A 288,358-nucleotide genomic window follows, 5' to 3' on the forward strand; every position below is an offset into this window, starting at 1 on the left:
GCAGAGGCAAAAGGACAGGACAGTGTGCAGAAGAAGGACTGATGGATAGATGGATGGATAGATGGACAACAGGTAAATGGCAGTTGAGAGGGCCACACCAGAGTAGGAACAAAGCCAAGTTGAAGCTCCAGGACAGTTGGAAGTTCTCAGCCTATTGGTCCTAGATTCACATAGTGTGTGTCTGTGTGTGTGTGTGTGTGTGTGTGTGTTCCCGAGCATGCAGCAAAGCACTCGTAAAGGTCAAAGGACAACCCAATCCTCTTCTTCCAGCAAGTAAGCCCCAGTAATCGAATTCAGCTCACCAAGTGTGGCAGTGAGCACCTTTAGCCCCTGAGCCGTCACAAGGGGTCCTCCTTGGTTTGCTGTGCCTCATAAATGCACCCATGTCTCCCTACAGTCTCAGTTAGCTCTGAGAAATACATAGGGAGATCCTTTCTCCTCTCAGGAGTAAGTCCTTTCTTCCACCTCGGTGCTGCCGGACAGATGGCGTTGTTCATCTACCCACCCAGGAACTCGATGTTAGTGCTGTAAGTTCAAAAGCTACCTATAAATCTCAGGGCAAAGCACGTTCTGAAATACTAGTTTTACAAAGTATGGCATGCCTTACAGCAGGGCACACCCTAGCTGATGCAACTCTCATTATCTGAATCTATAAGAAAGAAGCATAAAGGCAGATCTCTGAGTTTGCGGCCAGCCTGGTCTACAGAGTGAGTTCCAGGACAGCCAGGGCTACACAGAGAAACCCTGTCTCAAAAATCAAGGAAGAAAAGAAAAGAAAGAAGCATAGAAGACCTAAGTGTGTTTTCCTTTTCAAACATTTAAAAACAATTCCATGTTTACTAAGACAAGTGCATCATGTGTTATTTTAAAATACTGTCTTAAAGTCTTTAAGAACCCAATAGAAGAAGACATCACTCCAGTTTCACAAAGTGATTTTTGTTTTGTTTTTCTCTTTTTAGTTTTTTTGTTTGTTCAGTTGGTTGTTTGGTTGAGTTTTTGAGACAGGGTTTCTCAGTGTAGGCTTGGCTGTTCTGGAGCTCACTCTGGACCCAGATCCTCCTGCCTCTGCCTCCCAGTGCACCACCACCCCACCATAACACGGGTCTTTTGTTCAGCATTTAATACAGATAGATGTTCAAAAATACAGAAGTTGAGTTATAGCAACCCACATATCAGTCCTGAGTTCTACCCTTAGCAACTGTTGTATTTGCCTCGACGCGCGCGTGTCTAACCCACGAACGCACTTTTCTCTTCATCCTCTGATCAAGATGTGGGCAGGAACGTGGCTCGAAATACAGCGCAAACAACGGAAGGGAATTTCCCCCCAGGAATAGTTTTTGGCCACTGGGGGGCGTCAAAGGGCCGTAAAACGTGTTAGTAAGTCCTCTGTAGTGAGGAAACTCCACAAAGGGCTTCTCTGGACTGTCAGAGCTGGTCCGAGATCCAGCAAGACAGCAGCTGTTTACCTGCACCCTTGGGGTGCAGGCCCCTGAGAAGAAGTGCACCTACACCGGACAGTCTACAGTGCTGACTGGCTGGGTAGCACGTTCGCGCTGGAGGAGGGGTTGGAATGTTACAGATCCAAAGTCAGGCACCTCAGGCTGGTTTCAGCCCCTAAATAGCCACGTACTGCCCATCTCTGTGTACGATCTTGCCTGCTGGTTAACTTCCACCAAGCCGGAAGCTGAGAATGTCATCTGACAGTGTCTCCAGGGAAGAGCAGAGGTTGCCTTGCTGCGACCCACCTGCCTCCTGATGTTCTCATCGATATACTTGAAAACGTTTTGCTATATGACTTATTTTGCTGTTATTCTAAAACTTTAAAATTTGAGGGGTTGTAGGGACGATCCTGGTTAAGAGTGGTGGTTGCTCTTGCGGAGGACCTGAGTTCAGTTCCTGTCACCCACACGGTGACTCACAACCATTCCTAACTTCAGTTCCAGGGGACCTGATGCCTCTGTTCCCCTGGTCAAGCACTGCATGCATGTGGCACACATACATACACTCAGTCACACACGCATATACACAATAATTTTTTAAATATGGGATCTGGGGTAACCTCAGTTTGTCTTCCTGGACCATGTTCATTCACATTTTGCTTCAGAATAAACACTCGTTCCCTTTTTTAGGAGTGAGAGCTTTCTTTCACGTTGATGCCCTCACTTCTTTTAAACAGTTATTCAATTCTGGAAGAAAACCTACATCGTGGGCAGCAAATGAGTCTTTCTCTCATACAAATTCTAATCTAGTTATTTGGATCAGAAACTTGGTTCAGAGAGCTTAATTAATGTTCTATCTGTGGAAATAAACTGACAACATGGGTTAAGTGTTGGGGCTTGTGAGATAGGGCTTGGGGGCAGCATGTCCTGCCCCCCTGAGTTGGGGCTAGCTCCCCATATGCAAATGTTCCACTCTTTGTAGTGCACCAGCATTTGCTAACTGCTGGCTCCTGCTCTCTGTGAACACAGGGACCAGTTTATTTCTGTCACCAGCGCTTACACACAGCCCTGTCTAGCACACCTCAGTGCTCAGCACATACTTACCACAGGAATGAATGGATTAAAATAGAATCACCACACAGTTAACGTCACTGCCAATCAAAGCTAAGCAACTAACCTGCTTCGAGCAGTGTAGGGCCGAAAATAGCCACACAATGTGATAGGTAGTATCGAATTCAAACACGGAAATTTAATATGGAACGTTAACTCTTCTCCAAACGTAAGAAGAAATCTTCAGGGTTCTAGTAGGAAATTTTCTTTTTCGGCTTTTGTCCTGGTCTCGTACCCTCTCTGCTCTTAATAAAATAACTCCACTGGGGTTTTAGTTTGGTGGGAGAGTGCTTTTTTATAGGCACCATCCTCAGGGTAAGTGGGAAAATGCCTTAACTGTAGACTAAGAGGAGGAGCAAAAAGGTCATGCTGGGCACTAGGCTGCAGGGTGCGAGGCTGCAGGAGGGACCATTGAGTTTTCTGCTTCCCACATGTACGGCAGGCAAACCGGAAAGGAGGGAGGCCCGAGGTCGTCGGTCTCCTGGGGTTAGCTGAGCTTTCAGAAGCCAGGGAAGCGGGGCTGGGGATTTAGCTCAGTGGTTAGAGCGCTTACCTAGGAAGCGCAAGGCCCTGGGTTCGGTCCCCAGCTCCGAAAAAAAAAAAAGAACCCCCCCCAGAAGCCAGGGAAGCTTTTCAGAACTGCGCAGGTGCCTTCCAAGTACTGGCTTCTCAGAAGGAGTTGGACGTTTTTTTGGCCCCTGATGCAGGAACCCTGCTCTTCTTTCAGTACCTGAGGACTGTTAAGATGGGGGTTGGGAGTTGGGGTGGGGGTGGGGGAGGACTTTGAGCCTGTTGTGGGCTTTCAGCCATTTTTGACATGGAAAGCTATTTCCAGACTCATATATCATCAAACTATACACACCTCAAATGGCTATTAGGAAAGGGTTGCTTTTTTTGTTTATTTTTTGATTTTTTTTTTTGGTAAGATTTACTTATTTTTATTTGTATTAGTGTTTTGCCTACATGTTTGGATGTACACTTCAGGTGTGCCTGGTACCTACAGAGGCCATAAGAGGGCATCAGATCTCCTGGCACTGGAGACATTCGTGAGCCGCTATGGGGTGCGAGAACCAAGTCCTCTGCAAGAGTAGTCAGTGCTCTTAACCACTGAGCCATCCCACCAGCCCTGTCAGGAGAGCTTCATCAGTTGGTCGTTGTTGTTGGTTTGGTTTTTGCTGTTTTCCGGTCTCAATAGGAGGATGAGAGATTACCGTCATACTGTTCTGTGGATAGCAAGAGACCCATTTCAAATGTACTTGTTCTACTACGTAACACGACAGCCTGCCCACGTGGAGATCCTGAGAGAGCAGAGAAGTTCTTTCCCTTTGTTGGTTCTTGTTGAGACACTAGGTAGGCCTGGCTGGCTTGGGACTTTGTGTAGACCAGGCTGTGCCTGCCACTACTCAACCCCCACCTCTGAGCTGCTTACCTGGGATTAAAAACTTGTGCCATGTCTTAATTAGGGTTTTTTTTTTTTTTTTTTTGGTTCTTTTTTTCGGAGCTGGGGACCGAACCCAGGGCCTTGCGCTTCCTAGGTAAGCGCTCTACCACTGAGCTTAATTCTCAGCCCCTTAATTAGGGTTTTTATTGCTATGGTAAACACCATGACCAACATCAACTGAGGGAGAAAAGTGTTTATTTCAGTTTCCAGTTCCACAGCACAGTCCCTCACGGAGGGAAGGCGGGGCAGAAATCAAGGCAGGAGCTGAGGCAGGGGCCCCGGACATGTCCAGGTTTGTGTCGAGCTGGCAAAACCCAACCACTGCATGCCATCGCCCAGAGAGAGGAGAGAAATTTCAACTGTAAAATCATCTTTGATTTTTATTCTTCAAGTAGACAGTTCTGTTTCCCAATGTAGTTTAATACAGAGTGCATGCCCAGGATTCAAGCCTCAGTTCCAGAAGAAAGAAGACAAAGCAGTATTTGGAGAAATGTTATGAGATAGGAATATTCATCATAAAGCCAGTGTTTTTTCTTTTTTTTCAAGATTTATTTATTTATATGAGTACACTATAGCTGTCTTCAGACACACCAGAAGAGGGCATCAGATCCCATTACAGATGGTTGTGAGCCACCATGTGGTTGCTGGGAATTGAACTTAGGACCTCTGGAAGAGAAGTCAGTGCTCTTAACTGTTGAGCCATCTCTCGACCCCGTGTTTTGTTTTCCTTTGCTTTGTTTTGTGTGTTGTTGGGGATTGTACCCAGGGCTTTGGGCAAGAGGCTCATCACTGGCTGTCTACTCCTAGTCATACTGATAGAAGTTTATTTATTGTGTGCATGTATGTGCATGTGTGTAGAGGTCAGGGGACAACTTGGTTCTTTCCTTCCAGCATGGAGGGCCCAGGGATGGAACTGATGGCTGTTGGCCAGAACCTCTACCCACTGAGGGATCTCACTGCTCCCTCTGGTCTTTTGTGCTATGTATTTTGAGTCAGGTCTCACACTGATGCCCACGAAGGCATGCACCGTTTGGTAGCCCAGGCAGGCCCTGTACTTACTGTCCATCCGCCGATGTCTCCAAGTAGCTGGCATTGCAGGTCTGCACCGGCAGCCTGGCGAAAACTCAGTTTTTAAAAGTAAGGAAGGGGGCTGGGGATTTAGCTCAGTGGGGCTGGGGATTTAGCTCAGTGGAGCGCTTACCTAGGAAGCGCAAGGCCCTGGGTTCGGTCCCCAGCTCGGAAAAAAAGAACCAAAAAAAAAAAAAAAAAAAAAAAAAAAAAAAAAAAGTAAGGAAGAAGTCCAAGAATCGTATGCTGGGTGTATTGACACAAGACTTTAGCCTTTAATGCCAGCACACGGAACAGAGCAGGCAGGTTGCAAAGCCAGCCTGATCTACATAGCGAAAGCCTGTCTCAGAAAGACAAACAAAATTCCAAAGATAAAGATGCTATTAAGGGATAGTAGTAAAGTATTTCATGTTGTTCCTCCCCCTCTCCCCTACACAGGGTTTCTCCATGTAGTCCTGGCTGTCCTGGAACTCACTCTAAAAGACCAGGTTAGTCTTGATCCCAGAGATCCACCTGTTTCTGCTCCGGAATGCTGGGGTTAAAGGTGTGCACCACCACTGCCTGGCTGTTACCCAGTGTTTAATCTTTACTAAGAGTCCAGCTTCTGAAAGGGTTAACAAGCTAGAGGAGAAGATCCAACTGTGGCTTTCTTTTGCCACAGTTCTTGGTTCCAAGCCATGGAAGACAGTTTGAAAAAGTATCAGTGGATTTCCAGCTAGAGAACAAGGCCGATGCCTGGAACCTGGCAAACACCTAGAACCCTCCAGAAAGCAGGGATCTGAGCCATGGTCTGAGAAAGATGGCCGTGTAGCTGCTGGGTGCCATTTTCCATTCTCCACTCCCCTCAGTCCTTCAGGAAGACAGCTTGGTTGTCTGCAGCTTTGGCAGTCTTTGCATCTGAATGAACCCATCTAGTTTCCACCTAGCCCTGCAGTCACCGAGGCCTCTGTTCTTGAGACCCCAGCACTAAATTCATATTTACTGCTGTCCACTAAGTTGTTCTGTGGCAGGAGCCCACACCGCTGTTAAGGAAGCACCAGTCATAACAGGTTATTAACTCTCCACACCTAACAAGAATCCATCTCTGCTTCCTAAGCTTATTGTATCCTCCAAACCATGCTTCTCACCCTATGCTCAACTTGGGACTCCACGGTGGCTAATCTCCTGGACACCCCCTGACTCCCCTTCACAAGATGTATTCTTGCATTCATCTACCCACAGGCAGCCTTGAGCCCCGAGTCCCCCACTCTTGTGTCCAGGTGCTAACAGCTATTTTCTATCAAATAACCCTTCCCTATGAGAGGGAACCCAAAAGCCAGTGAAGGGCTGCTCCCTTAAACCCCAACATAGTGGGAGGGAGTTTTCCGGCCGGTTCCTTGTGCACTTCTAAACACAGCTTGCTTTAACTAGACAGCTGTGGAAATGGCTCATTCTCAGACCTCACAGTGTGTGGACCCATCTTTAGAGAGGATGTGCATGAGCTGTCCTTTCTATGAATTTAAAGATTGAGTGATAATGCTGACTTTGATCCCAGCACTCAGGAGGGAGAGGCAGGCAGATCTCTGTGAGTTCAAAGCCAGCTTGGTCCACAAAGTAAGCTCCAGGATGGCCAGAATTGGTCTACAAAGAAACCCTGTCTCAAAACAACAACAACAACAACATCAACAACAACGGCAATGTGATGGCCAATCGGAATGCCTGAATAAGAAGCAGAAATATCAGCTACGACAGCAATATGAGAGACAGAGCCACGCCAGACCCAGCGCTTGGTGTTGGGTTGATGATCTCTGCATTGAGAGAGGAGACCGTTCTCCCAGGTTGGGCTGAGCACGTGTGTGAAAGGGGAGGGGGAAGGGCTGCTGCTTTGTTGCACATTGGACAGGCTTCAGTTGGAACAAACTGCATTTTTCAGTTTACATGCCATGCTATTATCAAGGGAAAAGGAGACTTGGCGAGGGTTCAGAGAACAGCCCGATTAAAGGCTTGTGGAGTCAAGAGTTCTGAGGAAGCGCAGAAAGAACCGGGCATGTGGTGTCAAATGCGAGAGGCTCAGGTATAACAGATGAGCTAGCTGTATGTGAGAAAAATCCAAGGCTCAAGGCAAGAGCAGAGTTAAATTATGGGCTTAAGGAGGAAAAAGAAAATCCATAAAATTTAGCAATGGGAAGTCTGGACTCAGGACGGAAACAGTAAACTTAGAAGCAAGTTGGAAACTTGTAGAGTTATAATGTGAAATTCTGCACAGAGTATTACTGAAACAACTGCGTTCACTTTTATGTTTAAGCGGATAGAAATCATTTAGAAAATAAAGATGCTTCTGATAGATCCTCAGACCAATTGCCTGAGTGAGTTTTTGGTAAAGTCTGTGCATGTGTTTGTCCTGTCCTGGTGGTTTGTCTTCCTGCTTTACTAGATTTGGGCTTTGAGTTTTATGTTTCTTAAAACAAGATGTGTCAATGACAAAGCCAATCAAGGAAGGAGCCAATGAAGTCTTCGGTTTTAAAGAAATTGTTAGTTGGCTGAGAATTTCATCCAATGAGATCCATACCCATCCCTTCTCCAGCTCTCCATGGGACACTGGCTTTCAGGACCACTGCAAGTATGGCTGTAATGTAAAGACAATTGCTTTTCCTTTTCTTCTTTAAAAATTTATTCTATTTATATGAGTACACCGTAGTTGTCTTCAGACCTACCAGAAGAGGGCATTGGATCCCATTACAGATGGCTGTCAGCCACCATGTGGTTGCTGGGAATTGAACTCAGGACCTCTGGGAGAGCAGTCAGTGCTCTTAACCACTGAGTCATCTCTCCAGCCCTTCCTTTTCTTTATGTGCTATTTTTTTATTGAAAATAATTTTCTCATTCAATATATTTTGATTACTTTTTTTCCTCTGCCAGATACTTACTTCCCCACCCATCCAATGTTATGTCCCCCCCCTCTCAAAACAAACAAAAACCAAAAAACCAAAAACCCCTAAACAAACAAATGCACAGGAAAAAACAAAACATCGAGTCTGTTTGTGTTGACCTGTGACCTGTGACCTGTGACCTACCCCGAGCCTGGGGGTCTGACCTTGGAGTGTGGCAACCTCTCCCCTGAATGACTCCCAAGTGACTAGAGCAATTCATCTGCGCAGTGCTACCTCAGGCCCCAGGGACAGCTGTGCTTTCTCCTTCTCCAGTGCCTTCAAGGCTTCTGAGTCAGCGTGGTGTCCTACTGATCTCACTCCTATTTAGAATGAGGCCTCAGGTGCAGCTCTATGGACTCAGTGTGTGTAACAACCTGGGTTTGCTCCTTAGCAGCCTAACTACAGCAGCTCCACGGTTTCCTTGGGCTGGACCTGGATGCTCTTGGCTCAGTGGAAAGTAACGGCTGAAACAGTCTTACTTCCTTCTGCCTTCCTGAGGTAGTTATAACTTTACGAGATTCTTAAATAACTCCTTTGAAATGATCTGTTCATCTTCTGTGCCTTTAGCACTGCGTAGAGCAATGGAGTAAGTCCAGAACAACACTGGTTTGAGGGAGGGACTGGGTGAGAAAGGGAGGCACAAGAAGAGTTTTCAGGGAAGGGCACACAGGAAACAAACAGGAAGGATGTGTCAGTTGGCCATGCCACTAGCACTTGACCTGGTGTGGGGGAATTTTCTACTGTTCAATGCTGTGAGCCCTGCTTTGTTCAGTCTGTGTTTTTCACCATTGGGTATCAAAAGTAGGTCCTCACACACACTAGGCAAGTACCCTTCCATGGTGCTCTGTCCTGTCTGTGAGTGAGTCCAGGAGTCACACCCTCACTATCTGTGACTGCCCTGTCAAGAGGTGGTTGTCCAAGTCATCCTTGGCTCATTCTACTGTCTTTATTCATTGAGGATACCTCTTTTCCTGATGTCTAGTATTTCTGGGAACTCATGTCAAATGAGCAAGACATGAGTACAAGAGCCAGGAGAGGGCTAGACACTGGAGAAAACAACGAGAGCCAGGAGAGGGCTAGACACTGGAGAGAGCATGTGAGCCAGGAGAGGGCTAGACACTGGAGAGAGCATGAGAGCCAGGAGAGGGCTAGACACTGGAGAGAGCATGAGAGCCCAACGGTGCTCACTGCCCCTCCACACATGGTTTTGCTTGCTTTTCTGTCGGCCTTACTTGTTGAATCTGTTTGTAACATAGCCTGAGTAGGGAAGTTATAGGCACGCAGTTCAGACAAGACAGCTTCAGAAGAGCAGCAAGACAGGCAAGGCAGGGATGTGTGCACGTGTGTATGTGTATGTCTCTGTGTGCTGGGATCTTACTTTAAAAGAAACCATTAAAGTTAAGTCAGATCAAATTTAGGTATGAATATGTTCATAGATATTATATATAAACATAATATATTCCTACCTTTTGAAGATCCGATGGGAATCTATCTGTGTTTGGTTCTGAGCCCATGATAAGGGACTGAGGTACATAATTTACATATCAAAGTAGACCTGGCCTCCAGGTCCTCCCAGCACACCCTGCTCTCGACCCTGGACTTTCCAGCCCATGGGCTGAGCTGCCCTTCTCCCAGAGGCTCCTCCCTATATAATCCAGACATGTTGGTGTCTCCTCTCTCTCTCTCTCTCTGTGTGTGTGTGTGTGTGTGTGTGTGTGTGTGTGTGTGTGTGTACACACCCTCTCTTTCTCCCTCACCCCACATGGTAACTTCCCTGGCCCAGTCCTTGGGGACGATGAACTTGCCTGAGAGCGGCTTCTCAGTAACCCCGCCTTTAATATATTCTAACCTGGCTTGAATGGGCTCGCTGCACCAGCGGGGAAATAAGCTATCAATCTGAAGGACTAATTTAATCCTCAAAATGGCAAGGAGTTCGAGCATCTCATTTTGAGAACAGGGACAAAGGTCTCTCTCTCTAGAAGCCTTCAGGGAAAACTCATCTTTCCTCTTGCTCCACACGGCGGCAGGGAACGGACAGAAAGTAGACCAGTGATTGTCTACAAGGCACCTGGCAGAATCTCAGAGGAACCAGGGAGTGAAGGCTAAGGCACTGTGATTCCCTCTGGGGATGATGTGGTTTGAATGTGTAAAGGTGAACACTTAATCCACACTGAGCTCCTGGTGCGTGACTGTGCTTCTAGCAAGAGAAAGACACATACACTTCAGCTTAATTTAATATGCCTTGACCAGCTCAATGACTGGGCTCTTCCAAACCTCCTCTCGGCTAGCACACACTTCCTTCCAGTATTCCTTAGTTAACACTTTCTAAATCTTTATTTTATCTTTGCAGACCCAAGTGGGGGAGTGGGGCTACTTCCCTGACTCTTACATGTCTGTGGGCTCTTAATGCGGATCTCTCACCTCATCACTGCATGGTCTGTCCTACATGGCAGAATCCCTTCTCCTCCTCCCCTGCATTTCTTGCCTAGGGAATCCTAAAAAAAAAAAAAATCCTTCTGTCTCCCTTCCCAGCCACTGGGCGCTGGCAACTCTATTGTCCAATCAGAGCCAAGGGTGGGCAGGCTTCCTTTAGCCTACACTGGGACACTGCAAACAGGTAACACAATTAGCATGAGAACACAAGCCAATACATGAATGAGAACAGCTCCCATATCCTCACATTTCAAAGCTTATTCACCAGGGAGTGGAAACTGTTTGAGAAGGATTAGGAGGTGTGGCCTTGTTGGAGCTTACTGGGAGTGAGCTTTAAGGTTTAAAAAGCCCAGGCTAGGTCTGGCCCCTCTCTCTGCCTGCTCCCTGCAGATGCAGATGTAAAAGCTTTCAGCTACTGTTCCAGTGTCATGCCTGTCTGCTTCTCTCCGTGAATGTCATGGACTAATCCTCTAAAACTATAAGCAATCCCCCAGTTAATTGCTTTCTATTTTAAGAGTTGCCTTGGTAATGTGTACCTTCACAGAAATAGAACAGTAACTGAGAAGGCTAGGCTGACTCCACGACAGGCTTCAAATTGGAAGGAGACAAGGCCTAAATGTCTGTTTCCAAGAACAGAGCAAGTCCAGGCCTCAGAAGCTGCTCCACCACCTGGTCTGAGGCAAGGACAATGGGTCAGGAGTTTTCAGACTTCCTCAGCAACAGTTTCCAGCCCCCACACCCGGTTAATGGAATGTCCCAGAGATGGAGCAAGATAAATGTCACCTACCCTGGAATCCCTAATGTGCTTTAAATCAGGCCTGCAAGCTCACTTGGGTGTCTCTCCATCTTGGTAATGGGAGGCCCCAGCGTGCTGGACATCTGCAGAATAAAACACTCTTGTGCTTACATACGATTTGAGTCCGGAGTATCATTCTTTGCAGAATTATGGACCCTTACAAACTAAGAAATTGAAAACATTCTAAAATTTAGACTGCAGTAATAGTCACACCCATTTATGAATATAAAAGACCAGGGACTTCGACTAAGCTACAGTGAAAATGTGATTACAACTTCAGAGAACAGGAAACAAGCGCGTGACACCAGCTGTAGGCCTCCAAAGGATGCCCTGAAGCAAAATTTGTAAGATACAAGCAAGATAGGCTGAAGCAGTCTGGTAGAAATCAGGATCCTGGGAGGGGATAAGACAAAAGCAAGGAACTCTAGAAGACAGGTAACACGGCTGACTGAGTGAGGAGAATCACCACCCTCCCTCCTCCTGAATCTCACTGCTGCCCTGCTCTGTAGCTAGACTACCGATGCTGTCCTAGACTGGAGGCCATGTCCCCAGCCTACAGACTGTTGAGAATAAGCTGCTGGTGTCTTACGTGATGAGTGGTGACCTAACTGCAAGATAGAAACTGGTCTAGCAAGGCAGATTCTGTGAGTGAGAAGAGTGGGCCACCTGCAAGAACTGTCAAACGGGGCTCTCCAGGCCCAGGTTGAATAATGAAACCCTATTCCGAATGGGCAAGAATAGAGGCTAGACACACTGCTTTGCCTCTCCCTTCACTCCCATCCCGCTGTGGGTACACACATACAAGTGTCTATATAAACTCTGACACAATAGAACCTAATGAAGAGATACTGAAAACTATTCTTACCTGGGTACAACATTCCTATTAGACGTTAAGTTCTAAAAAGCATGGTGCTAAGACCTCATAGACTTTTCTGAATGAATACTCCTGAGAAGAAGCTGTGTCTGCAGAGACTGATTGCCCAATTAGAATTTCAGTACTGTGGAGATTGGAATGTTACAGATCCAGAGGCAAATTATGGTATCTTGGGGCAGTTCTAGCCCCCTGGAACAGCCATTCCTTTACCACCTCTGTCAGAACTAACACCTTGTGACTAATAAAATTTTTAAAAGTCCTGTTATCTTAGCAGACTTCTGGCTTTCACCAATGCAAACACTAAGAATGCCATCAAATAGCATCTGGCTATATCTGCCTCTCTGGTAGACCCATGAATGGATTTTCAACTTGCTGTGATTTGTGGCTCTTGTTCTGTAGAACTCCAAAATTGCTTCCACACTGGGATATGAAATTTGAGGTAATCTAAATTTGTGTTCCCAAGGTCATAGTCACCCAAAACAGCTCCTTTTAAGCTGTAGTTTTGGTGTCAACACATTTAATACATACCTAATACAGATGCTTCAAAGTACAAGTAGACAAATGGATTTATCTCCATGTGGGGTAATTAAAGATTTTTAACAACAATGCTTCTTTCCTCTAATTTTCAGAATTGTAAATATGTTTATGTCTCTGGTTCAAGACTGAGTGTAATGAATGCCATTACCATGATTTAACACAGAAGGGGCGTAGGGGATATAGCTCATTTAGAATGCTCACATAGTATGTTTGGAGTTCTGGGTTCCTTTTTCAGTACCGCAGACATAGTGGTACATGCCTGTAAATTCAGTGCCTGGGAGGTGGAGATAGAAAGACCAGGTCAAGGGTATCTTGGCTGCATAGTGAATTTGAAGCCAGTTTGGGCTTTCATGAAATCCTGTTTCCAAAATGTAAAAGAGGGAACATAAACATATAAGTTTTAAAAATCTAAAACAAGGGCTGGAGAGATGGCTCAGCGGTTAAGAGCCGCTCTACTCTTCCTGAGGTCCTGAGTTCAAATCCTAGCAATTGCACGGTGGCTCACAATCATCTGTAATGAGATCTGGTGCCCTCTTTTGGCCTGCAGGCACACAGGCAGGTCGGAAGCTGTATAATGCATATATAATAAATAAATATTAAAAAAATCTAAAACAAAACAAAACAAAAAAACCTACACATTTCAGGTTGCCTTAAAAAGCAGGATGTAAAGTAGGAAAGAGATAGAGATGTTTGAAGAACAGATTTCTCTCTCTCTCTCTCTCTCTCTCTCTCTCTCTCTCTCACACACACACACACACACACACACACACACGTGTGAAGATGCATGGTATATAACAGCCAGCCCAGAGACGTGTGTGTGTGAGGAACAGCTCATACGAAGAAATACTCCTGTCCCTAAACCTGTGGGTCTAGGTGAGTCGGAAGCAAGCCATGACAGGTGTGACTAGGGAATCAGAAATAGGATCTACTGTACATTCTATATTCACAAGTGACTCAGAATTCTTTGGTGAGGAGAAAACTGAATAAGGGAAGTAAAACAAACCCCAAACAACTGAGTGTTCAGGTAAAGATTGGCCTGCTTAACTTCTTGGCTCCTTCTGCACTTAAACAAAGCAACAATGTCCAATTTGCCTTCATAGTCCTAGGTCCCTAAAACACCCTAGGATCTAACATTCTGAAGATCTGAAAAGAAAATTCCTATCCTTTGCCTAGGGATTTAATCAAGTCTGAGGAGAAAGTTATTTAAAAGTTTCTCCTGGGTCTGAGATTGAAGGGATTACCGCCTAAATTAAAGCCACAAGGTAACTTGGTCTCAGTGTTTAAAAGTCAATAGCAGGAAGAGAGTCTGCAGGGTAACAGACCCTCTAGCTAAGTCTCTCTCTCAGCCCCTTTTCTTCTCAGTCTCACCATGTAGCCTAGGTTAGTTTAGATTTTATTTTCCTGCCTTTGGCTCCGGATCCTTCAGTTCTGGCTCTCTTAAGTACTAAGATTACTGAGTATCTCTTCTGAAAAGATTTTACAACATAGAAGCAACACCAAGGAAAATAAGCCTTTCTTTGAAAGAAAGCTGGGTGTTGTGGCACACTCCTATCAGCCAGCACTCAGGAAGGAGAAGACCCCAAACCCCAGGCCAAACGAAGATATTGAAAGAGCACAGGCCGGGGTGGGCTGTTATACTGGCGTTCCCTGAAGTCTTGGCACTCGAGAGGTGGATGCAGGAAGACCAGGAGTTAAAGACCATAGACTAGTATGAATCTAACAAATTTCCATAGTATCGTCCAAGGAAAAAAATACAAATTTAAATTACAAGATTAAAAGAACTAAATGAACAAGTGGCCAATGTTCATCGATTAGAAGGCTTGATATTGTTAGCTGTTATCCCAAGTAAACCAGAGAATTATTCTGTGGATACCAAATGACTTTTTTTTTTTTTGAGACAAGAGTTTTTCTTTGGAGCTCTGGCCTTGTTCTGTAGCTCAGGCTGGCTTCGAACTCACAGAGATCTGCCTGCCTCTGCCTCCCAAGTGCTGGGATAAAAGGTGTGTACACCAATATTTCCAAGCTCTGATTTCAAATGTATTGGAAGAAGGAAAAATCCTTGACAACTAGCACAGAACCAAGAGCAAATCTGAGGCAGCAGCACTGGGACACACCCTTTAATCACAGCACCTAGAGGGCAGAGGCAGGCACATCTTTATGCATTAGAGGCCAGCTTGGTCTACACAGTGAGTTCTGCATCGCTACATTGATCATGATGAGAAAGGAATCAATTAACGGAGAGCACTGAAATAGACCCATCTAGATATACTCCTCACCAGGACAACGGAACAAAGGTGAAGCTGGAAGAAAAAATATCTCCAGCAAATGCACTGGCCACTTTGAGCTCAGTGATTTTCTTGCCTTATCTTTCAGATGCTGGGCACGTATGATGCCTGTTTCTGCTTTACTCTAGTAGCTTGAATAACTGCTAGAGAATTGTGTTTCCTTTATAACACACGCTCACTTTGTGTGCAATGTTTTATCTTTACAATGTAAAGTTTAGCATCATCACTGCTGTAACACAACAGGGGCTCAATAAAAGTTTAAAAGCACTTTTATATTTGTTGGATCTGGTTGCCTAGCACTGGGAGGCAGAAGCAGGTAGATCTCTTTGAGTTCAAGGGTAGCTTGGTCTATATAATCATTTCCAGGACTGTCAGGAGTATGTAGAGAGAACTTGCTTCTACAACAAAAATAAAAACAAAACAAAACCACTTTTATTACATTTATTTATACACACACACACACACACAAACATACACACATACACACAACGCTACTCAGGTTGTCAGGCTCTGTGGCAAGTGCCTTAGTTCTTGCTGAACCATTTCACCAATAAACATTTGTTAGAAGAACTCTGAGGCTGGAGGGCTGGAGAGCTGGTTCAGCAGTTAAGAGCACTGGCTGCTCTTCCAGAGGACCCTGGTTCAACTCCCAGCACCCACATGGCAGCTCACAACTGTAACTCCAGATCCAGAGGATCCAATACCCTCACACATTCTTGTGCGTAACACTGATGCACACACAGTAAGATTAAAAAAACAAAACCCAACGGCCCCTACTTACTCTGCCCGGCTAACTCCACCCTGTACCTTCTGCTTCCTGCTTTGTGGTTGCTGCTGGCTCACCAAGGAAGCTTTTATACAGAGGCTGATTGATCCTTCACCTACTGTTCTCACCTCCTTCCCAAGCTTAAGCACATATTCAAACTGGATGAAAGATTGTGGTTAAGAAACTGGTTATGCAGTATTTACTGTAAACTGATATTAGTGGGGAAGAAGTGAGAGTCCAGTTTACCTAAATTATCAGAAATGTTAAGAAAAGTGGCCAATATAATCTTGACAGTTTCTCTTAAGTTTCAGGAAGTGAGAAGGGGCCAAAGTCCTCGCTCCCCAGGAGGTTTCCTGAAAGCTTTATAGGAGGAAGAGCTCCTGGACATTTTATTCCCAGCCCAGGAGTAATAGAGATTGGGTAGCATTGTGTTCGGCCCCCCACCCCCAAAATGAGTTTCATGCAACCTCAAAGAAATAAGGATTCAGGAAGTTAGAAAAAAAAAGATAAGAACATAGGTCCTGGCAGGAAAGCAGCACTTTGCTACAGACGTGTCTGTATGCATCTATACAAGATGTCGGGTACTCAAGTTTTGAGAGATTAAACTGGGGAGCTGTTAGCAGTTTGTTGATATTATGGGCATTTTCAGGATTGGTGAGGGCAAAAAAAAAAAAAAGTAGATGAAAAAAGGCGTAGAAGGCACCGCTCACTGCTTTTGACAGTCTGTAAAATATTGTGAAAAGGCTCCTTCTGAGACAGCCAGGGGAACTGACAGCAACAGTCTAAATCAGCACATAATTTCCCCATCACTCATCTGCATTTACTTAAAACATTACTTTTGGACATTGTAAGGCAAAACAAAGATTATGTGGTTACTTTATACGTTTGCCTCCGATTTCTTAGTACATGTTTTAAAAGCAGAGGCACACAGGGCTGGGGAAACGGCTCAGTGGGCAGGAGCAGAGCACTTGCTGCTTTTGCAGAGAACCCGAGTTCGGATCCCAGCATCCATACCGAGTGGCTCACAGCATCATCTAAGCACAGGTTCCGGGGAGCTACTGTCCTCTTCTGGCCTCCCTGCATGTACACACATTGGGGGCAGGGGGGAAAAAGATAAATCTTTTGGTTCATTTGTTTTTTTCTGTTTAGACCAGCTAGCCTTGATCTCAGAGATCCTCCTGTTTCTGCCTCCCGAGTGCCAGATGGTGAGCACCATCACTGCCTGTCCCAGCATCAAATCAATCTTCAAGGCTCACAGGCCTGGGGCGGTGGCTTAAGTTGTCCCACCATGCATGGCATAACATTTTTTAAAAAAGAAAAAAAACATACGGATGAGGAAGTCAGTCTATGAGATGGGTGTTAGGTGGTTGGGAAATCCAGTTAGTAAAATATAGGAGAAAATGTCCCTAGGGTTAGTATATGATTTCATGAAGTCTAGGGAAAGCCATTGTTTTCTTTATCCGAGGGGGGTCAGGAACTTGGACAAAGCCAATAAGCTCCCCCCAAGAGAGAGAGAAACCCCCCCCATACATATAAATACCCACATAAACCACATGTATATGGGAAAACAAACTTCTGTAGTTTTGACTAATATTGTGTCTCAGACTGTCTGCTCTGTGTCCATAGCACTGTTACAGTTTTTTTTTTTTCTTTTTTTTTTTTTTCGGAGCTGGGGACCGAACCCAGGGCCTTGCGCTTGCTAGGCAAGCGCTCTACCACTGAGCTAAATCCCCAACCCCACTGTTACAGTTTTTAACAAAAGATTTAACAGTCAGGAACTATGCATATATGGATTTAGCTGCATGCCCTCACAGAACTGTGAGATGGGTATTTCTTCTGGTGCAAAGGCTCTCAAGATGAAACACTTGTATGCCTAGCATGGTGTTATTATCATTTTTTAGAAAGATTTTTACAAATTTATTTATTTAATATATAAGTATACTGTAGCTGTCTTCAGACACACCAGAAGAGGGCATCAGATCCCATTACAGATGGTTGTGAGCTACCATGTGGTTGCTGGGATTTGAAGTCAGGACCACTGAGCCATCTCTCCAGCCCCATGTTACTGTTTTTAAATTATTGTTTTTAGTGTGTTTGTGTGTGTGTGTGTGTGTGTGTGTGTGTGCGCGCGTGCGCGCGCGTGCAGACATGGTACGTGTGAAGGTCAGGGACAGCAGCAGAAATCAGGTCTCTCCTTCACCTATGTGAGTTTCAGAGGGCAAAGTCAGGTGACCAGGACCAAGCACACGAACAGAGGCCATTCTCACTCTACTTCTACAGTACTTTACATGTTTGCTGTTTTGATCTATGAGGGTACATGGGCCTCCACAACCACATTGTTGCTTAGACTCATCAAGTTTAGGAATAGGCCCGTTAGCAGTGGATTATGGGGTGAGAAATGATGGCTTCTCTTTAGGGCTAGTAGTTACAAAAGTTATTTTGGGATTTGGAGAGATGGTCAATGGCTAAGAGCACTTGTTCTGGCAGAGGACATGGATTTGTTTCCTAGCAAGGCAGTTCACAATTGGCCATAACCCCGATTCCAGGGAATCCAAGCCATAACCATGATTCCAGGGAATCCAAGGTTCTCCTCTGGCTTCCACAGGCACCTGATATATATGTGGAATACATGCAGGCATACAGCGGTACACATACAACAGGAATAAAGAAATACTTAAAGATTTACTCTGCTTCAGTTTTTGAGACAGGTATTCATGTAGAGCATATTGGCCTTGAACTTACTATGCGATTAGTTGGGGACCTTGAACTTCTGATCCTTCTGTGGCTCCCTTCAAACATCGAGATCATAGGACTGTACCACCATGCCTATGAAAAATTATTTTAGGTGTCTCCTTACTTTTTTGTTTTGTTTTGAGACAGAATTTCTTTGTGTAGCTTTGACTGTCCTGGAACTCGATCCGCAGACAAGGCTGGCCTGGAATTTAGAGATTTGCCTGCAGATTCGCCTCCAGAGTGCTGAGATTAATGGCCCATACAGAAATTATTTTAACTGTAGTGGTTTCAACGTGATTCTGAAAAATCTCTAAAATGACTAAGGAATATAGGAACCATGTTGTGAGATTTACTCATTTTCCAAATAAGACCGAGGTCTTCCCAGGCAAAGCGGCCTGACTAGACTCTCAAGGCTAGTGGGTACGTGAAACCAGGCCTATCTTCTCTCTCACTGTAGGCCTCTCCTCAGGAAGGCAGGCCTGTCTACTGCAGCACTCCTCCTCTGCTGGGACATTCAATTTTTGCAATGCAGACATAACATAGCTGTGTATTTAATAGACTGCTAAGCACTCATTCTGCTCCTGGACACTGCCCCCCTCTGCACAAGCAAATGATTACTAAGAGATAAAATAGATAAGTTTTACAAAGATTGTTAGACTGATACTTTATGAATGTCCCAACTAGATAATCTACAGAAGAGCCCCCTTCTCATCTTGTTTTCTCATTTAGCATTCAGTTTCATTACGGCATTTTCATGCACACTGTATCCTTGCTTGCTCAGTCCTGCCACCACTCTCTCATCCCCTTCCCTCGACACGCCCTTTCTCCACAGTCTTTCTCTGCTTTCATGCCACAGGCATGCTCATTCCCCAAACAAGAGAATATGAGATGACTTTCTCATGCTCATCGACTTTCTTCCCATTTCCCTTCTACTTTTATGTTAAGTGTGTGTGTGTGTGTTTTCAAACCTAGATTACACACATTAGAGCAAATATGCCAAATTTGTCTCTCTGGGTCTAGCTTCAGGGAATACTCTCTATATTAACAATCTATTTCTAAAAACTAAAAAAACGAGGACAGATGCAGCGGTACACACCTTTCTTTAATTCTAGCACTGGGGGAAAGGGAGTTAGGCAAAGGCAGGTAGATATGAGTTCAAGGCCAGGCTGGTTCACAGGATAGCCAGGACTACACAGAGAGTCAACCAACCAACCAAAATCCTTAAAAAAAAGTATTTATAATCAACATTGAAATTTGATGTGTTCCACTCACCAAGTCCTAAGGAAGGGGGATGGTACTGAAAGAGTAACAAAACAGATCATTCTAGTTTCCTGAGGTCGATTTCCTGAAAGGTAACTGTTAACTGCAGGAAGTAACAGCTAATGTCCCTCTTAGGGACCATAAAACTCCTTTTCTTTGGTGAAGTAACCTGACCACGTGAAGTCTTTCCATCCAGCCCTTTAACATTCTGCTATCATCCAAGATCTAAGTCTTAAAGGCATGCTCTTGTCTAAAGCTTGAACTGTGTAGTAACCCATCCCCCTGCAAATTCCTTATCTTTTGAGATAAAATCAAGGTACATGCTTGGCGAAGTTTCAGAGTGCTAACTCTGAAATACAGAAACCTAGCTGGATTTGCAAGCATTTATTAACACAGCTAATGGGTTTTTCTTGGTGTAGTTTAGAGAATAGTTAAAATGAAAACCTTTAGTACTCAAACTCAATTTAAAGTCTCCAAACGGTGGGTGATTTTTATCTTCATGATCGGAAGTGGTCCAAGTTCCAGCTCTGCAGAAAACTCTCTTTTAAAGCACGGACTTTTACGACCTTAGTTAAAATAAGGCAACTTTGCACCATTTCAGTCTTTGCTGATCGGACTCTCCACAAATTTCCTCCCATTTTGAGCAACGCCAGAACCCGCTTTTCAGAACGTGAAGAGGCAAGAAGGGACCCAAGCCACCTCAAGGTAAAAAGAGAGGGCGGTACAAACAAGGCAAAGTCTTTGAGAGAACAGCAGCGCTACCTCGGTCCTCGCAGATTGGGGGCTGCCGAGCGACTGTCAGAAGACCCTCCTCGGTAACCCCTCCGTCGGCCGCTCCGAAAGACCTCTGACCTCCAAAGAAGGTCCGCTCCGTGATCCCACCCCCGACGGCTTCTGTCCGCATCTTTGATTGGTTTGTTTAAGGATCCCTCAGTTTAGTGCGCCCAATGGGAGCTCGGCCTGGACCTAGGGACCCCGCCCCATGCCCCCGCTCCGGGGAGCGGCGGAGAGTAAATACAACAGGAGCGCAAAATGGCGGAACCGCCGAACCCAGCCCGTGGCCCCGTGGCTGTCCTCTCTGAGAAGGAGGCATTTGGCAAACTACAGCCTTCCTCGCGGGAGTCACCGGGTTCTATGTCCGCCAAGAAGGTTCGTACGGAGGAGAAGAAGGGGCCGCGGAGAGTGAACGGGGAGGGGGACAGCGGCGGGAACGGCGGGCAGCTGCAGCCGCCCGCCGCCCCGTCGCCACAGAGCTACGGCAGCCCGGCGGCGTGGAGCTTCGCGGCTCGGCCCGCCGCCTCCTCCCAGGCCACCCCTCGGGGCTGTTACGCCTTCTCCGCTAGCCCGAGCGTCTCCTCAGCCTCCGCTTCCTCGTCTCAGCCGGTGCCGCGCAAACTGCTGGTGGCTTCCTCGCTGCTGCACGCTCAGCCTCACCGCGTCCTGCTCCCGCCCGTCACTCCGCCGGCCGCCGCCAAGCCGCGCAGACCCAAGGAGAAGCGCGAGAAGGAGAAGCGGAGGCACGGCCTCGGCGGCGCCGACCGGGATGAGAACGGCGAGGCGAAGCCGCTGCCGCGAGGTGGGTGCCGCGCGGGGGAGGGGAGCGGCGGCGGCGGCGGCCGCGGGGGCCAGCACGCGGGGAGCGGGAGGCAGCGGGCTCGGGGCGGCCAGGCTGCAGCCTGCCGCGGGGCCAGAAGTAAATGGAGCCTGGAGTTTCGGTCGCCGGCTGGAGGGATGACCGAAACTCCTGGTTTGCGATGCCGGATTCGCCTTGCAGTGAACGCGCAGCAGGACGCGAAGGAGTGGGTCTAGAGGACCCCGCTCCTGGGTGGATTTGGCTAGGGAGGCAGAAGAGAACAGAACAGGTCTTTAAAGATTGCGGAAGGGATCGCGCGGGATCGCAGGAAATTCGTGTTTGCGACGCAGCTGCCAACGCCAGAAAATCCCGTCCAAAGGAAAAAAAGAAAAAAGAAAAAAGTGGGTGGTCCGGTGTATTGGCGGAAGCTGTGAGTCTCCCCAAAATCTGGGGGTCTTTCAGCTGCACGCTACCGGGGACCACAGGGACCAGACTGTTTCATCCCTATTAGGGAAATGAGGTCGTGCGCAGGGCACCAAGTGTGTGGCTTCTGAGGTGCCCACCCTCCATATTGTTAAAGTGTTTTGAGTGGTCCTGTTTTAAATACTATTACCCCTCAGAAGCTTTCTGCTATATCCCTTTTTTTCCCCTGGGGCAGTAAATGATAAAATCAGATGTTTTGACATCTCATGGCCGGATCAAGTGACCCCAGAGTGTTTCTCTGTAAAAAAATGGGGAGTTTTCCCAACTGTTTTTCAGTTTTCTTCTGTAATGTAAGCTAGTATACTTTTCGTTATTTCTTTAAAAATAAGGGGTCATTCTAGTTATCTGTGAATATGTAGAGATCTAATACAAAGTGATGGGTTGGAAAGTAGATCTTTAGGTGATCATGGGGCTACGTTGTCATTGTCACACATTGTTGTGAAGTATCTGTTCTGTTTTGGAATGCAAGTGAAATGCCAGTACCCTTGCTGATCTAATGGTATCTTAGATTTTGAAAAACCTGAATAGAAGGGTTCATCATTCACGACGTAAAAGAATGCTACATGTGACTATATAGTTTCTACATCTGAGCCAAGCCAATGGTTGGGCGGTACCCTTGTTCCCAAAGTAACAGTAACACTCTCCTAGGTTTTAGAGTGTTGCCTTAGGAATGTTTTGAGGATGAAATGTAGTTCCTTCTGCTTAGGACTTCTAGGCCGTTAGTATTTTAAATCTCTGTGTTGCAGTGCTTAAATATAAGATTTAAGTTACAAGATGCTGCAGAGTCTGTCCATACGCAGTTTGGAATCATTCTTTCTGGGTAAGCTGCTCTTTTTTGCTTTTCCTGGATTCTCTGCAGAAGTGAGTGTAGGTATTGCATTGTTTGAGTTTTTGAGTGGTGGCAAGAAATAAGTATTTTAAGAAATAGTACTGGCCTAAACTATGAGATCGATATGAGATCTCTATCTATCTATCTATCTATCTATCTATCTGACTTATAATGAGATATCTGTTAGTGGTACGTTTTTACAGTCTTAAATTAACATTTAAAACCCTTTTGGGAATGTTGAGATGGTTTAGGCATTTGCCGTGTAGCATGACCAACTGGCTTTAATTTCCAGGACCCACAAGATGGAGAGAACCAACTCCCCATATGGTATCCTCTGATCTCCGTAGGTCCTCTGTGACACAAGTGTGCCCTCCAATAAATGTAGTATGGCTTACTTTAGTATAAACAGTGATCATTTTTATGTCAGGATGTGGGGAAGATATTTCCCATGAACTGTATGGGATGATTAGATGTTAACTGCTTTTGTCTCCCAGACAGGGAGGGTCTCTCTGTATAGCCCTGGTTGTCCTAGAACTCACTATGTATAATAGACCACGGTGACTTCGGAGGATATGCCTGCCTCCTGAGTGCTGAGATTAAAGGCATGGGCCACCACACCTGGCTAGATATTCACTATTTAAATACATTTATTTTTTGGACAGAAACACTTATTTTATTGAGAAAAGATGAAATCAAAGCAGATAGCTTTTCATTATTTTGGTGGACTCTAGAGTTGAGATTACTGAACTTGGGTTCTGCTTTAGAAACCTTGATAGCAAAATAACAGGATTTAGGTACGTTTGTTCTGCAGGCACAGTTCAAGTGTGCAGGTACTGATTTACAGAACAGGGTTATCTTCGTGAATGGATGGCCAGGTAATTATTGATTGAAGTATATACTTTCTAAATGACTCTCAAAGTTGCTGTCTTAGCAGGGTAACCCCTTGATTACCCATAGCTCATCGATTTAACAGACTCAGTATCAGAAATCAGGTGTAAAGACTTTTAGGAAAAGTAGATTGTAGTTTTGCATCCTAAACGCTTGCTCTTCTGTTTACATAGGGTTTTAAGGATCCTTAGAAGTGGCCGCCTTTGTGCTTTGTTTCATTTATTATGTTGTTTTGAGACAGGGTGTCCCTTTGTCGCTCTGGCTGGCCAACTCACCATGTAGACCAATCTGGCTTCAGCCTGTGGTCCTGTGTCTCAGGCTCTTCAGTGCTGGGATTACAGGTGTGAGCTCCTACGTCTGCTTAGATCTTCTTTCCATTGGCAATCAACCTAACAGAGAACATTCAGATAAAATAAACATGCATTCGAAACAACCTGAGACAACGTTCAGTCTGAAGCTTCTTTTCTTTTCTTTTTTAAAGATCTATTTATTTTGTGGATATGAGTACATTGTAGCTGTCTTCAGACACACTAGAAGAGGAATGGGATCCCATTATGTGGAGCCACCATGTGGGTGCTGGGAATTGAACTCAGGACCTCTGGAAGAGCAGTCAGTGCTCTTGACTGCTGAGCCATCTCTCCAGCCTCCCTTGTTTTCTTAACCCACCAATAAGTTAAAGGTGGGTCAGTTGCAAGCCACCTTTAAAGCAAGTGGGGATAAATGAGCAGCAGATAAAAAAAGTGCCTAGTCCAGGCACCCCAAGTACAGAGTGGATGTGGTATGCGCCTATAATCTCCAGAGCTCCTGCTGCTGAGAGCTGTAGCTGCTAAATAGAACTTTTTAGGGTTTAAATTAAAGAGTGTTGTGTAGTTCAGGCTGGCCTTGAATCAGCTGTGTTCTCCTTCTAAGAACCCTGACTGCTGAGACTGCAGACAAGGGCCACCATGCCTGACTGGATTTTTTTTCTTCTTTTGAGACAAGGTTTTCTGTGTAGACTTGTGGCCCTGGCTGTCTCAGAACTCACTCTTCAGACCAGGCTGGCCTCGAACTCATCAATCTGCTTGCCTCTGCCTGGTGTGTCCCCTGGCTTCTGACTGGGTTTTCAAAATTACAAAGTAAGCAGACGAGCTAGTACATTTTTCTATAACACCAAGTAAGGTTTGGTTTGAAAAGTGTAGAACTGGGCGTGGTGACTCATGCCTGTAGTCTGAGCACTTAACAGGGAGTCTGAGGATTTGGAGGTGTAGGCCGGCCTGAGCGATCTAGTGAGACTACTGCCTTTAAAAGAAAAGGTGCCGGGGTTGGGGATTTAGCTCAGTGGTAGAGCACTTGCCTAGGAAGCACAAGGCCCTGGGTTCGGTCCCCAGCTCTGAAAAAAAGAACCAAAAAAAAAAAAAAAAAAAAAAAAAAGAAAAGGTGCCATATTGAAGGTATCATTTACTTCCATATATTTCAGTAATGAATATTTTCTGTGTGTATGTGTTGTGAGAGTGTGGCGTGTGTGTCATTAGTGTGTGTGGTGCATTTGCATGGTGCATTCTTTTTTTTTTTTTTTTTTTGGTTCTTTTTTTCAGAGCTGGGGACCGAACCCAGGGCCTTGTGCTTCCTAGGCAAGCGCTCTACCACTGAGCTAAATCCCCAACCCTGCATGGTGCATTCTTGTGGTGCATGCCTATGTAGAGGCCAGAGCAGGGTTTTGGGCTTCTATGGTTCCCTGTCTTAGTGCCTTGAGACTGGTACTCATTGAACTGTGGCCAAGGTGACAGGCCTCAGCACTCAAGGGAGCCCCCTGTCTCTGTCCCCTAATATGGGGTTACAGTACACTCAACCATGCCTGGCTTTTTACGTAGGTGCTGGGCATTTGAACTCAGGTCCTCTTGGGCGAGCAGCCTGAGGTTAGAGTGTTCATCATGATTGGCACTGCTGAGCAATAGCAGTTCACCAGTACTGAGTTTGGGATGACCGTTTGTATATTCACCCCTCCTCCCCAGGCTCTCCGTGTGCTCCAGCAGCTCACAGTACAGTTCCCATGTTGATAAGTCAGCAAGGTAAATGGCAGTGCCTCCTGCACCACCTTCCTAACTGCCTGCTGCTAAACTGCCTACCTGACTGGAGCTCGTGGACACCCGGATGTCCTCTCCTTGCTGCTGTGCTTGTTTTTCTGCATCGCATGCCTTTTAGTTGACTCTGTTTGTTTATTCTCCTAGCAGTGTGTGAGGAGTATATAGAAACTGTATGGTTTTGGATTCTACTTTTACCCCCACACTTAGGTGCTTATCTGTTGAGAGGTTTTTCTCAAGCTGTTGGCTCCGGAAAGTTTGAAGAGGGTTATTATCTGCCTTCTGAAGTTGATGTTAAAGGGAACTAATCCTTAAAAAGTTGTCTATTCTGTTTTGAGGTATTTCAGTCCTTTTTACTAGTTTTAAAATGCTTAGCTTTGAACAACAATGGAAAGGTTTAAACCCTTGTGATATTTTTTTTCTTTAAAATGGGCTCAGTGTTTTTCAGGGATGCTAATTAGTTTGTTTGCAATGCTCTGTTTCCTGTCTTGCTTTTGGTTCTTCTAACCATTTTTGTTTGTTTTGGTCTCATTTATTTGGAGGCTGTCCTCAAGTCTGCGTTATTTTTAGTAGTTCTTTCATATGTAGGAGAACATTACCAAGATTCACTGACCGCTCCTGAGCATGCATGGGCAGGGCTTAACTGACTGAGCTCATGGCTTTATCTGTTTTGATTTTTCTGGGTTAAGCACTCTAAGCTTCTTCAGACTAAGCTTCATTTTTTGTCTCCTTTGGGTGAGATGCTGGACAGGATGGTATCTTACTCACCGTGATGTTGGAGCAAAGTATCCCAGACTGTAGCCTAGGGTGCTGAGGCTAATTTCTTCACAGTTGTGGAAGCCGGAAGCATGAGATCAGTTCCCACGTGGTTGAGTTCTGGAAAGGTCACTTCCTGCCTGCAGATGTCTGCCTTCTCTGTGCGCCCACATGCCTTTCTCAGGGGCTTGGTTTTCGTGAGGCGGGGAAGGAGGCACTGGCTTCTTTTCTTCCTAGAAGGCCTCAGGCTCACTTGGTTATGACTCTTCCCTCACAGATGGCCAGTCTCTAGATCCAGTCAGCTGGAAGGAACACCTCTCAGAAGTAAGTTTAGGTGGTAGGGTCCCAGTGATGAGTGCGAGAGGGAAGCTGCAGCTCAGGCTAGTTGTTTGAGAATTCACCGGTTTCCGTTTTCATTCTCCACCGTCGTCTCGGGAGTGCCTGAGCCTGCAGCCTTTCTGGTTGCAAGTTTGTTAGGGAGTTTGCACCTGTGCATGTGGCCTTCTTCTGCTGCTGCCTTCATGTCCATCATATGGATGGTAGAGAAGAGTATCCTTACCAAGCTGGGGTAGACGTCAGTGGTGGAGTGCTTGCCTGGTGTGGACAAAAGCTCCAGGTTCAAACCTAGTACTGAAAACAAGCCTGCCATCATTTCTCGGTTCTCCTATGCCAAAGCGTCCACCTTTGTTTTATGCCCTATATTCTAGGTTACAGTTACTGTCGTCTGCACCACAGGTGGTCTGCATGCTTCTCCTTTTTCCTTTCTATTGTCTAAGTGTATTTTTAGAGGAGATACTGAATTTTAGCCTTATTTTGATTTGTTCTTTTTTGTATATACCATTGGTCAAGTATTTAATTCTTTTTGAGTCTACGCACACATATTTTTAAATGATCGTGGGGAATTTTGTACAAGTATGTTCTGTGACGTTATGCTCATCATCCTCCCTTGTCCTTTGTTAGTCCCTTCCCTTAGATAGTTTTACTTTTACTTTTATGTCACATATACGTTTACAGTTTTAGCTATATAAGTAAAACCCAGGAGCCACATGTATATGCTATTTGTCTTTTTAAGACTCGCTTAATTCACTTACTGTAGCTCTACTTGCCTTCGTTTTTCTGAAAACCATGACGGCTTCTTGATGGCTGAGAGTCCATCCGCATTTGTGACGTGGGGATGTTCTCTTTTCACAGGCTGCTCACGGGAAGGATGTGAGCCTGACCTTTTGTAGACCTTGTTTATGAAAATGTAGAGGTTACTTATTTATTTAGTATGTGTGGGTGTTTTGTCTGCATGTATGTCTGAACCAGGTGTGTGCCTGGTATCCCCAGAAGCCAGAAGAGGTTATAGATTCTGGGACTGGAATTACAGACAGTGGGAGCCACCAACTAGGTCCTCTGAAAAACCAGCAGTGCCCTTAACCACTGAGCTCAACATCTTAACATTGTCACTGCAGCTCCACTCCTGTTTGTTGGTTTTCATTGAAGATATTCTTAAGGAATGAGATTTGTCTGTGTAATATATTGAAGTCTTTCAGGGTCACCAAATGCACTGGTTGTTGTGACATCCTGGTGTCCGTAGCACTGATAGACCTGCGCTCCTGGTGTCTGGAAGTCCCATGTGTGCATTAGTATAAACATTGTCACGGTCTAGCTTTTGTTTAAAAAATTAAAAAATTATTTGTTCATTTTTGTATATGTTTTTGGAGGTGTGTGCTTGTGCCACAATGTGTGTGTGTGTGTGCAGGTCAGAGGGCAGCTTTCAGGAAGGAGCCTGTGTTCCATTCACTGTGTAGGTCCCAGGGTTTGAGCTTTGTTGGAAAGCGTCTTTACCTGCTGGGCCACCGTGACACCCTATACTAGCTTTCTGAGAGAATGTTTCAGAGGCTTTAAGTTGATTGATTTAAGTTAATTGATTCTCAGTTTTATCCCTTTCACATAATAGATGAACTGCTTAAAATAGTATATTAAAAATAAATGTTGGGGCTGGGGATTTAGCTCAGTGGTAGAGCGCTTACCTAGGAAGCGCAAGGCCCTGGGTTCGGTCCCCAGCTCTGAAAAAAAGAACCAAAAAAAAAAATGTTCTTTGTTAATAAAAATAAGTAATTATGGAAATATATCTTTCAGAATCTTGTGTAGTAGAGAAGATAACAATGTGTTTCTTACCCACTAAACTACTTTGTAATTCTAGCCACTTCATTTTCAAGTATATGCTGGTCCTTATGGCACATATTTTATGTTCTTGAACTATAGATTTAAAAAATATTTAAGATTTTATAATGAAAAATTAATACAGAAGAAAACTATATTCTGGGTATAATCATGCCTGCTAGTGTTTCAGTTGTGCTGTATTTAATTCAGACCCCTTCCCATTGCTTTGTCTTGTGGAACAATATTCTGGGAAGCAGTTGTGCTAGACTTGTTTTCTTGTGAATTACTGGTGAATATTGTATCTTAAAGGTACCAAATATACCCAGACATGGTGGCACATGTCTTTAATTCTATTACAAGGGGAGGCAGAGGCAGGTAGATCTCTGAGTTTGAGGCCAGCCTAGTCTATAGAGTGACCAGCCTGGTCTACAGAGTGAGTTCCAGGACTACCGGGGCTACACAGAGAAACCCTGTCTCAAAAAACCACAAAACAAAAGTAATAATATTGACTCCTACTCACTCTTCCTGTCTGAAAATAATGAAGACCCGAGAAGGAGTGAATGCTGTCAGGTAAGTTTGTGATGGATCGTGATTGATGATGCACTGTGTCCTCAGTTACCACTGGAGCTACAATATGAATCTTGAGAAGAGAATGACAGTCACCCAGGAACCAACATTTAGGGAACTGTAGTCAGCATTTTACCTGTAGCTTTGCCTTTTATAACTTTTTAAATGCAGTTAGATATTAATCTTTTATAGATAGTGGGTAGAGGTCTATAAAATGTAACCATGAAATGAGTATTCTAGGAAAATAACCATGAAATGAATATATGTCTAGGTTTCAGACTTGAAGCTCTAAACTACTAAGGAAGTTGTATTAATTTTGTTTTAGATCTTAAACCAGACCCACTGTTGGTTTGTGAGATAATTTGCCCGTCAGGAGATTGGGCTTTGGAAAACCCATGGGTTTAGGTAAATGGCAATGATGGAGAGACTTTGGGGATGAGGATGGGGTTGGGTGGGGGTGAGAATGGGGATGGGGATGATTGAAAAGGAGTAAGGGGGGCCAAGGGATGGCTCTGTGGTTAAGAGCACTCGATACTCTTGAAGAGGACTTAAGTTCTATTCCCAGCACTCACACTGTGAAGCTTATAACTTCTTGTGACTCCAGTTTCAGGAGATCCAATGCCCCTTCTGGCACCCCTGTTCCCCAGTATGCACACATACATTTATGCAAAAAAAAAAAAAAAGGAAAATTAATGTGTATGGAATATTCAGTGGTCTGTGAGTAAAGCTGCTTGGATAAGATTGATGGTTTACAAGTGTTTGTTATTTATTTTGTATGTGTGTGTGCATGGGGTTGGGGGTTGTGCCGTGGTGTGTGTGTGTAGAGATCGGGAACAACTTCCTGTAGTCAGTTCTCTTCCAGCATTCGGTACTGGGACTGCACTAAGGTTGATGGGCTTGGTAGCAAGTGCCTTACCCCTTGTGTACCTTTCTCTTACTGTGATAAATAGAGCACCATGACCGGGGTAACTTATGGGGAAAAAGAGTTTAACCTGTGGTCTGGAGGGATAGAGTCCATTCCTGCAGGAAAGCAGGGCAGCAGGTGGCAGGCCTGGCTGCAAGAGCAGGCAGCTGAGCACACTCATCTAGGACCACAGCACAGAACAGAGAGCCGGAAGTGGAGCAAGGCTGTGAACTCTCACACTTCCCCCAGTGACCTATTTCCTCTGGCAGTGTTGCACACCTCCCCAACAGTGCCCACGCAGTGCCACCAACTGGGACCCAGCCTAATGGAGCTGCTTCTCATTCATACCACATGCTTAACTATCTCACTAGCCCCGAGGGGGACACTTTTGTGCTCAGTGGGAAGATAGGGTGGCAGTGTGGTAGGTGAAAGTCTCGCACTCTCTTTTTGCCAGTATAAGGAGTTTACTTCATTTTCTGGGCATTAACAAGGTGGATTTTTGTTGTTTTTGAGAATATATTTGGATTGATAATTTAGGAAAAATGAATTGGTAAAACCTGTGATGGACTGGGTGAAAGTGTAGGAGAGATATTGACAGTACTGAAGACCAGTTAGTTGTAGGTGCTACCAACACAAGCCACGGCCACCAGAGCTTGTCTTCAGTGCTGCCCTTAGGGCTGTGTGAAGAGCTCACCTCACTGCTTAGCACAGCTTAGCTTTGCTGGCGTGATCTCCCATCTACAGCCAGAGCTACAGCTACTGCCATAGCCCTGTGCCGGTGCTGCTGGTCTCCACGACACCCTTATGCCCAGGAACCTGGACTTACCCTTTGGTGATGTGCACACCCCTAGCTGGGGGCAGCAAAGAGGAAGAGTCACTGAAGTGTCAGTACCAGGCTGGCAGTCGTCTGGGTGTGGCTTTGGCTCTTGTCTTCTCAGACACCCTTGTTGTGGGCTGTTTGCCAATCAATGGCTATCAGACACATGGAAAAGGACTGGATTCCCAGCTGGGGACAGCTGCCCAGTGTCATCCGAGTGCCTGTGGGAATAGTCCTGCCAAAGAGCGTAAGCTTGAGTGTCCCTGGTGTCACGTTAGGTTCCCAGACTGGTTCAAGACACCCAGCAGCTTCATTTTGATTCTAGAGGGGCCTGGACTGTGGCTAAAACCTTTGAATTCATCATGGAAAAAGGGCCCTACAAGAGAAGTGGTGTCTACCAGTGGGGATCAGAAGAGCATCCTGCAACCCCTGGAAGTGGAGTTTCAGAGTTGTGAGCTATGACTATAGAGTATAGAGAACTGAACCCCGTCCTCTGAGAGCTTCAGTGAGGAGAACATGATTGATGTTAGTTGCTGCAAGCTCAAATTCACCATCTTTTGGCAGGGGTGCCATTAGGGACACTTAATTTGCTGGAACCAGAGTGTATATTCCTGCAGAATAAAACCCTCCTACCAGTGTTGCCATAGAGGTCAGCAGCTGTCTGGTTCCTGTCAATCCTGAAGCATATCATATATTAAGAACTTTTGAACACTCTTAAAGCGATCATCGGGGGCCACGTTTTCTTCAAGCAGAGGGTCTCTTCAAAATTTCATTATCTGGTGGGCTTGGTGCCACATGCCTTTACTCCCAGGTCTTGAGGCAGAGGCAGAGGCAGAGGCACAGGCACAGGCACAAAGGTACAGAGGCTCGGTGAGGTGGTGGAGAGGAGGCAGAGAGGAGGCAGAGAGGCCTCTCTGAGTTCCAGGCCAGCCAAGGCTATGTATTCAGACCCTGTCTTCTTGTTCTTGTTGTTGTTTGAAACAGGGTCTTATTATGTAGCTTCAGATGGCCTGGAACTTACTATGTAGACCAGGCTGACCTGGAATTCACAGAGGTCCATCTGCCATTGTCTCCTGAGTGCTGGGGTTAAAGGCGTGTACCATTATGCCGAGTTGAAGGACTTTCTTTAAAAATAAAAATCAGCATTCTTTAGGCATTCTTCCTGCCATCCTTACAAGAAATCCAGAGCTATCCATGGGCGCAAGAGTAGTTCCTCCTATTCCAGGGCAACCAATCAGTCTTTCTGGAGCTGCCCTTTCAGATGCTTAAAGGAGGGGAGACATTGTTACCACAGACAATGCCCACTATAGGAACATTCACAACTTATTGCAGAATCTGGGGCCCTGAAGGTTGCTTTCTAGGCTCAGGGAAGAGACTCAGCTCCAAGTCCCCTGCTACTCTTGCCTACTTACCAATCGGGTGTGGGCTCTTCAGACAACGTACAGGGGCATTGCTGACTTGTGTCAGCAGTTCTGAGCGAGTTGCAGTAGCATACATCTGCAAGCACTTGGGAAGGAGAGATAAAATGATCAAGAGTTCAGGCCAACCTGGGCCACATGAGAGCCTGTCAAAAGGAAACAAGAAAGGGAAGACAGACATACAATTAAGAAAAAAGCTTGGGCTGGGGAGATGGCTCAGTGGTTAAGAGCACTGACTGCTCTTCCAGAGGTCCTGAGTTCAGTTCTCAGCAACCACATGGTGACTCACAGCCATCAGTAATAGGATCCAATACCCTCTTCTGGTGTGTCTGAAGACAGCTATAGTGTACTCATATATATTAAATAAAAAAATCTTTTAAAAAAAAGGAGGGGGGAAAGCCCACTCTCTTGTATGTGAGAGACAGAGAGAGAGAGAGAGACAGACAGACAGACAGACAGACAGACAGACACACACACACACACACACACACACACACACACACACAGAGTATTGTGCATGAGAGCAAGTGTTAAGCAAACATTGGAGGTAGAAGATAATTTTCGAGAGTCGGTTTTCTTCTACCATGGGTTCAGGAGAATAAGTCAAGTTAGTTAGGCCTGTGCAGGCTAGCCGTTTTACCCCCCAAGAGAAGATAAGTATGTGTAGTTTATTTTCTGGGGACGGGTTCTCTGTCCCTGTCTCTCTGTCTCTCCTCTATCTTGGTCTGTCTGTCTGTTTCCCTCCCCTCCACCCCTTCTGCTGTGAGTGTGTGCGAGCGTGCATGCGTGTTTCCATTGACTTTTGTTGCTGTTACAAGAGAAGAAACAGCAAAGTCCCACGTTCCATATTCATTGTGACACAAGAAGAGTGGGCAGTGTTACTTACAGAGCTAAGAGCAGGGCCGCTGCAGGCTCCAGGCCGCCCTGTCATGTGATGCTCTTCTCCAAGGGTGTGTGTTGAGGCTACATGCTAAGGTGGTGGTGTTGGTGTGGGTGTCAGTCCTAGCTAGATAAATCTTCAGGAAGTCTTTGAAGATGTCCCTCCTACACCAGGCACCAGGTCCCCATCCATCTGTAGGACTGTTTTGAGTGGGGTGGAGCCTGCTTGTTCTGAATGATAAAATACTGTAGAGAGAAAATAAGACTCTTGCTATTTTTGAATGTTTGCCTTTGTTTGTGTGTTTCAGTTTTTAAATAAACTATTTTTTTTTTAAAGACATAGTCTCACTATATAACCCTGACAGGCCTAGAACTTGCTATGTAGGCCAGGCTGGCCTTGAACTCACAGAGTTCTGTCTGATTTTCTCTCTTGAATGGTATTAAACTTGTGCACTACCATGCTAGACTTAAAAAACCAGTTATTATATTCTTCCATTTTCTTGTATTTGTGTGTAGGACAGAGGAGTCTTTCTCACCACACAGCACTCAGATACTGAATTCAGGTCATCAGGCTTGGGGACAGGCATAGTAACCTGCTGAGACATCTTCCCTGGCCCAAAACATTTGGTCAAAACCAAAAAATTCTAGTTGTAGTTTGATTCTTTCATTTATGTTGTCGTCATTAATCAGAAACAACTGTGTTAGTTATCGTTTGCCTTGTAAAGTAGACCTTAAATACAGGAGTTACTTGATCAATCACAATTAATAAAACAACCTTTTAGTCTATTTAAGATTAAATGATCAGTCATTCTATAACCTGTATATAACATACAATGTCTTACTATTTCTTGTCTTAGTTTTCTAGAATATTGAGAGCAGAAATAGGATTTTTATTTAGAGACAGACTTGTTGGGGCTGGAGAGATAGCTCAGCAGTTAAAAGCAGTGAACCCACACAGCAGCTCACAACAGGTAACTCCAGGTCTAGGGGATTGACTCCTCTTCTGGCCTCAGAACCTAAAATAAAATAAAATAAAATAAAATAAAATAAAATAAAATAAAATACAACTTTCCTATTCAGTCCTTTGTTCCTGTGGCTGTTGTTTCTGTGCTGTGTTATGTGGTGCCTTCCTAATAAAATTCTATCAGGCCAGGCAGTAGTGGTGCATGTCTTGGGAGGTAGAGGCAGGTGGATTCTTGTGAGTTTGAGGCCAGACTGGTTTACAGAGAGAGTTCCAATACAGCTGGGACTACATAGAGAAACCGTCTAAAAAAACCAAACAATTCTGCAGTCAAAACTTCATGATAGTAGCTGTATTTGTTAGTTAGCTAACTTTTAATTAGTATCAAGTGTAGTGTTGGAATAGGAAATATAGCATATGCTGTCTTTAATCCTCATAAAAATTAAAAGACAAATGCCATTATCTTTTATAGAGGAGGCTGAAAAGGTACAACAGTTAAGTAACTTGCTTGTGTCTGATGACCACTTACTTGTCAGACCTGAATTTGAATTTGAATATGTTGAACTCTGAAGTCTGGGCTGCTTCCACTCCGTTATAGTACACTGAAGACCTCTTAGTCCTAGCATCTGTACCTGCCCTAGTTTCAAAAGTTTGCTTTTCCCTCACTGTTTTGCTTTGTTTTTATATTTATTTATTTGTTTATTTTCTTATGTGTGTGTCTTAGGGTTTCTGTTTCATTAAAACACCCTGACCAGAAGCAACATGAGGAAGGAGATGGTTTATTTCAGCTTATAGTTCACCATATAGTCATCATTGAAAGAAGATAGGGCAGGACCTCAAGGCAGAAGCTGTGGAGGAGTGCTGCTTATTCCTCATGGCTTCTAGCCAGGGACTACCTGCCCAGGTGTCCTGTCATCTACAACGGCTGGGCCCTCCCATATCAATCTCTTATTTTAAGAAAATGTCCACAGGTTGCCTACAGGCTAAACTTATGGAGACATTTTCTCAATTCAGATACCTTTTCCCAGATATGTATAGATTTATGTCAGGCTAACAAAACCCAAATTCTGTGTGAGTGCTTACAGGTGTGTATGTACAGCATGTTGGTGCTTGTGGCTACCAGAGTGGGGATTGGATCCCCTGGAATGGCAGTTAGAAATGGTCTGCTCCATGTTTGTTCCTTGTGGATCCTGGGAACTAAACCTTGGCCCCCTGCAAGAGCATCAGGTGGTCTGAACTTCTGCTTCATCCCTCTGGCACCAGCTCTCCTGCCCTCAGATACTAAGTGAAAAGAGAACTTGGAGTACTACAACAGTGTAAGTTGTCGTTGCTCCATGAGTAAGTATGCTACATTCCCTCATTTATCAAGGGGGAAGCACCATCAGTTTACAGCTCTCAAGTGATTACAGCATCCCTTGAATGGAGCTAGACGCTTCAGTCTCTGCGTGTGCACCCCCACCCCATGCCCTGTCCCCAAGGTTTCTCTGTGTAACCCTGGCTGTTTGGAACTTGCTCTGTATAGACCAGACTGGCTTTGAACCTGGGACAAAAGGCTAACAGTGGTACCTGTTGGAAAGGCCTACCCTCCGCCCCCGCAGTCAGGCACCAGGCCATGTAGGCATGGGGAGATCAATCTCCCCATACGGGCCACCAATGTTAGGACCAATGTTGGGGTTTAAATCTCGTCTTGCACCGGGATAAAGCACACCAAGCCAACATGGTGTTGGCTCTTCCCAAGCAGGGAAGAGAAGAGAACAAAGAGAAAGAGGAGGGGGCAAGCAGCCCCTTATATAGTGTCAGGCACAGCTGGCTATTGCTAGGCAACTGTGGGGCGGAGCGAACCTGGCTGTTCTCGGGTAGCTGTGGGGTGGAGCTTAGACAGAATACCAACATCTATGAGAACATATTAAAGTGGACACTGGCTGCCAGGTTTCCCAGCATCCCTCAGTTCCTACCTGTTACAGGGTCATCTTGGTGAGCATATCCCATCTCTGCCCTGAACTACTCTGCTTCCTATGTAACCCAGCCACTTGATTGTGCTGGCCCTGGCTACCTTTTGTCATCTTGGCTCCTGGCTCCCCCCAGTCCCCTCCCCCTCTCACATGGCCCAGCTCAGCCTGCTGGTCATGTGCACTCTATTTTCCCAGCTAGCTCTACCTCTGCTTATAGCTGTGTTCTCCCTCTTATGTACAGTTAATCATCTCCCACACGCCTAGGTGCGTCCTGTCCTTTTATTTCTTTCTTTTTTTTTTTTTTAATTCAAGCACATAGACATGAAAGAAGAACAAGGGAGGGAGAGATCAAATTATAACAGGAGGAAGATAAGATCATTTCCAATTGGTAGAGATCAAGAAATTCTTGCAAAAGGAGTGTCTGATTTTGGCAGGTGGAGATGGGTTGAGCAAAGGCATTCTAAGTATAATTACAGAAATGTTGAGCTATCACATTTGACTGAGGAATCAGCCTGGGATGACACTGGTGGGCAGTGGAAGGAAAGGCATTTGTATGTGTGTATTGACTACAGACATTCTTGAGTGGCATGCTAGTGCACGAGAACTAAAAATGCAGAGAAAACAGTGAGTTTCTAAGGGAGCCGGGCCTCATCTGGAAGGACAGCCTTCCCTTTGCTTGCCTTTTCCATGCCATGTAAGCAAACCTCTGCCCAGTCTACCGTCCTCCTTTCCTTCCCGTCTTCTCTAACAGCCCGCTGCCATCCTAAGGCTGCTCTGAGCTGGGTGAGACACACGTGGAGGGATAGTGGGAAGAAAATGACAGCCATTCTCTACTGACAGTCTTTCAAAGAGTGTAAGGAAGAATAAAGAAATTTCTGGAAGTCTCCTACTTATCATGGCCCCGCCCTCCCTGCTAGTCTGTGAGACATAGCTAGACCCTATTTTCCCAAGCCTGGACCTATTAAACTGTCTCCTTCACCAATCCCTAGAGTGGGATCTCTGGGGCCTGCTAACACCAATGGCATTTTTTTAATTTAGGTAGACAGAAGCAAGTTGGATTTGTTTGATTTGTTTTAAGCAATAGAGAGTGATATGTCTATTTTGATGAGGTTTAATGTGTTGCCTCCTTGAGACACTCATAGTTTCAGCTTTTTAAAAATTAATAAGCAGACTTATTAAAAGGCTTTTGTTAGGTTATTTTCATACATCCAATTTTGTTGCTTCTCCCCCTTGATGCCTCCTTTTCCCACACTAACTGTCCTCTGCCTTCATGCCATATGCACTTTTACCGTTGTTCTTCCCTTCACACTTTTCCAAGAAAGAGAATGAAAGATGACAAGTTGGTTATAAGTATTTCTTAAGGAGTGAAAGTGGGGGCTGGAGAGGTAGCTCAGCCATTAAAGGATAGGCTCACGCCAAAAAATATAAGGAGTGAAGGTGGGCGTTTGGCAGAGACTGGTTCGGCAGATCCGGAGATTCACTTACTTCGCGATAATCATGTAAGTTGCAGGATACATAGGAAAGATACCTAAGACAGACTCTAGAGGGACGCCCAGGTTTGGATGACAGGAGTGTGAGAATTAGGTTGGTATATGACAATATCACTGAAATACAGCAAGAAAATTTGATGGAGAGGCCAATGTTTAGCAGAGGTCCTCTGAAGAAGGGCCGACCTGCTGGGGGTCGGTAACTTTCTTAGTTATGTGCCAGGGAGAGGCTGTGAGAGATCATCTGCTCCTAGAGTTCTTTCTTCAGGACCCTTCCTCTCCTTCATTGTCTACTTTTTCGTTAATCTTGTTTCCATTCTGCATATCCACTATTTATTTTGCTTCTTCATTTTCTTTTCCTTCTGTTTCCGGCTTGCTCTCTGATCTATTTCCAGCAATGTATTATTCTTGGCTGGATGTGGGAGGGATAGGGAGATTTCTGTGTGGTTGCTCAGATCAGTTGATTTCATAAACTTCATTATGATGGTCTTGACTTAAGGCTTATATCCAGGATAGTTAAAACTGATAATGTGAAGCCTATTTGACTTTTTGCTTCAAAAATGTATAATAGCTAAAATTTATAAATTCTAATGAACCTTTTAGTTTTTCCTTTCACATCTATGTATTTTACTTTATGTGTATGAATATTTTCCCTGCATGCGCGCGCATGTGCGTACACACACACACACAACATGTTTGTGGGGTCCTCTGGAACTGGGGTTACAGACTGTTGTGAGCTACCATGTGGGTACTGGGAATTTGAGCTTTGGTCCTTTGAAAGAGCAGTAAATTCTTATTGTTGAGCTGTTTCTTCAACTAGTGAACCTGTTAAAAGAACTCCCTTTTTACTAATTGTATGGGTCATGGCATGGAATAATATTGAAGCTGTTATCCTCCTGTCTCCACATCCTCAGTGCTGGAATTACAGATTGGAGATTCCATATGTGGTTTACTGATTGATACAGGGCTTTGGTGTTTTGGGGAAGTGCTTTATCAGTTGAGCTGTGTCCCCAGCCCCCGTGTTCCTGTGTGGAACAACTTCAGTGGAGTTGTTCTCACTGTCCACCTTTCTGAGGGTCAGTGTGGTCAGGTGTTTACTGGTAAGCCACTTGGTGGCCCTCACTTTTTTTTTTTTAACTTTTTATTTTTGTGGGACAGATTTTCTCATTGGATCCTAAGGCTTGCCAATTTTTCTAGAATGGCTGTCAGTCGATCTCTAGACTTTTCTAGAATGCTGTGTTGTTGAAGTCATGTAGTATGTGGTATTTTACACTTTTTTCTTTCAGTTAGAAATACTCATGTTAGCTGTGTCTTTGCATGGCTTGGTGGTTCCTGTCTTTTAGGGCTATCATGCTGTTTGGAGTTTACATCCATCTACTGAGGACTATCTTGGTTGCTTCCTTCTGTTTTTGGATAATTATGAGTGATCGTGGTATAACTATTTATGTACGTGTTGTGTGAAACTGTTAGCTCTTTTGGATAAAAACAGCAGTGAATTTATTGACTCTTATAGAAGCGTGTGTAACACAGTAAGAAAACAGTCCTCCGGGGTAGTATTTGCTTTCCCATGGCGGTGGATGAGAACGCCTGTTGCACGTGCTCACTAGATTTAGTCACGCAGTGACATGCTGTGGTTTGCGCACCTTTGCGTGCAAGCTTCTTTGTCTTCTGTACAGTTTCTATGAGGAAGTCTTTGACCCATTTTAAAATCTGGCATGTTTGGGGGAATTAGAAGCATCTACACTGACGAATAGTAGTTAATCAGATGTACTTCCCTTCTGTGGCTTGCTTTCTGTTCCTTGGTAGTTCTTCTGTTAGAGGATGTTGATGAATGGAGCCTATCAGTTCTTTTCCCTGGCATGCTCTCCCCAGCCCTACACATACACCACGTAGGTCCTCTAGGCTGCCTTCTCAGGAGGTCCTCCTTTGTTTTGGATGTGACCATCCAGTTGTAGTGCTATTTGTTGAAAAGATTCTTTTTCCTCCATTGTCAAAATGAGCTTCTTGTAAGGTGGGCTTGTTTCTGAGCACCCAGTTTCATTCTCTGATCTTTATTGTTGTTGTTGTAATAACTGTCTTCATACCTTTTATCACTTTCTAAGTAAAACTGTACTGTGTTTGACTTTTCTTTTTCTTTTTTCTTTTTTTCTTTTTCTTTTTTTTTTTTGTTCTTTTTTTCGGAGCTGGGGACCGAACCCAGGGCCTTGCGCTTCCTAGGCAAGTGCTCTACCACTGAGCTAAATCCCCAACCCCGTGTTTGACTTTTCAAACTGTGTGTTCTTATAGTAGAAAATTCTTACTGTCTTTCTGAGAGTCATAATGAGAGACAAGTTAGAGAGTTTATTCTAAGCTTTAGGTTAGACTGTGAAGGATAAAACTGTACTTTCTTGGAGTCGTGTTCTCACTATGTAGCCCTGGCTGTCCTGCAACTCACTGTGTAGGCCAGGCCAGCCTCAAACTCATAGAGATCTGCTGGCATCTGGCATTTGCCTTCCGTGTGCTGGGATTAAAGGCATGAGCCACTACAAACCAGCTAAATTGTTGGCCATGAAAATAAGTGAATCTAAACTGGTAAACAGCCCGTCTTTTCGGGAACAGTGTGTTAAACCAACAGTGCCAAGGCCCTGTTTCCGTTATGATCCCTTTCTTGTGAAGAGATGGGAATGACAATATGGAAAGTTAAAACTGAGACTGGGGGTCTGAAAGCGTGTTAGTTATCAGTCAAGCTTGCATGCTATCATGGCTTTACAGGTTACAGTCACGTGTGGTTTACAGGAGGCAGTTAAGATTGGGTTGTCAGCTCTCAGTGCTGCTGAGACAACCCAGCAGGTTACGGCACTTGTTGCACAAGCTTAATGGCCTGAGTTTACTCTCAGAATTCCTGACCTCCACATGCATGCTGTGGTATGTACCCCACTCCCCATCTCCCACCCCACCCCCCCAGACAGGGAGAGGTATAAATGTAAAATATTTCAGCAATTTAAAAACACCATGTTGAAATGATGTTTTAGATATATTGGGTTAAATAAAATGTTACTAAAAGTAATTTCACCTATTACTATTCTTTTAATGTAGCTGCTAAAAATGCAAATTCGCAGATGGCATTGTATTTCTGTTGGAGTTCTCCTTGAGATCATCATCTAGTTATCAGGATTATAGCCTGGGTTAGGGTAACACTAAAAGAAAGTAAAGAGATGTTTGTAAGGGATTCTTCAGTGTTCATATACATTGCAAACGCCCCATTTTACAAGGCTGTGGGCTTCCGTTATTGCTTTGTAATAACAACAAGCTTTTGAAGGCACGGACAGTATTGCTGTGTTTTCATTTTGCATATACTTACCCTTGGCTGGAGTCATAGGATTGAGTGAACAAACAAGCATAAGATAGTATGCATTTCATAAAACCGTTGGGGTTTTTAGGATATAAATCAATGGGTTTGTTTGTTTGTTTTTTTGATTTTCAAGATAGGGGTTTTCTGTGTAGCCCCAGCCATCTTGGAACTCACTCTGTAGATTAGGCTGGCCTCAAACTCAGAGGAGATCCACCATCTCCTGAATGCTGGGATTAAAGGCTTCTGACCCCACTGATTGGCTCCACTGATGAGTTCTTACGCCCCAGAATTTATCATCACAGTAATACTAGCTAGTCATGTTAGTCATGTTCTTCTTACAACGTAGAAGGTTAAGGGAACTTGGTATCCAGGCTTGTGCAGTCACTGTGTCTTCATTTAATTCCGACGGTGATGCGTGAGGATGGTTGCTGCACCACTTCTCAGGCTTGGAGGCTGGCTAACGATAGGAACGTGCTCAGTGTTAGAGCTGTGACTTTTCAGAGGACACATCCTCTGCAGGTTAGCCAGTTAGTTTATGTGATCCGAAATTAATCCTGTATTTTGCTTGACATAAAGTGAATGAAAAATAATCTTGAAATTAAGTGTGCACGATAAATTTTGTATGCTCAATGAAGAAGAAATGTAGAAATTTTGAGGTATAACCAAGAAAGAAAACAAGGCATTTTTTGCTCCAGTCATAGTTTTTGGATGTATTGTGTTTACTTTGTTTTCGATCTTGTTTTTTTGTTTGCTTGTTGTTTTGACCAGGGGTCATCATGTTGCCCTGGTTACCCTGGAACTTGCCGTGTAGACTAGGCCGGCCTCCAGCTCACTGAGGTTTGCCTGCCTCATCTTTCCTCTCTGCTGGAGTCAAAGGCATGCAACACCAAACTCCACTTGCTTGTGTATTTTAGACCACTAGAAATTGAATTGAAGTTCATGGATTCAAAGATTGTAACATTTAAAATATTTTTTGTCTTTCAGATAAAATCAAAGACAAAATTAAAGAGAAAGACAAAGAAAAGGAGAGAGAGAGAAAGAAGCATAAAGTAATGAGTGAGATCAAGAAAGAAAATGGAGATGTAAAGATTTTCCTGAAAAGTAAGTTATCTTCAGTGACCCTTTTCTACATTGTGTATGTCCAGTATACTCATTGCCAAGCTGTTAAATAAGAAATGTTATTTGATTTCGACTTTGGCTAAGAATAAGAATACTGTCCCAGTGAAGAGTAAATCTAGTGTTGGGGAATTGTAATCTGCACGGTAACATATGCATATGTATTTAAAGAATTATTAAGTCTTTATGGTTAAGTTTCCCTAACAAGTTATTTTCAAAACAAGTTGTATACTTTGGTATGTGCATTATTAGCATGTCTTTATATAACTGGAAAGGAAAAGCTATGGTAAGTTTTGCACAGTAGGATGGCGACATCCCTTCTCGCAGACACTGGAGCAAAACCACTCAACATAGAACAGGATTGGGAGGGGACACTTTATCTGAGTCAAACCAGAAGGGACGCTCTTTTATTCTGTTTTTTTGCTTGCTTAAGAGTATCCTTTTAGGTTTAAAAAGGAAAACCCCAAGCATCCTCTTTGTTTCTTGTTTCTCTTTTAAACTGTATTCTGTTACTGTTTGTACATAGGGAAGAGCAGGAAGAATTTTGGTGTAGCATGTTGGCTAGTAACATAATAAGTCATACAAAACAATTTATGTTACAGTAGAAATAAAAATAGTCTCACATTCACTGAGATATGTCTGAATCGTGATGTTCTCCTTAGGCAATTGGGAAGGCATTGGCCAGTCTGTTAAATTAGATAGTTACTAGACTGTGAAAGTTGCTGATCAACCCTTTGACTTGGATTGATTTCAGTGTGTGAAACATTTGGTGTGAATTTGGGTGTGGATAAACATTTATATTCACAAGGGAAAAAATCCTGCAACAGATATGAAACACAATAACTAATTTATATTACTTGTGGTATATGTGGGCTCTGCATTTTCATTTCATTCTTTGTCACATTTATAATTGTTTTTGTTTCTTTACATAATAAGCTTTTCTACAAGTCAGAATTTAACCTTCAGAGATTTACTTATTTGAGTATGTGTGCCTGAGTTTATACTGTGTGTATACAGTGCCTTCAGAAATCAGAAGAGAGAGGGTGTTAGATCAGTTATAGGTGGTTGTGAGCCATTTAGTGTGGGAGCTGGGAACTGAACGTAGGTCCTTGGAAGAGCAGCAGATGTGCTTAACCGCTGAGAATTCTGCATACCTAGATATTTCTTTTCTATAATGTTCTTCACACCCTAAAAGAAATATATCACCAATTAGGTGACTTCTTGGTTAATGTTCTCAATCCTTTTGTTTCTTTTGCCCCTGTGGTCTTGTAACGTTTATTTATTTTTAAATTTTTATTGACTTAGGTTTGTTTTGTTTTGTTTTAATTGAAATGGGCTCTCATGCAGTCTTGGCTAACCACGAGCTCTGGAGTGCTAGGATTAAGGGCGTGTGTCTCCATGCCTGGCTATTGTTTTCTTTATTCATGTTTTCAAAAAAGCTGTTCTAATTTATTCTGTGTATATGAATGTTTCGATTTCGTGTGTGTGTGTGTGTGTGTGTGTGTGTGTGTGTGTGTGTGTGTACCATGCCTGTGCCTAGAGAGCAGAGCAAAGTGTGTGGTCCCTGGAACTGGAGTTACAGGAGGCCGTGAGTCACTGTGTGGGTTCTGGGAGTTGAACTCAGGGCTCCTGAACTGAGGTGTGCAGCATCACGCCTGCATGTGCAGTAAGGATTGAAGTCGGCCCACACTCCCTCTGCTTGCACAGCTTCAGGCCTGCAGCCGGGCTTCAAGCATTGGTGACTGACGCTCCCTCTGTGTGTTTACTCAGCTGACCCTGTTGGCTTAGTCTGTTAGTTTTGTTCTTATTTATATGTGCAGTGACGCATACTTATGCTATCACAGAAACAGTGTGTGGCCTCAGGACACTTAAGCTCGTATGTTCTTCACTGATGCCTGGATTCCTAGAGACTGTACGTATGAAAATAGAGGTTTCCTAGGAATATACACTATCAACCTTGTCTTTGAAGTAGATGGAGAATGAGGAGACATTTTGAACTGTGCAAGGGCGAAGCTAATGATGAGAACAGAGCGAAGTCGGCTTAGAACTTAGTTTGTAATTAGATGACGAGGACAGTTTAAGGAAACCGTAGTGGAGCTAAGTAATGACTCATACTGCTTTCTGCTGTTGTGAAGACAGGTCATGTAAGTAACCGTGTCGTTCACTCAGGAAGAAGGTATGAGTCTCTTGTTTAAAACAGTAATTTTGGGTTTAAAAAGCAACAAAGTGAAACCTATCCTTCCTCCTCGGTATATAGTGTAGAAGTAATTATACAGTAAAAGCATGATTCATTTGGAAAAGGGACTCTGCCTTTGTAAGTAACATGTGTTGGCTTTCATTATCCAGCAAAACCAATTGTCCATGTTGACCACTGTGTGGACTTGGCCGGGGAATGGAGTCATTTGTTGGTTTTGTGGAGCAGGAAAATGCTCACCTTGTTAGGGCGGTACACATCTACTACCATGAATGCAGCCCCCCCCCCCCCGTGTGTGTGTGTGTGTGTGTGTGTCTATCTTTTCTTCTCTTTATAGGTTTCTTCTATAATGTTACAAGTTGTAACATACAGACATTTGAAAATAGAAACCTTACTAAATCTGTTCTGCCTGAGTCTCATTTCCTTAAAACTTTTACTGAGCTGGGTTTAGAGAGATGGCTCAGTAGTTATCAGCACTTGCTGTTCTTTTAGAGGATTCTAATACAGTTTCCAGCATGACAGCTCACAGCGTCTGTAACTCTAGTCCCAGGGCATTCGGTGCCGCCTTCTGATTTCCTTGGTCACCAGGCATTCATGTGTGCACATACATAAATGTTGGCAAAACACTCATTTATATATATAAAATTAATCTAAAAAAAGGTAGACTTGTGTGTGTGTGTGTGTGTGTGTGTGTGTGTGTGTGTGTGTGTGTTTTGAACCTGAGCATGGTGGCAAGCTCCACAGCAAGACCCTGACTTACAAAAGAAAGAAAACATGTTAAAAATTGTATTACGTTTTATATGACACACACATGTGTGTATGTTATACATAATTACATGTGAGGAGATTTTCGTAGAAAAATTGTTTTATAGAGCGGTTACTTATTCTTAGTCAAATGCATTACAAATACTTTAGTGGATTTTATTCTTTTCTACCAAAGTCCAACAACTGCTTTTGGACATGTGGGTATGTTCCAGCCATCTTACATACTTCATTAAAATTTAGTTGTAGAAAATATTTAATCTCAATCCGGGGCCTCTACCCCACCTTTGATCATTTAGTTCCTGGATTAAAAAATGCACATGGCCTTTATCTTCATAAGCACTAAGGCTGGGCAGAATGTCTGCCCTCTGTGCTATGAACATCTATTTCCTATTGGTGACCTCCAGTTTTGTTTCATCCGGGCTGCTCTTACCTCCAGTTGGCCAGCCCTCCTGGCTATGCTTTCTTGACTCCTAGCCCACAGCATCCTTTCCTTTCTCTACCATCTCCTCTCTCTTCTCGAGGTCTCCTTTGACTCCAAGCCCAGGAACACCAAGTCCCGTCTATCTCAGTTCTGCCCAGCTACAGGCTGTAGACATCTTTATTCACCAATCAGAAGTAACTTGGGGGTAAGGTCACATAGAGTCACTTAGGTGTACCTGTAGACTGTACATTCCTGGGGCAGCCAGGCCGTGGGGCCTGCACTTAGCATTACAGTACATAGCAACAGACCAAATCTCAACAGTAAATTATAAGAAAAATTACGTTTTGATTTTAGTATTTTTAAATTTTAACATTATGTCAATGTTGTTTTCCTCATGAGCAAGCATAGAAGGTTAAAAGTAGGCCTCTAGGTTTTTGGTAGACACCAATATGTAGCGGTGGGTGACCTTGAATTTCCAGATCCTTCTGCCTCTACCTCCTGGGGGCTCCTCTGGGGCCAGCAGGGTACCAAAACTGGTTTTAAGTAGCTCTGGAAAGCATTGATCCCTATGCTCCTCTTATCTGAGACAAGTATTGCAACCAACTCCTTAGTTTTTGTTTTTTGATGAGTATCTGATCTGATGTTTTGGAAGTAAAATACATTGAACAATGTATACAATGAATACAATGTATCCAATAGAATACATTGAACTAATTTGAGCAGTGGTTCTCAACCTTCTTAATGCTGTGACCTGTTCCTCATATTGCAGTGACCCCCAACCATTTTGCTACTTTTATGAATCATAATATGAACATCTGATATGCAGGATATCTGATATTTGATCCCCAAAGGGGTTGAGACCCACAGGTTGCAAACTGCTAATTTAGACTCTTCAGAGAATGAACATTTTACTTTTAGGACTTTATAGACTTATCCGTGTTGACAGGCTCTGCTTTTACTCATAATAGTCGTATTAGTTTGTTCTTCATTGCATAGTTAAGAATTCATCCACAGGGCTGGCTCAGAAGGGAAAGCTACATGACTTGTTTTGTGTGTTTTGGAGACACAGTCTCTTTCTAGCTCTGGCTGTCCTTGAACTCAGAGCTCTACCTGCCTCTGCACCCCAAGTGATGGGATTAAAAGCATAGCTGCCACACCTGGCTGACGATTTGAATGTGATCCCTTGATCTCTGACAGCTGCATGGAAGGAGCCGGAACCTAACCTAGTCCTGAAGGTTATTTTCTCACTGCAGCACACGTGCCATGACAGTGCACATGCAGGCCTGCACGTGTGTCTGCGCGCGCGTGTGCGCGCACACACACACACACACACACACACACACACACACATCCTAAGAGAATGTTAACGGAAAAAGATTCTATATGTAGGTGGTTTTTATGGGAAGTCAAGTCTTTTGGGAAGTGTCCTGAGCGATTTAGTTTTGAAAATATGTAGAATTTCACCTCAGTTCTGAAAAGTAAAGCAATGAGAGCCACGTGAACACAGAAAATGTCATGTGAAGCAGCTGGGAACAGAGCTCAGTTGGTAACGCCCATCCTTCTGTGCAGGAAGCCCTGGGCTCTGTCCACAGCCCAGGGGAATGCCGGATGGTGGTGCATGTCTCTAGTCCCAGAGTTTGGGAAAGAGGAAGGGGGATCAGAAGCCCAGAGCTATCCTCAGCTGGATACCAGGTTTGAGGCTCATCTCAAAATCCATCCTCCTCATCCCTTTAAAAAAGGCTGGTTGGATCATTTTATTCATGGAAAGTTATCGTAGGAATCAAGTAACAAAGCCGAGTGATGGCTCAGGCCTGTAACCTCAGCGGCACAGTCCCAGAGGTTGAGTCAGAAGGATCAGCACGAGTTCAAGCTCATCTTGTTTTAAAAATCAGAACAGCAAAACTCCCCCTAAGGGGCAAGAGATGAGTCGTGGTTAACAGACTGTCTGCTCTTTCAGAGGACCCGGGCTCCATTCTCAGCACCCCATATGGAGGCTCACAACCATCTGTGACTCCCTCTTCTGCTCTCCAAGGTATGCATGTGGTACACAGACACACAAGCAGGTAAAACGCTAGTGTTCAGCCAAACAGCCCCATCCCCACCCCACAACAAGACTGAAAAGGACAGATGAGAGATGAGCATTTTCCTGATCTGCTGCTTAATTGTCCTTTTGATATTTATCTTAGGAAACAGTATTTTATTGCAATGCACGTAACATTTTCATAGTCTGCTTATTTTTATATCAGAAAAATAGAAACATATTCTCTGTTACTGTGCATGTATGTTAATGACATGTATGCTCATCTGTACACAGGGGTCCTCTGATTAAGTAGCCTGTGCAGATTGGGTTAGTCTTTTATTCCTGGATTCCCCGTGTTTTGACCCTGAGTCTATTGCCTTTGTTCACAGAAAGTCTTTAGTATTTCACCTTATAATGTCCTTCCATTCTCACGTCTTTCTCCTTTCTCTTTTCTCTCTTTACTGAGTACCTGGACACCGTGGGAGTTTAGTGCATGAGAAGGATTCTGACTGTCATCTCCTGTAGGATACCCGCTGTATGCTGTGACTGACTTAGGCTAGTACAAGGGCAGCTTACTGAGGAGGAGTGACGTGCTCAGGGCTGGGTGTGCTCTGCACTGTTGAATGTGCACACACTTCTGACTGCGTGGGTTATTTTAGTCTCCTGAGTATCTTGATAGGAGTTTTGAAAACCAGATACAGTAAACTGAAGGATGTATCCATGGGAGCCACCTGCAGGTTCTTGCTCCCTGGTTTCTGAGACGACTCACTCATTACTAGAGTGGGCACTCGGCGGGGCTATGTCTTATCAGCAGCCAAGCCTGCTGTGTCTGTGTTTGTGTGTAAAGGCAGAAAGTGGGTGAGAAAGAAGGAAAGACAGTAAGATGTGAATAGAAAAGTTCTCTGAATTTGAATTTTCAGAATCATCACAAGTAAACTTATGTGTTATAGAACAGTTCCTAAGAGCATGTTTCTTTTTTTAAGTAATTAAAATACAGAGTTTCAAAAAAATTTTTCCCAACAGGTGGGAAGGAGAAGCCAAAAACAAACATAGAAGACTTACAAATTAAAAAAGTAAAGAAGAAAAAGAAAAAGAAACACAAAGAGAATGAAAAACGGAAGCGTCCAAAAATGTATAGCAAATCTATTCAGACCATCTGCTCAGGATTGCTGTCTGCTGAAGATCAAGAAGCCAAAGGCATCTTAAACGACAATGTAAAGGATTGCATTGGAAAACACTTGGATACCAAAAACTGTGACTCAAAGGTTCCTGATAACAGTGACTTTCCCTTTGTCTCATTAAAGGAGCCACGCGTTCAGAATGACCTGAAAAGGTTGGATACTCTGGAGTTCAAGCAGCTCATTCACGTTGAACACCAGCCCAATGGAGGTGCGTCCGTCATCCACGCCTACTGTAGCGAGCTCTCCTGCCTGTCTCCCGTGGAGATGCGGAGGTTTGCGGAAGAATTTGTGGGTCTGGCGTTCAGTGAGAATGAGAGCTCTGCAGCTTTCTACGTGATGGGCGTTGTTCACGGGGCAGCTACATACTTACCTGACTTCCTAGACTACTTCTCATACAACTTCCCCAACTCGCCAGTCAAGATGGAGATCCTGGGGAAGAAAGATATAGAGACAACAACTATGTCCAATTTTCATGCTCAGGTAAGAGGCTTTAGTTTTGTTTTAAAATAGCTTTTAATTGTACATTTTAGATAAACTTGTGCTTTTCCTCTTAATTTTACTGTAGGTTTGAGATGAAAAGGAAAGGGTCTTGGGAAACTGTTTTGAGAGTAACTTCTTGGTGTTAATTTACAAGTTTAGATTTCATTTTCTCCTTTTTTTAAAAAAAAATTGTTGATCTTATTTTTGTGTGCATTGGCATTTTGCCTGCATGTATCTGTGTGAAGGTGTCAGAATTGGAGCTGGAGTTTCAGGCAGTGGGGAGCCTCCTAGGTGCTGGGACTGGAACCCAGGCCTCTAGAAGAGCAGCTAGTGCTCTTAACTGCTGAGTCATCTCTCCAGCCTCCAATTTCACTTTTTTATTCTACTTAAAAATCAGTTAATGAAATACTCAAGATTCTGTCCGCCCAACCCCTTGTCAGACAAGGATTTCACTTGAGTCAAGTGAAATTAATTTAACCAGTTTTTTTTCCAGTTCATAAAATAGTTGCTTTCTTTTTTTTTTTTTTTTTTCTTTTCTTTTCTTTTCTTTTCTTTTTTTTTCGGAGCTGGGGACCGAACCCAGGGCCTTGCGCTTGCTAGGCAAGCGTTCTACCACTGAGCTAAATCCCCAACCCCAGTTGCTTTCAAACTTACATCAACCAAGTGTAGTAGCACAGGCCTTTGATCCCAGCTTGGGAGACAGAGGCAGGTGGATCTCTGTGAGTTTGAGATCAGCCTGGTCTACATCGTTAGTTTGAGGACAGCCAAGGCTATGTAGAGAGAGACCTTGTCTCAACAAAACAAAACAAACAAAAACCCTACTACCCTAAACCTGTAAATCACCTACAATTATCCTCTTTGTAAATGCCCAGTAAATTTTATCACTGGGCCCATCAAATAAGTAGGGGCTAAATCCGAGCTGACTGGTAAAAAATAAATTGTAATATAAAACAATCACCACTTAGTATGTGATTATGTGAAGATATCAGTGCACATTTGCCTTAGTTACTTTCTGTCATTGAAGAGACACTGTCACCAAGGCAGCATACAGAGTGTTTTTTTAAAAGATGTATTTATTTATTTTATGTATATAAGTATACAGCTGTCTTCAGACACACCAGAAAAGGGCATTGGGTCCCATTACAGATGGTTGTGAGCCACCATGTGGTTGCTGGGAGTTGAACTCAGGACCTCTGGGAGAACAGCCAGTGCTCTTAACCTCTGAGCCGACTCTCCAGCCCCATATAGAGTATTTAATTATTGGCTTGCTTGCAGTGTCAGAGGCTCACCTTAACTATCATGGTGGGGAGCATGGCCGCTGGTAGGCAGGCATGGTCCTAGAGCAGTAGCTGAGAGTTTACATCTGATCCACAAGCAGGAGATCCACAAGCAGGAGACCGTCAGGGCCTGGCTTGAGGTTTTGAAATCTCCCAGAGACTTTCTCCAACCTCTTAATCCTCCTAATCCTTCCAAAACAGTCTACTAACTGGGAAACAGATACTCAGACATGAGCCTATAGAGGAGGCCATTCTCATGTAAACTGCCACAATATTTTAAGTTAGTTTCCATTTCCTAGTCATTTCTACAGAAACCAGAGACAAAATTGAGTTTTTGCCTTTTAAGGTTTATGTGGGGCCCATCTAAAGTCAGTGTCTTGTAAGGGTGTTAGATGCCCCGGAACTGAAGATACAGACAACTGTGAGCTGCCACGTGGGTGCCGGGAATTGAATCCAGCTCCTTGGGAAGAGCAGCCAGTGTTCTTAACCTCTGAGCCATCTTCCAGCCCCTGTCTAGTTTGCAAATATTTTTTTCTGGGAGATGGTAGTGACTGATATAATAACATTCTAGTTTATGGGGAAGATACAGTAAAGTCTCAGATCTTGGTGAGCTTTTCTCCTAACCTTTTTCTAGTAAAGTAAGATTAGCTAACAGACTAAAGAGAAGTAGTTTAGTTTAGGTTTGTCAGCACTGCTAGGAATAGAACAAGATCTGACCTTCATTTCTGGCTTTTCTCCTTGCTCCAGTATCCTCCTTCAGTTGATGTTTAAGATACATTTCTACCTTACATAAACTATCTATTTAAGATATAGTTTCTACCCCCAGCTCCCAATAGCATGTTTGCTGTGTATTCCACAGCATTCAGAAGCCTGGGAAGTAGGGAATATTTTAACTTTTGATGTATATGGATGAGGGTTATTTGAGAACTGGAATAGCTCTAGAATGATAAGGCAGTAGTAGAACATCCATCACTAGCCATCTCATTTATTTCATCCCTCTTACTAAGAGCTTAGGAAAAGTCAAAACTGAGAAATCAGACGAAACCAAAAGCCTAGAATGAGGCAGTTGTCTCAGAGTGGGAGCAGCTCTGGGCCTGTCCTCAAGCACTGGGTTAATGAACTGGAGTCCCAGAGATCACACAGTAGAAAAAGTGAGCACGCTCCTTAGAGCAGTTCTATTTCTAGTCTCTTGTTCTCCCAGTCAGAGCTGCTCTGTGTTTCGTTGTTGTTTATTTCTGAAATAGGAACTTATGCAGCATGGTGTGGCCTATCTGGTCTCTCACACAGCTAAGGCTGGACTTACATTCCTGGTCCCCTTGCCCTACCTCCTGATTGCCTGAGTTACATGCGCTGAGCACACCTAGTTGTAAAAGCTGTGTTTCTTAACCTTATCCCCTAGGAACTGATTCCTCTTCCCATAAGTCTTTTAGGGAAGGATAGTGTGTACAAGAAAAGTATACACATTAGAGATGACTATTCAGAAAGTGAGCAGACCCCTTCAGTTCAATACTGAAAGTGGCCAGAGGGCTTTCTTGAACTAGCCTTTAGCACTACTCTGCTAGCCTCGAGCCCCAACACATAAGTATATACAGTTTTACAAAAACCATTATCGTGTGTGTGTGTGTGTGTGTGTGTGTGTGTGTGTGTGTCTGTGTCTGTGTGTGTTGTGTGTAGTGTGTGTATATGTTGTGTGTGTGAAAGAGCCCGTGGAAATCAGGAGAGGGTGTTGGATCCCTGGAGCTAGTTGCACATGGCTGTGAGCTACAATGTAGATGCTGGGAATTGAACCCCAGTCCTCTGAAAGAACAGTGAGTGCTCTTAATCACAAGCCATTTCTCCAGCCCACATATAAACATCCAGGTAACCAGCATACTGAGTCAAAACAAACGTTTTTATGTATTTTGAACTCATTTAATGATACATATATTTTTCCTTATAGTATTGTTTGTGACATCCATCTTGTAGATCACAGTGTTTGTTTTCTTATTGTTAGGTGGTACCATTCTAGGTATACATGTGTCACAATTGTCCTGATGACTGTAAGTGGACATTGAGTTGTTCTTGTTTTGGTGTTATTAACAGCAGGGTTCTGTGCTTGCTGTGCACATGTGCATTTGTTAAGGCATACCTATCATTTGACTATCAGGATGAAAAGGGCACAGATACTTAATTTTGATAGATTAATGACGCTTTTTAAAAATCATTTGTGTTCCTGTCAATGTGGACCATACTTTTGGTCACAGTTAGTCTGTCATTTTTCATTTAGCCATTGTAGGGACTGACAACACTATCTATCTGTAGTTTAATTTTAATTTTTCTGATGACTAAGTGTGTTAGGTGCATTTTAAATATTATTGTAGAGTTAAACTGTCTTTGGGGCAGTTTTGTTCCACTCTTTTGCCCATTTTTTTAACTTGCTTTTTTCCAAATTAGTAACTTAAAAAATTTTGAACAGTCAAATAATATTCACTCAGTGACTTGATTTATCATTCATAATGACTTTTAATGCCTAGGAGTTAAGTTTAATGTATAATTTTTCTCAATTTTAGTGTCAATAGGACACTAAAAATTGTGTCCTACTTTACAAATCTTTGCCTACCCCAAAGATAATGACATATTCTTTGAAATTTTCTTCTGGGAACTGCTTTTTCTTGCACATTTAAATCTACAGTTCTCGGATTGATTGCATAGCAGGATAAAAAAGATGAGAGTCCATCCAGGTGTGGTGGGCATGGCTGCAATCTGAGCCCTTAGGAGGCAGAGGCAGGAAGGTTACCGGTACCAGAATTAGCATAGCCTACAGAGTGAACCCTGTTACTAAAAATTCAGAACGTAAGCAGGGTGATGGTTGTAAACGCAGCAGGGTCCAGACGACTTAGCATGAGCTGAAGAAATGCCCACTCCTCAGGACGCTGACTACATTTCCTCAGTCAGTTGGTCATACACCTGGGTCCCTCCTGGGCTTTTATTCTGTTGTTCTTTTTATTACTAATCACCAGGGAAACACATTCCAAACCACAGGTCCACCTCCATTCAGAATGGTCTGAGGAATGGCTTACTGGGTAAGGACCCCTGCTACAAAGTCTCACGACGTGACTTTGACCCCTGATTGCTACCCACAGCGAAGAAGCGTTGGCCTTTGACTGACACATTCCTCCACCACCTTCAAGTAAATAAGTAAATGTAATTTAAAAGTCGTTGTTGTTTTAAGCTTAAAAAGTAGAATGGTGCAAAAGGCAACAAATTTACTGAAGCAGAGTAAAGAAAATCCTTACGTACTATGGGAAAATATTATTAGCAGTGCCGTTGGTTATAGTGAGGTATGCAATTCCCTAAGTATGTCAAAGTGAATTGATGGTGGTCCTGCTGCCCCATGGCTCAGGGGATTTACTCAGAGGAGAACTTGGGAAGTCAAAGAGACGTTTGTACTGATCTGTACTGTGGCAGTGTTTGCAATAGGGAAACACTATTGTGACAATCCCGTCACAGTGAAATATATACATGCTGTAAATACAGTTTGTCATTTACTGACGCATTACATTAGGTGAAATGAGCCCAGCAAATCATTCCCTTGGGCTCATGCACGGAACCTAAAAAGTTGTTCTCAGAAACTCAGTTTGAGAAACTAGAATGAATGGTGGTGAGCAGTGGCTAAGAAGAGAAGGGGGTCACTCAGAGAAAACTACATTACATTGGCTAGGATTAAGAAGTGCTTGCATGGGGGCTGGAGAGATGGCTCAGCAGTTAGAGCTCTGGCTGCTCTTGCAGTGGTCCTGAGTTCAATTCCCAGCAACCACATGGTGGCTCATAATCATCTATAACATGATCTGATCCCCTCTTCTAGCATGCAGGTGTATATGCAAATAGAGCACTCATATACATAAAATAAGTTAAAGTGCTTGCATGCCATTGTACAATAAGGTATCTACAGATATCTACTCTGTTAGAGGCAGGGATCAGAGGCTCTAATTGGGAAAGTATATTTTTCTGCCTTATTAATTTAAAAATGAATTTTATTGAACTTGTAGCTATTTAAAAAATATAATGAATAAAGTGGCTGAGGAGATGTCTTAGGACATAAAGTACCTGCTGTGTAAGCATGAGGGCCCGAGTTCTATCTCTAGCAACCCCCACAAGCCCATGGCAGCTGGGCACTCCTGTAATTGTCATGCCAGGGAAGAAGCTGAGACAGGAGGATCCTTGAGGTCTGTTAGCAAGCCAGTCTGGCCAGATTTCTAAATTCCAGGTTCTGTGACAGACCATGTCTCAGAAATTAGGGTGAAGGATGATTTTGATTGAGGTAGACCTCCTTCCCCGGCCACGTTTCTACCATTCATTACCATTCTATTTGGAAGTGTGTGCTAGATGTGGCATAGAAATTGCTCCCTCTTGTGGCACTTTCCTTTATGTCACAGCATGTCTAGATTGCATCAGTAAGAATGTAACAATGGCCTGGGAGATAGCTTACCAGGTAAGGCGTTTCAGTTAGGGATTCATTGCCCTGAAGAGACACCATGACCAAGGCAACTCTTACAAAGGACAACATTTAATTGGGCTGGCAACTGGCTGTGAGGCTCAGTCCATTATCATACTGGAGGGAAGCATGACAGTGTCCAGGCAGGCATGGCACTGGAGGAGCTAGTATTCCACGTCTTGTTCTGAAGGAAGGCAGGAGAAGACTACCATCTTCCAGGCAGCAAGGAGGGTCTCAATGCCCACCCCCACAGTGACACACTTCCTCTACCAAGGCCACACTTCCCAGTAGTGTCAAACCACCATGTGAAGGCATTTGTCACCAAGCCCAACCTGAGTTTGATCCCTGGAGCCTACGTGCTTACAGGAGAGAGTCAGCTCCAATAGGTCGTCCTGAGACCTCCACAGTGTACACTTGTATGTACCTTGGCATGTGTACACATATTCCAGTCTCTACCCCAATTCCCCTCCCATGAATGCAACACACAGAACAAGCACAAATAAACAATTTTACAGAGTAATGTGATGAGCCTACTAAAAAAGGAACTTGTTACAGGATCACTCTTTTGTCTAAGGAATGCATGAGGAATGGTGAAGCTTTGTAGGTCAAATGTAAGTGATTCCTTTTTATTTAATAGTGCTTCGGATATTTTGTTAGTCGTTTTTAAAAAGATAGTGAATACAGAAGGGGAGAAGTAAAAGTGCAGCCATGATAATCTAGTTTTTCAGAGAGGGAGGGAGACTGCAGGGGAGAGTGAGATTAAGCAGTGTACATGCAGTGTGTGGGTGGGGGGTGAGCTGGGAGATTTGCATATTTGCATTCCAGACACTGCCAACTGCATTTCATCCTGCATTTCATTTGTATTTGTGAGTGAGTTAAGATGCTCAACATTTTTTTAATTTTATTTATTTTTTATTAGATATATTTCTTTACTTCCATTTCAAATGTTATTCCCTTTCCTCGTTTCCTGTCCATAAGCTCCCCTCCCTTCCCTCTACCCCATACAGGTTATCTCCCCATCCATCTCCCTTACTGCCCGCCCCTCCCCCCCCATATTCCCCTACACTTCCCCTTCCACTGGTGCCCCAACAAGGCTATTCTCTGCTACATAAGCAGTTGGAGCCCTGGGTCAGTCCATGTATAGTCTTTCAGTAGTGGTTTAGTTCCTGGAAGCTGTGGTTGCTTGGCATTGTTGTTTTTATGGGGTTGCAAGCTCCTTCAGCTCTTTCAATCCTTCCTCTAATTCCCCCAAGGGGGTCTAGTTCTTAGTTCAGTGGTTTGCTGCTAGCATTGACCTCTGTATTGGACATGCTCTGGATGTGTCTCTCAGGAGAGATCTATATCCGGTCCCTTTCAGCATGCATTTTTTAGCTTCATCAATCTTATCTAGTTTTGGTGGCTGTATATATATATGGGCCACATGTGGTGCAGACTCTGAGTGGCCGTTCCTTCAGTCGCTGTTCTAAACTTTGCTTCCATATCCCTTCTATGGATATTTCCCCCTCTTAAGAAGGAGTGGGAGCATCCGCATTTTGGTCATCCTTCTTCTTGAGCTTCCTGTGGTCTGTGGATTGCATCCTGGGTAATTCGAGCTTTTGAGCTAGTATCCACTTATCAATGAGTGCATACCAAGTATATTTTTCAGTGATTGGGATACATTACACAGGATGATATTTTCTAGTTCATTCCATTTGCCTATGAATTTCATGAAGTCATTGTTTTTGATAGCTGAGTAGTATTCCATTGTGTAGATGTACCACATTTTTTGAATCCATTCCTCTGTTGAAGGGCATCTGGGTTCTTTCCAGCTTCTGGCTATTATAAATAAGGCTGCTATGAACATAGTGGAACATGTGTCTTTGTTGTATGTTGAGCATCTTTTGGGTATATGCCCAGGAGAGGTATAGCTGGATCCTCAGGTAGTGGAATGTCCAGTTTTCTGAGGAACCTCCACACTGATTTACAGAATGGTTGTACAAGTCTGCAATGCCACCAACAATGGAGGAGTGTTCCTCTTTCTCCACATCCTCGCCAGCGTCTGCTGTCATCTGAGTTTTTATCTTAGCCATTCTCACTGGTGTGAAGTGGAATCTCAGGGTTGTTTTGATTTGCATTTCCCTTATGACTAAGGATGTTGAACATTTCTTTAGGTGCTTTTTTGGCCATTCGATAATCCTCAGCTGAGAATGGTTTGTTTAGCTCTGTACCCAATTTTTTAATAGGGTTATTTGGCTGTCTGGAGTCGAACTTCTTCAGTTCTTTGTATATTTTGGATATAAGCCCTCTATCAACTGTAGGATTGGTAAAGATCTTTTCCCAATCTGTTGGTTGCCGTTTTGTCCTAACAACAGTGTCCTTTGCCTTACAGAAACTTTGTAGTTTTATGAGATCCCATTTGTTGATTCTTGACCTTAGAGCATAAGCCATTGGTGCTTTGTTCAGGAAGTTTTTCCCAGTGTCCATGTGTTCGAGGTTCTTCCCCACTTTTTCTTCTATTAGTTTGAGTGTATCTGGTTTGATGTGGAGGTCCTTGATCCACTTGACTTGAACTTTGTACAAGGTTATAAAAATGGATTGATTTGCATTCTTCTACATGCTGACCTCCAGTTGAACCAGCACCATTTGTTGAGAATGCTATCTTTCTTCCATTGGATGGTTTTGGCTCCTTTGTCAAAGATCAAGTGACCATAGGTGTGTGGGTTCATTTCTGGGTCTTCAATTCTGTTCCACTGATCTACCTGCCTGTCTCTGTATCAATATCATACAGTTTTTATGACTATTGCTCTGTAATACTGCTTGAAGTCAGGGATGGTGATTCCCCCAGAAGTTCTTTTATTGTTGAGTATAGTTTTCATAATCCTGGGTTTTTTGTTATTCCAAATGAATTTGCAAATTGCTTTTCTACCTCTATAAAGAATTGTAAGAATTTTGATGGGGATTGCATTGACTCTGTAGATTGCTTTTGGCAAAATGGCCATCTTTCCTATATTAATCCTGCCAATCCATGAGCATGGAAGATCTTTCCATCTTCTGAGATCTTCCTCAATTTCTTTCTTCAGAAACTTGAAGTTCTTGTCATACCAATCTTTCACTTGCTTGGTTAAAGTCACACCAATATATTTTATATTATTTGGGTTCTGTTTATCCTTTGAGTAGAGGAAGGCTACTGATTTGTTTGTTTTAATTTTATACCCCAACACTTTGCTGAAGTTGTTTAGCAGGGTAAATAGTTCTCTGGTGGAACTTTTGGGGTCACTTGAGTACACTATCATATCATCTGTAAACAGTGATATTTTGATTTCTTCCCTTCCACTTTGTATCCATTTGATCTCCTTTCATTGACTTATTGCTCTGACTAGGACTTTGAGTACTATATTGAATTAGTAGGAAGAGAGTGGGCAGCCTTGTCTAGTCCTTGATTTTAGTGGGTTTGCTTCAAGTTTCTCTCCATTTAGTTTGATGTTAGCTACTGGTTTACTGTATATTGCTTTTACTATGTTTAGGTATGGGCCTTGAATTCCTATTCTTTCCAGGACTTTTATCATGAAGGGGTGTTGAATTTTGTCAAATGCTTTCTCAGCATCTAATGAAATGATCATGTGGTTCTTATCTTTGAGTTTGTTTATATAGTAGATTACATTGATGGATTTTCAAATATTAAACCATCCCTGCGTCCCTGGGATGAAGCCTACTTGATCATGATGGATGATTGTTTTGATCTGTTCTTGGATTTGGTTTGCCAGAATTTTACTGAGTATTTTTGCATCAATATTCATAAGGGAAATTGGTCTGAAGTTCTTTTTCTTTGTTGGGTCTTTGTGTGGTTTCGGTATAAGAGTAATTGTGGCTTCATAGAAGGAATTCGGTAGTGCTCCATCTGTTTCAATTTTGTGGAATAGTTTGGATAGTATTGGTATGAGGTCGTCTATGAAGGTCTGATAGAATTCTGCACTAAACCCATCTGGTTCTGGGCTCTTTTTGGTTGGGAGACTTTTAATAACTGGTTCTATTTCTTAGGAGTTATGGGGTTGTTTAGATGGTTTATTTGTTCCTGATTTAACTTTGGTACCTGGTATCTGTCTAGAAAATTGTCCATTTCCTCCAGATTTTCCAGTTTTGTTGTAGGATCTGATGATTTCTTTAATTTCTTCAGATTCTTTTGTTATGTCTCCCTTTTCATTTCTGATTTTCTTAATTTGGATACACTCTCTCTGACCTCTGGTTAGTCTGGCTAAGGGTTTATCTGTCTTGTTGATTTTTCTCAAAGAACCAGGTCCTAGTTTTGTTGATTCTTTGTATAGTACTTTTTGTTTCTACTTGGTTGATTTCAGCCCTGAGTTTGATTATTTCCTGCCTTCTACTCCTCTTGGGTTTATTTATTTCTTTTTGTTCTAGAGCTTTGAGGTGTGCTGTCAAGCTGCTGACATATGCTCTCTCCTCAGAGCTATGAGTTTTCCTCTTAGCACAGCTTTCATTGTGTCCTATATGTTTGGGAATATTGTATCTTCATTTTCACTAAATTCTAAGAAGTCTTTAATTTCTTTCTTTATTTCTTCCTTGACCAAGTTGTCATTGAGTAGAGCATTGTTCAGCTTCCATGTACATGTGGGTTTTCTGTCATTATTGTTGTTATTGAAGACCAGTCTTAGCCCGTGGTGGTTTGATAGGATGCATGGGATTATTTCTATCTTCCTGTTTCTGTTGAGGCCTGTTTTGTTACCGATTTTGTGGTCAATTTTGGATAAAGTTCCAGGAGGTGCTGAGAAGAAGGTATATCCTTTTGTTTTAGGATGAGGTGTTCTATAAATATGTATTAAATTCATTTGGTTCATAATTTCTTTTAGTTTCTCTATGTCTCTGTTTAATTTCTGTTTCCTTGATCTCTCCATTGATGAAAGTGGGGTGTTGAAATCTCCTACTATTATTGTGTGAGGTGCAATGTGTGCTTTGAGCTTTAGTAACGTTTCTTTTTTCTTTTCTTTCTTTCTTTCTTTCTTTTTGTTATCTTTATTAACTTGAGTATTTCTTATTTACATTTCGAGATTGTTATTCCCTTTCCTGGTTTCCGGGCCAACATCCCCCAGCCCCTCCCCCTCCACTTCTATATTGGTGTTTCCCTCCCCATCCTCCCCCTATTACTGCCCTCCCTGCCAACCATCACTTCACTGGGGGTTCAGTCTTGGCAGGACCAAGGGCTTCCCCTTCCACTGGTGCTCTTACTAGGCTATTCATTGCTACCTAGTAAGCTTTCTTTTATGTATGTAGGTGTCCTTGTATTTGGAGCATAGATATTTAGGATTGAGAATTCATCTTGGTGGATTTTTCCTTTGATGAATACGAAGTGTCCTTCCTTATCTTTTTTAATGACTTTTGGTTGAAAGTCAATTTTATTTGATATTAGAATGGCAACTCCAGCTTGTTTCTTGGGGCCATTTGCTTGGAAAGTTGTTTATTAGCCATTTACTCTGAGGTAGTGTCTGTCTTTGTCTCTGAAGTATGTTTCCTGCATGCTGCAAAATGCTGGGTCCTCTTTATGTGTCCAGTCTGTCAGTCTATGTCTTTTTATTGGGAAATTGAGTCAGTTGATTTTGAGGGATATTAAGGAATAGTGATTGTAGCTTCCTGTTATTTTCATTGTTAGAGGTGGAATTATGGTTTGGTTGTTTTTTTTCTTTTCTTTTTTTCTTTCTTTGGTCTCTCTTTTGGTCCCATTGCAAGGAAATTATATTCTTGCTTTCTATACGGTATAGTTTCTCTCCTTGTATTGGTGTTTTCCATCTATTATCCTTTATAGGGCTGGATTTGTAGAAAGATATTGTGTAAATTTGGTTTCATCATGGAATATCTTGGTTTCTCCATCTATGTTAATTGAGAGTTTTGCTGGATACAGTAACCTGGGCTGGCATTTGTGTTCTCTTAGGGTCTGTATGACATCTGTCCAGGATCTTCTGGCTTTCATAGTCTCTGGTGAGATGTCTGTTGTGATTCTAATAGGTCTGCCTTTATATGTCACTTGACCTTTTTCCCTTACTGCTTTTAATATTCTTTCTTTGTTTGTGCATTTGGTGTTTTAACTATTATATGATGGGAGGAATTTCTCTTCTGGTCCAATCTTGGAGTTCTGTAGGTTTCTTGTATGTTTATGGACATCTCTTTCTTTAGGTTAGGGAAGTTTTCTTCTGTGATTTTGTTGAAGATATTTACTGCCCCTTTAAGTTGGGAGTCTTCACTTTCTTCTATATCCATTATCCTTAGGTTTGATCTTGTCATTGTGTCCTGGATTTCCTGTGTGTTTTGAGATAGGAATTTTTTGCCTTTTACATTATCTTTGACAGTTGTGTCAATGTTTTTTATGATATCTTCTCCCCCTGAGATTTTTCTCTTTTGTCTCTTGTATTCTGTTGGTGATGCTTGTATCTACGGCTCCTTGTCTCTTCCTTAGGTTTTCTATATCCAGGGTCTTCTTTTGTGCTTTCTTTTTCTTTTTCGTTTTTTCAGAGCTGGGGACCGAACCCAGGGCCTTGTGCTTGCTAGGCAAGCGCTCTACCACTGAGCTAAATCCCCAACCCCCTTTTGTGCTTTCTTTATTGTTTCTATTTCCATTTTCAAGTCGTTCACCTTTTTGGTTGTGTTTCCTGTAATTCTTTCAGGACTTTTTGTGTTTCTTCCCTAAGGGCTTCTACTTGTTTACTTGTGCTTTCCTGCATTTCTTTAAGGGAGTTCTTTATGTCTTTCTTAAAGTCTGGCATCATTATCAAAAAATGTGATTTTAAATCTAATCTTGCTTTTCCAGTGTGTTTGGATATCCAGTATTTTCTTTGGTGGGAGAATTGGGCTCTGATGATGCCGAGTAGTCTTGGTTTCTGTTGCTTAGGTTCCTGTGCTTGCCTCTAGCCATTGGGTTGTCTCTGGTGTTTGCTTGTCTTGCTGTTTCTGGGAGTGACTTGACCCTGCTGTAGGCCTCTGTATCATCACTCCTGTAGAACTGTTTCCCTGTTTTCTTTCAGCCTTTCCTGAGAACAGGTGCTCTGATTTCAGGTGTGTGGATGCTCCTGGAGACTGTCTTCCAGCTCTAGGCATGGGCAGGAATCAAAGGGTCCTGCCCCTGATTACTCCTAGGTCCTTGCACCCAGGGGACACAGTTGGCACTATGCGATTCCCTCTTGGGTCTGGACTGCGGGCAGAGGGTAGTCTCCTCTGACTTCTCAGGAGTATCCTCACTTCTGAGGGTCCAGCTCTCTCCCCCACAGGATTTTTGTGTAGGGAGCTGTTTGGCTGGTTCATTTCGGTCCTCAGCACAGACCAGAACTACTGGTACTGGTGACTGACTGTTCCTATATTTCTGTGTCCAGAGACACTGTGCAGTTTCCCCTCAGACTGGGGATGTGGGCAGAGATGTGCAGAAGTGGCAGTCTGTCCTGCCATCTAAGGATGTCTGCCTCAACAGGTTTTTATCTTTTCATGTTACTTACCTTTAAATGGCACTGTGTAAATACAGAATTTAGCAAAAAAAAAAAAAGTATGTATTGTTCTTTTCTTTATTACTCTTTTTTGAAATCTGTGTATCTGCCCCCTGCCCAAATGTAGAGGAACTATAGAGGTAGACTGAGAATTCATTGCGTTTACCATTTAGAAGCAAATAGTTACATGTATCGGGTTTTTCTTAAGTTTTAAAAAATGGATCAGAAAAGTAATGGGTTGATGTTTTCATGAAGTAAATACTAATCATATGAGGATCTGAGGGTTCCACAGAAGGGACTCTTCTTGTTAATGAATATGTACTTTTAGTTGCCAAGGTTTTAGGAAGGATGCAGTCTTCATGGAACGTGTGCTCTACCGTAACTGTGTCTGTGTCAGTGTCTCCTTAGTGAGGTGCCCTGGAGCTGTCTCAGCTGTGCCTTGTACTCTTCCTTCTCTGGATTTGTGGGGTTTTAGCCTTTTTGATCTGATCTGAAAGACTGTTAAAATTGTGCCTAAAATACATATCTGCATATGGGGAAGGTTTCTGAGCAGTCTGGTGACGGTTCCTTTAAAGATATTCAGAGAGTCTTCTGATCTTTATCTTTTCCTTTCTTGGGTCAGTCACACTAGGAACTGTCATAGGTGGTTTTTAGAGAATTGAGGTTTTATTTTCATGTGGTATTACTCAACTTTACTATAGTGAGTCCATTTTGAACATCACACTGTTAAAGTGAAATGGGGGGTCACTAAATGAAAAACCATCCCTGTGTCTGTGAAAAGCTCGTGTATCTTGTTGTTTATTCGCATCTGTATGTTTTTACCAACGGGGTAAATGCTTTTCCATCTTCAGTATATCATTGTTAATGCTTTATCATGCTCAAAACTTCAAGTGACTTGTTCCTAATCCTAGTTTCGTATGGATTTGTCATAGTTAAATGTTGCACTTCATTACTTCATTTTTGGTTGGATTAAGTATTTTAATCAGTGGAGTGATCACTGTCATCTAAAGCAGCCAGTTCCAGTCAAATCAGTCGATACAGTTGAATAGTGATACAACTTACCTTTTGCGCTATTGCTCCTTAACAAGTTTTACCCGCTGTTTTCTGTTAGTGATGCATTAATTCATTTATATTTAAACACAGATATTATTTTACAAGGGCTGAGTATTAAAGTTTTAATACTTCTGGTTTTCTGAGTATTAGCCACTGTCCTTTAGTGGTTAGCAGTGTGGTTCAGTTCTACCTCCCTTCCTCAGCTGGCCTCAAATGGGAATGCTTTGCTCCACCTTGCCAGTGCTGGGCTACAGGTCTGTACCGGGCTCACCTCTGCCTCCTGTGGCTTCGAAAAGTCTTATTATGTAGCCGTGGCTGTCCGGAAACTGCTATGCAGACCATGATGGACTGAAACGCACAGAGATCTGCCTGCCTCTCTCTCATTCATGTGCTGGGATTAAAGGTGTGCACCACCACATCCAGTCTTCTCCCTCTGTTGTGGAGTGAAAATAGTTAACTGAATATAAGAACATTACATGATAGTGGTGTAGAAGACAACTTTTTACTTATTAGAGAAATAAATTATTTCAAATATAATGTATCTTCATTAACATATTAGCTAAATTGACCTATAATTTCAGACTTACATTTCCCCTATCTCCTAAACTGCCCTTAAAACCACTTTAGACAGTGTTCTTTTCTGGTATCTTTTGTATGAAAGTATTCCTGCATATAGGACAAAAAGTTTATTTGATTTTGCTATTAAACTGTATTAATCATGCTCATATCTTTGGGGGAGCTTGTATCAAGTTGTGCTTACTACTTTAGAAGTATTCACTCACTGAGGAAATTTTTTCAAAGGTCATTTTCTTCCTCTCCTGATAAGCCATACACAGTACTTCATGGGTCATTGTTAATGCTTTGATATGGTAAAGTAGACCACATCTCATTTTCCATAATTTACTAATGTCATGGGTTTTTTTGCCTTTCTGTTTGTACATGAGTACCAAAGATGCATTGGTGTGTAGAGCTGATTAGTAACTTATGTGATACTTAAACATCTCATTTAAATTGCCCTGTGCTACGTTTCAAAACCCTTGCTGAATTAGTGTCTTACAGTGTAAGTTGATTTTACTTCTTGTCCTGACTTCCCTTGCCTCCTCCTCTCCACTAGTGTGGGAACCAAACCCAGTATGTTATAATGGTGGGGCAAGGGCTTGTCCACACATCTGTCCCCTAGCCCTAACATCACTGTTTAGTAACCTTATGGTCTCTCAGTACTAATGCTGTCATACACAGGTCCAATCCAAGGACAGGTATGCAGAATCATTTAACAGAGGTTTGTGTTGTATTCTGGTGTGTTTGCTAGAGTTCAGATTGGTAACCTTAGCATTGTTAAAGACTGCCTTACTGCACCCCATTCATGACCACGTTTCCCACTGTGATGCCGTTAGTGCATTTAAATTCCTAGGGCCTGAGAGTGCCGGAGAGACAAGGTTAAATTTTGAATTTTGCTCATAGAGGGTAGTGGTTCTCAGCCTTCCTAATGTTGCGACCTCACGTTACGGGGACCTCTAACCATAAAATCATCTTGTTGCTGTTTCATCATAACTGTTACTTTGCTACTATTCTGAATCGTAATGTAATGCAGAATATATGATATGCTGATATACAGACGGTGGGACTTTTAGGAGACAAAAAAAGTTGAGACCCTGACTCTAAAACAGAGTATAATTTTGTGACTTGGGGCTTGGTTTGTTAATCTGAGAAGGGAGTTTTTAATGGGTAATGGAAAGTTTAGCTTGGAATACTTGTAAATAAACTTAATGTTGAATATAACAAAAACTTAAAGAATCAGTACTTGTTGATTATGATAAAAACAATTCTGATGTCAGTTATTCTAGTATAATAGAATATTTATTATTGTGTTTCTTAAAAGGTGTGGGTTGGAAGTAAGGTACTTCCCAAATGTTGATACTACATTACTGTGTCATATAGGTTTTAGAATGTCACAAAAGCTTGTCCATCCAGCTTGCCTGCATTGTAGACTTAGTTTAAATGAGCTTAGTTTTGGGCAAACCGATACGTTGATCCTCTAATATGGTGACCACAAAGTCTTATTTAAAAAAAAATATTGAGATTTTGCTCAAAGTTTGTTAAGAAGCTTAAAATAATACCCCCCCCCTTAGTGTTTGTATATTAAAAAATACCACAGTTCTCCGAGGACTAAATTTAATGTACCATTGGAAATCCAGGTATCAGTAAACCTGAGGGTTTTAGGCTGCTTTGTTTTGAACGCTTGGGCATCTCACGCTGGCTTGCATTTTAACAAGTGCTTTGTATGAACGAGCTTTGTGTTTTCCTCTGTGGTCTGGGGTTAATGAGATCTCTGAAGTTAGCTATTGACAGCAGAGGGGAGTGTGCCTTTGGACTTTGCACTCTGAATTTCCATCATTTCATCAGAGTTTGTGATAGAAATGTGAACTGGTGGAAAGGTCATCTTTAGTGGTCTTTTGATATATAACCACTCATAATGAGAGTAATTTGACAATTGTAATAAAAGATAGGCACTATCACTTTAAAAAATGAAGGTGTGTCATATTTTTAGTAGCAATATGTACTAGACAACAACTCTAATGCTACCAGGAGATGGTGCACTGAGTCACTTATGCAGTTTGTTTCTTTCAACTCTTCTCTTTTTTTATTTTTGAAGATAGGGTCTCTCTGTGTAACAGATTAAGGTGGGTGCCACCAGCCCCACCCTCTGACTCTTTTAATGAGTACTTTACAGAGAGAAATAGAAATCAGCTGGCTTGATTAGTTTCATATATAGAAATATATATTTATAAATGTATTATTTAAAATATATATCATAAACACTATATTAATATATGTTAATATTTATAAATATACAAACACTGTATTGTTGCAGGCTTTTGTTTTTCCTTGCCTTGTATTATTTGAAATGGTGTAATTTATTGTTATGCGTCAGTAGCGAACACTTCATGTCTAACTTGGAATTAAATTTGTGTCACTCAGGTAAAAAGAACATACTCTCACGGTACTTACAGAGCTGGCCCGATGCGGCAGATAAGTTTGGTGGGAGCGGTTGACGAGGAAGTGGGAGATTACTTCCCCGAGTTCCTGGACATGTTAGAGGAGTCACCCTTTTTAAAGGTGAGAGAAAGCCTTGGCGTTCCACAGTGTGGGTGTTGGTTTCAGGGTACAGTTCATGCAGGTGAATGGCTTCTTACAGTTATTATTATTTTTGTTTGGTTTTGAGACAGGGTTTCTCTGTAACCCTGGTTGTCTGGAAATTCATGCTATAGACCAGGCTGGTCTCCAAGTCACGGAGATCTGCCTGCCTCTGTCTCTCTCCTGAGCACTGGGATTAAAGGTGTGCACCACCATGCCACTCAACATAGTTTTAAAAAACATTTTATTTAAATTCAGGGAAAAGGAAGAAAATAGTGATCTCGTGTTATATATGTATGCAATTTCTCAGTCTTAATTGTAATGGCCAAGTTAAATGGTACACCTGCAAATGCCATGGCCTGTTACTGCCCCTGTATGTGTTTGTAGACTAAGCACAGGCAGGATGCCTGTTAAACATATGCAAGCACAAAGGTGTGATGGCTTGACACTGTGGGAAACTGGTCCGGGGAGTTGTACAGTCGAATAAAACATTGAACTCGTGCCCCATTATAGTCTATAAGAAATTTCTAGTCAAAGTCCATTTGATATTTTTAAAAATGTATTCATCATTACTAGTCCACGTGGGGCAGGTCTTCCACGTGGCAGCCAGAAGACAGCGCTGTGGAATTCCTCCTTTTTTTTTTCTTTCCTTTTTCTTTCTTTCTTTCTTTTTTTTTTTTTCTTTTTCTTTTTTTTTCGGAGCTGGGGACCGAACCCAGGGCCTTGTGCTTGCTAGGCAAGCGCTCTACCACCGAGCTAAATCCCCAACCCCTTCTTTCCTTTTTCATGTGGAGTCTCATCTCTCCTTTCCTATTGGCATGAGTTGTGGGCATTAAACTCAGATCTCTAGCTTTGTGTGCCCAGCTTTTACCTGCTGAGCTGCTGCATTCTTGCTATGGGTTATCTGGGGCATCCCATCGACAGAGAAGCCTCTGAGCTGGGTAGGTAAGTTTTTAATAATCAGTCATTCCGAGGTCAGTGTGAACCTCCCCTGAAATGTAGGCCCTCGCTCACAGCGGAGTATGAGACCAATCTAAAGCTTACTTACCACATGGGCATCTTCTGTTTTCACTTCTGCACACCTGATTTTCTGTCTTAAGTGTTTATAGATATTTTTACTTTCACTGTAATCTTTTTTTCCCCCTTTTATAGCTTTTAAAGTTTCTTTTTCTTCCAGCTAGTCATGTCAGATACTTTGATTATAATCATTATTAAGTGATATTTTATAGAATGGTTGCTTCAAATCTTATTTTAAGCATTTTCTAGAGAAATTATTTCTTTCAAAAGGAACTATGAGGTGATTAAAAAACACCATTCCATCATAGAGATCTTGTGATCTTCCTTCTATTCTCTCTCATTTTTTAATTCCAATTTAATTTCTGCTTTAAGACCAGTTGCCTTTTCAGGAAACTACGGCCAGGTGGTGGAGGTGGTGGTGGAGGAGGAGGAGGTGGAGGAGGAGGAGGAGGAGGAGGAGGAGTAGGAGGAGGAGGAGGTGGAGGAGGAGGAGGAGGAGGAGGTGGAGGAGGAGGAAGAGGAGGTGGAGGAGGAGGAGGAGGAGGAGGTGGTGGAGGAGGAGGAAGAGGAGGTAGAGGAGGAGGAAGAGGAGGTGGAGGAGGAGGAAGAGGAGGTGGAGGAGGAGGAGGAGTAGGAGGAGGAGGAGGAGGTGGTGGAGGAGGAGGAATAGGAGGAGGAGGAGGAGGTGGTGGAGGAGGAGGAAGAGGAGGTGGAGGAGGAGGAGGTGGAAGAGTAGGAGGAGGAGGAGGAGTAGGAGGAGGAGGAGGAGTAGGAGGAGGAGGAGGAGTAGGAGGAGGAGGAGGAGGTGGTGGAGGAGGAGGAAGAGGAGGTGGAGGAGGAGGAGGTGGAAGAGTAGGAGGAGGAGGAGGAGGTGGTGGAGGAGGAGGAATAGGAGGAGGAGGAGGAGGTGGTGGAGGAGGAGGAAGAGGAGGTAGAGGAGGAGGAAGAGGAGGTGGAGGAGGAGGAGGTGGAAGAGTAGGAGGAGGAGGAGGAGTAGGAGGAGGAGGAGGAGTAGGAGGAGGAGGAGGAGGAGGAGGTGGAGGAGGAGGAGGAGGAGGTGGAGGAGGAGGAAGAGGAGGTGGAGGAAGAGGAGGAGTAGGAGGAGGAGGAGGTGGTGGAGGAGGAGGAAGAGGAGGTAGAGGAGGAGGAGGAGTAGGAGGAGGAGGAGGAGGTGGTGGAGGAGGAGGAAGAGGAGGTAGAGGAGGAGGAAGAGGAGGTGGAGGAGGAGGAGGTGGAAGAGTAGGAGGAGGAGGAGGAGTAGGAGGAGGAGGAGGAGGAGTAGGAGGAGGAGGAGGAGGAGGAGGTGGAGGAGGAGGAGGAGGAGGTGGAGGAGGAGGAAGAGGAGGTGGAGGAAGAGGAGGAGTAGGAGGAGGAGGAGGTGGTGGAGGAGGAGGAAGAGGAGGTAGAGGAGGAGGAAGAGGAGGTAGAGGAGGAGGAGGTGGAAGAGTAGGAGGAAGAGGAGGAGGAGGAGGAGGAGGAGGAGGAGGAGGAGGAGGAGGAGGTGGAGGAGGAGGAGGAGGTGGAGGAGGAGGAGGAGGAGGAGGTGGAGGAGGAGGAGGAGGAGGAGGTAGAGGAGGAGGAGGTGGAAGAGGAGGAGGAGGTGGAGGAGGAGGAAGAGGAGGTGGAGGAGGAGGAGGAGGAGGAGGAGGTGCTGCTGCTTCACACCTTTAATCCCAACACTCAGGAGGCAGAGGCAGGTGGATCTCTGAGTTGGAGACTCTCCTAGTTTACAGAGCAAGTTCCAAGGCTACAGAAAAGCCAAAACAAAAAAGAAACTACTAAACAAATATGTATATCTTTACTTTCACTGTTATATATATATTATATATATATATATTATACATACATACATACATACATATATATATATATATATTTGATGTTGTATTTGACTATGGCTAATTAAGGAAACACTTAGGTTTTTAAACTCAGATTTGTTTTCAAGGTTGTTTGGAGGCCACTTGCTTATTTGGCCACGTATTGGAATTATATTGCCCTGTGTTTGTTGGGGAGAAGAGTGACAGATGATGAGGACGCTGACTCACACCTCTAGGAGGGCAGGCCCACGAGCCCTGTGAGCACACTTGTTCTTCTGAGAGGAGTTAAAGCACAACTGTTTGAAGCTAAACATATGATAAATATAGGGATATGTTAGTATGTATTTCAAATGCTTAAGTTGTGTATGAATTTGTGTGTAAGGGGGGACAACTTTTTTCTTCCTATAGTCTCATTTTAGCTTTTAATTTATTAGTACATTGTAAGGATTCTTACAGGGAGAATTAGAGAGTTGTTTTTTTTTTTTTAATTATCAATCTGTTTCATCTATTGGCTTTCAGGTCAACATTTAATTTCTCCTTTTGAGATTATAATATAATTACATTTTCCCCCTTCTCTTTCCTACCCCCACCCATATATCCCTCCATGCAGTATTTTTAATATGTATTTGAAGATATATTTTGAAAATAATTAATTTATGTAATTATTTATTTCTAGTGTACATTGCCATGGGGAACACTATCTAGTCTAAAATTAGAGAGTCGGAAAGATAGTGATGATGGTCCCATCATGTGGGTGCGTCCAGGAGAACAAATGATCCCTGTGGCTGATATGCCAAAGTCACCCTTCAAAAGGAAAAGGTTTGTTGCACACATCTTTATTAGTGAGGATGGGCTTGGGTGTGTGTGTGTGTGTCTATTGTAGAAGAAAAACTTTATAGCATAAGTTGAAGAAAATGACTGGCACGGGCCACATGTTAATATACTTGGTTATTAAACAGCACAGTTTTATAACACAGACATGAGAAATCAGCCATTGAAATAACTTACAACTAGGAGTTGGAAGGTGTCGCTCACACAGAGATTTTGGACCACACTTACCGACTGTTGAACCTGTGTTAAGGACTGAACCCCCTGATGGGGGTGCCCAGTGACACACAGAGCGCTGTGCTCCGGATCGACAGAGCGGAGATCCTGTCAGCGGACTGTCTGCCTCAGCTGGATCTGTGCTCCTTGCACTGCAGAGAGTGAGTTTACAGTTTAAAAAGAGGAAGGGCAAGGCACTTAGTTATTGAAAATTACCCGAAGACTCAAATAGAGCTGGGCATGGTGGTGCACACCTTTAACCCAGCACTTGCCAGGCAGAGGCAGGCAGATTTCTTTGAGTTTGAGCCCAGCCTGGTCCATAGAGTGAGTTCCAGGGCAGCCAAGAGTTCATAGAGAAACCCTGTCTCGAGTCCCCCAAACCGCCCTCTCCCCCAAAATAAGACTCAAATAGGTTATTGGAAGAGGATAAAGCTCACAAATGTGAATATATTTACCACTTAATATATGATATGTGGATAAAATTATATTGGAATAAGTTGTCGGTAGTCTGTCTTAAAGAAAATAGAGGCAGAGTGCCTGTCTCATAAAAAAAGTTAGAGATAGGGCTGGAGAGATGGCTCAGTGGCTAAGAGCACTGACTGCTCTTTTGGAGGTTCTGAGTTCAATTCCCAGCAACCACATGGTGGCTCACAACCATCGATAATGGGATCTGATGCCCTCTTCTGGTGCGTCTGAAGACAGCTACAGTGTACTTATAATAAATAAATAAATAAATAAATAAATAAATAAATAAATAAACAAACAAACAAACAAACAAATAAATAAATCTTTAAAAGTAGCTTCCTATAGGAAAAACTCCAGCTCAGCAATAAAAACATTTTTAAAAAAAGTTAGAGCTGAACAGGTAAACAGTAAAATGTCACCATAAAACTTAGCCTGAAAGAAACCTCAGCAACCGCAGACAAACCCAGCCACCAAGTGACAGTACTGTTTGAGCAATAGGTCTGAACAGCCAGGTTCATAATGGTGATTGACTGGATTAAATGTGGCAAACTGAAACTAATGAGCCAAGGAGAGACTTCCTGAGCTAATGAGAACATGTAAGCATCTGGTAGAGAAATAATCACCTGCCAGGTAAGTTTTCATTTAGAGAGAGGTAGATGAGAGATTTCTGTTCATTATTTGTCAACAAATAGTAAAATAAGATTATGGGCTAATAGGCATATGAGGCAAGCTTTTTATATATCGTTTATAGAAGATTTAGCAGAGTTCTGTGAAAGTAATATCCAGTTGTGATCCCTTACTCTTGGGATGATCTATCTTGAGAAATAAAAGCACTAGAAGCTAGTATGTAAGGGTGTTAATTGTGGCATTGTTTGCACCACGGTACTTAACACGTCTAAATGTCTACCACCAGGGAACATTAAATATATTTTATATATTCTTGTAAAAATATGGTAAAACTGTTTAGATCTGGAAGGGCATTTTTATTGGTCACTTCATAGGTTTCTGGGACAAAAGTGCCTGACAGAGCAGTTTTAAGGAAGGAGAGCGTGTGTGTGTGCGCGCGTGTGTGTGTGTGCGCACGTGTGTGTGAGGCGTATAGTAAACTGAATGTTGTAGGAGGGCATCCCCATCAAGGCAGGGAAGGCATGGGAGCAGGAGCGTGAAATTCCTACTCGCTATCAGGCCAGGACTACTTGGAGATGGACTCCAGCGACACGATGTCTTCTCAAGTAATCTGGAGCCCAGCCCTAATGTCCAGGGGCACTGAACAAATAGCTAGGATATTAAAAAATAATGTCACATTTTTGAAACAGGTGCTCACTTATCTATCCAAACAAGGAACAAATGGCCCATGCGGTAAGACCAAGGGACTCTCTCCTTAGCTGCTATAAACAACAGCCACTGCATTTTAGCTCGTTGGTCCCTTTTCTCTCCTTGTCAGATGCTCTCCTGCAACATATTTCAGTACATTCTCTTTATGACTTCATGACCTTCACAATTCTCTCCCTGTTTGTTTCTGATCTTCAAGATGGCTATTTCACAAAGTAACCAGTGATAAGTCTGAGTATTTGAAACAGGGCCTTACTACATATTCATAATTGGTCCTGAATTTGAGACTTTCATGCCTGAATCTCCTAATAACACTCCCTTTTCCTCAAGATTTTAGAGGAAGGGAAAGAAAGATTATAAGAACCAGAGGTCAGAGAGGATCCCAGTGAGGCAGTGTCTTCTGGAAATACAGCATTGCTGCACTCAAGAACTCAGAACAACTACGGTTACCTATATAAGACCAGCACAAGATCAAGCCAGTTAACATTCTAACATGAAGGGCCAGGGAGTCATGAGCCCTGCCTGACTCCTAACTGTTGGCAGCTGATAGCTTCTGAGGGAGGGAGAGGCCAGGTTTCTTCCAGGTTGTGGTTCCTGGTCAGCTTTGTCCCAGAGGGTGTCTTCATGTCCATGAGTATATGGGCAGTAAAAATAGTGTTGTTGGGTTTTTAAAATTAAAGACATAAAGTTGGAAAAAGGCAGTGATGTGGGGGAAACATCTAGAAGAAGTTATAGGGAGGAGTAGGAGGTGACTATCCTCAAAAATACATTGTACACATGTGTGACATTCTCAAAGAATTATTAAGAATATATTTTTAAAACTGTATGTGGAGAAAAGGTTAGACAAATGTACTAAGTTAACTTTGTGATCATAGAGTTGGTGGCAGAAGGCGAAGTAGTGGCTTTTTCTGTAGATAACTAAAATTATTTGAATGATTACATGGATTATTTTAAGCAATAGACCAGGGGCTGGAGAGATGGCTCAGTAGTTAGAGCCTTTTTATCTTAGAAGACTCGGGTTCTATTCCCACCACCCACATGATGCTCAGAGCCATTCAGTGCTGGGGATCCTACACTTGCTTCTGACCTCTGAAGGCACCAGGTACACACACGATGTACTACATATATGCAGGCAAAACATTCATGCACATACACTGAATAAACTTAAACAAAAATCAGACTTAATCCAAAACCCAAACAAAACAGACCAAGCTGTCCTTGAGTGAGTAAGTGGTGGGTTTCGTTACTGCAGGACTCTATTGGGCTTGTTCCACAGTGTCTGCTGCTTAGTAAATCCTTGTTCCATAGTGTCTGCTGCTTGGTAAATCCTTGTTCCACAGTGTCTGCTGCTTAGTAAATCCTTGTTCCATAGTGTCTGCTGCTTAGTAAATCCTTGTTCCACAGTGTCTGCTGCTTAGTAAATCCTTGTTCCATAGTGTCTGCTGCTTAGTAAATCCTTGTTCCATAGTGTCTGCTGCTTGGTAAATCCTTGTTCCACAGTGTCTGCTGCTTAGTAAATCCTTGTTCCACAGTGTCTGCTGCTTAGTAAATCCTTGTTCCATAGTGTCTGCTGCTTGGTAAATCCTTGTTCCACAGTGTCTGCTGCTTGGTAAATCCTTGTTCCATAGTGTCTGCTGCTTGGTAAATCCTTGTTCCACAGTGTCTGCTGCTTAGTAAATCCTTGTTCCACAGTGTCTGCTGCTTAGTAAATCCTTGTTCCATAGTGTCTGCTCCTTAGTAAATCCTTGTTCCACAGTGTCTGCTGCTTAGTAAATCCTTGTTCCACAGTGTCTGCTGCTTAGTAAATCCTTGTTCCACAGTGTCTGCTCCTTAGTAAATCCTTGTTCCATAGTGTCTGCTCCTTGGTAAATCCTTGTTCCATAGTGTCTGCTGCTTGGTAAATCCTTGTTCCATAGTGTCTGCTGCTTGGTAAATCCTTGTTCCACAGTGTCTGCTGCTTAGTAAATCCTTGTTCCACAGTGTCTGCTGCTTAGTAAATCCTTGTTCCACAGTGTCTGCTGCTTAGTAAATCCTTGTTCCACAGTGTCTGCTGCTTGGTAAATCCTTGTTCCACAGTGTCTGCTGCTTAGTAAATCCTTGTTCCACAGTGTCTGCTGCTTAGTAAATCCTTGTTCCATAGTGTCTGCTCCTTGGTAAATCCTTGTTCCATAGTGTCTGCTGCTTGGTAAATCCTTGTTCCACAGTGTCTGCTGCTTGGTAAATCCTTGTTCCACAGTGTCTGCTGCTTGGTAAATCCTTGTTCCACAGTGTCTGCTGCTTGGTAAATCCTTGTTCCACAGTGTCTGCTGCTTAGTAAATCCTTGTTCCACAGTGTCTGCTGCTTAGTAAATCCTTGTTCCATAGTGTCTGCTGCTTGGTAAATCCTTGTTCCACAGTGTCTGCTGCTTGGTAAATCCTTGTTCCACAGTGTCTGCTGCTTAGTAAATCCTTGTTCCATAGTGTCTGCTGCTTGGTAAATCCTTGTTCCACAGTGTCTGCTGCTTAGTAAATCCTTGTTCCATAGTGTCTGCTGCCTGGCAGGTCCTGGGCTCTGGGAGGAAGTCCCTAAATCGATAGCAGTTGTAGAGCTGTGTTTTTCAGAGCTTATTCCTTCTTCAGATTGGAAAGATTACTTTGAACATTGAATTATGTGTTTATATTTGGGTATGTGTGTGTGTGGAGGGGGTATGTACAGGTGCCTGTGGAGGACAGAGGTGGCCCATCCCCCTGGAGCTAAGAGTTACAGTGCTTCTGAGTCACCAGCAGGAGCTCTGGAAACTGACCTCTGGTCCTCTGCCAGAGCAGTCCTGCCTTTACCTGCAGAACCATCTCTCCAGCCCTGACAGCCCTGTTGTCCTGGAACTCACTGTGTATGCCAGGGTGGCCTCAAGTTGATAGAGATCTGCTGCCTCAGCCTCTGGACTGCCAGGATCAAGGATTTGTGCCACTGCCACTGCCACTGCTTGTTTGAGGGTCTGCAGAGAGTTTAGTCAGAGAGTCTGTTCCCAGAACAGTGCAGACACAAACATTCACATATAATTTACAAACGTTCACCTGTCCCTGGCAGAGTTCCTCTGTACTCCATGATTATTGGCCATGATATATGGAGCTTCCATGGTCTGTTGCTGTCTAACTAATATCAGGTACATATGCTACATGTGTGGTGAAGGATTTGTATGTGGTATCAACTAGAAGTCCTCTAGCCTTCTGTAGAAAGTTGGAGCCTGATGTGACTTCTGACACAGGTAGAATATTAATCACAAAGAACAGCGAACAGTAGAGTTACAGTCTGGTGAGCCCACACAGGATGCACAAGGCAGCAAACAGTAGAGTGGGGAGCTAGAGCCCGCGAATGCTCTCGGGGAGAGTAACTGGGCAGAGACCAACTATGGGGCCGTCTGGAATAGCAGCCACAAACTACAGAGGAGGAGAACGCTAGCTTCTGGGCAGACTGGTTTCCCCCTTTCCCCAGTCTGTAGACTAACAGGTGAGATCTCTCCAGTGTGCAAGGATACTGGCTGACAGGCTCTGTGCTTATGAACTCTAGAAGATGAGGAGGGACCAGCGTCAGTGGAAGATTGCTGTCTTGTAGAGCACAGCTAGAAGCTTCTTCCTGCCTTCAGCAAACTCTTTTGTGAAGAGTGTCACAGCCTAGGCTTTTGTTGTTAACCTCTTTCTTTGATCCTTTCTTGTTAATCTGTTTATTATTAAGTTTTTATCTTTGAAATTCTCCTAAGGATAGCAGCCTCATCTGTCACTGTAGTCTCCTTTAGTAGTCTCAGTAACTATGTAGCACCTGGCCTAAAGCATGTGTCATGCAGGATGCATTTAAAATTTGTCTGTTCTAGAAGTATGCATTATATATATTAAATAAGTGCACAGTCCTATACAGAGTAGCCCTGCCACTGTGTGAGAGGTGTTTCCCAGACTAGGGAATTGGTGTGTGTACTTTTTGTTTGCCTTTATTCTTTTTAAAAATTAAAATCTCCTTCTGTCTGAAATTGTGATTATGGAAATATCTGGTAAGGAAACAAACTACAGTATATAAATATAAATCTCTTTCTAAAAACAGAACTACCAATGAAATAAAAAACCTTCAGTATCTACCTCGAACCAGCGAGCCTCGGGAGATGCTGTTTGAAGACAGGACGAGAGCCCATGCGGATCACATAGGCCAAGGCTTTGAACGACAGACCACCGCAGCTGTTGGCGTGCTGAAGGCTGTGCACTGTGGACAGCGGTACGTACACTACTGCCTGCTTTGAGATGTATTACTTTATGTACATGGGTATTTTACCTGAGTACCACATGTGTGCAGGGCCTGCTGAGGCCAGAAGAAGGCATCTGGTGCTCTGAAACCGGAATGACAGACAACCGGGAGCACGTGGGCGTTGGGGATGGACCCAGATCCTCTGGAAGAACAGCCAGTGCTCTTAACTACTGAGCTGCTGCTCCAGTCCCCACTATTGGTATTGGTTGGTGATGGTTGTATTAGGGTATGAACCCAGAGTCTTGCAGACTCTGTTATTTTATTTTATCACTACTTTTCTCTTTTTTAAAAATGTAATTTCATTATTTTTGAGACAGGATGTTACTATATAGCTGGCCTTACTATGTATGACTGGCTTGGAACTCACTATATAAATCAGGCTGGCCACAGAGATTCATCTGCCTCTGTCTCCCAAGTGCTGGAATTTAAGTTGTATGCCATTTAAAGACGGTCAGACCGGGCAGTGGTAGCACTGTTAGCCAGATTGACTTGGTATTTACTATGTGCCCATTTACACATGCTGTCTCAGTTTACCTGCTCTTTTACTTACACACAGGAACGCATCGTGCAGGGTCATCGACTTAGGTAGTAAGTGCTAGGTCTAAGACTCATTCCTCTCGTCTCTGCTTCTTCCTGTCTCTGCCTGAACAGTATTAGGGTTAGAGTTGCAGGGATTTATGCCTGGCTTATTACATGGGTGGGTGCTGAGATCCAAACTCAGGTCCTCAGCAGCAAGTGCTGCTTCTTACCTGTTGCACCAACTCTATAACTTCCAGAAACTAGTTTAATTCTTAAAGTGCTTTTAAAATTCTGTAGCCTTTAAGGTTTTATGAAAAGTATAACTTAAAATTTCCGTATAAGGAAATAGGGACTTCTAATGTAGCATACCTCTTCATTAAGGGGAAATTGTAGTTCTGCCTTGTAGATTGATACCACAAAGAGTCTAGTGCTGTTTGCCACCCTCTCTGTTTGACTGGGCCTGCCTCTCAGCAGTTAGCCTGAGTGCTTGGAGCAAGCTGGCCACTTTAGGCCCCATTGCGCCTTTTTACTGTGCTAATATTAAAGATGGGTGGCAAGTGGTCCTGTTAGCCCTGTAAGAGCTGTGCTATTGCTTCCTGTGGGTGTGGCAGAGTCCTAGTGATCACTCCAAGGAGCAAGAGCCTGTTTGGACCATGTGCAGGTCCATGCAGCAGACTATGGCCTGGTCTGTAACAAGGCCATGTGTCATCACTGGGTTCTGATGTGTACTGACACTGGGGAAGCTGTTGTCACTTCCTACTTTCATTTGTTTTATGTTCTGCTATGTTTTTCTTTATACTAAGTATCAAACTATCATTCTTTTGTTTCCTCTCTCTTTTTTCCTCCTCCCTCTCTCCATGCCATATATATGAATGCATGCATGTCTGTCTGTTTGTATGTATGTATGTATGTATGTATGTATGTATGTATGTATGTATGTATGTATTGTATAAGTACACTGTCGCTGTCTTCAGATGCACCAGAAGACTGCATCCGATCCCATTACAGATGGTTGTGAGCCCCCATGTGGTTGCTGGGAATTGAACTCAGGACCTCTGGAAGAGCAGTCAATGCTCTTAACCGCTGAGCCATCTCTCCAGCCTCTTTTTTGTTTGATTGAGGGTTTTTCTGCGTAGTCCTGACTGTCCTGGACTTGCTCTGTAGACCAGGCTGCCCTCAAGGTCACAGAGAGATTGGGCTGCCTCTGCCTCCCACATGCTGAGATGCACCGCCACCATGCCTGGCGGAACTAAAGTGTTCTTGCGGCTATGTTAGTGTCCATTTAAGATTTCGATGCATCCATGGGGCCAGAAGAGGGTGTTGGATCCTCAGGAACTGGCATCACAGGTAACTGTGAATTGACTTATACAGATGCTGGGAACCAAATCCAGCTCCTCTGGAAGAAGTGAGTGTTCCTAACTCCTGAACTGTCTCTCTGACCCCCAGTTTAGTTATGCAGACTAGGCCGGCCTTGAAGTCACAGACATCTGCCTGCCTCCCTCTGCTTTCCAGATGTGCGTCTGTATGCCTGGCCTGTAAACAGTGGGTTTTTTGTTTTTGTTTTTGTCTTTTTTTTTTTTTTTTTTTTTTTGAGGTAGTATCTCATCATGTTGCCTGGGATAAACTTTTCTGCCTCTGCCAACCGCTTTTCTCAGGTGTCTTGATGGCTGAGATGACAGTATTGTGCTGTGTCTAGTTTAGCATTGATTTAGACTACAGAGAACTCTTTTGTACATAGGGCAGGTTTTGTGGATCATTACCCATACTACATAAGTGTACACGCATTATTGAGACAGGACTTCTGTAATGCGTGTATTTGGGGTTTGCTTCATAAAAATTTGGTTTTCCTTTGTAAACCGTGTGTGTGTGTGTGTGTGTGTGTGTGTGTGTGTGTGTGTGTGTGTGCACGCGCACATGAAGGTCAGAGGATAGCCTCCGTTGTTGGTCTTTACCCTCATCTGTGAGGAGGACAGCTGCCTGCAGGCTCCCAGGATTTTCTTGCTTTCATCTCCCAGCTTGCCCCATGAACTCTGGGACTGCACTATTCAGCTCTGCTCGTGGGCTCTGGGGATGAGCTCAGGCTCTCACATCTGCTTGTCCCCTGCTTTACCTGTTGAGCCCTTCTGCCCATAATTCAGTTGGTATAATTTGCATTCAATGAAACATACACCAGTTTTAAGTCTGTTGCTTATTTTGACTAATTTATTTACTGGTACCACAGTGAAGATGTAGAACTTTGACCTCCCTCAGTATTCTTGGCAGCTAATCACTTCCGTTTTCTTCCCCTCAAATACCCATTAATCTACCACTTTCTGTCTCTCAGGCTTAGTCTGTCAGTTACTTCTCTTGTTGCTGTGATAAAAAATGTTGGAGAAACAGTTTAAAGAAGGGTGGGTTTCCTGGACTTACACATGGTTTTAGCGGGGTTAGTGCACGGCCATGAGCTCCCATGCATTGGGAGAGAACATCGTGGAGGCAGGATTATTGAGCGACCGTGTTTTTCTTTCAGTTCAGTTTTCTTCAGGTTTGTATTGTTTTTGAAAAGTCTGTATTCCAGTGACTGGTTACTGTCATTTTCTGTATATAGCGTCATCCACGATCCCCTGTCACTGAACCTTGGGAATTGACTGTGTTGTGACATCAGTTCTGTGTGTGAAACTGTGTTTAAACGCCAGCGTCTCTCCCTTCCCTTTGCTCCCTCCAGCCCCTCCATCATCCCTCACTGCTCTCATCGGTCACTGCTGCATGCATGTGTGTATTCGTGTGCACAGACAGAGTCTCCATCTACTGTTACCTGTGTGTATGTTCTCAGGACTGACCGTTGGGCCCTTGACAACCAGTCAGTGTGCCTTTCTCTGGGGAGCACAAGTGGCCTGTGATTCTTTGTGTAGGGTTGAGGCCCTATGGTTTCCCCGATGCAATTTGGCATGTTTGTTGGTGTGCTCTGTGGGTGGTTATGTTGGTGAGGCTTTATGGTGGCGCTCCTGACATTATTAGGAGACACAGTCTCATAGCATAGCCCCTGCCATCAGGCTCTTAGACTCTTACCACCCATCGTCTGCACTGTCCTCCTGAGCCCTCGGTATGGGCGTACTCTGTAGGCGTGGTAGCTGAGTGAGACCGGGCTCTACAGCTTTGGATATTGATGGGTTATGTTTTTCGTTAGTTGACTCTGTCAGGCTGGATAGACCCTGTTATGAACTTTCTTACATAATTACATTGCTTGGAATTTTACTTCAAAAATTTATTTCAAGCATCTGTGAAAATGTATTTATATATTTCGGAAGCTTAATGTCTGCGGTGAAGAATGTGAATATTGTAATGAACATTTCTTAACTTATTGTTGCTAGGTCTCACTACTCTGCAGACTTAATGTGCACTAGTAACTACAGCAGTGAGCTTACTGAGCAAGAGTCACTGAGGACTTGTGTGCACCCCATCTACTACTACGTGGCCCGACCTGCTCAGTGCCCACGATTCTTTAAGATTGGGGGGGATTCAGGTAGACAGGTAGTATCTGCTATAGAACAAGAAATTATCCCCCTGCTCCTTGTCACTCCAGCTCAGGTTATACACATGAACCACCTTTGCCCACACTTCTTATTATAAAAATTAATGACATTAAATGAACATGTGAGTCACAGTGTAATATTTCAACCACAGGTATACACTGTAACAGTCAGAACAGGGCAGCTGCTTTATCTGTCACTTACTTCTACCATAACATGCACCATTTTTATGTGGTGGGAATCAAGTTCTCCTTCTGTTTAGCAATATACAATTGTTAGCCATAGTCACCATCTTGTAAACTCCTGAACATTTCCAGTTACTCTTCTTATCCAAATCCATCTTTACTTATCCTCTCTGTACACAAGTCTTCCTCCTCCCAGTCTCTGATAACCACAGTTTTGTTTTCCCAAGCTCAGCCCTTGCAGTGTACACACAGACCCAAGGACATGTATGTGGTCCATGCCTTTCTACGCAGGCTCCAACGTCTTCTCTGCAGCTCTTGTGATTTTAATCCTTCATTTAAAGGAGCATTGAGCTGTACTGTAAAATGAGATACTTAGTTTTTATGGTTTGTATAACTTAGACAAAGCATTACAATTCTAATTTTAAATCGATTCTGTATTCTAATTTTTCAAGCTCTTGCGACAGCAATACTAAAGAAAGTTGCTTAGATTGGAGCTCATGGTGTAAACCTTTGGCTTAAATGTATAACTGATTTCCTCTGTCTGTTGAGCATACACCAGTTTTACTTGAGCGTATGAAGGACCTAAGAGAATGGAGCATGCGTGGAAGATTTCATCGCCATCACTCTTTTTTACAGGCCTGATCAACCCCGAGTAACCAAAGATGTCATTTGTTTTCACGCAGAAGATTTCTTAGAAGTAGTTCAACGAATGCAATTAGATTTACACGAACCTCCACTGTCCCAGGTAAAACTTAAATAATTACCATTTTTCATTTAGGTTTTGTTGTGCAAAGACTTACCTGTATTCTTGTTTCTTTTTTCAGTGTGTACAGTGGGTTGACGATGCAAAACTTAATCAGCTGAGGAGAGAAGGCATTCGCTATGCCAGGATTCAGCTATATGATAATGACATTTATTTTATTCCACGGAATGTTGTCCATCAATTCAAGACAGTTTCGGCTGTATGCAGTTTGGCATGGCACGTTCGACTTAAATTATATCACGCAGAGGACACTTGTCACAGTACAGTCACTCACGAACAAGGCATACCATCAGGTCCCACATCATCAGTTCTTGGAACTCACACGGAGAACCAAAGCTCCTCAGACCCTGTGTTGTCAGACAGACTTCATTCTAAGTATGAATCCCCACAAGTTAAACAGGAACCTGTTGTGTCTCTAAACATCAAGGAAGAACCCGTGACGGTTACTGTATCTGCAAAGACTAGAACACCAAATAACACAGAAGGCAAGAGCAGTAAGGCAAAGTCAGATCATGTTCAGTTTTCAGATTTTCACATTGACATGGATTCTAAATTTGAGAACACCAACAAAGACTTAAAGGAAGACTTGTGTCCTGGAAGTGTTCAGGAAGTCGATACACGGCAACATAGTTGTATACCTTCAAACCAGGACAGAAGTGATGAGAACAATGTGTGCTAAACTTGGACATTGCATATGACCTTTCTTTAAAAATAATTTGTAATGATTCATGAAATCTGAAAGCAAGCCTAGGAAATGCTCTCAAGTCTGTTACAAAATATAGTTTATGTAGCTTTGTAACATTCCTCAGTGCCTGTCCATACCCGGGAAGTATAACGAGTGCACTTAGGGCCAGATGCACTGTAAACACTGCAGGGTTAAATACGCAGGAGTCTTTAGGAAAGTCATTTGAATTGGAGTTTTAGGTTTTAGAATAGAGCTGACAAAAATCATATAAATATATTTTTTGTAATATGAGCCAGAATTCTTCTTTTGACAATTTAAGGTTTTTTCCATAGAGCTTATTTATACCAACTTTTTTTCCTTTTAAACGTGTCAGCACTGTAGTGTAAATAGCTCTACAAAACCTTCTTAGTGCGATTTATATTGAGATGTGAGCCACTTAATAAAGGTTCATAATACTAAATGCTTTCTGTTGAATTTGCAAAAACATACTGACAATTCAGTTTAATTGTTTGATATATTATGTTTGTTAAAATATACATGAGGGGAAGTGATGGAGGGGAAATGTGTGTTCAAATCTCGTAAATACTTAAATTTTCCGTACTGTACAAGCATTCAGAAAGCCACGATTCAGTTATGAAAGCATATATATATATGGAGTGTGCATGTGCGTGTGTACGTACGTGTGTGTGCATGAGCGTCTACATGTGTGCTGTTTGTGTGTGTGTGCGTGCGAGTGTGCATGCGTGTGTGTGGGTACGTGTGTAGATGTGTGCTGTGTGTGCGTGCGGGCGTGTGGGTACATGTGTGCTGTCTGTGTGCAGGTGTATGTGTGTGCTGTGTGTGGGGGTGTGTGCATATGTACATGTGTGCTTGGGAATGTATATATGTATATTGTTTTGCACAATTTCTTAAATTGATGAATATATAAAACTTAGTTCTACTTCCTGGATTGTACTCTAAAATATTTATGTTGAACAGTAAGAAAATAATTTAATTAGTAGAGTTTTAGAAGTTGGGAGAAACTAAGTATGTTGATGGTTTTTATCCTTCGAATTAATGAAGTTAATGTGGCTGGAGTCTTTAGCCCTAGTATAATTTTTTGGTGTGCAAGTAATAAGTTTAGAAAATTTTGTAATAAGCACCTGTATGTTTAGTAATAACTGACTAAAAATTGACATACAGAGTTTAATTATGAGTAATTAAAAGTTTTCTTTTACATTTTTCCATGTCACAAAAATGAACTTTTAAGCTAAAGGCAGTGACAGTGGTTAGCTGTCGTATACAGCTATAACTAGCAAACACTGTCACAGCGCCTTCCTCAGGACCCTTTGCCAGCATGCAGGGCGAACGTAAGGTGTGCTTCCTCTAAAGATGCTTACAAGTGTAGGAGACAGGATGGCCAGTGCCTGCGAGGTGAGTAGACATCTGCACCCACGGACTTGAGCATGGTCCCAGTCTGCTTCCACTTCCCTGTGGACGTGTGTGGATGGAGGGAGCTCTAACCATTGCCTGCGGTTTGCTGTTTGTTTATTCTGGGTCCCTGCCTTGTTGATGACTCTCAGTTGGCTTTTCTTGTGCTGAGTTCGCTGCCCTTTGGGAGACCACTGTTTCCATTTCAGTGGGTTTCATTTCCACCTCATTTTTGGTAAGCCATCAAAACTCATGCTTCTAGTTGGGGAGAAACCACTTAGAGAAAAGCTTTCCACTAGAACTGATGCGTATCAACAGCAGCAGCGGTATCCTCTCCTGACCTGAGGTAGAAGATGCTGGTGGCTTCTCAGAGGAACTCAGGATGTGCGCAGTGGGGAAGTTTCATGGAATAGAGGAAGTCATGACAGTGTAGGTAGGGGTTTGGCTTTCTATGGAACTGGCTGTCTCCCACTGCCCTTACTTAATCCACTCTAGCTAAATTTAGGGCTCTTCACCATCTTTCTTAAGATGGGACAGCAAAAATTCTTAACAAACGATAATTAAGAAATGTGAAGGGATGTTGTTAAAATTCTCTCTTTAAGTTGACAGTGATCTATTTATCACAGGATGTTTATTTCCGGTCACGTATATGTAGGCCCACCGAGGTCATACTGTAAGAAAACGCTCTTAGGGTATCTCCAAAATATATGAGCCTTAAGTTCTAGCTTAAAGGTAGGCGCATCTGAGCTAGCATAGCCATTGCTTGTAGGTGCAGTTTCTTATGTAACCCCTCGTTAACAGAGTTATCTGTACAGATTCAATCGCTCTGTCAAATGCATACATCCCTGTGAAGGTGAAGTATTTTAAACCAGCATGCTCAAGATTTCAAGAGAAAGCCTTACAGACTTGAATCATGCTTATGCCCAGGCTTACGGGTTATTTTTTAAAATCCTCTTCAGATGCCATCTGAGAACTTGTTACCTACCTTTGTTACACACAAATTCCTATTTTAATACTGCATACTAATGGTTTTCTAGTTAGTACACTCCCATTCTCCATGTGAATATAAGATTTTTATTTCCAGTATCTTGGACCAGAACAATAAAGCACTCAAGGTATAGTTTTAAAAGGTCATATGCTGTATAGAGTGAATGTTATATAAGTTATTAAGTGATAGGGAACTTTACATAAAAACTTAGGTACCTCAGTGGTATTCAATATATATGTATATATATATACATATATATACACACACACTTTTTTCCCCCTTTTTCTAATTTTATTTATATTTTCTTAGCTAAGTAGTACATATCCCATACTCAGGTTAGCTATCAAAAGAATTAAGTAAACATTTTTGATATTTAGTTGGAAATTGACTTAAAGCCATATATTGATTATCTTCCTTATGATAAACTGTTGACCTTAACGGTCAGGCTGGTTTGGCACAGCACTGTGTGTTGTGTGTGTGTGTGTGTGTGTGTGTGTGTGTGTGTGTGTGTGTGTGTGTGTGTGTGTTTCTGAGTACGTTTGTTTGAAATACGTTTCCAAAACAGGAGGAGTAGAAAATGGAGGATAAGAAAACGTTTCTTAGGCTAAAGGTTTAAGGAATATAATTCATGTACTCAAAGTAAGAATTTTTTTCTAAATTCAGTTCTATGTAAGGGTTTTTTTTTTTGTTTGTTTTTTTTCCCTTTTTTTGTAAATAAGAAATTAGCGCTGTTTGGTGAATTTGCGTTTTTGGGGGGCGTTGGAAGGGACTATTTATATGTAAAGCAGTTATCTCCGTTTAGCCAGGGTACAGATTGGCTTTTGGCATTTGAGAGGCTGTTCTTCTTGTCTTCCACCTTTCAATAAACACTATGATGGTAACCACAGTCTTCTTACCTTGGCTTGTAATTATTTCCTTGGATTTTGACCTATTTTGGCCTCAGACTTCCTCTTTCTGTCCGTATGCACTGTCTTCTGAATAGCCAGGATGGAGGAGGGTGCAGTCTGTAGTGCAGTTAGCTCTTTCTAGCTTGTCTCGTACATCACACGTTAAAGGAGGTCTGTGAGCTGAGAGGAATGTATGGGCAGGTAGGATCTATGTTAACAGCGTAACATAACGTAAAGCAAAATGCATTACGTTCTCTGGAAAGTACTGTATCTTTATGTGTGTAGGCTTTTGTGTGCATGTGTGTTTGCATGTCTTGTGTACAGTGCCCAGAGAGGCCAGGAAAGGGCCTTGGCTCTTCTGGGACAGTGGTTCTCAGCCTCAGTGCCGATCCTCTCATACACTTCCTCAGGTGAGGAGGCACCAACTGTAAAATGATTGTACTTGCTATTTGATAACTATAATTTTGCTACTGTTAGGAACCAAACATGTAAATATCTGTCTTTTCTGATGTCTTAGGTGAACTGTGAAAGGGTCATTCTGTCCCTTCAGGAGGTTGTGTGCTGCTATATAGGTGCTGGAAATTGAACCCGGGACCTCTGGGAGAGCAACCATTGCTCTTAAGCACTGAACCCTCTCTCCGTCCCACTTGTGTTTCTTCACTGTGATCTTCTTACCATTATTGTGAAAATATAAGAGCTGTGCTCTATAAATTTGAACAGTCTTGTCCCAGTCCTCACAGAATTGTCTTGATGAAATTCTATGTAACGGAGCCACATTCTGTGATAGGAAACCCCTTTTCTTGAGTTGGGCTTTTTAGCCCTCATTCTTGAGGTAAAATTGTTAGACCCCGAGCAGATGTGTCATCTTCCCCGTCTCACCAACCGTGGTTCTTTAACCCTCACAGTGTTCTCAGAGAGCATTTGCTGCCGGATCCATCCACATACTTCCTGGGTCTGGGGTTGGTCCTGCAGCACTCATCCCTTTGTCCTTAAAGCTCTGTGATCTGTTCCATGAGGTGCAGGCGGTGGGTTTTCAGTGTTCCCCGTGGTCTTGGTTCTCTTCTGTGGGTAGTCTCAGACTGCAGGCCTTTAGCTGGCCTGGTTTCTCACTCACATTTTACTTACCATATGGTCAGATCTGGTGTGTCCTTTCCTTATACCCTCAAGCATTAGCTGCTCCCTTTCTCCCTTTCCCGTTGTCGGCATCTCCATCTACGTTGTCATCTCTCAGCACACCCTGCCGGAATGTCTTTAGTTCATACAGCGTTACATGACAGAGTAGATGGACGGTCCACATGGACTCTTTCAACCGTCCAACACGTTCTGGGGTGCTCACAGCCCTCTGCCTTCACTCAGTCATTTTGTTTTGCTCCAGATGACTCTTAGGGTTTTTATTCTGTTTAGAAACATTCCATGGTGTTTTCCCTAAAGGCAATGGCCGTACGTTTACTATAGTAAGGAAGATCCTTTATGATACAGTTCTTCCTACCCAGCCTCATATTACAGTATTTTCCATCTGATGTGGTCCGTGCCTGGCCTCCCCAAAAGACAGATACGTGTACAGTCATCTTGGTTTTCCTGGGGGGAATTGGTTCTGAGACCTGTTTTGCGTATCGAGATACTTTGTTAGTATATAAATATTTGTCTAACTTCTGTATACACCTAAAACCACTTCAAGCTTATTTACAATACCTAGTATAATGTAAATGCCATGTTAGTTTTTTCAGGGACAAGTCTATATACATGTTTAATGCAGAGGCTGGATTTTCCCCATTCACTCTCAGTCTAGAATTGGCAAGGCTATTTGCTTCTGGCTATTGAGAGCTGACTGTTTGCCATGCCCTTTATGTACTTTGCTGGAGACATACCAGGAACACAACACGGTGAGGTCTTGTCTTTCTTTACAGCGCCACCTTTGTGCTGCCGTTGCCTCAGTAGCATGAGTAGTACTCATGAGCACAGATTTGACATTACGTGTTAGTAATGTATGGTGGGCTCTTGTTAAACCACAGACAAATGCCATTAAGTTTATTTCTCCTCTCGTACCTGACACCTCAGAAACAGAAGAACAAATGGAGTATGATTCTATAGTTTTAAAAACTCAATTCTTGGGAATAATATTATTCAATAGAAATGTGGACAAATTAGATAAGCAAGCACTGTGGAGAAATCAAGTTTGTTTTGTACTGTACTCCTAGCTAGCTAGCTTTAAGGTAGCTATGTAGGAGTTAATGTGTTAGATAAACTTATGTAACAGTCTTTGCCCCCCTTGCAGCTAAGTTTTTTCAATATTGAAAGTTATTATAAATTATATAAATTAAAGCCGCTCTGCCCCACCCCCCCCCCCCTTGAGACAGGGTCTCACATAGTCCTGACTATCCTTGAACTCACTTGCTTTGCCATGTGACCAGGCTGACTTGAAACTCAGAGGTCTCCATCAACTTCTTCCTGAGTGCTGGGATTAGCTCTCTCCTCTCCCCAATCGTGGGGTTTCTCTGTGTAGCCCTGGTTGTCCTGGAATGTATGTAGTATGTAGTATGTAGACCATGCTGCTGGCCTTGAGCTCAGAGATCCACATGCCTCTGCCTCCAAAGTGCTGGTCTTAAAAGTGGAGCACTGCCACCACCCAGCCGGGATTAGATTTCATCAAATGATTAAAATGCAATCCTATAATCAGCACCTTAATGTGATCTGAAGCAGAATTAAACTGGTTTTAACTCTTGATCATTCTGTCTACAAGTTTGTGGTTCTTCATTCTGACAGTATACAACAGAAAAATCAGAAATACTGGATCATGAAACTGCAGTTTTTCTTTTTGGTTGGTGAACTCTCAGGGGTTGGGGAAGTACATAAATATGATATATTATCAGTCAATCCTGTAAGGCTGCTTCACTGAGATATCAGTTCTACATTTGTAGAACTGCAGCTGTAGTTTAATACAAGTGTGTTGACAGAAATAGCCATGTATTACCCGAGGAAATTGCTTCACCTGGTTTGTGGGAGGCAATACCCATGTTGATTGGTGAAAGTCAAATAACATGACAAATGCTTGAGCACACTGCTGGCTTCTTTTTTTTTTTTTTTTTTTTAAAGATTTATCTATTTTTAATGTATAAGTACACTGTAGCTGTTTTCATGCACACTAGAAGGGAGCATCAAATCTCATTACAGATGGTTGTGAGCCACCATATGGTTGTTGGGAATTGAACTCAGAACCCTAGGAAGAGCAGTCAGTGCTCTTAACCACTGAGCCATCTCTCCAGCCCCACTGCTGGCTTCTTATAGACAAACTTAGTTTCTGCTTCTGCGATTAAATTAGAACAGTAATTATGAGGGCTGTGTTCTGGGTCCCCTGATTCCTTTCACACCATTTCCTTAATGTTTGCTTCTAGTTTGGGGTGAAGGATGGGCATACAGAAGAAGAAAGGTTCATGAGAGAGGTCAGGGTAAAGGTGTGGCAGTAAGTGAACATTTAAAGGGTCCTGTCAGGTTACACAGACAGTGGTGTGGAACGTGGTGGCAGAAAGCTGCCTTAAGGTACAGCATGACTAGCAAATCCAGGGCAAGCAAAATGAGAGTCAGCACTGCAAAGAGCTCATGAGAAACAGCATTTAATGCCTAGTGTTTGATAAAGAGCATTTTCTACCTATTTCTACCTTCTGTAAGAGCATTCGGAGTCCAACTCTCCTGTTCCTCAGAGCCCGTGGCCAGGCTTCATTTGCCTCAGTCTTAGTTTTACCATTATGAGTTGATATTCTTCTGTCCTGCCCTCATGGACACTCCAATTTTGTGCTTATTTTGTGAGCCACAGTTGACATTGCATTCCTTTGGTGGTTTGTTAATGTTTGTTAATGTAAAGGGACGGACCATTGAGTCTCAGTAAAGAGGAATGACTCGGGTGCCCAGAGACATGCCTGCCTGCCTGTCTGTGGACAAAAATGATTATTGCTTTCCTTCCTGCATCAGCTGTGTTCTCTAGTTAACATTAATTCTGCTCATTTGGTGTAAAACAGCAAAGTGGGAAACACACCAAATTTGTCAGGCTAATAAACTTAAAAGGACAGTAAACCTTTCATAGTGTCCAATCTTCTGACACCATAAGCTGGTCCTGGGGCACGCGTGTGCTACAAGTTAGACATGTTTACATCAATCCAAGCACAGACCCATCCTCGGTACTTGAGAATTCTCCATTCATGGGTTTTGTTTCATAGAGCTACCTGGGGGGGGGGTGAGATACAGAACACAACTTGCTAACACTCATGAAGATGTTTGCTCACGGGTTGCTCTCAGACGTTATGATAAACCTTTTGCTCAGTGATAACCATAAGTTATGTATCTATCATAACTTAGGAAATTAATGGCCTTGTAAGAGCTCTAATGTTACTTATAATTAGTAAATACTCTTATAAAGGAAGTATCCTAGGACTCAGAAAGGCGTTTTTTCCTATACTATCTTTTTCCACTTGTAAGCATTATTTCTTTTTTACTGTTTCTGATGACAGTGAAGTGTGCTGTTTACTATTGAGACATACATTAATAATTTATTGTATATTACACAAGGAGAAATTTTATATCGAAAACCACTCGGAGGCATTAAAATTGTTTTATCTTCATGTGTAAGCAGGTTGGTTATCGTGTTGCCTTTTGCATATACTTCTTACCCATTTCTTTTCTTTTTTATTAAGATTGTTCTGGGAAAACATTTTACACTTTTCCTCGCACAGAAGAGCCTCCAATTAAGACAATTGCTTGACTAACTTTATCTGAATCAAGTGATTTTTTGGCTTATGTAATGAGAACTTTATTTGCATTTACTTAGTCATATATTCCAGCAACCAATTTGGACCTCTCAATTAAATTTGGAGTTACCTGATCAAGCCTGGAATTTTCATTTCCACATACTGTTTTTATGACTCCTAGTTTTAGATAGTCAGAAGTAAGACTCCAGGGGCAGTTGCACAAAGGAAGGTATTTGTAACTAGATTTTATTTGGTTAGCTCTTTAGTTTAAAAAACCTAATATAAACTGTTTTTGTGGTGTGTGGCTGCTTTTCTTATTTTTATTTACAAGACAGGAATGTATTAAAATAATCTTTGTGGGGCCTTGAAAGATGACACAGTAGGTTGAATGCTTGCTGTTAAAGTGCGAGTACCTGCATTTGGATACCCAGTACCTGCATGAAAGCTAGACGTTTGTGTGCTGGAGACAAGTAGATCCTGGATGCAGGGCATTTACTGGCTATTCAGTTTTACCAGGTTTGGTGAGAGATCCTGCCTCAAAAACTGGACGACAGCAATTCAGGAAGACAATAGGTGTTGACCTCTGGCTTCCACACACATGCCTAGATCCCTGCACACCAGTATCCACCAGATAAAAAAACTCTGTATTAGTAGTGAAGAAATAATGACCTGTAGAAAACAGGGTTTCTGTGGCCAGGCTGACCTCAAACTCAAAATTCTGCTCCTCCAGCTAGTGTTCTAGAACGCATCACGACACCTTCTGCTTCTGTCAGACCTTTAAAACATCAAAATGGCCACTTTTAGATTGCTGACAGAGCTACAAGTCAAAGCTACATAGGACAAAATCTCTTGAGGCCTAATGAGGGCAGAGTGGTTAAGAACTCAAACCACTCCTCAGGAGGACCTGAGTTTGATTTCAAGACCCAAGTCAAGCATCTAGACAAACTCTAGCTCCAGGAAATCTGCCCTCTCTGGCCACTGCAAGCACCTGCATCTCCCTGTACATACTATTGCATGCATGAATGCATGCACACACAAAATTCAAAAGTCATTGTAAAGGACCTTAAAAGTCCTAAGTTCAGCAGTGTGAGCACTTGGTAAGCTCAGCGGTGTGAGCTCCTGTAGAGAGGAGCAGGGTTGGTGAGTTCAGCAGTGTGAGCTCCTGTAGAGAGGTGCAGGGTTGCGTTTTTTGCACCCAGGTGGTCTTAACCTTTGTAACCCAGTTCTCGAGAACCCTGTGCTCTTGTCTCTATGCACTGCTGCATACACACTAGTGCACATGAACTCATGCAGGCACACACAACATTCACACAAAGTACAAACAAAATAGTTTTATTTTCAGGATTTGAAATGTATCACTTCCAAACTTTTCAGAAGTATTGCTGCCTGGGTTTTATCGGCACTGGTTAAGGACCTTGTTATGGTAGCCACATAGTTTCTCAAACCTGAACACTTTCAGAGTGAGTGAGGCACTGTGTCTGAGATTTCCAAGATAAAAATTGGCATAACTGGTTTCTGATGGGGTGGGAGGTAGGCTCCTGACTTCGGTAATAGCAGTAATAGGCAGTTCACTCATCCTAAGCAGTAGGAAAGCTCCGAGCCATCCTATATGAAACCGCCACACCAAGACTATTGATTGGAACATGAACTGGCATTCCTAAAATATTTCCATAACCAATTTTTCACTTCATAGTTTAAAAGCATATTTACTTTGTTTATACAGAGCCACAGTCTAGTAAAGGCATATGCAGCTACATAACGAAAGACTTTGTATTTACATCAAGTCCTGACTGTACACAAGGTAAGAGGAGGCATGTGGAAAAATGAGGTCAGAAACAAGCTTTATTTACACAGGGATAATAAAGATATCAACTCGAATATTCAATAATTTAGCTTTGGGTTGGCTACAAGTTCATGCCGCACCAATCCTGTTTTACAGTAGTTTAAGACTACACTTGGTATTTTCCCTTGGTTCTGTTATTCTTGAAACTTGTAAAGATTCAAAATACTGTAGAGCTTGTTGAACAGCAACATAAATGAGACAATGTACTCAGAGGTCAGTCTCTCACAAAAAATACGTTATATCCAAGTTCTGTTAGGGCGCCAGCCAGTAAGGCCCATAAAGGAATGAAGACATAGGAGAGATTGATGGTAGTAAAGTGTTCCAGTTTAGCACACAGTGCGAGGCAGAAGGCTAACTTCAGTAACATTGCGATGAGGTACCAGGCTTTCTTTTTAATATTGTGTGATCCATGTCGGGGGTCGAAGCCAGACTTACACCGTCCAGCCATTTTCACAATCAGCATGACGAGAAGGATAGTGTCAAATATCCAGACTGGAATAAATATGAGGAACCAGTTCCAGGGTGCCTTCTCATCCAGTTTCAACACCAACATGATGAGGAAGAGCAGTGTGAACAGCCAGGTGAGCAGTACTCTCTGGGCCAAGGACATTCTCATTTAAACAGGTTAAAAAGGCTGTTTCAGGGATGAAGGAAGGGAGACACACCCTGAAAAGACACAAAGGTCAGACTTTGATAGCAGACATCACTGATTCCTAGCAGAGTTGGCTGCCTCTGCTCCTCAGATTCTCTAATTTAGGAAACATTCTAGCACTCACCAGCTATTTTTGTATGTCCGTACACACACACACACACACACCCATACTTCCAATTCTGAATCCTGTGTGTGTGTGGATACTGCAAGTGCCCTCAGTGTTGAAAGTGGCAGATTCGGCTGGAGTGCAGTTTGAGCACTTGCAAGCCTCCCAGCAGTGGGTGCTGGGAACAGCTCTCCAGTCGTCTGTAGGAGCAGCCTATGTTTACTGTGAAGCTCTCTTTTTAGCCACTGCCACCATTTCTTACAGTCATGCTGACTTATTAAGATGTTTAGTGTGGACACTGAGTGGGAACTTCATTCAAGAGCAGCTGGTTCCTTCTCAGTGTAATCAAGTCCAAGTCATGACTTTACTGCACCTCAGGGATGTTCTCAACCTCTCTGCATACTTGCCAACCTAGAGTTTTGCATTTAATTTTGAGAGGTGCTAAAATAAAGCACCCGAGGTCAACACAATGAAACATGTTTTATGAGCCAGGATTTCTGTGTAGCCCTGGCTGTCCCAGAACTTGATTTGTAGACCAAGCTGGCATCAAAGTCAGTGGTCTACTTGCCTCTCTTCAGTGCTGGGGTTAAAGGCACGTGCCACCACTGCCTGGTGCATCGTGAGGTCTGTAAGGACAGAATGACTGATACAGACTGTAAGAATAGCAAGACTGCAAAGGTGTCACTGGGCTAAACCATCCAGACAGGACTGGTAACTATACTTTCACATAATCCTTGTTTCTTGAATTTTTAAAGTATTTCCTTGTTAGAGCAGACCACTGAAAAACTTAGGATTTTGTTACCACCTAGTTTTTAATGACTCAATGACAGTGATAACTTTTATATCACTGTTCTCTCTTCTATTTTAAAATAGATTGTTTTTTTAAAAACTTTTTATGTATATGTCTCCATGTGTATGCCACATGTGCAAATGACCATGGAGCCCAGAAAAAAAATGTCCAGTGCTAAGATTCTCTCTGAATGTGAACTTTATCTGGTATCCCTGGTTGATGCTACAGTTACAGGCAGTACTGCAGATTGAATTCAGGTCCTCAGGAAGAGCAGCAAGCATTTTTAACTACTAAGCCATCTCTCTATTACCCAGGACCCTAAAGTCTGTTACTTTAGGGTGCATCCTTACGTTTGGAAAGCCCAGTACCCACTCACTGCCAGAAAATTTTCAATTTCTCTATTTTTTTCAATGCTAATGTCACTAATAATTCTTAAGAACTTCTACTATCAGTTGTGAACACATTAACATATCTTAGCTTCAGGTATAAAGATGCATTATATCTAATTTTCAGAAATGGATTTACAATTCAAGATTTTTTAAAAATCGAAACCTTGTGACCATTAAGAAGAAGGGTAGAAACAACAGGGAATCAGAAGGCAAACTACATGCTGTTTTTTTTTTTTTTTTTTTCCTTTTCTTTTTTTTGGAGCTGGGGACCGAACCCAGGGCCTTGAGCTTGCTAGGCAAGCGCTCTACCACTGAGCTAAATCCCCAACCCTACATGCTATTGACTAAGGCAACTTACTCAACAGAGGGCAAGGAAATGCAAACAGCTGAGTAACATTTTATTCCTTTGACTCCACGGAGAAGAAAATGAAATGAAGGACATGAGACCGTGAGAGGAACAAGGAGAAAAATCTCGCTCCCTCCTTCCACCATACAGGTCCTGAGACTGAGCTCAGGTCATCAGCCTTGGTGGCAAGTGCAGCATTTACCTGCTGAGCTCTTACCATCCCAGGAAGAAATATCTAGAAAGTGATCTCCGTGATAAAGCCACCAGCAACTGAGAGAGTGAAGACAATAAGCTCCAGAGAAGGGAGAGATCACTGACTGTAGAGGTAAACAGAAGGTGTGGGTGCTAGCAAGATGCAGGAAGAGCTGAAGACTGGCTACAAAGACCAACTGCACAACGGTGTGGCCAATCTATTGCTAAAGTCTGCCATCTCCAGGGCCGTGGGTAAAGTCCACACTGCTGCAGCTCAGGACTTAGATGCTGATGTATCACTGCCTTCTCACACCCATAAATCTGCATTTTGGTTAGTTTGCAAACGCTTTGGACTGCAGGAAATTTGGCTTTTAGGGAGGCTTTCTTTTTGAGACAAATCTCACTACATAGCCTGGCTTGCCTAGAACTTTGCTTATATAGACCAGCCTGGCCTTGAACTCAAAAGAGCTACCTGATTACTCTGCTGGGACTAAAGGCACAGGGGTAGAAGAGAACTGTTGACACTAGGCTAAGTCTTGGAAGGCAATTTTCTGTACCAGTTCTTCCAGGAAGGATACCGAATGAGATTAAATTTGGAAGTAGAGGTGGAGATGTGGGCAGGCTGCTTAATTAAACCTGTGAATTATGTTCACTCAGTCCCAACCTCTGAGGTGGTCAATTTAAAGAACCTTTAATGAAGTTTGTGGTCATTAATACCCTTGAACACAATTTTTTTATATGCTTCAGGATAATACAAACTTCAATCTCCCCATCCCCCCCTTTAAGGAACAAGAACCAAGTCGAGTGCAATGACCAGGCATTTAGGACAAGAGATGTCAGGGCCTAAGCTTATTGAGGTTACAAGTTTATTGTTGTGGGTCGAAACAGAACTTAGTTGTAGAAAAATACTCTCAACAATGGAGATGACCTTACTGATATTTAACTAACGTTTAGGATTGCATACGCTGGACTAAAATGGTGATACAAGATTCCAAATTTATTAAGATATCTTAATTGTTCTAATATAATTAATTTTTTTTAAACCACCACTTTCTAAGGGTTGGTCAGAGGCACTCGCTCTCCAGGCCTAAGATCTGCTCAACAGATAGTTTCCACTTAAGGTGGTTTTACCTGTACAGAAGGTTTTTTGCTCGTATGATTCCGGATCCATTGCTGAAACCCTGATTCAGAGCCTTTTTCCCACATGGAAACACACAGGCCTCTTATTCTAACACCTGCATCTTGTAATCAGTTGTGTGCAGTGGACTCACCCAAGGTCCTTCCCATACCATTTTATTTCCCTTCTCCCGCTACTCAATACTCTTCTAAACGAACTCTCCTTACCCAAAGACCTCTGTTTAATCAGCTTACATCTTGTCAAAATAAGTGGCCTCGCTGTTTAAAACTTGGTGGACTTTAGGGTTCATCTGCCGTGGAACCTCAGGATCCTGCTAAACTAGCCTGGTCTTTGATTTGGAAATGCTTATGGTGCTTTCGTGGGGCTGTCCGGTCTCACCCAAACTCATGCTGGAATTTAATGCGGCGTTTGCAAGATGCACCCCATAGCCGTCGTGCAACGCGCCCCGCAAGCCAGTGTGGCCGCAGTCTGAAGGGGTGAGGGTCACCCGGAGGCAGCGCCGCGGCAACAACAGGGCAAGGGCCGAGCTCCAGACTCACCTGGTAGCGCGGCTGGCGGGAGAGCCGAGAGGGCATCGAAGGTCGGGAAATACGCCAGTTTGGATCCTAGTCCTCTTCCACACTTTTCCCCCCATTAAATTCTTAGGCCCTCACATGATAATTAAGGAGAAGATATAGTTCCGCCTCTCCAAACCGCCGCAGCGGAGGCCCTCCACACCTCAGGGTTCCGCCCACATCCGGGGCTGTTCCGGCCGCGCTTGGCCTATCCCGAAGAGCGGAGCGGACACCAGCCTGCGTTCTCAGACCCATTCCTCTCGCTCATTGGTTCATTTGGCCGCCAGTAACTGACCGCCCTCCTTTCTGGTTCGGCAATGACCGCGCCTCCTGGGCCCGCCTCTTAGTCTTATAGGTTGAAAGAAGAGTCAGTTTTCCGCTCCCGCCCGCCGTCGGTCCCGCCCTCGCTCAACCTGGCATCCCCGCCCCGCTCGCCCCGCCCCCTCAACTTGCAGGCGGCGGCGCAGACTCCGTGGCCAGGCAAGGAGCAGGGGCGGGACCCGGCGCTCCTGGAGACGGAGCGCGGTGCGGGCGGCGCGAGGGTGGAGGCAGAGCGCCGCCGGTGGCGGGGCTGTAGCACTTCGGGCTCCAGCGGCGGCGCTAGCCTTCGAGACTCTGCGCGTCTCCTAGCCGCTTCCCAGCGGCGCGGCGCCGGCGGCTAAGGTAAGCGCCACAGTTCCACGCTCTGCGGGCCATGTGGAGGTCGCCGCGCTCTGACAGGATCCCAGGGCTGTGTGGACCGGGCGGCGGAGCGGCGGGCGGGATGGGGACGCGGGCTCTGGGGTCAGCCAGGCGCCCCCTGCCACGGGCACCTGCGGGCCCCGCTCGGCCGCGGCCCCCTCCCACCGCTGGGGCGAGGCGGCTGCAGGCCGGAGCTCGGCACGGTGTGGGTGCCCGCGCCTCTGCGCTCCTCCGGCTTTGGGTCGCACGGTCCCCAGAGGGCGCGTGGGGGCGGCGGGTGGCCCGGCCCTGGCCCACGCGAGGTCCTCTAGCGGCCCGAGGCGCGGGCTCGCGGAGCGGTCGCCCTGCGGTGCAGGCACTGCCCGCGCGGAAGGGCAGCCCTGGCGCACTGGAGTTGCGGCTCCTACAGCGACTGCGGAGGGGCGGCTGCCGGAGTCCGGTGCGTGGGCCTTGCAGGGCATTTCAGGTCTGCAAACAATGCCATGGTCCATAGGCATGCTTCACCTTGTTTCTGCCTCGTGTTGACAGCCAGCCTTCTAGTATTGTTCTGGTATTGTGCTTTCTAACTCATCACCGCCCTGTTAAACTTCAGAAATCATGTTGTTAACCATTTTATTTTTATCCCGATAACACCAACGAACTGCATTAACGTGCTACTGGGAAAATACAATGTGGAACAATTAATTAATCTCCGTGTAGGTTTTACATACTTGGGTGTATGTAAATTAGGTATGCAATTTACGATTGTTGTGTCAGTGGTAGATCTTGCTTACTTTGATGTTACTTTACCGATAATACTTTTGTAATTTTTTATTGCTTTCATCAAACATTATTATTATTATTATTTCTTCTTCTTTTTTGATTATGAATGATTATGAATTTGCTAGGTACTTTCATAAAAACTTTTTTCTAACACTGGACTTCCACATGCAGGTCCTAGCTCAGGTCCTAACTTAGGTTTGGCACTATAGATTGAAAGAGACAGAAACGGGTATTCCTGTGAGTTTTATGGCTCAGGCTCTAGAGGAAAGGAGTTGGGAGGTCCGGGTACACTGAACTATGTCTGGAACCAGAAAACAACAAACAACAAGGTGGTTCCAGGAAATTTCTTAAGTTTTTCCCCCTTTGGAAGTAGTCAGCCTCCTGCACAGGGAAGCTGTTGAGTTCATTCGATAGTACCAATACTGTTCAATGTTGGGTGTTGAGGGTTCTGATTCTTACCATATTGCAGTAGGTCATAAAAAAGTATTCGTTTCGGGGCTGGGGATTTAGCTCAGTGGTAGAGCGCTTACCTAGGAAGCACAAGGCCCTGGGTTCGGTCCCCAGCTCCGAAAAAAAGAACCAAAAAAAAAAAAAAAAAGTATTCGTTTCAAGTGCATCTAACAGTGTGGGCACTCCTGCATAGTCAAGCCTGCAAGAGTTAAATATTTTAAAGGCCAGATTGGCACCGGAGAGCTGATGCTAAAAATAAAGATGACCTGAACAGTTTTTAAGTGGAAACCTTTTTGGCTAGTCCATTTCTTGTGTAGTTGTAAGGAATACGTAAATACGTAATGCGTCTGTGGTCAGTAAAAGAATTTATGTTAATATGTTGAAAAAAATGAAGATCATAAATTAGTCGGATTATTTATATGTCACTTGATCCAATGACTAATTACTATTTTCTATTTTATAACTTAGATTTCGTTAACTCATTGAGATTTTAATGGTAATGAGTTGATAGATTTACTTATAATCCACTTGATTACAAGGATTACATTTCGAATATGCTTTAGGACTACAGTAAAATGGGAGTAGACTTGGTAGTAAGAGACTAATAAGTAGAAGACAACAGTGTTGCCAAGTGAGAAAGGGAATCCAAGCTCTTTCTCTTGTAACACTTTCAGACCACCCTGTAAACGCAGTGTGGAAGATGTAGGGATGAAGTCTGTCACTGTCACTGTCCTTAGGAGTCACCGGTTTAAGAGGAGAGATACTTAAACAAAGGATAGTACCTCATCGTATTGTGACAGTGTGTGGACTGACTTTGTGGAGAGTTTAAAGGATAGGTACCTGGGCCAAGTGTGGTAGCACACGCCTTTAATTCTATCTAGGTTTTGAGAGGCAGAGGCAGGGAGATGTCTGAGTTCTGGGACAGCCAAGTCTACATAGTGAGACCTTTTTCTAAGCACTAACAACAAAAACCAAACCAAAGGGGGGGGGGCGGTTAGAGAGATGGCTCAGTGGTTAAGAGCACTGGCTGCTCTTCCAAAGGACCAGGGTTCAGTTCCCAGAACTCACATGGCTGCTCATTACTATCTGTAACTCTAGTCCCAGGAGACCCAACATCCTCACACAGACATACATGCAGGCAAAATATCAATGTAAATGAAAAAAAAAATGGAAAAAGCCAAACCAAAACAAGACATAGTTACTGGAGTTTGAATACCAGTTGCTCTTTTTAACTGTGAATATGGTACCACATCAGGTTCCTTATTTGTTTAACAGAGAGGATAGTACTTCTCAGTGTATATTAAGCACTAAATAAAATATATCAGGATAAGCACTGAACAAAGAAGAAAGAACATGTATCTTTTTTAAGAGCATGATTGGGAGGTCCAGGGAGGAGCTTTCTTTTGAGCACTGGAGGCTTACGTAGTTTCCATAAATAGGGAAGGAAGGAAGATTCTCCATACAGGAGAAGGCAGTCTCACAACACGAGTCTAGATTGAGAGAATGGGAATTGTAGCTTTATATATAAGCCCTTGTGAATACCATCAATAAATGCTAATTTGCATAGGTCAGGTCTAAGCCGTGAGAGTGTCCAGTCTAGGCTGTGTGAGTATATCCACTTTTGAAGGTCAGAAATTGCAAACTTAAATAATAAATCATTTTAGTTACTTTTTTTTGTTACTGTGACAAAACACCATGACCAAAAGCAACTTATGAAAGAAAGTATTTAATTTGTGGCATGGTTCTATAGGTTGAGAGTCCTGGTGTGGGGAGTCTGGTGTCAGGCAGCCATGTAGGGCCCTGAAATAGCAGCTGAGAACTTGCAAGTCGATCCACAAAGCAGTGAGGCAGAAAAGAAAGAGAAACTGGTAGTAAATGGGTTTTCACCCCCAAATGAAGTACTCCTCCAACAAGGCCATCCCCTCTAGTTCTTCTCTAACACTTGCTAACTGGAGGGCCATTCTCCAGTTCAATGTTCAATTACGCAGCCTGTGGGGACCATTCTCACTTAAACCATCACGTACACTTAGAGAAGCTCTCGTCTGTTGTGAAATTTCGCCTACTACTTCTCCATCCACACTTACTTTCCAAGTGCCTATTCAGTGCATTTTTTAAACATGTCTGGCCAGTCAGGCATCTCACCATTTCATCGAGCTTTTCCCTTCTAAGCCGTAAATGAAGACAACAAAGTGCTCCCAGAGGCACTTGCGCTGTATTTTCCCTTCTTTATGTAGGAATCTTCAAGTGGCCTTTGTTGTCCCTAATCTCTACTCTACAAAGGAGTCTAGAAACTTCTTTATCAGCCGACTTCCTTTCTTTCTCTCTTCGTTTTTTTATTTTATTTTAAAATATTTTTTTGGTCCTTTTTGAAATCAGGGTCTCATTATGTAGCTTTGGATGACCTGGAACTCCATATAAGTAAGATTGTCCTTGAACTCAGAGACTCTCCTTCCTCTGTCTGGGACTGAAGGTATGTGCCTTGTGCCAGCACAGCCAGCTTACGATCTTAAAACCAGCTTTGGATACATGGTGGGACCTCACCTGAAACTGAGAGGAAGACTCCCTGTTTACATTTCTCACATTAGCACGGGACTCTGCACGCACTGTGTTCTTAAAACTGAACCATCGCCTGATCACCAGAAGTAGCTGACTAAGATGCAAATACATTTAGGACAGCTGTGTTTTCAGTTCAGGTTGTTAGTGGTGTGCAAGTGGCTGAAAAAAAAACGCAGAGGTTAGTTTGCAAAGAAAAATGCTGACTGCTTCCTAAAGCAGGTATTTTTTATGAGCACAAGGCAAGAAAGAAAATAGGCTGGATTTAATTCTGAGTAGTGAACATGAACTGGGGCCGGAAATGGCTGTGGCTGAAGAACTCCCTGATAATAATCATAGCTAGATTAAATTTGACATTTAGTGAGAGGAAGTAAAGAATGCAGTCTTCTGAATGTAGAAGCAGTAGAAGAATTATTAGGAGTTTATCTGCAGAAATATTGAAGAGCAATAGCAGGCACCGATAACACTCAATAAAAAAACCTCAAGTGAGCTATTATTAAAACAGGACTATAGGACCTGAAAAAACAGAGATAGAGATAGCAGACATTTATGAAAGATATTTAAAAGTTATGTACACAAGTTTCAATCTTCTGTACATTGAGGTTTAGGTCTAAATTCTGTCATTGACCAATTCAGCAGCTCTGGGTTCATTCTGTAATTTTTTTTTTTTTGAAGTTTGGTTTTATTCTTGAAGTATAGATGTCCATCTTGTTATACTTTAGTCTTAAAAAGAAATTTAAGTGAGCTATTAGATGCCCTGACATAGTGTTTGGTTTATTAGACGTATTCAAAAGCTAATTGTTGTGATTATTTGACCACATTGAAGTTTAAAAAACTGTCTGGCGGAAATGCCACATATCTTCAATCCCAGCACTGAGGAGGCAGAGGCTGGCTGATCTTTGTGAGTTTGGGGCCAGCCTGGTTGTTGTAGTGAGTTCTAGGACAGCCAGGGCTACATAATAAGGCAACCCTGACTCAAAACAAAAACAACAAACAAAACAAAGAGAAAACTCTAGAAAAGGGTAACAGAACCAGAAAATGTCGGACAGGAGAATAACTCAAGAAGAGCAGTACTCTGCTAAGTCACTCATGGATAGAGTTCAGAGAAAAATTATAGGGCTACATATGTATGGAGAGAGTTTAATGTTCTTAATGTCAAAAACATAAACTTGGGCTGGAGGAATAGCTCAGCGATTTAGAGCACTGACTGCTCTTCCAGAGGTCCTGAGTTCAAATTCTAGCAACCACATGGTGGCTCACAACCATCTGTAATGGGATCTGATGCCTTCTTCTGGTGCGTATTAAGACTTGAACAGTGTATTTATACACATACATAAAATAAACAAATCTTTAAAAAACCGATAAACTTACTGAAACTGGTCTCAGCAATGTGATTAAAGTTTATAGATAAAGGGACTTATTTTCCTCAAGCGTCTATCTTATTTCTAAAGTGTTCTTCCTGTGTTTGTGTGTGATATGTATATATGCATTTGTGTTTATGGGGTGGAGTCATGCACAGGAACATGTTTGTATATAAACATAGGCCAGAAGTTGTCACTGAGTGTCCTCCTCACTGGACCTGGAGCTTACTGATGTGGGTGACCAGCCTTTCTACTCTGGCGATGTGCACGGATGACATGTGGACTGCACCTGGTTTTACTGGGTTTCGGGAACAGATCTGAGATTCTCATGCTCGTAGAGTAGGTGGAAGTTGAACCATCTCCTGGACCCTTATTTCTAAAATATTTAATAGACATTAATTATTTCATTTTCAAAATGTTTTGTTTAATTTCATTATTTGTCTGCATATGAGACATGAGTGTGAGTGTGTCACAACATGTGTATGCAGGTCAGAGGGCAACCTTACAGAGTTGGTTCTCTCCTACCTTTTACATGGGTTTCAGAAGGTCAGGCTTGTGTGGTTAAGTGCTTTACCCACGGAGCTATTTGTCTACTGGGGCCTTGTCTTAGTTACTTTTCTGCTGCTGGGACAAAGGACCACGACCAAGGCAGCTCGTGGAATAGTTTTTTGGGGGCTTAGAATTTCAGAAGCTAATACACATCTGTATGGCAGGGAGCACGGGTGGCAGGCAGGCGTGTTGCTGGAGCAGTGGCTGGCAGCTTATGTCTCATCTACACCCTTGAGGCAGATGGAGGAGGGGGGAGCTAACTGGGAATGGCGTGGACTTTTGAAGCCTCAGACTGGGGACCAAGCATTTTAATATGTGGGCCTACGGCCTGCATTCTCATTCAAGCCACCACATTCTACTCCCTGGCTCCTATACTGTATGCCTGTAGCCATCTTTTAATGCAAAGCGCATTTATTCCATCTTCAAAAGTCCCCATAGTCGAGGCAACCTTCAGAAGTGTGTACTGGGGCTGTACAATTTCAAGGGTTAAATCGTATCGTGGTGGCAAGCATGGTAGCAGTCAGGCATGGCGCTAAAGCAGGTCCCAGCATCTCGTCCTCAAGTGTAAGGCAGAGAGAGTTAATTAGGAATGGTGTGGACTTTTGAAAGCTCAGAATCCATCCCCAGTGACATCTCTGGCAAGGTCATTGCACTGGCTGGTTTTGTGTGTCAACTTGACACAAGCTGGAGTTATCACAGAGAAAGAACCTCCCTTGAGGAAATGCCTTCCTGAGACACAGCAGCTGTAAGGCATTTTCTCAACTAGGAGGGCCCAGCCCATTGTGGGCGGTGCCGTCCCTGGGCTGGTGATCCTGGGTTCTATAAGAGAGCAAGCTGAGCAAGCCAGGGGAAGCAAGCCAGTGAGTAACATCCCTCCATGGCCTCTGCATCAGCTCCTGCTTCCTGACCTGCCTGAGTTCCAGTCCTGACTTCCTCTGGTGATGAACAGCAATGTGGAAGTGTAAGCTGAATAAACCCTTTCCTCTCCAATTTGCTTCTTGGTCATGATGCTTGTGTAAGAATAGATACCCTGACTAAGACATAGTGGTTTTAAAATTTTTACTTTTAGTCAGGTGTGGTGGTATACTTATTCCTTTAATCACAGCACTGGGGAGGCAGAGGCAGGTGAATCTCTATGAGTTTCAGGACAGCCTGGTCTACAGAGAGAAACAAAATTACTTTAAAATCATTCATATGTGTATATCTTGTATATAGGGCATATTTTCATTCTGTTCCCTACCTTCCCTTCTCTGGTGTGCCCTTTGACTCCCTAGGCCGTTCTGCTTTTATGGGGTGTGTGTGTGTGTGTGTGTGTGTGTGTGTGTGTGTGTGTGTGTGTGTGTGTATGAAATCTAGGACTCAGAAATAAGAGAAGACATTTGTTTGTCTGAGATTGGCTTAATTCATTATGTGATACAAGTGTGATTATGTCCACTTGTATCCTACAAAGGACAGGACTTTGTTATGGCTAAAAAAAAGTTCCATGATGTCCCTGTGTCACATTTTCCTCTCCATTCTAGTGGACACCAAGATGGCTCCATAAGTTAGCATTGAACGTAGTACTGCAGCGAGCATTGCTGTGAAGGATCTGTGTGATGTGTTGACTGGAGTCCTGTGAGTGTACACCCAGGAGTGACAGGGCTGACTCACACAGGAGCTCTGTTGTTGGCTTTTTCTGAACTGACCTCCACAGTGGCTGTGCTGGCTTCCATTCCCACCTCCGCACGAGGTTCTCTTGTCCGCAGCCTCACCAGCAATTGTTACTTGTCCTCCTCACTGAGATGCTGACTGGAACAAGGGACACTCTCATTGGGGTTTCGATTTGCATATGAGATTTTGACTTGATGGGTAGCAAAATAGTTTTTTTCATACATTTATTGGCCATTTATTTTTTTACCATTCGCCATTATTTTTTAATGATATCAAGTCTTCCAATCAAGGAGCATGAAATGTTTTTCTTTTCAAATTTCTGATTTCTTCCAGCAGTGTTTCGTGTAATTATTTTGTACTATACTAATTCATAACAAAACTCTACATTTTAATATTTTTGTTTACAAATCATGTCATCTTTCTTACTTTTGTTTCTGTTTTTTTTCCTAATTGTTACAGCTTGTAAATTTTCTCTGAGTGCTAGATAGTTGTGTACTTTATGATGTTTCCATATGTATTTTCTTTGAATAGTTTTAATATTATTAAGCATTATTTTCTTTCTCCCTTCCAGTTTTTTTTCTTTGTTGTTTTGTTTTGTTTTGAGGTTTTGTTTTTTTTTTTTCTTTGACAGGGTTTCTCTGTGCAGCCCTGGCTGTCCTGGAATTCACTCTGTAGACCAGGAGGTTGTCCTCGAACTCAGAGATCTGTGTCTCCTGAGCGCTGGGATTAAAGGTGTGAGCTACTACTTCATGTCAGAGCATTGTTTTAGTACACAGTTAGAGAGTCTGGAAAACAGGAAAATTCTTCAGATCTTGCTGCGCCAGCTCTCTTTGGAGAGATCAAGTATCCCTTTTTTGTTGATAATTTGGTTAAAAATTGTTTCTGTGTGTGTGTGTGTGTGTGTGTGTGTGTGTGTGTGTGTGTGTGTGTAAGTGCACACTTGTGGAAATTAGAGGACAGTTCTGGGAGTTGGTTCTCTCCTCCATTTCAGTCCTGAGGAGAAACACAGGTCTCCAGGTTTACCTGCCCGCTCCTGCTCACTGAGCCATCTCAGCCCAGTACAGAGCTAATTTGGTGCTACTATAAAGGCACCAACGCGTGTCGTATCTCCTACACTTTTGTATAGGTTCCTCACTCTGGCTGTGAAGTGTGCTGATTGTTTTGCCTACCCCTTTTTGGTGATTCTTTCTTTGAGTTGGTGAGGCTTTCCTTCAGATATGTACTGAACAGGTCTCAGTTGAAGACTGAAGAGAAATCAAGTTCCTCAACTTTTCTCCGGGTAGCTGTCTTTCTGGACTTTCCTATGAACTTTAGCTGCCTTGGTATCTGAATACTCACATCTGCCCTCATTCTTGGAGGCTTCTGGGCTTTGGTTTTCTCATCGAAACACTGATCTTTGAAACATAACAGCCAGTCATTGGGCTTGTTTGTTTTCTCTTTAGAAGATTACCGTGTGCCTATTGCTTTCTGTGTTAAAATGTATTTGTCAAACCATTTAATGTTAGCATGTTTGTTTAGATTAATTAATATGCCTAGCAGTAGAGTTTTTTATTTTATGTATGTGAGTGTTTGGCATATTTGCATGTCTGTGCACCACGTGTATGAGTGGTAGTCGTGGAGGCTTGAAGATGTTGGATCCCTCAGGACTGGAGTTAGAGTTGTCATGAATGCCGCTCCTTTGGAAGAGCTGCCAGTTCTTTTAACTGCGGATTCATGGCTTCAGCCCCATAGCATGGAATTCTTGTGTATTGAGTTTTGAAATAATAATCTGCATGGAAAAAACAAGGCATCATTGTTAGTGTTGTTATAATAAATCCGGTGATCTCAGAGGGCATTAGCCAGAGTATAGCAGATATCAGGCGGACTGAGCATGGTTCTGTTCATTTCCACCAGTTCGTTTGTTCTCTCCCCCCCCCCCCCATTTTTCCTCCCTCTCTTCTCCTCTTCTTCTAAGATTTATTTATTTATTTATTTATTTATTTAGAGCTGGGGACCGAACTCAGGGCCTTGCACTTGCTAGGCAAGCGCTCTACCACTGAGCTAAATCCCCAACCCCTATTTATTTTTATTTTATGTGCATGAATGCTTTGCTTACATGTATGGGTGGGTGCCGAGAATTGAACCCAGGTCCTCTGCAAGAACAGACAATGCTTTTAACTGCTGAGTCATTTCTCCAGCCCCGCAAAAGGAGGTAGGTTAAAAGTGTATTACAGCTTCCAGGTTTTTTCTATATTTTTAGAGACTAAATGATTCAAATTAAACCCAGATTAATCCAGTATATTTCTATTACTTTTTAGGATTCCATTTCTGTGGACTATCTTGCTCCGTCCTTCCACTTTACTCTGTCCCTTTGGAGGCCAAGTGAGGTCCTTGACGCAGCATACAGTTGGGTCTTTTTCTTTTTTAATCATTTAGTTACTCTATATACATTTGGAGAATTTAATCTATTTTCCCACAGATAATTAATAGGTAAGACTGTTGTTGTTTAGAGACCATTCTAATGGCCTTTTCTAGTCTTATTACCACCTTCTTGACTGCGTACTGTTTTCCTTTATGCTTACAGGATTTGGTCTACTATAGTGCCTTGATTTCTTCCTTGTTTGGTATTTTTACACTGTAGATCTTTCTTTTGTGCTTTCTGGGGCATATAAAAACAGTATTTGGATTATAGCCAGCTATTTTGAAATGATAGCATTTTAGAATAGTCATAAAGATAGAAATGAAGAACAAGAAAAACACTAATATGAAAACCATTTTTATTACATTCCTTTCATTTCGAGCTTTTGATATCCTGTTGTTTTGCATCTTTCTATATTAAGTTTAGCATGTTAGTGTAGTTATGGCCTTGAGTCTTGTACTGTGCCTTAGCACATTCTAAGTTTGTCTTGGTTGTCAGTCAGATGCAGACACAGCATGTGTAAGGTGATGAAGTCTGTAAACTAGTGTTTTTATGCTTCTGTTTTTTAATGTGCACATGTTCATATTTCACCACCATAGTGTGTGTTTTAGAGCAAAAGAAGGTCCAGGATTATGTTAATTTAATTGTCATGTATCTAGATTCCTTTAAACAACAAAGTGTTTCTGAACCCGTATTTGTATCTCATGACTGACATTTTTAAAGCATTGAGGGCAGTTATTTTTGTAGAACATTTTTCTATATTAGTTTGGCTGATTTTTATTCATGTTTATGATCAGGTTTCTTCTGTAGGACAGGAACACCTCAGACATACCATTTTCTCTCTTAGAATATGAGGAATCAAATGCTTTGATGATAGTTTTGATTATATAGTTTTGGAGCTCATCAGTGTTTCTCTATTATAGCATCATCTTTATTTATTTGTTTGTTTGTTTGTTTATTCTCCTGAGTCAAGGTCTTACTATTACGCACCCAAGCTGGTCTGAATTCACTGGTCAACCTAGGCTACGCTTTACTGGAAATTTTCCTATTTTAGCTTCTGGAGTGCAAAGATTACAGCTTTGTGTTCACATCCAATACTAGATGGTCCTCTTCTTCCTCTTAGGTTTTTCTTGGAATATCTTTTATTTTTTCCTAGACAGTTTCATACTTGTATACAGGGTATCTTGGTCACCCGCTCCCCCCAGGGTCCCTCCCCTGGTCTCACTGGATACTCCAGCATGTGCTTCTCCTACTGTCACACCCTCTCCTCTCAGTCTTAGTCTTCATAAATACCATGTATCTTTTTTAGAATTATTTTGAGACTGTACCCTTATTTTATTACTCTTGAACATACTGATTGGTTTTAACAGTGATTATTCTTGCATGAATATACTATTTTAAAATAGTCGTCAAGTGGTATTTTTTCTAGTTCTCTGATTTATGTTTACTGAAGTTCAATAATGGCTTTAGTTTTAAATCGCACTTGTTTATATATCTTGTATGTTAGTGTGATGTCCATAGGGAGGTCAGAGGGCGGCTCCTGAGAGCTGATGCTTTCCTTCTACTGTGTGAGCCCCAGGGATCAAAGCGCAGTTACCAGGGTTGATGGCAGGCAAGCATCTTTTAACTACAGATCCAACTTGCCTGTAATAGAGTAAATTTCCCTTTGATACTCAACCATTCATTCACTCAGTATTAGTATAGACGCACTGATAGGTAATTTATGTATCAGTGTTCCTGTGAGTCTTCGAGCATTTTCTTATTTTGTGAATCAGCAAGATAGTTTAGGATCACTTTAAAATGACTGTCCTAGCAGGATCCAGTATTTCTCTAAGGAATGTGAAATGGATTTAGACATTTTCATGCTAGAGATCTTATTGCTACTAAGGAATTATTGCTTCTAGGTCTACACAGTGGGCATAGTCAAATGCATATGTTCACTATATATATGTGTATATATGTGTGTATATGTGAATGTATATGTACATATATATATATATATATATATATGTATGTATATGTAGAGGGGCATGCGTAGTGTATGTTTATTTTTCAGAAAGTGTCCTGGCTATTAAAAATAAAGATAGTCGGCCCTGGGTTCGGTCCCCAGCTCCGAAAAAAAGAACCAAAAAAAAAATAAAATAAAATAAAGACAGGCTGGAGATGCATACACCTTAATCCCAGCACTGGGGAGGCAGAGGCAGGACAATTCTGAGTTCCAAGACAGCCAGGGCTACACAGAGAAACCTTATCTGAACGAAAAAAAACAAACAACAGAGAGAGTGGTAGGCAGGGATGTAGTCTTGGCCACATACTTCATTATTGTTCTTAAAAGAAATTGTAAGGTTGAGTGTGGCTAAATGTATTTACAGTGGCAGCCACTTGGAAGACCTGTGCTGACTGCAGTGCATTGCAAGTTTGAGGTTTGTGCGATCCTGTTACAGGAAAATGACAAGGAGTTCATTCACTGATCCATGGGTTCATTTCTGAGTTCTGAACAAAGAAAGAACTAACTCCACTATTCTTGAGATGAGTAGACATCCTGGACACAAAAAGATTGTTTTATTAGTCAGCTCAGTTCTCGGAATGAGATAGGTTTTGTGTGCAGAGGGCGTATCCTGAGTGGGAAAGACTTGGGCTGTCAACACACTCAAGAGGTGGTTCTGACTTTCAGTTGTCTGTAGAGTGACAGAGATACTCAGTAATGTTGAATTGGAAAGTGATATGTACATGCTGTGTGTGAGCACATGTAAGTGGGCATGCATGCCTGTGTATGCATGTGAAGAGGCCAGACAATGCAGGCTATCCTCCTGCTCTGTCACTCCCTGCCTTATTCCTGGAGAAAGAAAGGGTCTCCTCTCCCTGAACCTGGAGCTAAGGAGATCCTCCTGAGTCTCACCACAGGGCTGGGTGGGGCTATAGGTAAGAGCCCAGCAGTCAGAACCAGCTCTTTTTAAATATAGGTACTGGCATCTGGTTGTTTTGTTTTGTTTTGTTTTTTTTTTTTTTTTTTTTTGGTTCTTTTTTTCGGAGCTGGGGACCAAACCCAGGGCCTTGCGCTTCCTAGGTAAGCGCTCTACCACTGAGCTAAATCCCCAGCCCCTGGCATCTGGTCTTAAGATGGCACTCACCACTTGACTGTCACATTCATAGTGGGGATCATCAAGTCAGTTAGCAGTCGGTTAATGAGTTTTGTTGATGTGGGATAAATTGGGCCAGCACTTTCCTTTCTGCCTTGTGATGTCCTGATGCTCTCAGATCTGTGTGTGTATTCAGTTACTAGTCATGCATCTTTCAGAGTTCATTTTGGTGATCTTCTCTGTCCTTGTGTGTTTATGATTTTGCTTTGATTTCAGCTACGTTTTATAAGGGAGTAAAGTTAAATGCCCATGTTTAGTTTGCCATTTTTTTCCTCTGAAAGTTTGAAATATTAAATTACTCTTATAGTGGATGGCGAGATGGCTCAGCGGGTAAGAGTGCTTGCTGTGTAAGAACAAGGCCCCAAGTCCAGATGCCAGTACCTATATTTAAAAAGAGCTGGTTCTGACTGCTGGGCTCTTACCTATAGCCCCACCCAGCCCTGTGGTGAGACTCAGGAGGATCTCCTTAGCTCCAGGTTCAGGGAGAGGAGACCCTTTCTTTCTCCAGGAATAAGGCAGGGAGTGACAGAGCAGGAGGATAGCCTGCATTGTCTGGCCTCTTCACATGCATACACAGGCATGCATACCCACTTACATGTGCTCACACACAGCATGTAAATATCACACTAACACATAATACATACATTTTCACACAAATTACTCTTGTAGTAATACAATTATTGCAACATTATTTTTCACAGGTTAATTTTCTATAATGAATGATCTGGGCCAAGATAAATCTGAAGAAATGTGTCAAATAGATGAGAAGGAGAAAAAAGCTCTTAGGTGGATGAACTATTAGGGTTAGAAGACAGGCATAATATGTATGTTGTATGTGTATAGAATATGCAGTTGGCAGCTGAGGGGTAGGTGGTTGCGTTGATTTTATAGTAGATCTACGTGCAGTTTGTGGAAGAAAGAACTTATGTTCTAGTCAAGTAAAAATTTTCTTCCTCTTTTAGGCCCTGGGAAATCCCTAGAGGTTTTTAAGTGATGTAATCAGTTTCTTTTTCTTTTTCTTTTTTTTTTCTTCCCTATACTGAAAATGAAGAAATAAGAAACGAGTCTGAGTAGTCGTGGAATTAGAGAACGTGGGCATGTGCTAGTTCTGTGGCAGTGGGATCAGGAAGGTGTGTGGTGGCTGGCTGTGTGGTGAGTAGGTGGTAGTGTGCTGTGTGCGTACGTGTTTGCTGACTGGTTCCTGGGGTCATACAGGGCTGGCAGAATTAGCAGTGAGGAGTCCACAGTAACGAGAGGGGTTTGAAGTGTTTTACAGTGTTTTTACACAAGAGCTTACTGTACAGCCCTGTAGTTGCTGTTTAGTGTCTTGAATTTATAGTAAGAATGGAAACCGTGTGTCTTCTATTTACTTCCTTCTGGTAGAAACAGCGGAAGTCAAAGCACAGCTGCTGCTAATTTACAATTCTGTCTTAGAATGTTTTTACTGTCTTTACTGGTGCCGTAGCATAAAGCATGTACTGAAAAAGAAAGATGTCAAGAAGTAAATACAGATGGGTTGGACAGGTAACCGCTTAGCCTCATACAAACTGGGCGTGGTGGTTCATATCCTTAATGCCAGCATCTGCACATGCCAATCACAAGTTCAAGGTCATCCTCATCTTCATAGTAAATTTGAGAACTGCCTGGAACATGAAATCTGTTTCAAAAATAAAAGTGGGAGAGAAAAAAACCCTAACAGTAAAGTGAAGAGATTTTAAAGTAATTGTTAAATAAGATCACAGCATTTTCTTTCAGTAAGCCCAGCGTGGGGAAAAGGCGTGCTGGAAGATGGATGGTGAGGGGTTGAGAAAGACTAGGGCTGGATGGAGAGAGACAGGGAAGACCAGACAGAGACTACAACGATGCTACACATTTCAAAAGTAACGAGGCAGGACGGTGAAGCATATGGAAAGGCTCCAGTTCTAGTCCCGTGACACTAAGGACAGAAAGAAAACCTAAGGATTCTCAGAGGCAAGGAGGCAGTCAGGGAACGTTCTTGTGATGACCCTGCATCGAGATACTGTACCTCAGTAGTGTCAGAGAGCCATGCAGGTTTGAACAGCATTCTAAATAAAAGGGTAGCAGCCAAAGGCTAGGTGAAGGCAGCCTAGCCTCTCTGGTACATGATAGCCAGTGACGCTCAGGAATTGCTATATTTAGACTTTAGCGCGCTCTCTCTCTCTCTCTCTCTCTCTCTCTCTCTCTCTCTCTCTCTCTCTCTCCCTCTCCTCTCTCTCTCTCTCTCTCTCTCTCTCTCTCTCTCTCTCTCTTTTTATGTGTTTGAATTATAGAAAAGTAGATTAAAATCATTAAGCCATTCTCAAAGTTTATGTTTATGGTGTACACATATCCATGCACGGAAACAATCATGGTCTAAGCTAAGGTAAGGGTGTCAAGTATTGTTTTAGAGAATTATTAACAATAGGGTGAACAGACCTCAGGATTGCACCCTCATTGTAAACATTTGATGGGGCAGCTCTACACATACGTTGCTGTAACAAATCCCTGTCTTACAACCAAAGTGTGTGTGTCTTCAATAGAATCTTATCATCTGGTTATTGTAGGCAACCAAGAGTAAATAAAGACTCTAGAGGTGGGGGGGAGGGTGGGAACACCAATAGTTATAGGAAGATAACCCTGGCATTGAAGTTTAATGATTCATGTCTCCCAGGGGGAAACATTGAACACAAATACCATGCATGGGTTAGACAAACTTCTTTAAAAAAAAAAGCCTATATTTTTAATTAGCTTACAAAGTAGTAGATTTTCATACCTCTGTAGTTTTTCAGTTGTTTGAGGATTTGTATCTTGCCCTGTTGTGGAAATTGTCTATCACTTCTAAGAATTTTCCGATTGAGTCTTTAGAGTCTTTATTTGTAGAATCACGTCATCTACACAAAGAAGTGCTTTTACTTTTCCTATTTGTATCTTTATTTGCATGATTGGTCTTCCTTGTTCTAAGACTTGACTTCCAACACTACACTGCACGAGAGTGGAGAAACAGGACAGCCTTGTTTTGTTCCTGACACTAGAGCAGTGACCCCTGCCTGTTTGTTAGGTTTATTTGCGGAGAGGAAAAATGTCCATCCTTTGCCCTAAAGTACTGTTTGTTTTTGGTGGTGAGGTGTGTTTTTTTAGAAGCAGCACATAGATGGCTCCTGGTTGTTGACCCAGTCCTCTAGTCTGTGTCTTTTGATTGGGAAACTGAGACCACTAGTATTTAGCGTTATCATTGAGAGTCCTGTATTGGTTCCTGCCAGTGTGTTGATTTTGTAGATTTTTTTTTTCTTCCTGTCTTTTTTAGCAGTCTAGTGTAGTTTATTTTTCCCTGTGGCCTTGTGAATGGCTGTGCTTTCTTTCTCGGTGTGAAGGATTCCTGCAAGGATGTTCTGTAGAGCTGGCTTCGTGGTCATAAGTTCCCTTAGTCTATTTTTGTTACAGAAAGTTTTTATTTTTCCTGTAGTTATGACAGATAGCTTTGTTGGGAGTCGTGCTCTGCCTTGGCATTGCTCTGTGTTGTCATGTGGTGCTTCTGCTTCTCTCTTGCTGCCTTCAGTATACTTTTTGCTTTGCATGCTTGGTGCGTTAGTGATAATATGTTAAGGAAGAGTCTTTTCTGGTCTTGTCTGTTGGTGTGATGCTTTCTGTATGTGGATTGACGTCTCTTCTCCTAAATCTGGGAAGTTTCTTGTTATAATTATTTTTAAAAATGCTTTCAATGCCTTTGAAAATGGGTTTTCCTATGCCTATCCATATATTTGATACTTTCAGAGGTCTTGGGCTGGTACTTTCTAATTTTATTTGTGTCTGGTTTCTGTATTTTGTCTTCAAGCCTAGATATCTCGTCTTTTCCCTGATCTATTCTAAGAGTGAGACTTTCCAAATTCTTTCTCCTTACTGTATTTTTCACTTTCAGTATTTATTTTTCCTTTTTAAATTCTTCTTTCATATCTTGTAACAATCTTTAAAAATTGTATTCAGTTGTTTGTTTGCAAGATGTGAAAAAGAACTTAGTCAAGGCTTATTTTCTTGGACTTAAAATCATTTTGACTGTACTTAAAAATCATTATTTTGAGTTCCTGTCTGATATTGTACTTAACTCACCCCCACTAGGTGTTATTATATTACTAACGCATAAATAATTTTTAAGGAGTTACGTTGTTTTGGTTTTTCATACTTCTGTGTTAGAATTACATATTTAATGTTTTGTTGCTTTTGGTTTGTTTGTTTGTTTGTTTGTCAACACTACCTGTATCCTTTCATTTGAGACTGGGATGTGCTAAAATTGAGAGCATGTAGTTGAGAAAACACAGTCCAGAGCTAAGCGTACATGGTCTAATCTCTGAGCTCTTCCCTTTGTATGATACTGTAGAAGCGACTGTAGACATGCGTTATGCCTGGAGTGCTGAGGTGAAGGAGCTGATGCTGAAGGATCGAGAGCCTGGGAACAGTGAGGTGCAGAGGTTGGTGGCTCTCATTTGCCTCTGCAGCATGTAGAGAGGTCTAGAGCCACAGAATCTTAGAATGCCACCTTTAACTTCAGCACAGTTGTGCAAGCAATTCACTACCTAAGTACTTCCGTCCTTCCTGTTAATTTTCATTCTTGCACGTGGGTATCATGGTGGATTTCATTTTGTTTGTACATATCAGGTTTGTGGGGCTGTGGTTTATGGTCTTTACTGTACTATCAGCCACATCTCATATACTTCCCTTCTTACTCCACATCTTTCTCACATGCTTGTCTCCTTGTCATATTTCCTAGTTACACCCTTCTGTAGCTTTAACAGTCTCTAAAGTCTGGGCACCATAACAAATACCTCACCTTCCCCTTCTGTCTAAGAGTTTTACTGCTGTGAAGAGACGCCATGACCAAGGCAACTCTTATAAGGAACAACATTTAATTGGGGCTGGCTTACAGGGTCAGAGGTTCAGTCCATTTTCATCAAGGCAGGAGCATGGCAGAGTCCAGGTAGGCATGGTGCAGGAGGAGCTGAGAGTTCTACATCTTCATCTGAAGGCTGCTAGTGGAAGACTGACTTCCAGGAAGCTAGGATGAGGGTATTAAAGCCCACACCCACAATGACACACCTACTCCAACAAGGCCACACCTCCTAGTAGTGCCACTCCCTGGGCCAAGCATGTATGAACCACCATACCTTCCTAGCTATTGTACCCACCTAAGAGTTGTTCTTTTCACAGTTACCTAACACTTCTTATCTTTACCTTCCTTTCATCCCTCCCGCTTTTAACCTTATTAACTAAAACCTCAGTATACTACGTACTACTCTTGTTTATCCAAGCATTTTGATGATGATGTGTGGTCAATAATTTGTGATCTCTAAATGCAGCCAGTGTTACATAAAATACTGAAGTTCTGTTGACAGTGTGGATAAATCACATGGAGTGAGCATTTGGTTAACTCTTCTGTTAGTAGGAGTAAGATCATGTGTAGATTTGGGTCAAGCTTGCTTGCTTGATAGACCTTTCTTGAGGGTAAATAAGGTAATTAAACCATTTAATTATTTAATGTGGATCATATTTCATAATTGAGTTTTCCCAGAATCAGATCAATCAAAACACAAAATGGTTAATCATATACACTGTAATTGGGTATTTAAAGGATGTTTTAGGCCTTTAAAACAAAATGCATCAAAGAACAGTAAGGGACTTGTAGGGTTTTATTGAGAACATGCTGAAATTAAACCCTGAAATATAAAAAATAACATTGAAGAGCATGCAAAGTGGTTTATTATGCTCATCTGGAAGTCCGACACAGTCATAAAAGATGCAAACGCTTGGGCTCAATAGTTAAGAGTAGTTCCCAGCGCTCCATGGCAGCTTTCAGCTGTCTGTAGCTCCAGGCCAGGGGTTCCAACACCCTTTTCTGGTACCGTGGCCACATGCTGCACATGTGGACAGAATACTCATACACCTTTAAGAAATAAAATTTTTAAAAGGTTACAACTTTTGAATGCTAGATTTCTTTTTTTGTTGTTGTTGTTGTTTTGTTTTGTTTTTTGGTTTTTTGTTTTTTTGAGACAGGGTTTCTGTTGTCCTGTCTGTCTTTGCAGACCAGGTTGGCCTGGAACCTACAGAGATCCACCTGCCTCTGCTTATGCTGGGATTAAAGATGTATGCCACCACTCCCTGCTGTCACTTAGCTTTCTTAATAGCACAAAGTGTTTTGTTAATGCAAGCTCATACTTGCCTGTGATTTTCTCTTCTTAGACGGGTTATCATCCTCCACTTTGAAGTGCGCTGTCTGTGCATCCATTCTATTTAGGAAATTAAAAATTAAACATTCCTTTTATGAACTGTCAAGATAGAGAATGGATAACTGTTTTTAGATCACTTTTTCAAATTTCATTTCTATTCTAAAATTGAAGTTTTAGTATATAATGTAGTATTTCCTCTTTACAACAGTTCTATGTAATATCCTCCTTCCAAATGAAGCCATAAAACCTTTCATGTCATTCTAACAACCTACAGACCAGGCTAGTGGGTTTCCTTCTGTTCACACCATATGCGTTCTGTCAGTAGATTTCAGTTATTTTCCCATAGCATCAGTATCAATATGAAGAATTTACTTGACCCTTAGCATTTCTTACTGTCTTAAGAAGAAGCAACTGTTAAACTTAGCATTTAGAAGTAGAATTAGTCTAGACTTCAGAGGCTTAAGGAATTTTCATTGGACCTTTTAAGCTCTAGATTATTCTGTATTGACTGATTGATATGTCAGTAAGTCAGCCATATTTATTATATTTTTGATATTTTTAATGTTAAGAAAAGGTGTGTCTATGTGTTTGTGTGCACTGTGGGGAGGTTTAGGTGTTAGTTTCTAGCCCTTAAATTCATTTGTGGTTGTGCTTTTTTGCTAACTTCTAAATTTCTTTATAAACCTCAGTGTTTAATGTAGTCAAAAAGTTACAGCCATGGTTCTCAGCCTGTCGGTCGTGACATCTGTGGAGGTTAAACAACTCTTCACAGGAGTCACATGCCGATATTCTATATATCAGATATTTATATTGCATTTATAGCCGTAGAAGAATTACAGTTATGAAGTAGCCACAACATGAGGAACTGTATTAAAGGGTCACAGCCTTAGGGAGGTTGAGAACCACAGGGTTATAGGATGGTTACTTTTCTTAACATTTGGAACTGGGGGTGAGAGGTATATGTAGATAAGTACAGCTAAGTACTTGCAAACAGTAGAGATATAATAGAAACACGGAGCAAAGACAGTTTAAAGATTGTTAGTGGAGGGTGAGGGGGGATTGTGTAGAGAAAGTAGAATTTAGAAGGCCCCTTTGGCAGAGGTAGACAAGTAAGGTATGGTTGAAACTTAAGATGAGAGGACTGTGTGCAGCAGGGTTGGTTAATAGGTTAGAGTGTGGCAGTGAATGTTGATATATAGTTCTAAGGTAGTTGGGAGTCTTATTCTGTGACCAGACAGGTGATGAAAAGTTATTAGGGAAGGTAGTAATAATGAAATCACAGGGCCTGAGGAGAAACTATCTTTAAAACACGCTCATCTGATAATTCGTACCACGTTAAACCTCATATAGATTCATCTAGTATTTTTAGATGTGTAAAATAATTCAGAGGGATCGTGCATAATTGGAGCCACTCTTTCTAGTCTTTGTGGACCTAAGGGTTAGATCTGGTGAAGAGCTTCAGTGCCGAGAACCCAGGAACTGAACGGCAGTGCATGGCCCTAAAGTTTGAACTAGAATCCTCCTGGTGCCTGTTCATCTGCTCTGTCCTCTGCTGCAGTCATAGTAGTAGGTGCCCAGGGAGATGCAAAGGAAGAACATGGCCTCTGTTCCCTCAAGTGTTTACACTGAATCAGGAGACCTGTATGGCTGGGTTGTTTGCAAGCTAGATGTCATACTTCCGCATCAGTGTGGATGGAGAGAGAGCAAACACCAACTTTTAGTTCAAGGAAGCACTTGTTTGGAAGGTTTTGTTTTGCAGTTGAGATGGAGAGTGGAGAAAGCACTGAATGGGAATAAAAGGCAGAAGCAAAGTGTCAAGTGGGAATAATTTGTTTTCTGAGCATCATGAGAGGCGTGCTGGAACATGAATTGGCTCCAGAATAATAAGGGTAATAACACTATAATATATGACATTTCATAGAGCACTTTGAAGATAGTTAAAAATCTGGCTTTTTTAAAACATGTAGATCTGTACAAAGAATCTTCCTCCTGGTCATTATTACAGGGAGAGCACCCTTCACCCACTATCCCTCCTGTAGTCGCCTTCCCATTGAAAGCTAACCTTTGGCATCATAAATGCAGAAGTGTAATAAATAAAGAACACTTCAGGTATTTTGATAGATACAGTGATTAACCCTAGGTTACAAACAGAATTAACTGATAGCAAAGTTGAAATGTCATGCCTGCAGTTAACAGACTTATTCTTACTGTGATACCCATCCTTGGAGATGATTGATTATAAAAAGGATTTAGTGGGCTAGAGAAATGGCTCAGGGGGTAATGCAGTTGCCACACAAGCATGAGGTGCTGAGAACAGATTTCCAACACCCATGTTCTTGCTGGGCGTCGGGGAGCATCCCTGACACCTCAGTGCTTACAGGAGCAGAGACAGGAGGGTTCCTGGAGCAGGTTAGCCTCCAGCCTTGCTGAACCGGTGAGCTCCCAGTTCAGTGAGAGACACTGTCTCAGAAGGAAAGTAGCGAGCTTGAAGAGATGCTCGGTGAGTAGGAGCGCCTATCCCAGGTTTGGCTCTTAGCACCCACATGGCAACTTACAGCCCTCTATAACTCCCAATTCCATGCCTATCACGGCACACACCTTTTATCCCAGTACTGGGGAGGTGGGCAGGTGGGTCTCTGTGACTTTGATGTCAGTCTGCTCTACATGTTGAGTTCCAGGGCTTTATAGAGAGAATCTAGCTCAAACAAACAAACCCCTCAAAACAAAAGTAAAAAATGAACAACAAACAAAACCCCTGGAAGTGAAAACAACAAATTGTGCGGTTCCCTAGGCTCTTTCCCTCCTCTGTGGGCATCAGACATTCACGCGGTGTACATACATGCTTGCAGGCGAAAGACTCCATAGGACTCCATACGCATAAAATAAAGATACATCCCTATTAAAAATGCAGTGCAGGAAAGGTGAAGGAAGATGTGCAAGCTGACCTCTGGCATGCATGTAAACACATGGATACAAACACCTACAGAGAGGTCTTACATTAACCTGAATATAGTTTATTATTAACAAGGTTATTTAACAGGGACAGTTACAGTAGAGATGAGAAGCCTGAAGCCTGCAAGCTTGGACTGTTACAGGATAAAAGTCAGAAAAAGGCTTTAGTTGCCCACAAAATCATTCATTGTCTATTAAGTACTTTTGTTTACTCATTTGAAATTTGTTGTCTTTTTGCTTTTGCTAAGTTTTATTTGTCTGAAAATCATTTATTGTGAGTGTGCTTTGTCAGGTGTTTGCTTCAGGAATCTGCCTCAGCATGTTGTATAACCTGCTTTAAAACTAGGACTGAACCCCTCAGTGTCACTGAAAGGTTGTTGATGCTAGAAAAAGTATTAAATAGATCTGTAAAGCACACACCTTACCAAAGCGGATTTTCTTTAAAACAGAAAATTAAGGTTTCAGTCCTGTAGATCTATATAACTAAAGTTTAGAGAATACTTTATGTAACTAATAGTTGTTAGGTGACGTTTATTTTCAAGTGTTGCTCACTGAGTCAGTTTTGCTGTTGTGAGCTGCGGAGATGAGGAAGCAGGCAAGCCTGACAACCCGAGTTCTGTTCCACAACCCATGCAAAGGTAGGGAGCCTGTCTGCAAGCACTGTGGCTTGTATATACATACAAGAAGAATAAATTAAAATCTGGAAGTTTCAAACAGGAATTGACTGTTTAGATCCTTTTATTTGAGGCATAGGTTATTCTTATTTTTATTCATGATTTTCTTTTTGTTTTGTTTAACTCCTATCGTTTGTCTGTCTGTCTGTGCCATGGTGCACATGGGCACATGTCAAAGGACAACTTGCTTAGACACCATCCTCTTTTTTCATCATGTGAGTCCTGGGGTTTGAATTTAGGTTGTCATGCTTGGGAACTGAGTTCTCTTGCTGACCCTCAGTATTATTACATATATACATATTATAATATACATAGATAATCTGGAATTTTTTCCACCAAGTTTGGGTAGAATAAGAAAGGGTGAGAATTTGCTAATTTTTGTACCATTTATTCATTTATTGTAGCTTGCATGATGGGAGATTGTGTTTAGTTTGCAAAGTGTATACAGTTGTCTTGACAAAACAGACAGTTTGGGGGTGCAATGTTGTAAATAGACCTTTTGTAGACTCATTTGGGAAAATCGTGAGAAAATATGCTTTAAATGAATTGATCACCCCAGAGACGACATGTAAGGCAAAAACCCAAACAGGAGATCTTAAGTCAATAAGGCAGAGCTTCTGTAAAAACAAAACACAAACAAAACCGAGTGGTGAGAGAAGTAAAGGAGGAGGACACAGACACCTCTAAATAATGTGTAGTCGGGACCGACATTGTCTCTTAGGAGCTCCAGACAGCTACTTTTATTCTTGTTGTCAATAAACCTAACTATTACTGCACTTAGACTTCCCCAGGAAAGGAAACTAAGTATTTTCTTACTGAATTGGAGAACTTTTAAATAAAAAGGTTAATTATAGTTGACATGTAGTATGTGTTGTGCTCTGTTGTAGCTTATATACGTTATTTGTTGGTCACAAAAGCCTACAGTGGCTAAATAGACACATGCATTCCTCCTGCTTTCATAGGTGAAGGCCACCAACGTTTAAGGAGCTTCCGTGACTTCTCCAGTATTAAATAGTAGATATTGGAGCCAATGTTTGAATTCAGGTCTCTTGTTTTGATGAGTTTTCTTCCTTCCATATGTACGGTGATTTGTACCTGACACTGCCCTTCTCCCTTAGCCTCCCTGGTCCTGGGTGGGCTCTCAGGGTGCTGGTTTGCATTGAGGCTTCTGCCCAGAATCTGCAGAGCAGAGGTGCTGTCTGTGGCATTGCTGTTCTGTGACTAGGAAAGCATCCTGCTGTCAGTCTGAAATCTTTGTAGGCTGTGAACTGTCTGACTTACATAAATAAAAGAAAGATTATATTTCTCAATACCCGCTAACTGGTATTTGACATGTTCTTAGAGGTATTATTTCTGTGTAATTAACTATGATATTGGCTTAATGTTTAATAAGCTTGTCTTGATGTTAATTTGATTTTATTATAAAAATATATGACTTAAGATTCAGTCATTTCTTCCGAGACATCTGTTAGCTGTAGCAATTGATGCTGGCTCTTTGATAGAAAGTAGAGAAAAATTAACCTGTTACTTTGTGAATGAGTTCATTTCTATTATATATTAGTTATAAGGATAAAATTTCCCATAAAGCCTGGAATATTCTGAAACTTATCTAAAAGATTTCTTTTCCTTAGATAACAGTTTATTTTCTAGGGACATTGTATTACTGTAGCCATCTAAAAACAACTTTATTATGACAACTGATTTTTGTTTGCTTAAGAGGACCTGTGCTAAACTTGGAATGAGGGAGGGGTAGTTAAGTGTAGTCATACCCTTACTTCACACATGACCAGAGTGCATGTGTGCATGTTCTTAGACTCCTTCTGGATGGTGGGTAAAGTCACTGCATGTTTTTCTCTCTGTACAGCGTAAAATGACGAATGAGTAATTTCAATGGAATAAATGGCGTCCAGAGTCACAGATGCTATAGTCTGGTATCAGAAGAAGGTGAGTTGATAGCCCAAGCTTTTCATTTTTCTAACAGTTTGAATACCACAAATCGATGTGGATTTTCTGCAATCAATTTAAGTCAGCTTTTGCCAAAAGGAAAGACTAAATAGGTTTTGGGGCAGAAGAAGATGATATTATTGTAATTTTTCTTTTTCCTTATATTATCTTTCATTAAATTAGAAAAACAGTGCCTAAAACATTTTCTTCTAATTTTCTCCTAAGATCTCAAAGTAGCTAGCTAATCACTGCTATTTAGAATCTATGGCGAGTCTCCAGGACTGTTTGTGTAAGGAGAAATAGAAGTATTCCAAGTTTTATTGCCTTTTTTCTTCTCTCTCTCTCTACTAAAAGAATACTATATTGTCAGGATTTGTCTTATGTAAAAAGTCTAATAGCCTTAGTTTTTAGTGTTCGTGGTGAATTACATTTATTGTTACATATTAAAGCATTTCTTGTTACCCTTGGGAATACCCACTGAACCCATGGTTTTATACTTATGAGGTGGATATCCTACCACTGAGCTACTTTTAGTCCTTAAAAACACTGATGAGGTTTTAGTTCTTAGATTTTTATTAAAAATATAATTATATACTTGTTTCTGCTATGTGAAGCAAGCCAGACAATTTAAACTTTTGAATTGGTGATATGATAATTAAAACATTTAAAAGTGGGACAAATCTGAGAATCTAGTCTGTTTTAAGGGTATGTTATTTAATTCTTGGTAAAATATACCACAGGCATACAGATAGTATCTTGCTTTCTGTATGAAGTTCTTCATTGAAGAATCAGTGTTGGAATTGTAGCGCCATGATCTGTTAGTGATGTTGCCTTTAAAGTTCTAACGAGATGGAATATAAAATTCCCCAAAAAAGTAGGAATAAAAAATTAGATAAATCCGTACAAATACACACACACACATTTGATATATATATATACATATATATATATGTATATATATATATTTCCCCCCCCCACAGTTTTCTAGTTTCTACTGATGAGAGTAATGTATCTATAATTTTCTCTAGCCTTTAGTGTAGGGAGTTTAGAATTTCACTTAAGGTCATTTATAGAACACACTTGGCTAAATGAACTTTTTGGCGGATCCTTCCATACATTTAGGTGAATGACACTGCTCCTGTCTGAGGGTAATTTATTTAGATGTTTTGGACATGTGTAACTTAAGATTCTAGAGAACACTTGTAAAAAAGTCTCCCAAAATTATACCAGCAGATTCAATTATGTATTTTCTATGAGGGAGTTGTCAGAACAAGCTGACCTTTAAATTTTGTTTTCTTTCAGAAAACCATATGGATCTTTCAGAGATTATTGCTTATTATTAAACTTGTTATTAAAAAAATAAAAAAGCCCCAACAACGTAGTACCTTTTTCTGTCTTTACCTAGTCCCTCAGTTCTGTTCCCCAGAGGCCATCATTTTTAGTTCTTTATGGCTTACTGGCTCTCAAAATAGTCTTTCATTCCTCATCTTCACAGGGTTTCAGGAGAGGGAGTGCAAATGCCACGCGTGAGATTTTGTTTTGTAATTCCTTCTGGAGGATCTCACCCTTTGTGGATAGGAAGTAGATAAGCAGTGGAAAATAGTGCTCTGAATTAAGATTGGTGGACTTTTCTATAAAGGCTGGATCACATAGGTGTAGCTTTCTAAGTTTATGAAGTTGTTATAGTTAATCAGCTCTGCTGTTGTATAAAAATGGCCGCAAAACATTATCCTGAGTTGGCGTGGCTGTGCTTCCCATAAGACTTGAAGTCATGACTAGAGTTGACCTGTGCACCTTAGTTGCTGAACAGTACTTGAAAACAGTCTCATATCACACAGTCCAGTAGTACCCTTCAAGTAACACTGTGTACTTATCTGTTCTTGGTCATTTTACTGTAAGGTTACTTGTGGATTTAGGACTATATGATAAATTGTTTTTTTAATAAGTGTTCTACTATTGACCAATGACTAAAAGTTCTGATTAATGTCTTTATCGTTTACATGACTGTGTGTGTGTGCGTGCATGCATGTGTATGATTTACAAGTGTTTTATAATATACTGTAATGATATTTTTCAGTGTATATGACTTATTTTTTGAATTAGGTTTTCAGTTTCTCTTTTGAAGCTTCTGATGAAAACGAAACATTTTTGTTGCAATCATTCTTATTTATGGTTTATTTTGCTTCCTAGGGAATGATTTTCCTAGAGTTGCATGTGCTTCTGCAGGATGCTTTCCAATACTGTGTGTGTGTTGAAATATACCTTGAGAGTTCCCCTCACACGTCTTTGTTCAGACAAGTTTGTTTTTGACAGAGCCTTTTAAAAGTGCTTTCCGTCCCTAAGAAGCTTTAAGAACTTGATGCTTGCTGATTATTTGAGCACAGGCAAAAAATTCTTTGGGCTCCAATTACCACTTTAAAATAAGTGGTATGTATATTTGGAAAAATATATATATATATATAATGTTTACACATATGAAATGTCACATTTGGTTTGGATGCTAGTTAATATGTCCTGGATTATATACCTTAAACATTTTAATATTTAATAGTTTGTTTTTCTGACTGTCATTAATAGTATTCAACCTAGACTGGTATTACCACTCACATAAAACTCAGAGTGTGTCTACCTTGTTTCCTTGGTTACTTGTTCCACTCACCTTAGAGTCACTCTTCCCTCATGGAAAATGGTTCCATTGCTGTTTTTGTTTGAATACCAAAGGTTAATTAGCTCCAATAGCTCATGAGCCGTTTTGAACTTGAACTCTAATATCAGATGTGACATTTCCAGAAGGATGTAAAACAAAACATTTTCAATTAGAATCAATGTTTTTAGAAAATAAAATTACATATGAGGGATCTTTATTTGTGCATTGATTACTTTGGTAGTTTTAAAGTTCCCTACAGTTCTGTCTTACCCTTCATTTAATGCTACATAGTTAAAATCATGAGCAGCTTGCAAGTTCCTATTACTAAAAAAGTAGTTTCGGTTACCTTGCAGGTACAGCTTATGCAACACAGGACAACAGGAGAGAAGCAAGACAGTTCAGGGTAATAACGGACAGTCGAATGTTCTTTATAACACAACTATCTTAAATATAAACCCATAGGTAATTAGTTGACACACTGAGAATTATTTTTTTTAAAAAAAAATCTAGTGATAATAAAGTTTTATGAATATACAAGTCAAATTAGAGAAAATGAGGTTGATTTTAGAAGACAAATGTATAAAAGGAGGTTGATGTACAAATAACCCCTAAACAACTAGCAAAGAGAGGCACTAATATATGGGAATTAAAAACTTGGAGTACAGTAGCCAACAGTAAAACTTGCTTGAAATTTTGTGGTTTTTTTTTTTTTTTTTGGTTCTTTTTTTCAGAACTGGGGACCGAACCCAGGGCCTTACCTTCCTAGGCAAGGGCTCTGCCACTGAGCCAAATCCCCAACCCCTGTGGTTGTTTTAATGATTTATTTTTATGTGTGTGTATATGTCTCTCTGTGTTTTTGTGTGTGCATGATCTTGTTCATATATGTATCCTATGTGTGGTACCCACGAAGGCCTGAAGAGGTCATTGATCTCCCTGTATGTGGTTTTGAGTTGATTGCTGTATGTGCTAGGAACTCAGCTTGAGTCTTCTACAAGCTCAGCATACACATTTAACCGTCTCTCAAGTCCCACAGATGCATGCTTTGTGGCCAGTGTTGCCTAATGTTAGCCAAGAGTGGGATTCATTCATTAACTTAAACCAGCTATCCGGAGTAACATGAACTTCATTTGTAACTCGTGTTAATTATAAATATTTGGGAACTTCAGATCCTCTACTTTCTTAGTTAAGTCGTGATGTGTACACATGTGCCACATATGTACACAGGCATCTGTGAGTGTTTTTATGTGTGTTTGTAAATACAAGTATAGAGCGTTTCAGATTGGTAGCGTGATCGCTTATTAACTGCCCATAGCTACAACAGCCGAGTTCCTCACTACCTGCCCTAATCTTGTGGACTCTCAAATGAAAGACAGACAGACACACACACACACACACACATGCACGCACGCACGTGCAACCTTATATTTAATATGCCTTAATCAGCTCAATGGCTGGGCCACTCCCAATCTTCACACTGCTAATGCCTCCCTTCTGATACTCCTGACTCTTACTTTGCTGCCCTAGACTCAGTGGGGGAGGGGGAGGGGGCTGCTCTTCCCCGACTCTTACATGCTGGCTGTGTCTTTGTCCTGTGCTACCCCACCCCACCCCACCCCCAAACCCAGCATGCTGGTTCTGTCTTGCCTGCCAAATCTTAAAAGTTCTGCCTTTGTCTCCCTGTCCAGCCATTGACTGCCAGCAACTTTATTTACCAATCAGAACCTACTGGGGGGCAGGGACCCTCAGCATCTTACTCGTGGGATTCCCCTGCAATCTTGGGGACCTAATTAAAATAATACAAGCATAAAACCAAATCTGCAACAGGTTAACCTGCACAGCATCGTATAGATGGTTAAGAAGTATTAAGTGTCTGTTGTCAGTTTCCAAAACTACTGCTGTTGTTTATTTTAATGTCTTTCTGTGTAAGGATTTCCTTGTGAGATGACTCCAACCCAAACCAGGAGGGGAATGTATCGGCTTAAATGCTAAAACAAGCAGAGTCCCCTGAATCCAGCTTCTGCTTCTTTTCCCTTCTCTGCTTCTCTAGAGTTAACATTTTTCTTTTACCACACGGGGTGTTATGTGTGTAATGGGGACCAACCTGGGGGCACCTCTGGACCCTTGTTTTTCTCTGAGAAGAAATGATCTATGGAGGACTGGAATATATTCAAGAATACACTCCATTCAAGACTTTTCCCTGTTAAGAGCTTCAACTCGCTTAGAAATTTTCATTGTCCATAGTCCCTAGACAAATAGAGACTGACTGTATAAACTCTCAGGGGAGGGAAACCTCAGTTACTTCCAACTGATGATGGCATTCTGTTTCCCTGCCAATGTCCGCTTTAGATTAGGGCATGTGTCCTGATTTTCACTAATGAAAATGAAGGAAGACTTCTAAGAAAAGGCTTCCATTTCTTAAAAAGATAACCAGCAGCAGTAACAATAGGAGGAAGGAAGGAAGGAAGGAAGGAAGGAAGGAAGGAAGGAAGGAAGGAAGGAAAGAAGGACAAAAAAAGAATGAAAAAAAGAACGAAAGAAAGAGAGAGAGAGTACTGAGTACTTTAAAGTTAGCTGAATGAATGAAATGGAGGACATCTCATATCTTTGGACTTCTGTTGGATAAAATCCTGCTGTCACCACTTTTTATAGTGACCTTGTTTCCATAGGAATGTGACAATAAGTTCATAATAGCTGATTTCAATGATGAATAAATTTTTCTGGACTTTGTAAACTGCAGAATTAACACTGAAAACGTCTTGCTTTTGATCTTCTCTATGTGTGAGATAAAAGTTACCCTTTTGTTTTATGTCATTATTGTTACTTAGTGAGACAGCTGCCCTGACTGGCCTAGAGCGTGCTATTCGGGTCAGGCAGATCAACAGCTCTGCTTGCCTATGCCTCCCAAGGGCTGGGATTAAAGGCATGAGTCACCACTTTGGCTACCATATTAATATTTTTGAAAAATTACTCATTCAGGCTATTGGATATTTTGGTTCCTTGCAGCTGAAAGTGTTATTCAGACGTTCACTCAAAGTACGGCTTTCTGAACAAGAAGCACTAAGCCACAGAACATTGAGCATATTGTGGTCTCTCCTTTTTTCTTTCCTTAAGCCATATTCTTTTTTTTTTTTTTTTTTTTTTGGAGCTGGGGAACCGGACCCAGGGCCTTGTGCTTGCTAGGCAAGCGCTCTACCACTGAGCTAAATCCCCAAGCCCAGCCATATTCTTAATATACATCAGTTTTTCAATGTAACTACAGGGCTGGAGAGATGGAGAGTGGCTGAGAGCACTTTCTGCTTTTACAGAGGACCGCATTTAGTTCCTCGCTACCTCATGGCAGCATCTGTGGTATATGTACACACACACAGGCAAACCCTCAGCATAGAATAAGACATAATTTAAAATGATCCATTTAAGTGGTGTGTGTGTGTGTGTGTGTGTGTGTGTGTGTGTGTAAAAAGGCAGTGTATGTGTTGAGTGTGTGTGATTGAGTATGTGTGCATGCGTGCATGGGTATGTGTGGAGCTCAGAGGACAACTTTCGAGTCAATCCTTCCTTTACAATGTAGTTCCCAGGGAGTGAACTCTGGTTCTCATGTTTGGGCAGCAGCTGCCTTTACCCTCGGGGCTCTTTGTCCTTAAGAGTCTGGATCTGTGTTTGTGCTGTGAGATTTTCTAGCTTGTAATACCGGAGATGTTTAGTCTCGGTGCGTTGCTCTTCCTTTTGTATGAGGCAAATTGTGAGGGGTAAGTTAATTAGGAATTTTAAAAGGTTTTGAAGTATTGTATGAATTGCTTAATAACTATGAGCTCCCAGTCTTAAAACTACTATTAGTCAACTGCTGATGGGATTTAAAAAGAAACTAAAATGTCTCCCAGTACTCACCAGTTTCTCCGATGACTGTCTGTGTTACACATACTTCTTCTAGTGGGCGAGAGTTTGGTCTGTAGCCACGGCAGGGCCAGAGATGGTATTTTACCGGGGCAACAGTGGTCGGCCCAGAGGTTCCAAATCCCTAGCTGTTACTCAGACATTTAAGAGAATTCGAGTTGATGAAAAAGACTCTGGTCTCTTCTGTCGAGGAGGTAGCAGGCGGAAGTTGAGCACGGCCTGTGGATGTGTTCCACAGCCTGGTGAGGGCGGCAGATGGAAGAATAAAGAGCGGTGGGATCTGGGGAAGGAGAGACTGCAGGCCAGCACGTGTGTGCTTGGCCCTTTGAGTAGCTTCCTCAAATGATAGATTAATTCTTGGGATATATAAAGTGACGTCATGGTTTCAAACATGCTGCAGCTGCTGTAAAGGTGTCCCCCTATTGCCACGACTACCTCTTCATAATGGCCAATATCATCAGAGGAATTGCTGTCCCAAACTTGATGGAGTCCTTTAAAATGGATTAAGATTCTCATGGAGTTAAAAATGACCCTTACTTGTGAATGGGGCTCCAAACTCTCAGACTTCTGATACCCAGTGTTAGAACAGTGGGCCTTAAATTGATGTTTGCTTTCTAACTGTTATAAGCAGAGTCACAATGAAGTATCATTTTAAAACCTCAATTTTGCCTGTTTGGTTACTGGTCATGACTGTTCAAAAGTAAGTCTAGTCTTAGTCGAAATACTTTAGTTAATCTAGTTGCTATGATATTTGCCCTTTCACTTAGGATTTTTCCCTCTATTCTTCTGAAGGTTCTTGAATTTTTACCCACACCCACCAATTTGGGTATCTGTAGCCCGGAAAGCATGGCATATAGTCAGGAGTTTGACTTTGAGAAACCTAGTTCCCAGTGCACTGTGGATACAGGTTGAAACCTGGGCACAGTCACAACCCAACCCAAAGTCAGCTGCCTCGTTCTTCAGAACATTTTTTAAAATAAAGGTAGGTGTGGTGTACCCTAAAAGTCCATTTATTTGTTTGTTTTTTTTTTTTTTCTTTTTTTCGGAGCTGGGGACCGAACCCAGGGCCTTGCGCTTGCTAGGCAAGTGCTCTACCACTGAGCTAAATCCCCAACCCCTATTTGTTTGTTTATATTTGTATGGGGTGAGGTGTATGCCATGGGGTGGTCTGGAGGTCAGAGAGCAGTTTCTGGGAGCCAGTGCTTGCCATCCATGGAGATGGATTCAGTCACCAACCCTAGCATAGGCACTTTTAGGGCCATCCATCTGCCTGGCCTCTGAAGACTTACATAATTCACACATTTGATTTGAGAGGTTTTAAAGGTGACTTCTAATGTGAGCGTCTTTGAGAGGTACCCACTTCTTTTAAGCTTTGGTTCGTAGTGTGTGTGTGTATGTATACAGTGACTTTGACCACAGTAATGGTGGTGGTGGTGACAGTGAGGTTACCAACCATATTTCCATGTAACAGGTTTCCCAAGAGCTTCTTTTAGTATCTTTATTGTCCTAATAAATATACATAAGGCAATACTTATAATCGGAACTTCAAGGCTGCTTGTAGAGGCTGCACTAACGGGTAGGAATTCTGAGAAGGAGAGGTACATCATCTCAGTAAAGTGCTTAGTATTCCTCATATTCCTTTACTGTAGCTTAAGGTAGACCCACCTTCCTGAGGGCAGTCATTTATCATCAGGTCAGTGACCTGCTCACCTGCTCTCCACCCAGATTAAAGATTCCTTCATCTTGACCAGAAGTTTTCCTTATTGAACTTCTACTGCTCTTGTATCATTTTGTACCAAATCTCAAGCCAAAATTTATTAGTAATTTGTGTTTGCGTGGGCATCCACCCTTCCTTCTTTTTTTCTTTTTGAGATGGTCTGCCTCCCTGCCTTGCAACTTGCCAAGTAACCTAGACTGCCTGACTTCAGGGATATTAGAGGGTGTGCTGTGTGCTGCTGTGCCTGGCTTCAGGGATATTAGAGGGTGTGCTGTGTGCTGCTATGCCTGGCTTTTTCACGTGGGTTCTGAGGAGTCAGTGCAAATCCTCATTGCTTTCAAGACAGGTACCTTAATGACTGAACTGTCTTCCCAGACATCATTTAACTTTCCCTTTTTAAGTGGAACTCAAGTCAGCAAGTCAAACAGTCGTTTTTAAAACCAAACATTGGAACGTAGTACAATCCAAAGACATACCAATTTAACATGCAGAGAAATGATGGTAGGAAAATGTCAAACGATTCTTTTTTCAGAAATTATAACCTTCTGTTTCCATAAAGACCAGAAAAACGATTTACGTAGTAAAAACACTGCAGTTCATAACGCAGACAGTTACGAGTGGCAGGACAGCATACAAATGCAGACTGTGTGTGTGTGTGTGTGTGTGTGTGTGTGTGTGTGTGTGTGTGTGAGTATGTATACAAATGCAGACTGTATGTGTGTGTGTATATGTGTGTGTGAATGTACAAATGCACTGTGTGTGTGAGTGTACAAATGCAGACTGTGTGTACAAATGCAGACAGTGTGTCTGTGTGTGTGTGTCTGTGTGTGTGTCTGTGTGTGTGTGTCTGTGTGTGTGTCTGTGTGTGTGTGTATCTGTCTGTGTGTGTGTGTGTGTGTGTGTGTGTGTGTGTGTGTGTGTGTGTTCAGAAGCTAGGCAGCAGTGCAGCTGTGGGTGCTGCAGGCCCTTAGATGCACTCTGATTTTGAATTAAGTGTTGTAGCTGTGCAGACAGAAGCCTTTCTAGTTGCTAGTGTTTTGTGAGTGCACTCAGGTACTGGACCACAGTTGAAGGAGCTGGGTTCCATGGTTTGTTTTTGCTGACAGGCCCTGCAGTAGTTTTCACTTCTTTGCTCTTGCCCGAGCTTATCACACTCCTTCTGTTTGAGGATATCTTATACTAAAGAATCACAATTAGGAAATGTTCCTGGAAGTTATCTTTTCTAGTTCATTGTGGTAGCACATACTTATCATCAGAACACTCGAGACAGGAGTCTCTCTGAGTTCAAGGCCATCCTAGGTTACAAAGTTCAAGTCCAGCCTGGGCTACCTAATGAGAACTTAAATTTACTACGTCATCATCATCAAAAGGAACAGCAAAATCAAGCAAATCCCCAAATCTAAACAACAACAAAAAGTTATTCCTGTTACGTATAATTTACAGACAAAAAAATTGAGACATTGTAAGATTAGGGAATTTATCCTCTTGCCTTTTAAAAGGCCCACTTTTTAGAGATTTTGTCAACTCTGCCATGAATTATAAAAGTCCAAACAGAGAGGAAGTAAAAAATAGCTTGAGTTAGTTAAACTTGGTGGGCAAAGCCTGTTGTTGTTTGGTCTGTGGGTAAACATTCTATGGCATACTAGAAATGAACTTTAACAATTCTCTGATGAATGAATTTAAAACAGACTAGTCAAGGTTGAAGAATTTGCCAGCTAAGTTCCACATATCTTGCAGTCTGTGTATCTTTAACCATGGTAACAGACATAATGGTGAAGTAATTTGGTAAACTACCAATTGACAGCCTAAAATTAGACCAGTATGCCAGCTTTGAGAGGGGCTGGAAAGACCAAAGCACTGTTTCTAAACTGCTCCATATTTATAGTCCTAGAAAAAAAAAGACACTTGTAAATGCTATTTAACAGGGTGACTTAGATGCTAAATTGCTTTCTGGAATCACCCATGGTTTTTATTCAAATAAAAGCGGTTGACTCACTACTGAGGATTAAATCACAGAGAATAAAGCACTCTTACTAGATACTAACATTTTTCCTGTTTGAACCTTCAGACAGACTGCATGTTCTCTCCTGCGAGTGAGGTGAGATCTTGCTTTAGTTTGCTTTCTTGTTTCTGTTACCTCCCCCATGATGAAGTGCAATTACAGATGAAGACAACAGCTACAGGCCGAGCATGGTGGTCCGCACCCTCAATCTTAGCACTCTGGGAGGCAGGGGCAGGGGAATCTCTTGAGTTGTAGACCAGCCTGGACTACACACACACACACACACACACACACACACACACACACACCCCATTCTCTCTCTCTCTCTCTCTCTCTCTGTCTCTCTCTCTCTCTCTCTCTCTAGAACAGATGAATGAAAAAAGAGAATGTGGCATGTATACAAAATGGAATTTTATGCAGCCAGAAAGAAAATAGAAATCATAACATTTTCAGGAAATTGATATAATACAATGCTTCTCAAATCTGCTCTGGTCTCCTTAGTATTCCTTTATCCTTGGCAACAGAAGTTTCTCTTCACTCCTGCCCCAGATGGCTTATTGCAAAAACTTGGCCTTGTCTCTTACCTGCTTAACGTTCTTCAGAAGTATCCTCTTACATACAGTGTAAAATCCAAGTGTCTTCACAGAACTTTCAGATTTTTTTCTGATGTTAAACTACATATATACGTGTGTGTGTGTGTGTATGAATGTATGTGCATATGTATGTATGTATGAATGTATGTGCATATGTATGTATATATGTATGTATGTATATGCATGTATATGTTGTATGTATGACTGTATGTATGTATGAATGTATGTATGTATGAATGTATGTGCATATGTATGTATATATGTATGTATGTATATGCATGTATATGTTGTATGTATGACTGTATGTATGTATGAATGTATGTATGTATGAATGTATGTGCATATGTATGTACATATGTATGTGTATGACTGTCTTTTATTAACGCATACACAGTTGCTTGTTTCTTGGCCTGTTGGAGCCCTTACCATAGTGAGCCCAGGCAGTGACTGCCTATAAACACTCCAGCATCATTTTCATCATTCGGGTACTCTGGACCAAGGGCTCCATTTTGCCATTTTCACTGTTATACAATGATTGCGGGAGGACTAATCTCCTTTCTCTTATTCTCAGGAGTTACATAAAACTTCTGAGCACCATCAAGAAGTCTCAAAGCAGGCCAAGAGTTGACTCCTTAGACAAAATGTGTTCACTGCAAGTTGCTTACCAGCAAAGATCAGCAGTGTCTGCCATCAAGAGCAGCTCGTTCTTTATCCTGGATGTTGGCCTTTGAGCCTAGTACCCAGCCTTTTCTCCAGCCTCCCAGCCTCCAGTGTGGTTGCCCTTCCCCAAAGCATTTTAAGACCATCGAGTCTTAGGGTCTCACAGGTGGGTAAGAGAGCTTCAGAGAGAGCTGTAGTCTCATTACATATGGCGGCCGAGACCTTCAGCTTCCTTGCGTTTCAATGCCACCTTTCGGTACAGTTTATAGAAGTTTGCCTGCCTTATCCTAAAGGGCATCTTTCATAATCCTCTGGAGACCTAGTGTGCCTATAGAACAAGAGTGTGTGTGTGTGTGTGTGTGTGTGTGTGTGTGTGTGTGTGTGTGTGTGTGTGTGTGTTTCATGGAGACACATTCATGGAGAATGTTTTTAGTCTCACAATCCTTTTTTTTAAGAAAGACTTTATAAGATAATATAGTTGTTACTGTTATAGCATTTGTGACCCCTGGGAAAGGATCACAGACTCAACCTAATTAAAGATTTATTGATTAGCTGCTAGCTAGATGAACAATCTCTGAGCTAAATTTGAGATTACCATGAAGAAGGAGGGTTATGGGGAAGGACTTTTAAAGGGGAAAACCACACGAAAACCTTCAGTGTCTGTAAGCAAGCAAAAGCTGTTCTGTTCTGCCAAGTTAGGTGGTTAGGGCAACTCAAGCAGTCTTCAGTATCAGCATAAGCAAGTTCCAAGGCAGCCAGTCACACCATAGCAGTAGATAACCATGGCCGTACACTGCGGGGGTCGGGATGTCACTAAAAGAGGATCACTAGGAGCTTACTTTCCAGGGACTGAAGTCAGCTGCTGGGTATCACGATGGATGCCTAGCATAAAACGGAGCCTCTTAAGCCATAACAATTTCTAGCATACTTACAAAGTCAGTGTGTTAGTTTGTCCTGATGATTGTGACCTCTTGGCCCTTAAGGTAGTGTACTGATTCATTCTGTTTTCCTTACACTCCTTAACAGTGTTGCATCCTCCATAAGGAACTTGTTTGAGTTGGCTTCTGGGTCTGTTCTCTTTGACCCTGGTAGTATTAGACTATATTCCTGGATGGCACTATTAAAATAGTGAGAACTATCTTACTTGCATATAGCTTCAGGGAGGTCTTTCTTTTGATTGGTTTTTGCTATTCTAGGTGTAAAATCCTGAGATGTTGATAGCTTTCTCTGTCTCACAGTTACATGAGAATAGCTTTTACAGTAGCCATTACTCTCCTGCCTCTGTGTTACAGTGACATTTGGTTTATCATAGCTCTTATCACAGCAGCATAATCAATCTCTCCTGCTAATACATTTATTATCAAAGTGTGTTCTGTCTGACCATAGAAAGCGTTCTAATAATGAGGCCACATTAGTCTGGTAACTGTGGAGGGAAGACAAGGGTAAGTAAGATCTGTGAATGTAGGATCTAACTGCAGATAATGTGCAGTGTGGCTGATTGCCAAAGAGATAGAGAAATGTTTCCCAATTTATTTTGACTTAATTTGACCTGATCATATTTGATAAAGACTAGGTATTTAGTCACAGTTTTATCTAGGTAAATGGCTCATTACAAGTCTACCAGTGGCTGTAGGTGACTATTTCACTTCTTCTGTCCTACTTCTTTAAGCCTGCAAGAGCAGTTGACCGACTTGTAGAATTCCTCAGTAGAAACTGTAGTGCCACAGCACACTTTTTCTTGGCTCAAACGAGGTCTGGGTTACTTAGACTCCTATTTGGATGGCCTGAACTAAAGCATCCTGCATCTTTTCACTGTGTTAATTTTACCCAGTGTACGCAATTAGAAGGAAGCCAAATAAATTTTTGTTAATTCAGTTATGCTTCATGGCCTCTTTTGTTTGTTTGTTTGCTTTAAATTGCTGATGACTGAGTAAGAATAATATGTTAAGTAGTCTTTAAAAGTTACAAAGCTGTTTAAATAACCAAAGCATGTTAATAGCCATAGCGTTGAGAATATGAAGAAGCTCTCCTTGTTACTTCTAGTAACACACAGGCAGGCAGACAGACAGACAGACAGACAGACAGACAGACACACACACACACACACACACACAGAGGAGGTGCTTGAGTTTTTAAATTGCGTACACATGACTTATTTGATGTCTTATTTTGGAATAATCAGTGTATTCTGTGATTAATAATACTAAAGCATGCAATGCACATTTATATTCTTTGCTTATTCTACAATACAAGGGAAAAGGTAAGTCATTGGGATGACATATGTAATGTCTTTTGAGCTTTTATGTGTTTTTACTATTGTTAACCATGTATTAGTACATTTAATTCTTATGATTACCCTCTGATTATATCAACTATTTCATATTTTTAGGGCTAAGTTCAATTTTCTGAAGGGTTTTGTATATTTTTCCTGACATTACCAGGACCTGACATTTCCCTGTTGGCATGGCAGCCCATGCGGATCAGTAGAAGCAGAAGTGTCTGAGGAAAATGAGTAGACATTTAATGCCGCCCTTTCCAAATCCCTTTGGTGATGAGAGTCCAAGCCAAAGAACAGTGTGTGTGTGTGTGTGTGTGTGTGTGTGTGTGTGTGTGTGTGTGTGTGTGTGATGTCAGAATTACTAACAAGGCTTCAACTGTTAAAGTTAACCTATTTTAGGGTGTCAGAATTACTGATAAGGGTTTAACCGTAGGGTTAATCTATTTAAAGATTATCAGACTTACTGACAAGGGTTCAACCAGAAAGTTAACCTGTCTGGATTTGAACTTCTGTGGTCTACTGTTTGCTATTTAACTGTGTACAGTGCTGTGGAGTTTGGGTTAGTGTGTTTAGCATATGCCTGGCGTTTTCTGTTAACTATTCATTGGTATTGCTGTTGTTACCATTCTTATTAACTTTAACTGTTTTAGCTAGCAGAGAATTAGAAACCCGAGTTCCTAGTATCCAATAACCAGGCTTCAATCTTTCCTCCTGTTCTCAGTTGATCCAGGTTGCAGTTGTCAAATAGTTAGCTAAGAGTTTGATATCTTGTAGTCTCACCTTGGGTGCCTTAGAAATTGTGTTTTGTTTAAATATAACTATTAATAATCAGCACTTTAACCCACAATTTGTAAAAATTATTTATCAAATGAAACTTTTAATACAAACATTGCTATTATATGATTCCTGAGTAAAAAACTTAGTGAATTCTTCTTAAAAAGGGAAATTTCTTCAAAAAGTTCTCTTACAATAATGAGAAAACTGAGAGTTGAATGTTGTTTTAAAAACAAACCCAGTATTCTCAATGAAGATTTAGGAGCCAGATGACGTGGTGAAAACCTGCTAGGTCAGAGAGGTAGAGAGACCTTCTTATTCTGTCACCATCCCAGAAGGAGAAAGCTCCTGTTTCTCCTTCTTCAAGCTGTCTTCAATACCCTTCAACTCAAAGATCCTCCTTTCTACTTCCTTATTTTCACTCCCTGTTAACTGGTAACTTGCTCTGCTTCTTGACCTATAGTTGAGTTTTTTAACTTTTGTTTACAGAAAGCTCTTGGGTTAAAAGGATGTGCCTGGGAGAGCCACACCACAACTACTTATTTACAATAAAAAGAGAGCTCTGGGAGAGAGGGTGTGTGCTAGGACTGAGTCACACCAAAACTATGTTTTTCCAGTTACAGTATTGGGGTTCACAATCTGAGCAAATATTCTCCAACATTTCCTCCTTTTTGCCTGAAATAACATCAATAAACTATGTACTATCTGGTAAGAATTACATTCACAATGTCCAGTCCAGTGTTTGGCAATTGGAGAAAGTACTGTCTAATCTCAGTGACTTCAGCGTTCTGGACCTAAATCACTTTCTATTATACCTTGGCATTTATCAATCTAAAAACATCCTTTTACACCTAAAAACATTTTTAAATCCTAAACAGCGTAAGCTTAATTATGAAACTATAACTGTCTAGTCTGCAACAGGAAGCCTCCGTGTCAATACTTACTTAAGCGTGGTTGTAAGGGAAACCCAGTAATGTGATTAGAAAGAAAGAAAGCCCACCAGCGTTTTAGACAGCAGGGGACATCTGACAGAAATATTTCCTAGAACAGGAGACATCTGACAGAATCTGCAGAGAAGTTTGCCCGCGATCATCTCCAGAGGAAACATCAGATTTTAGAGTTTGGCTAGACACCCAAAGAAACTCAGGTGACCCCAGAGCAGCAGGAGCCTCCAGCCCAGAGTAAGGAAAGAAGCCGGAGCTTCTGAGACAGCAGGTCATCATGGAAGCACAGTGAGCGCCCCACAGGACCATTTTAACTGTACAGACAGACTCTTCCTGCATTAAAATACGGGAACTCTGTTTCAGATTCTGTGAGAGCAGGATAGGGTTGAGGGGATGGACACAGTACTTGAAAAAGTCACTGTAGTTCTCATCGCATTTATAACCAGAGTAAACCCCTCCCCACCTCCAATTGCAGTCTGTATGTTTCCTCTCAAGAAACATGGAAAAATAGCAGCACAACAAGAAACATTAGCTAGGGTAGTGCAAATGCTTGAGAGACAAGAGACAGGAAATAAGGAAACAGGAAGTGGTTAGTTATGAACCTAAAGAAATGGAAGATCAAGACAGTCCATTGACAATGTGTAAGAAGCCTGGCGAGGAGGTGTGGAGCCCAGCTTACGAGCCAGACATGGAGTGCAAATGCCCAACTCTCCGGTTTATTTGTGGGTTCATAAAGATCTGATGTTACCTTGATAAACAGAAAGAGGGAGTTAGAGTACCTGAAGACTCGAGTATAGAACACAGATTGCTGAATTAGACCAACCTGTGTACGTTAAAGATGTTTGAACAACAGAATGGAACTCATGGAGTGTGCTAAGTTGAAGAGGTTTTTGCCTATGAAAAGACTGTGGGTTCCACCAAAGCCACATGAAAGGCGTGAATCCAGGAAGGAAGGGATGCGGAAAGACAGCAGCACGGACTACACAGAAAGACAGCAGCACGGACTACACAGAAGCAGACTCCTGCATGGAGACAGCTCGGCACAGCAGACAGGTGGTTCATCAGACGTGCAGCCTGCAAACCTTGGTGCTGAAATGGGCATTTGCTGAAGGACAGGTGATCAGGGCTGCAGTTATGAATAGACAAAAAGGAGGAAATGTTGCAGCCATTTGATTACACTGTGAATGCACCCCAAGATTGTGTTTTTTACTGAGAAAAGCTGTTTCTAGTTGTAGTGTGGCTCAACCTTAGCACACACCTTTAATCCCTCTATCTGGAATACAGACATGCCGTTAGTACACACTTTCAATTCCAAACAGTGAAGGTAAAGTTAGTTTGTAGAAGGAAGCACCTAGGTTTGAAAGTGATGTCTTATCAAGTGGTCAACAAAGTGACAACTCTTTGACAGATCAGTATATGCCCAACTCTCAAGGAGAGGAAAAGAGTCTCCTAAGAGAGCAGTGCAGAGAAGAGTAGAAGAAAGGCAGTTTTTCTGGGAGAGTTTTCTAAAGACAGGTTGGAGAGAGAACAAGCTAGACACAGGTAAAGACAGAATGAGCCAGAGAATGAGAAGGAGCCAGGTTAGAATAGGTTGACAGAATTAGTTTGAGGCTAAGCAGAGCAAAACTTCAGAGTCCAAGAGAAGGCAGATTGAATCAGTCAGCTTGGGGAGGATTTTGAGGCAGAAGAGCTGAGTTCAATCACCCAGCCAGGGCTCAGAAAGAACTAGGAAGGGTGAGCTTATTCAGCAGTAAGCCTCAGAGGCTGAAAACATTCTAGGCCTGGATTAGATTGTGGGGAGCTAGAAGCTTCTGGGACCAGGCTTAGCTTAGCAACTGGGGGCAGCAAGCACTGGAGATGACAATTATATCATCCTTGAACTCAAAAACCTACCTAGGCCTGCTTCTCCAGTGCTAGGATAAATGTGTGAGCCACTGTAGTCGGCTCCTCCACACTCCCGTAACTGCATTTGTTGCTGTCTGCCTTTCTATCCCAGCCATCCTCGGTGTAAGTAAAATAGTGACTTTGTCACGTTGATTTGTACAGGTATCTCCTTTGATTGACTACTGTGGACTTTAGTGTGAATCGCCTGCAGCTTTACAAGCTCTGGACGAGACTCTTTTAAACTGGTATGAATGACTTAGATAGTAGCTTCCTGAAGGTTCTGACTGTCCTGTGAGCTAAAGCTCAGCTGGGAGTCTTAAAGTAAAAAAGGAAGTACTGTGGATGTGGCTGGGGTGGGAGGAGATCTTGTCACTGTCCTTTTGGTATGTCACAGTAAAACAAATTATCTGATAGCTGTCAATTGGCATCAAAATATCTGAGATTTCCGTTTTTTTCTTAAACCCTAATACTATCTCTGACTGGTGTTAGAAGATATACCGAAGTGAATATTTAATTTACAGCTTGAGTAAGTAAAAATGTCTGTCCAGTTCTTGTGTACATGTGACCTTTTCATTTTGCTCTGTTGACGAATGCCTGTTCAGAGCACAGACAGGGTTGGAGGAACTGGAAAGCTAGTTATACGCAGGGAGATAGTCATGCCCAGTGCTTCTAGTGAAGTACGACCCATGAATACACAGTTATGTTAGGAGATGTTCCTGTTTTTCTCCACCCTACATGAAATACCTCCCAGGACAGCACTTGGCCTTTTATATGGAAAAGTCATAAAATTGGATATTAACTTATAATTCTTAGGAATCTGATAAAACACCTCAGCATTTAAACTTTATGTATCTAAAGTAGATGATGTATTTACTTAATTTTTATCTAAGCAAGTAGTTTGATATGTTTTCTCCTATAAACTGCTGTTGTCATTTGTCTTCGAGGTGACAACTCGTGAGAAAGCAGCACTTTGTAATGCAATACTGAAGAGGAAAGTGCCCAGCATGTCACAGATGAATGAGTCTCAGGGTACCATACTCAGACCGTGCTGGACATTCCATATCTAAGAGGAAATGGAATGAGGGGCAAATATGTAAGTTTATAGACCAGAAGTAACCAGTGGTCTGCTAGAGTAGAAATAAGTAGCGATTATAAGTGAGTATGAGATTTCTTTTTATGGTAATGAAAATATTCTGAATTAGAATGTGGAAATGGTTGTACTTACAAGTGTACAAATTTACCAGGAGCCATGGAATTGTATACTTTCAATTGTATACTTTAAATAAATAAATATGTTTCATGGCATCTGTCTAAGTCTATGTTTTAATTTCTATACAAAATACCCAAAAACTGAACAGTGTATAATGAAAAGAAGCTTACTGAATGCTCAGGTCTATGAAGGCACGAACACAACACCAGCATCACTGGTTTCTGGTAAGGATGTCTGGCAGCTGCGTCACAGCCTGCATGACGGACTCATGGCAAGAGGAGGGAAGGAGAAGGAGTAATTTAGCAAGACAAGAAGCCAGGGTTCAGGAGCCAGCCTTGCCTTGTGTAGAACTCTGCTGTCCTGGGAGCTGCCTGCAGTCCAGTGGGAACTGAGTTAGTCCCTTCCGAAGGCATTGTGATCTCAGCTTCTCAGAGGTCCCCATGCTTGGTTGCCACACTAGGGACAAAGCTTCCCACACAGCGAACTTTGAGGTATACATCCAAACTTACAGCATCAAAGTTGTGTATTTCATTTAAAAAGCTTCATAAAAAGTGGTCCTATTTCAGACAAAATTTTAAAAATAAAATCACATAAATACTTAGATGAAATTTCTACATATAGAGGGCTATATTCTGGGTATCCTAGGGAGACAAGAGTCAAATGGAATAGTTTGCAGGATGTTTGGACTCTCACGAAGCTTTCTCCTCTATATATTCACAGAACTATGAGTACCACTTCCCCTTTGTTGTACATAAAGGGGCATTAATATTATTTTCATACTGTCCTAGCAACTTAGATATTTATAGGTTATACTTTTCAAATGACTTGAAATAATTAAGCATTATATCCTATAAATAATAGTTTTCTGCAGTTGAGAAATAAATGTTACCATAGGGAAATTGGCTATGCTGTGCAAATATTACATATAGTAGCATTTACTTAAAACTACATATATAAAGTTGTTACAAATTGAACTCCAGGGGTTGGGGATTTAGCTCAGTGGTAGAGCGCTTGCCTAACGAGCGCAAGGCCCTGGGTTCGGTCCCCAGCTCCGAAAAAAAGAAAAAAGAGAAAAAAAAAAAAAAAGAGTGGTACTACAAATTGAACTCCAAAGATTATGCATATAGGATACATCTCAGTTACGTCTAGTCTTGTGTAAAATATCACTATGTCCAACTGCAGAGATTCTGGGTAAACTGGTCAAAATAGTCCTGTTTGAATTTTTAGATCACAGTGTTGATGTAAAATTATGCATTTTTATTCTATTACAAATATAGTGAAGGTCTTGGCAAATGATGGTCAGTCGCACTTATGAATGGAATCCAGACTGGCTTGAAAGTTTGTGGCCCTTGGGCAGTACAGCCTCAATCTCCTTGTCACTTGTGTTCTAATCTTTAAAGGAAGGATAGGAGGAGCTTGGTTTTTGTTATTTTTTTTCTCTTGGTGGGGGTCAGAAAATTCTAGCATATTATCTGAGAGCTTTAATATACAAATATAGTTTTTTACTGGGACATACCAAAGGAAAAGTAATTAATTTCATGATCACTGTCAGTTGTCACATTTGCAAAAACTATAATATATATTAATTTTCATTTTTGTATGAACAATTACAAATTTATCCCATAGAGAGATAGGTCCTTCTTGTACTCTGAATCCTAATTACTTAAATGTCAAACAGGAATGAAAGCGAAACACAAAACCCACGGTCTCCTTGGAGTTGGAGGTAACGTCTTCTGCTTCAAGGATTGTTGGTAGGATTAAGTGTCACTGTGTAAGGAGCTGTCACAGTCCTTAGTGTCTCGCTTTGAGTTCTGTCTAGCCCTGGCTGAAATAGTACCAGGTCCAACCGCAGAGATTCTGTGCAACTGGACTCAGCAGAATAACACGTTTTGAGTTTTTGGATCAGTGTTGGATTAAAATTGTATGTTTTTATTCCAGCTTCGTGCTGCCCGTGAGTGTTGTTGACTCAGTAGCTGGCAGCACTGACTGAACACTTACCTGCGTGTTCCGTGCTGCCTCAAGTATGTCACACACACACTTAGTCATCGCAGGAACCTGTGGAAGGGTTTACTGCCCTTATGCTGATTTTATAATGAGGAAAGGAAGGTTCCAAGAAGCCCAGCGGTGTCCAGTCATGTGAATGTAGGGTTAGTGAGAGCTCAGACCTAGCTGCTCTGGGCTGTCTGTAACCTGCCTAACCGTGACTCCACAAACAAAGGCGCACATTTCCACTTTTGGCTTACTTGGCTACAGTTGTGAAAAGTGGCACTAAATGTGTCCTCTGTAGCTCATTCCCTACTTGAACTGCTATCAAAAAGTTGTAGATGCTTAAATAAATAGTAGCAGTAGTTACTTTATTAATGCACTTGGCTTAAGGTTTTGCTAATTTTATTCTCATTTCTTACTATTAGCGTGCATAAGCGCAGGCGTGCATGCCGTGGAGGCCAGCTTTTGTGAGAGGGTGCAGGCCTGCCTTCTTCAGTCAGTTCCAGGGATGGAGCTCAGGTTAGCAAGCTTGCCCAGTTCATCTCATCAGCCCAGCAGGACTTTTAAATAAAACATACTGTCATTTTTGCTTAACCACCGGCTTCTTTTCAGAAATGGGTCCTTTTGTTACTATCCGAGTGTTCCTGTAAGAAACAGATGCTGTAGATGGTTCACTGTGGCCTCTCAGTGCAGTGTAAATGTGAGATGTATGGGGCTTCTCCCGGGTAACCTGATGCACTCCGTCTCTTGCGGTGGAGGTGAATGGATACTTAGTAAACGTAGGAGCACTCTGACTTCCCAGGCAGGAACTGCTGTCTATCCACGGTCTCACGGCCTTTTGCTTTACACAGATGTGCCATAGGTTTGTGTGGGTCAGTCTCATCAGAGCCACAGGAGAGAGAGGTGTTCTAGGATGGCCCTAAGGTCACTGGGTGACAGGGGTGTTTTGATCTCAGAATAATGCCTCATAGGTGGCTCAGTATGGCTCATAGATGACATGTGTGGTCATGACCACATGTCAGTGAGTGGTGCATGGCTGTTTCGGTGACTCAGAAGTGTTGTTCATTACTGATAGGTTATATGGATTACTATTTTAAACTATGTACAAAGCTTAGAGTATTTTCATTAATGGTTGGGAATGCTATTTCTTATACTAGGTGGGGTTATAAAATTCATGGGTTTTGGAGATTTTCCCCATACATTTGTTATAAAAATATGAGCAACACTATTTAGGGATTAAAATAAAGATGAAGGGAAGTCTGTTTGGTCTTCTACTGTAGTTTACTTAGAGCTCAGGAAAGTCTTCTACTTTTTAAGACCAAACTTTATTTTTCAGTAATATATAGATTTTGAAAGCTATTTTAACAGTTTAAACAATTTTACAAATAATTTCTACTCTATGATAATTGAAATGACATTTATCAAAAATATAAACAATCAGCAATTGAATGGTGTTGATTTAGCTTTCAAAACTTTAAGAATTAATATGGTAGGTTTATTAGAACTTACATGTTGAATTTTGACCCCTTGTTTGATAATAAAGATATATTTGAACTACTCTTTTATTGTTAGTAGAATACTGAATCTTTTCTGTTCTCACTAGTAGAGTCTTCATAATTCATGATCCAACGTTAGTTTAAATAGAAAATTGGACCTCAAATTATCTTTGCTCAGATGACTTTGTAGGAGAAAATATTATTGGGACAGTACTTCAGTAAACCCACTGAGAACATACTGCGTGTCCCAGCAAGCTGGAAAGTAAACAGTTGTTGTAAATTATGCAGGACGGTGTTGGTTTCCATTACAGCAATACTCTCTTTCAAGTTGGGCCAGGAAACAACGCTCCTGTACCCTGCTTCTGCTTCTCCCAGCACATGTGAACTGCCAACCACCAACAGCCTAGATTTCCGAAGGAAAGGCCAGCCTGGCCTAGTTACATTCTTCACAGCAGTGTATACAAACATTTCTTCTGAGCTTGTAGTATTAATCTGTTTCTTTCTGTTAGTCATACTTTTCTTTGAATTTTTTTTTTGGTGGTGGGGCGGGGAGAACTGGCTAGAGCTGGATGTCTGGTTTTAGGTCTTTGTGGGGGAGGGGAATATGCTGGATCAAATAGCATGGACCTGGAGTGTGGGAATCACTTCAGAATACAGTAGAACTTCAGGCCTTTATGCTTAGTGATCTGATTCTCCCTAAGTGTACAAGAGATAGGAATGGAATTAACTAGGTACATGCTTTTAAGATTTAATTCATCAAGACCTTACATATTAAAGCTGTTAGCTTTCCATCAGAGAGTTAATATGGGACTTGAAATGATCCAGTGTAACTAACGTGTGTTACTACTGCCTTGAGAATGGACTGAGGGGAAGGACAGTCATGGCTATTTTTGCCTCTTAGGTGGCAACCATTGTTTGTTATGGAGTTAGGAAGGTTTTCTTTGGCTTCCTCAGCATCTGGCAGTCTCCCAGTCCGCTCACATCTGCCAGTCAGGCTGTCTCCCCTCTGCTCCCTCTGGTCCTGTGTGAGCCAGCCGAGTGTCTTCTGCTACAAGAGCCTTCCCTGGAGTACCGGTGCGTGTGCGTGGACTGGCTTTTCATCCCTTTTCTCTTTCGAAATGTTCTGTGTCCTTTTGTGGGATTTACATTTTTGACAGTTAAGTTTTTTAGCTAAATGTTTCTCCAAAACTCAGAAACCAAAACTCTAATGTGTTTTCCCACCGAGACTTTATTAATGATCATTTGTAGCTGCTTTCTCCACTGCGTGGTTCCTTCTCCTCAGTCTTCATGTGAGGCCTCTGCCTAGTCCTAACCTGACACTCCATTGCTTCTTGAGAATATGAACTATTGGCTAATCCCGATTTTCCTAAATGTCTTATCACAGTCAGAAAAGTAATACATGACTGTAATAGGAAAATGGGAAAAAAGCAGGAAGTAGAAGAGAAGTTGAAATCAATTTCTGTTGGGCATGGTGGTCAAGTGCAAGAACTAGTTTCTATGAGTTCAAGGTTAGCCTCCTCGACATAGTGAGTTCCAGACCCAGCCAAAGAGACCTTGACTCAAAAACAAACAAACCAAAAGCAGGCAAACAAAATCCCATCAAAGCCCAAATCATACAATTGCCCTCTGGTCGTTTCCACTCTGTGCTGATGGTCATAGTCAGGGCCGGTTGCTGCACTCCTTTCACCCTTTCTCACCCTTGGGGGCCCTCCACACCCTACTTGAACCTTGCTGTCCATGCAGTGCCCCATCACCTTACTTGCCAGCCCCAGCCAATGGATGTCAGCCCTCAGTACAGCGTCTCCCTTCCCATCCCATGGCATTCTGTGCCTGACCCTCTCTTCCCTGTGTCTGGTTCACCACTGGATCTGGCAACCTGGTTTTCATCCCTAACCCCGGTTCATCCAATTTGCTGTAGCAATGAATTGTTCTGGACAAGTAAGGGGGTGGGGCAGGGAGGAGGAAAGGAATTAATCAAGATTAAACAGTGTATATATCTTAAGTGTGTAGCAACAGTATATTGTAAGGTATTTGATGGCAGAGGGCCTAGTGCCCCAGTGTCAACAGTGGAATTTGCACATGAATTCACACCCTGCCGTCAAATACCTTTCTGGTTTCTAAGGCTCTCCTTGACTTTGAGCCTTCTCTTCATTTGAATATGTATTAGCTGTCCCTATACTGTGTTCTGGGTTTCTTCCAGTTACTGTTTTTCTAGAGATGATCAAATAGGCAATGTGACACACACAGTTTTTGCTACTGAGTTCCAGACTTTTTATATTTTTATCCCCTGAATTTGGGTTACAATTTCTAGTTGTCTTTTTGTAACCTTTTGTTTTATTGTGTGTAGAGTCCCAGTACACAAGCCACCCATCCCCACCTTTGTTTTTGTTTTTTGTTTTTTTTTCTTTTTTTCCGGAGTTGGGGGAGTTGGGGGACCAAACCCAGGGCCTTGCGCTTCCTAGGCAAGCGCTCTACCGCTGAGCTAAATCCCCAACCCCCATCCCCACCTTTGTTATGCATATCGAGGTCTGTTTTATGTGTTAATGCCATCCCTCCTTGATAGTGTTTATTTGGTTCTTTTTGAATTATATATGTGAATATTTAACCATTCAGTTCCTGGATAAAAGACACCCACACAACCTTTATATTTACATTAAGCCTTAAACCGCACAAGAGCTGGGCAGATAGCTACCCTCTTTGCTATAAGAGTCTGCTTTCCTATCGATAACCCTGAGTGTGTGTGCATGTGTGCGTGCGTGCGTGTATTATCATATTCTTAGGGTTAGTGCGCGGTAGGGTGTGGTTTGGAATGATTGTGAGATTTTTGCTGGTTATGATTAACAGGACAAATGGAAGCGTCAGTAATTAATGACATGTTATTACCTCTTGATTAGAAACTGTTCCCCCCACACTTTTATTTTGTGTTAGTGTAAGCTTGCATGTAGGTGTGTGTGCATGTGTGGAGGTCATAGGACAGCTTTGAGGAGTTGATTCTCTTCTTTTATTATGGGTTAGGGAAATTAAACTCAGGTTGTTAGGCTTGCTTGACAGATGACTTTGCCTGATCAGGAATTTTGCTGCCCCAAGAAAAAGTCATATTCTCCATACCAAGGGATTTCAAATCCTTTTAAAAGTTTCATTTGCATTCTAGTCAACCAACTTTATTTTTCTCTAATAATACCTTTTGTTATGGAACAATCCTGGTGCTGATTGATTAAAAAAATAAAAAGTAGTTAAATCATACAAGTTTACAGGATGTAGAAGTATATTTATTATACAACTTAGAATTATTTCTTCAATTATACTTCCTTCTTTCATTAACTTCCTATACTACCGGGATTATAGTGGGATATTTAAAACATTAAAATTTATGTGTTTATTTACAGGGGAGCATATATGCACTACTACATGTCTGTGTGGGTTAGAGAACAATTTGTGGGAGTCACATCTCTTTCCAGCATGTGGGTTACAGGAACTCAGGTCCTCAAACTTGGCAGCAAATGCTTTTACATACAAAGCCTAAGTATTTGGCTTTGTATGTAAATTTTCCAATGACTGTGTCGAAAACTTATGATTCTGTTTTTTTTTTATCATTATTTTTTTAATTTTAAACAAAAGTTGAGTCAAAAGAGTTAGAATCTGGTTAAAAACAATCACGGAAATGACTACTCACAGGTTAGAGGCTGCAAAGGTGTGAATTCCTCAGGCCACACCTTTTGGTCATTGTCATCCACAGTGAATGATGTCACATGATTAAACCTCTCCCTTTAGTCCTCACTGAAGTCATCTGACTGTCTGACATGTGAGCATTGATTCCTTTGGTAAAGGGAGACATAACTTAGACACTTTTAGATTCATCTGAGAGGCAGTGGTTACAAATAAAACATTGTGGAAAGCTGCGATTTTCAGAGCTTTGTTTAAAAGCCAGAATAACTGTTAATTCTGGGCAGTTGATTGACAGGTTCCAGATTCTGCTGTAAGTGTCCAGTGATTGCACGGTGTGCTTCACAGAGAGGAGTAGAAGTACTTGTGACAGTTCTCTGGTACCCACCAGGGCAGTGTGATTTGGAGCACTGCAGCGTTCTTTCATTGATTTCTATCATTGGCCTTTTAGTATTTCATTCTGGCCTCCATTGCTTTTCTTCCAACTTTATGTCGTATTCTTAACTCCCTGACTTTTTATGAAACTTACAGATGGATCATTATGGCAGCATAAGCCGCAGTTTAGGAACCCCGGAGTTGATTACTGCGAAGGATGGCAGTAAGCCATCTCTCCAGCCCCTCAGACTTTCTTGAAGTTTTCACTTGTCTTTGAGATATTGTCATGCATTAAACTGATACATTCTTGCAAACAAAGGCAGACATGTAATCATCTGATATTTGCCATGGAGGGATTTGAGCTCTCTGTATTAGCTTTTTTTAAAAAAAAAATAACACTTGATATTTATGAGAATTAAAGACTTGTTTTTCAAATAATATTCAGAAAAATAGGAGCATAGTAATATTATGGGGGAAAGGTTTTTAGTTTGTGGGAGTTTAGTATGTCTGTTTATTAAAGGAATTAGATGATTAAAAGTTATGAGTCCAGGCTGCCTTTCACTCTTCTGAAGTACATTTCTGATCTTTTAGCCTTTTGTATTATCCAAGCACCCAGGACGGTCACACAGTGGATAGCTACCTTTGGGAAGATTCCAGGACGGTCACACAGTGGATAGCTACCTTTGGGAAGATTGATGCTACTGGCTCTTCAGCCTTTTGATATCCGAGCTGCTGATCACCTGAACGAAGTGACCTTAGACGTAATTTAGCCCCTAAAAGTAGCTTTTGAGCTTGTTTCTCAGAACCACTTGCTTAGAATTCGTACATGCTTCCTGTTTACTGTTTTATCACCTCATCATTTTAACAGACGTGTGTCTGATACACCAAATATTTCCAGTTGTTCTGTGGGAGTCAGAGCTGATTGTTACAGTTACTTATGGCCGTCTTTCTCTGTATCCGCTGGTCTTCTCTTTTTTATCTTGTATTCCCAGTCCTCCCTCCTCTCCCTCTCTGCTTTCTTCATATTGTCCTTTTGTATTTTGTTTATATTGTGTGTAGAAAGATACAAACTTGACAATCAACAGCAGAAGGGGATGGATTCTTGTTAGTGACTGCGGTGGTAGACATGAAACACTTCCTTTCTTAGATGATGGATTCACAGTGCAGCTGGAGTGGACCTGGGTGTGAGAACTGGGTTCCCCAGTGGTATATGCCGTATACAGTGTGGGTATACAGCTGGTCTTTTCATAGGTGTGAGGGACGGTGACTGTTTTTTTTTTTTTTTTTTTTTTTCTTTTTTTTTCGGAGCTGGGGACCGAACCCAGGGCCTTGCGCTCGCTAGGCAAGCGCTCTACCACTGAGCTACATCCCCAACCCCGGGACGGTGACTGTTAATAGTTCCTGGGTCCTTTGTATCTGCTGCATACGTGTACAGTGAGTGTGGCAGTGTGTTAGCTGCAGGAGTCGGTCGTGAGTATTCATTTCAATCGTACGTGTTTGCCATTATGAATTCTTTATGTTTCTTTTATTTCTGTATTGATTTAAGGATGCTGCTGTGCCCTTGTTTTTCTTGTTTTTTTTTTTAATTTTCACGTATAAATACCAGCATTTATTCATAAAAATAAGAGAAAGGGGAAAATAAGTTAGATGAGAGCGTAATAGAGATTTAAAAAAAAAAAAAAACAAACTTCAAAAAGGAAATGGATGTCTCTACACTCCCCAGGGGTGCTGGTACTCACAGGGATTAGGATGTCAGACTTGGAGGATGAGAATATAGTTATCTTTACTGCCACTGTAAGGAGGATTGCAAGAAAGAGAGGATTGCTAGACCTGCTGCTGGAGGCCTGAAGCTGTAGATAAGGATGAGCTTGAGCTGCAGAGGGCGGAGTGTTGTGTGGTCCCAGGAGTGAGAAGCCTGACTGATAGTAGATGAGCCCTGCTTCAATAAACCCAGCCCAGCCTACTGCCTTCAGATGCCTCTAGGACATGGCACGAGTGCTGCTAAAGCTGCTCACTGTCTTAGAACTAGAGAGAATGACTGGTCACAAACGTGAATTGGGATCCCAGGAGCTTTCACTCCTGTAAAAAAAGCAGTGCACTCCCTCCTTAACACCATCACTCACGACAGCGTTTAACAGTTCCTTATCGATATGACGCAGACACAGCCTTATTTGCAGTTATATTAGTGTGCTTCAGATCGCACACTTTGGAGGACTGAGGGATGCACAGGGGAACAATGACAACTCGTATGAGATTACAGAGTCCAAAACACTAAGTGTTTTCCTAATTGTAGATGTGCTGTCTGTGTAAGATTCCTGTCCTACCCGGGGAGTATCATTGCAGTTGTTGTTTTAGATTTTGGATGACACTAAAGCAGGGATGTGGTTAATTTCTTCATGAACTTTGATGAGAATTGTAGTTGAACTTGACCCTGCCATTGAATTTTATGTAGCAGAAATACAGAAAGAACAGCTATCAGGTTTTGTGACTTAGACCGTCCAGGTGCTTCTATGACAGTTGCAAAACAGAAACTGAGAAGCCTGTCAAGTCATTTGTATGTTGGCTGCTCAGCTCTGCATCTTGTTTCTGATCCATGGTCCTGAGACCCACAATGCATCAATTGTAGTGGGGACTGCCCTTCCTCTCCCCATTAGTCTCAGAGTAGAAGTTTCTCCAGTCAAACAACCCATGTCATCATATGGGTTCCATAGGACTGCCCTCCCACCAAGCCTTTTGGGTTGCTCTTACAAGAGTATCTGAGTATAAAGTACCTCAGTCTTCAAAAGGCCACCCCCTTATACACTGCTCTTATACGGAGCCTGTGGTTGTTGGCGGTGGTGCCTTACGTTAGACTGAGTGTGGTTTTAGGGTTGTGGCAAAGGTATCTCTGTGTCTGTGTACTCGAATCACCTTGAAATAAAAGTGTTCTTTAAAACAGAACTTGGGCCGTTTTCACATATGAAAATAGCATTTGGAAAACAATAATTTAAACACATTAGTATGTAACTCTCTAGTAGTTTGGGTTATTGGTTCACCAAAATATTTGATGTGTTGGAATGGTTGGTTGTACTATTTTGTTTTATCTGTATGGGTGCTTGGCCTTCATGTATGACCAGTTGAGCATTTTTTTGTTGTTGTTTTTTTTTTAGGGTTTTTTGTTTGTTTGTTTTCGTTTGGATACAGAGAATTAAGTGGAATCTCAAGACAGTAAGATTTAAGCAAATAATTTAAATAAACACCAGAGAATGACTGCTCATCCTGCCCTGGTCAAAGCTGAGTTCAAACACCTTTCCAGTCCAGTAGGAACAGACAAGGAACCGTATCTTGCTTCTTGTCTTTTGACCTCTCTCCCCAGTTTGCTGACTTAAACTGATGTGCTGGCTCACTTCTGTAATCTCAGCACTCGGGATGCTGGCCTAGGAGGTTGCATGAGCGTGAGTCCAGTCAGGCTATGAGCTGTCTGAAAAAGAAACAACCCTGTGATCTTAATGTCGTGAGTTTGTCATTTGGGAGATTTTGTGTTTCCTCTTGTCCATACTAATACTGTAGTAATTTTGTTTATTTAAACTGGTTTTCATATTGACTGTTATCTTGTGTTTCTTTTTAACCTCGTCCTCATATTTCTGTAATATCCAGCAACGGTACCGTGAACCTGGAAGTTTTCATTCTCTACCAAGCAGCAAGGATGCTGCTAGTACTGGCCCTTCTGTAGGCAGCTCACTGAGAGCCATGCAGCACTGCGCTGCGCTGCCCGCTGTCATCCGTGGCAGAGCCACATCTAAGGAGCAGGAGGAGCATTGACAAATGCTCACTTAACACAGTGTTGTCTTCTTCACAGATCGGAGCCTATGATCAACAAATATGGGAAAAGTCTGTTGAACAAAGAGAAATCAAGGTACCAGCTTTGTTTTGTTTATTCTGAAACATTATCTAAATTGTCAGTCACTTTGTCATCCCATTGTCTTTACTATGTTAGCTACTATTATTCTGTCTGACCCTTTAAGACATAAGCCTCTGATTCCAGTCTTGTCTTTTTACTTTGCTTTACTCTGTAGCACCTTCCCTTCTTTTTACTGGTCATGTTTTGCCAGCTTTCCCCCTTTCACCTGTCACCTTCTACTTCTAGTTTGCTTTTCTTCCCCCTGATGCTGTCCTTGCTCTGTACAGTTTATTAAACTGGTAAGTGTTTCAGGATGTTCGCCCCCGCGTGATTCTGCGAGCGCTGCTGTGCTTCATAGGAGTCTGCTTTTCGATGCTACTAACAGAGTGACTTGGGTGCAAAAGAGTTGCTGAATTTCAAAAGGAATTTAGGAAAACAGACTATTGACTCAGATGCTTTTAGTGGGCATTTTCCTCTGGACCACGCGATTACTGGTCTGATCCTTATAGGATGTTCTCGTACGCTCTCTTGCTGGCATGAAAAACAGTTTTAAAACTAATTTGTTGTCTCTCAGCATTCTTTGATAATAAATTTTATATATTTTCATTTGCATAGATACTAATCAGTATGTCCTTGCACGAGCTAAGTGTAATTTGGGCCTGGAGAATGTTACTGTAATCACTTGCCATTTTCTATAGAAATATTAGATTAAGAGCTAATGTTTATAGATACTCAAAAATCTGCTCAAAAGATTTCTCACTGTTCAGCCTGCATCATCTATGAAAGAGCAACTAATTCTTTGATATTTAATAATTTTAATCTTTAATGTTTTTATGAAGGATACATTCATTTAGCAAAGTCCTAACATTTTAAAATAAGACTAAAGGTCATGTGGATGGAGAGATGAATAAGCTATAATTTCTAAGGCCAGTGTGTTATTATAGATAAGATAAAATCACTGAATAGATTGGCCTGTGTGCATTCTTTGCAGGGCCATGCAGAAGGAAATGTGTGAGGAGGTTAGGGAAGATTGCGTAGTCAGCAGCTTGTAAGAGGAGTTCGACACATGGTGGACAGATAGGAAAGACATACCAGATAGATGAAGGGCATATGAAAGTATCCAGGAAGGGAGGGAGGGAGGGAGGGGACACTGAGGAAGGAAGCCTTGAGTATGTGACTTGGCAGTTGGGTTGAGGAAGAAGATGAAGGTGATAAGCAGTAAAGCAGGAAAGAAGAACAAGTCAGCATGTGAAGGCTGTGATGGGAGACCTTACCCAAGCCATAGCTAACTTTGTAACAGCTGGGAAGACACGGACGGGTTTTAAGCAGAAAGTTAAAATTATATTTCTATAAATTCCTTAAGGCAGTGATAGGTATGATAGGAAATATTGGAAGAGAGATTTAAAATTGTTTTGGAAATAGCCAGGCAGATCTTGGGAGTCCTAGGCATGTAACCTTTGCATATGGATAGATATGTATGTTGTACATATTAGGTACTATGTGTATCTTCCTTAGGCATTTTACATATTATATAGATAGAGTCTACGTATAAGTAGACTTTCATTGAATGATGAAAAAATGGCCAAGAACAGAACATTGAAATGCCAGTATTTAATGAGTATGAGAAGACAGAAGGAAAAATAGGAATTCCATTAGCAAAGAGTCTGATGATGTGTCAAGAAGAGCTAAAAGTGAGGTGCCTGAGAGAGATGGCTTAGTGTTTACGGGGTCTGGCTGCTCTTCCGATCTCTCAGGTTTGCTTCCCAGCGCAGTCCAGTTGCAGGGAGTTGTACTCTCCTGGCTTCCAGGGCCATTGCAAGTACATGGAGCACAGACACACATGCAAAACTAAAGTCAATATTCAAAACAAAAAAGAGGATGGGGAAGAGAAGAGAGAGTGTAGAGAAGAAGAGCTGGACTAGGCAAATGAGTAAGAAAGTTACAGAGCTGCAGTTGCTCAAAAAAAAAAAAGGTGCCGAGAAGGTTGTGGAGAAAACAAAACTCCATTGCCCACGATAACTGTAGCAATGTAAATTAGTACAGCCAGTACAGAAAATCCAAAGTGAAAGTACCCTCTTATCCAGCAATTATTCAGAGTTATAAATCTGGAGGAAATAAAGTCAGTAGTCCGTCAAGGAAGTATCCAAATGTCCATACTTTTTTTTTTTTTTTTTTTGGTTCTTTTTTTTCGGAGCTGGGGACCGAACCCAGGGCCTCGCGCTTCCTAGGCAAGCGCTCTACCACTGAGCTAAATCCCCAACCCCCCCAAATGTCCATTCTTATTACCACACTATCCACAATAGCTAGGAAGTGGGGATCTAAGTCTCCCACAATGAGTGATGGCTCCCCGGTATAGGGGAGCAGTTATGCAGCCATAAGACAGCATTGAGTCCTATAACTTATAAGCATATGAATTCAGTTGAGCTAGTTTTAGTTACTGTTCTTTTGCTGTGATGACACACAAGGCAACTTTAAAAAGGAATCATTCAATTGGGGATGTTTTTTCCAGTTTTCGGGGGTTAGTCCATGATCATCGTGGCAGGGCGCTTGCAGGTCTATTGAACTGTGCATGGGGTCCCCATGGAGGAATTAAAGAAAGAACTGAAGGAGCTGAAGGGGTTTGCAACCCCATAGGAAGAACAACAACATCAACCAACCAAACCCCCACAGAGCTCCCAGGGACTAAACCACCGGAGTACACATGGACAGACCCATGGCTCCAGCTGCATATGAAGCAGAGGATGGCCTTGTTGGGCATCACTGGGAGGAGAGGCCCTCAGTCCTGTGAAGGCTCAATGGAAATGCCAGGGGGGGACCATTCTCATTCCAACCACTAGAGAGCTAACTATGTTTCGTGAAATAAGCCAGCCATAGAGCAACAGGAACTGCACAGGCTCATATGAGGATTTGAATATTCTCATCATAAATAAGTGACATGCCTGTTTACCGTGATTTAAATGTTTTGCAATGCATGCCTCAAAACATCACATGATGCCCCATAACTATGTACGTTTATGAAGTTTATGGAGGGTATAAGGGTCTGGAATTAAACGAGTATCAGTGTCCTTGGTAGAATATGAAGGTGATGGTATCTCTGAACACAAGCTCTCTAGGAGTTTCTATGTCATTATCCATGTACGTGGAACCTTCTGGAACTTCCTGCCCCAGGGCTATGGCTTTCTTGGAATAGATTATCAGCTTCCTGCTGAAGCCTGCCTGACCCTTGAGGATTGGTTACACGGGTACTCCTGCAATCTTTTTCATATGTTCCTGAGTGCAGTTTTCTGCCTGCTTTCCTCGCTTCAGCCTCTCACAGGCCAGGCAGGCACTCTCCACAAGGAGCACCCGCAGCCTGTACTTCCTGTTATTTTCTCTTTGAAGGCTCGCAGTTATAGTTAGTTTGCAAAGCTGTGTTAATTTATAAAAATGTATAAACCAAATAAAATAAAAAGCTTAATCCAAAACAATGTAAACTTTCCATTAATAATGTCCACTTAATTAGAATCATGTCTTATGGAATACTCATACCCTTGGTGATAGGATCTCTTATTTTTGTGACTAAAATTATTAATTCTTTGGTGAAGGTTTTTGCCTAAGATGCTAAAAATATTCTTAAAGGCTACCTTCAAGTAGCTTTTACTTATTTACTTGTTTATTCATTTTTATTTTTGAGATGTGGTCTCACCGTGTATCCCTGGCTGGCCTCTTACTATGTAGATCAGGATAGACTCAAACTCACAGAAATCCACCTGCCTTGCCTATCAAGTGTTGGGATTAAAAGTATGTCATCATAGACTCACGGTGGATTTTACTGAAGCTGGCAGCTGTAGTGTGGCTCGACAGTACAGTGAGTTCAAAGTCACGTCACAAGATGTGAGCCAGGGGATGACTCTTCCACCTATAAGAATAAAACAACTGACCGTGTCCCGTACAAGGAGGCTTAGTTTTAAAATGATCCTGAAAAAAACCTGTAGGTGTACAGCAGTGAATGATGCTTCAGATTGACAGAAAGGTTGTTATTAAATTGATAAGGAAAAATTATAAAAAATAAAATTTATAGCTGTAAATTTTTTTATACTAATAAAGACAAAAATCCCTTTATAAAAATTTGTAGAAGTTAAAATGGTTCCTTACTATTAAAATTGTATTCAGATGTGCAGCTTAAGAAAAGGCCGAGAACATATATAGTCTCTGAACTGCTCGATAGTGACAGTAAATAAAATGACATGGCTACAGTTGTTTATTATTATCATCATCACCAATCTTCCTCATCCTACTTTCTAGATAGTCACCATGACAACCGAGTATGAATACTGAACTTCTGGTGGGTCCTTTGGGCCTTCGTCACTACACCACTAACTAGCTAGTCAGCACATACTATTATATGTTTTTCTCCTGAAGACACTACTGATTTACTGATCACCGTGTCTTGTAATTCTAGCACCAGAATTGCTGAGGACAGGGCATCAAGAATTCAAGGGAAGCCTTGGTTACATAGTGAATCCAGGCTGGCCTGGTACAGGAGAACCAGTCTACAGACACTTTATTCAATGCATAGCACTGATTTCCTTAGTAGCTCTCTAATTCCTGCCTAAGCATAAATTACCTGACCTTTTCTCTGAAAGCACGCCACAGTGTACATACACTTGGCAACATTATACAACACTGAAGACTTGTCCGTGGACTTTTTTACACAACAGAATTCACACACACACACACACACACACACACACACACACACACGTTAAAAACACTAAGTAGTTGGTATGAAGGACAGTTGGTAATAGCAGTGGGTACTGAGACAGGAAGGCAGTGTGCTGCTCTGTGGAGCTCAGTTGGAATGTGTGTCAGGGGATCTTAAAAACATGTGGGTTTTTGTTTTTGTTTCTTGTTATTGCCACTTCGTGCATGTCAAATGAGACAGAACCAGAGAGTATGTATCTGAGTATAAGTAATAGTGAATGAGTTTGTAGCTAGAGAATTTGCAAACATGAGGACCAACCGTATAAGGAAATACTGTTACTGTACTGTTCATGCAGAACCTTCTCCTTTGTTTCGTTTGTATCTCTGTGGAGTTTCTAACCTGAAATGGGCAGAACACGTGAGGGGTTCTGATGCTAACTGCAATTTCACTCGGGGTGCACTCTCAGTTCAGACATGTCAGTTAACTCAGATTTATGATGTCCTCTGCTTGCTCTATGCAAAAAGTTGTTGGCTTTCAGGGGCCATTGTCATGGAGTGGGACCAGAGGACCACTGCACAATTGCTTGCTTTACTGAGAGATAATCTGACAGTCCTTTAAACCCTGTGTCATCTCTCAGCAATTGGTTCCTGAGGACTTTAGTCTAAGCTTGTCCAGTTCTTAGCTTAGGATAATTTATTTTCCTCTAGTTTTGTTCTCCCCGCTAAGTTTTGCCTTGCACTCTTTAGTGATGGCAGAAATTTGGTGTTAATTAAAATCCACTAATCTCGATTTTAAATTAATTCAGTCTATGACAACTGTTTTCCATGACCTCTCTTTCTGGTCATAGTATCTGAAGTTCTGAAGCGATGAGATGATGACATTACGGTCTGGTCAGTAGTTGGCAGTTGAGATGTCCACCCTCTTGGTGGTTCTGCTGGTATCACCCTACGTGCTATTACCTGCTGAGAAATCTGCACCTCGTCCTGTCCTCAGCGGCACCTCCAGCATCACATCTTGAGTGCGTTGGGCCCAGTTCTCCCTTAACCTCACTCTTGTCTTACTGGTCTAAGGCTGGCAGTCTCCTAGGTCATCCAGGGCCTAAGCTGTATGCTCATATTGCTTGGTGTATGACGTCTTTGATTTGAAAGTTTCCTGTCCATAATAAATAGGCTTTGCATGTTACACGTATCTCTAATCATTTCTTTTGGAAAGTAATAAAATTTGGAATGCTGTAATGTGTTCCATTTGTAACAAATCTTTAATATATCTTTTTAGTTAGCAGGTTATTCAGGATTTTGTTTTAAATTGAAACCCTTATATAAGTTTGCTATTTTGTATTTAAACTAAATATATTTAGAATTCTTAGACTGCTTTGAATATATTGCAGGGCTTAAGGAATAAACCAAAGAAAACAGCACATGTGAAACCAGACCTCATCGACGTTGATCTTGTGAGAGGTGAGTCTGGGATGAGTAACTGCAATGCCATGCACAGTGCACCTGAGAGGCAGACAGCTCACAGTAGTGTAGATACGGACCTGTGCAGAAATAAAGGCATGTGCAGTGTACACGAGGGCAGCAGTAGCATACATGAGAGAAAATAGAGACACCAACTTGGTTTTCCTTCCTTGAAATATGATTTCAGGGAATGGTGTAGAAGAATAACAGTTCCTGTTTGCACAGCATACCAAGGACTTACTATTCAATTTAAATTATGGTTAGGTGTTGTGGCAGATAGCTAATGACCCTGGCACTCAAAACAAACAAACAAGTAAGTGAGCGAGTGAGTGGGTGAGTGATTGAGTGAGTGAGTGGGTGAGTGAGTGGGTGAGTGAGTGGGTGAGTGAGTGGGTGAGTGAGTGGGTGAGTGAGTGGGTGAGTGAGTGGGTGAGTGGGTGAGTGAGTGGGTGAGTGAGTGGGTGAGTGAGTGAGTGAGTGGGTGAGTGAGTGAGTGAGTGGGTGAGTGAGTGGGTGAGTGAGTGAGTGAGTGGGTGAGTGAGTGGGTGAGTGAGTGAGTGAGTGAGTGGGTGAGTGAGTGGGTGAGTGAGTGGGTGAGTGAGTGGGTGAGTGAGTGAGTGGGTGAGTGAGTGAGTGAGTGAGTGGGTGAGTGAGTGAGTGGGTGGGTGAGTGGGTGAGTGAGTGGGTGAGTGAGTGGGTGGGTGAGTGGGTGAGTGAGTGGGTGGGTGAGTGGATGAGTGAGTGAGTGGGTGAGTGAGTGAGTGGGTGAGTGGGTGGGTGAGTGAGTGGGTGGGTGAGTGAATGAGTGAGTGGGTGGGTGAGCGGGTGAGTGGGTGAGTGAGTGAGTGGGTAGGTGAGTGGGTGAGTGAGTGGGTGGGTGAGTGGGTGAGTGAGTGGGTGAGTGAGTGGGTGAGTGAGTGGGTGAGTGAGTGGGTGAGTGAGTGAGTGGGTGAGTGAGTGAGTGAGTGAGTGAGTGAGTGAGTGAGTTGGTGAGTGGGTGAGTGAATAAAAGAAACAACGTGGGGTTGGGGATTTAGCTCAGTGGTAGAGCGCTTGCCTAGGAAGCACAAGGCCCTGGGTTCGGTCCCCAGCTCCGAAAAAAAGAACCAAAAAAAAAAAAAAAAAAAAGAAAAAAAAAAAAGAAACAACGTAAAAACCCGGTCACATTTGGTAACTCTATCTAATGTAGAACTAAACTGTGTAGATCATGCTGGCTTTAAAGTCACCAAGAGTCACCCAGCTCTGCCTCTCGTGTGAAAGATACATGAGTACATGTGGAGGCTGGAGGTTCCTCTGGTGTCCTCCTGGACCATCACTTACTGAGGCAGCGTCTCTTCCCTAGCCTAGAGCAGTCGCTCTCAACCTTCCTAATGCTGTCTGCCACCCTTTAATACAGTGCCTCCTGTTCCAGTGACCCCCAACCCAAACATTATCTCCGCTGCTACTTCCTAACTTTCCTAACTGTAGTTTCCTACTACATAGTGTAGCTGCTGTAATTTCACGACCTCAAAGGGGTTAGAACCCACAGGGTGAGAACTGCTGGCCAAGAACTTGCCAGTTTGGTTCGTTTGCCCCCAGGCATCCCTTGTCCGGTTTCAGAGTGTGGGATTACAGCTTGGCCACTCACTATGGATGTCGGGCATCTGAGCTCCAGGCCTTGCTTTACTCAGTGGGCACACCACACCCCCTTTACTAATTATAATTCCTAATGAGTTAAAGTAAGTCCTAGCTTACCCTGTTACTTCAGCTGATAAACGTTTTCAAAGTATATTTTGAATATGATGTCTGAATGAGTAAGATTGCTTTTTAAAAATGACCACTATCCCATCTTAGATATTTCTTAGTCATAGAATAGAATAAAATTATATGCCATTTGTTGTTTTTCAAACATTGAATTTATTTTTGTAGGCAGTTAAAGGTTGGTTCGTGGAGTCTGCCATTATAATTTACTTTTTTTCTCAGGGTCTGCATTTGCTAAGGCAAAGCCTGAAAGTCCTTGGACGGCTCTGACTAGAAAAGGGATTGTTCGAGTTGTGTTTTTCCCCTTCTTCTTCCGGTGGTGGCTACAAGTGACATCGAAGGTCATCTTCTCCTGGCTTCTTGTTCTCTATCTTCTTCAAGGTATAATTAAGTAATGGAAATATATGTGCTTTTTATTTTGAGGGTGTTGTATTTAATGATATTAAGGCTTTGTTCTAAACATTTTCTATTATTGTGCATGAAGTAGCTATTGCTATATTACATACAAACTATTTGAATATTAAAAATATTTAAAGGCAGTAGGTAATGGGGCTCGAGTTAGATTCCTGGGGCCAGTATGGTGGCATGGGAGAGAGAGAAAACTAATAACCCAGAGTTGTTCTTGACCTCACATGCTCTTTGTGTAAGGAGTGGGAGGTGGGAAGAGATGAGAGAGAAACAGGGTTTTAATTAGATAAAACCTTTAGCATCCACCACACATAGATATTTACCTTCCTTGTGTAGCATATGCTGACCTTGAACTACAGATTTAGCTTCCTGAGTTAAGATTATCACTGGAGGGCAGCATGCCTGGTTTATCCTTTTGTATATTTATTGTTGATAGCACTCTGCAGTTAACTTTCTCTGCAGACAGTGTGGCTTCTTTCCTGTCTTTACCACTGTGATTTGATCTGCGCAGCCACTCAGTAAATGCTATTTCAGATTCCTACTTAGTATCTACAGTAACCCGGCAGAGTGGGAAGACCGTCACTCATCTACCTGTGTGGACACGGCACTTGGGAACCTGAGGCTCTCTGACCTCACTTCTCCCATAGACGTGTGGTCACCGAGAGCTGAGTCTAAGCACTCCGATCCCATAGCACAGATCCAGCATTCCATGAACATGCCTTGTCTGAGGGTTTTAAACTTTGATCAAGTGCTAGCTAGGTCTTACAGTTTTTAAAGACTATTTACTTCAAGTGTATGTGCAGCACATGCATGCCTGGTTCTCCAGAGGTCAGAGAGGATGCTGCACCCCCTAGACCCGGAGTTACAGGCTGCGGGGTCCTGGGGGCTGAGCTTTCTATTTGGTTGAAGCAGCTCTGGTGGAGTATGAGTGCTGCTCTGGGTAGGGCAAGGATTGCCATGAGTTCCAGGATAGCCTGGGCTGCTTAATAAGACTTCGTCTCAATAATAACAACAAAAAGGAAAGGGGGCAATTTTTGACTTTTTAAAACTCATGTAGATATCTTAAAACAAAACAAAAACTCATGCCTAGAGTTACTAACATTGTAGTGAGCTACGATTACATCTATGCCGAAAGTAGAAGAACTAAACCTGTTTCAGGAGTGTACAGGGTTTGTGTCCAGAAAGTTGAAGGAATGCAGACATGGACTCTTCTGTGTAGTGCACTGATTGACATTGATGAGGGGTCATTGGGTTTCCGGGGAAATATGTACAGGCACATTTGTGGATATAGAGCCCTGGGTTAGCTCCCCAGCACCACATAAACAAACCTGGGTACATGGGTGCACCCCTGTACTCTCACCACTGGGGAAGCAGAGGCAGGAGACTTAGAAGTTCAAGGTCATCCTTGTCTTCTTAGTTCTGGCTGGGCTGAGAAACATGAGGTCCTGTCCCGGGCTGCAAAACCTTGAGTAGGAACAAGTGTTTTGTGACTTTACCAGACACTTTCTAAAAGACTTCCTTATTGTGTGTAACAGAATAAACGTACTTGAAATTAGTATGATTTTTTTTATTGTGACCTAACCAAAAATGACCTTAGATTCGAATTCATATAATTTTTATGACAAAGCCGAGTGTGTATATTTTAGTGTTATCTATTCCAACTGTATTACTAAGTACCATGGTTAGGCAGTGGCCAACAATAAAAGAGTTGAAAGAGCCTATTTGGAGTGGAACAATGGTGGTGATGGTGTGTGAGACAATATCTCACTGTTTTCTGGCCTAACTGGATCGCCCCATGTAGACCAGCCTGTCCTTTAACTCAGGTCAGCCTCTTGAGTGGCGAGATTAAAGGCATGGTGCCACCATGCCTGGCAACATGGATGAACATTTAATTTAGGAAAAGAATTTAGTAAGAAGTATCAAAGAGTAATTTTTAAAGTTTTGAATAAGTGACTCCAGATCTACAATTAACTGTGTTTTCTCTCTCCATTTGTAGTTGCTGCAATAGTGTTATTCTGTTCCGCCCCTAGCCCGCATAGCATACCTCTAACTGAAGTGATTGGGCCAGTATGGCTGATGCTGCTGCTGGGAACTGTGCATTGCCAGATCGTGTCAACGAGAACACCCAAACCTCCTCTAAGCACAGGCGGTAAAAGAAGAAGGTACTGCTTGTCAGAAATGCAGAGATCTGTTGTGTGAATGTGGGATTTTAAAAATTTTACTTTCAGTATTTTATTTGTGTGTCTGTGTCTGTGTGTGTCTGCGCCTAGGTTCCTGTATGCAACCAGGAAGGCATCAGATCCCTGGAGCTGGCGTTGCAGGTGGTTGTGAACTGCTGGATATGGGTGCTGGGAACTGAACTTAGGTCATTTTCAAAAGCAGCAAGTGCTTTTAACCTAGGAACCATCTCTATAGCTGTTGGGATCGTTCTTAACTGCTCTTGACTTCACAGAGTCTAATGTTAATTTACAAAGTTACTCTTTCAGATCAAACTGTGAACTCCAGAGCCAGTTCCGAGGGACCAGGCTTCTGTGTGCTTACGGCCCACGTGGGTATCACATGTCTGGGTTTGTTCTTGCTGTAGTAATCTTTACTTGATTTTCTTGAGGTTCGTTTCTAATTGGCAGTACCGATACAGGAAATAGCTGTTATGTGGAATAAACTAAGTTCCACTACTTTGAAAGACCCTGTGTCTAGCAAAACCAGAGCCAAGAACAAACAGGCTGTATGTGAAATGTCACTGGAAGCTGTTAATAATAATGTGTGCTAACAAGGCAACATGGCAAGTCTCCTCAAGTCTCCTCGCCGGCTTCCTAGGTCAGTGCTTCTGCTTTAGGATGCTTTGGAACAACGTTTCTTTCAGACACTGTGGTATTATTCATGGTTTGGGACTGTTGAGATTTCAATCCATCTCGGTTTTGAAAGGTAATACCAACATGAAGTAAATCACTTTACTTTTTTAGGTTATAATTCTCCAATCTAAAGCTTCCTTCATCTACAGAGAAATAATACTCACATAGGGAAGGATTGGTTTTATAAGTATCTTTCCAGTATTATCCATACAGTCGCGTATACATTGGCTGCCAGTGTGTGTCTGAGCGAGGAATAGTATCCTAATAATATCCTTGTATTTATTCAAATTGAACTTGAATATGCACCATTACACATGCTTCACATTCTGTCTAGTACATTTGAACTTCGTGGTTGATTAATAAGCTCCTGTGTTCTGTAAACTTTTTGAAGGTGCTTGAATAGTTGTTAAAATTTTAAACTACTCTCCACTCTTAATGTGTTCTGATTAAGGAAATTAAGGAAAGCAGCCCATTTGGAGGTCCACAGGGAAGGAGACGGTTCTAGCACCACAGACAACACCCAGGAGGGAACGGTGCAGAGTCCCGGCGCAGGCGCCCCTTACAGTGTGGGCTCGGTCTTCAGAGATCTCTGGCACGCGGCCTTCCTCTTATCAGGGTTGGTATCACACAAGGCTTCCTATGACGTGAATATGCTCTGTTCCTTTAGATATTTGTCTAGACAGTGAATATTAATGGCTCTCAATATTACAGTGTCATTATTCATTTTGTTTTGATAATCAGAGTGTTAGAGTTTAAGGAGAAAGCATGAAGTTACTTGGGGTTATGTGTAAATACGTTTAGGTACACGGGAATGAGTATATAGTAGCAAGATGCAGTGAAGAGTTCTCAATTTTTTAATTTTTTTCTGGTATTACTTTACTCTGTTAATTAGTTCATTGTTTTTAATCAGTATTGTAGGTCAGAATTTGCTTTAATACAGCTTGTTACTTGTATTGCCTTTTCTTTTACATCTGCCTCAATTTTCTTTTTTCTTTTTTGTTTTTAAAGTATATTAAGAGCAGATTTATTGAGAAGCCTCTCTTGGGCGGGTTCTCTGGTTCCAAGGAACAAGGCAGGGGCAGGGAGATACAAGGGCGGGGGATGAGAAAGATAGAAAGAGGGTGCACACACAGCAACAAAGCAGATGCAGAAAGAGGAAGAGAGAGAGAGAGAGCAAACAGAATGTATGCATCATACAGGGAAGAGCTTTCGGGGGACGGGAAGGAAGCCAGCCTCTCAGTTGGAAAGTTTAGGGCAGAGGGTAGGGTGTGCCAGCCAGGCCCTGTAACAGGGGCTGGGAGTTCCTGAGGCCAGGTCTGTTTTGTTATGTTAAATATGCACCTCAGCTGTTTACCCTGCATCTGAATCCCAACTTCCCAGATTCTGTGGATAATAAATGAATAAGGGGCAACGTAATCATCTATGACTACTTCCTGCTGACATTGGGGCGCTGTTATTTGGGAGTAGGTCCAAAAAAGCTAGAATGTTGGCCAAGTCCAGGTAGAACAGGCTGTTTCTTTTGTCCAGGTTGTGGGATCATCTAGGTCCAGCTGCTTTTGGAGCAGATTTTGAAGGAACATCTGGATCTGGCAGGATGCTGGAACAGACATGTTATTGCAGAAAACAAGATTAAGGAGTTTAAGAAGAAAAAAAAATTTCTTTGGTGTACATTTGAAACTTTTAGGCCCATGGTCTTGGTAGTTTTAGTGGTGTGGTCCAATGACCAGGGGAAGGGAATAGATCCCACCCTCGGGAATCAGTAGGAGGGAGGGAAACAGGCTGTCGATGAACAGTATTTCTCCGGAGTCCATTTGACTTGGATTCAAGTTTGTTCCTTGAAGCTTGTGAGAATCTCCTTACGTTTACAAAGAAGATAAATTTCAGACTTGTTAGTATTACCACTGTTTAATGCTGAAGCTCTGAACTCTGAGATCTCCGTACAGCAGTGGCATAGTGCTACCTCAGTTTTTAAAGTTAATTGAGATCAGTGCTGTGGGGAGGTAAGTGAATAGTCTGTGTGCTGCAGCCTCAAAGTCTTCATTTGTTCTCGGGCTTGTGTTGTGCGTAACACCAGTAAATAGTGAGCAGCCAGGAGAGGCTATTTATAAACCCAGCTGTGTATTCCATTACTAATACTGCGTCCAGTTGAAGGAACTCTTCTATCACTTCGCAGGGCTCACTAGCTTTCCTGCTTCCCACGTTCTTCATTGCTTTGTGCTCCTATGATAAAGTTTACCATGCATTAAGCAAATGTATCCTGTGTTTATTTTTACTGTTTATAATTTTTAGAAGTGATTTTTCAAAATCATTTTGATAGTCAGCACTTAATCCAGCTGTCTGTTTTCTCCTTTAAGATGATGTGTTTTTATTTCTATTTTTAACTTGGACTCTATTCTGTATCATCTAAGTGAGTGTGTGTGTTAACACAGTTTTCTTTCATGAGATATAAAAGTTTAATTATTGCAAAGTCAGTTTATTCAGTATTTCCCAAGACTTTCAGGTAAACAGTTTAAATAGCAAGGTAGATGAATTTAGCTTTCAGGGAGTCATTGGCTTGTTTTCATTTCTGTAGCTGATGCTGTTACGTTATGGACAACATTTAGATTAGCTACTTAATTTACTTGCTTTTTCTACTCAAACAAGACCCAGACTTCAGTTTTCCTTCTGTTGGTCCATAGCACGAAAATGGCTGGGACTGCTAGTCATTGCTTCGGTAGTGTCCAACTCCCTTGGCATTGACTCCGCTTGATCATGACAACTGTATTATGAGTAGCTTAAAACATGGGCCAGTGTCAGTGGGTTCCTTTAGGCTGTGCTTCACCAGTCTCATATGAGTGAGACTATTTCACTTATTAGGTACGAACCGATCCTAGGGGAGATGTTAATTTTAGAAGCCCCATGCTGAATTCTGAAGTCTTAAAATTCTGCATTTTAAAGCCTTATAAGTGACCACAGGCTTAGTACTAAAATAGCAGCTGACACAGTGCTTTCCGGCGGTAACTTCTGTGGTAAGTGGAAAAGGTTGGCAGTTTCCATTTAGGTTTCTGAGTTAACGAGGGAAAGCAGGTAGAGACAGCGCAGACAGTAACTTGTATGAGTGGCAGCACGGTTTTCCAGAGGTAAGAACGAAAAGTGATGTTTAAGTCTTACTATGTCTAAATACCTTAGTTCTTAAAATAAAACAGCTTAAACTCAACAAATGCCAATTAAAAATATAGAAACTAACTCAGATTCCTAAGCTTAGTACTTTAATCCAATGAGTTACTGTGTCCATTGGGAAAATATTAAATAGGAGGTGGAATGTTGGGTTTTGAGTTGTATTCTTCAACTCTGTACCTACTTCAGAATTAAGAAAATCCCGCATTCTCTTCCACAGCCTTGAAGAGCTAACCGCTGTGATTCTAAAAAATAAAAATAGACCGATGAACAGGAATTGTGCTCCTGATTTTAGGTAGAGAACTTTATATAAATAGACTTAGTGGATTAAAAACAGTTACCAGAATGAAGCAGACCACACGTTAGTTAATATGCTGGATTGACCTACACTTGCCTAGAACATGGGCAAGGACCTGGATTGGATATCTTGTACTGCAGGGGTGAGCGTGCATGGGGAGATTTGCATCTTATCTACTGTTTACAACACTTAAAGTGAAGGTTCAAGATTTAATACATGATGCTATTTACGGAATTAAATATACTATAGAAGTTCAGTCCTACCAGAAATTTTCAGTACAAATATTAAGAATTGGCCTTTTCTGAATAGAGTTGAAGTAGTTGAGTCATTTACAGTATAAACCAGGTACTCAGCTGCCTTCTGCAGACAATAGTAGGAGAAGCTGTCAGTGTTTTCAGACAGTTGATGAGCGTAACCTGATAACTCAAACTTGTTAAACACTGTGTTCTAAAGTGAGACCGATCTCATGAGCAAGTTCTTTAAAAAGTTGTACTAACTTTTGGGCTAAAGTTTTCAATATGAAAATTGTAATACTTTAACAATTCATTTATAGTATAATCACTTGTTTCTCAAAGGAAGTAAGAATATTAAATCAGTGTGTTTTTAAGGTTCTTTTCCCTTGATTGGATTTGACTCAGGACTTCTTCATCTTGAGTACCAATCAGAATGCATTGTAGAAAATTCTGCAGCCGTCTCACTACCCAAAAATTAAAGAAACGGGATTATGAACATTGGCTATAACAGAAACTTTTTATCTGTAGTTTTTTTTCTATTCAAAATCTAGTTCATATATGTTCTTTTTAATAAACATCATATTTATTAAGTACTGGTCAGAGTAGGCATTATGTGACTTGCTGGCAACAAAACATGATGCTGACTTAGTGGAGGTGCATATGATCCACCAAATCCACTGTGAGTAGAGTGCCCAAGGACTGAGGTGGATACTGGGAGAGCCTTCGTGAAGAGCCGGCCTTATTTCTTCCAGTGAGTTCTGTTGTTTGTTTCTTTATTCTGAGCTTTTGTTTATTTTGGGTTTTCAAGGCAGGGTTTCTCTGTGTAGCACTGGCACACAGTTTTGGGATTTATTCTGGCCTTGAACTCAGAGATCCACCTGCCTCTGTCTCCCTAGTGCTGACATTAAAGGCGTGTATGTACCACCACTGTCCAGCTGAAGGTGACTTTTAACAAGAAATTGAATACAGTAAGTTCTTAGGAAATGGATAAGGCCATTTCTTTTAAGTTGTTTAAAGAACCAATATATAGAACCACATGAAATTAAAGTTTCTGGGTGGCAGGGGAAACTGTCAGCCAGCACAGAGCCCGCAGACTTGGAGAAAACCTTTCCCAGCTAATACTGACAGAGGAGTTGATGTAAGTAAAGATTTACAAAAATAAACAGAAAAACATAAAACTGCCAGTCAGTAAATCCCATAAAATGATCAGTTCTCAAAACAAAAACAAAAGCCATCAACAAATAACCAATAATTTTTATTTTTAAATTCAACATCCTTAGCAACTAGGGAAAGACAAATTAAAACCACTGGAGTTCCTTTCTCTGAAAGGCCGTCATCAGGCAAAACAAACCAAGTCTGTGGTGAATGAGGAGCCCTCATCTACTGTTGGTGAGAGCGCTGGCTAGCAGAGCCACTGTGGAAGTCAGGGTGGGGGCTCCCTGCAATTAAAGCAGGACTCTGATCCGACTGTGCCGCTCCTGGGTATATTCCCAGAGTGCAGTGGTGCCTCAGACAGGCGCGTGCACACCCATGCCTCGCTGACTGAAGTGGAACCAGCCACAGCGTGTGCTGCCAGAGGACTAGATCATGGAGATGTGGCATCATGTGGGTGTGTGGATATACACATTTATTGGGCTCTTAAGAAAAAATGAAATTATGAAATCTGGAGAAAAAAACTTGGAAATGCAGAGGACAATATTAAGTGAGGTGACTCAGTCTTAGAAAATAAAACATGCATATCCTGTTGTATGTGGATTCTGATCTGTGGAGTTTATATGAGTGTAAATAAGGCATTGGAAAGTGCATGTAGGGATGACATAAGGGAGGCCACAGAGAACAGGAAGCACTGAGAAGTGGGACAAGGTTGGAAGGTCACAGGCAGCACACACTCTCTCTGGCTGACGTGGTGTCTGCTCTACATGGTTGCTTTCCACCCTCAGGGTTGAGCTGGCCTTCTGCTTCAGGTTGGCCCCTTCCCTTGTTTGCTCGGGAATTTCTGTTTTGCTACTACTCTAAGATGTGTTTGGTGACTGGGCTGACCTAGATGTAGTCAGGAGAGCTAATGGAGCACCTGTGAGCAGTTCCCTCTCTTCCAAACAAGTTCCTACTGTTCTTGGAGCACTAACTCAACTCTGACACACCAGAATACTCCAGTTTCAGCTTGTACATCTGCTCCAGCCTACAAATCAGACACTTCTTCAAGGAGAATTGGTGCTGGAATTTTTTTACATTTTTTATTGCATATTTTCTTTATCTACATTTCAAATATTATCCCCTTTCCCCATTTCCCATGCAGAAACCACCCATCCCATCTCCCCACCATCTGCCTCCATGAGTGTGCTCCCCCACTCATCCGCTCCCTCCTCACCTCCCTGAGCTAAGATTCCCCTACACTGGGGCATCAAACTTTCACAGTACCAGAGGCCTCTCCTCCCATTTACGTCCAACAGGGCTATCCATCCTCTGCCACAGATGAAGTTGTAGCCATAGAGTACAAATCCTAATAAAACTCTTTGGATAGTGGTTTAGTCCCTGGGAGTTCTAGGCTGTCTGGTTGGTTGATATTGTTCTTCCTATGGGGTTGCAAACCCCCTCAGCTACCTCAGTTTTTTCCTCTAACTCCTCCATTGGTGACCCCATGCTCAGTCCAATGGTTGGCTACAAGCATCCTCCCCTGTATTTGTTAGGCTCTAGCAGAGGCTCTCAGGAGTCAGCTATATCAGGCTCCTGTCAGCATGCACCTCTTGGTATCCCAAGTAGTGACTGTGTTTCATAACTGCATGTGGGTTGGATCCCCATATGTAGCAGTCTCTGAATGGCCTTTCCTTCAGTCTGCTCCACATTTTGTCTCCTTATTCCTCCTCTGAGTATTTTGTTCCCTTTTCTAAGAAGTACTAAAGCATACACCCTTTTCTCTTTCTTCTTGAGCGTCATGTGGTCTGTAAATTTTATCTTCATTATTCCAAGATTTTGGGCTAATATCCATTTACCAGCAAGTGCATATCATGTGTGTTCTTTGTAATTGGGTTACCTCACTCAGAATGATATTTTCTAGGTCAACCCATTTGCCTAAGAATTTCATGAAGTCATTGTTTTTAATAGCCAAGTAGTAGAGGGACATCTGGGTTCTTTCCAGCTTCTGGCTATTATAAATAAGGCTGCTATGAACATAGTGGAGCATGTGTCTTTGCTCCATGTTGGAGCATCTTTTAGGTATATGCTAAAGAATGGTATAGCTGGGTCCTCAGGTAGTGCAATGTCCAATTTTCTGAGGAACCTCCAGACTGATTTCCAGAGTGGCTGTACCAGCTTGCCATCCCACCAACAATGGAGGAGTGTTCTTCTTTCTCCACATCCTCGCCAGCATCAGTTGTCACCTGAGTTATTGATCTTAGGTATTCTGACTGGTATGAGGTGGAATCTGAGGGTTGTTTTGATTTGCATTTCCCTGATGACTAAGGATGTTGAACATTTATTTAGGTGCTTCACAACCATTCAATATTCTTCAGTTGACAATTCTTTGTTTAGCTTTCTACCCCATTTTTAATAGGGTTATTTGATTCTCTGGAGTCTAACTTCTTGAGTTCTTTATATATATTGGATATTAGCCCTCTATCAGATGTAGGATTGGTTAAGATCTTTTCTCAATCTGTTGGTTGCCATTTTGTCCTGTTGACAGTGTCCTTTGCAATTTTGTGAGGTCCCATTTGTTTATTATTGATCTTAGAGCATAAGCCACTGGTGTTCTGTTCTGGAAAATTTCCCCTGTGCCCATGTATTCGAGGCTCTTCCCCATTTTTTTTCTTTTATTAGTTTCAGTGTACCTGGTTTTATATGGAGGTGTTTGATCTACTTGAACTTGAGCTTTGTACAAGTCAATAAGAGTGGATCTGTTTGTATTCATCTACATGCTGACCACAGGTGAACCAGCACCATTTGTTGAAAATGCTTTCCCCCCCCCCCCCACTGGATGGTTTTAACTGCTTTGTCAAAGAACGGATGACCATAGGTGTGTGGGTTCATTTCTGGGTCTTCAATTCTATTCCATTGGTCTTTCTGTCTGACTCTGTACCAATACCATGCAGTTTTTATGACTATTGCTCTGTCATACTGCTTGAGGTCAGGGATGGTGATTCCTCCAGAAGTTCTTATACTGTTGAGAATAGTTTTCACTATCCTGGGTTTTTTGCTTTTCCAAATGAATTTACAAATTGTTCTGTCTAACTCTATGAAGAATTGAGTTGGAATTTTGATGGGGATTTCATTGAATCTGTATATTGCTTTCGGTCAAGATGGCCATTTTTACTATATTAATCCTGCCAATCCATGAACATGAGAGATCTTTCCATTTTCCGAGATCTTTGATTTCTTTCTTTAGACACTTGAATTTCTTGTCATATAGATCTTTCACTTGCTTGGTTAAAGTCACACCAAGATATTTTGTTATTTGTGTCTATTGTGAAGAGTGTCATTTTCCTAATTTCTTTCTCAGCCTGTTTACCCTTTGAGTAGAGGAAGGCTACTGATTTGTTTGAGTTAATTTTATATCCAGCCACTTTCCCGAAGTTGTTTATAAGGTTTAGTAGTTCTCTGGTGGAATTTTTCTGGGTCACTTAAGTATACTATCATATCATCTGCAAATAGTGATACTTTGATTTCTTCCTTTCCAGTTTGTATTTCTTTGACCTCCTTTTGTTGTCTAATTGCTCTGGTTAGGATTTCAAGTACTATATTGAATAGGTAGGGAGAGAGTGGGCAGCCTTTTCTAGTCCCTGATTTTAGTGGGATTGCTTCAAGTTTCTCTCCATTTAGTTTGATGTTGGCTACTGGTTTGCTGTATCACTTTTACTCTATTTAGGTATGGGCCTTTAATTCCTGATCTTTGTAAGACTTTTAACATGAAGGGGTGTTGAATTTTGTCAAATGCTTTCTCAGCATCTAATGAGATTCTCATGTGGTTTTTGTCTTTGGGTTCGTTTATATAGTGGATTACGTTGATGGATTTCCGTATAACGAACCATCCCTGCATTCCTGGAATGAATCCTACTTGATCATGATAGATTATAGTTTTGATGAGTTCTTGAACTCAGTTTGTGAGAATTTTATTGAGTATTTTTGCATCAATATTCATAAGGGAAGTTGGTCTGAAGTTCTCTTTCTTTGTTGAGTCTTTTTTCTGTTTTAGGTATAAGACTAATTGTGGCTTCAAAGAACTATTTGGGTAGTGTTCCCTCTGTTTCTATTTTTCGAAATAGTTTGAAGAGTATTGGTATTAGGTCTTCTTCGAAGGTCTGATAGAATTCTGCACTAAACCCATTTGGTCCTGGGCTTTTTTTGTTTTGTTTTGTTTGTTTGTTTGTTTGTTTGTTTGGGAGACTTTTAATGATTGCTTCTATTTCTTTAGGAGTTATAGGACTGTTTAGGTGGTTTATCTGATCCTCATTCAACTTTGGTATCTGGTATCTGTCTAGAAAATTGTCCATTTCATCTAGATTTTCCAGTTTTGATGAATATAGGCATTTATAGTAGGATCTGATTATTTTTTTGAATTTCCTCAGTTGTTATGTCTCCGTCTTCACTTCTGATTTTGTTCATTTGAATGCTGTCTTTGTGCCCTCTGGCTAGTCTATATACAAGTTTATCTTGCTGATTTTCTCAAAGAACCAGCTCCTGGTTTTGTTAATTATTTCTATAGTTCTTTTTGTTTCTCCTTGTTTGATTTCAACCCTGAATTTGATTATTTCCTGCTGTCTACTCCTCTTGGGTGTATTTGCTTCTTTTTGTTCTAGAGCTTTTAGGTGTGCTGTCAAGCTGCTAATATATGCTCTCTCCTCTTTCTTTTTGGATGGATTCAGAGTTACGAATTTCCTGCTTTCATTGTATTCAAGTTTGGGTATGTTGTGCCTTCATTTTCATTAAATTCTAAAAAGTCTTTAATTTCGCTCTTTATTTCTTCCTTGACCAAGTTATCATTGAGTAGAATGTTATTCAGTTTCCATGTATATGTGGACTTTCTGTTATTTTTGTGGTTATTGAAGACCATTCTAGTCTGTGGTGATCTGATATGATACATGGGGTTATTTCAATTTTCTTCTATCTGTTGAACCTGTTTTGTGACAAATTATTTGGTCAGTTTTGGAGAAGGTACCATGAGGTGCTGAAAACAAGCTGGAGTAGTTTTAGTAGGACCTTTCCAATATCTAATAAAATTGACTTTCAACAAAAAGTTATTAAAAATGATAAGGACTCTTTATAGTCAAAGGAAGTATCTACCAAGATGGACTTTCAGTTCTGAATATCTTTGATCCAAATCCAAGGGTACTCACATTCATAAAGTTTACTAAAGCTCAAAGCACACATTGCACCTCACACAATTATAGTTGGAGACTTCAACACCCCACACTCATCAATGGACAGATCATGGAAACAGAAACTAAACAGAGACACAGTGAAACTAACCGAAGTCATAAACCAAATGGATTTAACAGATATCTATAGAACACTTCATCCTAAAACAAAAGAATATCCCTTCTTCTCAGCACCTCATGGGACCTGCTTGTAGATCACCTAGCCCAGGACCAGGCTGTGCTACCAGCCCATCCTGGCTCCCTTCTGCTGCTCCGGGATAGTGCAGCCTGTCCTAACCCGGTTTCCTTTTCTACCCGCCTTTGCTCCAGGACGGGTCACATTACCAGCCCAAACCCGAGACCCTTGAATTCATGGATAAAAGACACTCACAGAGATATCTCTTGCCTTTCAGACATGCCCTTACGAATTTATTATCTCCTTCTCTTCTTCCACATCCTTGGCCACTCACCCATAGGTGGGTGGAGGCCGCAGGCCCTAACTTCCCCCGAGGCCTTGCATAAGTGCTGTGTCCCTTTTCCTCCGAGGCATTGCAGAAAAGCCCCTCTCTTTTCTTGAGTCTGCCTTTTCCTCCTCCATCCTTGAAGTCTCACCTTCTGCTTAGCAATTGGCTCCTGGCCTTCTCTATTAACAAATCAGAAACAAGCTAGGGAGCTAGACCTTATAATTAGAACCTCCCCTTACAGACAGTGGTGTTTAGAAACCAAAATCTGGGTGCAAGATCTGGGTGTTTGGCATGGATCAAATACTTTAGGGCGCATTATTTAACTCCATACCTATCTAGATGAAGTCTGTCTATTGTATATGTCCTCAGCCGCTATGTCTTCCTTGACCACTGGCTTCCAGACCTGTGTTCTTAGCTGCTTGCTGATCTTAGGGTTTTCTGTCTTCTCAACGCTTACCTTTTTTTTCTGTCTGACTCGTGTATCTGCTTTCTAGATGTCTTTTACTTATATCTTTCCATTAGCCTTCTAATTTCTCTCCAGCATAGTGTGAATTTATTTATTTCAAGGTAATTTACCGTTTAAATCCACATCTGCATATTACATTATGTAAAAGACAAATAAAAGGAATTGTTGATACCCTAATATTCTTCCCTAGGTGGTAACAGGGCACCTTTGTGCTCTTCCGTAATTTTGGTTTTCCCATTCCCTATCTCCATGGCACACTTTCTGGTTATCTTTGATTATCTTTAATCCGAGGCCCATGTTCTCTTGGATTTTTTCATCACAGGGATCACATGCAAGGAAAACATTAGGAGATTGAGCTTCCCCGTCTTGTAACTCTTTGGATATGTGCTCTGAATATGAAGTACTAGAACTGTATGGAGTGTAACGGAATGTGGCCTGCCTGGTTCTGTTAGTTCTGCAGAAGAGCAGGAAGGAGAGGGGCTTCTTTGTATATGACAGAAACTTCCTGTGTCTTGACAAACTCCTAGTGGGTGGTTTCCAAAAAGAGGGGGCGGTTGGAAGAATTGTGGAGACTATAAATGATCTCATGTTTAAGACTATTGTTGTATTGTAATTGGCTTCATACTAACTGTGCTATTTCACCTGTAACCTCCTTGTGTTATTTCTTCATTCTAAAATCAGCATTAGAATAGGTAAGTTCTAAGCCTCACTGAATCCTCAGTATTTAGCATATCGGGGTACTATGACTGAGTAGGTTCTTTATCCTGCCTCTTACTTCCATCCGCCTTTGTAGCCTCTCCATCCAGTCTCTCTCCCTTTCCCATCCCTCGTGTCCTTTCGCCCACCTTCTGCTCAGTTCTGAAGCAGATTCCCATAGAACCGAGTCACTAGGATTTAGAGTAGAGTGCATTGAAAGCCTATCTAGATGAAGCACTATCTTAATTTTTTTCTTACAAAATATGCTCTAGAAAAACTCAAAGGGTGTTATTTGAATAAAAATACGTTTAAATTGTATTTTATAAAAACTTCACTCCACATTGAACACACCTTATTTTTACTAAAGGTTTCTGTTGGAAACCACTTTCAGTAGTTGCAGTCTTTTAAGATTCCTCAGACATTTGCTTGTTAAAAAAATGACTATTTCCCACATTGTATTTTAGAAATATTTTATTCCTATAAATCAGTATCCTTTAATTCTGGCCTTATAGGCTCCAATAAACATGACCATCAATTACTTTTTAAAGCAATTTTTTTGGTGTGAGAAAGAGTTAACTTCTTAATTTTATGTTCTTCATTTTTACTTTTGCCAGATTTATAACTTTATTCTGTTTTTCTTTTCCCATACTTTGTGCTTCAAAAAGTCTTGATGTTTTTATTATATATTAAAAGGGACTTATCAAAGATCTTCTGTGTGTATATACCAAAGGTCAAGTATTGGAGATAGTGTTAAGTCATTAATTATAACTTATCTGATGAGACTTCAAAGCTACTCTTTTTAAAATAAAAGCGTAAAATACATTGACCCTCAGAAATTGGGCAAAAGTTTTATTCTAGACACTTTCCCCGGGCCAGGTGATCAGGACTGAGAATTATTCTGTAAAGTTGGCTTTTCTTTGTGAATTGGAAGACCTTAAAACCTACCAGTTGAACTAGGATTTTAATTTGAATGGTCATTTTATCGGATAGTATTTTTCATTTACTGTAAAACATAAGGGTAGCCCTTAAAAATCTGAAAATTTTTGCTTTATGTTATAATTTCTATCAACCCATCCAGAGTGAGCTAAGTGCACATTAACATATTTCTAAACATTCTTGGGTTTAGGTCAAAGAAGACAAAGAATTCCATTGATAAGTCAACTGAGACTGACAATGGCTATGTGTCCCTGGATGGGAAGAGGACTGTAAAAAGCAGCGAGGATGGAGCACAGGACCATGAGCCTCAGTGTGAAACCATTCGGCCAGAAGACACCGCCTGGGCCACACGAACGCCGAGGAGTGTTCCTGCCAAAGTCAGTGCTGTTGCCAGAGTCTGTTTGAGTCTGTATCTGCTAGCGTGGACTGATGGAGGAATAGCTGCTCTCAAAGCAAATGTTGTCTCTAGGATTGATTCTCTGACCTTCCGTGAATAATAGTGAGGACGTTGAAGATCAGGGCGATGTGACTAAACATGACTGCAAGTGTAACTCAGTACATTCCAAATTGATTATTAATTACAGGTGTTAACGTATGCTGGCAACACTGAAAAACCTTTTTCCTTTTCTGTGTTTAAATGTGCAGTAATTTGTCAACCATAATTCCAGAAAATAGGTTATTCTTCCTAGGCACATGTACTCCTGTGTTCCTTAGGTATTGCCCATTCATCCCCTCCTTCTCCTCTAGACTCTGGGAACTACTTCCCTGTCTGTCTGTCTGTCTGTCTGTCTCTGTCTCTGTCTTTCTCTCTCCCTCCCCCCCCCTCTCACACACACACACACACACACACACACACACACACACACACACACATCATACTATGTAATAATACAGTATAGCTCTAAAGTCTATGAAGTAAGTCTGATGCAGAAAGACTCACACTGTGAGTGTGACTTATTACCAGTTCTGTTTCTTCTGCCTCACAAGACAAAACATTGTTGTCTTTGTGGACTGCATAATTAGTTGTCTCGTCATCTGTCAGTAATTAGTTGATTTGCAGCAGTCTCAATCTGTATGTTGTTAGCACTTTTGTGAAGTCTTTGTTCTTTTAGTTCAAGATCGCTATTCAGGATCTTTCACAGTTCCATACAGATTTTAGGTGGGTTTTCTCATTTTTGAAGCATGTTATTGGAGTGAGACAAGGTTTCCACTCCACTGTTACTCAGTGTAATGTTTGAAGTCTTAGTTACAACAGTGAGACAAGAGAAAGAGATAAAAGGGATTAGCGTTTGAAAGGAAAAGTTAAATTCATCCTTATTTGAAGATGGCATGAGTCTATTTAAAAGACACCATGACCTCCAATCTGAAAACCTTTGTATAGGATAAACACTTAGAGTAAGTTGCAAGATACAAAGTTAGTATACAATGTGACTTTTATGTACACTGGGAATAAACTTGATGAGAAAGAAATTAGAATATCCCAATCATAATAGTTTCTGCAGTGAAAACAAGATTCTTACAAAAAACCTGAGGAGGACACCAAGCAAAGGAAAGATTTATGCTCACAATTAAATATTGTGACTACAAAAATAATCTATGCTTAATGCAATCCTTAGGAACTGGGGGGAAGGGGATGTGGATCCTAAATTCATAGGGAAATGCAAAAGAACATAGGTAGCCAAAGCCATCCTAATAGAACAATATTGCTATAGGCATCGTGTCACCTGGCCTCAAACTATACCACACAGCCATAGTGAAAAAGCCCGCACGCTGCTTCCACGAAAGTAGACATGTAGACCAATGGAGCATAATACAAACCCTGGAAACAAACCTGTACAGCTGTAGACACCTCAGTAAACCTTTTACAAACAGTTTTAAAATGTATGGATAGTTTGATTTATATTGTTTTATGTGTATAATTTATTTGCTTCTGTGCATGCGTGCGTGCGTGCGTGTGTGTGTATACACTATGGAATTTTATTCAGCAGTGAAGAAAGGAAACTGGGTAGAACTGGAAATGTACTGAGTAAGGTAACCCAGGCTCAAAAAGACAAACGCTGCATGTCTTTTTTTAAATCTATTTTATCTGTTATCTATTTTTCCAGTTGCATTTACCTTCTTGTGGGAATCCTAGGGTCTAATTTGTATATTTGTACATTTATGTAGGAGTGACTGCGTAGAAAGTACCAACTGAGAGGGGAAAGCAAACCTTTCATGGGGCAGGGGAGTAAGATGCATACTTGATGTGTGCAAGTGCAGGGACAAGTTACTCTAGAAAGGGAACAAGCAAAGCATAGGACAGAGAGCTGACAGGAGGAGCAGAGAGGGACATCACCAGAAGCAAGTGTATGTGAAAACTGTAAGTGTGTATGAAATGTGCAACACAATACTGTGCTTACCAATTTCCTAAAGTGTGGTCAAGTTACAAGAGGTTGCATTTAGGAATATGAGCATGGGCATTCTTGTATTGAAGGAGATGGAGAGATTTTCTGAAAACTCTTTTAATAATGTATGTACTTACATTTTGTAGTATCAGCTGTAAGTCCTAAGTCTGGCTGTAGTTTACTACTCAAGCATCAGCTGTCTGATACTATGAACATAACGTGGGTCATATCTTTCACACATACATTTTCAGGTACATATTACCTACTGAGGTTTGTGCAAAAACTATCAGTAGAGCTTACATCTCTTGATCAGGTTCAGAATATCTAAAATCTGGGTCTCTTACAGTTGATTTATGCATAATGTATGAGAAATGCACACATGTTCAACTCTTCATTGCTGTCTCATACTATTTCTAAATCAGTGATGGAGCTTATAATTGATGACCATTTAACTTTATAAAATGCTGTAGTATTTTCTCAGGTCTTTCAGCTTCTTTCAGATGGTCTGTTACATTTGTGTATTATTCATATTTCTTATTTCTGTAAGATGTTTCAGATTCTTTTCTGAACAATATGTTACAGAATAGTATTTGGTGAATTACTTGAATTTTAAAAAGAAAATATATATTGAAGAGTATAATCACTAACTTCAAGACATTTTTGCTGAAAATTAGGTAGCCCTAATCAGATTCTTGGTGGCATTTGAAGATATTTTGAAGGTATAGAGGTATATATTTATTTGTCTAATTTTTAATAATTGCCATTGTAAAGCTCAAATATCAATCAGATGTTACTTACCGTTCTCTTTTTCTATTCCCAACTAGGATGCCCAAAGAAAGATAACAAATGTCTCTGATGAAGTATCCAGTGAGGAGGGTCCTGAAACAGGATACCCATCACGCTGTCATGGGGACAGAACTTCCGAAAGCGGTCTTCGAAATAGAAAGCCACACCATTATAAAAAGCATTACGCAAATGAGGTATACAGTTTGACCTTACTTAAATGCACATATGCCTGTGTTATATTACTTTCAACAATTGCATGTTATTATTGAAATATTTCCCACCATTATCAATAGATTATTATTTTACTATTTATTATTATTATTATTATTATTATTATTATTATTATTATTATTTGAGAAAGATTCTCACTATGTTCTGTTAACTATCCTGAAACTTGTTATAGGCTAGCCCTACCCAGATTCATCTACCTCTGCCTTCCAAATACCAGCTCTGTTTCACAGTCCTGATGGATAATGTAGCACTGATCCACTGATCAATAGCTATCCGTGCACATTCGTTTTTTGCAGTATCTAGTAAGAGTCATTCACTTAGTACTTCTTTACCGTTCCTTGTGTACTGGCTTAGGAGCAGTGCCGCTTCTGTACATGCGGAGCTCAGAGAACAACTTGTGGTAGTTTATCTTCCCACCAGGTGAGCTCCAGGCTGTCAAGATATTATCAGGCTTGCCGCAGAGTGACCTTACCAGCTGGGACAGTCTGCCAGCTTCTGTTTCGGTCTTTCCATAGTTCATTATAGTGAAGTTATTTTCCAGCTAACTTCTCTCGTGATGCTACTGCTGGTTCCTAACTTCCCCACAGTACAACATTGAGAAATTTTCTTCTTTGATTCCAGTTTTTCTTTTTTTTATAAATTTGTTTCTTTGCTTATTGGTTTTCTCAGACTTTTTCCCAATTTTCTGACACCTCTAGACTTAAAACAATTTAGACAGAAAAATAATGTCATTCTATTTAGTGTTCACTTCCCTAAGATGTGCCAGTGTCACTTCTTGTCCCCTCACATTACCCTTAGTCTTTTCAAAATACACAAATTTTCTTTTTCTGGATGATTTTGAGTTGTCCTTAGGAAAAAAATCAAGTGTTATTGGGGTAGAATATGAGTCTTCAGGTTGTGAGGACAGTTACTTTCACATGGTCCTCTCTTAGTGTTTGCTTGGGCTGTGGTTGTCTTTCCCCCAGAGACTGCATTAGACACACTAAGACAGTACACCAGCTTACTGCTTTGGGACCCACATCCTGCTTTTAAATCAAATAACCAAGCCTGGGACATCCAAATCTTATGTTATGCAGTCAGAAGTTTTTTGGCACTGAAAGCAAGGTAGAGGGCCTTGACACGTCTCCTGCATAGTTATCTGACTTTGGAGGGATTTTTGCCTCTGTGATCTTTGCTCTTTGCACAGCAAGTTTTAATTACTGAGATTTTTGAAGAGCAGGATATCGTTCTCCTAGACTTAGATTTTAAATAAATATTGCTTGAGAAACATTTTAAGCGTAGCTAGAGTGAGGGCTCCATGGTTAAGAGCACTTGTTGGTCCTGCAGAGGACCTGGGTTCAGTTCTCAGCCCCCACATGATGATTCACAGCCATCCTGACTCCAGTTCAGGGATTGGACAACTTCTGAACTCCTTGGGCAGTGTGCACACAATGTAAATGCATCTACATCCAGGGAAACATCCATACACATAAAATCAAAACAGTTTTTTTTAAAAAGAAACAATTTGGGGGCTGGAGAGATGGCTCAGCGGTTAAGAGCAGCGACTGCTCTTCCAGAGGTCCTGAGTTCAATTCCCAGCAACCACATGGTGGCTCACAACCATCTGTAAAGAGATCCAATGCCCTCTTCTGGTGTATCTGAAGATAGCTACAGTGTACTTATATATAAAATAAATGAATAAATCTTAAAAGAAAAAAAAAAGAAACAATTTAACTTATTTAACATTGACAGTAAACATTACATAAAAATTAATCTTCTTAGATTCATTTACAAAGGCTTTAAAATAAATGATGTTTAAATAGTTGCATTCAGCTCCCTCAGATTTGACCTTAGAAACAGAGCCAACTTTAAAGGCCGTGTTCTAAAAGAGAACAAAACCTTTAGAACAGTGGCTCTCAGTCTGTGGGTTGTGACCCATTTGGGGGTTCATATTAGATAGCCTGCATGTCTGAGATTTATATTATGATTTATAACAGTAGCAAAATTACAATTATGAAGTAACAACAAAATAATCCTATGGTTGGGGCCACTCCAGCATGAGGAACCGTGTGTGTGAAAAGGTTGCAGTGTTGGGACGTTGAGAACCACCGTTCTAGAAGAAGCGGTTGAGGTAGATATGTATGATTGTTGGCACTTTATTTATAATCACTGGACTCTTCAAATACCAAACTCTCCAAAGGACTTTGGGTTTTGTTTTGTTTTTCTTCTTTAAGAATAAGCCTTCCTCCCCTCAGACAACATTAGGGTAGACTTAAACGCAACACAATTAGTGTATTTATCACCTTGCGCAATTACCACTTCAGAAGAAAAGTCACATAAAATAAAAATAAACCAACACTTTCTTTGAAACGACTAGATTCTAGTTCCTGTTTATTGTAGGAAACATACAAAATGACAATAAATCTCTCTGAGATGTCAAGGTCTTTTCAGGTGACCTGAATGTCGCCTGAAGAAAACATTTTGAATTTACTTTCCTGTTGTAGAATAATTTCAGTGATCATAGAGAGAAGTTGTTTGAATGTTGGAGAAATTAGTGTGTCAGTACCTGAGGTACTGTGGTCCTTGTCCTCCATGTGAGGCCTCTCCCTGAGTTCGTGTGGGAACCCTGCCATTCTATGTCCATCCTATGTCCTTTCCTCCCTGGTCTTTGCTCTTGTCCACTGTGCACTGAGTACTGGCTCCAGCAAGTTCTGCTCTTTAGGAAGAGACTTGTGGAATTACTTGGTTACCTAAAAGACAGAATGTATCCTAGAGAGTGGACTCTATGTCCTGTTTCTTCTATTCTGCCTACTTAATTCTATCTCTTTTTTTCTTCAAATATTGTCCATTTACTTTAGTAGATTAGATTATCATTAAATGAAGAAAGCGTGTGATGGAGATCTTAATTAAGAACCTGTGGGTTTGGAATCAGACTATTTAAATGACTTTGAGAACTTTTTTTTCCCAAACTTTTTTGAGGCCCAGTTTATGTATCTACTTTAGGGAGGCAAAACTGTTTTCAAAGGCCAGGGTTAGATTGAACTGTTTTTTGTTTGTTTGTTTGTTTGTTTGTTTGTTTGTTAATTACAATATTTTTTTATTTTTAGACTAAAGAGTTGTTAGATTAAATTTGATTTTAAATGTAAAGACCATCGGTAATTATTTTGGAGTTTCTATTTGTAATGTAATAATTGTAAAATATTTTTTGGCAGGATATAGCTAGAATTATAAATGCTTCCTTACTCATAAACCTACCCATTAGTTTTAATTAAAAATAATACCTCTTAATTTGTCACTTAATTTTAATATATGACTAGAAAATCTATATCAAGACTTCCTATTAGATAATAAACTACCTTTGTTAAATGTTTGAAATGGGTTGGAGAAATGGCTCGGCAGTTAGAACACTGGTTGCTATTCTAGAGAACCGAAGCTTGATTTCTAATACCCCATATGGTGACTCACAACCATCCGTAACTCTAGCTCCCGGGGATCTGGCCCACCCCTTCTGACCTGCATGCAGCAGACATGCACACGGCATAGACACATGTAAAGGCAAAGCACTCATATGATTAAAATAGGATTTGGAGAACTGTACGGAAACAACTAACAGCTGGGCAGTGTGCTGCCAGCCTTTAATCTCCGCACTCAGGAGGTAGAGGCTGGAAATCTCTCTGAGTTCAAGGCCAACCTGGTCTACAAAGCCAGCTCTAGGACAGCTGGGCTCTTATCTCAAACACTAAAAAAAAACCTCTTAAAATGAAAACTGCTTGGGCTCTTAATACTTAGTACTATCTGAAATTCTTTGGGAATTTTTTTTTTAAAAAACAGACTGTTTTTTTTTTTACCCTGACTTTCTATATTTTACATTGTGCTATTTAAGGAATATTTGTATTTATTCTGACAATTTCATGTACATGTGCAAAAATATCTTTATCATATCCACTCATCTCTTTTCCTTCTCTTGCCTCGTCTCCTTTGTCAGGCTCCTTTCCTACCTTCCTGTCCCTTAAAAAACAAAACAAAACAAATAATCAAAAAAATTATTATTGTCCATACCCACATGGGTCATCCACTGGAGCATGGGCACTAAGGAGCCACAACAGAAAGAAAACTGACCTTCTTTTCCTAGCAGCCTGCAGATGCTAATAGAGTTCTTTAACTAGGGTTGGGGCCTTGTGAGCTCCTCCTGACCCAGGCTGCAATATTGGCTTAGCATTTATGGTAAAGGTGAGCCATAGTTGCTCTTGAGTTCTTGAGTACAACAGCCAGGTTGTGCTACATGACAGTGGCATTTCATAGCCCTCTTCCTAGCTCTCCAGCCCTGACAGTCTTTCTACCTCCTCGTCTATGACTTCCCCTGAGCCTGGAGGTTGGGGGTTACTACATAGATGTTCCATTTAGGACTGAGCATCCAGCAGTCGTTTATTCTCAGCATTTGACTAATACTTAGAAAGCCATTTAACAATATAAACATTTAACAAAACAACAGTAGTAGATTTTCCCCAGAGCCTCCCAAACCATGGGCTTTTGACCAGTTTTATAGTAACAAGCATGACTCCCTCTGTGGAAGCTCAAAGCAGTTGCTTACTCCCGTAACAGCTGTGCCACTATTGGACCATCTGGTATTGTGTCCTGTAGGGTCCAGCATTTGGGTAAGACTTTCTTGTCTTTTCTCCTGGAGCAGACTACATATTACTTTACCGCACTGTGAAAACCAGCCAGCAGGTAGTTTGTGCTCTGTTAAGTTCATTTTCCTGTTCATTTCTTTAAAAATAAATTGCCTCTTATTCATCTTCCCTTCTACTAATAGATATCAGTATATTAATCCCATTAATAGTAGGTCTGCATTTAATAGATCATAAATAGTACATTTCATTCAAAGTATTGTATTATCTGTAGTAAGGATAATAAACAAAAAAGTACTGCTTGTTTCTGTCTTTTGTGATTCAAGTATGTGAGACTGTTGCATGAACAGCTAAGAGAATTATTGATCTAGAAACTAGATGAAAAAAATGTCCTATAGCTCACTTTAGTGATGATGTAATTATTCTAGATAGAAGGCGTCAAGGTATATAAACTATCCACATCTCTCTAAAGAAAGGCAGGATTAATGCTGTGGTGTAGGAAGGTAATCAAAGGGCAGAGCAGCCAAGACAGTTGTGATTGGAGCCAGGGAGCAGTGCAGGTTCATCAGAGAAAAGCTGTGCGCATGGAGTGTGCTGGAGAGTGAGTTGAAACCTGATGGAGTCACTTTGGAAGCCATGCTGGAAGATTGTGGTTAGAGGAGCAGAAGGGTAGTTGATTTGGGAAAGCTAATCTATAAGGAAGGAGAAGGCTTTTAGGTGTGGGCCAGTCTGCGTTTAACAGAGGCATGAATAACAATGTCTCCTTTTAATGCTTATTCTATGTGTCTGGGTGTTCTCCCTCAGTATATGAATGCATCACCACTGTGCCTGTGGAGGCCAGACAAGGGCATCAGGTGTTTTGGACCAGAGCTACAGACACGTGACCCTCTCTGAGGGCGCTCAAAATTGACCCCAAGTCCTCCGGAAGAACATGTGGCTGCTGAGCCATCTTTCCAGGCTGTACTTTTTTCAGTAGTCAAATGAACAGTCCTTCGAGGCAGAGGACAACTAATAACAAATGTAAAATTTGATCTGGTTGTAAGGACAGCCTTCTGTCTTTATTCAGTCACCTTTCTTTTTTACTTTTACATTAAATCAGTTTTATTCATGTTTATTTTATAAACTAAAAATGAGAATAAAATCAGGCACTAGAAATTGCCTGTTTCCGGGCATGGTGATACTAGCATTTGGGAGGCTGGGACGAGATGGGCATAGGAGTTCAAGGCCAGCCTGGGCTATATAAAAGGTCCCGTCTCATTTAGAGAAAGAGAAAGAGGGAGGAGGAACAGAAGAGAAAAGAACAACACCCAAAATAATTACTTGGGTGACATCTTTTTTTTTTTTTTTCCGGGGTTGGGGACCGAACCCAGGGCCTTGCGCTTCCTAGGTAAGCGCTCTACCACTGAGCCAAATCCCCAGCCCCTTGGGTGACATCTTGGATATACACTAAATCTGAACATGGCACAGGTTTCTAGGCCCACCAGATGGTAAGTTTTGAGAGGACACTTCCAGCGGGATAAAGTGCTGGAACGGATTATGAAAATGTATTTGGTAGGTCCTTTTACCTGTGCAGTTTAGCTCTCTGCTTGTGTACCATAGGTTATCTTGGAAGCACAAGGTAAGGATTGTCTTCCTGGTTTTGAGTGCCATGTTTAAGCCTTGAGAAAGGCAGTAATATGATGAAATCTATTTTTGCAGATATATATGCAAATTAGCTCCAGTGAAATAAGTCAGGCTTGCTGGCACACATCTCTAATCCTCGTACTCACAAAGTGTAGGCAGGTAAACTGTACTTTTGAAGCTAACCTGGGCTGTATTGTACACCCGAAGCCAGTTGGAGCTACATGAGTGAACATTCTCTCAGCAAGCCAGGGGCTGAGGACATTGCTTCATGGTAGAGTGTTGGAGGCCTGGGGTTAAGCAGGAAATATTGGAAATCTATACCATATGAGCATGGACTACTCTCTGTCTACTTGAATTCTGAACTTTATGTAAATTTTAAGAGAAAACAGGCATCCTTTTTGCGTGCAGAGTAACATCTGACCTGAAATGTAAAAATCAAATGAGAGGGCATCATCTTTAGTCCTAAAAATTAACCTGTACTTTCATGTTTTGATGTCTCTTCTACTGTCCCGTGACAGTATGTTTGGTGTAGCAGTATACGGTTCTGATAAAAGCCTTTGAGTTGGAAAGAATACATAAATTGTATTAATGTCAAAGAATATCTTGATTTCAGGATGCCCCTAAATCGGGTACTAGTTGCAGCTCTCGCTGTTCAAGTTCCAGACAGGATTCTGAGAGCACAAGGCCAGAATCTGAAACTGAAGATGTATTATGGGAAGACTTGTTACATTGTGCAGAATGCCGCTCCTCCTGTACCAGTGAGACAGATGTGGGAAATCCTCAGATAAATCCATGTGGGAAAAAAGAATATAGAGACGACCCTTTCCATCAGGTCAGTTTACAGTGCTGCATTGTTGGGACTGTCAGACCATCTCCTTTGAATGTGTGTACAGATCTTCAGAGGTGACAAAAGCGTTTACATTTAATAATTAATACTTATAAGGCATCTTTATTTTAATGTGGTGGCCTCTGGCTGGCTTCATTAGAATATTACAGTCTCGGTGTTTATGTTGTGGTTGTATCTCTCGTCTTTTACACACGTGTTCCTGAGTTAGTAGGTGGAGTTCTGTGGATCAGATTTGTGGTTTTGATGCACTAGTCTTTGGTCCTATTCAGATGCATATACACCTGCCCTGATCTCTGCCTTCCAGATTATGATTCAAAATTCCATGTCCCCTGAGTATCAAGTTTGTATTCCTTGGAACCCTAGTCACATTACCTAGTAGGAATGTGACGAGTCATGTATATAAATTTCCATTAGCCTCATTGAAAACACTTCAAAGAGGCCGAATTCCAGTGTCATTACAAACCAAATACAGTCAACGTATTATTCCTTACTATATAATTAATGTGAAAACAAATGGTATAGATGACTTTTTTATATTAAGCTTACAAACTTTAGTCTGAGCCTTTAATGTGCTCCTCATTTAGATGAGCACGTTTAAGGTGTTGTCAGGGACTGTATTGAGTGCTCTGATGCCCATCCGCTAACAGAACCCCTCATCTTCCTTTGTGAGTCTTTTCACTGTACTCAGTCTTGGTGTTTAAAATAAGAAAAGAAGCAGGTATGGTGGTGCACGGCAGTGCAGAGACGGGTGCTGAGGCTGACCAGCCGACCAGCCAAGCTCAGAGCAAGTGAGAGACCCATGCTCTTAAAGCAGAGTCTGCCCTGAGGGCTGCCCTGGCCTCTGCACAGGTAAGTGCAGGTGCCTCCCTCTACGCACAGGCCCACCCCACACTCATTCATAGAGCCTTACCCTGTCTACTCACTTTCTTCTAGCTAACTTCTTATCAAATGATGTCAAGAAAAGCAAACATCCTTAAAACCTACAGATAGAAGACAGTTTCCTTAATCTAATCAAGAGCAGTTACCTGAGAACCTCAGCCATGACATAGTACCCCCCCCACACACACACACACATTTTGTTCATTTGTCTGTCAGTTTTGGTCAGATTTGAACTAGTTAATGTGTAATAAGAATGAAATGTTAAGATAGCAGAAATTGCTGAGTCTACTGGCACCTACCTTTTATACCCACACTTGGGAGACAGGGCTGGGTGGGTATCCAGTGAGATCCTGCCTTTAAAATAAACGAAAATTTAAATAACAGTAGATAGACTTTCCCAGTTAGTGCTCAGGCAAATGCACATCAGAGCCAGGAGACACCACTGCTGAGAGTCAGACTCCAAACATCGAGCGCAGTGGTCACACCTTAATCCCAGCAGGCCTGGTCTACAGAGTGCGTCACAGGGCATCAGAGCTGCGTGATAGAGAGCCTGTCTTAAGTAAGTCGATACGTAAGCATTTTTAGACATGCTCAGCACTGACAAGGTTAAAGGGGCCATGAAGCAGGGTGCAGATCGGCACAGGTGCTTTGCAGGGCTGGCCACTGTCTGGTAAGTGAAGGGGCCATGAGCTGGTCCCTGTCTTCCACCTCAGTGACATTGTAGATACTGGACACCGGAAACATGAATGTGCACCACTCTGACGGTAAAGCCTGAGGCCGGGACGTGGGAGTGGCAAGGTCAGGTGTATCTCTAAGTTCAAGGACAGCCTGGTCTACATAGTGAGTTCCTGGATGGCCTGGTCCACACAGAAACCCTGTCTCAAAAAACCCAAATTGGGAAGAAAACAGTGAATGAAGATGGCGAGCTGTGATGGTTCCTCTTCACTATCAGCTTAGCAGGGTTTCAGTCACCCAGGAAAATACATCGGGTATTTGGTGCCTCTTAATCTGAGGGAAGGACCACCCTCCTAAATATAGGTAAGATCCTGACTGCATCAATAGGACAAAGCCAGCCCAACATTGGCATTTCCCTGTTCTGCCTTCACATTGGTGCCGCACACCAAGACCTTCCTGGAGCCGTGCCCTCCTGGCATGACAGACTGTACCACAACTGAACCGTGAGCCGGAGTCAGGCTTCCTTGTGTCTCTTCCTGCTGGGTGTTTTGCTGCAGTGTTGGGCAGCACAAACATAAGTCAAAGCTTGTAATAAACAGTTGATAGCAATGTAATTAAACTTAGCCATGTGTCAACACAAGTCACCTTGGGAAACATAATTTTTCAATTATAATTTGAATTATAAACAAGTGTAAACTTGTTTTATTTTTTGAATGAAAGTAATTTGAAGAACTATGTAATACTGTTTACATATTCATATATGAGCATATGCAGTTGGGTATAAAAACATGCAAGGGAGTAATAAGCATGCAATTTACAATTGTACATCATGGTGATTAACAAAATAATTTCTGAGTTTACCTAAAAAAAGCCAGCTGCCTGAGTAGTTGAATGAAAATGTCCCACTTTAAAAATATGCCCACTGGTTTTGGCTCCAGGCCTACTGCCAGGTGAAAGCAAGCTCCCTGCGAGGTGGGGAGAGTAGGAAGGAGTGATGTCTGAGAAGCATGGCATGGCTGCCGGGAAGACGAGGGAGTTCACAGCAGAGGTGGAGACCTGACAGGTGTGCTTAACGTGTAAGCTACTGAGCACATTAAGGTACATAGGAGGAGGCAGGTAGGGGCAGATTAAAGCTTAAGTCCAAGTGGATCAAGGACCTCCACATCAAACCAGATACACTCAAACTAATAGAAGAAAAAGTGGGGAAGAGTCTCAAACACATGGGCACTGGGGAAATTTTCCTGAACAAAACACCAATGACTTATGCTCTAAGATCAAGAATCAACAAATGGGACCTCATAAAACTGCAAAGCTTCTGTAAGGCAAAAGACACTGTTGTTAGGACAAAATGGCAGCCAACAGATTGGGAAAAGATCTTTACCAATCCTACATCTGATAGAGGGCTAATATCCAAAATATACAAAGAACTCAAGAAGTTAGACAGCAGGGAGACAAATAACCCTATTAAAAAATGGGTAAGAGCTAAACAACACATTCAGTCGAGGATTATCGAATGGCCAAAAAGCACCTAAAGAAATGTTCAACATCCTTAGTCATCAGGGAAATGCAAATCAAAACAACCATGAGATTCCACCTCACATCAGCCAGAATGGCTAAGATCAAAAACTCAGGTGATAGCAGATGCTGGCAAGGATGTGGAGAAAGAGGAACACTCCTCCATTGTTCCTGGGATTGCAGACTGGTACAACCACTCTAGAAATCAGTCTGAAGGTTCCTCAGAAAATTGGACATTGCAGTACCTGAGGACCCAGCTATACCTGTCCTGGGCATATACTCAAAAGATGCTCCAACATACAACAAAGACACATGCTCCACTATGTTCATAGCAGCCTTATTTATAATAGCTAGAAGCTGGAAAGAACCCAGATGCCCTTCAACAGAGGAATGGATTCAAAAAATGTGGTACATCGACACAATTGAGTACTACTCAGCTATCAAAAACAATGACTTCATGAAATTCATAGGCAAATGGAATGAACTAGAAAATATCATCCTGTGTAATGTATCCCAATCACTGAAAAACACACTTAATATGCACTCATTGATAAGTGGGTATTAGCCCAAAAGTTGAAACTACCCAAGATGCAATTCACTGACCACTTCATCCTTGAAGCTCAAAATGCAGATGTTCCCACTCCTTCTTAAAAGGGGGAAAAATATCCATAGGAGGGAATATGGAAGCAAAGTTTAGAGCAGCGACTGAAGGAATGGCCATTCAGAGTCTGACACACATGTAGCCCGTATATATACAGCCACCAAAACCAGATAAGATTGATGAAGCTAAAAAGTGCATGCTGAAAGGGACCAGATATAGATCTCTCCTGAGAGACACATCCAGAGCATGTCCAATACAGAGGTCGATGCTAGCAGCAAACCACTGAACTGAGAACAGGACCCCCTTGGGGGAATTAGAGGAAGGATTGAAAGAGCTGAAGGAGCTTGCAACCCCATAAAAACAACAATGCCAACCAACCAGAGCTTCCAGGGACTAAACCACTACCAAAAGACTATACATGGACTGTCCCAGGGCTCCAACTGCATATGTAGCAGAGAATAGCCTTGTTGGGGCACCAGTGGAAGGGGAACCCCTTGGTCCTGCCAAGGTTGGACCCCCAGTGCATGGGAATATGGGGGGGGGCAGTAAGAGGGATGGATGGGGAGAATACCTGAATGGGGAGGGGGAGGAGATGGGGGACCTTATGGACAGAAAACCGGGAAAGGGAGTAACATTTGAAATGTAAGTAAAGAAATATATCTAATAAAATTTTTTTTAAAAAAAGCACTGTCAAAGAAGAATATCCACAGCTCCTAGCAGGCATAACCTCAAGCTCTGGGATAGCAGGGAGGAGTGTATAGAACAGGCAAGGCAGTAGAACCACACTGGCTTCTGCTCTCTGAGACCCAGGTTCACTCAGGTCTAACAGCCAGGGGAAAGAAACAGAGAAAGGGGTCCGTGAATAATGTTTCTGTGGGAGTCCAGATGCCAGATTGGCTGACAAATGGAAGGATGATTGTGTTAACGAGTGCTTCAATGGACAGTTTCAGAGACCTGGTCACATGGGAGGTTGCTAACGGTGACTCTTCAGAGGTGAAGGGATTCTGGGTGTGGCCACAGGAATACCTAAGGTCCCCTGGATCTGAAGCAATGTAAACAGAAGTGAACAACAGTCCACTAGACTGGGATGTGGGTGAGGCATGTGCATACGTATCCCCCACCGCAGAGTTCTACAAACGGATTGAAGCTATTTCCCCTGTAACTCCGTAAACAGCACCCCTGCATGGGCTGTGTGACTATTGTATTGTTGTCCCACTTACCCTTGGTACACATATGTATTTAGTAAATACTACCTGAAAAATACATGCCTCGCAGGACTTTCCAAAGTTACTTCTGAAATTGTTTAGTCATTTGGCCCTATGTGTTCAATGCCATCCTTTTGTTTTTCTATTAGACTAAAAAAAAACCTCTTAGCACCCTACTCTGCATATTAATTATTGTTTTTAGAATAAAGGCTTTTTTTTTTCTTACACCATTTAATATTTTCAAGCTTCCAGAAGGCTCATGTTTTTCAGCCTTACTAGTTATCAGGTCCTAGAAGTCAGTTTCCTTTGATGAGAATCTGCCAGGTTGTTTTCTTGTCTGGCTGCAGGTCTGTTAGGTTTGCAAGACCGTTTTCTGTTTTTCCTGAGCATTTGGGTTGGCATGTCCCTTTCAGATACTGCCAAATACGTAGTTTTGTTATGTTTGTAAATAATAGCAAATATTTCATAGAACTAGGGTTTTTTTTTCTGCTGATTGTCGCTGAACTCAAAAGCCATATTCAGATGATGATATTTTCTCGTAGGTATAGCCAGATTTTAATGACTACGTTCCCATACTTGGGATCACCAAGAAAAGCAGTTGTCATAGTGAATTTATTTGAAGTAAAACTCAACATCATTGTAATTTAAGGTTTTCCTTTTGACTGATGATAAGAGCAAGGCACTGGAGATCTGGGATGGAGATTCAGCTTGAACATCAACCCATGATCTTCAGTGTGCCCAGCCTGCACAGGCCACACGTGACCCATGCTGACCCTGTGCTGCTCAGCACAGCTGTCTGTCACAGCCGTGTCATGCTGTGGTGCCGTGTGATGAAGTTACAGACTTTTCGTAGCTCCTTGCTCTTGCTCTTCTGCTGAGCCCTTTAGGCTAGGATGTCTCATATCATCATATTCTCTGAATCCTGTGTGTGTTTAAACAAGACTTTTTAAGTTTGTATTTGAGAAAAATGCAAATACTTTGAGAGGTATATTGTTCTTTTGAATAACTAAATTGACCAGTTCTAATGGCCATCTTCTCTCTTGGCTTTTGGATGCAATAAAATGAAGCCAAATGTTTGTAAAAATGACTTGGGAGAAGTATTTTGAGGACAGCAAAGAAGTTAACTTCCTATTCTGTCTCTAGATTGACCTCCATTGTACAAACATATTCTTTGTGTAATTGAGCAGACCTGTAATTCCTGTTACACAGTGAGACTGGAAATCAACTGTTACTTGGTTCAAGTGTGTTACCACCTAGACTTACTGTTCTGTGCTGGCTAGCTTTACTGTCAGCCTGACAGGATCTGGTGTCACCTAGGAAACAACCACACGCCTGTACAAAATTCCGTACATCAGCTAAGCCTCAGTTCTTCATTCAGTGTTGTATACATTTTATGCTCCTTGGCTGCTCCCCTTCCTTTAAAGCACTAGGGACCGACCTCAGGGCCACATGCATTGGACACGCCATAGGCACCCTCCTCAGAGCCACACCTCTAAGGCATTTTGATTCTACTATATTGAAGAATGTATTATTACATTTTCAGAGAAAGTTTGATATATATTTTGATATAAAATTATTTCTGTTCTCAGCTAGCTTGTATTGTTTGTCAAGAAGTTATAAAATATCACTTACTTCAAGTGATATTTCATAATATTTCAAAGCATGTAAGCTCCACAGATAGTGAAATATATAAAGACCATGAAAGTATTTAGAAATGGTAAAAATGTTTTAAAAAGGTAAAAATGTTCCTCTTTTTATATATTATTGACTTTTTAGACAGCCTCAGTTGAAGTCTATTGGCTCACCTTTATCTTATCACCTTGGCTCACCCATATGAAATATTATATTTCTTAAATTTATGGAAATATTTTGGAATATTATATGTCAACAATCTATTGATTGTGTTCCTTGGGTTACTGAAAATGCGACACATATCCTTTATATGAAATGTGGGAAATATATCAATTCTTGGGTTCACTGTGAGTGTGAAATGCTGTGATGTAAACTAAGTAGTCCTGTTCCAGCTCCAGCGTCTCAGGGTCCACCATCCATTCTGCGCTCCTATGAAAGCATTTCATTGCTTTTGTTTCTTCCTGCAGCCCAACCATCCTGTTCTCTAGTTCCGTTCACAAACCAAACTTAAACATTTGATGATCCATACCAAAGGTTTCAACTTCTTAAACTTTTATTATTTCTTGAAACATTGGGAGACAATGTGTGGTATTTCAGAGAATACTTGTAATTCTTAATGCTTACAATGCTTACTGTATCTGCAAAAGAGAAGAAAAGAAAAGGCTTAATTGATCCTCTCCAGAAATGCTGTTCTAAAATTCTACAAAAGTAACTGAGTCAGTTAATAAAGGTAATGAGGGAAATTCTCTTCTGGGATGAAATTCAATCCTGTAGTTTTTCAAAGAGCAGAAGATCTCAGCCATCACATTTTGTATTGAGTGACCATGAAATGGACACTTCTCAGTGTACAATTTGGCATTCGTGATTTTTAGCCTTAGACTGGTTAACAGCTAAGTACTTTTCTTAACATACTTTGGTATATATTTAAATGGAAGGATATTTGTTAAAGTATTACATTTTTATAACTGCATAATTTTTATGTCATCTGTTTAATGTATGACTAATTATAAATTGAGGTTCTTATGTAGGTAAAATTGTATTGCTTAAGTATGGCTAACATACAGATAAATACATTCCACTTATAAAGTATATATTTACTAATTAATTTATTAATTGGTATAGTTATGATTGTATGTACACATATAGCTGTATATAGTTTTGTAGACACTTTGATTTGTAAAATGTGATAAATGTGTTCAATTCTTTTTTTTTTTTTTTTTTTTTTTTTTTGTAGACTCATTTACCCTGGCTTCATAGTTCCCACCCGGGATTAGAAAAAATCAGTGCTATAGTGTGGGAAGGCAATGACTGTAAGAAAGCAGACATGTCCGTACTTGAAATCAGTGGGATGATCATGAACAGAGTGAGTTCTCAATTTTTTTTTTCTCCATCTTTATTAACTTGGGTATTTCTTATTTACATTTCAACTGTTATTCCCTTTCCCAGTTTCCGGGCCAACATCCCCCTATCCCCTCCCCCTCCCCTTCTAAATGGGTGTTTCCCTCCCCATCCTCCCCCATTACCGCCCCCACCCCCGAGTTCTCAATTTTTGCTCTTTAGGTAAAGGGTAAATTTAGTGGCCATTGCTATGAACTAATTACCTAAGTGTTGATAACTATACCCTTCTCTCTTTTTCACACTGAAAAATTATTTATTTTTCTTTTAACCCCATCTAAGAAAGTAGTAGACCCTTTCATCATTTGGAGGGACAGTGGGGTGTGTGGTGTGCATGTGACCCAGCTGAACTGTGGAAGACAGAGGAAACCTTGTGCGCTCTGTTCTTCTCTTCTGCCTTGGCAAGCATCCTGGGGGTCAAACGCAGACCGCAGGCTTATGTAGCTAGTGTTCCTGTTGACTGGAATAGGCACCACAGCGCAATTTTTCTTCTTTCTTCTCTCTTCCTTCAGTGGGAGAGAGAGAGAGAGAGAGCGAGAGCGAGAGCGAGAGAGAGAGAGAGAGAGAGAGAGCGAGAGAGAGAGAAAGAGAGAGAGAGTCTGTGTGTCTGTGTGTGTGAGTGTGTCTGTGTGTGTCTGTGTATGTATGTATGTGTGAATTTATTAGCATCTAAAACTCAAGCAAGAAATGTGTATTGTGCTTCCTTGCTAAGACATAAAATATAATGCTTACAGTGGTCAAACTGCAGTGGTTGAAGCTTAGTACAATTACTATGGATTTGGTATTGAGTTTTTTCTTTTATTACCTCTTTCAATATTTTTTCCTTATTTCTCTGGATAACTAGACCTAATCCAATCTGGAGTTTAAAATGTCTACCGTCCTTTATTGTAATAGGACTTTGTGTAGGACAGGAATTAACCACAGCTAGAGATTGGCAGATCGCATATTACAGTTCTCACGGCGAACAGTTAAAACCTGTCAGTCAACCGAAGAACTTGGGGACTTGAAACTAGAGGTGCCTTGTGCTCTGTAAGCTGACTTAGTCTGGTTTATTTAGTGTGTGAGTTAAAAGTTAGCTCTACGTAATTCAGCTTTACTGGTCCAGCATGCTCAAAGTCTTCATTTTTCCCATACGTAGTGTTTTTCACTTTCTTACATCCTTACCTTTTCTCCTCCTGCTTAATTTCTTCTCTTATTTTATATCTTTTTAAATGGTATTGGGAGGCATTTATTTGCATGCCAAATTCAGAAGAAAAACACAAGTTAAAGATTTATCGAATAGTTACAACTTTTTAAAATTACATTTTTGTATAATTGGTTTTGGGGCCAGGATGCATGTGTCACAGTGTGCTTCTTAAGGTCAGAAGCAGTTCTCCTCCCGTGGGGGTCCTGGGCCGAGGGCCAGGGTCACACATAGGTTACCGGACTTTGGCGATGGGCATCTTTATCTGCTGAGCCATCACTAGCTTCTAAATCTTCTCTTCACTGAATTGGGTTTAATTTAGGATATGATCTCACTCTAATATTAATATTTGTAGATATTTCTAACTTTTAAAATGATATGCATAGATTTAAGTATCTAAGGTCAATCTTCCTTTCATATCTACCAGTGAATTAGAGATCTTATAATTAGTAATAGGCTTGTTTTTTATAAGGTATTAAATTAAAAGAAATTAAAATCCTATTATAAAAAGTAAAGTTTGTAGGAATTCGTTCTACTTTAAATTTAATTCCGTCCCTTTCCTTCGTGCTCTCCTGTCCCTGCTCCCTCAGGTGAACAACCACGTACCGGGCATAGGGTACCAGATCTTTGGAAATGCTGTCTCCCTGATCCTGGGCTTCACCCCATTTGTTTTCCGACTGTCACAAGCCACAGACTTGGAGCAGCTCACAGCCCACTCTGCCTCAGAACTTTATGTGATTGCATTTGGCTCGAACGAAGATTTCATGGTTCTGTCTATGGTCCTGATAAGTTTTGTGGTTCGCGTGTCTCTTGTATGGATCTTCTTCTTTCTGCTGTGTGTAGCAGAGAGAACATATAAGCAAGTGAGTACGATGTGAAGACGTCAGTTCACCCTTTCTTAGCACTCAAGTATTTTAAGTATTTCACTAACCACTTTGATGTAATTTTTCCCCTTTTATATTAAGTCATAACAATTCATATATTGTTGATTGTTTTTTATATAAAAATACTCCAATTAATCTTTTCTTGTTTTTAGCGATTACTCTTTGCAAAACTCTTTGGACATTTGACATCTGCAAGGAGAGCTCGGAAATCTGAGGTTCCTCATTTCCGGTTGAAGAAAGTACAGAATATAAAAATGTGGCTGTCTCTCCGTTCCTATCTTAAGGTAGAATCCTACCCATACACGATCTGCCTTTCCCAGTAGTTCCAGTTTCTTGTCTCTGTATGGGGTGTGTGTTTGAGTCAGGGGTTTCTCACCCAGAGGCTGGGCTAAGGATTTTGTCTCACCCTAGAATAGTTGAGGAACCAGCAGAGGGAGCCCACTGCTTACAAACCAACCCTGGGGACTCTAACCAGCGAGAACACTACTGTTTAACGTAACTGTACAGGACGGTTCTACATGCTGCTCTCCTTCCTTTGGTCTCTTAAATAATCTTGCTGTTTGTGGAAGTAAAGTGTGAAAACTCTAGGCCCTAGGAAAAAGGCAGACAGCAGAATTCATTTTAAGGAGGCCTTTTCTCTGGAGATTTCATTTTTCGTAGTAAACAGCAGTGGATTTTATTATGGAGAGAGCATTCAGGTGAATCCAAGGCTGTTTATCCTTACAGCTTCTTGTCCTGTGGTACTCAGTCTATCACTGATCCTGTTCTGTCGGCTTCCAGAGTACATCTCAGATCTGCTCCATGTCCGCCTCCCGCTAGTGGAAATCCTTAGTCGTATTGGCCATTAAAGCTGCTGTTAATTGTTCTCCAGCATTCTCACTTCTCCTGTCTGTCTGTCTGTCTGTCTCTCTCTCTCTCCCTCTCCCCCCCAATCTCTGCCGTGAGAGAGGTTTTAAACTGAGACTTGGTCATGTTTCTTTCTCCTTTCTGGAATTTCTGTTATTCTTGGATAAAGATCAGACCCTTAATCTGCTCTGACTGCAGTTTGGATCCAGACGTTGCTGTCTCTTTGCTTACTCTAACATTTCCTCTCTCAGCCTTTGGAGGGCATTAGCTCTGTAATGCACGGTGAGCCTCTGCTTCCCGCCTGCTCTGTCTAGGCAGTGCTAGGCATTGCGTCCTTATTCTGAGGGTGGTGTAAATACCGCTTCCTCAGGAAGCTCTTCAGGCACACACTTGTAACCCCCACATCTAAGTCCACTTCTCTGACATTGACTCCAGTGTGCAGTTTTCCTTCATAGCACTGTGAAACTTACTTATCACATGTCTCTGTACCTGTGAGGTTAGGGTTTCACTCTCCGGTTAGTCCTGTGAAGGGAGAGAGTTTGCATTTTGTTCCCTGCTGTGTTCCTAGCCCCTAGCGCAGTGCTTAGGCCGTTACTCAAGAAACAGTTGTTGAATAAGTGAGTATAGTGTTGAATGCGAAGTTAGACTAATGAGTCTGTGCTGTGCAGACACCATATGGACAACGTTACAAAAGTATGAGGAAGTACTGACACTTACAGTTCACCTGGCAGGGCAGGTCTATTTGCAGCATTCTAGGTTCCGAGCACTTGTCACACCTTAACTGAAAGCACGGGCATTCTCTGCTGATAGTAAATGTATGCTTTCCCTTTCCCCTGCTAGCGCCGAGGCCCTCAGCGGTCCGTGGATGTCATCGTCTCATCCGCCTTCTTACTGACAATCTCCGTCGTGTTCGTCTGCTGTGCTCAGGTGAGTCATGACGCACGCCAACGGACAGGGTCAGCCAGCACTGGTAAACAGTTCCTAAAGCGGCGTCTGGGTTTGAATTCACACACAGGCATTGAGTTTCATCTCTGTTTGTGAATGAAGTGTGTATTGTAGTTTCTTCCTCCCCTGTCTCCTCGCTGCCTCCTGCTACTGAACTTCCCTAGAAGCCCTCTCCTGCCGACCCCAATCTCTGTCATTCTCTCATGTCTCGTGTGTCCTTTTCTCTACCCTGTCTTATTCTGGTGCCTCTGGAGGTCAGAAGATGGCATCATATCTCTTGGAACTAGGGTTACAGACATTTATTAACCTTGGATGTGTTGGGAACCAAACCTGTGTCCTTTGCAAGAGCAGTGAATGCTCTTAACCAATGAACCACCTCCTCAGCCCCAAGAAAGCTATGAAACCGGTGTTTTGTAACTTCCTGTAGAATAAGAAATTGCATCTTATCTTTCTCTATATCATAAGTAATAGGCCTATTGAATTATTGTACAGTGAATAATTTCTGTCTAGAATCTATGTATTTGTTCTTATCTCCTAAATTCAATAGTTAAAAATGATCCAGCCATCAATTTTCTCGCATCTAATATTAATTTAAAAGTTTCTTCTCCCTGAACTGTTACTGTGATTTGACCGCTTCACCTTTGAAAGACTTCTCAGTGGTCAGGCACTTAACAAGCAGTCTGTGCTCTGAAACACAGTACAGACATCCACCTCAGATGAGACAGATGACTTCTGCTCTGAAACACCAGTAGTGCTAATGGTTGGGGTTAGCTTATATTATATACATGAATGTATATGTGAACATTCTGAATATATGAATTCACAAGACAATAAAGCATCAAGGCTTACCAACTAGAGCAGTTATGTGTATACATTAGTCCTATAACAACCCAGGGTGAGAGGGTGAGGTTTACTATCACCCTCCTGTTCCTTGAGTAAACTGTCGCCAGCACGAGGTTAGGAGTTGAGGGCTTGAGCAGCATCTGTGTAAGCGTACCTTAAAGTCAGAACCCCCAAGCCTACAGCCTTGTTAAAGGTAGGTACGTCTGTGCCTGTCAAACAGGCAGTCAGCACGGAAATATATAATTATGTCTGCCCTTACTATATAACCCTATAGGGTTAGGGCTCAATTTGGCATTTCATATCTCATCTTAAACTTCCCATGTCAAGATGTTAATATAAAGTGTTCCTTAGCTTCTGGATACAGAGCAGAGGTAAAACCACATAGACTCAAAGACATGAAGAAAAATTCATCATGAGTCAGCATATCAGTAAACAGCGGGATTCTTTGTCAACAGTGTCAGACAATAGACTAAACAAGATGGAAACCAAGCTTGTTTACAATGATTAAAGACTATGAGAAAAGAACACACATTTTTAAAGAACTAGTAGTACCTCTGAGTGAAAAACACAGCTCTTGACATTTCAATCAAAAATGAAAACAGTCGAGGGTTAAAGCCCACATTTAGTGAACTGGGATTTTGAAGTCATGCTCTGTAACCCACAGATGTGCGACAGCCTGCCCAGTTTAACAAAGATCCAAGGAAAAAGGAGACACACTATTCCAGAGACCAAGACTCTGAATATTTTTAGAATTAGTGAAATTCTTTTAGTGTACAAGGACAGTTTGTAAAGCTCTCCTGTGTGCTGGGCCACACAGTAGTTACCAGCTAGACAGGGTGTAGGAATGCATGCCTGCACTTGGGAAGCAGAGGCACAGAGGCGTTCAAGAAGCTAGCAGGGTTGTCTCAAAAAAGAAAACAAAAACTCAAATGTCACATGATGTAGCTATAATATGATCAAGACAAAACAAGATAGCAATGAGGAAATGTATACATTTAGGAAATTTTAAAGAACATTTATATATTTTTAAAAATTTCAAGCCAGTATTAAGCTACTTTCCTGGCACAATTTGAGTTGTGAATTCTCAATTACAGGTCTTACCACAGCTGCCAGGTTTGTACGTGGGTTCTAGGAGCACAGAATCTGAGGCTCACACTTAGAGGACAGGTGTTTTCTCATCTCCCCAGCACCTTCTTAGCTCAGGTCATGCATAGCCTTGGTCGCAGGGCCAGAGAGAGCACGAACAGGGAAGCTCTCAAATGGAAAGTCCTTCACCAAAGCGTTACAGAGGAAAAGCCTGGAGCATGAGGTAATCCAGTGAGCGTAAGCCATGGCCAAGGTGGCTCATCCCGCAGTGCAGTCGTCTTTAACCTCAGAGTATCCATCAATAGAGTTTCATGCATACAGCTTGTTTAAGCTACAAACTTCATTTGGAAAACGAAGAGAAACATGTACTCATCTCAATAGATGCAGAAAACAAATTGCAGATTTTCAGCAGACTCTTACATGTGAAATTTTCTTTTTCACTTTTATCAGTATTTGGGGTTTTTTTTTTTAGTAATATCTTTTTTTAGAATTTTTAAAATTTTTTTCTTAGATATATTTCTTTACTTACATTTCAAACGTTATTCCCCTTCCAAGTTTCCTGTCCATAAGTCCCTAATCCCTCCCTACCCCCACCCCTACCCCCTCCCCTTCCCCCTCCCCCATATGGGTATCCCCCCCATCCATCCCCCTTACTAGCCCCCCATAGCTGGGGGTCCAACCTTGTCAGGACCAAGGGCTTCCCCTTCCACTGGTGCCCCAACAAGGCTATTCTCTGCTACATATGCAGTTGGAGCCCTGGGTCAGACCATGTATAGTCTTTTGGTAGTGGTTTAGTCCCTGGAAGCTCTGGTTGGTTGGCATTGTTGTTCTTATGGGGTTGCAAGCTCCTTCAGCTCTTTCAATCCTTCCTCTAATTCCCCCAAGGGGGTCCTGTTCTTAGTTCTGTGGTTTGCTGCTAGCATTGACCTCCGTATTGGACATGCTCTGGATGTGTCTCTCAGGAGAGATCTATATCTGGTCCCTTTCAGCATGCACTTTTTAGCTTCATCAATCTTATCTAGTTTTGATGGCTGTATATATAGGGGCCACATGTGGGGCAGGCTCTGAATGGCCGTTCCTTCAGTTGCTGCTCTAAACTTTGCTTCCATATCCCCTCCAATGAATATTTTTCCCCCTTTTAAGAAGGAATGGGAGCATCTGCATTTTGGTCATCCTTCTTCTTGAGCTTCATGTGGTCTGTGGATTGCATCTTGGGTAGCTCCAGCTTTTGGGCAAATACCCACTTATCAATGAGTACATCAATGAGTGTTTTTCTATGATTGGGTTACCTCGCTCAGGACGATATTTTCTAGTTCATTCCATTTGCCTATGAATTTCATGAAGACGTTGTTCTTTGATAGCTGAGTACTACTCCATTGTGTAGATGTACCACATTTTCTGTATCCATTCCTCTGTTGAAGGGCATCTGGGTTCTTTCCAGCTTCTAGCTATTATAAATAAGGCTGCTATGAACATAATGGAGCATGTGTCTTTGTTGTATGTTGTAGCATCTTTTGGGTATGTGCCCAGGAGAGGTATAGCTGGGTCCTCAGGTAGTTCAATGTCCAATTTTCTGAGGAACTGTAAGACTGATTTCCAGAGTGGTTGTACCAGTTTGCAATCCCAGCAACAATGGAGGAGTGTTTCTCTTTTTCCACATCCTTGCCAGCATCTGCTATCCACCTGAGTTTTTATCTTAGCCATTCTGACTGGTGTGAGGTGGAACCTCAGGGTTGTTTTGATTTGCACTTCTCTGATGACTAAGGATATTGAACATTTCTTTAGGTGCTTTTTGGCCATTGCGTAATCCTCAGCTGAGAATGTTTTGTTTAGCTCTGTACCCATTTTTTTTTTTTTTTTGGTTCTTTTTTTGGAGCTGGGGACCGAACCCAGGGCCTTGCGCTTCCTAGGCAAGCGCTCTACCACTGAGCTAAATCCCCAACCCCTTGTACCCATTTTTTAATAGGATGATTTGGCTCTCTGGAGTCTAACTTCTTGAGTTCTTTGTATATTTTGGATATTAGCCCTCTATCAGATGTAGGATTGGTAAAGATCTTTTCCCAATCTGTATTGTTAATCATATAAAATAATGGGTTCCCTGTGACACTTTACCATGACAGTATACATGTTTATATGTACACCGGCCATCTTCAGTCCTCAGGGGACAGTTGGGATCACAATCCCGTGTAGATAAACAGAATGCTATATTGTTGTTGCTTGGATTATTTCTTTATATTTTGGTTTGTTTATTTGTTTGAGACAGGGTTTCTCTGTGTAGCCCTGGCTGTCCTGGAACTTGCTTTGTAGACCAGGCTGGCGTTGAGCTCAGGCCTTGCACCTGCCCCTGCCTCCTGAGTTCGAGAATTAAAGGCATTTGATTTCACACCCTGCCTTTGTTTGTTTGTTTAAGTTTGTTAAGCTTTCTGGAATTCATCAGGAAGCACAAAGGCAAGAACAGTCCGGAGCTTTGAGGAACAAGTTGCTTGACTAGAGATCAGAATTGTTTCCAAAGTACAGGAGGACTGTGCTGTTAATAAAGAAATGGAATGTCCAATAGATGAGGTAGAGGGCTGCAAACCCGTGCAAGACACGTGATGAAGGGGCTACGGGATAGGGACGGGAAACAAGACTGAAGTAAATTAAAAGTATTTCATTCTTGAGAATAAATTCTAAATAGAAAAAGATTGAAATATAAGCATCACAGTTTTAAGTTCAGCCACAAATGAAAAGTCTGTGCTGCAGAGGGCACCATCTGAGACACGGTAGCCTCCGGGAAAACACGGGCAAACACAATGACGTCAGTGGGAATGCTGTAGATCTGTCTTCTCAAGTCAGAGAGAAAAGCATCCTCACGGGAAAGTTATAAAATATAAAAGATAACTCAGAGAGAAACCCGGTGGCCACCAAGAGGGAGCATTCTTGTCTTCCCCAAGTTTCAGGGAAAGTTAAAATGAAGGTAATGAGAGTAGAGTGCATTTACACCCACAAGGGTGGCAAGCGTAAGAAGTTAGACAGATGTAAACAAAACTGAGGGAGACATGGCTGAACACACAGCGCCTCCACTGTGTGGAGATAAGTATGTTCCACCTACAGAGTCGAGGGAGAGACTACCTATGTATGAGCTAGTAGTCTTACCCTGCAGACTAATACCCAAAGGAAGCCTTGCATCTCTGCACAAGGATGCACAGTGCTGCCGCATTGTTGGTGATAAAGAAATTGACGAGGTGAACTTTAATTTTTGGAGTAGTCTAAAATAATCATATGCATTAAAATGAACTAATTTAAATTTGAGTGCTTCGATACTGGTAAGTCTTAGAAATAAGGTTCAGTGGAATCAAAATTAAACTGGAACTGGTAATATGTCACCGTGGGCAAGGGTGGTTGCTTCTAAGCCTGATGGTCTGAGTTCAGTTCCCAGAACCAGCATGGCGGATGGAGAGCCCTGAGCCCCGAGAACTGTCCTGATCATTACATATGCATGCACTGTGGCATGCACACACGTCTCCTCCCCCTCCCTTGGGAGAGTAAACAAACGAATGTGAGAAAGGAAGTAAAGTGGATATGATGTTGGGTACTGTGCCATAGCAGTCCGATGTAGATAAAAGACCGTAGTTTAAAGATGGCTGCTGAAGCTTGACGGCCTGCCACCGTCAGAGAAGTAGAGCACATCCGTACCCTACAGAAAATGCTGGCAGCGTTGTGTTCTCAGTACTAAGGAAGGAGAAATATAACCACAGGATGAATATTCTTTCTAAATTATTAAAAGCCTGCCTGGAAAAAATTAAACACAAAATTTACCTTGGGAGTAGAGTGGAGTGTTGGATCTAAAGGTTTTAACTGAAATAATTTGAAACATTTACTTTTTTAAAAAATCTGAAGTACATACTGTAAAATTAAGATTCAACAAAACTGGTAGAATCCATAGCTGTTGGTTATATTAGTGTCCATACTTGTGGTATGCCTGAGTATCTCTTGATCAATATGCTTTACACACAACACTACGTTTGAAGTAACCTGGCCCGCCCACAGTGCTGCTTCCCATGTTGTTCTCATGCCTTCCCAGCTGCTCCACGTGCATGAGATCTTCCTCGACTGTCACTACAACTGGGAGCTGGCGATCTGGTGCATCTCCCTGTCACTGTTTCTCCTGAGGTTTGTCACTCTCGGATCAGAAACCAGCAAAAAATACAGCAATACCTCAATATTACTCACAGAGCAGGTGAGTTCATCACGAGCCAGGCTCTGCCTGCGCTCCAGCTGTGGGAGGCGGGGAGAGAGGGAGGACGGCTTGCCGATGTGGTTCTCTCCTTCTAGCATGCATATTTTGGGATCCAACTCAGGTCTCCAGTCTTGGCATAAAGCACCTGTCCCCACTAGCCGTCGGACAGGTCATTTATGCTCTAGAGCTAAGCTTATGTTTTCAGAGTACACAACCATTTTTTCAATGTGTCTGCCTTGATCCAAATTTCAAATTAATCTGCTGTTTTCATGTCCTATGTTCCTTTGGTAGGAAGGAATAGTATTACAAAAATGATAGATTTTAAAACATTAGTGGGACACGATGGCTTTGCAGTGTAACAGAACCACATTAGATAGTTTAAATTTTTATTCAGCAGAGAATAAAGCATAGTAATTTTGATAATTGATTTTATTTTATATGAGTTTGCTAAATATTTCCTCTTGCTACTTCATAAGAATTGTACAAAAGAAATGTTTGCTAATGAGCCTGTTTGAATGTTTTAGTTGGGAAGAGCTTGTTCTTTAACTATTCAGTAGTTAAATAGGCTTGATTAGATGAAGAGGAGCGTTACCACTAAAGATAATCATCTCCAGCAGTCCTGGGGTCTTGTGGAGTTAGACAGATCAGCCACTTCCCTCACACTGACTGTGACGCTGATGGCATCTCGACTCATCCCCTGCACTCCTGTCCAGTTCGCCCTGCACACTCAGTACCCTGTACTACTTGGGTTTGTTTCCTATGACATCTGCCTTGGCATTAGCAGGTGTCCAGCTCACAGCACCTAGAACGACTGGCAGATGCATTGTTAGTCCCACAGTTCATGCATTGGCTGTTGGTTCTGTTGGAGTTGTGGCTGTCAGAGTACAGTGGGAAGGTGGATCAGATGAGTGTGTGACAGAGGCTTGGAGTTAGACCCTTTACACAGAAAGGAACAGAACTGGGCAGGGACCCCCAAAGTATCTAGTAGGGAGTAGATAATAAAGATATGCAAATGTTTTTTATCACTTTTATAATAAAAATCATGAACCAACTTGGTGAGTCTATTCTGTTGCTGTTCATTCTCTAAGTTGATCTGGCCCTGAGAATACAATGTTTACCTTTTTAAGTTTTAAGTTTTCTTATTATAAAATAGGTCTATTATAAAATTTGAAATGTATAATAGTGGTTAAATATTATAATCATTTAATATTAATACTCAGAGAACCGCTGTTAATATTTTGGTCACCGCCATTCAGATCTCTTAGGAGTGAGAGCTGGGGATGTAGCTCATTGGTAAAGTGATTGTGTATCACACATAAGGCCCTGGGTGTAGTCCCCAGCACTGTAAACGAAAAACACATATATTACCATCTAAAATGATCTTGCCCATGGGGCTTTCTGTATAAAAGATAAACCTCTACTTGAAAATGGAGAAGAAACCTAACAAGAAGGAGGAGCTGACCCTTGTGAACAATGTTTTAAAGCTGGCTACTAAGCTACTAAAGGTAAGCAAAGCGCTGAGTTGAAACGGGCGGGTGTGCTGGGCCGAGACGTGCCTTGGTCTGTCTTCTGCCTTCCGTCTACCTACTACCTATGGCTCCCAGACGGCATCTGGGCGAGCATATGCCCTCACTCGGGTTGTGTCTCCACTGCTCAAGTGGCCCATATAATTCATTGGAAAGTCTGGAAGTTTACTAATGGGGGGTTGCTATGTTTGCTTGTTTGACTTTTGTATGTGTGTATGTTTTTAATGTATTTCACCTAGAATATTAGAAAACATTTCACAGAAGGAGGCTAGAGGTTGACTCGGTAGTTTTTCATCTTAGATTTCACAGAGCAGTCTTCCGCTTGGCCCACGTTAGCTCAAAAAGCCATGAATGTCATGGTTATATGTACAGATCCTCAGGAAATGTTTAACTTGAAAATTGTTTTTGATAAGTCAGACTATAGTCTTTTATGTTTGATGTCATAATATCCTTAGAAATTAGAATTTTTTTTTTATTAATTTTTGCAACAGGGTTTTAGTGTGTTGCTCTGATTGGCTCAGTATTAAGTGCTTCCCAAGGTGACTTCAAACTTGTAACTCCGGGTCTCAGTCTCCCGAGTGCTGGGATTATGATGTGCCACCAGGCCTGGCTCTCGGCATACTGCTTTTCTTTGTTAAAACAAAAACATATTTAAGAATCTCAGTCTTTATAACTAGTCGAGCATACTACTTCAGAGAACAGTATGAAATTAGTTGTGACCCAGTGATAGGAGGTTAGTCCTCTGTCAGCTAAGGTATTGATTGAGTATGTACCTCACAGGAAATCGGACATCAAAAGTTTAAGAGGTAGAAAAGGAGATAGTAAAATAGCAATTATTAACTGCTTTCTTTTAAGCTGTTTCCTTTAAAAAGATCTTATGATAGGTTTTAGAGAATACAGACACATCTCCTATCCCTTTCCCTCCCCCCCCCCTTTTTTTTTTTGCCAAAAAGATACCATGAATTGATGGCTTAGTCTTTTGTGTTGGGCATCCTCAGGTGCTGGGCTCTGACTTCCAGCAGGGACTATTAAACTGTAAAGCGGGGACAGTCACCATGCTTGGTCTCCTTTGGTCCAGTCCAGAGCCTGGGCCTTAATGTGACTTATGTATCCTCTCTCCCACTTTCCATGGCCGAGAAATTCACAAGGCCATGGTTCTGAGGCCAGGTACTCTGTAGCCAATGCCCTTTCCTGATCAGGACTGCCTGCCCTCCATGAGACCCTTGTGTCTTACATGAGGATCTGGCACATGAACCTAAAACATTCTTGCTTTTGGAGCTGCTGCTCCTTTTCTTCCACATTGCCAGCCCAGAGATCCTTTCCACTTACTACCACCATGCTCTCCTGTCTCAGGTCCCTTTATTTTTAGCTTATAGTCGTCTGCCTAAGGGGAAACCAGTTCTAGGAGTCAGTGTCCTGCCTTGTGTTTGGGCTCTGACAGAGCTCACACCTTTGCTGTGGCTCTAGGGAGGGCCTTTCTTCAGCCCCGCCTTTGTAACCATGGCCACTGGGCTCTGGTGAAGGACCCCATTGTTTAATTGTTTGCATGTTTACTAAACTACAGTCTTTCAGCTCTAGGACTGAATTTTGTCTTCTCAGAGCCAGTATGGTGCCTGGCATATAACAGACCTTTTAATATTTTAATCTTCCAGTCAATCAGTAAATTGTATATCTGAAGATAAATTAACTCAAATAAGTGTTTTTATTCAAATATTAATGTTCTCGGAAGACTTGGCTAATGATGCTAATCATTACAAGAGTAGTGTTCTACAAGAGTAGTGTTCTACAAGAGTAGTGGTCTACAAGAGTAGTGGTCTACGAGAGAGTAGTGTTCCACAAGAGTAGTGTTCTACAAGAGTAGTGTTCCACAAGAGTAGTGTTCCACAAGAGTAGTGTTCCACAAGAGTAGTGGTCTACAAGAGAGTAGTGTTCCACAAGAGTAGTGTTCCACAAGAGTAGTGTTCTACAAGAGTAGTGTTCCACAAGAGTAGTGTTCCACAAGAGTAGTGGTCTACAAGAGAGTAGTGTTCCACAAGAGTAGTGTTCCACAAGAGTAGTGGTCTACAAGAGAGTAGTGTTCCACAAGAGTAGTGTTCCACAAGAGTAGTGTTCCACAAGAGTAGTGTTCTACAAGAGTAGTGTTCTACAAGAGTAGTGTTCCACAAGAGTAGTGTTCCACAAGAGTAGTGTTCTACAAGAGTAGTGGTCTACAAGAGTAGTGGTCTACAAGAGTAGTGTTCCACAAGAGTAGTGTTCCACAAGAGTAGTGTTCTACAAGAGTAGTGTTCCACAAGAGTAGTGGTCTACAAGAGTAGTATTCCACAAGAGTAGTGTTCCACAAGAGTAGTGTTCCACAAGAGTAGTGTTCCACAAGAGTAGTGTTCCACAAGAGTAGTGTTCTACAAGAGTAGTGTTCCACAAGAGTAGTGTTCCACAAGAGTAGTGTTCCACAAGAGTAGTGGTCTACAAGAGAGTAGTGTTCCACAAGAGTAGTGTTCCACAAGAGTAGTGTTCTACAAGAGTAGTGTTCCACAAGAGTAGTGTTCCACAAGAGTAGTGTTCCACAAGAGTAGTGGTCTACAAGAGAGTAGTGTTCCACAAGAGTAGTGTTCCACAAGAGTAGTGTTCTACAAGAGTAGTGTTCCACAAGAGTAGTGTTCCACAAGAGTAGTGTTCCACAAGAGTAGTGGTCTACAAGAGAGTAGTGTTCCACAAGAGTAGTGTTCCACAAGAGTAGTGTTCTACAAGAGTAGTGTTCCACAAGAGTAGTGTTCCACAAGAGTAGTGGTCTACAAGAGAGTAGTGTTCCACAAGAGTAGTGTTCCACAAGAGTAGTGTTCCACAAGAGTAGTGGTCTACAAGAGAGTAGTGTTCCACAAGAGTAGTGTTCCACAAGAGTAGTGTTCCACAAGAGTAGTGTTCCACAAGAGTAGTGTTCTACAAGAGTAGTGTTCCACAAGAGTAGTGTTCCACAAGAGTAGTGTTCTACAAGAGTAGTGTTCTACAAGAGTAGTGGTCTACAAGAGTAGTGTTCCACAAGAGTAGTGTTCCACAAGAGTAGTGTTCCACAAGAGTAGTGTTCCACAAGAGTAGTGGTCTACAAGAGTAGTGTTCCACAAGAGTAGTGTTCCACAAGAGTAGTGTTCCACAAGAGTAGTGTTCTACAAGAGTAGTGGTCTACAAGAGTAGTGTTCCACAAGAGTAGTGTTCCACAAGAGTAGTGTTCCACAAGAGTAGTGGTCCACAAGAGTAGTGTTCCACAAGAGTAGTGTTCCACAAGAGTAGTGGTCTACAAGAATAGTGGTCTACAAGAGTAGTGTTCTACAAGAGTAGTGGTCTACAAGAGTAGTGTTCCACAAGAGTAGTGGTCCACAAGAGTAGTGTTCCACAAGAGTAGTGGTCCACAAGAGTAGTGTTCCACAAGAGTAGTGTTCTACAAGAGTAGTGGTGTTCTACAAGAGTAGTGTTCTCTTTCAGTGACTACTCCAGCTCTGATTCCCCACGCATTCTCTGACTGCCTACAGTTTTAAAGGAAGTCACTTTTCTTGAAGGAAAAAAAAAACTATTAAAATTTACTCATCTCCTGTTTAGACGAGCTTGTCCTTTCTGTAGATTTCTAACTCTCGCACAGTGAGAGTTTAAGTTAACTGACGTGTCGTCTTTTCGATAGGAGCTGGACAGTCCCTTCAGGTTGTACGGACTCACAATGAACCCACTGCTATACAACATCACCCAGGTTGTCATCCTGTCAGCTGTCTCCGGTGTCATAAGTGACTTGCTTGGATTTAATTTAAAGGTAACAGCCTGCAACTTTTTATTTTATTTTCTTTACCCTGTCACTCTTGAGATTGGCACACTAGGGTCGTTTTGGCAAGTTTGTGTACAGTGGCTTACAGTGGCTTCACATTTAACTTAGGAGACTTTATATGTCATGGCTTCTCATAGTAGTAGAACTTGTAATTTGGAATAGAATCATTATATGTAGGATACACACACACATACATATATATGTATACATACATATGTATATATTCATATTCTAAGGTAAGAGGAACAGTTTTTCCTCCTTAATTGAAACTGATTCTAGTCATTCAACTATGAAGAAATTCTTTTGTTGGCCAAAATGTATTATTTTTATAGTAGTGGATACATACTCCAGTAGATGCACAAATAAATGTTAGCAGTGGGTAGAAATAGCATATTAAACAAGTAGTCGATGTATGTTGACATTTCTCAGTTAAAGCAAAGGGGACATCTGACCCTCACCACTGTGCTTCAGGTGAGTTCATCTTGGAAGGATGAAGGGAGGAGTCACGGGACTTTCAAGTGCAGTGTAAGGCTAATGTGTAGTCAGACATAAGCCTCCATATCAGTGACCATCTTGACTTGCAATTTTTTATAGCTGTGGAAGATCAAATCATGACAGTTGAGAGAACTGGAGATGTAGCCCAGTGGCCAGAACATGAGTGCTGATGGAGCGGTCGCTGATCTGCTCCAGGAGTCTGCTGGGAACGAAGTGTTTACATCAGACTGTATTGTGCAATTCTTATATTTATTTTACGTGTTCACTGGTTTTGTTCTGTTTTGTTGTATGTGTGTTTGTTTTCTTTCTTTTTTTCTTTTTAAACATTTAGTCCGTTTTAAGCATTGAAGTTCTTAATTGTTGAAAGGGTGGCAAAACTGATCCAGATACCTGAGGTCCTGGTAATTGTTAACAAGTAACTGACCAACAGATTGTGAAAACAGAAGCCATCACTAAGCACTATTTCTTCATCAATGCCGTGAACTTGCCTTACTTGAGGAAAACGTCTTTAACTCTGAAATAGTGCATTGGTCTAAGCTAAACACATTTTCTCTGGTAAACCAGGATCCACTCAGGACCGCTCTTGAAGTAATTTCAGAACAGTCCTGGGATGCAGACTGAGTAAGCTGCAGTGGATGCGCCCTTCAGTATTAATATATAGTATTATGTAACAGGTCAACAAGTGCTCTTTCACGATAAACTCTTAACGGAGCAATAATCGTAAATGGTTACCATACTGTAAAATATTTTGATAAGAATTAATTAGTAATAAGTGTATTTATTTAAACACTGGGCTGTTTGCACAGCTCCGACTGTGCATGCTCAAATGTGCACTTTTTAAAATGGTTCCTTTGGGTGTATGTCTCACGTGGATATGCGACAGTGTACCAGGGCGTAATATGGTATCCTTTTGAGTGAGGTCCGTCCTCATCTCACAAGTGAAGTGCCTACTGTTATTACTAAAGTGCGTTACGTTTACTCTAGAATTCCCCATGGTACACTCTAGCGTATGCTGTTCCTACCACACTTAAAGCTTAAGAATCAAGTTAAGAACCAACAGAATATTTATCTGATTGCTAGTTATAAAATTTCCAAATTTTCCAAAAAGACAGCTTCAGCCTACCAGTTCTAGCCTCCAAATTTAATCTGGTGCACCCCTTCCCAGCTCCATGACGTAAGGGCTATTTTTAGACGCTTTTAACATGGAAAGCTAGCTGCTCTCCCCTCCGGTAACTGGCCAAGCGTGCGGTGGGAGCTATCATGTTTCCCCTTGGTAAATAGGGCAGATATGATAGTCCCTATGTCTGGCCTTCATCCTAAGTCGTTACATTTGTACAATCAGTAGTGTTTTAAGAATTACATGAAACAAAATGTTTTTCTGATTTTTTTTTTTGTTTTGTTTTGTTTAAGCCAAGCATTTGGTTTCTAAAACAAAGAAATTATTTGAAACAATCTAGGGTTTTCTTGGTGCAAAGTCATACTGAATATATTCATATTTTTAACATATTTTATGGTCTTTAAAATAATTAATTGTAAATAATTTATTTGATTGGTGCAGTTCTAATTCCCAAATCACTTTTAAAATCAGGAATGTGTAGCGAGCAGAGCCATGTGTTAAATGTTTCTCTTCCCATTCCTTTGAGCAGCCTCAGTTAAGCCTCACTGTAGAGGGCTCTTTGTATAGGAAACAGCAGACAGCGTTGTGTTCCGTTTGCCTGTTCTAAGACGTCCCATAATGACCAAAGTGCATTCTGAGTGTTGTTCAAGGAATGTATTGCTGGAGCTTTAAGAACACACTTAGTTTCCCATGTGAAGAATTAGGCTTTGTCTCATATGTTTCTTCCTTCCTATTGTCTAATGTTGAGGTTGTTTTTAGGCACTATATTTTATAAACTTTTTCAAAATAAGGTACATACCTATACAGAACTTAACATTTTGCACAGAGTATATCAAATATATTTTGAGAATAAAAAAGTACAGCATGAGTTCTGTTAGGAATAAAGTGAGATTATTGTATCTTTAAAAAAAACTTATTTCAAGTTGGAAGTATTTTTGAGCCAACTAGCTGAGAATCCTGACTTAGGAACATGCTTGCTTTAGGTCACAGTTGTGTTTGCTGTAGTTGGGGTCGATTGTACAGTATACCTGTCAGAACATGATGTATCGGTCGTGCCGTTAGCATGGGCAGCAGTAGAATACTAAAAGCAAAGTGTGTTAAGCAGCTTCGTAATGTTCCCAGAGCCATTTCAGAGTAGTGAGTGACAGCCCTGCCTGTACAGACACCGTGGATGTAAGAAGTTGAAATGTAACCAATCACATCATAGAGAAGAAGCAACTCGGAGGCACAATCATGGCGGATGCTGTGTGCTGTTTCTTTGCTGCGTGTTTTTAAAAGTTTGAACAGCAAGTTTAAAATAAAACATTCTAAGGCTGATTTGTGTGTGTTATTTTAAGTTACATGTGTGGGTTGATTTTTGTATTTACTGTAATATAAACCCTAGTTACAACCTTTAGACAGGGGCGGTGAAAATAAAGTTTTAAGTATACCTCAACACTTTGTATGTTGTTCAAGTCCTGATAACATGATAGGGTAACCGTGTATGTACCAGGATGCTGTACCTGGGTGACACGTGGCCTTTTCTATGAGAATATAAGAAACTCACTGTGGCTTGGAATGTTCAAGTTTAGTAGCAGGACAGTGGTATTTTTAAACACAGTTTGGCCACATGAGTCACGCTGAGAGATTACAGCCAGCAAGTTAAACATTCAGATATTTGTTACTTGATGGACACAATTGTCCACGGGGCTCAGATTAATCAGGGATCATCCAGGCTACATCACACTTACTGTGAGCTTACTTTGAACTAGCTCTTTTAGGGACTCTTCTCTGAGACTTCAGGATTAGCAAGATGGCTACACTTACGTTAGCCACTCTATCACATTGTCACCTTTCTCCTGCCACCCTACAAATACTAGCACGGATGCTGACTGAATCACTCTGCATACTCCATCACAGTACTTTCTGGCGAAGCTAGGAGGCTGCTCGGGGTAAGAAAGCCTTGTTTCTGCTTTCACATAGTGCTCCACATAACAGCCCCATATCAGACATGAACCAAGAGTGTCACTAACCCAATCTAACACTATCCCCACAGAGACTGGAGGCCCAGTTCCTGTCACTTCGGGGCCAAGCAAGCTCAGTAGTAGGATGTCTGCTTGAGAAGCGGGTTCCAGCAATGCTGTGCACTGGTTTACTTGGCTTGTTTAAGCAGTTCGTAAAATCCACGGAAAGTTTTCCAAAGAGATATTAGGGAGAGTGAAGACGGGGGGGGGGGGGGGGAAGAGGGGGCGGAGCAGTTGCCCCCACTGAGGGACACCCACCTTCTAGGACCCCCCACCACTTTGGAAACCCATGGGATTTCCTGAGTTCTGCAGTTAGAAACTGTATCAGAAACTTCATCATGTGATTACATGGGCGTGGTCTGTTAACTCCCTTTCTGGCCCCTTATCTCTGAAGACTGTGAAATGGGATTGAAAGCTTAGGTGTAATTGTGGGCTGGTCTTTGTAAGGAGTAGATAAATGGGTTGAATCAAGGGCCCTTACACACCCCCCCCATGCAAAGGCCTCATTAGACCGAAAAGATGGGGTAGACCACAGGCCACAAAGATAGGTTTCGCTTGTCCACAGTTGCACAGGTAATGACAACCCATGTGGTCCATGCTCCCATTGCAGGTGTCATTCCTGGTGGCATGTTGACTAACCAAAATCCTTAACCGTAGGAAAATATTCTGGGAAGAACAAAGAAGCCCACGTGTAAACTAACCAATCTCTGCATAGCCTCCCGTGTGTCCTCCTGAGAACAACATTGCCTCTCGGTCTTAGTCTCTGACCTTGGCTTTTCTTGTTTAATGTTTAAGCATGTAATGGTGTCATTGTGGCATTTTCAAACATACTTTAGTTTATCCTCTCCTGCCCTATACTCCCCAAGCTCGGATGTTCCCAGCTGCCCCCTATGGATGGGAATACTCAATTTTGGGGGCTATTAGAAGAGTTTGTGGGAACACAGGCTAAATACTTAGCCCAGGAGTTGATAGAAGGTTGGTTGTGTGGAGAGACACTCCTCTTCCCCTTTCTCAATGAGACAAGTTAGTGGTGGCCCGCGGTCAGTTGACAAAAATTCCAAGATAAACCAATAGTGTTTCAGTGTCAAATGCCCCCTGCTGGTTAAGTCATGCCTCATCTAAGTGGTAGAGATGAGGTCTTTTACATTGAATTGCTTTTCTTCCTGAGGATTGAACTTGAAAGCAAAATAACTCAAATGTTTGCATGCTTTCCCTCAGTGAACTCTAGGTTCGAGTACATGTGTTTTTATACGTGATAGACACTATAGGACATGAACTTGAAGGGGACTATTAGAATGCAGGGAGAAATCTAAAGCCAGCAGGAACAGCTCCAGAAAGCAGAGGAGGAGTACTGTTTGTGGGAAGAAGGAGTCCAGCAAGAGCAGGGTAGATGGCAGTGAAGGGGGCAGGTGAGTGAAAGGTCATTACAATGACATATATACACAAATACCATTGCTCTGCCAACCAGAAATTGTTTACAATAGGGGGAACGTTACCCTGGGCTGGTGAGATGGCTCAGAGGTTGAGACACTTGCTACCAATGCCTGAGACCCACATGGAAGGAAGGGGCCGTTCACAAGTTGTCCTCTGAAGTTGTGTGTATGTACATGCAGGCACAGGGGAGTGTCGCTAAGTAAATGGAAGGAAGAAAGATACAGGCATCGACTCCCTGTAAGTCTGCAAGTAACAGCCTTTCACAAACACTCCTGCCAGACTCTGAGGTGTGTTTGCCATCCTACCTACTCTTTGTTAGCTCTGTCCCCTCGGGGTCCAGCACCAACACCCTAGAGCCTTGGTTCTCAACCTTCCCAACCCTGCAGCCCTGTAATACAGTTTCTCAGGTTACGGTGACCCTCAACCACAAAGCTATTTCATGACTACTTCATAACTGTAATTTCGATGCTGTTTGGGATTGTAAATATCTGATAAGCAGAATATCTGATGTGTGCCCACCCCCCACCCCAACACACACACACACAGAGGAGAGTCTGCCTGCGGTCCACTCTCGGTCCTTCACCTCCCTTGGCTCACCCTGCACTGCTGGAGCATACAGGACTTGTATCGATGCTTATCAAGGTACCACTGGGACCTGAGTCTCAAGTTTGTCAATGTTGTTCCTTCCCTTCTGCCTCATGGTGTACAGGGTCCCAACGCTGGCGACTCCAACCCTCCTCATCACCTTCAAGCTCTTCTGTCAGACTTTTATTATTGGCATCTCCCCCCCGCAACTTCCCAGAAAAATGGATCTTGCAAAAGGATAATCTTGTTCTCAGCTGCCCGAAGGAGCCATTGTCCTGTGACCTCTCCCTGACCACCCCTACAGTGACACCAGTCCTCTGTTGCTGTCTTTAGCTTATTCTTTCCCAAGGCGATGAACCATTTAGATTTCAAATGAGTCTGGAGTGTGACAGAGTAGTTGGGTCTGAGGGTTGAGTGACCTGGGCTTGCTGCCCTGAAGTGAAAATTTCTGGTTTCTTGGGAGAAGAGTTGTGGCACATGATGTTTTTCTGGAAATTGTCTTAGGAGGGGGTATTTTTGGTGAAGCAGACACATGGGAGGATGGGATGTTTTTGCTAAGAACAGACGTGGTTTTCTGGAGGCAGCCTGGGAAAAGGGCACGTGATATTTTGTTAGAGCGGCTGCTTGAGAGAACAAGATGTTTAGCAAGGATATAAATGCAGCCCAACGGACGTGGATGATGGTGGATGGCATTGGTACACCTTGCCGTTCTTTGCTGGTCACCATTGGGCTTTGCTGACCATGGTCTTCTCTGATGACTCTGGATGGTATTGGTATGCCTTAACATTCTTTATAGATCATCATTTGTGGTGACTTCATAAAAAGAGATGTACCAAAATCTCCTGATGATGTTCCGAGGTCTTCCTGCTTTTCTGCAGATTCAGGCCACCGGTGGCTTCTTGCCACTCCCTTGGACTTGGGCCAATTGGCAGAGCCTTGTGGCTTTTCAACATGCTGTCGCTGATTCGTGAATGGTGTATATGAGTCGCTGCTGATTCTTGTGGACTGAACTGCTGAGATCCTGACAATAAGATTAGATTTGCTCCAAAGAACTATTTCTTTTATTTTTTTTCTCCATCTTTATTAACTTGGGTATTCAATTGTTATTCCCTTTCCCGGTTTCCGGGCCAAAATCCTCCCTAGCCCCCTCCCCTTCTATATGGGCTTCCCCTCCCCATCCTCCCCCCATTACCGCCCTCCCCACAACAATCCCGTTCACTGGGGGTTCAGTCTTAGCAGGACCCAGGGCTTCCCCTTCCACTGGTGCTCTTACTAGGATATTCATTGCTACCTATGAGGTCAGAGTCCAGGGTCAGTCCATGTATAGTCTTTAGGTAGTGGCTTAGTCCCTGGAAGCTCTGGTTGCTTGGCATTGTTGTTCATATGGGGTCTTGAGCCCCTTCAAGCTCTTTCAGTCCTTTCTCTGTTTCCTTCAACGGGGGTCCCGTTCTCAGTTCAGTGGTTTGCTGCTGGCATTCGCCTATGTATTTGCCGTATTCTGGCTGTGTCTCTCAGGAGAGATCTACATCCAGTTCCTGTCAGCCTGCACTTCTTTGCTTCATCCACAAAGAACTATTTCTAAACAGGTCCACATCCTCCTTTGCCCTATTAACCTTCTCTTTCCACAACCTTTCGTGGGCGGTGGGCTGGAAAGAACGCTAAAGCATTTAAGAACCCTTATTAAAAGTAGGTTTTAAAAAAAATCTAAGCCTACACTATCCCCTGCTCTTATCCAGGAGCTAGTTTCTGTAGTTACCTGTTAGCGAGCTTGCCAGCCTCCTGATCTCCCCTCAGTTCTAGCTGAATGGGTCGGTGCTTGGAGCCTGGCCCTGTAGCAGCCCGAAGATGTTTTGGCTGTTGGGTATGGTATGCTCTGAGACTTGTCATTGAGTTAGTGTCTGTTATTAGTGTCAATAAGCAGAGAGGCCGGGAAAGCAGAGACCAGGGGAAGTTATGAGTTATGTCAAATCATAAAGCAGAAAGGAGAAGAGAAGTTGGAAACTGCCCCAGGGTAGCAGAGCAGTGAAGGCGAGTGCAAGGTCGGCAGGCTGGGCTATTCCACCTCAGAGTTAGTCCTAGGTGGTTGTGACCGAGACCTGCATCCTGTGCAGGTGTCTCCGATTGTCACAGTCAACACACCCTTGTCTCCTAGAGTAAGCAAAACGAATTTAACCTAAAGAGGCGTCGGGCAAATGTTGTTTAGCCTCGACCTTTCCCCTTTCTAATTAGCTCTTCACGTCTTTCCCCTCCTTTGGAGGGAAGTGTGGTTGCTTCTGTACCATCCACAGGAAGTGTAGCTTCTACGCGTTGAACATATTCTCACCTCCTAGGACTAGAAGAACTCAACGCCACATGTTGTCATAGTCCTCCTTTTCGATGCCATTCGACAGATTATCTAGAACCTAACCGCTTGGCTTTGTTTTCCTCTTGCCTTTAATGTTAAGTCCAACTCTCAACTCTCTTAACCGAATGACTGCCTGTAGTTATGAATAAATATTCATGACAGGTTTTCAAGAGTCTGGGGGTTATGTTTTAATCTTAGTTTAAAACCCTGCAAGTTTTTGATCAGTCCGGCATATAAGAGAATTTTTACTTTTCCTAACTTCCGTACTTGGGGAAGTGCTTTATGGGAAGGCAGATTGGTTTCCAAATGCTGTGACCAGTCCGTGCCTTCCTTGAGCTCTGTATCTAGGGTTTTATTTGCAGAGGTATTGGTCTCATCCTCTTCCTTGGAAGTGCAGACCTTGGGTTAACATGACTTTGGCTTCCTACTCATCACCATCCTCTTGCTGTCAGTAATTTGGTGCTGAGTGTTATGGAGTCTACTGTGTTGAACAGGATGAGTTCCCGCCACTATCTTCAGGTTCAGTCGGGCCTACTCACCAGAGCACCACACTGGCCTCGTTGACTGTTAAAGCTCCCTCTGGGGATGAGGGAGCTGCGAGTGTCGTGTTGTTCACCCGTTGATCTGGTCAGGCCTCCCACCCAGTCGTACGCAATTCTGCTCTAATTTGAGTATGGCCTCTGGGCCTCTAGGAAGGGCTAGAGGATATAGGTAGGAAAGGTTTAGGAAACTCTGCTCTACACCGGCAGGGGAAGTCATCATGCATCCTGGGTGCAGAGCATCCAGTGTGACTGCCGCTTGTTAAACCCACCCAGGCTCCGCCTGCAACCTCTCGCCCATTACTGTGTAAGTAAGACTCATAAACTCATTGGCCCTCCAGAGTGAACTCCGGTGGGACGGAGTTTGGGTCTGTCACTGGGGCTGTAGGAAGAGGGAGTACACATTCTTTATGCCTTTTGCAGGGAAGGAATTTTAACAACACAGTTTGGGGAAAGATTTTAGCCTAAGAGACCAGCCTTAAAAAGTAAGAGAAAGAGCTCGAGTTACTTGGGATGTCCAGTTTTCTATCTTTCCATACATTCCAGTGACGCTTTTCTGACATGCTAGACACTGAGCGAGGTGCTAGATACACAGAAGTTAAATTCCCTTCTTTCATTTATTGTGGAGGCCAAGGCAGCCATACACAGAATTGAATAGCAAAATAATTTAGGATATCTTCTACTGGAAGAGACTCGATGGGACGGGACTTTCTAAGCATGCACGGCTCAGTTCTGTGTCTCATCTCTCTTGGAGGGCCAAATTGCCTTTGAGGGAGCTAGGCCAGAAGAGGAGTACAAGTCCCTGAAGACATCACCACACGCAAGTGTCAATTAGGGAGTCTGGTAGACTTGAAGTTTTCTTTACATCGCTACCCCTAGTGACCAATATCTTAGCATACACAGTGTTGTGCATGTGGTGTCCTCCTGTGACCGCATCTTCCGCTCACGGTCTACTCTTGGGTTGGTACTAGAGACCCTGCTTTGTCCTGTTCACAAAGCTAAAGAGTGAACGGAACCACTTTCCTCACAAGACTGAGGAAAGACTTGAAGAAGACAATAGAAGACCCAGAGACATTCCAGGCTGATGGAATTAATAGCCTTTTTAATGACTGTTGCTCCAAAAACGACCTATGAAGTCTGTACGACCTCCATGAAGTCCACTGACACTTTTCACAGAAGTTTTTAGGAATCCTGGGAGTCACATGGAAACACACAAGAGTCCAAGCAGCCAAAGCAACCCTGAGCAAAAACAGTGCTGAGGCTTCCTGATACCCGCTTTCAGGTTCTACACAGAGCCATCGTAGCGAAGCCAGCACGGCAGTAGCCAAAGGGAGACACAGAGACCGGTGAACGGCATAGGAGACCCAGAAATAAATTCGCACAGCTATAACCACTACTAGAATTTTGGCAAAGATGCCAAAAACGTACTTTGGAGGAAAGACACGTGGGTCTCCCTGCTCTCGTGGATCCGCAGCTGATAATAGTCCACGCGGGTGGCGGGAGCAGAGACAGCGAATGGGGTTGGAAGCCCTGTAAGTGTCACATATGGTGAATAAAGCAAACAGGGACCCCAGTCGGAAGGAGATCAACTTTACTTAGGGTGATCGAAGGCTTATAAATCTTGGGGACTGAGGGTAGGGTCCTCCAGGAGAGGCAGAGGTCGTTGACTGGGGGCTTAGGGTACCTGGAACACCTCATTGGCACAGAGAAGCATTTCAGGAATCTCAGGTTTTGGCTGATCAGGTTTTGTGAGGAGAAAGGAAGTTGGTTCTATAAGCGAATTGAGGCTACATGACATTCCTCAGGTAGAGGCTTTTTGGGGGCTTAAAATACCGAAGACAAGGTCAGAGGAGGAGAAGCCCTGCTACTGAAGTGAGCCCCCCAAAGTGTGCCGAGCCCAGTCACTGTGGACTTTGACCTTAATTAGCAGTTTTCCTACAAATGTATGAATCATATATAAGATGTGGAAATGGAAATTATACTCTCTTAGGAAAAGATGGGTGCTGTGGAGGGAAGATGTAAGGGGTGAATGTGGTCCTCTACATCACGTGATATACTTGAATGAAAATGTGTTAATGGAATTTACTTTGTAAATAAGAATGTAAAACTTTAAATGCCAGTGAAAATTGCTAAAACAATAGAAAATATGGCTTTAGGCAGAATCACTTGGATTAAGTATTATAGAAAAAAAATTTAAATGGAAATCTACTTTTGTGTTTAAGCAAACCCACTGATGTATTTACAAAAAGATAAAGAGAGAGGGTCTGTATAGTAAGGTATGGGGGAAGAGGGTGCCTCTGCGGGCCCATGCTGAGGCATCCCTTCCCCCTGAGAGACCAGCCACACAACGGTATGGTAAGAGGTTAGGAGAGGCAGGGAAAAGTCAGAGAGAGTAGAGAAATAGAGGCCGGCCATGAGCACGTGGAGAGAGACAGGGTGAGGGGACGGGGCGGAGCATACTTGGCTGTTGCCTGATAACTGTGGGGCGGAGCTTAGACAAAATGCCAACCCGCACAACAGCCAAAAGTGCCTGGAGTGTTTTAGGGTTGGAGAATTCACGGCCTCTAATAATAACACAACGTCTCTAGTAGCTCTTGATACTTCTTTTATGCACAACTAACCAACCTCTCTCAGTGCAAGTCAAATTACTATCCTATCTGTTGCTCTAAATGCTGATGGAAGCACTTCATGTAAGGAGTAGAATTGCTGGAAGACAATTGCAAGGGCTTCTGGTGTGTGTGTGTGTGTGTGTGTGTGTGTGTGTGTGTGTGTGTGTGTGTGTGTGGTGTACACAAAGTTTCTCTGCCTTGAAAAAGCTGTCCTGATTAAAGGGAACCTTGGTGGGAGGCAGGTGATCTAGAGCAGACATTTTCCTCCTCACCATGGGCACTCACATCAGCAAGTTAGGCTGATCCCAAATGAGCCGTTCTCTGTTCATGCTTTAAACAGACCCCCCTCAGTTACAGGATTTCACAGCTCCTTGAAGCCAGTCTGTCTCCTCCCTGCTCTCCTCTCACCCTCTGACCTGTGGGAACCTGAGTGCATCTTATTAGTGGGTCCTTATTTAAACCGGTCCCATTGATCTACCCAGGTCTAAAGCATAGCTCTTTTGATTGTTTCTTAATTGCTCCCTGGCTGGCCTCCTCAACGGTGAACCCCAAGACTGGATGATAGCATCCTGGAGTATGCCCTTCATTCTTCCTTCTGTGTCCCCTCAGGTATGAGATTGAAGGTCACCTTCCCGGACAGTGACAAGGCTATTTATAGATGGTTTCATGTGACCCTTTGTTTCCAACTTACTTTATCATCTTTAAACATATGCAAAACTCTAGGTCTGCTTGTAATTTAATCCCACCCCTTGCTTTCTCTAATGATATCAAGCATTAAAGGAGCTAGGGCATAAGATGCTATTTACTTCCGCCTAGGCCTGTGTGCTCTAAATCATACAGGGTAGGTATGTAGCAAAGCTGCTCACTGAATGGAGGGTAATAGAAAAACTGAGATGGGTTTTGGAGACTAAGACCTCTTAGTGATTGCCTCTAAGCCTGTTTATAAGAATGACCCAGAAACCTTAAAAACACCCACTGACAACTTCTTGGTCCTCCAGGGATGTGGACCTGACTGGGGTCATGAGGGAATAAAGAAATGACAGACAGACACAGAGAAAGCTGGGATCGGGTGTTCTGGGTTCTCTGCTCGAGGAACTTCAGCACCATAGAAGCCTGTTTGCTTCACAGAGTTGACCGGAGGCAGGTAAGTGGGGCTTAGGGTGTGCAGCTGGATCAAGGATGCAGGCTTAGTTCACCTGGGCAGGAGCTATCTCCGTGGGGGAACAGTCTGTGGGAAGGAAGGCTGTGGTGGCCTTTTTCTGCCCACACTGTCAACATTTGCACTCAGTTCCAAGGAAAGCTTTGCCAGCCGGCCGTCAAAGTAGGAGGCTCCAAGATAGAGCTGTGCCTATGTCAACAAGACCCCCTCTCGGAAGTAGAAACCCCCACCCACGGCTACACTTAAGCAACATATTTACAGTATTTGCGAAAGTTTGAAATAATTCCACCCAAGCCATTTTTTTGTTCTGAGAAACAGTTTTCATAAACTGTTTATGTAGACTGGTTCCCCTTATCACTGTATCTAAATCTTTAAATGCGTTTTCAGATTAATTTTAAACATGGTAAATGTTGATTCAAGATAGCCCACACAAGCTCTTTGGGTTCCTCCATAATTTTTGTGGGCTGGGCTGCTGGGGGTGGCGGGGGGGGGGGGGATGGAGACACAGACACGGCTCATTTCTGGAATTATTTGCCACATAAACATGAGGACCTGTGTCCAGGTCCCTGGCACCCAAGTAAACAGTCAGGTGAGCTAGCCCACACTTGAAAATCCAGTCAAGGTAGCAGGGACAGATAGATTGATGAAGCTTTCTAGCCAGCCAATTAGCCAATCAGTGAGTGACCCTGGCTCATTAAATAGAGTGTTTAAGGAAGACACCCAACATCTCTGTCTGGCTTTAATGTACACACACACACACACACACACACATACACACACACAAACACATGCACACACACGCACACACAGTAATTTTTTTTTTTTCAGAGTGGAAAGGTTTCTAGAACTAAAACTCTGAGAACAATTGGTTTCCTGCTTGGCTGCTTGAACTGGAAGGTTGGGTGATCTTGACGTTGCAAACATCCACAAATACCAAAAGCAGGACACGTGGCCAGAGAGGAGGACACACACATACAGTAAAAGCTAAGCAGTCATTGGCTGTCAGGATAAAAAGAGATAATGTCCCCGCTGCTATGTGGCTACCCATGGGGCACAGCTATAACGCCTTGTCTTTGGGGTCTTTGAGGTAATACTAAAAAGGTATTTTATTCAGGGGAAAAAATCAAACGAGAAAGGAAGGCACGGTGAGGCTTAGGGGCAGGTAATTTGGGAGTCTAGGAAGCGGAAGCTGTGTGAAAGTCTGGCTGTGTTTGTGATGTGGAAGCTGCTAGACGGGGCTCCAGGTCTGGGTGGCTCAGCAAAGGGATCTTAGCCGTGTTTTCTGTGGTTGTTTTCACTGTGCTGGTTGTTTTATTGACGCCAGCGGTCGAAGCACCTGGACTTCCTCTTGCCTCGATATTTAATCTGAGCCAGCGCCCCCGTGGGATTTAGTGTCCTCACTTTTATAAAATGGGAGTCAGAAAGCATCCCAGGACTTTGCCTCCATGTCAAAGGAACCTCTACTTTCTTAGCTTGAGAACAAAACTGCAAATGTTCTCATTGCCTGGAAAGCCCATCCAGGCTGGCTCAGGCTCTGCTGGAAAGGGACGCAGAGTGTGGCCTCTGTTTTCCCTTCCCTTTTCTTCCTGTGGTCTGTCTGCTCTAGCCAGGAGCTCTGTTATTCTCAGCCAAACTTTTCCCATTCATCTGAGAAGCTTGTCCCTCTCCCACCAAATTAAACGGGCCTCAAGCTCGTGTGGGCTTTTGAACCCATAAGCTCAACGAGACAGACACTCTCTCTAGCACACAGTTCCGAATCCTTTCAAGACTCTTGCTGTGAGTCAGGCATGGTAGCTTGTGTCTGGAGGGGATACTGGGGACCATTACAAGTTTGAGGCCAGTCTGGGCTTAACCCAGGCTGAAGGATGCAAGAAGCTGTCTTAGAATTAAAATTAAAAAAGGACTCGGGCTGGAGAGATGGCTCAGTGGTTAAGAGCACCGACTGCTCTTACAGAGATCCTGAGTTCAATTCCCAGCAACCACATGGTGGCTCACAACCATCTGTAATGGGATCTGATGTTCTCTATTGGTGTGTCTGAAGACAGCTACAGTGTACTTATTTATAATAAATAAATAATATTTTAAAAAATTCTTATTGGTTTTCCTTAGTGTCGTGTTTATTCTCTGACTCAATGATCGTAACCAAGGTCAGAGGACAGCAAGATTGGACAGAGTATCAAGCGATAGCCCTTCAGTGGGGAGTGGGCAGCAGAAGGACGGGAATTTTCTGCCCCATCAGAATTGGAGGGAAACAGATAAGCATTGAATGGACAAAAAGGTACCATGAGGACTGCGGCCTGTATCTGGGAGAAGTCATCGAGCAAAGTCACTCTGCCTGTGCTGTCTTCAAGAGTTGGAAGACAGACCACCAGGCTAGCACAGACTCTGACATTTCCTTCTGAGTTTCCCAAATCCCTTCTTAGTAACAGTTTAATCTTTTCCAATTAGCTTTCAGATCTTTCATCTGCATGGCTCATTTTCAGTCTGAGACAGCACCCCCCCCCCGCAACCCCCCCCCCCCAGCTTTTGTTGTGGCAAGAATAGAGGAGTGGAGCCCACTGAACCGAAAGCACTCCCTCCAGCGTTCCCAATCCCGCCACCACAGTGGCTCTCTTCAGTTGTGAATCTTTCCTGCCTGACTTCTCTGTCACCCTGAGGTAAAACCGAGATGTGGGATCAGAGTTGATAGAAAAAGACCACACATGGCTAAAAAGGCAAAGAGGATAGCTTGCTGGGGGATCCTCATTGGATTTAGTCTTTAGCTGAGTAGTCACATCCGGCCTCTGCGGGGGAAGCGAGTGAAGTATGGCGAAGATTTGCTCACTGAGCTGAAACACTCCTGCCTGCCAGGCTCGTCCTCCTCTTTTCAAAGTAGCATCCTTCTGAAGAGCTCTTTCTATGCATACATTTGAGGCTCGGTTCTTGTTCTTGTCTCTTCCAAAAGTACAGAATACAAATGGGGAGTCTGAATGTGTTTATGTAGAAAAGGAATATCTGGTTGTCACTAAAGTCATTGTTTCGGAAAGCAACTTGTCCCCTGCCTGTTGGGCTTTAGTCAGTATCAACAGAAGGAAAAGCAACAGGCCGAGTAGCTACCAAGCCCTAGAATATTTAAGCAGAGAGGTTTGCATTTAGAATTAAATGGTGGGGTACCCTGAACCTCCTATAGATCCAGAGAGAGGTCATAGTTCAGCAAGGAGAGACTGCAGTGTTCATCCCCTGTGTGCCAAGAAACAGGTGGGCCGAAGGGAAGGGAAGGTGGGTCTCTTTGTTCTCTTTTCTATGGTTCCAGTTTTCTGCACTAAGCACGTCCCATTCCCATCGTGAAAATAATGTGTACATGACAAGAGAGATGACATGTGCCTGTAATCTCTCTTGGATGGCAGAGGCCGGCTCATCACAATCCGACGGCTACCTTGGTTTATACAGGGAAACTCCATCAGCTACTAATGCAGAACGAGAATAGTTTTTTTTTTTCTTTTTTCTTTTTTTCGGAGCTGGGGACCGAACCCAGGGCCTTGCGCTTGCTAGGCAAGCGCTCTACCACTGAGCTAAATCCCCAACCCCGAGAATAGTTTTTAAAACGTTACATCAGCCCTGGGTTCGGTCCCCAGCTCCGAAAAAAAGAAAAAAGAAAAGAAAACAAAACAAAACAAAAAGTTACATCAGCATCGACTTGTAAAAGTTCTTGGTAAAGTTACACCTGACCGAACAGGGATGGCTAGTCAACAGAAAATGCCTTGGCTTGGATCAGGGTCTGGATATTCTGACTCTGTCCTGACTCAGTTCCTGTGGGTTATTTCCGCATGCGCACTCTGAGGAGGAGCGGGGTGGGGGCGGGGCGGTGTCGGGGTGTGGGGCGGGGCGAGTCGATACAGAGTTTAATGTTTTGGTTTCTGTTTTCCACCAGTTTGGAATGAGTCGAAATGAGGTCTCTGGCAATGAGAGTGAAAGAGAAGGAAGTCACCCCTTTATCACCGAGCCAAGCCCCCTTCCTAGCCTGTGCTCACAACAGCCAACAGAATTCATTCCCTCGAAGCTGCAGGCAGGGTTGCCAGATTTGGAGGGGGAGAGGGAGGGGAATGGGGGGGCGGGAGGTGTCCACCGAGAGGAAGACCCCCGTCGTGGGTGGGTGCTTGTGAGAACAGGGCTGTTGGCAGAAGTCAGTCCTCTGACTCAGGCCCTGGGAACTACTGTTGGTGACTCACAACCTTCTTATTCTAGAACAGTCTTAAATAGAAACCTGCTAAAAGTTCTGCTCACCCATGCTAGCCCCAGACCTCTGAGCCGGACATGCGTGAGTCTTTGAGGTCACCCAAGGCTGTACCGTGGCTCTAAAGGCCCTAAGATTTCAGTTTTTTCTCATGCATGAAAGTGGGGAGAATATTAGAAAAGTTGTAAGATGTTAACTATGTGTGGGTAAAATGTTAGCAGTAGAAATTGCTTAATGGATGGCAGTTATTTTAATTGTGTCCTAAACCAGGTGATCAAATGCCACCTAATGGCAGTTCTATCAGTGCGTTTGACCAATGTAGCTCCAGAAGATTTTAGTGCCTCTTTTAAACCAGAGTTAACTTTTTGCTTTTGAGACAGGGTCTCATTGTGTAGCCCATGCTGGCCTCAAACTCCTCAGCCTCCCACTTAAGCCTTCTCACTGCTCTGCTTACAGACACACGCCCCACATGCCCAGCTCTCCCAAATGTCTTAGTTTGTCCAAGCCCAGGTTATGATGTCTGACAAGGACAAATAGTCTGATGATGTGGTTTCAGAATGTGATCTATGACCTATATATACAAAGTAATTTTTATAGACGTGTGTATCAGACATATAACCTGTTGGTTAGGTCCCGTTGGACCTGTGAGTAACTGTTGTTAATCCCAGAGCACATTGGCATAAAGGCACAGCATGCCAGCTAAAGCCAGCCAGTACCGTCACCTCTTGATGACTTCATCACCTTGGGAAACTTAAATGCACTTAGTCACAGGAAGTGCTAATAAGGTGGTTCATCAGCACCGTGAGTTTTGACATTCACACGTTCTGACGTGCTCTTCCGACGGGAGGAAGGGGAACCCCATAGAGCCTACCAATCCTATAGCATGATTTCCCCTTGTGAGTTTGACTTTATTTTGGTCAGTAAGATCACCTTTGAGGAAGATACAGCCACCAAATCTTCCTGTCTGTCTACTAAAGCATATGCTTGAGAACACTTGGTAACACAAGGTAATCAGACGCTAAGTATACAGTGGGCTGCCACGGGTCAAGTCAAAGGAGAATGGCGACTTCATGATCTTTTTAATTCCATTGGAGACGCCATGGCCGATCTTCCCATTTCCCTCATGCGTGTCTGAACCCACGACCTCCAGCATGCCAGGCAAGCGTTCTGCCTCTCAGTCACACCCTGAAAGTTTAAAATGAGAAAATGGACCCTCCAGCCAGAAAGCACTCAGCTGAAACGAGTTGGTCTTTGCCTCTGAGATGCCATCATCATAAAACATATTTTGTTGACTGTTCTGAGAAGGAACTCTGCCGTTGACTGGGGGATGGCATGTATGAGGCAGAGAGTGGTAGTCAGTGGAGGGGGGCATCCCCTCCTCGTGAATATTTAAATATTTAGATATTCTCATGGATATGTAAAGTTGTGAGCTGGCGAGCACTAAGATAGGTTCGGCTTTAGACAACACAAATGTAGCCATTCACTGCCGAGCGTCCTCATCTTTACAGCATTTTAGCAGTAGTGAGGCAAAGCTGGCCTCTCGTAGTTATGAATAGCTCCAGCCGCCATTAGGCAGATCAAGTGAGGCCCTAGCAGGTAGACCCCACCTGGTCTTAAGGCCGTCAAAGAACTTTTCCTGCCCTTTCATTTTTGATCTCTTGTTCTCGACAAGTTTGAGGGATGACCGGTAGCTTTACCTCATGTTTTATTCAGTGAGTCGAAAGCAAAGGGCTTTGCCTTTAAGCTAGTACTGATCTGCTTGCCCCGGACAGTTATGGACTATTCTTCGGGAGTATAACAGGCGGGGTTGTTTTAGCAAAAGACTTTTCCTAGCGGAAGCTAAGAAGGGTCTGTTGTAAGGAGGACGGTGGACAGAAACTGTCAGGAGAAAAATCGGCTGCTATTTTAAGGATCGGAAAGCCATTATGTTTTAATGTAACTGCGTTCAGATGGATGCCCAGCCAGTGACCTCGAAAGCAGAGCCTGAGGCTACAGCGTCCCCCTGAGAAGAGCGTGATTGGACCCCTTTTGTCAGGCCTCACAGGGTAGCTTGATCTTAGGAGAGGCCCAGCCAGAGGGCACAGCTGAGGTTCGAGGGAGGAAGTATAGATTGTAAACGCACCACTGTGCCACGGATTTCTGGCTTCAGACTGGCACAAGACCTCAGTCTACAGCTCCAGGCTCTGCAGAGTGGTACTGGCCTTGTTTGAGCTGTCGATGCTGTTGGGTCACGGGGAGTGTGAGCATAGCTAGAATGGATTAGGTCTGGTGGTCTAGAAGGTACTACAGGAGGAGCCATGTTCTCTGACAGCCCACATTCTTCAAGTCAGGTTTGCCCTCCTTTTCCACCCTTCTGTCCATGTGTCCCTCCCGATGCACTGGTGCTTCTTACAAGTCTCATCTGTGTTTTATGCCTTCTCCACAGGAGACTAGGAAACTCCTGGCCACACGATTACTAACTAGTTCCAACTTGGTAGGAGACAGCCAGGAAGCTGAGAGACTGGTGGGGGCAGTTCTCTTGGTTGCCTCCCCTGTTAGGAGGCTTTGGTGTTTAATCTCCCAAACCAGGGAGACTTCCAGCACCAACAATGCCTGACGTCACAGGACTGGGGTAAAATGGATTTCTTTCTTTTACCAATTTTATGCTTATTTGGGAACTGGGTCTCTAGGTTCTGACAAAGGGGTTCAGCCTCTTAGATTCAGAATCAGGCCATTTCCTCTGCCCTCAGGATTTGGGGCTGAGGCAAGATCTTCCCCAGAATGAGCCTGTTTTCTGGAATTTCTATCTTTCCTCCCTCATCCCAACCCTGACTCGGCAACAGCGCCCACATTGTCCTACAAAATGACTGCACCACAGAGTAACCACCCAGACTAACTCCCACACAGCAGTCTTAAGAAAATGAAATTAACCCCCTCCACAGAGAGAGAGGCGGAGGGTGGGGCGGGGAAGGGAGAGATCAAGCCCCAAAACCTTTAATGGAACTTCAGACCTAGTATAAACAAAGGGCTATTTCTTTTTTTTGGGGGGGGGTCTTTTTTTCGGAGCTGGGGATCGAACCCAGGGCCTTGCGCTTCCTAGGCAAGCGCTCTACCACTGAGCTAAATCCCCAACCCCACAAAGGGCTATTTCTAGAAGGAATAACAACTAAAAGGCACAGCAAAGCACTGAAATAAAATCCCCCTTTGAATTATGTATAAGAAAGTGAATTAATAAAATCCAAGTGCATTTTTAAAACACAAATTTGCCATTTGCTGGACTGGGGTTTATTCCATCGTTGTTAAGAGAGAGAGATAGAAGAGAAGTAATGAGTGGGCTGTGTTTAGAGTGGAGGACAAATGTTATTCACATTTCTGATGCCTTCCTCTGGTCTGTCAGCGTTGTGCCCGAGCCTTGCCCAGGCTACAGTTGTCGTTCTGAGAACTTCTCTCTAGCCAGGTATAGAGATGCGTGTCTGTCATTCACGTACTCCTGAGGTTTAGGCAGGAGGATGAAGAACTGGAGGTCGTTCTGGGCTATATAGCAAGACCCCCGTCTCAGTGAAACAAGGTAGTGTTTGTGCTTGTGTATGTGTGTGCGCACACTCAGTACGGGAGTGATGGTACCAGGACAAGCATATGGATGTCAGAGGACAACGCTAAGTCGCTGGTTCTCTCTGCCGCCGTGTGGGTCATCAGGCCCATACGCAAGATCCCTTACCTGCAGAGCCATCTCATTACCCGCAAAGAGCCCACTCTCTTACCGAAGACGTTTATGGTCTTTAGAGCTAAGACAAGAGAATGTGTCTTAGTTTACCTCTTTCTTAGTTTGCCCCTTTGTTCGTTTGTTATGAACTCTCATTTCTCTGTGCTAGGATGGAGAGGGCTGTTACTAGTGTCAGTTTGTATGCCTGAGGTGGGGTGGTTCAGCAGCTCCTTCAGCAGGTAGAGGCGACTCTCCATGACTCTTCTTCATTAAATGACTATGCAAGGTCATTAGCCTTTGACTCTGAGTCTCAGACCAAGTACTGACTCCTGTTGAGATGGAGAGGGGCCCATGAGTGATGGGGTCCCAAGGGTGAAGGGAGTGTGGGGTTGCTATTTAGAAAGAGAAAATTTGGGAGATTATAGTAGGAGAGAGAGGGGGGGGAGGATGGATAGATAGATAGATAGATAGATAGATAGATAGATAGATAGATAGATAGAGGCAGACAAACAGACAGATGATAGATATAGAGAGTCTGGGAGTTGGGGGGTTGACTGATTATTGAATCAGGGTAGATGGGTCAGTCATTCAGGGCCACACAGTAGAGACCATTGAGTAGAGAAAGTTTTTTGTTGCTGTGGTTTTGTTTCATTTTGTTTTAGTGGGAAGTTCTAGACAAGGAAACCCTGGTTCCTTTTTTGTCCTTGAACTCCTGTAAGCGTGTCCCTCTGCTCCTGAGGTCTGATAGACCTAACTTATGAGCAATGGGAGGGTTTGCTCTTGAGTTCACCACCAAGCTCTGTGCTGCCTTCTCCATCTTCCCTAGAGCCTCTCTCTCATCGAGAGAACCCTGCCCCTGGAGAGCCTGAGTGTCCAGGATTCCTTGGCCACAAGTCACTGACTCCAGTTGCCCTTTAACATAGGTCATCCATGGAAGAGACGCTATGACACATGCAGGCAGGAGCATGGACCAAGGGTTGACAACATCCCTAAACATGCCGTAAAAGGAAGAGGGTAGACTGGCTCATCTCTGAGATGCCTATTGTGTGGTGCTTGAAACAACCCAGCCTCTGTCGTTTCGATAGGGAGGTCCTGCTGCGCGTCATCCCTGACTCGTTTGACATGCTTGTGGGTCAGCAGGCTACAGTTCCCGGAGCCTGCCTTGCTGATGGGGGATGATCACTTCCTTTTCCCCTCTGGATTGTGTCACCTTTGAAAGTCTGAGCAGTTGTTTAAACAGCCAGGTGTAAAGACTCAAGTCATTTTAGAGCCTGGCCATAATTCTGCCGCTGTTTTGGCTGCCTTGCCTTGCCTTGAGCGTCAAGTCTCCTAGTATTCGGTATGATTACAGGCAGGAGGCATCAGGGGAAGGCTGAGAAAGTGACATTTGCAGGGCTCCATTAGCGGGAGCAGGTCAGGTAGGGTCAGACCCAAGGCACCACTAAAGCTCCAGATTCTGCTATTGTGTGTTTGCCGGACACACTCTGCCCGACCATCTTTGAAAGGCTTTTACAATGTGATTCCTCACAGATGACAGGGGATGAGTGATGGACAGATGTCTGTTTATAGTGCTGTAAGCCATCCTCAGGCTCCAGCTCACTTCTAAACAACGACCTTGAAAAGTTAGCCCACAGGTGAGGGACTAAGGCAATCAGGAGATTGGCATTAACCAGAATCTACATCGTTGTGTCCCCAGGAAAAAGCTGGGGAACCCTGTTCTTCGTGTCCAAGGGTTAAAGCTACTGAAATGGCTTTGTTTTTGAAGGTTTGGTTCACCTGCTAGCAAAGAGGGTGGGATGCCCAGGCAGGATTGTGGGTGAAAGTGGTCAGAGGGAAGAAACCAATCTTTTCCTGTCAAGATTTCATGTTATAAAATTTAGACAATTCTTTACATTTCTCTCTCTCTCTCTCTCTCTCTCTCTCTCTCTCTCTCTCTCTCTTTCTCTTTTTTTCCTTTGAGGCAGTCTCCTTAGGCAGTTGTTGTAGCATGGTACCCTCCAGGCACGACACTGCTGTTGCCATCTTGAAATTCAAGTAACTGTGAATAACACACACTCAGATGTCCCTTATAAGAGTTGGCCTGTGGGTGAATCACAGCCGATTCACTCGAGGGAGAGCAGGGGTGAGAGGTGGGTGAGCCCCTTGTCTCAGATCCCAGCACAGGGGGAGGGTGTGATACGGTTGTCCCTATTATGACTGAGTAGCCCCTCATACTTATTTTCTGCACTTGAACCAGTTTTCTGCACTAATCACCATCCCCTGCACCAAGAACCTTCTCTGATGATATCTGAGACTTACACTAATCGGTGGCTACAAAGATGCTAATTTAATTAGCCTCTCTATACTCTGTCCATTTAGCAAACTATTTATTAGTGACACATTCACCCCTGGCACCCGTGAGCTTCTTAGGCCTGGCTTTAGATTTATAGTCCAGGCATTGTGCTTCCTCCTGTGGAGTGGGCATTAAACCCAATCAGAGGGGGATGGCTACCTGTAGGCTACATCATGGGTTCTTTCTTCTACCCTTTATCACTTGATAGGAGGGAAAGAATAGAGGGAAGAGAGACAGACATAGGCAAGAGACACAGATTTGTGGATTTAGTTTCATCTTTGCTTGTAGCCTCTCCTTGCTACCTTGTGGGTTCTTCTTTTCCCCACCTTTTTATGCATACCTGGTTTCTCCCCCTATCACTAGATAGGAGGGAAAGAAGGATCCAGAGGACAGAGAGATATCTATGAATCTTGTTTCTTTCTTGTTTTTTTTTTCCTCTGAGCAGGACTACTAACAAACCACAACCATCCCCCTGAATGACCAACAACCATTCCCTCTGTCTCTCAGGGCCCTAGCATTTATATACTCTCTGAAAATTTTCCAGAATTCCAAACATCACACAATTGTAGAAACAATCTTCAACTGGCAAAACCATGCCTCTGCTAGAGCACAGGGCAAACCACAGTCAGCTGCTGCAAAGTGGCTCCATATCCCCACCCCTGGAATTAAAATGAAGGCACATTCTTCTCTCTCTCTCTCTCTCTCTCTCTCTCTCTCTCTCTCTCTCTCTCTCCTCTGTGTGTGCGTGCGCGTGTGCGTGCGTGTGCATGTGTTTAAAGAAACCACAATCCCAGAACTCTCAGTACAATTACCCCATGCTAGACATACATTTTACCACCACCTTTGCCAGCGCTCTAATGCTGGCTCCATTTTCTTCTGACACGTGGGTGCTGGACAGATTTCTTAGTTACAGACAAAAAAAATTAATTGATCAATTAATTACTTCATGCACAAGAATATTTAAGGGAAGTAGTTTAATAACTTAGAGAATTTGAAGAAATGGCCTCTAAGCCAGACTCCTAAGAATAATCTCCAGGCTACAGAGAGAAGAGGGCTGTTGGGAAAAGCTGATGACTCTACCATACCTGGAAGCTACTGGGCCTCTCTAGTTCCAGAACAGCCTGCTTCTGTGATGCTGGGCACAGACAGATAGATGTCATGTGCCCTGTCTTCTTTCCACAAAACCCAGGGCCTTGGTCTCGTTGTTATAACTATAAACAGTGTCTCCCCTCTAGAGACCATTGGAGAAACCGCTCACTAGGGCTCATCAGCCAGCCAGCTGCTTAAGAGTTAAATGAGCAGTTCTTGGTGCTGTATCCGCAGTGGGTCCTTAGACTGATGTTTGGGGCTCAGAGGTCCAGTGGCTTTAATAAGACAATTACAAAAGATGCCAGTGGCCAGCCACTGAAAACTCTGCAAATGTGCTCAAGGAGAAAGGAGCCAGGCAGGACAAGAGAAGATTGGGGGTCAATCTAAGTTCCACCACAAACCTCCAAGCACAAAGACCCCTCCCTTCCAGGGAGTAGTTAGTTCCTGGAGCAACTGCAAGCCAAACTGTCAAACAAAGCCACCTGTAACTCCCAACCAACCTCCCCTTGACTCCCAACCACCACCCTGGAAAGTCCAGAATAGTCCACTGATCACGAGTCAGCTTTGCCCCATCAATAATACCCTGCCTAGTTACCAATTGTTTGCAAGGTATGTAACTCCCTGTCAGAGTCTACTCCGGGTCATCTCCCCCTTGAAATGGGAGGTCCCCAGCATGCTAGAATTAAACTCCTCTTGCTATTGCATCGATCATTGTCTCCGTGAGTCTCATTCAAGAGGTCCTGGAACAGGTTCAATTCAGACCTCACAAAGACATCTCCCTAGTGGGGTAGGGAGCAGCAGGCATCCTGGCCTTAGACTCCAGATCTGGAGGCATCTGGGGATCTGCTTGACCAATATGCCCCACATGGCTGAGGGCAGTGTAAGGAATGTGGAGACAGCTGTAGGGAGGCCAAGCACTGATTTAGTGAAAGACGGAGCTAACTGTGCATGCAAAGCAATAAGGAGGAGAAATGGGAGCATTAGGCTTTGAGGCGCTGTCTGTGTGAAAATGATGGGCACTAATTCTGTCCAGAGGACAGTGCGTGCACAGGAATACCCACCAGGTACTGGGCATAGATCCTGGAGAGCTGAGTGTGAACATCGAGGGAAGTGTCATGCTCTGACTAATCACATCCCAAACATCCCTTAAATCAGGTAGAGTTGTGGTGCCAGCGACCATTTAATTCAGTTGCTAAAAGGTCATTTGGCCTCTTATTAGTGTGCTGTCAGTAGGGGTTGGCTTCTAAATCCAGGTAGATAAAGGTCTATCTGGTCCCCAGAGTGGAAGTCATACGATCTGAGCCAGCTTCACAGGCTTGAAACACCTGAACTCACTGGATAAGGCAAGAAAGGGCTAAACCAAAGCAGAGGGCAGGCCTTACCTTTTGTTTCATTTTTCTTCTGAGATCTGGTTGTGTGAGAGGACTTAGGAGGACACCATCAGGATACAAGGCTGTGAGAGGGGACATTGCTGCTGAGCTCTGTGAGTAAATAAATGGGTTGTGTATGTGGCAAGCGATAAGGGTTGTGCCCACAGAGCAGAGTTGAGTATTACAGATAATACTATCTACCACCGAATGTATCTGATGCACATCTAATGCCAGTCATTGGGACTATGAAGGCCTTGACAATTATCTGGCCCAACAGATGAGGAAAACCAATGCAGAGATGCGTCCCAAGTTCCTGCAGAGTGTGGAGGTAGAACCCAGTGCCATCTTCTCTGCCCGCACCCACTCTCTTGCTGCTGTTGTGCTGCTGGGACCTTCACTGTCCCTAAAGGTGAACTTCATGGTTCTAATCAAGCTCATCAAAGCCCTTGGGGTGATGGAGACCCTGACAGGCCACGGATGAGGAGCCCACAGAACAGTCTTTCTCATTGCTAAGAGGAGACCTGAACTTGAGCTGGAGGCTTGCCCGTTTACCTGCCCATCTCCTGAGCTTTGGGGTAGCTTAAGGGTGGTGCCTGGGTGCAGGGAGGGATGAATTAAGGTAGAGGTAGATGCTCCTCCTTTGGATGCCCCAAGCATCTCCTCCAAACGTCATGCTGACTTCCTGTTCCTCTGGCTCTGACAATCTTTCTGTCTGCTTCTACAATGCGATGCCTGAACCTTAGGTACAGAAATTGTAGTGTAGATGTTATCGACTGAGAACGGACTTCACAACTCTGCATTTTGACTGGTTGTGATTCTCTGTCATGGTATCCATCTGTTGCAAAGAGAAGTTTCCTTGATAAGTCAGGATTAAACTTAATCTGTGGATATAAAAACAAATATCTAGGGCTAGAGAGATGGCTCAGTGGTTAAGAGCACCAACTGCTCTTCCAGAGGTCCTGAGTTCAAATCCCAGCAACCACATGGTGGCTCACAACCATCTGTAATGAGATTTGATGGCCTCTTCTGGTGTGTCTGAAGACAGCTACAGTGTACCCATATATAATAAATAAATAAAATATTAGAAAAAACCCAAATATCTAGAATATACTTAGGGCTTAGGATGGCTTGGTTAAGCGGTTTAGGCTCTTCTCCAAGGATCCTCGAGCAGTTGGCTACGTTTACAGCCCCAGGTATAGGTTATATAAGAGCCATAGGAAAAGTTTGCTGTGAGACCATGTCTCCTAGAAATGTCCGAGAAACTACACAAGTGAAATCTCACCACCAACATGGCTGCCTAACCATGACCGGAACAAAGGTGATACCAATAGGACATGCTAACATTTGGAAAGGGGGTAAGCTCACCAGGCCTCAACCCAAAACAAAACACTGCAGACAATTAAGGAATGCTGGGAGCAGAAACAGTCTTCCACAGGGAAGAGCTTAACAATTAGCTATCTGATACCAAATGTTCAGCCCTGAAAGCATACATAAATGTAAGACCATATGGACTGAGGGTGCTGTATTTATATATTTAAGGATACCCACACATAACAACAGCTAAAGAAAAAAACAGTAAGGGGTGGTGGCCTTTGGTTCCGGAACAGCCTGCCTCTGTCATGCTGTGCATATACAGATAAATGTCTTGTACCCTGCCTTCTTCCCCCAAAACCCAGCACCTTGGTCTCCTTGTTTGTAACTGTAAACAGTGGGGGGAAACGGGGACAGGAAGGATCAGGTATAGGTAGGATGGAGGGAGAGTTGTTGGCATACTTTTCTTGGACCCTACTTTATTGGGTTCTTATCCAACCCTCTAACCCTTATTCCACCCCAATCCCTTCCGACCCCCCCAACACTAGGAGGAGAGACAGAAGGTTAGGGGGAAAGGGGCAGTATGTCTCTTTAGACTACTTCCTGCTAATTAGGGCCAGTAAGCTCCTTGGGGCAAATCCAATCTCCATCATCAGGCTATCTCCAACCAAAAGTCCAGAAAAACAGCAAACTAGCAATTCCAGCAATAGTAAACCTAGAAGAAGCAGCAGCAACAGGGGGAGCAGCAGCTGCACCAGGTCCTCTTGGGGTCTTTCATAGTTCTATCCTCTCAAGAGTCCCCAGAATCCCAAACATGAACTACCTGCAGCTGGCCAAAACCACACGGCTACTAGGGACTAAGACAATCATAGGTTTGTGGACAAACTTGAAGCAGCCCTATAGCCCACCCCTGGGATTAAAACACAAACGTATTCATATCACTGCGTATCTTAAGAATTTAAAATTCTCACTACAGAGGGTATTGGGAGAGACAACTGGAATTGGGGGGACATCTTGGAGACCTCATGCTACAGACCTCATGCAGTGGAAACTCCTTAAAATGTATGCGGGTGACCTTAGCTAGGATTTCTGACAACGGGGGAAACAGATCCTGAACTGGCCATCCACTGCCTCCAGGCAAGACTTCTAGTGGAGGGACTGGGACATCACCCTAGCCAGAAAACCTTCAATCTACAATTTGTTTTGCCTACAGATGTGCTGGGGTAAAGGTCATGCAGAAACTGTGGGAGTGGTTGACTAACGACTGGCCCAGCTTGAGACATGTGACACAAGAGCCCGCCCTGACACTGCCTGCATGGCCAGGACCCAGAGGCTGGAGAGCCCAGAGACCCAGGATAGAACTAAACATGACTGGCAAAAAATAAAAAAGTCAATGAAACGACTCCTAATGATAGATACTCTGCTATACTCATAGGCCGATGCCTAGCCTAAGTGTCATTAGAGAGGCTTCATCCTGCAACCGATGGAAATAGATGTAGAGACCCACAGACAGACATTAGGCAGAGGTTGGGGAATCCTGAAAAGCAGAGGGAGCAGGGAGGGAAGACTAGGAGGAACCAGAGGGGCCAAGGACACCACAAGAAAACCCAAAGAATCAACTAACCTGGGCTCGTAGGGGCTCACAGAGATCGAACCACCAACCAGGGAGCCTGTGTGGGATTGACCGAGGCCCTCTGCACATGTGTTACACTTGTATAGCTTGATCTCGTGGGATTCTGTCCTAACAGAGGGAGCAGGGACTATTTCTAATACTTTGGGGACCCCCTTTTTCCCTATTGGGTTGCCTTGTCCAGCCTTAATTTGAGGGGAGGAGCCAATTCTTACTATAACTTGTACACCATGTTTGGTTGATGTCCAGGGGAGGCCTGCCCTTTTCTGAAGGGAAATGGAGGAGGAGTGGATGTAGAGGCAGAGGGAAGGGGTGGGACGCTTGGAAGAGAGGAAGAAGGAGAAATTGCAGTTGGGATATTAAAAAATAGTGCAGGAGAAAAAAAAGTAGTGAATTTGAAGAGAAGCAAGAATGGGCACATGGGAGGGGTTGGGGGAAGAAAGAGAAAGAGGACAGTGATGTTGATATTTTCTTTTATTTGTTTGGTTGGTTTTTTGAGACAGAATAGTATAGTTCTAGCTGCTCTGGTACTTTGTAGGCCGGCCACAAACACACACAGCAATCCACCTGCCTATGTCTCCCAAGTGCTGGGATTAAAGGCCAGAGCCACCACACCTGGCCTTGTCAATGCCATTCTATAATCTCAATTTTATATCTATATCTATATCTATATCTATATCTATATCTATATCTATATCTATATCTATATCTATATCTATATCTATATCTATATCTATCTATATCTATATCTATATCTATATCTATATCTATATCTATATCTATATCTATATCTATATCTATATCTATATCTATATCTATCTATATCTATATCTATATCTATATCTATATCTATATCTATATCTATATCTATATCTATATCTATATCTATATCTATATCTATATCTATATCTATATCTATATCTAATCTATATCTAATCTATATCTATATCTATATCTATATCTATATCTATGTCTATCTATCTATTAAAAGTCATGTTATATCTCTTTCTCACTGTGAGGTGGGTATGAAAATAGGGGCTAGGTGAGGCCTTTAAGAGGTGGCAAATTTTGAGGTCTGTGGATGGATTTGAAATGGATTGATGGGATATCAAGGAGTGGTTTGTCTTCTGACCCAGGCTGGCAGGTCATTCTTTAGTGAGAGGGTCCTGAGAAAGAAACTGGAGATCAGAAGATATGAAGACAAGACAGAGGGACTCAGAGGTTAAGAGCACCGACTTCTCTTCTGGATGTCCTGAGTTCAATTCCCAGCAACAACATGGCCATTTGTAATGGGATCTGATGCTCTTTCCTGGTGTGTCTGAAGACAGCTACAGTGTACTCTTATACATCTAATTAATCAATCAATCAATTAATTAATTAAAAAGACAAGGCAGAGAAGATGAAGTTTGGAGTCAGGAGGTCTTGCAGAAGCTGTGTTTCACACCATGCAAGTGTTATTACTAAGCGCAGGAGTTTATCCACTATTCTCAGGGAAGAAATGAAACAGAGTAAGCAGTGTCCTATATGGGAAGAGGTCAGCAGGAGTAATCCAGCAATGCCACACAGAGGGAACGCAGGCTTTCTCAGACCCAGCACACAGCAGCCTCCAGCCTCGGGGCTGATATCCCCAGCTTCCTCTGGAGGAAAAGTCGGCCACCCAGGAACTGCAACGTTAACTCTTTCAAGTCTCAGTACCAGACTGGCCCGGACAAGCAAGGACACAGAAGTAGTTTTCTTTCCTCTGACGAAGACAGTTCCAGTTCTCAACAGTGTCTGAGAAACCAACGGACTCTTAGTTTGCTAACCCTGTGTTCTCTATCATATTGTGACCCAGTGGCAAACCTCTCAGCCAGCGCTAAACAGACATGTGTCACCGTCATGCTCTGTGACTTCCAGGAGCACAGACCAAATAAACTTCTCTTTATAAATCACTCACTCTAGTATTTCTTTGTAGCAACAGAACACCAACCCAAATACCTGCCCCTGGGAAGCTTGCCTTATTTTATCATTTAAACACATTGCTTATAGCTCCTTATCTCATTCCTCCCCTGCCCTCCTCCCCGTGTGTAGAGATGTATGTATAGGTGTTTGTGCAGATGTGTGTGCATGCATGAAGAGGCCGGAAGTCAATGTAAGCATCTTTGTCTTTTGCTTTTTGATGTGTTATTTTTTGAGAGAGGGAATTCATTGAACCTGGAGCTCACCAGTTTGTCTCATCTCTGCCCCTTCCCTGCCCTTCACTAGGGTTCTAGTTGCATGCTACAACATCCAGCTTTTTTTTTTTTTAATCCCACTGTTAGAAATCAAACTCAGTGCAGCAAACGCTTTACAGACTGGGCTAGGTATCTCTCCGACCCCTAATCTTTCTGATCTTTTAATAAATCTCTTGCTTGCTCTTTTAAATATGCTTTTTACTGATAGATGAAAATTATTCAGATAAGATACAATTATTTGACTGATAGATAAAATTATTACACTTGTTCTTACTGATTGTGAAAATCTTACCAATATAAAAACATGCATATGTAATGAGTACCATGTAGAGTTTTCATATATGCATTTATCGGATCACATTTAACCATGTTGAGAACACGTGTCTCCTCAAAACAGATTCACTGACATGAGAACATCCTGATACTTCCAACTTTTTCAAACGTACACAACGTAATCATGAAGAATCAGGCTACTGTGCAGGAGCAGACGAGAGTCTCTTCCTCTGCTGACCACCCCGCTCTCCTGCGAACGGTCTACTTACTGCTTCAATGAGAGCTAATCTGTCTCTGTCTCTCTGTGTCTCCTTCGCTCTCTCGTGTGTCTCCTCCACATGAGACAGCGAGGTCATGCAGTACTTGTCTTTGGGCTCTTGGTTTATCTCAGTTAACACAGTGCTCTCTCCACTTCTGCCCTGTTGCAGCATATAATAGGAATTCGACCTCTTAATGATGGAGTGACAAACCATTTCGTAATGTACCACACTTTATCTTACCAGCTAGTGTGGTTGTACACTGGTTGGCTTTTCTCAACTCGAGACAAGCTACTGTCCATCGTCTGGGAAAGAGGAAGTCTCAGATGATGAGTTGCCTCCATCAGATTGGCCTGTGGACACGTTTGTGGGGGCATTTTCTTGGTTAGTGATTGATACTGGAGGACCCTGCTCACTCTGGGTGGCGTAGTTTCTGGACAGGTGGTCCTGGTTGAGTAAGAAAGGTAGCTAAGCAAACCAGGGCAAGCAAGCGAGTGATCTCCATTTCCCTGTAGGCTCTGTTTCTCTTCCAGGTTCTGCCTCTAGGTTTTGGCATTGACCTGTGCTGGCTTCCGTTAGTAAGGGGCTGTAACCTGTAGAATCAAAGCAAACCCTTTCCTGCCCAATGCTAATTTGGGTCAGTGTTTAATCATAACATCAGAGAAGCAAACTAGAACAGAAACTGTTACCAAGTACATGGAATTTTATTGTTAAACATGACCAGGTGACTTTGAGGCCTTGGAATATTTGGGGAAAGGATGTGGTGGATTTGGGGGCTCTGAGTGCTCAGGGCCTATTTGGCCTGGGAACTTTGAATATAACACAGATAGACAATGGAGGCATTGCGTATACAATTTCAGAGAGAAGTTGGGGAGTCCCTTGAAGAGCCATTGGAGTGATAGTCTAACTAAAGAATCCATGGTTTCTGGGCAGCTGGGCCTGAGACCAGCACCACTGAAATGAAATCTTTGCTTTATCAGGATGATAAATGCTGCCTAGTTGGGCTGAAAACCCAGTTATGATTAGTAAGAGACCAGCAGCAGATAAACTTTTCTGGAAAATATTCCCTTAGGGTCAGCACACAGAAGCCGTGGTTCAGAGGGGCCATGGCCTCATCTCAAGCTGGAAGCTGAGCTTGTTAACATTTAAGAGTCTTCCGCATGGCACTGGTTTTGAAGACTTGGTTTTGATCCTGGAGGGCAGCCAGCTGAGGTTTGGCACTAAGAGAGGCCATTGGCCAACATGCCATGGAGAGCACAGCATATTAGAGATGCCAGGGTCATTGGATGACCACAGGGACAGTGGCAGCCTTGGAGTAGGGCCATCCCGAGCCTCCTAGACAAGCTGTGTCTGCTGGGGATGGCAGAGCTTAGGAAGTAGGTTCCACAGATGCTTTGGAGTTCAGAAGACAATAAATGAGTCCCAGATCCTGAGCTGTTCATACTGTTGGCCCTTGGTTTTGCTTAGGTGTGATTGTTTTTACGCCCTGCCTCTTCCTTTTTTGGAGTGAGAAAAAAAAATATATTTTTACATATTTTTTTACAGGAACTTAAAACAAGACTTTGAACTTGTAAAGCATTTGAAGTTTTTAAAGGCCGTGGACATGTAATAGCTGTACTATGTTTTACAATGCAATATCGACGTGAAATCTTGAGGATAAGTGAGAAAGAAAAGGTTATGGTTTAATAGTGACATATTTGCGTGTTAGGTTAACAATGGGTGAATTGTACTTGTTAGTTTTTGTCAATTTTACATGAACTGGAGTCACGTAGGAAGAGGTTTCCTCCACCAGAGTAGTTGGTGGGCTGTGGTTTTGATTGTTTGTTTTGGTTTTTGACTAATGATTGATGTGGGAAGACTCGTCCCATTGTATTGTCTGCATCTTGGCCTTCTAAAATGGAGTCTTGATATGTAGGGCTTAGCGTTCTCAGTTCTCTGGCCTCAGCTGGGACTGCTGCCTATGATCTTCAGTCCTTTTACTATTTTAGGTGCAGCAAGGCGACTTTGATTTGCATCTCTCTAATGATTTGTGATATTGAGCACTTTCTCACATACATGGAGGCCATTTGTGTGTGAGAAACACCTGCTTGAGTCACCAAACTTTCAGACAAGGTAGAATTATTTAGTGCAAGCTGACCTCAAACTCATGGTCCTTCTACCTTTATCTCCTGGGCACTGGAATTATAGATGTGTAGTTGTTGCTAATCTAAATTGTTTGGAGGTCCTGGTGTCTGTGAACTTGCAATTAAAAAAACCCATTGATAAGCTTTCTGTAATGATCAGGGGTCCCCTTTGTGATAATATTATGGGATTTTAAGGTTAAAATGCATATTTTACAATTTTTTTTACTATTATTGTAAACTACATTTATAGGTACAAAATTTATAATACATTTTATGTGTGTAATTTTCAGAGAATTAGTGCTAATGAATTCACTAGTTTACCTCTGCCTTCGCAGATATAGGGATGCAATACGATGACTCAAAATTTTTTGAAGAAACAAGAAAGAGAGAGAGGAACAAAGCATGGAGTGTTAGAATTAGAGAGGGTGTTAATACAAAGCTTCACACTGCTGAGCTTTGACAAGAGTGATGGCCACAGATTCATCGACAAAGAAACTAGCTTATCCCATTCAAAGAAAAAAATCAAACAGGTGCTCAGTATTCAATGTGTGGTAACACTGTAAAGGAATTCCTTTGTGGGCTTGTGTGAAGGGACAGTGTATTGTAATTGCTAGGTCACAGATCCTCCAGCTCTGAGAAATCAGGTGACATCTGTTAAGACAAAAAAGGGACAGTCTCCCCGAACTAGACTGATGGAGCAAACTCATCTCCGATAAAAACGAAACAAAACAAAACAAGTCTCTCCACTGTAGGATAAGTTTATGGCGTTACCTAGTGCTTGGCTCTATGTCCCCTCACCAGCTGAGGCCAGGTTAAGTCACATGGTGTGGAACTCGCAGCTGTCCCCTCTGACTCTTTCTACAGAAGCACGTCCTAATACGTGGAAGATGTCTTTCTTAATGCGAGTCCTTACAGGATCTGAGGGTGGAAAAGGTAACAAGGAAACCCATTCTCTTCATGTTTCCCTCCTCCCATCTGTGCTAGGGATCGAACCTGGAATCTTTGTGCATTCTAGGCACATTTTCTACCACTCAACGGTACCCTTCAGCCCTGCAAACATTACTTGCAATGATATCAATCCACTCTTGGAGGCCCAGCCCTTATGACTTAAACACATCCACAAAGTGCACCTGGTTTCATTCAGAATTAAGTTTCTAACCCATGAATTCCAGAGGGCACATTCAGAGTATAGGTACATTCTAAAACACACACACACACACACACACACACACACACACACACACACACCCCTGGGTAGTTAAAGCAAGAAGAAAACCTTTGTGAAAGTTGAAGCTGTACGTTGTGCAAGGGGGATTCACCACATTATTTCTGCTGTAAGACAGTTTCTAATTAAAGTGTTTCACGCCTCTTTGATTTTACCACAGTGTCCCCACCCCTAGGCCTGCAGTTCTGTAAAGATTCCCACATGGGAGTTTTTCTGTTGCTTCTACACAGTGACTGGATATTGCTACCTTAGCAGAGAAATTCAGGAAGAAACACTATAGACCTCCATAGACTTCTTCTGGCTTCTTTGTCTTGCAGAATCCCTGCCTCTATGGCCTGGCATCTTAACTCTGGGCAAGGCAGGCATGGAGCACGGTGCCAGCCCATTGTTTTCTCAGGCTGAAGGGTGTAGTTGAGATCGTGCCTAACATGCACTTCAGAAGGGAAGTTAACAAGTGTTCTTGCACTGCTGCATGCTGTAGGACAGAAGCACTTAGAATCAAGCCGGTATTGAAGCTGGGACATCTTTATCTCTACCGTTCGCCGTTCTTAGGATTCATTGCACATCCAAATAAAGAGAAAACCACTCGCAGAGGCAATTAGATCCAGATTTACCCGCAGGTGGCGTTTTATGCCATAAGTTAATGGCACTTCATCAACATCAGCCTGTCTGTGCTTCCTGATTAGTCTGCGCTATATGACAAAGTGCTTTACCATAATTTTTCATTAGCTTCGCAAGCTATGGCATTTGGAGCCACATAAGGCGGCTAATGTCTTAATTCTTTTTAACACTTTGTGATCAGAGATGTGGGAGCCAAATGCTGGTGACTCAGAGCCCATTTAGGCCCCCGAGACGTGACCACGATTAAAGATGAATTGCGAATAGTCTGAAATAGAGTAGCGCTTACACCACGGCGATGATGAAAGGTCTCAGGCCTTGGTCACGCTCTGCACCAGCAGAGTGGGGTGCCTCCTCCTCAGGCCGACTCTGCCCTAACTTGTCGGGCTGCTAAGGCAGATTGTTCTGCTTCCCTTGAAGCTCAGAAGAAGTGGGACATCTTATTCATCAGAAAGAACAACGTCAGAGCCAGAGACACCTGACCTTGGGGAAGCTTGCCAGCCCAGTGGCTCCGACCTCATGGGGGTTAGCTGGGGTGTTTTCTTGATTTCAATAGTGGTCCTGGAGAAATCTCAGAACAGAGATGCAGCTGCAGGAGGATTTATGAAAGAATAAGGACCCGTGTGCGAAACGATTGGTTGTGCGCGCTCAGACACGGTGTGAAATGTATTGAAAATGCTGGCTGAGGGTTGGGGATTTAGCTCAGTGGTAGAGCGCTTGCCTAGGAAGCGCAAAGCCCTGGGTTCGGTTCCCAGCTCTGAAAAAAAGAACCAAAAAAAAAAAAATGCTGGCTGAGGGGCAGAGAGGCGGCTTCATGGTTAAGAGTTCACTGGTCATGCAGAAGATCTGGGTTCAGACTCCATAAGGTGCTCACACCCACCTGGAACTCCAGATCACCACCCTTTCTGGCCTCTGAGGCATACAGGCATTGCATGTAAACTTGTGTGCACACACACATATGTATGCCTAATTTTAAAAACCTTTAAAGCGTGAGTCAAGTCCAAAGGTCTAGAAGAAAGGTGCTCTGAGGAATGGTCATTTACCCCTAGAAGGAAGCAGACTTACAAGAAGCAGCAACTTGGGCAACCAGCCCTTCAGCGGGCCTCCGGTAACAAGCTGGCAAAAGGGCAACCATTTCCTTCGTGACATCTTACCTCCGAGAGATGTAAGTGGAATACACTCTTCCACTGAAGTGACAGAAGTAGCGGTATGTCTCCCTTCCTCCACACGGCAAGTATCCATGGAGGCGTTTGAAGGCACTGAGAAGGATGGATGGGGAGAAGGACCAAAAGCCCTTTGTTGGTTGGAATCTTATTTGGGAGTCATGAGAGAAGCACGCTGTGTCAGCCTGGCACGTGAGTCCAGCAGAAGATTGCTAAATGCGCTGGTGAGATGGCTCGAGTGTAAGGTGCTTGCCCAAACACTTGACAACCTGAGTTTGGTTTCTAGGACCCAGGTGGAAGCAGAATGTTGATTTCTGTGAGGTCCTCTGACCTCCACACGGATGTTATGGCATGTACACACACACACACACACACACACACACACACACACACACACACACGGGGGGGAGAGTACATAAAAATGTAATAAAATTAAAACAAATGTTTTTACATTTACATTTAACATTAACAGTTTACATTTTACATAAAGAACTACATTAAATGTTAAATGGTTGTAAGTGCTAAAGAAAATAATTAAAAAGTGAACTGGGCATAGTGGTATATATCTATAATCCCAGAATTGAGAAAGCTGAGGCAGGAGGATTGCTGGCTTAAGTCCAGCCTGGGCTACATAGTAAGATCCTGTCTCAAAGAGCAGGGGAGAGAAAGGGTAAGGGCGTGCCCTTTGAAGGTAGGGGGCATATTTGTTTTCTATATGTCTGTATAGCAAATGACTGCACACAGTAAAAATAGCGAGTGCATTTATTATCTCATGGTTCCTTTGGGGATACCATGTGGGAATAATATTTTTGGGCACTGTTTAGAGGTTGTATTATTCAAATGCTGATTTCTGTACCAGCAAAGAGCAGAGTACGGACTTTGGTCTTGTTATTTTTACGAAGCATCACCCATTCTAGTGCTTTGTAAACATTCTTCTCCAACGCCTTCTGATTGGTCAATAAAGAGCTGGTCAGCCAATTAGCTGGGCAGAAGAGATAGGAAGGCTGGACTTCTGATCCCAGCCACGGGTCCCAGGGAGGGAGAAGAGGAAGGAAAAGAAGAGGTGGCCACGAGGCAGAGTATGATGGTTGCGAAGTGATTTTTCCATGAGGACACACATGGGGCAGAGCAAGTCAGGGTGAGACTCAAACTGAAAGTGTGTGTGTGTGTGTGTGTGTGTGTGTGTGTGTGTGTGTGTGTGTGTTGTGAATGTACGTAGATTAGAAGGTTAGAATAGCCTAGAACCTGCCCAACTTAGATTTGCAGCTTGTTAATAAAGATACCAGGTCTCAGTGTCAGTTATGTGGGAGCGAAGGGGGCACAGAAAACCTCCAAAGAAGGACTGCATCTCCAGTTCATCTGAGCCCCCCGTTCAGGTTTTCACAGGACGCAGGCAAAGTGTCTGCCAGCACCATTCTCATTTGGAGACTTGTCTGGAGCCATCCTCTCCTGAGCATATCCATACTCTGGCACAGCTCACATCCTACGATCATGTGACTAAGGATCTTCTGGAAGGCTGTTTCCCATATACTAACTTAGATACTACTGGACTTCAGTTCCGTTGACCATCTTAGGACGTGGCCACCTACTGCTCAAGGCAGCAAGGACTAAATAGCCTGTGCTGTGGTCTACCAAGATGGAGTCACAGTGTACAGCATCATTTCAAGAGTGTCACTGTCTGCCCATAAAATGGAGCTCATCGGCAGCAGCTCTCTGCTCCCAGACCCCGTGGGAGAGAGACCTCACCGCCTGATCAGGTGGGCACTCCTGAGGCTGCAGAGCGGAGGAGACCACCAACACTGCCCACCCCTGCCCACATCCCTGGCCCAAGAGGCAACTGTATAAGGCCTCTGGGTTCCCGTAGGGGAGGGCCCGGGAGCGGCAGGACCCCTGCCAGAGACACCGCCGGAACCTGAAGGAAACAGACCGGATAAACAGTTCTCTGCACCCAAATCCCGTGGGAGGGAGAGCTAAACCTTCAGAGAGGCAGACAAGCCTGGGAAACCAGAAGAGACTGCACTCTGTGCACATCCAGACGCCAGAGGAAAACACCAAACGCCATCTGGAACCCTGGTGCACGGAGGCTCCCGGAAAGAGCGGCGCAGATCTTCCCGGTTGCTGCCACAGCGGAGAGGACTTAGGCAGTACCCCACGAGCAAACTTGAGCCTTGGAACCGCAGGTAGGACCAACTTTTCCCCTGCAAGAAACCTGCCTGGTGAACTCAAGACACAGGCCCACAGGAACAGCTGAAGACCTGTAGAGAGGAAAAACTACACGCCCGAAAGCAGAACACTCTGTCCCCATAACTGGCTGAAAGAAAACAGGAAAACAGGTCTACAGCACTCCTGACACACAGGCTTATAGGACAGTCTAGCCACTGTCAGAAATAGCAGAACAAAGTAACACTAGAGATAATCTGATGGCGAGAGGCAAGCGCAGGAACCCAAGCAACAGAGACCAAGACTACATGGCATCATCGGAGCCCAATTCTCCCACCAAAGCAAACACGGAATATCCAAACACACCAGAAAAGCAAGATCTAGTTTCAAAATCATATTTGATCATGATGCTGGAGGACTTCAAGAAAGACATAAAGAACTCCCTTAGAGAACAAGTAGAGGCCTGCAGAGAGGAATCGCAAAAATCCCTGAAGGAGTTCCAGGAAAACACAATCAAACAGTTGAAGGAATTAAAAATGGAGATAGAAGCAATCAAGAAAGAACACATGGAAACAACCCTGGACATAGAAAATCAAAAGAAAAGACAAGGAGCTGTAGATACAAGCTTCACCAACAGAATACAAGAGATGGAAGAGAGAATCTCGGGAGCAGAGGATTCCATGGAAATCATTGACTCAACTGTCAAAGATAATGTAAAGCAGAAAAAGCTACTGGTCCAAAACATACAGGAAATCCAGGACTCAATGAGAAGATCAAACCTAAGGATAATAGGTATAGAAGAGAGTGAAGACTCCCAGCTCAAAGGACCAGTAAATATCTTCAACAAAATCATGGAGGAAAACTTCCCTAGCCTAAAAAAAGAGATGCCCATAGGCATACAAGAAGCCTACAGAACTCCAAATAGATTGGACCAGAAAAGAAACACCTCCCGTTACATAGTTGTCAAAACACCAAATGCACAAGATAAAGAAAGAATATTAAAAGCAGTAAGGGAAAAAGGTCAAGTAACATATGGAGGCAGACCTATCAGAATCACACCAGACTTTTCGCCAGAAACTATGAAGGCCAGAAGATCCTGGACAGATGTCATACAGACCCTAAGAGAACACAAATGCCAGCCCAGGTTACTGTATCCTGCAAAACTCTCAATTGACATAGATGGAGAAACCAAGATATTCCATGACAAAACCAAATTTACACAATATCTTTCTACAAATCGAGCACTACAAAGGATAATAAAGGGTAAAGCCCAACATAAGGAGGCAAGCTATACCCTAGAAGAAGCAAGAAACTAATCATCTTGGCAACAAAACAAAGAGAAGAAAAGCACACAAACATAACCTCACATCCAAATATGAATATAGCAGGAAGCAATAATCACTATTCCTTAATATCTCTCAACATCAATGGCCTCAACTCCCCAATAAAAAGACATAGATTAACAAACTGGATACGCAATGAGGACCCTGCATTCTGCTGCCTACAGGAAACACACCTCAGAGACAAAGACAGACACTACCTCAGAGTGAAAGGCTGGAAAACAACTTTCCAAGCAAATGGTCAGAAGAAGCAAGCTGGAGTAGCCATTCTAATATCAAATAAAATCAATTTTCAATTAAAAGTCATCAAAAAAGATAAGGAAGGACACTTCATATTCATCAAAGGAAAAATCCACCAAGATGAACTCTCAATCCTCATCTTCGGTTGGTTTATATACAAGTGTGCAATTTCTAGGCTTGAAAGTAAAGTGATGCTATCTGGTGCTGGATAGAGGAGCCTTATTTTTTATTATGGCAGCTTGCTATTTTTGTAACATGGTGATTTGGTTGAACACAATAAAGTACAGTAGTAACTGATCTCCCCTTCTTCCTGGATGAGTGAGGAGATGATTAAATGTTGATGTCAGCATCCTTGAGCATATTCAGATGAGCTTCTGCTTCTGTTGAAAAGGATGCTGTGTTTGATTGTGGTCCGAAGCTTTGAAGCACTACTTGGCATCTCCTTCCTTGGAGGTCTCACTGTTTAAACATAACAGATTTGATAGCCTGTTGGTAAGGTGAGGTCCAGCTTGTCTCCACCAGGTCATCTTCATGTGAATCCGGTGGTTATACGGTTTTGTTCTAGGGATATTTCATTTTTTTTTTTTGGTTCTTTTTTTTCAGAGCTGGGGACCGAACCCAGGGCCTTGCGCTTCCTAGGCAAGCGCTCTACCACTGAGCTAAATCCCCAACCCCGATATTTCATTTTTTTAATAACGGTTTTAGCTGACATTCATGGAGAGAATGAATCCTTAGAACTGTGCCACTAGTGAAAGGAAATCCTGTCTAGAGTATGTTTCTTTACAAAGATGTGTCACACCATCCTTTGGGCCCTCTGCTGGAAAAGTAGAATCAAGTCTCAAATAATGCCTTTTAAATTGTATCCTCTAGTATTATAGATGTAGGACAGTACTGTATCATACCTCTGTGGATGTAAAATAGCTTGTACCTGCTTTATGATACGTAGTAGTGACAGTGCTTTATCAGAACTGTTTTTAATGATGTTGCTCAGAATGTTTTCTTTCCAGATGATGATTGAGAAGCTAATTTAAAAAAAAATGGTGCCAGGTACCACAAGAGTAACAGAACTGTGCTGTTTTCTCGGGTTTTGTTTTTTTACTTTTTTTTTTTTCTTAATGGAGTGTGCTGGATGTCTCTACAGTTTTGTTCAGATGACTGCAGAACCTGGAAAAGCTGTTGCTGCTGTTGATGCATAACACACTGCTATTATTGGTCTTTTTATATAAATATAAATATATATATACAGATATATAATTTGAATTTTTTGAAACTTTAGCTGTGCTGTCAACTTTGGAAAAAAGTATCCCCGTTTACTGTGTTGAGTTGGCACTGTACAGAAATTAACAGCCATATTGGTCTAGAAATGTTGAACTTAAGTTTTTTCCATTTGTACAGGGGTAACACACTGTATTAAATATGTAAGGTCTTATCTACGTGGGTTTGATTACAAAAACTAATAAAGTATTCTCTAAATTTAAAAAAAAAAGAGGTCAAGATGCTGGTCATGATGGCACATACCTTTAATTCTGGTACTTGGGAGGCAGAGACAGGTGGGTCTCTGAGTTCAAGGTCAGCCTGGTCTACATAGTGGGTTCTGGACGGCCAGGGATCAAGACCCAGCCTCAAAAGAAAAACCTTGAAGGTTATATTCTGCTATAGTCAGGTCAAGGCTATTTGTATATTGCTTACAAAATGCACCTTGGAAGTTTGCTCCCTGTCACCGATAACTGTCTCATTCTTTTCAGCTGGTAATTCTATTGCATTTTCCAGATCTGTCATAACAGCCACACAGGTAACCTCTCTTGGGTACATGAGACCCTGGTCTCTAAAAAGCAAAAGCTGTGTGTGTGTGTGTGTGTGTGTGTGTGTGTGTGTGTGTATGAATGTGTGTGTATACTAGTAAAATGGTATCTATATAGTTTAAATAACCAAAATGATGTATATATTGTCATATATACATGTTATTATAGTATATAGACTGTTATGTATAAGTACACTACATGTAATAGTATATAACATGCTTTCTTAAAAACTTCACGAATAGAAATATAATAATGTACTCATGAGATTCAGAGAATTTAGCTGCCCTGATTTCTGTTTCCCTGTTGCTTATGATAGTATCTGGCATTCAGAAGGTGCTCAATAAATAACTATTGATTAAAAAAAAATGGAGCTCATCAAGAAAGTAACATCCTGCCATCACTGCCTTTTTTCTTTTGGTATTATAAAAGACAAGTCATGCGGTATGCACTGCTCTTGTTGGTGGTATGAACCTGGGAGATCGGGGCCTAGAAATGAGACAGACTAAAGTCTTAGGAAACAGCTGACTTTATTCAGAGCACCAGACAATTTATACCCTGAGCTTAAGAAGAATCACATGAGTAAGGTGTTCACTCACAAGGACAGTCCACACACGGCAAAATAGTGTTTCTCCATCATACCACATGAATAATAGCTGAAGTAAACTCACTCTTATCCCCCACACCCAGGAGGGGCACAAAACCATCCAAGAACAAGTTCATGTTTTGGGGAAATGGGTTACAAGACTCTTGTCTATTTTTCTCGGAATGTACTCATTAGCGTTCAGAATCCTCTCATGACTCCATTCTTGGACTGCGTTCTGATATCTCTCCCCCTTTTGTTTTTCATTAGGAGGATATCCAGAGTGGTTTTGATTTGAGATGTTGCAGGTAATCTGATGCAGGAGTAGCCTATAAGCAAGACAATTGTATTAGACTCCTGTCTTTTTTTTCTTTTCAGTTCTTTTTTTTTTTTTTTCAGAGCTGGGGATTGAACCCAGGGCCTTGCGCTTGCTAGGCAAGCGCTCTACCACTGAGCCAAATCCCCAACCCTGACAATTGTATTAGAACAGTGAAAGCATCGTGTGTAATGCTCTGCCGTCAAGAACAAGGATCTGAACCATGTCGAGTACTATTGGTTACATTATAATATTGATCAGAAAAATCTAAAGGATAGCTTGAAAAGAGACCCATATGATTAGTAGTTTGAATATTTTATAGACTGTAAGTCCCTATTAGACTTTAATCAGAACACAAATGTTATGATGTTCTATACAAATAGGAAGTAATTTAAATCCCAAGGAAAAATTAAATGTAATCCTGTCTCCAGCTGAATGAATGGGTCTATTACAGCCCCATGGAAACTTGGTCATTAATAGTATAGCTTCCCCCTTGGTACATAGGGTCTTTACTTGACCCCAGGTGGGCAGACTTGACTTCTTTTTTTTAATTTACATTTTTATTAGATATATTTCTTTACTTACATTTCAAATGTTACTCCCTTTCCTGGTTTCCTGTCCATAAGCCCCCATCCATCCCCCTCACTGCCTCCCCATATTTTCCTGCACTGAGGGTCCAACCTTGGCAGGACCAAGGGCTTCCCCTTCCACTGGTGCCCCAACAAGGCTATTCATTGCTACATATGCAGTTGGAGCCCTGGATCAATCCATGTATAGTCTTTCGGTAGTGGTTTAGTCCCTGGAAGCTCTGGTCACTTGGCATTTTTGTTTATATGGGGTTGCAAGCTCCTTCAGCTCTTTCAGTCTTTTCTCTGATTCCTTCAACAGGGGTCCTGTTCTCAGTTCAGTGGTTTGCTGCTAGCATTGACCTCTGTATTAGACGTGCTCTGGATGTGTCTCTCAGGAGAGATCTATATCCGGCCCCTTTCAGCATGCATTTTTTAGCTTCATCAATCTTATCTGGTTTTGGTGGCTGTGTGTGTGTATATATATATGGGCCACATGTGTGTCAGGCTCTGAATGGCCATTCCTTCAGTCACTGTTCTAAATTTTGCTTCCATATTCCCTCCTATGGATTTTTCCCCCTTTTAAGAAGAAGTGGGAGCATCCACATTTTGGTCATCCTTCTTGAACTTCCTGTGGTCTGTGGATTGCATCTTGGGTAGTTTCAGCTTTTGGGTTAATATCCACCTATCAATGAGTGCAAACCAAGTGTGTTTTTCTGTGATTGGGTTACCTCGCTCAGGATGATATTTTCTAGTTCATTCATTTGCCTATGAATTTCATGAAGTCATTATTTTTGATAGCTGAGTAGTACTCCATTGTGTAGATGTACCACATTTTCTGTATCTGTTCCTCTGTTGAAGGGCATCTGAGTTCTTTCCAGCTTCTGGCTATTATAAATAAGGCTGCTATGAACATAGTGGAGCATGTGTCTTTGTTGTATGTTGTAGTATCTTTTGGATATATGCCCAGGAGAGATATAGCTGGGTCCTCAGGTAGTTCAATGTCCACTTTTCTGAGGAACCTCTGGACTGATTTCCAGAATGGTTGTACCAGTCTGCAATCCCACCAACAATGGAGTAGTGTTCCTCTTTCTCCACATCCTCACCAGCATCAGTTGTCACCTGAGTTTTTGATCTTCGCCATTCTGACTGGTGTGAGGTGGGATCTCATGGTTGTTTTGATTTGCATTTCCCTGATGATTAAGGATGTTGAACATTTATTTAGGTGCTTTTTGTCCATTCAATAAGCCTCAGCTGAGAATGTACTGTTTAGCTCTGTACCCTATTTTTAATAGGGTTATTTGGCTCTCTGGAGTCTAACTTCTTGAGTTCTTTGTATATTTTGGATATTAGCCCCAGACTTGACTTCTGATGACGTGGTTAGTGTCACCTTTTGCTCTTCAGCTGGAGGTTAGCCATCTTTCTGGTTTCCACTGTCTTCCTCAACCTTTGCAGGTCAACACCTTCTCTAGCACAGGGCTAGAGAAGCCTAAGAGGAATCCACAGTGTTTCAGTGGCTACATCTACAGTGACAGATGCATATCCACAGGTCAGGTTAATGCGTCAGCTTGCTTATTTTCTCCTGCAGCAAAACCAGGGAGATTAGAGTGTCTACGAATATGGGTCGATTACTGGAAATAACACTACAACATAAGCCAGGAGGAAAAAAATAAAGGAGAAAGCCAGGTGGGTATCCAAAGAGGGGTAATATGTGCAAAGCAAAGGAAGATACTCTTAGAAGATGAATATAACTGGGTGTAACCAGACGGGTTGTGAACGTGTGCATGTGTGTGCACACGTGTGCACATGTATGCATGTGTGCGTGTGAGATGCATGCTTGTGCAGGTTAGTGTGTGTCTGTGTCTGTGTGTGCATGCCTCCATGGGTGTGTATGCATGCCTGTATGTGCGTGCACGTGTGTGTGTATATGCATGCATGGTGTGTGTAAGGAGATAAGTGGTATATGCAAAGAATGAAATGCCATTTTGTTATGTACTAGAATTGTATGCATAAATGATCACTTTCTGAAATTCTCTTCCCAGTTTCCTGAAGTACAATTCATCTTTATAAGTTTATAGTTCTGTGTATTCTGACAAACACAAAGCCATTTAACCACCACCACAGTCAAGATAGAAGCCAGTTTTGCTGCCCAAGAAGCTCTCTCAGTCTACTTTGTGATCAACGGTTTCCCTACCTGAAGCCTTAGGCTGTCTTCATTTTTGTGCTTTCTCTTTAGTTCCCACCGCTCATTCAATCTATAGAATATCACACAAATAGGACTATATTATGTAGCTTTTACCCTGGAGTGTTTCGCTTCATGTAAATGGAGCTGGTACTAATCCATGTGTGGGGATGTGAATGAGAATGGCCCACTTAGGCTCATGTATTTGAATGCTTGATCCCCCGCTGATGGAACGGTTTGGGAGGGATTAGCCTTCTTGGATAAGGTGTGTCACTGGGAGCAAGCTTTTTTTTTTTTTTTTTTTTTTGGTTCTTTTTTTTTTTTTTTTTTCCAGAGCTGGGGACCGAACCCAGGGCCTTGGGCTTCCTAGGCAAGCGCTCTACCACTGAGCTAAATCCCCAACCCCTGGGTGCAAGCTTTAAGGTTTTAAAGGCCATACCATCCCCAGGTAGCTTTCTCTGCTTTGTGCTTATGGATCAGATGTAAGACCTCAGTGGCTGCCCCAGTGCCCTGCCTGCCTGCCTGCCTGCCTGCCTGCCTGCCACCACTCATCCCGCCATGACGATCATGGACTCTGAACCTGGAAGCAAGTTCCTGATTAGATGCTTCCTTTTGTACATTGCCTTGGTCATGGTGTCTTTTCACAGATATAGAAAAGTGTCCAAGAAACCGTGTCCCTTGAATATAAATGTATTCCTTTCTCTTGGCGAGTGGTGTCCTCTCGTAAAGACTTTCTGCAAGTTGGCTGTGCATTCACGAGTTGAAGGATATCTGAATCGTTTCTGGGTCTTGGGAAATGGAGTTAGAGTCAGCAAAAGCATTTGTATACAGGTTTTCATATGGATTTAATGTTCATTTCTCTTGAGTTGACACCTTAGAGTGGGACTGCTAGGTAACCATGTTTTAGCTTTGTAAGAAGGGCTGCCAAATGATTTTCCTAGCTGGTTATGCCTTGCTGCATTTTGATCAGTAGTTCATGTCAATTTAAAAGATGGAGCCATTATTGATGATAAAAAAAATCGCTCTTTCTGTTTGGCTTTTGATATCCCTAATTACTAATATCTCTTTTAAAAATGGAATTGTTTTTGTTACTGACTTTTTGGACTCAATGTTCTGGCATGAGGCTTTTATCATAGGTTCGTGTTTATGGTTTCCCGATATGTTTTCTTTTTAATTTTTATTGTCTTTTGAAGATAAGAGATATAAATTTTTTAAGTTCAACTTATCAAATATTTAGGTTTTGACCAAGAGGTCAAAAATCCGTTAAAATTTTAAAATTACTTATTTTATGTGTTCTGTGTGGGTGTCCCAGTTACTTTTCCATTGCTGCGCTAAGATACCCTGACCAAGGGTACCTGAAGAAGAGTTTCTAAGGGGCTTTCAGTGTCAGAGGGTGAGTCCATGACTGTCATGGAGGGAGCATGGCAGCAGGCAGGCAGGCGGGCAGGCATGGCACCGCAGTAATAGCTGAGAGCCTACATCCTAATATACAAGTATAAGACTCAGGTGGAGAGGGAAGGGGAGAGGGACAGGGAGAGGGGGAGGGGGAGGGGGAGGGGGAAGGGAAGGGGGGGCAGGAGAGGGAGGGAGAGAGACAGGGAAGGGGAGGAGGAGGAGAGAGATAGTGATATGATCTCAGTCTTTTGAAACCTCCAAGCTCACCCCTAGTAATACACTTCCTCCAACAAAGCCATAGGCACCATTCAAATATAAGAGCCCTTGGGAGCCGTCCCCATTCCAACCATTACAGTGGGCATGTGGGTGGTACAGTGTACATATGGATCTCAGAGGAGAGCTTACCCACATTAGTTCTCTTCTTCCCTGTGTGACTTGGGCTGGAACTTCAGTGGTCAGGGTTGGTAACAATTGTCTTTGCCCGTAAAGCTATCCAACTGACCCCATGACCTGTTTTAAGTTAAACGTGGCGTGTAGTACGAGATGTAAAAAAATGAAGATGTATTTTTTTCCCCTGACACGAGGATCTCAGCTGTTGAAACGCATGACCTCCTCCACTGAATTGCCGTTGTGTCTTTGCTGAAGTCGCTGGCCATAGATGTGTGACTATGCTTCTGCACTGTTCTGTGCTACTGTCTATGTGCCTGCCATTTCCCTGTCCTTCAGTCTCCATCTCTGAAGCCAGGACCAGATCAAGGAATGGGACAGTAACAACCCCTGCCCTTGGGAAGTTTCTATTTTCCTTGGAGTCAGGCATCAAGTCGCTTACTAAGGAGCTGTGTCTTCTCGCATGGCATTTGTACCATGAGAACTCATCTCTGTTTTGCCTGTGGCTCTTCTCAGGCCACAGTGGTGGAGCTAATCATTAACAGAGGCAACATGGCCTGGGAAGCCATAGTTCTTACCCAACACTTTATAAAGAAGGTTTGTTGACGTGTGGTCAAATGCCTTGGCTTTGTTCAGAAGATGAGGTGACTGGGGAATGGAGGAGAGGTGAGAAGCAGGTACTGGGTGGATATGATGCATTGTGGGAAAACATCTGCAGGTCAGAATGTCGGGACACAGAGCAACAACTTTACAGTGGGGACTGGGAAAATCCCCACAATGCCTTTCTTCTGAGACAGTTTCTAGGGAAAATGAAGACATATTCTCCCTCACAGTGGGAAAGTGTAGAGTATTCTTGGGTCAGAAACGTCTATCTGTCCATCACTTGGGGCTGAAATGGCTGTTTGTCTGTTAAAGCTTGTCCTGTGGCTCTCTGGTTTGTAGCTGTGCTGGACTGGGATACATTTCAAAGCTCTCCCAGGGACTCACTGGATTTCAATAGAATATGAATGGCAGGGATCTGGGACTCCATTACTTTTTAGCTGTCTGGAGGTTACAGGCTCTGAGGTTCCAGGGCCCTGCTTTCCAAGGCTTTGTGTGTCTGGGGCACTCTGTCAGGGTGCATATCTGACCCTAGGTGGGATCCCTAACCCTAGCCAGCACTCCCCTGGAGGTAGCAGGGCCACCCACTGGTGCTCAGACTATTCTTTCAGAAGGCGAGGAGGACAGAAGCATGAAGCTCCAGCTCAGTAGATGGAGGGAAACCCCTGGCCTAGTCCCTGGGAGGGAAATAAGCTTTAGGTGACTCTTCTGTCATAAGGTAATTATCTGATACCTGGCTGTCATTTCTTAAGCATCATGTTGACTAAAGACAGAGTTGTCCCTCCACCCCTTATTATGTGTGCCTGAGTCCTGGGTCCTGCTTTATGCTTTCAAAGACCTGTACCTAATTATACCCTGAGCCTCACCCAACCCTTGTCCTGTGCCACTTGATGACGCACCCCTTAGGAAAGAGCAGTCTTGTTTTGTATTTGTTGACTCAAGATTAAAACAGGACGTGGAGACTTGGCTCAGCAGCTAAACCTATTTGGCAAGCCATCCCAACAACCAGGGTTTGGATCCCCACACCCAGGTCACAAGGAGGGCATTTCTTGCCCTCTTCTAAGCCCAGGTCTGAGCGTGGCAGAGGCACTTGCCGCCCACTTCAGAAAACATGAGCCCTAGATTCAGGGAGGCACAGGTAAAGTGTGGTGGAGGAAGACCCTTGGCATCCTCTCCTGGCCTCTGTGTGCATGTGTACACAGGTGAGAACACGTAACTCACACACAGACATGGCGGGAGTGCACACACACACACCCACAAACTCACACACATAATCATACACACATAATCACACACATACAATCATACACACACAATCACACATACACAATCATACACACACAATCACACACACAATCACACACATACAGTCATACACACACAATCACGCACAGACACATACACACAATCATATACACACAATCACACACACAATCATATACACACAATCACACACATATAATCACACAATCACACAATCACACACACGCAATCACTCACAATCACACAATCACACACACACGCAATCACACACATGCAATCACACACACCCAATCACACACACACAATCACACACACACAATCATACACACACTTTTTGTTTTTTAAGGAAAGGACCTCACTGTGTAGCTTTGCTGGCCTGAACCTCACTATGTAGACCAGGCTGCCCTTGAACTTAAATCGATCCACCTGCCTCTTAATCCTGGGATTAAAGGCGTGTGCTAACACACCAGGCATAAATCTTTTTTTTTCTTTTTTAAGGTATTTAACAACAGTAGTAAAAGAGGGGGGATTAAAAGTAATGAATTTATATCTGGGGACTGTGAAATGGAAGCTTCTAGTTTCTTTGGACAGTCAGTTATGATGTCACATGATGTCTTGCTGGAGCACACAGGTGAAAGGCTGTCTTGCTAAAGCAGACACGGGAATGTTTTCCTGAAGCAGACACAGGTAGAAGGATGTTTTGTTATAGCGAACACGTGAAAGGATGCTTGACCCCACAGACAGTGGGAGACGAGCACTGAGCCTTGGTTTGGTTTGCTCTGGCTCCGTACTCTATGCTAAGACAAGCGTGCATTGGCTCACCTTATGTAGCATTGTTGAGCTCAACTTGTGGTGAAGCCATCTTAGAGAGAAACTTGCTCAAGAACTGCTTGTGAGGTCCTGTGGCCTCCCCTCAGGCCGGTTGGCAAGCCCTGTGGTTTCTTCAGGATTGAACTGCAGCTGCTGGGTCGCACCTGATGTCTGCCTGCCGAGAGGACTAGTCTGTGGCTGCCGAGGAGAGGTTGAACCCTTAGTAAAAGTAGGTTGCAAAACATTTATGCCTACAGGACTGTCAGGAGTAATGTGAGTCTTCTGGTGGGAGGGTCAGAAGAGAAGAGACCAGAAGGCTCTTGGGTCTGGAGAGGTCCTACCTGAAGCTTGAGTCACTCTGCCAAAGGTCTGAGTATCAGGTTTTGGTATAGGATGCAGGGCTGAAGCTGAGCAGAATGGTTCACCCCTAAAGTGTTTCCACTTTCCACTTAAAGGCTGTTGACATGTATTGCAGGAAATCGAATGAGAAGAGTGCATGTGTGATCGTGCTCGTGCATGTGTGCGTGCGTGTATGCATTCTGGAGGAGAGGTTGTTGCAACAGAGAAGCAGAGGGAATGTGGGTGCTGAACTGGCAGAAAACTATTGCACAATTCCAGCAAACTTTTGCAGTGGCTTGGCCAAGTGCATCTAAGGGTCCTGACCAGCTGGCGCTGGTGTGCTAGAATATAGCCAAGAATATTCATGGAAAGTCTCTCTGCGGTTTGAGCAAGGAAGGCCTGAAGAAGGGCTGTTGCCATCACTCTGGCCCTGGCCTTGACTTCCTGAAATAGAGTTGAGGCCAAGCCTGCTCAGGTCCTCCTGGTTTCAAGGATGAGACTGAGCCTGTGTACAAGCAAGAACAATCTAGGGGAAATAACTGCAGGGTTTGCTATAGAGAAAGCCCCTGGATGAGCCCCGGAAACTAGCTTTCTTCTCAAGTGATGCTCAGAGAACGGGCTTCTGGGCCAGACTTTTGTAGACACAGCTGCAAACTGGAGAGAAAACGGCAGTCTGCCACTCTTACCAGAAACGGCCACTAACATAGTCAGCCACACCCATGGGGGATGTAAAAGCTACTTTTATTTACCTGTTGTAATTCTCCTGCCTCTGTCTGCTAACCTAGGCCTAGTCCTGGAAGCTTCCAGCCTCTGCAGAGTCTTGTCCAGGCCTAGAATGTTTTCAGCCTCTGAGGCTTACTGCTGAATAAGCTCACCCTTTCTAGTTCTTTCTGAACTGTGGCTGGCTGGTTCAACTCAGCTGTTGTGGCTCAAACTTCATGCTGATTTAATCTGGCCTCTCTTAGTTTCTTACTGAATTGCTCTGCTTGGCCTCACACTAACTCTGGCAGTCTGTTCTAATCTTCTGGCTCCTTCTCATTCTCTGCCTCCTTCTGTCTTCGCCTGTGTCTAGCCTGTTCTCTCTGTAACCTGACTCTGTAAAACTCTCCTGCTAATACTTGCCTCTACCTCCTTCTCTCACTGCCCCTTCAGTAGCTTCCTCTCCTTTCTTGGGTGAGTTGGGCATATCCTATTCTGTCAAGTCTTCCTCTGATTTGTCACTTTGTCTGACGCTCAATTAGACATCGCTTTCAAACATGGGTGCTTGCTTCCTTCTGCAAACTAAGTTGACTTCCATTGTTTGGGATTGAAGTTGTGTGCCACCATTCCTGGACGACGTAAGCCTTTCTCTACCTGGAACTTGCTCTGTACCAGGCTGGCTTTGAACTCGGAGCTCTCCTTGCCCATCAGGGAAGCCAAGTGTGGTGATATCCACTTGTAATTCCAGAGCTGAGAAAGCAGAGGCAGGCAGATCCCTGTCCAGTCAGCTTAGCCTATCCAGGCCAGTGAGAGATCTTGTCTTTAAAGGGGGCTGGGGGACAAGGAAAAACCAAAACCAAAACTGTAGAGAGCGGTGCGGCGAAACAAAGATGGCGCCGACATCCAGCCTTGTCTGGATATAAACGACTTACTGCGCATGTGCAGGCTTGTCCCCTTGCTAGGGCTCCCTCTAGTGGTGAACAGCGGTACTGCACATGTGCAGTTTATGCACCAGGTGTCAGTTGACCGTTAATATGCTAATGAGGTGATTCATTCTCCGCCAATCACTGGAGGACAAGTAGTGGGGTGATCCAAGCCCCACCAATCCCTGAGAGATAATTAGCATACTGTTGTGTATATAAGTCTAGCGACTTTGCTGCTCGGAGTCCCTGTTCAAGAGAGCTGTAACACTGAGAAGAGCTGTAACACTGAGAAGAGCTGTAACACAGTAAAGGCTTGTTCGCAGAAGAATCCTGTTGCCGCGCGTCGTTCTTACTGGAGGGACATTAGGTGCGCGACACAAAACCCCAAAATTGCCTGACACACTCCATTGTCCTTTAATCCCCCCTCATGTACACACACACACACACACACACACACACACACACACAATCAGTAGCTTCTTGCTGCCTAAGGCTTGGACAAAGCCTATTATTCCCCCATATGATCCATGTTCTATGGATCCATATGCTTTCTCTGGTCCTCTGCATCCTGGGTGACTGGCTTCTGTCAAAGTCCCCTCATCTGTGCCTCCCAGGCCCTGTCAGTCCCCTGTAGGTGAGTAAGCTGTCCAGAGTTGAAGATTTGCCAGAGCACAGTATCCAGTTTCAAACCAGGACCGTCTTTGGTCACCTTGGCCTCCTCTGGCCTGGGCTCTGTGGTCTCTGCTACGGGGGTGCTGTGGGAGGCCCCGACATTCCTCACATTCAGTAGAGCCTCCAGCTCCCTCCTGAGGAGCTTTCCCTGACACCTTTCTCCACTGATGCTCCCTGATCTGGTTTATCTTCTATCTCTCGGCACACTGGACCTGTGAAACCAGCAACCTGCTGGTGTAGTTCCACTGCCCGAGTGCCAGTCTCCATGGATGCCAACGAGGAGGAATCTGTGGACATTTGGGGTGCTACTGGTAGTGTTTACATACCTTTCCATCCGTGGTGCTAGTACTGGTAAATACACCTGCGAGATATGCACTCTGTCAGGTTCAACTAAGGCACCCTCAACTGTTCTCAGCTTGAAAGCTGGTTACACACGCTCCTGCTTTCAAAATGACTCTATCTGCTAGTTAGTCATGAATGTTAAGACGGGGGTTCCCGGGTGTATGCATACTGACCTTCATATCTGTCGGTGTGGATCTCTCTTGTGTGTACCCGTGTGGGGCCCTGTTTGTGTGTTCTCGGTCTTGCCTGATAGCAGTTGTGTGTGATCACGTTTTGCCGAGGAACTTTAAGGGCATCGTGGAGTTGGAAACCCAGTTGAAGAAGCAAAAACTCAAGGATTCTTAGGTGACAAAGAAGTAATGAGGAAATATACCGAGTCTTCTTTTCCTATGCCTCTTTGGAAGGCCATGGGGCAGATGGATACTGGTAGCCACGGTCGTGTCTCTTTTGAAGCACTCTATGGCTACCCAGCCGTGTTCCCCCAAGCTTTGTGGCCTTCTTTCATGTGTTTATGACACTCCCCTCCTCAGAGGCTCAGCAGGCTTGCTTGGCTGCATGTGGCCTTTGCCTAAAGACAAATGGTTTGCAGATATTTTTAAGTGTGGCGTGCTTTCATTAATTCATCTCAGTTCTTCAGTTAAGAGCTATTTTTAGTCACTTGACGTGAGAAGGCCCCCACGTTTGGCACTACAGCACTGGGACCACTGTCGATGCTTCCTTCTGAGCAATGTATGAGCCCCTACAATCCGCCCACTCTGTTGGCTCTCCTCCTCCTCCTTGGCTTTGCATTTGGGGGCTGTGTGTTGGGCTTCTCTGTAGCTGTGCGAACTTGGTTCGTCTCCAGGCATACGGCTTTTCCATGTCTGAAAACAAAATATTTTCTATTCCCATTTTACATAGTTTGAGGACCAAATGGAGATATTTGTAGTGTCCTATTAGAGGGGTTCAGTGTCTATAAACATCCAGAGCCATAACTCTAATGTCAGGTTAACCCCGTCTGTCACGCTCTTGGCTCTTAGCCCAAGACCAGGGTTGGGGTGGGACCAGGTCTGCACAGGAGCCTATGAGTTATGCAGAGCAGGCCCCAGGGAGTCTCAAGGACAGCATCTCCTGCTTCTGAAACCTAGCAGATAAACAGTGGTTTTAAATTGCTTGTGCTCACAGAATGCTGTTTTAGAAGAATATTCATTTGCTCAAGAGCTGCATTTAGGAAGCACCAGGCTTTGCCGTAAGGCAGACCTGGGATTGACTTGGCTCCATGAAGGTCCCCCGTCCTTACTGTTCTCTTGTTTCCTTTTGTGTTCTCTTGATTCAGGCATCTAGGAAAGTCTTTTCTTGTGTTTAGTGTTGCATGTATAACCTACAGGGTGACGTGAACTTCTTTAATCTGATTGTTCTCTTTCCTTGACCCAATGTTTCTCTAAATCCGTTAGGTTTTACCATCTTGGGAAAAATGCTTTCCTTCAACATCTCCCCATCCCTATGCGAGCCTCTTTCCTTCCTCCCTCCATTTCCCCTGGGACTTCTGACATCCACACCCTCTGTTTGTCCCCTTCTCTGTCACCTTCTGAGCTGAAAGAAGGGAAAACATTGTGTCTGAACCAAAAGTAGCCATCACCTTCTGTCCAACCTTCCCTCTGAGCTGACAGTGCCCTAGGTCCTCATGGTTCCTGCTTCCTTACCCAAGCTTCTCTGGATCCTCCAGTAATCAAAGTACTTGGTCCTACCTCGAGCAACACTGTTGCAGGTGTGGATGCTAACAGCCATCCCATATTTGGTGAACCGTATCGTCCCTAGAAGACATGGTCGTAGTGTCCACTCTCACTAACGACTCCTTCTTGACCCATCTTTCTGTACCAGCCTCCAAAGTGTGGTCTTGCCCTTTCTCTACCTTTAAAACACTACCTTTCCCTCCCTCCTTCTAAGGTGGTGGGCTTCACAATTAAGGCTCCTTGAGAAGTTTTTCTAAAAATCTTGATGCGCAGGGCCCATCCTACTTGATAACATGTGACTCTGGAGGTGGGGTAGGAGGGCCTCAGTCTCCATCCATACCAGGTTTGAAGCAAACCCGTTGTGGTACACAACCACTGGCTGGTTAACCTCAACCACTGGCTGGTTAATTGGCTGTTTAACCTCAACCACTGGCTGGTTAACCTCAACCACTGGCTGGTTAACTGGCTGGTTAACCTCAACCACTGGCTGGTTAACCTCAACCACTGGCTGGTTAACTGGCTGGTTAACCTCAACCACTGGCTGGTTAACTGGCTGGTTAACCTCAACCACTGGCTGGTTAACCTCAACCACTGGCTGGTTAACCTCAACCACTAGCTTGTTAACTGGTTGGTTAACCTCAACCACTGGCTGGTTAACTGGCTGGTTAACCTCAACCACTGGCTGGTTAACTGGCTGGTTAACCTCAACCACTGGCTGGTTAACTGGCTGGCTAACCTCAACCTTTGCATGCCGAAACCTTAGTGAAGCCCCAGGTAGATCTTTCACCATTCGCCCAGGCTTTAAGTCTATATTATTCCCCACTACTGACCATTACTGATCCCAAGGTCTGCCTGTCTTCCTTCTCTGTAGCCCAATGGAGCTCGCTGTCTCTAGTCCATGAGTGCAGGCCTCTTTATTTTCACCCTGACTGAGGAAGCGCCTGCCGGATCGTCTCTTTTGCGCATGCATGGACTTCTGAGCAGTGGCTGAGACTGATCTGCAGAGTCCTGTGCTGATTTTCCTTTCCCGTGATTTGCAAGCAGCATTGTGCTTCGTCGTTCTCTGCATCTGCACACTCCCCCATTCTCTCAGTCAAAATACTGGCTTCCAATTCCCCCAACAGTCTTTTAAATTTCCCAATTCCATAGAAATAGGATTTTTTTTCTTTTACTTAAGCTGTTCTTATACCTTTCTGCCTCTTAAAATCAAGGCGTTCCTTAAAAATCACCAAAAAAAGAAAAAAAAAAGCCAATTATCCAGGACCTCTTCTAATTATGCATGCATCCTGTAGAATTCTGCATTTTGACTGTCAATGTCTTGGTCCCCTACCTAGAGAACAGACAGACCGAGACTACAGGCTGGATTATGTTTACCTGTAATGTTCCCAACAACTTTTAAGAACACGTATGTACTGTTTTAGTTAGGGTTTCATTGCTGTGAAGAGATTCCATGACCAAGGCAGCTCTTCTAAAGGAAAACATTTCATTGGGGTTGGCTTACAGTTTCAGAGACTTAGTCCATTATCGTCATGGTGGGACGCTTGACAGCCTGCGGGCAGACACGGTGCTGGAGAAGCAGCTGAGAGTTCTTCATCTTAATCCAAAGGCAGCAAGGAGAAGACTGTGTATATGTACACTGAGCACAGCTTGAGCATAGGAGACCTCGACGAAGCCGGACCTCGAAGCCCGACCTCGAAGCCCGCCCCCATAGTGACGCACTTCCTCTAACACGGCCACACCTCCTAATAGTGTCACTTCCTGTGGGGCGAGCATTCCAAGAGACGAGTCTCTGGGGTGGCCACACCTATTCAAATCAGCACATGTACTAAATGAAGGAGGTTTATCTATGAACACATAGTCCTGAAATAACTTTAGATATAATTTCATTTCTAATTTAATATCTGTAATTTTTGAGATGGTTTCATGTAGCCCAGACTGACCTCAAAACTCAGTTTAAAGCTGGTGAGTTTCCCGTATGCAAGGTGACCACTCTGCTTATAGCTGAGCTACAACCTGAATTAATATTTAATTCTATTTGTTAATTTTATGTAGTATAGAGACCATGTTAAGAGTTCAGCAGACAGCATATGCTCCAAAGTCAACTCTTCATGTAGGATTCAGGAATTGAACTCATCCCTCAGGCTCTACCTACTAAGCCGAATAGCTGGCCCCTTTTCTATTGTCTTAATCGTGAATTCTAATGTTTTAAGGTGGTATTTCTTCTTGCATGGGTACTTTAAATATATTTTCATTTTAAATTCCTACTTGTATATTAGAAACCATTTATGGAAAAGTTCTCCTGTATAATGCAATTGCCTATCAAATCCAGGCTTTGTGATCAAGCTGAACGGCCAAGTGATTAATTCAACAGAAGAACCCTGACTTAGCCAAATCGCACAGCATAGACAGCCTGCCTTGATTTTAGAATTCAGATGAGTGTGTAGCTTGAAAGTGTCTTAGCTTGAAAGATGGGCTCCTAAATGAACAGAGGGGCATGCCCTGCTGCTGTGCGTGGCTTTGCCGGTTTGGTGTAATTCCCTGAAGGTTGCTTCCCTCAGACCTCTGTTTGGGACTACTTAAAAATATTCACACCATACAGCGATGCAGTGGCACTGAATGCAGCCTGCGCCAGAGATCAAGCGGAAGGCAAGAACAGAACAGAATTTGATGAAATGGATTAAATGCTTTCCGTCCTGGTTATTGCCTGCAAGGTTCACATTCACCCGGATGTGGCGTGAAGGCGTCTTAGCTAGAATGAGATCGCAAAGATGTCTTTCACATGGATGGACACATTTTGTTAGAGTTTTAAGATCTCCATTAAACTTTACTACTGCTACTATGTGTATATGATATACGCATATGGATTTGAACGTGTGGGTGCCGCAGGAGGACCCAAGGAGGACGACACTTTTCCAGAGTTCTCTCCTTTCACTGTGAGTTCCAGGGCGCTTCCACCTACCAAACCGTCCCATCTCCTCAGTCTTAGGAAATTTACTCCCATCTTCAGGAGATCCAAAATTGTTTTGTGGCCTTAGGTTTTCCCAGATGAAGTTCCTTTCTAGGAGTTAGTCCCACGCGGCCCCCACCGAACCCTAGGAGGTGGGGCTCCATCAAACTCTTCTCAAAACCCTCAGAAAGAGCGAGGCTCTCCCTGGAACTTACTGTTAACCTTCCCCAGCTGTGGTGACGGAAAGCTGAGTTGCTGCAGAGTGCCCAAGGTTGTGTCTCATGGGCAGCATGCTCCAGAAGGCCCAGCAAGGGTTCTGTTTAATTCTAGGGTGTTACCCTACTGTTTATACACGAATGCTTACAACCATAGCTATTATTACGGATAATAATCATAATCACTATATATTTAATTAGGGCCCCACATGAACTAGATGCGCTTCTGAACCTATTGTTGGACAGAGTGCCCTCATTTTCTTGGGGCTTTATAGGCACCCTCTGGGACTACGTTGTCTGAAGAAGTTTGTTCTAGTAGAATCCTGCTACTAGTAGGGATGCTATTCGGTTATTTTGCTGTGAGTTTGCCTTAAACAACAACAAACAAAAACAAAAACAAACAAAAAAACCCAAATAAAACAAGACAAAAAACAAAACAAGGGTGGAAAAGATACATGTTCGGATATGAGCTTGCACACTGGGGAAAACTTACTAAGATTATAAACTTCCAAATAACACTCAGGTCCCACACAAGCGTCGGCCGACTGAATTTCAGCACACCCGCCCTGCTGCAGAAATGGTGGGTCGACTGCTGGTGGAGAGCCTTGTGCCAGCAAAGGCTTCAGAAGTTTTTCCAGGCAAGTCACAGGCTTCCCTGCCTCTGGGCTGGCTGGTGTTCCAAGACAGCCGTTGCAAATGGGTAGGCTGGAGGCAGCTGCGGCCTGCTCGTGGCTTGTCAGGGATGTGTGTTAGTCTTCTTGTTCACTGGCTCTTAAAAAATGTAAATTAACCATGTCCACCTTTAAAAATAAGACAAAACTGCACAATTTCAAAGAGTGTTTGATTTCCCACTTCCTGCCTCACTTCTGAAACTGATTGGTTTAATAAAGGAAATAGTACTGGAGTGAAAGATTGACAGGTTTGGGCTTTTAGGTCTTCTGTTAATGTAATGGGGGGAAAGTCCTTGCAGCAGTTGCTGAGAACTGTTCTCTTGGGTCTAAAATTCCATGACTAACCCCCCGACGTGGATCTTTCTCCTGTGTAAGGTAAAACTGATAATCAGCCATTGGTTTGGGATTGAAATACTGCTGTTATATATGTTGATGCTATAACTTCCCATAAAAGGATTTAAGGTGTTCATATAGTAACCATATGGCCAAAACATAAGTGATATCAGCATAAGACAGCATGAGGTGATTTCTTTCAGTTTACTGAGAAAAAAAAAAAAGGCTCTCTCCATGTATTGAAGTCTCAAAGAAGTTCTATTTTGGTCATTAAAGTTATACTTTAGAAATCTATGGGGGAAAAAAGGGACAGCTTTAAAAAGCCGGGGTGGGGGCTGTGGGGTGGGATGGGAAGTGGTGGCACATGCCTTTAATCCCAGCACTCAGGAGCCAGAGGCAGGTGGATCTCTGTGAGTTCGAGGCCAGCCTGGTCTACAGAGTGAGTTTCAGGCCAGCCAGGGCTACACAGAGAAAACATGTCTCAAATGAACAAAAAACCAAAACCAAAACAAAACCCAACCAACCAAATAAATAGTAAGTAATAAATAATAAAATAACCCCTGATCCTTACTAAATTAAAATTAACACACGGTTTATATAGCTGAAAAAGGAAAAGATTTTTGGATATATATTTTATTTGACAGTGTTTTAGAATATCATACAGTAAACAAGATTTCTGTAAAAGTTAATTTATCCATAGTGGTGCGTTTCATAAAAATAGTTGCTCACTTACAGTCTTTCTGTGACTATTAATACACGGAATTATATTTATAGAGATACAGCTGTACAGGGTAAATTCACAGCTAACACTACACAGAAATATTATTTGGAATGAGATTTTAGATGATGTGCTGTCTTCACGGGTTATAGATTACAGCCGCATAAAGCAACTACTGCACAAGTAGTAGCTGTGAACTGTGCAAATTAGAGTTTATGCAAGGGTAATCTTCACTCTTTTCCTTTTGTAACGTGTGAAAAAATAAAGGTCAGAGGATACAGTACTGGGACGTGCAGTTACACTACAGAAGCATTGTCCAAACCCAGAGTCAATAAATTAATGGCAAACTAGACTGGATTTCTAGTCCAGGGGAGAAAGACGAATTGAGATTAAACAAAAAGTCTAAAACCGCTACATGTGTTTGTGCTTTTGTTTATGATGAATGTGTTTCATTTTGGAAATTACTTTTACAAGCTGCAATACCCCTCACATGAGGCTTTTGACCATATTGGCTTGTGGAACTATCTTTATGTCTGATGGAAATTAAACTAGGTAGTGCCCAGAGAGTGGGGGAGACTCATTTGAGACAGCAGTTCCCTGTGACCCTGCTCGACGGACCCCTTTTACTCACTTGACAAGTGAGAGGGATGGGTCTTACTTGCTTTGGAACTTGTGTAAGGGGCAGAATATCCGAAGGGTTGAAGCCTCACATATACAAAACATATTCATGGCAAAATGCCTTTAGACATTTTGTCTTTTAATATGTGCAGCTACAATAAATACCAATGGATAGCTGACTGAAGTAAATGTTCGACAGTTTTTACTACTGGGACAATCACTGACCTGAGATGGTAACCCAGGAACATAAAGGCGCATCTATAGATCATTAGTGTGACAAAAACCATTAGCGAATATAAGGCGAAAGCTAACCAGATGGAAACAAAAGGGAGATCAAATAAGGAAAGCAGAAAGGAATGCCAAAGGACTCATGTTCTTTAATGAAAATAAATTAGTTATCATAATGCTTTCAATATTAGAGATTCTAATTTGAGAAATATAGGACAAATACTTTGTCAAAGTGCAAATGAAGAGCTTTAAAATAAGACATAAAATAGGTAAAATAGAAGATTGCTAACAGAGCAGCTACGTATCTCCGAGTGCCTGGGATGGCAGGAAGGCCTTTTCAGGAAGGACCTGCAGCGCTGTCAATCTCGATTAAACAGATTATGGTCTTTTGATTATCAAACTCATTATTTTAGAGGAAAACCAATTAAGATCTACGAGCTAACCTGCAAAATTCTGACTTACGGCAAACTGTTCCCTAGGATACAATTTTTAAACCTTTTTTTTCCCTACTACGGAAAATGTACAGAAATGTGACTTGACCACAGAAATGGCAGTAAAAATGGCACCACACCAATGAATTCACTAGGTTTCTAACTCATCCTGCAGTAGGCAGGGAACGATGCTGCTAATACCGTCGGTGGATGCCTAAGGGGGAGCCATGGAAACGTATCAGTATCATGGGCGAACAGTTCTGGATGTCTCAAAGAAACCCTTTAACCCCTGTCTAGATATGTCAAGAACGACTTATTTACAACACTTTAGATCAATTAAAAGATATAATCTTGTCTCAGTTTCCGCTTGCTCCGTGCAGTTTGATTTTTTTTTTAAGGCGATATTCCAGTTTGTGATTGCTCTGAACTTGTCCAGTTTCTTGATATAAAGTTTGGATGACATCCAAATCCTTCATGCAGTGGGGGGAACTTTTTTCTTTTCTCTTTTTAAACTAAAGCTACACTGCACTGTCTCTCTGTGATGTTTGCGTGATTTTGGTTCTTCCATAGCTGCCAAAGCTCCCACCATGGAACCGGGGGCTTTAGGATCAGTTTAGGTCTGCCTGCGCGCACACCGTGCCGTGCCGCCCACGCGCGTCGCACGCCGGTGCTCCCGGGCCTCGGCGCCTCGTGTAGATCTATGCGTGTGACAGTGGAAATAAATTAAAACGCCGTCAGACGGAACCCAGGAAGATCGGCCTGCGGGGAGGCGGGCGGGGGCCCCGCCTCGGGGCTCATCTGCCCGCGGCCGAGGCGCCAGGCTGCAGGGCGCCCGGCAGCTTGTCGGAGCCCGGCACCTTCCAGGGCCCCGGTGCCACCGCCGCTTTGCGCGCCAGGCCGCCCCCCGTGGGCCGTGCTGCGGGTCGGGCCCCCGAGCGCACGCCCACCTTGGCCTCGGCCTCCCGCGCGCCCGCGGCCCCGGGGCCCTCGCGCCGGCCGCGCAGCGCCTCCTTTCCATCGGCCGCCTCCGAGGCGGGCCTGCCGGCCTCGGGCCGCCCCTGGCCGCCTGGCACCTCCTCCAGCCTGGGCCTTGCACTGCGCTGCGGGCTCGCCGAGCGCTCCCTCTGCTCCCCCAGGCGCTGCTTCTTCTGGCCGCCGGCCGAAAGCTCCTTTGGTTTCCTAACGTCGTGTTCCCTTTGGATATCCCAAGTTGGGTCTGGGCCTATCTGGTGGGAAGGGTCGGAGGGTGGGGCTGGATGTGATGGAGAGAATGGAGAGAGGATGTCTTCGAGGGAGACGCCTACTTCCGGCAGGCCTGGGGCGGCGGCAGCGGCAGCGCTCCAGGCGTAGGGTTCGTCTGTGGACAGGAAGCACAGGCGTTAGTGCGAGCCGCGTCCCTGCGCTCCAATTGCCTTCGCTGGGGACCGGGGCTGGCAGCCAAGTGGCTGCTCTCAAGGGCCCTGCCACACACACCCACCACTGCCCAGAGGGCAGCCAGCCTCTCCCAGGGCTTCCGTCCCCCACCCGACCCAAGCCTCCATTGCACAGGAGTTCAAAGCCCAGCTCGGGCCTATTCTAATCCCTTTGCCCCGGTCTGCTCTACTTCTGGGGTCACACCTAAGCACGGACACAGATTTGACAATACATCAGCGGGTCTCAGACTTCACGGTGGTCATGAAAATACAGGTTGCCCGGCGACCCGGCCAGCAGGTCCCAGTGAAGCGACCCGGTGCTTGTCTCTTTTTAGCAGGCCCTAGGCGATTCTGGGGAGTAGTTAACAGCCGGGATCTGAGCCCTCCTCGAAGGAGTCGGGAGAGTGATTTTCTTAACCGTTAGGGGTCGCTCAAAGCACAATTCTCAGCAATTGCCTAATCATTTTGGGATTTGGATTGATTCATCTGAAAACTATCATTGCTCTCGTGCCCTAAAAAGAAAATCATTGTCTTTGATTTTTTTTTTTTTTGTGGTTTCAACATGGATGGCTCCTAGACTAAGATAAACGGAACTGTTTCTAGAGAGTCAAGCTTTATGTCTGTTGAGGATCTTGAGGATTTACTATGTTTACTTCCAAAAAGTATTGAAAAATATATTTTCATATATGTGAAAAATATGAAAAACATATATGTCATAAAACAAAACACTGGCCAGAAACCAAGTAAGGGACGGATGTGTTAGGATTCAATGAGTTAGTTACGACCGCGAACAAGAACATTAACGTTGAATTTTCTTACCCTAAGGCAAAATAAAGCAGGGAAATTCAATACAGGAACCCTTGATATTCATGAGGAATATGTCTTAGGACCCTTGAAATTCTCAAGTTTTATAATATTTCAGAGTGTTATTTTCTCTAAGGCATTGTGTGTGTGGGACACAAGCTACCTTTATATTGAATTCTGGGTAGCTGGTGATTCTTCTCCATTAGTAGCTAAGATCCCCTCCCTCGCCCCTCATCCGGTTGAAGGCTGTGATTGAATTTCTGGCCTCTGTAACAGGGGCCAGTGATCTTGAGTGTATCCAGTCCATGAATACCAGGAGTCTGCTTTGTTTTAAAGTTGGGAATTTTTATATAGTACTTGGTGGTGATGGTGACTTAGATGAGGAGAAAGAGAGGACAATGGAGTTGCCATTTTCCCCAACAATTCTGGCCACCTTTAAAATATCAGATTAGTTGTACAAACTTTCTCTTTTGCTGTGAGATCTGAACTGCTTACTCTGGGTACAGTGTTATCTTCCTCTTCTTCATAAACTGATGTCCATGAATCTTTTCACATTGGAAACCAAGTATCCTTGGTTTGAATAGTCTGGAATTAGTGGATGTGTTCAGTGCGAACCCTACTGAGGGCTATAGTTAAAAACCAAACTAGCATCGATAGAAAGTGGCAACTTGCCAGTGTAGGTAAAAATGTTGCCTTAAACACTTAAACACACATTCAAAATACCTAGCAGAGTTTGCCAGTAGTAATTTCTGCCCAGGACCATGATGATGGTGGTTTACATGTTAATAGCTCATCCCCCCATTATTCGCATATGGTTGAGTCAATTAGCTGGCCAAAATATCACTTCTGAGATGCAAGGAGAAGGCTGACGTTATTTACACCAATTCCTGAAGAAGGCAGTGAGAGGTTAAGTAGCTTGATGAAAATTATAGAATGGGCACTCTAGAGTAACGTTTTGGGTAAAGAAAACCCTTTTTTACTGAGTGAGAAAATTGTCCCAGCCTATTGACATGCAAATAAGATTAAAACAAGAGAACCAGACCTTAGTGACCATCCTGTCTAAAAGGGACCAGCCCCATCTCCCAACAGAGTACTTAGCATTTGTTCCTTGAAATCTTACCCACCACATGTGTGGTATTGGACAGGAGAGGTCTGGTCAGATGGTGGAAAACATTAATTCACACACTGAAGTATCTGCCTTTTCTTATCTCCAGTCATTCCTTATGATAAGCTACAAGACGGGCTTATCTACAAATACAAACCTTACTATAAAAAGAGTTTTTCAAGAGATTTTAATAGGCAATTAAATACTTAACTGAAGGAGAAGTGGAAAGTTTTTGTGTTCTAAGCTACCACCTATTAAAAAAATATCAGCCAGAAATTAAAATTAACTTTGTATAAAGTATTTCAGAGGTAGAAATCAATATACATGTATATTTTTTATATCTATATAAAGACACTTCATGGTTCCATGCTGGACATGCGATGCGCACACCGGCGTGAGCTTTCGGAGCTCCACAAGGCACCTCAGTGGGCAGCCCTTCTTCTGTACACCTTGTCCAGTCACCACTGTGCCAGGTGACCCGAACTGGGGACAGGAGGAACCTTCTCCACTCTCTCAAATGCTAATATTCATGATATCGTGATTCATAGTGAAAGAATTACTCAAACTTCGTTCTGGCCACGTTTTCTGTTTTCTTTCTTGTACCTGGGCACAGGCTAAAGAGTTTGATCATGGGCCCTGCACAGGCCAAGGAGTATGGTTATCGGCACAGCACCGGCTGAGCGGAGGTGCGTGACCATTGGTCCCACATGGGCTGAGGTGTTTGGCATGGGCCTGGCACAGGCCTAGGTCATGGGCGTAGCACAGGCTGAGAAGTGTGATTATATACATTGTGAAGCACTCGAGAAAGATGGCTCCACAGCTTCTCCTCGATGTTCTAAGAGGAACTGCAGCAGAGAGTCTTATGACGTTGAAATGAGCCACAGGTGGGCTGCTGGGATTTCTGTAGCCCCTCTGTACAAACAGTGTCCCAGGCACAGTAGCTAAAACCGAACTGTCGTCATCAGTGTTCCCTCTCCTACCTACTGAGCCCAGTGATACTTTAGTGTCAGCTCCAGAGGATACTTCTGTGAGTTCCCCTTCCCATACCGCGGCCGAGTATTTCCGTAAACAGGCTGTACTCGGCACTTCCTGCCACCTCGACTCCCACTTTCTACCCTCCGTCTTTCCCCTGACCTCATCCGGGATTTAGTCTTTCCTCACGATAGCATCTCCCGAACGTTCTCTTACTTGTGAAGCTGGAACGAAAGTGTTCCTGTTGAGCTCTGTCCCTCCCAATGGCTCTACATTGGTTCATCCATCTGTCTTCTTGATACCTCTCCTTGAAAAATACACTGGCACCTTCTCAAGTAAAAGCCAGGAACCTTCCCTTCCAAGCTACTCTTCGTGCCTCCTTGTCTCTCCTGGGCGAATGGTACTGTCATCACATGGTGTCACCCTTGGTCCCCAACTTTCTTGGATCTCACAAATACAAAGTGTCTGCCTAGCCCTGTCTTCAGACATGCACAGGCTCTATTCAAATACTCCACCTTCACCCTCAGACACAGGTCAGCCCCTGGGAGGACGCAGCTAATGTAGGATGAGCAAGACCGCCATGTTTAAAAGAAGGCCCGTGTGGACATCTTCCCTTGGGGAGAGTAAAAGTTCTAAATTCTAAAAACTTGAGCACTGTTCAGAGAGGCACAGCAATGGTGAACCCCTACCTGTCTGTACAAGGGATTGGCTTGGCGCCAGGAAGCCACTGGATGGAGGGATATTGTTTTAGACAGAGGGGCTGCAGAAATGGCTGTCACCTGCTTTACTGCCATAAGCCACCCTTCTCATTGCCTCCATGCCTGAGTTCCTCTAGTGAGTCTCCGCATAACATCTGTGACAGTATCTTTGATAAACAAGTTCTTGTCTGAACCTTCACTGGATTTTCACTGCTTTTAGATTAAAATGCAAGATGATTTAACTAGTCTACGAGAGCCTTCAGGATCTGGGTCCTGATGTTCTCACTAGCTTTGGCTCCATTCCCCCACCCCACCCCACACACACCCAAATTGTTCTCAAGTGCAGAAAGCTCACCCTGGGATGCTACTGTCAACTGCCCTGCTTGCTGACTTAGGCACTCCTAGCTGCTCACATAAGGGGTGGGGGCGAGGTGGGGGCGAGGTGGGGGCATGGGGGGTCTCCTTCACCCTCCCTAGCTCTTGAATATTATTCCAGAGAATTCCAATATATAGTAAGCGGGACTCTTCAATGGCGTCCTGTTTTATATCCTCATAGTACTTACGTGTTTTTGCTATTTACTTGATTGACATCAGTCCAGATTACTAGTTGTATGTTTCATAAAGACAATGACCATACTGGTCTTGTTTATCACAGTGGACCAAAAAAACCAGGATGGTGCTTGACACACACAAAAAATGAGTGCTTGATGAATATTTGATATGTGGATGAAAATCTATTCCACGAATAGAAATGGAAGGTCTGACACCACTTCAGGGCAGAAGATTCACATTTAAGGTCTAGTCTGTCAGAAGTACCTTTGTGTCTGTGACTTGCATCTGTTTTGAGAGGAAAGATGATGGTGACTGAGTTAGTCAGAAAAGACATCTGGGGAGGGGAGGAAAGTGATGCAGGAAGAGGAAAGGAAGCAACAGAGAGCATGCTGGGAACAGTTCGCTGCTCAGAGAGCATGCTGGGAACAGTTCGCCGCTCTCCTGGTGACTGATCAGGAGGGAGAGGAGCAGACCGAGGCTCTGGCTCCAAGGACAGAGTCAGCTCTCTTGGAATTTTGCAGTTGTCCTTTCCTCATCGGTCTTACCAGCTGCCGGAAAAGCTTCCTCCCTGGGGCCGCTGGCCACTGTGCTGTGGAATATTCTGAAGAGGACCACAGATAAAGGAGATGCCAAACATCTTAAGCTACAACGCGAGAGAGACGGTCCTCCTCTTAAGTTAGGATCACATTTTTTTACCCTTCCTACTTTCACTTCTTTCTTTTGTTTCGCTTTATTTGGTTTCTCTGTGTAGCCCTGGCTGTCCTAGAAATTGCTCTGTAGACTAGGCTGGCCTGGAACTCACAGAGAGATCCACCTGCCTCTGCCTCCTGGGCATTGGGATTAAAGGTGTGTACCACTGCTGCCCCCACTTTTATTTCTACTAAGTTCTTTTCTCCTCTGGAATACACACTGATCGATGCCCAAGTTTGTATTTTTATATATAATACGCATTATGTTCACACAGTTATTTTTTGAATTATAAGATATATGGTCTGTTAAATTATCTTGTTAGGAGAGCAGCAATATTAACAAACTAAGTTCACTTTATATGTTGAGGTTAAAAAAAAAACCTCCTTGAGTTGATAAGATGGTTAGGCAGGAAAGGTGTTTGCTGTATATTCCTGGAGATGTGAGTTCGACACTTGGAATCCATGGAAAGATGGAGGGAGAGAACCAACTCTATCAAGTTGCCTTGTGATCTCCACACACACACACACACACACACACACACACACACACACACACACACACAAACCTGGGTGTTCATGTGCCATCACACACACACATGCATGTATGTACACATGCACGCACTAAAACCTCCTTCTAAACGTCTTATGTAGGGATTGTATTTCAACATCTTACTTTATGAAATGCCACCAAAATGATCGTAACCAAGGATCTGACCTGAGGGGAATACAATGTTTGTTGCAGTAAATCTCTTTTCAGATGGCTCTTATGGTCAGTGAAAAAAAAAATCTGTACACTGGAGAACACATAATCCAAATAAAGGAAGAATGCTGGAGGTGTGTCTCAGTGGCAGAGAGTTTGACTACAAGTCAAGAGTTGATGTTAACCTTTGTGGAGGACTAAGGTGGGGAGACTCTCAGTAGGGACCCAGAGACTGTGGTAGGAGAAAGAGAACCTATCATCTACTCCTGTTTTACCATAGATAGCTCCAGGCATCCAGCTTGGCCTCATGGTTGGCTGGCCTCTGAATTCCTGGGTCTCTACATTGCTTTTCCTGATAGGTGCATATCCCAGGCACAGGGCAATACTGGGGGCAGGGGGTGGCTTTTAGATTATGATGTTCGGGAGGATAATAGCAGCAGAATTTGTTTGGTACTGCTACTAACATCCCTAGCACTGAGTGAGGTACCAGACCCCGTGAACTGAACTCACATCACACACACAGGCTGACGCATTTTACAGAGGGTGACGCTAAGGAAGGAAGGTTAGGTGACTTGTTAAGGGCTGCACATCCAAGCCAGTAGGTAATAGAGAAGGGTGCGGAACAGCCTCCTGACCGCGTTCCTGCTCGACGCTGCCTTTGTTGCGTATAGTTCTTATTGAGAGTAGGGACTCAATTGCTCTTCTGGAGTGATGAACAGAGACTTGCATCTGAAGTGGCCATCAGAAGCAGATCTATTGGTTTTCCTAATGGGGACTCTGAAATGTCATTTATCTGAACACTGGACTCAGACGGACAGTCATTATGGTTACTGTGTTGAGCTGTGAAAATGCTGGAGACATGGGTAGGATTCAACAGACAATAAACCTGGATCTTTCGGGGGCAGGGATAGTGGCATCTATTTGAAACTGTTCCTCTTATTGCCACTCCTTGGGCCAGGATTGAGTTGAAAATACTCACGTTAGACATTGGGAACACGGAGTTTGACACACGAATCCTTTTACTTCTAACTTGCTAAAATTGTCTTGCCAAAGTGATGTATGGATTGGGACTACTTCTTGCTATACACGTTTCCTGTTGAGTGCTACAAGTGACTGGGGTTAGAGAATACTGATGTGGCTCTAATGGAATCCATTTGCTTCCAACTTAGACTATTAGAGAAAATAGAAATATTATTAAGATCAAAGCCATTTGGTTAATAGAAGCTTTGCAAGGGTTGGTTTCAAACTGTATAGGTTCATTTGTATCTCTTCAATCATCACTTTTGGTAACAAAATCTAAATAGGAAAGATATATGTTCATAATTTCTGAACAGATTGATTATTTATGGTATTTCTGCCCTTTCCAAAGGACCATTTCCAGTTGGGAGCTGTTGCTAATAGCCTTTACACAAGTATCTGTTTCACTTTCACTCTCAGAAGACGTAAACTAGACACTGCAACATTGTAACATTTAAAGCTGCTGCACTTGCCCATTGAAGCTTCATGTCCACGCTCATTTTGAAAGTATGAATCAAGGCACCACCTGGGCTCCCCCCCCCCAGTAGAAAGGCAGTCTTCAGGGTGGGCCAGGGTTCCTAATGATGGGACTGGGACCAGTGAGCGATCTATAGGAGTTAGTACTGCTGTGCATATCCTGAACGTTACCTTCTAACCCTCATGGCACCTCTGAGAACTACGGTCTGTTATCCCTATCCCACTAGTTAGAGAACTAGAGCTTAAATCAATGAAGAAATCTGCCAGGACCACTCGGCTAGAAAGCAAGGATCCGGGTGAATGACACCATAATGCAGAGCCCAAGGCCAGAGCCTGATTTTAATCTTTCTAAACAGCAAAAGCAGTGCAGGAAGAGATGATGTCCTTAATACTACTTGAAACGCAAAAGCACACAAACAACTCCCTCACACCACCACCCTAATCACTTGGTGAAGTGGCTATGTCTGGAATTGCAGCACTTGGGAGGCGGAGCAGAAGGAAGGTTTGCAAGTTTTAGGCAGCATGTGGTACAAAATCTGACTAAAAAAAAAAACAAACAAACAAACAAACAAAAAAAACCCGAGGTAGTAGAAAAGTCAGGGGACAGTTTGTTGGTAGAGTGTCCCCAAGCATCTGCTGGGGGGTCGGTGGGGCGGAGAGGTTGAAGAGAGGGAAGGTGAAGTCCTGGGCAGTTTTGCAGGAGTTGGGAGCCAGTTGGAAGAGTGATCTCCACAGGGAGGGTGGAGTAGAGTCCTGCCCTGCCTGTCTTCTGGAAGAGTTAGCTCACAAAGTTGTGGCGAGTGTGGATTGGGAAGTCTTGCTTCTGGCTCTAGGTCTGTCTCACATGTGAAGTTGGCAAGCCACAGAAGCCTTCTCAGCCTCCATTTCTCTCGGCAACATGGAATAAAGCCTCTTTTCTTTCCCTCCCAGATTGTGAAGGTCTGACGGAATGAGGTATATGGACCTGACGTTCGCTCATACAGACACTAGCTCGCAAGCCGACACTGTGAAGCTAGTTTTATAAAGTGAGGAGAAGGTAGGAATTGACACTTAGCTGAGATGGTATGTGGGTGGCAAGTAAGCACATGAGAAAGATGGGCAATTGTCAGTAGGGACAGGACAGTTAAGAGTTTAAGGGGAAGATACTCATTTCCCTACTGGAGAGAGCTAAGGAGCAGTAACCGTGCAAATGAAAATAGAACCACAGACCCTCTCCTGCCCTGTATGTGGAAATGAATAGCAACTTATGGTACTGTGGCAGTTTCCTAAAAAGTTAAACATTTATTTATCATCCAACTGACTTGCTTCGGTATGATAAAAATCTTACATCCACATAAAGACCTTTGTGTGGAGTTTTAGTGTGATTTTTCGTGTGTATTTTTTTTAATGGTGAATTTTACCACCAATGAAACAGCGCAGATGTCCATCCACTGGCAAATGGATAAGCACAGTGGGATCTTATTCGGCTATGAAGTGAAGCAAATTAGTCATGCACCCACAAACACAAGCGGATCTCAGATGTATTATGTTAAACGGAAGGAAAAGCACGTCGGATTCAGAAGGTGATCGAGTATGCAACTGGCCCCATTTATCCCAGGTTCTCAAACAGGCGAGCTTCCGGGAGCTAGGGGGTGGGAACAGCTTGACTCTGGTGGCGAGGGGGCTAAGATGCTGTTAGAGGCTGTGGAACTGATCTGTGTTTGGATCATGATAGTGATGATATCATTGTTATTTTGTTGATCTGAAATTCTTTGTAACAGTTACATCTTCGACTGTCTCATACACACCCATAAAGCCATCCCTCTCCATGTCACCCCTATCAATCCCTCCTCCTATCCCTTCCTATCCTATTTTCTCTTCGGTTAGTGACCCCTCTAATTTAAACAGGAGAATCTGTGTGATCACTGGTTTGGGACTAGCCATCAGAGCCTACTGGGGTCTAAATTTATACCCACCTGTAGGGTGACTCAAGTAATCTTCCTCAGAGGCTTTTGGCTCCTCTGGGAATGGTTCATGGATAGAGTTCAGGACCAAGATTACAGGGGAAGCCCTTCTAGGGTAAAGCCCACACCAGATATGCAACAGGTGATTCTCTGTCAATATGGCCTCAGAGGACAAAGCGCATCCACCTCTCAAATATTTTGGCCCATTTTAAAAAGTAGAAATGGTGGTGGAAGCCAAACCTTAGGTCTAGAGCAGGCAGTCTTGGTACCAGATCTTTCAAGGCTGTCACAAGACAACTTAATACATAGCCAGCTTTATTATTTATTTTCCTTCCCTCTTTCTTTTCTTCGTTATGTGTATGCATGTCTTACCCAGATGTGTGTCTGTGCAGTGTGTGCATGTCATATCCGGCAAAGCCGGAAGAGGGCAGCTTGTTCCCGGAACTGCACTGACAGGCAGCCGTGTGCTTCTGTGAAGTGCTAGGAATGGAACTCGGGTCTTGAGCAAGAGCAGCCAGTGATGATCACTGAAGAGCCTCCTCTTTATCCTTCAGAAGCCCTTTCCTTTCTTCCCTACCCCTCACCCAGTACCCAGCCTCTCTGTTCGTCTTGCTTTTTAAAGTGAACAAAGTCAGCTTCTACTTTCTGTGCCGCTTAGCTCTGTGCCCTGAAAATGGACCTGCGGAATGGTAGCGTTTCCATCTTCCTGGGCCTTTCCACCGTCGTGCAAGAGACGAAGAGTTAATGTGCACGTAGGTACTGATGGAAAGCCTCATACGAATCGGGGCAAAGAAGAAAGTGAAGTTCAGGCAGTGGGGTGTGGGTGCAGATTTAGGTGGGGGTGGGGTGGGAAGGTGGCATCAAGCAGTTGAATAGAGAGGAGAAGCAGGTGTGCGGTTACCCTGGCCACAGACATTCCACACAAAGATGCTCAGGAGACAGAGTTTGTATGTGCACAGAGAGACAGAGACTGGAAGTCAGAGGAAGGGACAACAACACATGGACACAGTGGGTTACACAGGAGTGGGTTACAGTCTAAAGGCAGTGGAAACCATCGAATGGTTTCAAGCAGAGAAACGGCATTTAAGAAGGCTAATGTGGATTTTACAATATACTTCATAATGAAAGAATAACTCAGGCTATATACGACATTATGCTGGAGGGGGCGAAACTGAGAACGTTTCCCCTAAAATCTGTAAGGAGAACATGGTGCCTCTTCTTTTCACCTTTATTCAATGTGATGCTCAAAATCTTAGCTAGCACAGCAAAGTGAGAGGAAGGAGGAAGACTGGGTGCGTAGGAAAGAAGTTAGATTATCTGTTTTCACACTGTAGGATCCTGTACTAAAAAGACCCCCAAAGACTCCACCAAAAACCTCTCAGATTCAACGAAGCTCGAAGCAACACTTTTTAAAATCAACAAAGATTAGTGATTTTTTTTTCTAGATATGCACAAACTTTCTGAGAAAGAAAACAAGGGAAAACACCATTAATAGCTGGAACTTTGGTGTTCGATAATAATCCTGAAACTTGTTCTACAGACCAGACTGGCCTCGAACTCACACAGATGCTACTGCCTCTGCTTCCAGGGTGCTGGGATTAGTGGTGTACCCCACCGCTACCCACTTCCTACACATTTTAAAACTATTATAAATAGGGTTTGTATATTACAAATAGTTTGTTTCTTGGTTTTTGAGGCAGAACTTCACAGCATAGTCAGGACTGTACTGAAACTCACTGTGTAGGCCAGGCTAGCCCCAAACTCCAAGAAGTCCTCTTTCCTCAGCCTCCTGAGGATTATTACCATACACCTAAAATACCTAAAATGTCTAAAATTCTCTGGGAAGTATGGAAGGTGCCCTAGAACCAAAGCGATCCTGAGGAAAATAACGATGCAGAAGTATAATACTCGATTTCAAATTACACGGCAGAGCCATTGTAACAAAGAAAAGCATGGTTTTGGCGCAAAAATGGACACACAGATACATGGGATAGAATAGAGGACCCAGAATAAACCCACAGAGCCACAGCTACGTGGCTTTTAACAGCGATTACAGAGACACATGCGGGAGAAACGAGACGGCTCTGCTCAGAGAAATGGGGCGAGGTTCCACTCTCTCACCTCGGCTGAGGCTTTCTCTGCTGTGTGGTGTTTTAATCTCTTGAGGTCCCATTTGCCCTTTGCTGCTCTTTCTTCCAGACCCACAGGAGTCCAGCTCCAAATAGTTGGAAGACTCTAAGACCTGAGCCATTGAAACGGCTGGAGGACTAGGTGGGGAAAGTGCTCGAAGACTCAGACATAGGAAGGACTTTGTAAAGAGGACCTAAAGAAAGGTCAGCAGTGGGCAATGCTAGCAAGGATGTGCACACACACACGTGCGTGTGTGGGTGTGCGTGCGTGCGTGTGGGTGTGTGGGTGTGCACACGCATGTGTGTGACAATATGTCAGTCGGTATGGAGTCTCCTCAAAACACTAGAAATGGAATTATAATATGATCCAGCTATACAACTCCTGGGTTACCCAGAGAAATCTGTGGTGGTTTGAATTTGTTCGGCCCAGGGAGTGGCATTATTAGGATGTCTTTTTTAGGGTTTTATTGCTGTGAACAGACACCATGATCAATGCAAGTTTTATAAAGTACAACATTTCATTGGGGCTGGTTACAAGTTCAGAGGTTCAGTCCATTATCATCAAGGTGGGAGCAAGGCAGCATCCAGGCAGGCCTGGTGCAGGAAGAGCTGAGTTCTACATCTTCACCTGAAGGAAGCCAGGAACAGCCTGAGCATCCTCAGGCAGCTAGGAGGAGGGTCTCCAAGCCCACCCCACAGTGACACACCTACTCCAACAAGGCCACACCTTCTAATAGTGCCACTCCCTGGGCCAAACATGCAAACTATCACACAGGAGGTGTGGCTTTGTTGGAGTGGGTGTGGCCTTATTGGAGTAGGTGTGGCCTTGTTGGAGTAGGTGTGGCCTTGTTGGAGGAAGTGTGTCACTAAGGGGTGGGCTTTGAGGTCCTATGTGTAAGCTCCAGGAAGTGTGGAAGAGACCCCCACCCTGGCTACCCGCAGAGGTCAGTCTCCTCCTTGCCTTAGGATGAAGATGTAGAACTCTCTGCATCTCCAGCACTATGTCTGCCTGCATGCTGCCATGCTTCCACCTTGATAATGGACTGAACCTCTGAGCCTGTAAGCCAGCCCCCATGACTGAGACGGCATCTAAGTGAGTGTACCACATAGAGACTGGCACATCTGTGTTTCTTATTGTACTCACAACAGCCAAGATATAGGACTACTCTAGATGTTAATGGTTGAATGAATGAATGAATAAGTGAATGGGTAGAGAAAAATGCTTGTGTGTGGGGAGGGGTAGAAGGACAGAGAGATAGGGGGAAATTTATTTAGGATAGAATTATGTCACTTGTGAAGTCAAGGATGGAACGGGAAGTCATCGTGCTAAGCACAATAAAGTAGACTTAGAAAAAACGAGTATTGCATGTTTCTCTCATATGCAAAAAGTATAGATTAAAAAATGACATGAAGATAGAAAGTGACCATAGGAGATAAAATGGTCTTAAGAAGAGAGAGTGGGAGACAGGTTGAATAGTGGGGAGGGGATTTTGTGTCTTTTCTCAATACAGAATCACTCTTGCTATCTATCTATCTATCTATCTATCTATCTATCTATCTATCTATCTATCACCTATCATCTATCTCTCATCTATTAATCAGTCTATCACCTATTATCTCTATCATCTATCAATCTATTGCCTATCTATCTGTCTTACAGAAAAGCAGAAGAGACTACTTGAGAGGGAAAAGAGCACAGGGCTGGGGCAGAAGGGAGGCCAGTGGATATGATCAAATACAGTGTTACCCGAGTGTGCATACAATACCGTAATAAAAGGCACTGTGTTGTACAGAGACTGGAAACTAGTAGTGAGGTTCAGTGTGGCTGCTAAAGGTAGAACCAGTTCCAGGTGGAATCCACTCTGAGCGGGACGCAGCTGTGGCAGCTCAAGCAGAAAATGCTTAGACCTGGTTGGTGAAGAGAGACCAGATTCTGGGTATTTCTGTGAAACTCCATGCAGACTGCAGGAGGCCCTGAGAGATAAGTAAGAGGCACTCGGTACCCTCAAGGACTCAGGGTTCTTTTTAAGAGTCTGGGCTCCTGCACGGAGCCGTATTGGATTTGGGCCTAGCTGCTTTTTGACTGCATGGCTCAAAGTGGCTAGGTGACTCTGGGCTGTTTGGCCACAGATATTCACCCCTAAGATGACTGCCATAAGTCTTAAGATTGTTGAATGAAAGCCTCTCCCATGAATTTACGGCACAGGAAGATAACATTCAAGGGATGCCTCAGCTCCCTTAGCAGATACCTGTTACCTCCTGAATCAACACCCAGTGTCTCTACCGCCTGACCTCTTTGCCTCCAGCTATCACTACCTATATCCGCACCTCCCCCTCCTCTGTGTTTCACAAAGGACACTCCCCCTACCTGAAAGCCTTAAAAGCTGTAACATTCACCCCAATAAACGAGACCTTGACAACAGAATCTTGCTTGGTCTCCTTCTTCTCTCGCCCCCTATTTAGGCCCAAGGGTAGCGCCCCTTTGGGACCCTGAATAACTGGGTCCCCGCTGGCGGGGACAAGTGGCGCCCGAACACAGGGACCCCGAAGTACGGCCAACTACCGGACGACGGAGACAGGGGATCCGCGGAGAGATTGAGGACTCTTCAGGCTACATCGCTCGTGCATTGCTGGAGAGGGAGGTAAGACCGGTCGAATAAGTGTCATCCCATCGCCATGGGGAAGGTATTGTCTAAGGAGGCTTGTTTCATAGGAGAGATCAAGCGCTCACTCAGGGAGAGAGGATTAAGAGTAAAGAAAAAGGATTTAATCAAGTTTTTTTGTTTTATTGATGAAAGGTGTCCCTGGTTAATTTTAAACAGTGTGGGGCTAGCTTAAGTAAAACTTGTAATAAAAAAGGGACAAGGTAATGGTAAAGTGTTTTTGCATATGCGTTCTTTTAGAGTTATATTTTAGTCTTTGGATCCTGACTAGAGAGAGTCTGGTAAAACATATCTTATTCCAAACAACAATTAAATTGGTTATTACAAAATACTGATATTTGGCCTATCACATATACAAATCTCAGACAAAATTGATAATTTTACTCTTTACATGCTTTTGTATTTCCTATAAATCTGTGCATACAACCCATAGGAAATGAGCTTACTATATTTATAGGTGGTTCATCTAATGAAAAGGCTACATGTATGATTAGATCACTTGTTTATTCTCTTCAGTTTCCCCTGCTTTAGCACAGATTATTAAATTACGTGCTGTAGCCACTGTTTTTTTAAAAAAAAAAATCAAGCTTTTAAGTCATATACTGATAGCCAATGTATGGCTTATGGTTTACAGTTGATTAAAAAGTTTCCCTTTTTAGATACTATTAGCCCTCAAATTATACAATTACTTAATGCTATATTAGAGACAGGTTTTCTACTTAAAATCAATGAGTGATTTCAGTGTGAATTGTCTGACAACTCACTGTCCTTTCAGTGCTCTGGCTCAGACAACTAAACAAAACCATAGACCCAGCTCTTTGAAAATGGTAATGGAGTTGATAACACACCCTCTTGAAAAGAGGAAGACTCCATTTGCTTACTTTCAACTCCTAGCCTCACCCTGCCGGCTCAGGGATTTCTAGTGTGACTAAATCTGGACAATATTTATAGGATTTGGCATCTCTAATTAATGCTTATGTTTAGGTAAATAAAGCTAGTGAGGGGCTGGAGAGATGGCTCAGTGGTTAAGAGCACTAAGTACTGTTCCTTTATAGGCCATTTAAGAACTCAAACTGGATTGCCTAGACCCCTTAACAAGGGAGGACAATGATACCAGACAGATTATAGGCCTTACATAGGAACAGTTAGTCAAAAAATCTCATTCTTTATATATCCAAAACAGTAATGCTGGAGACAATAATTTGGTATAAAAGTCAATTTATAAATACAAGTGCTCAGTGTCCTCAATTTAATCCTCAAGGACTTATCTTAATAAATAATATTTTAACAATATTTTAGTAAATAAAAAAGGGGGAGTTATCCCTGTATTCTAAAATATGCTCCTTTTATTTCAATTTTAAAATTTGGATGCCAAGAAACACTCTGAGTTTATGGCATCCTACAACTAGGCATACTTCTGCCTAGGTGAAATAGAAAGATCCACATATTGGCGTGACCCTGTTCAGATATTTTATACGGGGAAGAGGGAATCTTTGTGTTTTTTTCTACAGGATGCTACAGGAGTGTGCCAGCTGCCTGAGTGTCTGGTGAGACATGCTGATCCTGGGAGCATGAAGATTCAGCTCTCCTGGTTCGGGTCCCTGGAGTCATTCCTGTGTCCTTGGAGGAATATGGAAGATTCCCCCTCATCTTTTGTCATCACAGAAATTTTGGCGTTGCTACAGTCAGTGTTACCACTGCGTGTTCCCGTCCCACCACGGCCTATGCTCAGACCCTCTGTGCACTGCTGCGTTCTGGAGAAGACTGGACTCCAGCTGTTACCCCTGCCCCCCTCATTCCCCTGGCTACTCTTGCTGCCTTAACTGGTGCTATTGTTAAGCAAGCACAGTGGGTGAACTTTCTGGAGTAGTTGCTAACAATTGGGAATTCTAAATTTTATTACAGGAGAGGCATGACTAGGCCCTTGGTGGTATGGCCATAGCAGCTGAGGAGAACCAGATGAGGTGCCCACTACTTATCGGGAGAGGCTCAATTTCCACAATCTCTTATATTAATGCCATCTGGCTCCTACTCTTTCGCCCCTGGGCTCAAGTAAGAGGAATGAGAAGATGATCCAATGTAGCTATCCTCAGGGACGGGCAACTTCCTCTGACCCTTGACCAATCTAAGACAGGAACCTTGGGGGCGACAAGGTGATCCTATGATGGATAAGGCTGGGGTTTGAGAGGTCGATCCTAAGACAGAGGTGGCTACACCCCGTTTAAATGTATGGGCCGGTCAAATGCTCCTCTGCCCAGTTTCTCCCCCAATAAACACACACGTATAGCCCAGAACGGTGTGTTACAGCATAAGTTCATTCCTAGCCATTGGGGTGCAGTCCTAACTGCAAGAGTGGCTCACCATGGCCGAGCTGGGCACTCTGTGAGGCATGTCTGATCTCTCTCAGACCACTACTTCCACCTAATGGTCTTTTATAAAAGAAAAATGGGGGAGATGCACGGAGCCGTATTGGATTTGGGCCTAGCCGCTTTTTGACTGCATGGCTCAAAGTGGCTAGGTGACTCTGGGCTGTTTGGCCACAGATATTCACCCCTAAGATGACTGCCATAAGTCTTAAGATTGTTGAATGAAAGCCTCTCCCATGAATTTACGGCACAGGAAGATAACATTCAAGGGATGCCTCAGCTCCCTTAGCAGATACCTGTTACCTCCTGAATCAACACCCAGTGTCTCTACCGCCTGACCTCTTTGCCTCCAGCTATCACTACCTATATCCGCACCTCCCCCTCCTCTGTGTTTCACAAAGGACACTCCCCCTACCTGAAAGCCTTAAAAGCTGTAACATTCACCCCAATAAACGAGACCTTGACAACAGAATCTTGCTTGGTCTCCTTCTTCTCTCGCCCCCCATTTAGGCCCAAGGGTAGCGCCCCTTCGGGACCCTGAATAACTGGGTCCCCACTGGCGGGGACAGGCTCCTAGTGGCAGTGATAGAGTGTGCAACCTAGGTAGGGAGAGAACTGTAGGTGGGGCCCAAGGGAAGCTTAAGTTTGGGGTTGAAGGGACAAGACTACGTACTAGACACAGAGAGCAGGGAGAGGACTTCAGAAGCAGGCTCAGTGTGCTGTGGATGTGCTCAAGGCAGTAAAGACCAGTGGCTTGTGGAGAATCAGAATTTTACCCTAGAAAGTGGAGAGCCAGGGGCTTTTAAACAGGAGAATAAGAACGGCAAATGTCCCCTCCTCATCTAAACAGGTGAGTCAATCCACTGATATCGACAAATAAATTAGACTTGAATTAGAACTTATTAAATGTGTGTTGTTTCTTATCGGAGTCATTTTAGATGATTTTTGGCCAACAGATGGAGTTCCTTTTCATTTTATCGGTACCGGCAAGTAGAAGTTGGATTCCTCTTTAGGCGGAGAAATACGATTGATCTTGTAGTTAATTAAAATTGAGCTTCTACTCTGTGGCAGGCAACGTGTGAAGTCAGCACTTGAGACCTGGGCATGGGGGCAGTGGTGTTCTTGGCATTTGTGGAGCTTACGGTAAGAGGCAGATGCGGGCAAGTGGTACCAACCGTAGTGTTGTCACTAAAGGGAAGTTCAAAGAGAAAACACTACAGAAATACCTCACACAGTGCTTGCTTCATTTAGGGGCTGCAGGAGGCCTTCGCTAGGAGAAGGTCTTACGGGAAGACTAGGTTGGTTACAATTTTATCTGGCAGGAAAAATCATCTCTCTCATTTTAATTAACTTCTCTTTTAAGTAGTTCTTTGCAAACAGCACGAAACAAGATAAACCAGCTCTCTGTCTCTCATTTTACAGCGAAAGCAAGCTTTTCATTAACACTCTGGGGTGAGGTGTGAGGTGATAGGAGAAGAAGCTGGGGTGGGGCTTCCTCATTTGTAGAGAACAGCACTGTGAGGTCCGCCATGCAGGTGTTTAGGAATCTCATTGGCAAGGAGGACCAAACAGTACTATGAGGCGGTGACACCAGGCAGGAGTCATGGCCACGCGCTGTTGGGCTGTACAGGTGAGCAATGTAGAGCATAGGGCAGGAAGCACTGGAAATTGGAAAGCATAATGGGGAATAGGTCAGGGGTCCCCAAGGGGCTCTCAGGATCTCAGGGGCAGAAGCACCCTAACTGTGACTGGAGGACAAACAGGCTCACAGCTGTCTGGTGAGACCATTTCAGATCAGTCTCTTCCCTCCCTCTAGACAGGCCTTCACTATGCCTGGTGGGCAGAGGGGAGT

General features: G+C 42.8%; 4 protein-coding genes and 3 long non-coding RNA genes across 51 annotated transcripts in view; 4 read left to right on the top strand and 3 right to left on the bottom strand.

The window, feature by feature from the left end:
• The first annotated feature begins 3,463 nt into the window (after positions 1–3,463).
• Rsbn1l (round spermatid basic protein 1-like) lies at positions 3,464–82,346 on the top strand. 9 transcript variants are annotated; one of them, XM_063285958.1, is made up of 10 exons: positions 3,464–21,227; positions 41,689–41,805; positions 47,158–47,232; positions 48,244–48,434; positions 48,525–48,881; positions 66,125–66,262; positions 69,791–69,933; positions 76,028–76,195; positions 81,075–81,183; positions 81,263–82,346. In XM_063285958.1, exons 1-10 carry the CDS (start codon positions 20,684–20,686, stop codon positions 81,878–81,880), a joined length of 2,460 nt encoding a protein of 819 aa, XP_063142028.1. In that variant the 5' UTR covers positions 3,464–20,683; the 3' UTR covers positions 81,881–82,346. The 9 variants fall into 9 exon arrangements, with proteins under 9 accessions (XP_063142028.1, XP_063142027.1, XP_038963427.1 ...); XM_063285957.1 differs by having other exon boundaries at positions 48,244–48,881; XM_039107499.2 differs by lacking the exon at positions 47,158–47,232.
• On the bottom strand, positions 19,476–20,778 carry Aptr (Alu-mediated CDKN1A/p21 transcriptional regulator). The gene has a single exon (NR_130137.1). It is a non-coding gene; the product is annotated as an Alu-mediated CDKN1A/p21 transcriptional regulator (long non-coding RNA).
• Positions 82,347–91,226: 8,880 nt separating the features above from the next.
• On the bottom strand, positions 91,227–96,082 carry Tmem60 (transmembrane protein 60). The gene is made up of 2 exons (NM_001191610.1): positions 95,906–96,082; positions 91,227–92,419 (listed from the first exon to the last, which is right to left on the bottom strand). The coding sequence occupies exon 2, from the start codon at positions 92,367–92,369 to the stop codon at positions 91,968–91,970; it is 402 nt and encodes a 133-aa protein (NP_001178539.1). The 5' UTR covers positions 92,370–92,419; positions 95,906–96,082; the 3' UTR covers positions 91,227–91,967.
• Positions 96,083–96,399: 317 nt separating this feature from the next.
• Positions 96,400–211,742, top strand: Phtf2 (putative homeodomain transcription factor 2). 9 transcript variants are annotated; one of them, XM_063285713.1, is made up of 20 exons: positions 96,403–96,583; positions 104,558–104,658; positions 121,170–121,249; positions 151,208–151,264; positions 151,496–151,548; positions 157,321–157,390; positions 159,353–159,511; positions 161,535–161,700; positions 162,842–163,006; positions 175,177–175,363; positions 178,195–178,350; positions 185,231–185,449; positions 193,206–193,334; positions 195,140–195,412; positions 195,586–195,717; positions 197,120–197,206; positions 203,217–203,372; positions 204,782–204,877; positions 208,569–208,694; positions 209,301–211,635. In XM_063285713.1, exons 8-20 carry the CDS (start codon positions 161,615–161,617, stop codon positions 209,319–209,321), a joined length of 1,833 nt encoding a protein of 610 aa, XP_063141783.1. In that variant the 5' UTR covers positions 96,403–96,583; positions 104,558–104,658; positions 121,170–121,249; positions 151,208–151,264; positions 151,496–151,548; positions 157,321–157,390; positions 159,353–159,511; positions 161,535–161,614; the 3' UTR covers positions 209,322–211,635. The 9 variants fall into 9 exon arrangements, with proteins under 9 accessions (XP_063141785.1, XP_063141781.1, XP_063141780.1 ...); XM_063285710.1 differs by lacking the exon at positions 151,496–151,548 and having other exon boundaries at positions 96,402–96,583; XM_063285714.1 differs by lacking the exons at positions 104,558–104,658; positions 121,170–121,249.
• LOC134486554 (uncharacterized) lies at positions 140,182–149,056 on the top strand. The gene is made up of 2 exons (XR_010065754.1): positions 140,182–140,831; positions 140,964–149,056. It is a non-coding gene; the product is annotated as an uncharacterized LOC134486554 (long non-coding RNA).
• Positions 211,743–267,576: 55,834 nt separating the features above from the next.
• Positions 267,577–288,358, bottom strand: part of Magi2 (membrane associated guanylate kinase, WW and PDZ domain containing 2) — a 1,483,910-nt gene continuing 1,463,128 nt past the window's right edge. For 22 of the 27 annotated variants that reach the window (XM_063285370.1, XM_063285374.1, XM_063285367.1 and 19 more), the window contains one exon: positions 267,600–270,336. In XM_063285370.1, coding sequence (XP_063141440.1) covers positions 269,774–270,336 — 563 coding nt within the window. In that variant the 3' untranslated portion in view covers positions 267,600–269,773. Of the gene's footprint in view, positions 270,337–288,358 lie in introns of all 27 variants that reach the window. The other 5 variants (XM_063285366.1, XM_063285364.1, XM_063285362.1 and 2 more) reach the window with 3 other exon arrangements.
• On the top strand, positions 274,930–286,978 carry LOC120102478 (uncharacterized). 3 transcript variants are annotated; one of them, XR_010065753.1, is made up of 4 exons: positions 274,930–275,197; positions 278,336–278,441; positions 278,820–284,119; positions 285,652–286,978. It is a non-coding gene; the product is annotated as an uncharacterized LOC120102478 (long non-coding RNA). The 3 variants fall into 3 exon arrangements; XR_010065752.1 differs by having other exon boundaries at positions 278,820–281,681; positions 283,941–286,978; XR_005504126.2 differs by having other exon boundaries at positions 278,820–286,978.

The sequence above is a fragment of the Rattus norvegicus genome, chromosome 4, assembly GCF_036323735.1.
Source record: "Rattus norvegicus strain BN/NHsdMcwi chromosome 4, GRCr8, whole genome shotgun sequence".
Classification (NCBI taxonomy): Eukaryota; Metazoa; Chordata; class Mammalia; order Rodentia; family Muridae; genus Rattus; species Rattus norvegicus.

Coding starts and splice junctions, on each gene's coding strand:
- Rsbn1l (XM_063285957.1), top strand. CDS start 20,684: ATGGCGGAACCGCCGAACCCAGCCCGTGGCCCCGTGGCTGTCCTCTCT. Junction 47,233..48,243: donor TCCCTCTTCTGCTCTCCAAG/GTATGCATGTGG, acceptor TTTTCCCAACAG/GTGGGAAGGAGAAGCCAAAA. Junction 76,196..81,074: donor GCTGTGCACTGTGGACAGCG/GTACGTACACTA, acceptor TCTTTTTTACAG/GCCTGATCAACCCCGAGTAA.
- Tmem60 (NM_001191610.1), bottom strand. CDS start 92,369: ATGAGAATGTCCTTGGCCCAGAGAGTACTGCTCACCTGGCTGTTCACA.
- Phtf2 (XM_063285710.1), top strand. CDS start 121,205: ATGGCGTCCAGAGTCACAGATGCTATAGTCTGGTATCAGAAGAAG. Junction 157,391..159,352: donor CGACGTTGATCTTGTGAGAG/GTGAGTCTGGGA, acceptor TTTTTTTCTCAG/GGTCTGCATTTGCTAAGGCA. Junction 185,450..193,205: donor GAGACGACCCTTTCCATCAG/GTCAGTTTACAG, acceptor TTTTTTTTGTAG/ACTCATTTACCCTGGCTTCA.